Genomic DNA, 267415 nt, shown 5'->3' with positions numbered 1-267415 from the left:
CTCTGAGAGGAGCCTCCTCTAAGAGGAAGAGGAATTCTCTCCACCCGATGCGCTCCGCCTCCCAGGAAGTTCTGTCCGCGCATAAGGAGGAGTGGACGGAGGAGAAGAAGGCCCAGAGCTTGGAGAGTCTGGACGGACAATGTACGCTCACATCGCGGCACAGTTACAGCCGCCCTTCTTCGTAACTTCACCACAGCTTTCCCTTGGGCTTTTACTTCCTACACTCACTCTGCTCCTCTCTCTGCTCCGTCCGCTAGATTCAAGCGGCTCTAATCAGCCAGACCTGGTTCCCTCTCCTAGAGGATTGAGCCTGGCTGTGTCCTTCTGCACAATCCACTCCAGCGAGGAGGACCTGCTGGAGGATCCTGACAACAGGTACACGGCCCCCACACAGCCCTCCTATACCCCCACACAGCCATCCTATACCCCCACACAGCCCTCCTCTACCCCCACACAGCCCTCCTCTACCCCCACACAGCCCTCCTATACCCCCACACAGCCATCCTATACCCCCACACAGCCCTCCTATAACCCCACAAAGCCCTCCAAAACCCCGCACACACTCCCCACAGCCCTCCTGTACTCCCCATACAGCCCTCCGACAGCCTAGACGCTTGAATCCAAACTGACAAACAGGCAGGAGAAGTTTCAAACCCGCCACATCTTGATCAGCTGTCAAACGCTCTAACCACCGAGCCACACACATGGCATGTACGTCTCCAGATTAAGATGCGGCTCCTTATTTCCTGTTTTCACACAAGCTTCTTGTGTTCCCGGCAGTGACGACCGCAGGGCCTCAAGCGCCACCGTTGCTCTGGACGACACAGACCCCACCCCTCCCAGCCAGGGAAGCACCCCGGACTCCGTCCTGGACGTCTACCTGGTGGGTATCTCTCAACAGTAGGTGGCATAGAGTGTTGTATGTCTGACAACACACACACACAAACATGATGCATGGTACACACACATACATGCATAAACACACACACGTACATAAACACGTACACACACACTTGCACATACATACTGGTACCTACACACACTCCTGTATTTCCAGGTACTGTGAGGTACAGACAACCCCATGCTCTTCTATAGCTATGGGGCTCGCCCCTCTCTCTGGACCGCAGTGAACTACAGTGAAATCTCCTTAAAGCCAGCCATAGTAGGGCAGACGGTAGGTGGTCCATACTGGCCAGACCCTCGTTTGAGATTCATTGTGAAGTATTTTTAACTATGTGATTCGTGGAGTTGTTTGTGTTATACCTGTAGTGAATAAGGGCCCTGTGTCCACATAGCTTCCTCGCAGCTAAATATTTTTTTAATACTTCAGTTGATTGAATAATGTGTCTGAGTACCTGATTAGTTTTAACCTGCTTTTGAGTTAGGTTCTCCACCCAGGCCTACATGCCTAATATTTTAATATGTATACAAAGTAGGGAGAATATTCAGACACAGCTGTTGTGTTATCATTTGCATTCACTAACAGTTCTCCTCTGTGTGACATCACCGCCCATAGAATTTGAATTTTGTTTCTAAAGCTGTGTCTGTGTCTGGCCCCCTCGTTCTCTTATTCCTCGTTCCGCGTTCCCCTACTAGTACACCGATCCCCTACTTTTACACCACTGTCTAGGGCCAAAATAAGGTAAACGTGAATTAAACATAACTGTTATTTCAGACACCATTTTGTTACTTCTTTGTCATAATTTTGAAACTAATAAGTTGTCATGGCATCACATAAACAAGTTACGTTTGTGATTTCTGCTTCATTGTGACACCATCACCAACTGTGACATCACAGAGACCTCTCTGTGTCTTGTGTTACAGTGAGGAGTGACACATGCATCGTCTGCACCACCTCTACCAGTGCCCGTAAATGACCTTTAACCTATCACGCATGAACTGCACAAGAAACGCCATTATTGAAACGATGGCATTTTAAACACATCCTGCACTATGGGGAAGCATTCTTCTGCTGCCGTCCACTTTGCTGCTAATCTTCACATAGGGACAGTCCTCAGGTTTATTCTGCAATCACACTCTTTCAGAGAGGAAAGCTCTCTTCATAGTTAAGAAACTGCATGTTGTTGATTTTTTTGATCAAGTGACACCCATGTTTAAATCTCAGAGGGCTGGATCCCTGAAAGATTAAATCGATGCATTTCATTTCATCAAGTGTGAAACATAATATAAATTTTTTGTTTTGGTTTACATTCCGGTTGATACATATATTTATAGATACATATATTAACTTTTTTTAGATACTTTTCTTTTTTTCCTTCAGTAAATATCGTATAGATCATCATGCAGTTGTGTGTTTAATTCAAATGTCAAATTCTGTCCTTTTTCTTGCTTCTTTCTTGCTTTTTGTTGGAAAATTATGCAATGCATTGGTTTAAGATTGTAAAGGTTTGTTGCACAAAATATTACAATTGCTGTATTGCCATGTCATTGACTTCCTTCTGGAATCACCATTTGCCTTGTAATTTGATTTATTTAATGAAATTACTCCTAAAAATACGTCATTGATATAACTCCTTATGTAAATTGTATTTAAATGTTGTAGCCTATTTAAAATAAATTTATTGTATGTGTTGAATAAAAATTAATAAATCCAGTCAAATCGTTCTTATTTCAAACCAAGGTATTATGCAAGTTTAGCATTGTTGTGTTTTCAATTAACCACTAGGGGGGGCACGTGCACAGTGGTAAGATTTTTGTTCTTATTTCCCCGCAGGATGTGTGTGTGTGTGAGAGAGAGAGAGAGAGAGATAGAGAGAGAGAGAGAGAGAGAGAGAGAGAGAGAGAGAGAGAGAGAGAGAGAGAGAGAGAGAGAGAGAGAGAGAGAAAGAAAACGAGACGGAGAAATATCTTAAAAAGCAAGTCAGAAAACGAAAACAAATCCCGTTTATGTAACTGAGATTACATTTAATTCAATTGCTGTTTATTCACTTACATTTACATTTACATTTACTCATTTAGCAGACGCTCTTATCCAGAGCGACTTACAGTAAGTACAGGGACATTCTCCCCGAGGCAAGTAGGGTGAAGTGCCTTGCCCAAGGACACAACGTCATCTGGCACGGCCGGGAATCGAACTGGCAACCTTCTGATTACAAGCCCGCTTCCCTAACCGCTCAGCCACCTGACTCACTTTATTTTATGAAAGAAGCTTGTAGCCTAAATGATAAGTAACGTTCATGGGAATCATGAATCATGGGAATCATGGAATCACCATTGGCCTACCACCAACACTAGCTACATTTAGTCAGATGTACCATGTAGGCCTACTGTACTAGAACTGTTGTTTAAATCAGTCATGCCTGGGGGTCTTACCCGGTTGAACCAGTCAAACAGGTCGACTACTCAAATTAGAATTACGGTGGATGGAGTTGGTCATTGAAATATAGCCTACCCTACCGTTTTCGTCTCGTTAAAGATTATATAGCATGCTTTTTATTTATATCTAAATAACATGTGCTTCTAGATGAGAGTAGACAACCCAAGACAAATCTGATGGATTATGATTCAAGAAACATGTGCAAACGGACGACAAATCAAACAAAAAAAATTGTAATCTCACATTAATGCGAGTCTTATTTCAAAACGCGCATGTATCCACACATTTCTGTGGACAGACCAACCAATAGACCAACTATTATCAGATTATAAAATATATTATTGAGTATACCTGCATGTGCCTAAACCATCTAACAAGAATTGTATTTATTTTTCAAACAACAATAAATGACTCATGTTGGTCGAAACTGCACCTCCTCCCCCCCCCCTCTATGGTCACGTGGTGTGCAGGAGGTACGATTCACCTGCATTTTCCAAAACCACGCCTTTACCTGCTAGAACCAGGAAATCCAAGGCCTTGGCGACAGACTTCCCTTGTGTTTACAACTATCTCGGGTGTGGAATTATTGAAAAGTCGGATTAAAGAGTATTTTTTCAAGCAGCCTACTTTTTAGGCGCAAATAATTTACCAACTTCGACCTCCACTCGGTACGTATCACGCTTTCCTGAAAATTCTTTTTATGAGTAGTCACTGAGTAGTCACTCACTAGGCACACTTGAGTAGCCTTGTATGGTAATCGAATGTTAGCGTTCACTGTGTTTGGTTTCAGTCAGACTTTTATAAAATAGTCGTATTTCCTGTAATGAATGGTGAGATTTAAGTTTTCATACAAAGGCCCGTGTGTTTTTACGTTTTCTCTAAATCTACGCGTAGAAATGAGTGACATTAGTTCCGAGGACGTTGTTCACTGTTGCTTTTGTTGCTTTAATCCAGTTTGTTCACAGTATTACGGATTCAGTCTTGTTTGAACATGAGTGAGTTACCAGGCTATTTCTGTTGGCAACCATGCAGGGCACGATTGAAGTGTTTTGGGGTCAGGTTGAGCAACTCTGCTCAATTTGTTTAGCTATTGTTGAGTGTTTCTCCTTTTGTGTGACAGGTCAAACCGCGTAGGCCTCAGTGAAACTACACATGCGAGTTTAGGTGTATCCTGAGGGGCCACAATCGTGTGGCGGCGTCAATCGCTCTGCTCTAGGTTAGTTATCAATGGGCAAGCCTGGCTTTGTATCGGTAAATGTATGGTCGACGACAGGGCAAGCCTTTATCGGGGTCTGAACAGGTGTGTGGTACTGCAGGTTTAGGCGTGAGATAGTGAATGAATATTAGGGGCCGTTTAGGAAATAATTCCGACTGTCCTTACACAAACACATATTAAATACACGTTAACATATGAAATGTTCACACATGCATTCATACTACTGAAAACGTACATATGCATACATATGAAATGCTCGCACAGATGCATGTGAAACACGTTCACCCACTCTCTTATATGAATCGTTCAAATCATATAAGGATGAGTAAGAAGCTGTGCAACAAAAAAAAAAGCCTTTGAAAAAAACGTCATCATCATCATTGATGAGTACTTAATGAGGACTACTATACTTTAGCCTAGAGCTTTAAGGCTACCCTGCTCTAGGCTTCTCTGTTCTCCTCGCCCCCCCCTTTTTTTTTTAAAGGTTGAAACAATTTCTTCGAAAAAAAGTTTTGAAAGGTCAAGCATCGTATCTTAATAAAAAATTTGCGCGCGTGCACTCACGCACGCAGTGGCATGTGTCGCTCCGTCTGTCTTAACACGTTAATGACAAATTTATGGTATTGCGTAATGTAGTAGGCAGCATAGTAATGCTATGATAATGCAACACGTGCGGAGTGACAAGGGCTAGGGCATCATTCTTCTTATGTAAACGAATTAAAGACAACCAAACAAGGGATAACCACTCCCCCCCCCCCCCCCTATCCAGCTTTCCCATTAGGGCTCCTTAAGAGTTCGAGTTACACAGAAATGCACTCGGAGGTGATGTTCTATTCAAACAACGCTTTTGTTTGTGTGTCCTCCATCTCAGGCTCAGGGTACTTCCTACCGATTTGACATGAATATGGATTTTAGTTATTATTTTATGAGCAAAGAACAGAATTTGAAACACCATTTCCCCCCTAGAGCCACCATGGTGGCTCAGACATCACAGATTAAGGATTAGGTTTTTGATCCCTCCACAAAATATTGCAGTGCTGGGATGTGTCTAAAATGTTTCCTATATCCCAGGTTTAAGATGTGTCCAGGGGAAATGATTTGATTCGATGAATGGTATTTGGAGTAAACAAACAAAACATTTTCTTCACCCTCTTTTGGTGGTTCTGAATGTCCAGATGGGTTTACCTCTGGCTTACCGGTTTAATGTGATAGTCAGCGATTACAATATGTACAAGACATATTCTGATATTTGGGAGTTTAGTGTGATGACAGGGCGTGTGCATGTGAGTGTGTGTGTGGCTGTGTACCGTGACAGGGCTCCAGCTGGTGAGCTCTTCCAGAGAGTGACAGAGGTTACAGGATTAGGGTTGTCGTAGTCGTCGTGTGCCGACATCCCCTCTCCACGGATGCCCATGCATGTCCCTCCTCCTGAATTTGCTTATCTGATGCTCCTATACAATGTCTGATTTCTATAGGTCCAGGCCTCGCATGCTGATCTGCTGAACGGAATAACTATATAGGGTTTATGATTCTACTGTACAGCGGATAACCGGATCAGTGGAGAGCGAGCCCATGTGAGGCCGTTTCCCTGTGCCGCTCATGCCCGCCAGACTTGGTCCGTGTTCAAGGCAGTGCTGTTAAACATCTCCATGTTTTTTCGTTACCTAACCACAACCAAACAGAGGCGGTTATTTATAGACTCACTGTTTTTTTGGGTCTTTGGAGCTCTTAGGGATTTCGGTGCCCTGCTCTTTGGCAGGGAGGTCTGCCCTTCCCAAGGCTAGTCCAACTCAGTAATCCAGACGTTCAAGCCACTGGAATATAAATCCTAGCGAGAGCTGTGATTGGCTGGCAGCCGGCTGGGCGTTGTGTGTTTGTGTGTTTGTCACGGGACACGGTCGCGTGCTGTCAGCTGGTGACGCAGAACACAAGACACAACCCCCGAGCATGTGTGTGTTGATGTGTGTCCATGTGTGTGTTTATTTAATAGTATGAAAATGTTAGTTTGTGATATGGTAGGAGGGTTTGGGGAGGGTAGCAAAGGCTACATTAGAGGCGTGTGAGTGTAGTAGATGGGGAGGTCCTGGGTGTTAATGGACAGGAATACTAAACCTGCAAGGGGATTATGGGAGGATGGGCTGGGAGCGATGCATGATCTGTCGGGACTTAGTACCACAATTATCCTGCCAGCAGCAGCACCCGAAACAGGGTTTTCATTAGTGTAATGTTCAGAGATCTCCCAGGGTTACGTAACAGCGATCCCCCCACCTCTCCCTTGCGGCTCCGCCCACCGCAACGTGGATGTTGTTTGCCTTTTTTTTTTTTTTTGTCTCTTTGGGAAAACCAAATGGACATCCTTCGGAGGGGGGCGGAGTCAGGTGGGCTGTGAGGGGCGGTGCCCTTGCCGTAGTAGTCGTGGGCAGAGCAGAGAGGGGATCGTGCTGAAGATGAGTGTGTGACGGTGGCGAGCGAGCGCAGCAGTGACGGGGACAGCCGAGCGCGAGGAGATGTCTTGGGGTTTTATCATAGTGCTCAGGGCCTGGCAGTGAGATGTGTTAGAGCAGAGCCAGTGAGAAGGGTTGTGGGACCGAGCTGTATGAAGTGGAGGAATAGGATTAGTCTTAAAGATGAAGTTTAAGAAGTTCATCACAATCATGCAGGCGGCCATGGGGGTGGTCCCCCTCAACAAACGAGAGCTGCTGCCACCGGGCAGGAAACTGTGGAGACCGCCGGCGTGAGTGTGTGTGTGTGTGTGTGTGTGTGTGTGGGAGGGTGGGTGGGTGCGTGCGTGAGTAATGACGACCTACAAGTTCCTTCATGTGTTTGGAATCTGCAGAACTGCATTTGGTTTTGTTGAACTACATTTCATGGATATTCTCATTGCTGCTTGAAGCGATTCCACATTTTTTATTGGAATGTTAGTCTCGATACTGTTGATCAATGCCTTGCTTTTAGAATGTTCCTCACGGTTCAGCGTTCTTTAGACTGTTCTTCTCTGTTCTTAACATTCTGTATTGTTCATCATTGTTCCACATTCTTTAGAGTATTCTTCGCTGTTCATTGTTCTTTAGAACGTTTTTCGCGGTTCATTGTTCTTTAGAATGTTCTATGCTGTTGGCATTCTTTATGTTCACTGTAGAGTGAAGGATGTTCAGCTCAGTGTAACAGTGCCTGCAGGTCATAGTAAAGCTGTACTGTATTTGTGAGCAGTCCTACTGTATCTGTAAACATAGCAGATTATATCACAGGCCTTCTGTACCAGCTCTCCTTAGATGACCCAATGTATCATCACTCACTGTGCCATGTCGTATAACTGTACATGGAACAAAAGGGGATGGTTCCGTGGAACAGAGTTTTATTGCAAATCCAGAGGTTCTAGATTGAAACCCCTCCCCCACTCCTGGATGTCACTGGATATAAATCTGCTAAATTAATGTCATTTGGGCGCTGATGATGGCTGACTGTCCACTGCTTCCCAGCAGCTGCTCAGGTCTGGGACTAAGGGGGTTAGTTGGAGAGCCACACCACACGCTGGTCATATGGTCACAGGTCCCATCAAGGTCAACCGCTTTTTTTAATTCACTCTGGTTCTGAGTCCAAGCATATGTTGCACAATGCTGTTCCATCTTCACTCAGACACTGCTATCCTGCCCAGTGTTTCTTAGTGTGTGTGTGTATCTACACGTGTGTGTGCGTTGCATTGCATTGTTTTGTGTGTGGGTCAGTGTTGGTCTGGTCAAAGCAAAGGTGATATCTGTGTTACCTCTTTTTTCCAGTGAACCGGATTTGGGGTTGAACTGAAACAGAGAAAAACAATCTCTGTTTTTCACATTATCTTTGCTGTTTTCATCAAAGCTATATGAAAAGTCGTTTTTGACCACTGTTCCAAGTTTTTTACGTTTTTAAGTGTATCAATGCAGACCACATTTCCTATGTAACAGTCGTTTTCCTGTTTCCGTAGTGACCAGCCCAGTAGAGACCAGTCCAACACCGACCTGTTCCGGTCCAGCTGTTCCTGGGACAGATTCTACTGGACCAAAGAAGCCCAGCACCTCTACCTCGGTCGTCTCTCTGCACCAAGCTACTCTGCTATTCTGAGGGTACCTCTCGAGCTCCCTTCATCATCTTCACTGGGCTGTCTGTGTGGTCTGCCTTCCAGCAGTGCCACGGCTTGGTTAGCTTGGACTGGTTTCACAGCCCAGCTAAATTAAGCATGGTAGTTTATTGGAGTAATCTCCATGGGAAAGGCAGACTGAGTTATTTGGATGCATGCTTTTGTACCGTCATAGAAATAGGGTAAATCTGTGTGGAATGTCTGTCTCTTATCTTTCTCCACTTGCTCATGTTTGCTTCTGGCAATGTGCCCAAGGCCCTTGTCCTCTTGCCCTGGTTTGAACACTACTGCTCCTTGCACACACGTCCCACACACTGCCTTTCCCTTTTTTCCCCAGCGCAAATTCACATACACACACACACACACACACCATAACCAAGCATTTGAACCAGGAAAGCTAGTCTTCTTGCTGTACTGGGAAGCAGCTGTTTGGACAGACTATTCTAGAGCCGCCCAACCCTGTTCCTGGAAAGACACTATTGATGTTATGTTTATTGCGCTATTGGAATGGCAGAGATTGCTCTACGGTACTATCTCTCATTTAGTATCTCATTGTGCTTAAGAACTGATACTGTGTGTGTTATGGCGAACACAGAGGTATTTTAAAAGGCAAACAAACTATCTAACTTGGTTATAGGAACTGAAGTGCATTTATTCTCTAAACATTGAACACATTCAATCAGACTCATTTGGCAAGAGTTAACACAGTCTTGGGGTGACCGAATGTTCTTTGATGGACAACATTTCAAATGAATGGGCATATGAGTAATACGTGGGTTTATTATAAACGGGATGTTTTTTTATAATCTTGTTAAAATATAAAAAAATGTTTCAACCCCGTTGTTGTATTTGGTACATTATGTGGCTTAATGTGGTCGCCTGGGGCGCTCGTGCTCACTATGGAAAATATGCCGAAAAGTGTTATTCGACAACGAATCTTGTTTAAGACGAGTTTCAGCCGTGTTACCGGTCTCCATGTGTGTCCCTTCTGTACTGCGGAAACAGCAGTAGCGGTCATTTAGTTTTCGAGTCCTTTACGTCGGTGTGACAGTGCATGATGCCCGTTAATGGAGGGAGACTGTTCTCTTTGAGCAGATATGAGACTCAGTATTTTAAAGTAAGTAGTCGATCATTTTTTCATTTGAGTACTCACTTGGTCTAAAGTGTAAAATATAAGTGCGTTATAATCTTTCTCTAGTTTTGGTGTGTATTCACTAAAGAGACGTTTCAAAAAAGTCACGAGACCGAATGGAAAGCCTGTTGGATCCACCTGCTCCCAAAACTGGAGGGTCCCTCAGTTCTAAGCTCTTGTTTCACTTTATCTGATAATAGTTGGCTTATTATTGTGCTAGTAGGCAGCTTTTTTGAGGAAAATCCGTTTAGGGGTTTGTGGTGTTCGTAGCTTATGTTGCAAAATATGTGTCGAGCGTTTTGATTGTGGTTGAGGATGACCGCGGTTGCTTGCAAAAGGCAGAACTTATTCATTTTTTAAACTGGTTTAACGGCACTTGTTTTAAGTTAACCTTGTACTAATCTTATCGTTTTCCGCCTAAATTAAATATCGGCCTGCTAAAGGTAAAACAGCATTTTTTTAATAGCCTGTAGCTTTTTCTGTTTCAACTAGAGGGCGCACTGTTACAACTAATTCATGGTAGTTTTAAGGTCATGAGGTGAGCAGATTTTCAAGCAGTGCATGGTTTGGTAGATAAATCTAGACCCGGTTGTTCTGTATTATCTTATGTTTAATCAACAAGTGTGTTAGTATGTTGAAAAATGCTGTGTAACACGTGGCACACGTAATGACCATACAAAGTGTGGATTTCAATTGCGTCTACTTGCATGGTTTTATGTCTACAGTATTATGTCAACTTGGTTGTGGCCCGTTGCGTGTGTAAGCGAGTGTGAGAGAGAAGAGAGAACTGCATGGTCTTTTGTCCATGCCAGTGACTGATTTGAGATTAAAGGCTGTGTTCCGTCTAAGCCTGACCCATGAGTATAGGCCGCCTTCTGCTGTTTCATTCATTTGACAATTTAAACTCTCGTTTTCATCACTGAAACTGTGATGGTGAGTAAATTCTTGCGTAATTCCCAGAGAGGGCACGACTTCAGACGGTTCATCATTCAGGGTAATGAATGAGGAGAGCTGTAAGCCTGTTACTTGCCTCACCACCAGAGGGCAGCAGCATTCCCACTGTTCATCCCTGAGATGTGACCATGCCCTGACAGGAGAGCAACGCATTCATTTAGGAGACGCTTTTAACCAAAGCGGTGACAGAGGGGGATTTCAACCTGCAACCTTTAGTGCTTCAGTCAAATGCTCTACTACTGAGCTACACCCATACTTCAGTTGAACACGGCACAGGAGTACAACTCCACACAGCTACAATGTAATACTGCAGTTGAGATGTTATCATTGCACTCTGTCTGGTAAATGCAGACCGTTCATCTTCCCACAAAGTCAAAACACCTCTCAAGTTGCAAACTTGGTATCAGTATAGTCAAAGTCAACGTTTTAGGGGACATGAGCATTTTTGAGTGGAGGGAGTTTTCTGTGACACGGCACATGTAGTTGTTTAAAAACAAAACAAAAAAACAAAGCATGACCAGTACCGGTATACCGTGCAACACTAACGACCAGTACCGGTATACCGTGCAACACTAACGACCAGTACCGGTATACCGTGCCACACTAACGACCAGTACCGGTATACCGTGCAACACTAACGACCAGTACCGGTATACCGTGCAACACTAACGACCAGTACCGGTATACCGTGCCACACTAACGACCAGTACCGGTATACCGTGCAACACTAACGACCAGTACCGGTATACCGTGCAACACTAACGACCAGTACCGGTATACCGTGCCACACTAACGACCAGTACCGGTATACCGTGCAACACTAACGACCAGTACCGGTATACCGTGCCACACTAACGACCAGTACCGGTATACCGTGCAACACTAACGACCAGTACCGGTATACCGTGCAACACTAACGACCAGTGTTGAAGCTCCTGAGATGGAGCTGCTTCTGAAGGGAAGCCTCAGGAGGACACAAGCTGGACCGAGAGGAGCAGACACTGTTGGGAGGTTTCCTAATCCCATCCTCCTGAAGTGTGTGTGGTATCTGCGTGTGTGTTTTCCTGAATATTTCCCTGCCAGATTTCCTTTTATGGTGTGTTTCACAACGGCCATGTGGCAATACCCTCACTCTGAATCACAGGTAGCAGGGTTTCCCCTAGGTTTACAGCTTTGGGGGGGTAGCCATGTAGAGACATGGTCTCCTGACCATGTAGAGACAGAAATGACATTCCGTTGTGTACATAAGATAAATAACATAAGGCCATTTAGTTTGTTTAATAAAAGAGCAAGCTATAGACATGTTTTATAGGAAAGGTAACCTTAAATGACTTGTTTTCTGATCTGGCGCTATAAGGGGGGGGGGCAGGGGGTGCCATTGGGGGGGCGGGGCGCCCCCCTAATATAATGGTAGGGGAAACACTGGGTAGTGTCAATAGTATTGCTTTTCTGACAACCTGCCCACACACACACACACACACTGACAGACCACACTACAGACTAGATACACGCAGTTCCCTCATGTTGAGTCATGTCAGAAGGGTGTGGTCGTTTCTATCAGGAGTTTCCCTTGACTCCTTCTCATCTGTTCTGTAAGATGCCCAAGATGTGGGTTACACTTCAGATCTGGCAACCTGGATGCCCCCCATTTCAACAAGATGCACAAGAGAAGTCAGCAGAGCCAAGCTTTTACATTAGTTTATGCTCAGTAAAAATGTCAACTTATCCAAACAGTTTGACGCTGAGCATCGTAGTCTAGGATCCATGTCTGGGTTCACCTTATAGTTTGATACGACAGATTCCTGGTTAACAGATGATTTTCAGTTAGTGTACTAATCTGTGTGGGATGAATGCTTGCGATTTATATTGTGTATGTTCTATTTTCATTCAGTGGCGCATCATTGTGTGTGTGAGAGAGAGAGCGTTTGTGACAACAAGCATGATTATCGGTGTTATTGTTATGCACGGGGTATGTTCAGTGTATTTTAATCATTTGCGTGTACACGCCAGTGTGTGTGTTTGTGTGCATGCAATTGTGTGACAGTTTGTGTATGGCATTGCTTGAGAGGTAGAGTTTATGCGATTGTGTGTGTGTTTACCCTGTCTCTGGACGGTGGGATTTGCTCTGAATGTAGGCCATCAGAATCCCTCTTACGTCAACAGCAGGCAGGCAGGCAGATGCAGGCAGGAGGGAGGAGGTGGCTCTGAGGCTGGGCTGTGGAGGAGCTGGAGGGGCACAGCCTAGCAGAGCACCACTGGAGGTAGAGAGAGACGGACAGATAGAGAAAATCAGATAAAGACGGGCAGACAGACAGATAGACGGACAGACAGACGGACAGGAAGGAACATGAAGACGGTCCTCCACCTGCACAGGAAGTGGGCCCACACTGTGAAGGCCATTCGCATCCTGCAGGGGCTTGTAAGTGACTGGCTCGCCATTAGAGAGGCAGACAGACAGGCAGAGAGACAGACGGACAGGAAGGTGGTTTGGTGGAGAGACAGGTAGACCAATGCTGTGTGTTGCTGGGAAAAGTGAGGGAAGTTGAACTGTGGTTGAGTTTTTGAGGAGTGGGTGAGTGGACAGCTGACTTGTCTAGAGTCTAGTCAGTTAGGTAAAGCCAAAAGGTTGTGTGTGTGTGTGTGTGTGTGTGTTGTGTGGGTGAGATGTCAGATGGCTCGTCTCGTTCGTTAGGTAAGCTGAGTGTGTTCAGTGGTGTGAATCATTGCAAGCTGTACAGCGGCGTGTGTGTGTGTTACCTGTCTATTGTTTTAAGCATTTTCCAACTTATTTTAAAATAAGTTGGAAAAATGCTGAAGGCAGCACTAGGGCACTAAGCCTTTCCACACTGGTCTAGCTCAGAGTTTTCCACCCCTGGTCCTCGGGCTTCTCTGCCCTGCATGTTTTCGATGTTTCCCTGCCCCAACACACCTGGTTCAGATGAATAGTTCATTATCAACTCAGCAGAAGTGTGTTAACAACCTATTCATTTAAACCAGGTGTGTTGGAAGAAGGGAAACATCAAAACCATGCTGGGCAGGGGGTCCCACAAGGACCAGGATTGGGAACCATTGTTTTATCAGTTTCACCATGGCTTCCATGTGAAGGTACCAGTGAAATGTGTGTCTGGAACCCTCCCCCCTCCTGGCTGGTTGACGTGCCTGTGTCTCTCTCTCCCAGCAGAACCCAGTCATGGAGGAGACGGTGTGGGAGCAGTACACTGTGACGCTGCAGCGGGTGAGTCTGACTTCACGCCCCTACACCTCCTTCTCCTCCTCCTACACCTCCTTCTCCTCCTCCTACGCCTCCTCCTCTTCCTCCTCTTCCTCCTCCTCTTCTTCCTCCTCTTCCTCCTCATCCTCCTCATCCTTCTCCTACGCTTCATCTTCCTCCTCATCCTCCTCCTCTTCCTCCTCATCCTTCTCCTACGCTTGATCTTCCTCCTCATCCTCCTCTTCCTCCTCTTCCTCCTCATCCTTCTCCTACGCTTCATCTTCCTCCTCATCCTCCTCTTCCTTCTCTTCCTCCTCTTCCTCCTCATCCTTCCCCTACGCTTCATCTTCCTCCTCATCCTCCTCTTCCTCCTCAGTCTCACTGGCTCTGTGCCGCCTTCCAGTGCCATCCCTATCCACGAGTGGGTTATTTTTTCAAAATGGCCACGTGCATATTGTTTTTCTTGGCTCCAAAGTTGAGAGGGAGCCTCAGGTGTTTGAGTGTGTATGGACGTGTAAGCCCAATCTGAGCCCAGAAGTGTATAGGTGTGTGACATGCATTTGAAGCACGGCCACGCTGTGCGGCAGATGGGTAACAGTCCGCTGTAGTGAGAGCCTGGTATAGTACTATATCACTGTTACTGCTGTAATGCTGCCTTTTCTATGTTAATACTGATAGCAGTCATGTTTGTCGACTTTAGCATGACTTGCTGTCTAGTGAACTGGATCACCGTGCTTTCCAAGATCATGTGACCCTGTTTCCTTCGCACGCACACACTCAACACATGTGTCCTGCCTGCTTAATCATGCTGATCTCATGTCGGTTCATGTTCTGAGATTCTGCTCCTGGAAAGCCGCTCTCCTCCACTTCCCTGACCCCTGCCCTCTGCCAGCTGTCAGCGTGTCACTCTCCTCCTTCCATCCATCATCTGTCCTCTGTCCTCATTTGACCAAGTTCTTCTTTGACTACAGTCGTCTTGGTATTCTCGTCCTCTGCCTCACGCGTCACTTTCCGTTTATGTATAAGCGAGCTTTCCTACTTTCACTGCCAGTCGCTTTTTCTCTTCATCATTTATCATTCTCTTGTTCTCACTCCTGCTTTTCTTTGTAGTTCCATCGCTCTTTCGTTCTCTCTCCCTCCCATTCTCTCTCTCTCTTGTTCTCTCTCTCTGTCTCTCACTCTCTGTTTCTCCCTGACCATCTGGCCTAGGAACAGATGTGCCGGGTGGTTGTTTTATTACAGATGGGGAGAGAAGGGGAGGGTGATGGGGGGGGAGAGAGAGGGTGATGGGGGGGGAGAGAGAGGGTGATAGTTAGTACAGAGAGGGGGAGGGTGATGGGGGGGAGAGAGAGGGTGATAGTTAGTACAGAGAGGGGAGGGTGATGGGGGGGGGGGGGGGGGGGGGGGGGGGAGAGAAGGGGAGGGTGATAGGGGGGAGAGAGAGGGTGATAGTTAGTACAGAGAGGGGAGGGTGATGGGGGGGGGGGGGGGAGAGAAGGGGGAGGGTGATGGGGGGGAGAGAGAGGGTGATAGTTAGTACAGGTGGGGGAGAGAGGGGGAGGGTGATAGTACAGAGAGGGGGAGGGTGATGGGGGGGGGGGGGGGGAAGAGGGGGGGGGTGATGGGCTTCATCAAATCTCTTGCTTTAATCTCTAGCCAAAGCAGGAGCAGGTACACACTACCGGGCCAGGCTAGGGGTGGGCGAGGAGCATCAGGAACACACACACACACGCAAAAGTACACCTACACACAGGACACGTGCAGATATACACACATACACACACACACACACACACACACACACACACTGAAGACCAACAGATTATCATCTGACAATAGTAATGTACGCACATTCATTAGTTCACAGACAGTATCTCTCTACAAACACAGTTCAGCACAGTGTATGTATGTCTCTTAACAGGACCCTAAAATGGGCTTCGGCATTGCGGTGTCGGGGGGGCGGGACAACCCCAACGACGACAGCGGAGAGATGTCCATAGTGGTGTCTGACGTGCTGCAAGGAGGGCCTGCTGATGGTCTTCTATTGTACGTACCTCCTGTCAATCAACCTCAGGGACATAGCATGATTGGTTGTCTTACTTGTAGCTTAGTTTTGACCTTGTGCTCTGCTGTCACAGTGCTCTACCTCCTGAGCTGTCATAACAATAATCCTAAATAATGTATTAATTTAGCAGATACTTTTATCCAAAGCTATGTACGGTAAAAAAAAACATTATCTCTTGACTTGCAGTCAAGTGCTCTACCATTGAGCCCCACCCTCATCTACATGTTACTCTTGATTCAGTCTGGATCACGTCAAGCTGCGTCTATTGTTTGTGTGTTGTGCAGTGAGAGTGACCGTGTGATCCAGGTCAATGCCACATCCATGGAGGGCGTTTTCCACAGCTTCGCTGTACAGACCCTCAGGAAATGTGGAAAAGTAGCCAAGATAGTAAGTTCTGTCTGTCAATTATGGGAGTTCAGAATCTGTGTTTTGTAAACTGTCAGTGTGGTGGTTTCTTAATTCTGTCCATAGTCTGATAGTTAAGGTTAAAGACTGTGTCAGTCTCGTAGTTTAGAAACTGTTGAAAGTTAACCTTAGTGACGCATGGAAAAAGTGTGTTTCGTGTCATCGACCGGACGTGCTTTTTGAATCCCAATAGACGGTCAAGCGGCCGCGGAAGGTTCCGGTGAACTTGAAGCGTGACCCCTCCCCCGACGACCGCGTGTTCAGCAACGACTACAACGACGACTACGACCAGGACCGCCGCAGCCTGTACAGCAGCCGCAGCGGCCTGCCCGACCGCGACCGGGACCGCGACCACAGCCTGGAGCGGGTCGGAGGCTACACGGACTCGGGCTACCAGACCCGAGAGAGGGACTACGGCCGCGAGGACCGGGGCCGGAGCACGGAGCGCGACCTCGCCCCTGACCGCGCTTTCAGACGAGACGGCAGCCAAGGTCGGACTCTGGACCGCGACCACAGCCCCGACCGGCGCTATCGCAGCGACCGCGCGCTGGACCGCAACCACAGCCCCGACCGGCGCTATCGCAGCGAACGCATGCTGGACCGTGACCACAGCCCCGACAGGCGGTACAAAAGCGACCGCACGTTGGACCGCGGCGAGAGCCCCGACCCGCGCTACCGAGGGCCTCCCAGTCCCGACCGCGACCGCGGCCGTGACCACAGCTTCGAGCGCGGTCGCATCCCCAGCGACCGCGACCACAGGAAGTACGAGGCGCGACAGGAGGAGCCGATGAGGAGGGCCGGCAGCAGAGAGCGCCTGGAGCGCTCCCCGTCGCCCCCCACCATGCCCATCCCCATGGCCTGCCCCCCCTCACGCGACCACGACCCCCTGGAGAAACCCCTGAACGTGCTGCTGCTGAAGAACAGGCCCAACGAAGGTCAGTGCTCTGCCTCTGGAATGTGGGGAGGGGTAGACCTTAGTGGTACTCCGTCTGACTACAGATCTACATGTCCCAGGGTCTGTTCTCTAACGTCTAACCCAACGGGGATGATGCTTTGTATACTAGTGTGACCTGAAAAAAACATATTCTCTAACCGTTATGGTTAGTTGGTTTGTTTTCCCAGACCATGTTCAAACGTGTGTGTGTGTCTGTGTGATGTGTTTGTAGAGTATGGCCTTCGACTGGGCAGCCAGCTGTTCATTAAGGAGATGACCAGCACAGGCCTGGCCTGCAGGGACGGCAACCTCCAGGAGGGGGATATCATCCTGAAGGTAGGCCCCAGACACAGCTGCCCCGCCCGGGGCTGGAGGGACACGTCTGCCCCTCTGGACTGACCTGGAGATTTATCTGTTGTTCTACCTGGTCTTTCTTCTCCCTTTCCCTGCACTGCCTCTCTCCATCTCTTTCTTCTACTCTCTCCGTCTCTCTCTCTCCTCTCTATCTCTCTATCTCTTCTTACTCTGTCCGTCCCTCTCTCTATCTCTTCTTCTCTCTCTCTCACTCTCTATCTCTTCTACTCTCTCCGTCCCTCTCCCTCTGTCCCTCTATCTCTTCTACACTCTCCATCTCTCTCCCTCTCTCTCTATCTCTTCTACTCCCTCTCTCTCTCTCTCTCTCTCCCTCCATCTCTCTTCTACTCTCCATACCTCGTCCCCTCCCTCCCTCCCCCAGATAAACGGCACGGTGACAGAGAACCTGTCCCTGGGGGACGCGGGCAGGCTGATTGAGAAGTCTCGCGGCCGCCTCCAGCTGGTGGTCCAGCGTGACCGGCGGCAGGTCCTGATCCGCATCCCGCCGCTGGCCGACAGCGACTCTGAGATCGATGGTGAGAGACCCACCGCCACACTCCGAGCCAGCTGCTCCTACCCCATGTGACCGCCCCTCTCTGAACCCGTCCAGCCCGTCACTCTCCGTGTCCCGTCGTAACTGCCTAGAATAACATGTAAACGGAGGGGGGGGGGTTCTAACCGGAGTGTGTTTGAGGGAAGGCCATGCATGTGTTCCTCTCTGGTGTGTCCTTTTTGTGTTTCTGTTGTTTTGTGTCTGATAATAAAACCGAAAAAAGGTCACACGCTCTGTAACACTCACCCTTCATATTTTTCTTTTATGTTGTTTGGTTTCTGTTATTTCTGAATAGTTCTCTGTTCAGCATTGACATAGACTTTCATTTGTTTGGAGATTAAATGACACATCTGTGTATTTACATCTGAGCTGGGGCAGACCTGCTCTACCTCAGCACCGCACAATAAAGACAATAGCCTCTCTACTGATTGGTTTTGGCAGTTTTTAAAAGTATCACGTGTTATTAGCACACCCTGTGATTGGCCCAGGCGTGACTGGGGGAGAGGGGGGGGGGGTAGAGAGCAGAGCTGATCCTGGGCCCTGTGGGGGGCTTCGCTTCAGTTATTTGTGACCCACTTTATTTGATTTATGGATGTGTGTGTGGGAAACTGTGTATGACTGAGAGCTTGGGTGTGTGTGTGGGAAACTGTGTGTATGACTGAGAGCTTGTGTGGGTGTGTGAGATTGTGTGGGAAACTGTGTGTGTGCGTGTGGGCGCGTGTGGGCATAGTAATGTAATCCACATTTATAATCCGGCAATTGGATATGAGGGAATTTCATTATGTTCTGGTCCGGAAAGAAGCGCCTGTGTGCCTGGCCTGTTCTAAGGTTTGGACAGGAGCAGTGAGGTTCTATTGAGACACGGGGTTAGGGTTAGGCTCAGCTGTCAGATACGCTGGCCTGGCTGTGCTTTGGTTTGACCTCTTTCCCTCTGTCGCTTTCTCTCTCTCTCCTCGTGACCAGTATTGGGTGGATATTACCTCTATCCCCCTCCCCTCTCCCTCTGTTTGGGGTGAGATACTGCTCGCTCGCTCTCCCTCCCTCTCTTTCTCTGGAGTGTCTGTGGTCAGCTCCATATCCACCTGGCAGAGTGATGAGTCCTAACACGCCGGTGACGTTCTGTGTTCCAGATATTTCCGAGATCGAGTCGTACCGCTCCTACTCGCCGCAGGACGACCGGCGCGCCGTGCCCTCCGACCTGTCCTCCCACTCCTCCAATGAGAGGCTCCGAGAGAAGCCCAGGTGAGCAGTCACTTCCTGCTTCCTGACGTCAACACTGGAGGAACACTCAGACTACACTGCCCTCCCAAAGACACTCACTGCTCTGAGTAGAACTGAGACTGAAACTGAATCGCTTCAAAGCATTAAAAAATTTAAAAAATTATCGCAGGCACATGTGTTTTCATGTGGGATGGTAACACAGTTTATTCCAGTACACAGATATTAAACTGTTACAGCACTGTAGCTGTGTTGGTCTACTGTACTTCAAACATCGCATTTTGCATCACCAGAGTTAGGCTTGTTAGGGTCGTTTAAATGTAGTTTAGTTTGAGTTTTTAATAGTTTACAATAATCGGACCTAATAGTCTATAATATATACTGTCGATGTACGAACTTGTCACATGATCACTATACCACATCAGGGACGATCCTCCTAGCCGCCTTGCGAAGATGGGTGCCAAGGCAACGCCTTTCAGAGTTCCAGACCGACCTGTGGATGACATACCTCCCCTGCCTGCTGAGAGGGAGGAGCCTCGCCCGGACACGCCCCCAGGTGCCCAGACCGGCTCTCTCCTCAGAACACGTGTAACCCTGTACCACGTATGAACACATAAGGGATTAGAACCAACACACCATCACATAAGGGATTAGAACCTAGCTAGAACCACGTATCAGCTCTAACATACCAGGACAGTGTTTCCCACAGAATGTGTTGTATTTGTGGCGGTTGGCAGGGGCGGAGCTAGACGTTGTAAAAATGTGGAGCTCAGCCCAAACCTATGTCCTAGTATCAGTTAGATGTGAGTGTAGATAGGGACAACAAGCAGTGCGAGCGAGAAATGTATTTGCATTAATTTGAGCGCTAAATAGTTTTTGGAGCTTTACGTAATACAAACCTGGACTTATATTGTTATGTTTTCCTCCACAGCACCTGTTGTCACTGTTGCTCCCAAACTGCGTGCCGCCCCCAAGACCCTGCTCAAGCCCAGTCTGGAGGACCTGGAGATCTATGGGTGGGTGTGTGTTGTCAGAATGGCGAGTGTGTGTGTGTGTGAGAGACATACTGTGTAGTTGTGTGTGTGTGGTTATATGACGTGCTGTACTTGTGTGACCTACCTTCATGATCTGTGTGTGTGTGTGTGTGTCTCCAGGCCCAACACAGTGATGGTGCTCTTCCAGAAGGGGGAGAGTGTGGGTCTGAGGCTGGCCGGGGGGAACGACGTGGGCATCTTCATCGCTGGCGTCCAGGAGGACAGCCCTGCCGAGCTGGAGGGGCTACGCACCGGGGACCAGATCATGAAGGTACACACACACACACATCATGAACGTACACACACACACATCATGAAGGTACACACACACACACATCATGAAGGGAGACACACACACACACATCATGAAGGGAGACACACACACACACAGAGATCATCAGAACGATCATGACAGATAGACCAGGGTCACACACTAACCATGGCGCCCCTGTGTGTGTGTGTGTGTGTGTGTGTGTGTGTGTGTGTGTGTGCGCTCAGGTGAACAGCATGGACTTCAGAGGGATGGTACGAGAGGATGCTGTGCTTTACCTGCTGGAGGTCCCTAAAGGAGAGGAAGTCACTATCCTGGCCCAGAGCAAGCCCGAAGGTGTGTTAGGCCTCCCGGCTGGGCACACGTCACACACATTACCAATCACTTGATGACCCATATTAGACAGTCCAATCGGGAATCAGAAGTAGTGTTTGTGTGTTTGTGCTCCAGTCTACCAGGACATCCTGGCCTCAGGCAGAGGAGACTCCTTCTTCATCCGGACACACTTTGAGTACGAGAAGGAATCCCCCCAGAGCCTGCCCTTCTCCAGGGGAGAGATCTTCAAGGTGGTGGACACGCTGTACGACGGCAAGCTGGGAAACTGGCTGGCCATTCGCACGGACAAGGACAACCAGCTGCTGGAGAAGGGCATCATCCCCAACAAGAGCAGGTGTGTGGGGGGAGTGCATAGTGTGAGAGAGAGAGTGTTAGTCTGTGTGAAAATGGATGCTTGTGAGCGTGTGTGAGTAAATATGTATACAGTGTGTGTGTGTGTTTACATCTTCAACAAGTGTTTGACCTGTTTCTCCTCCCTCCCAGAGCCGAGCAGATGTCCAACGTCCAGAACGCCCAGAGGGTAGCAGCCAACGACAGGGGAGACTTCTGGAGGCTGCGAGGTCAAAGGGCGGCCAAGAAGAAGGACCTGCGGAAGAGCCGGGATGACCTGACGGCCACGCCCCTCACCACGCGCTTCCCCGCCTACGAGAGGGTGGTCCTACGAGAGGGTGGGCCAAGAGACGCCGTCCCAGCCCAGCTGGAGAGCATTCCCACAAGAATACTGTCACTCGTTTAGTAGATGTTTTTTTTTCCAAAGGGACTTGCAGTAACACTTTCACATGATCTTGTTTGTCCTCAGCTGGCTTCAGAAGACCTGTGGTGCTCTTCGGACCCATCGCTGACGCCGCCAACGAGAAACTGGCCAATGACCTTCCTGAGGAGTTTGTCATAGCCAGTGAGTGACTGCTTTGTGGGTGTTTTTCTGTTGTACTGGGTCTGGAGGTGTGAGGGCTGGGTTGTGTGTGTTTCTGGAGGGGTGAGGATGGGTTATGTGGGTTTCTGGAGGTGTGAGTTGTGTGTGTTTCTGGAGGGGTGAGGGTGGGTTATGTGTGTTTCTGGAGGGGTGAGGGTGGGTTATGTGTGTTTCTGGAGGGGTGAGGGTGCGTTATGTGCGTTTCTGGAGGTGTGAGTTGTGTGTGTTTCTGGAGGGGTGAGGGTGGGTTATGTGTGTTTCTGGAGGGGTGATGGTGGGTTATGTGTGTTTCTGGAGGGCTGACGGGTGGGTTTTTGCGAGGCTGTATGTGACTGCTGGGTTTGTGTGTTTCTAACAGAGACTGAGCCCAAGGATGCTGGCAGTGAGAAGTCCTCAGGGGTGGTGAGACTGAACACCATCCGACAGATCATCGAACAGGTAAGACGCCCCCACCACCATCATCATCATCACCATCATCAGCCTCTTGAACTTACAGCAACCACATTCTCACAGCAACCACATTGTCACTACCAACATGTCTAATTTCCCTTAGCCACCTCATCCTCTTGGCTTACCTTTCACAAGCCACATTATGTCCACGCCCTCCAGCCCCGCCCTCCAGCCTCGCCCTCCAGCCCCGCCCTCCAGCCCCGCCCTCCTCCCGTTCTTCACATCAGTATCATCATTAACAGGCAACTTATTATCCTTGTCTCCGCGCCCTCAGGACCTCCACGCCCTCCTGGACGTGACCCCCAAGGCAGTGGACACCTTGAACTACACCCAGTGGTACCCCATCGTGGTGCTCCTCAACCCGGACAGCAAGCAGGGCGTGAAGGCCATGAGGAACCGCCTGGTTCCCGGCTCCAACCGCAGCGCCCGCAAGCTGTACGAGCAGGCGGTCAAGCTGAGGAAGACCTGCGGACACCTCTTCACCTGTACGCCCCTCCCTCCCCCCCTCCTCCTCCCTCCTGGACACTATTCACGTTATTCATTTAGCAGAAACTCTGGCAACACTTTACGTTAAGGTTACATTAGCTACCATGTAACTACGTAGCTGTAGCTATAGTAGCTGCATTGTGGAGACTCAGGAATTGTTGTCATGTGTAGACTGATGCCTTGTCTTCTCTGTCCAGCTACTGTGGATCTGAACTCTGTGAATGATGCCTGGTACGGAAGCCTGAAGGACTCAGTCCGAGAACAGCAGGAGAGAGCTGTGTGGGTCTGTGAGGGCAAGGTACGTTTGTGCTTGTGTGTGTGTGTGTGTGTGTGTGTGTGTGTGTGTGTTGTAACTGATTCCGTCATTGAAAGCTGTGTTTTTGATCATTTTGTAATCACCTCTCTTACTCTCTTCCTCCTGTTCTACCTGTCCACCCCTCCCTCTCTCTTTTTTTTCCTCTCTCCCCCTCCCTCCCTCTCAGCTGGATGGCTCAGAGGAAGACCTGGATCTCCATGACGACCGAATGTCCTACCTGTCGGCCATGTCAGCTGACTACCTGAGCATGGACAGCCGGCTGACCAGCGACTTCGAGGACACGGCCGACGAGGGCGGGGCTTACACTGACAACGAGCTGGACGAGCCAATGGACGAGCCGCAGGTGTCGGCCATCAGCCGCTCCTCGGAGCCCGTGCTGCCAGAGGAGGTGGGCCTAAACACCTGTCAATCATGCCGTCAACCGCCTGTCAATCATCTGTCAGTCACGTGTCACTCAACGTCAAATGGTCACTGTGTCGTTCTATGTGACGTGTGAGATTCGTATGGATGGTTTAGACTCTCCTAGCTGTGCGTTACTTCTACCATCTTTCTAACTCCCATAAAGACCCATCATCTAGACCCGTCATCTAGTCAAACATGTCCTTGTCATGGTTTTAATGTTGTGTTCACACATAGAGAGTGATTGTGTTCATCCAGTGTTTCCGTCTTCCCCCTGCCCCCTGTAGAAGCCCCACCCTGTCCCCCCGGCACGCATGAGGAGGTCTGGGAGCAGGGAGGTCCTGAGAGACCCCAGCCCTCCCCCCTCCTTTGTCCCTGAGCCCCCCAAGGTGAGACGTCTCACCCTAAACCTCTCTCTCTCTCTCTTACCCTCTCTCTCTCAATGACCCCAGACCTCACCCTAACCCACATCTCATTTCAACCTTAACCCTAACCCACACCTCACCCCAACCTTCACCCACACACCACCTAACACTCAACCCAAACATCACCCCGAATGTTGCCCTGTGGGGCGTGTCTACTAACACCTCCCCTCCTATTGGTCCGGGTGGTTCTCCCAGGTGAGGGTCCGTGACTCCGCCCGCGGCTACGACTCCCACTCCAGCAGCACCATCAGCAGCGAAGCCCCTGGGGGCACCAAGCCGGCTCCTCCCCCCGTGGCCGTCAAGCCCAGCCTCCCCCACCTCCCCCAGGCTCCAGCCAGCCAGGGCGGGGAGGACCCGGCCAGCCGCTCCTTCATGGGGAAGGTGAAGGCCTTCGAGCAGATGGACCACCTGGCCCGGGCCCAGAGGATGCTGGAGCTGCAGGAGGCCGAGCAGGCGCGGGTCAGTACCACCTGCTTCTCCTCAGTACCGCCTGCTTCTCCTCAGTACCGCCTGCTTCTCCTCAGTACCACCTGCTTCTCCTCAGTACCACCTGCTTCTCCTCAGTACCGCCTGTTTCTCCTCAGTACCGCCTGCTTCTCCTCAGTACCACCTGCTTCTCCTCAGTACCGCCTGTTTCTCCTCAGTACCACCTGCTTCTCCTCAGTACCACCTGCTTCTCCTCAGTACCGCCTGCTTCTCCTCAGTACCGCCTGGGACTCCCCAGCCCTGCTGGCGGGGGAACACGGAGAACATACGGGGATCATAAACCGAGAGACTAAACTTACTTCTCTTTCTTTTCACTCTTTCTTTTCTTTCTCTCTTTCTTTCTTTTCTGTTGTCTGCTCTCTTACTGTCTTGCTCTGTTACTTTATTTCTCTCCCTCTTCCCTCTCTTTCTCTCCATCTGTCCATCTCTCTCTCTCTGTGTCCTCCCTCCTCCACGCTCTCTCTCCCTCTCTCTCTCTAGTTGGAAATCGCCCAGAAGCACCCAGACATCTATGCGGTCCCAATGAAGCTGCCCAAGCCCAACCTGAACCGCCCCCAGCCCATAGGGTAAGACCACGCCAGCCTCGCACTCACAGCTAGCCACAGCACCCAGTCCACAGGGTAAGACCACGCCAGCCTCGCACTCACAGCTAGCCACAGCAGCTCCAACATTGAGTCTTTTGACCTTTTGAGGAATTGCATTGAAACAGACATAGGAAGATAGTTTCATATTTCAGAGAGAATACGCGCTGTAAGTGCGTTGCATGTGATGAAAGGATCCAAGAGCTCTCATGTGTCCTGCTGTGTCTCTCAGGTCCAGCTCCAACCCCGAGCCCCAGAAACCGCCCTCCAGGCCCCCGTACTCCGAGTCCCGCGGCCAGTACCATGACGACGAGGAGGCGTACCGGCGCCAGCTCGCCGACCAGACTAGACGTGGTTACTATAGCAACCCGCAAAAATACAAAGACACAGAGCTGTAGAGTTTGAACAGACGCCTGCCTAAGATCCACCTTCTTCTGCTTCTCCTCCAATCAGGGACTTGCTGTGTCCGAAAAGTCTTTTAGATATGATTGGACGAGGACGTGTCCTGTGCTCTGTTAGCCCCGCCTGGTGGCGGGTCGAGATATGACCAGATTCTAATGTGTCTTAACCGACGGTACTGATCTCTACCAGGCCATTTCTCCTTCTCCCTGGCCTCTCCGAGTCATCACAAATGCTTACTGATGGAAGTCGCTTACCCTGTAGAGTCTGTATGTATGTGTGCCCCACTGTTGTTATTTTTATAAACCTGACATTTTCAGTGTATTTATCTTTTACTTTCCATTCACGTATCCGATGCAGTATAAAACAGCTTATGCAACTAAATTTAGCTACAGCTGCACTTTGTGATCTGCCAACGCTTGGCTAGAAGCTGGAGTGTTTGTCTTTATGTTTCTAATGTTACTTCATCCATCCAGATATATTGTGTTCCTCCGTGTTGAGGGGTGGTGCTTATGGATCTTCTGTATGGGAACCAGCACGTTTTAAAATGCCTTACAATCTGAAAGCTTGGGGATGTCCGTTCACTGAAAGGACAAGCAAGCATGAAGCTCTTGGTTTATGTTGTAACCATCGGGTATGGTTTGAGAAAAAAAAATTAAATAGCAGTTTTATTTCTTTTTTTTGTGTATTAGTTTCATATGATCTGAGACAGTCACTGTTCTGGCGTCTCCTGCGCGTATACTATATATATATATATATGCGCATATACTCAGAGACACTCATCTTTTTATACCAGAGAATCACGATATACGTCTTCATGTCTGTTTCTTTATACTGAATGTTTGATTCTTGATCGATCCGAGTACTCAAATTTCTGGAATAAATACAAATAAATAATTGTTACTCGTGTCTTTTATTGTTTGAAAGCCAGACAGTTGTTATTCATATTCTGCCTGACCCAGGGGGCCCTGAGGTTCACACCAGGTGTGGATGACTTTTTACAACCGTCTCTGGAGAAGGTGATCCCTCACTGAATGCATCGGTTCTTCCTTCCCCAACTCTACATATCACATGACGGGAACATGAACAGTTAGATTTATGTTGCCCAGAACTCCTGTGTGGCTCTCATTATACATTTACATTGTCATTTATCAGACGCTCTTATCCAGAGCGACTTACAGTAAGTACGGGGATGGTTGGAGTCACACAATCGCTAAAGGTCATAGCTTAATGCTTCCTTGTAGCTTGTAACTAGCCTAGTTATACATGTTAGGGTTAGTTGTTTTGAAGCTTTGTTCCAATAAGAAAAAAGGGTAATATTTCTGAAGTATTTTTTACTTTTACATGGGAAACATTTGACCAGGAGACAACAGGAGGGTTAATATTTAACAGAATATTGAATTGGGGAACATGGGACCCGGGGAACTTAGAAATGCTCCTGTGTTGGGTCAGTATGTGGCTTAGCACACGTGTTCTGCTTACATTGTTTTACAACCACCAACATCTGGAGTTTGCTCTATGCTAGGGCAGTGTGCAAGTACTGTAATACAATTTTGGATCCAAAATGTTCACCCCCAAAAATAAATATTGGTGAATAAAAAAGTCTCCAACACAGCGCACAAATTAAGTGGGAAACATCTGTATAAATACAAGTTCAGTAAACAAATAGAAAAAACTTTGGAAAGCCTGACCTTCACCTTAGCTAGTTCGTAAATTAGCTTAGCATAGTTGACACACGCCACTCATCTCTACTCCACGCTATTTTGGTCCAGTTAACAACTCGTCTTTCAGATGACCAAAAGTTAAAACCTAAATGTTTAATAGCAGTAATATAAGTACATTCATAGGACTCAAATACCAAAGATATTCCTTACTTTCTACACCGCCCTCTAAATATGCTCGTTCAATTTCACAGTTGTCTTTGGTACTGATAAAACACATCACGTTAACACTGCCTGGTGAATTAATCTGTGCCTTCTTACTCGGGAGAAGACGCTCCTGCCACGGTCATACGATGTCATGACAGTAACAGATTAAGGCAAGTCAGTTCTGAGACGAACATAAAGTACTGTGTGACATCAAACACGACTAGGTAATTAACAAGCAATAGGTCCAAGACTGCGTGAACAAACCAAAGTGAAGAAATAACTTGGTAAGAGGTGGGAGGAGTGAGATGGTAGGGTAGAGGGGTGAGTTGGGAAGGGTGGTAGGGGTTTTGAGGGTTGTGTGATGCACAGTCAAATGTAGACAGGCTGTTCCTGGGCTGTCAGCAGACGGTACATGGCTGCCGGCATTGTCTTCATGTGGATCTGAAACAGGATTTGTATTTATTAATGAGCGTTAATCCAAATAGTGCACACAGAAGGTACTACAGATAATCAAGAATCACAAGTGTAGTTCTTCAGTATTTCAGTGATTAGAGCCTTGGAGCAGACTTTATTTCCCACTGTTACTTCAATAATAATTCATTATATATTTTGCAGACGCTCATTCAAAGCAACATACAGAAGGGGGTTTGAATCTGTGACCTTGATGCGCAGACAAATGCTCTAACCACTGAGCTGCGCTCACCCCTAAATCGAGGCACCTGCTGCATGAAAAATGTTTACGTACTTCGCCCACGGCGTTGGACAGGATGTAGACGATCTTCTCGTGGGGCGTGGCCACCACGCTCTGGCTGTTGATCTCGATGATGCGGTGGCCCACCCTGACCCCGCCCCTCTCTGCTATCCCACCCCTCATCAAGCTGCAGATCTGTGGGGGGAGGGGGGGAGACAGAAGTGGGAGGAGGGAGGAGAGAAAGGGAGGGAGGAAATAAAGAGGAGGAGAGAGGAGGACAGGAACACGGGAGGAGAGAGGAGGACAGATGGAGGAGAGAGGAGGAACAGGAACAATATACAAAATCAACGTTATTCCTGAACTGTTTCTACTGACATAAGGCGATAAAACACTTTCTAATAAAAAACGGCAAACTATAGCAGTATAACCCTATCAAATATAATACAAATATTTACTTATTAAAAACTACAAATGTTAATGCTATACTCTGCCCAGCCTGACACAGACCACACAGAATGAGAACTAGGTAACACTGATTACACACACAGAACTAGGGGGACAGCTTCCTGATACCCACAATGCCGTTCTGTACGCTGAAGCCCAGCTGGTATCGTAGATCCGGTCTGCGTATGAGCACCATGGTAACAGGAGGACACTTGACCATGTTCATCTTGATCCTGGACTGGGGCTTCAGACCCTGGGAGGGTGGGGGTGGGGGGGTGGAAGAACAGGTTGGGGTTAGGAACAGGGAGAAAACAGAGGAAAGAGAAAGCAAGAGAGATAGAGACAGAGAGAAGGAGAGAGTGAAAGACAGAAAGAGAGAAGAAGCCAAAGTGAAAGACAGAGAGAGAGTGAGAGAGACAGAGAAAGAGAGATAAAAAGTGAGAGAGATGTAGGCAAAGAGAGAGTGAAAGCGAGAAAAAGAGCCAGAGAGAGAGTAGAGGAGAGAGAGACAGACAGACAGACTGGGAGAGAGAGTAGAGGAGAGAGAGACAGACAGACAGGGAGAGAGAGAGAGACAGAGTGACAGACAGGGAGCGAGAAACAGAGCGACAGACAGGGAGAGAGAGACAGAGCGACAGACAGGGAGAGAGAGAGACAGAGAGATGGGGACAGACCTTGATGATGCTCTGGCAGGTGTTGAGAGGCAGTCCCACCAGACTGGTCCCGTTAATAGTCATTATCTGGTCTCCGATGTTGAGCCGACCGGACTTCTCCGCCGGCCCAGAATGCATCATGCTGGCGATGATAACGGTGGGCAGGATGGAACCCCAGCCGCTCTCCACAATCACCACGCCCAGAATCTCCCCCTTCTGCTTCTCTATGTACACCTGAGATATGAGAGAAACCAAGGATTTAATTTCTTAGCTCATTAGCTATAGTGTCATATTACATGTTCTACTGTATTTCCACTCTAACCTGTATTGTGTACAGATGACACAGTAACACTGAGAGGGGTTTTGGCAGTCAGACAGTCAGACATTTGCATAACTTCCTGCTAACGATGACACACACACGTGTGTGTTTGTGGTTGTGACTGACCGTCAAGGGTAAGTCACATTCAATCTCTCCAACCACCTTTATCTCCACCTCTTCTCCAACTCAATCAACCAAATCTTCTCCTCCACAAAGCTGCCCGCTTGTCTCTCCCCCGCCCCCTGCTGGCACACTCACGTCTCTGCAGTTCTCCGACTTGGAGAAGTGGATGAGGTCATCGTTGTACATGTCCTGGGTGTTGAGCAGGTCGCTGTACTCCCGCTGGCTCAGGTCCTCAGGGTCGATGCCATTGGCTCTCAGGAACTCCTGGTAGGCCACACTGAACGCCTGGCCGATGGACTGAGCTATCAGCTGGGCCTGGGGGAGGAGGCGGGAGAGCAAGAAAGAGAGAGAGATTGAAAGAAAGATGGAAACAGAGATAGAGAGACAGAGACCAAGAGAGAGAGAGAGAGAGAGAGAGAGAGAGGCAAACCAGAGTTGGAGAGACACACGTTTAAAGTACTATGTAATCCCTGATCACACTTCTGTCATATACACACACGTTCAAACACTTACATCCTCCGACTCGAACACGTGGCAGACCATCCTGTACTGGCGCCGGTCATCGCGGGCGCTGCCCGGGTGCTCGTTGGTTTGGTCCAGATTGTCCTGAGCACTTCTGGACCGTACCATCTTCCCCCTGGCCATCAGAACCACCATGTTCCCGATGTCTGCTATGTAGGAGATGGTCCTCAGGGGAAGGTCCATCAGAGACTCCTGCAGAGCAACACAGCAGGTAGTATGAGACCAGGAGGCTCTCAGACCAGGAGGCTCAGAGACCAGGAGGCTCAGAGACCAAGAGGCTCTCAGACCAGGAGGCTCAGAGACCAGGAGACTCTCAGACCAGGAGGCTCAGAGACCAGGAGACTCCCAGACCAGGAGGCTCTCAGACCAGGAGACTCCCAGACCAGGAGGCTCCCAGACCAGGAGACTCCCAGACCAGGAGGCTCTCAGACCAGGAGACTCCCAGACCAGGAGGCTCAGAGACCAGGAGGCTCTCAGACCAGGAGGCTCTCAGACCAGGAGGCTCTCAGACCAGGAGGCTCTCAGACCAGGAGACTCCCAGACCAGGAGGCTCCCAGACCAGGAGGCTCAGAGACCAGGTATCATAAGACATCCTGGGTTGGTGCTTTTGAAAAGCCTTAGGACATTATTATTAAGTGCTACGAGAAGGATATCTGTTAATAATAGTTATGAATAAGTCCTATGAGAGGGATAGTGTTATTGATAAGTCCTCCGAGAAGGGTAGTGTTATTGTGTTATTGATGAGTTCGACGAGAGGGAGAGTGGTATTGATCACAGTAGGGACACCAAAGCCCAGCATGTCCTCTCAAATAGACAAAAGAAACAAACAAGGGCAGTATAGTTGCAAAGTTGTATGCTTGTCCAGTACGGGGGACATGAATGAAGGAGGATTCGAGGTATCCACGGGCTAGTGTTAGTGATAAACAATATTATTGATGAGACCTACAACATTATTATTGACAAGCCCTAAGGCAGAGCTCGTGTGAGGGATAAGTCCTACCTGATTGTCAGCGTGCAGAACTTTGATCCTCTGCGTGGACATGAAAAGATCTACTTCTGTCGAGGCTGGGAGTTCTGTCTCGGGGGGCTGCTGGGGGAGGAGGGGGGAGGGAGGGAGGGAATAGGGGAGGAAGGAGGATGGAAGAGTTTCACCACACACATCCTACTGTCTCATTTAGAACAGACACATCCAAAATAAAAAGAATTTAAATCGTTTTTCATTTCTATACAGAACAGCACAGTGACTGTTAGGCTAGTAAGATCTATGAAAACCAGCAGTTACCTTCTTCCTGTTTTTAGCTTGTTTCTGGGCAGCCTGCGTGGAAGAGGGGAGCAGCAGAAACAGAGACGGGGAGGAGACGGACAGAGCGACAGGTCAAGACAGACAAGGCTTGAGGTGGTGGCCACACCGGATTGGCTGAGACAGAGGCTGGTCGTTCGAAATGGAATATTATGGGATGTGAGGTTTTAAGGGTGTGTGTTTGTGTGGGCGAGTTGTGATGGTTAGCTGTCTGTCACTTCTGACACCACACATGTATTTTCCCCAGGGGGTTAGAGAGTCAATATCATGAGAGTCCCTGATCTGTCACCAGGACACACACAACACTATATCTGAACATCAGCTTCCCTCACACTGGCTGAGACTGTACACTTCTCAACTACATAAATACTGTCATACTTATTGTATGCTTGTTATTTCGCTATACAGTTATACTCTGCTGTAACTTGTAAACTATTTCTAAATTGTTTTGGATAAATGCTTCCGTTAAATTAGTCAAATGTTCAAATGTGGATGTACTGTTGGTCGGTTGGCTGGATCTCATCCAAAACACCTCTATATTACAGGCAGTGGAAATCAGAGTGACACAGCGAAGGGAAAAGAAAGTAGGCGAAGGGAGGAGAGAGGAGGCCGGGGGAGGAGAGAGGAGACCAGTATTGAGACTCACCCGGACTCTGCTCATTGCCTCCTGGGCTTGCTGCATGCGGGCCGACTTTGTGGGTGTCCTCTCCGACAGCAGGTGGGTGGAGCCAAGGTAGCTCGCTGCAAAGATGATGCCGTCGATGAGGTCATCTGGGTCACATGGTCCAGGGACTGTCAGGGTGATAAAAGGGGTTTATATTTTATTAATGGTATATGTATGGCAGGATATATATATATATATATTAATACATTATATATAACATGTATTTATGAATGTGAGGTAATGATGTTCAGTGTCACTCACCCTCCACAAATGTAGGAAAGGAGGGCATTGCTCGTCGTATCTGAAATGTTCAAACACGGAGTATAAATCACTCTGTAGTTATCCTCGTAATCACAGTGTAGCACTGTAAACTCCAAATATCAACCGTTCTTAAAGTAACATAAGCATCGGTGTCACGTACAGCGTCCTGTCTGATGGTACGTCACACCTGATTGGCTATATCGGTTGAGTTACCTCTTCTATGGTTGGCTGAGGCAGCCTGGGAGGTTCCCTCTGCTGGGATTGGTGAGTTCTAGAAGACTCCGCCCTCACATTGAAGGCAGGCTCTGGGATTGGAGCAGAAGCTGTAGTAGGAGCTGGGGGATAGAGGGATGGAGACTGAGAGAAAGATTGGGAGGGGGACTGGGGAACAGACTGATAGAGGGAAAGACAGGAAAGGGGGGGAGAGAAGGGAGGAGGGGGTAGTCAGTGTAGCCCGCATAGCCACTGTTAAAATAGCCATTTTAAAGGGATGAACTTACTTACATTAAACTTGCCCAAAGCTCATTACATTAAACTTTCTTAAAGTTAATCTAACATTTAGCTGAGATATTTCACAAGCTCTGAGCTCTGAGTTATGCAGTTATTTGGTGTTGTGTGTCAACTCACGCTGTTGTTGCCCCCTAGTGGCTGTGAGGGGAACTCCTCCTCTGAAGGACTGACCTCCTGCCTCATCACCCAGACTGGCTCTATGGAGCGGTCAGGGGTGTAGGGGGACCGCACGGTCTTAATCTTCACCTCCTCTATGGCCTCTTTGATATCCTTAATAGCCAGAGTGATCGCATCTCCCGATCCCCTCGCACTCTTCTCCGAGAGGCCCGTCTCATCCTGGGACTCGCCTGGACCGGCCCTGCCAGGGCGAGGGCACTCTACCTGGGCTTCCGCCATAGTGTACCTGGTGGGTGGCGGCAAATTGTGGGAACTGAGGCTTTCCCTGGAGCTGTCGCCCTCGCCGTCTGAATGCCCGTTGTAGTGGTGAAGCCTGGAGCCCACGGAGGTCCCCTGCCAGGCACTGGGCCGGTGGGATCCCACGTCCCTGCTCTGTCTGGGGGCTCGGAAATCGCGATCAGCAGGGTGGGGCTCTGGAGCTTCCCTGGGTCTGTGTCTGTGGCTGGGGTAGGACTGGTCCGCTCTCCTCCCTGACCTCCTACCAGGCTCCCTGGGCAGCTCTGGGTAGGACACCTTGAGGGGTTCAGGGAAGGAGCTGGGGTAGGATTTGGCATAGGGCTCGGAGTAGGAATCTGAAAAGGGCTCGTGGTTGGAATGCGGGTGAGCCTGGGTGTAAAAGTCAGCGTAGGTTTTGGGGTAGGAGGTGGAGTAGGAGTAGGAATCTGGGCTTCTCTCGTCGTCGGGTAAAGGGTCGTCGTCGGGGGTGGGGCTCTGGCTGGGATCCTCGTCGTATTGGTCAAAGTGGTCGAGTTGATGACGCAGGGGCGGGAACTTGGGCGTGTCCGGGGACGAGGGGGTGGATGGTGATAGGAGGGGAGGAGGGCTGTGGGGAGGAGCCTCCATGCTCAGAGAGGCAGCACTCTCTGTGTCAGAGCATGGGTCGTTTGCTCCCTCTTCCTCCTCATCCCTCCCTCCATCTTCACTTCTTTCAACCCCAACATCCTCTCCTCCCTCCTCTCCTATACCCCCTCCTTCATCCTCCTCTGCCTCCTCTCCTCCCTCCTCTCCTTCAACCCCTTCTTCGTCCTCTCCTCCATCTTTTTCTTCACGTCGCTCCTCCTCTACACATTCCTCTTCCCATACTTCATCCTCCTCTCCTGGGTTCTTCCCCTCCGCACTAGTATACTGAGCTGTGATTGGATGGAACCCTTCGGCTTCTTCCTGGTTGTCCTCCAAGAGGGGGGAGGGAAGGGGGGAGGGAGGGAGCTGGTCCTCGGGGGTCAAATCCGGGGTGAGGAAATCCACCTTGTGGTCTGTAGGTGTTACTATAGCAACAGGAGTGAGGTCAGGTGCTGCAGCGTCCTGTGATTGGTGGTTCAGAGGGGCGTGTGCCACACGCTGCTGTTCCATTGGTCCATCAGGCGTCCGTCTCTCCCGAGGAGGGTCAGGTGACTGCGGCGGTCTCTGCCTGTGACCTCTGACCCTCGGGGCATTGTCTCCCTGGCGACGGTACCGGGCCACGCCCGGGCGCGGGGGGTGCGTGAGGTGGGGCTCAGAGTCGTGACCCGGGGAGGGTCGCTTGCGGTGTCGGGGGGGTCCGCGCCCCTGGTGATGCTGGTGAGGAGGAGGAGGGGGATGATGATGATGAGGGTTCTGCTCGTCCTGGCCCATCATCTGGCAGGGTCTCCAGCTCCTCCGGACAGGCTCCCCTGCAGTGCCGTTGGGCTGGCGGCTACGAGCGGCCCTAGGCTCCTCCCCCACGGCTCCCGGAGATCTAAGCTCCTCCCCCTGCTCCCTCTGACTCATGCTGCTCTGGTCTGTTCACGTTCTGAGCATGCTCCTTAGGTTTCCAAGGAAATGCTAATTGAAGCACTGCCTGGGGAGAGAGGGGGGAGAATGCAAACACTAAGGTCAACCACAGTCAAGGGTGAAACAGAGGCTAACAAAGGTCAGTGTGAAAATGGGATTTGCATGACGTGAGACCACAATGTAAGGGACATTCAATTTTCACTTTCACAACCTTGTGGCTAATTTGGGATCTGCCCTCCCACACACGCGTACAAACATGCTCACACACAAACACACACACACACGCTCACACACACAGAGCCAGTCTTCATGGTAACAGATTGGCAGAGCTGTACGGGCAGGCCCTCACTACCCTCTGGAGAGTAAATGAAATCCCAGAGGATTCATCTGTGCGGGGTTTTAATCTGAGCTGTAACACCCCCCACCTCACACACACACACACATCACTACTACTACTGTTAGGAGTCACCAGAACTTCAGCAGCTGGCAGATGGCAGATGATGATGATGAGGATGAAGAGGAGCAGAGGGTGATCAAGAGGGGGAGGAGGAGGAGGGACCCAGCCCTGGTTTCAGAGAAGACCTCAATGAGGGACAGATAGAGAGGGGGAGGGAGAGAGGGAGGAATGAAGGAATGAAGGGAGGACGGAGGGGATATTGCATATATATTGCATGGTAGAGATAAACCCTGTGTTGCTCTCTTCATGCAAATCTTCCAGCGCTGCCAGAAAATTAGATAACGTCCATGAGCTCCATATTCACCGGCCTTAATAAGCTTAGTCATGTTTCAGGGATAACACACTCGTTATCACTGGCGCATAAGCCTCTATGCCTGCACCTCCAATGAGACAGGAAGTATGTGTGAGGTATCTGGGAGCAGACCGGGAGCAGATTGAAGGAGGCCAGGGCTAAATGGAGGCTAGGGCTAAATGGAGGCTAAATGGCCGGGGTTAAAGGTTAATTCACCAGCAGATGACAAGGATATCAGGGAGCAGATACTATAGACACTGCAGCTGGACAGACACTGTGGTCTGTGCCTGTACCATGGAGGTCTGTGGCTGTACCATGGAGGTCTGTGTCTGTACCATGGAGGTCTGTGCCTGTACCACGGAGGTCTGTGCCTGTACCATGGAAATCTGTGCCTGTACCAAGGAGGTCTGTGCCTGTACCATGGAGGTATGTGTCTGTACCATGGAGGTCTGTGCGTGTCGGAGCAGAGGTCTGTGGGGGTCGGGGTGGTGCCCGGGTCACAGATGGCATGGCTGTGCTACCAGTGGAGGGACCAGGGCTAGGTTAGTAACGCTGGGAGCTGGGTACTGTACCTCCATCTGTCAGGCCCCAGAGAAAGCCACAGGGATGGGGTTTATACCAGCCCATTAACTCACTGATCTGACCCCAGCACACATAACATACACTCGTGACACAGACACACACATGCACACACACATGCACACACACATGCATACACACACACATTTGGAAGTTGACATTTTTGGTTGCATTCTGTTTACACGTTACGGGGACTGAGCGGATTGGATTAAGTCATAAACAAGGGGCTGTTGACAAAAGCTTTTATTCTGAAAGTCCCACACCGTAAACCGTTTCCATGAGGACCGTTATTTCTGGCAGCCGTTGAACGTGGAGAAATTGAAACTGACAACCTACTATAACCTAGATGGGATACAAATTCGTTCGGCACAAGAACATAAAAATTTATTTTTTACAATTGTTTAAAATGCCCTATTTCACAAACCCCTACGTTAATATCACTAATACAATATCGAACATTTTTCAACGTAAGACTTGAGTCTGTCACATTGATATAGGCTAGTCTTAATATTTTTAGCACCATACTGTCAGTTGTGCCCGGTTACGTGGTCACAAACGCCCTCTCGTATGTTGTCACGGTTTCCAGACGTGGGACCATCGAAAAACTGTGCGTGGGACACAGCCTGCTGGCAAAGAAGTGCATCTGGACCATTTAATGCAAATAGCAATCCCCCAAAACAACCGGTGTATACCAGGCTATACGTGTCAGCATAACCCGAGACCAAGGGCTTGAGATACCACCTTGTGACATGTTTCTATTCGCTTGTACCTGCGTATCGTCAGGCACAGTAAAAGCTTCCAATGACACAATCGTTCAATCGATGTAAGAATTTGCAAGTAGCGTACACCGAAATTGTGGACACACGTCGTCCCAGGCTACTATCGTTGCCAATCTCCTTATAGCTGGTAGATATGATAAATATATTTTACCTGTGTATTAGGAGCGGGTAGATCGTATTACGGTCCGCCTCGCCATCTTCCAGTCTATCTCTGTCCCTTTAGACAACTTGCATAGATTAGGCCCAAGCGGTCAGCCCCTCCTTCTGCACGGTGACATCAGAACGGATTACTGATGCACAAAGCGCCTTTCAAAGACTGCTGTAACAACATATATTGACAGTGCTGCGCCGGTCGTGCCGTATTTATGACCACCCGTTCTGCTCTGCACCACTTTTACGCACACGGAAAAAGAGAGACCGCCAATTCACTCCCTGGCCGCAATGCACCCGGACCAGCCACAACTCCAATGTAAACGCAGCACAGCAAACAAACCACGACTCAAGGACATCCACCTCCACCTGCTGCGTAGTGTTTTAATATGCAGGCCCCTCCAACGTCGACTGTCATTACATGTGGTCGACAGGAGGGGGAGATATACCGTATACAATGCTCACTGGGCGTTATGGCCATACCAGACCTCGTCATCACAGGACTCAGGTACACACTCAAACTAAATATGTACAACACAGTTAGTTTTTCTGGATTAAAGTATTCCTACACAGTCCATTCAATGGTGAGATGATGGGTGATTGGTCGCGTGGCTCCCACAGTGTAAGGGTGGAACCCTAGGAGCTGGCCTGTGACAATTCAGAAAGGGGTCTTGAATTTGTGTTCCCCGGGAAGGGGAAGGTGCGGGAGGTGTGTGTGTCAGAGCAAGAGTCGGAAGCAGGTGCCAGAGAGAAATGTTTGTTGTTTTTGATGTCCTCCATTAGTTTGTGTTTGTTTACCACCATTGTTGTTCCACCAGTTGCCCTCTCATCATGGAATAATGGATTCCTTGTTCTGTATGTGTGCATATGATAACTGTATCATACTGTATCTCCACTGTATATAGATTATATACTCTTCTATAATCATGTGATACACCTACATCTACTTTTGTAATAAATAAATACACTTGTGAAATTGGTCTGTGTTGAATTTGCTTTCATAATACGGGAACAGAAACTGTCCCATCTGATGCGCTTCCCTCTTCTTGGCCCACTATACGCTCCTCTCATCTTCACCCTTCCTTTCTCTCCCTTGACTCTCCTGCACACCATCTCACTCAAGTAGCCATAGCAACATCCAGGCATACCCTACAGCAAGTCAGGAAACAGACAACCAGGCATCCAAGCAGAGAGAGAGAGAGAAAGAGAGAGAGAGAGAGAGAGAGAGAGAGGGGGAGAGAGAGAGAGTCATCCAGGTGGCCTTGAGACATGGACACGGAAGAGGATGTGTACGCCAACGTGGACGACGTGTGGGCGACCGAGGTCGAGAGAGTGGGAGAGAAGGTGACCAGACGTGGAGACAGGGAGGTGGAAGCAGCAGGCTACCAGGTGTTACACAAGAGGCCAGAACTGACCGGTGAGTGGTGGGAGTCTCTCCAAACATGTGTACGGATGTGTACTTGCTATAATTGTCCTATAAACTGAATCACACATATGCACACATAACACGCATCCAAAACACAATCCATGCAACATATTTCCAATTTATATTGTCAATCATTAAGTAATTCAGTAACTAATTCGGTTAATGAGGCACGCATTCAAACAAAATTAAAAATACAAATATGACAACGTTTCCCATGAAAGAAATAGTGGTCGAAAACAGTTTTCGATTGGTCAGAAGCCTCAGGTTTTGAAGTTCCTCTTTCGGTCACAGCTGTACCGGCTTCCCACGATCAGCCGTAATCGTCACACGTAAACGCTTGTGTCTCCGCACCTGCAGAGGGCAAAGCTGTGGAGAGCCTCAAGATGTCTCCAGATGCAGACAGGAAGTTTGGGCGGGGCTTCTCTGTGGACAGGAAGTGTGAGCTGGGCCAGCGGGCTGTGCTGTGTCTTGGGCTGCTCTGTGGCCTGCTACTGGCTACAGTCATAGGCCTCTCTGTGTTCTGTGAGTATCACCTCACATTTTTGTTTTCTCAGTAAATGTATCTCACTTCTGAAAATGTGTTTTTGTTCTTTATATGGGTGTGTGTGTGTGTGTGTACTTTCCTCTTTAACATCATTTAAATAACAGATTTAAAGACCATCCATCATTCGACTCAGCTGCAAACTAGTTATGACTCTCTTCAAATCCAATATGATCTCTTGAGGACAGAGAGAGATCAGCTGCAAACCAGTTATGACTCTCTTCAAACCCAACATGATCTCTTGAGCACAGAGAGAGATCAGCTGCAAACCAGTTACACATCTCTTGGTACAGAAAGACACAAACAGCAACTCAGTTTTCAAAATCTGAGTTTGGAGAGAGACCATCTGCAGAGGATGGTCTCAAGATTGGGTGAGTTCTGACAGATACAAAAAATATTATGTTTCTATAAGTGGACATGAGTTAATTATATCCTAAATTGTAATTATACAAAGAAAATTAAATCATTGGACATTAGATCAAACGGCAATTAGACGGTTATCTCTATCTACAGAAATGTCTGCGGAATGCTGTCCTGGTTGGAAGAAGTTCCAGTCAAGTTGTTACTATCTTTCTACTGAGGAGAAAACCTGGGAAGAGAGCAACCAGTACTGTAGAGACAGAGGAACCAACCTGGTTATCATAAAGAGCAGAGAGGAACAGGTGAGAGATGGAGAAAGAGAGAGTGTGTTAGAAATAAAGTCAAAGACTGAGTGAGTGAGTAAGAGTGAGTGAGTGAGTGAGTGAGTGAGTGAGTGAGTGAGTGAATGAGTGAGTGAGTGAGTGAGTGAGTGAGTGAGTGAGTGAGAGAGAGAGAGAGAGAGAGAGAGAGAGAGAGAGAGAGAGAGAGAGAGAGAGAGAGAGAGAGAGAGAGAGAGAGAGAGAGAGAGACAGAGAGAGAGAGAGAGTGAAAGTATGTTTCAAAGGGAGAGATAGAGAACATCATACCCATTATTTCCTTCCAGGTGTTTCTAAATGGACTTCACTTCAATCAAAAATTCTGGATGGGTCTGACTGACACAGAACAAGAAGGGGTTTGGAAATGGGTGGACGGAACCAGACTGAAACTGACCGAAACGTGAGTTTGATCAAAAGATGTCATATGTCTTTGAAATGAAAAACTCTGTCACAGGTGAGTGCAGGAGAGTGCAGCAAGGTAGGATCAACACTAAAAAGAGGATTTATTTTCCAAAACATTAGCAAACACAAAGGTGACACTCACATGCCAAAACCACAACAAGGAATTGACAAAGACTAACCAAGGAAGGAACCATGAATACACACATGTACCAAACTAGACAGAGGAACAAGCGAGCAAACGTAAAACTTGACACGACACTGTAGGTGCAGGGAATCACACAGAGAGAACACATGGTGACACTGGGGGGAAAACATGCAATCTCTAAACTGGGGTGCAGCCATGGCCGTAACAAAATCCTCTAACAAGATAAACCTACAACTTTTTGATTTGCTGTCATACACTTTACAACTGAACTATGCCCATCCCCATATTTGGGTGATTTACAAAAAAACCTGTCAATGTGCTCCAGCTTTCTAAGTATTGTATATCTATGAAAAATCTGAAAGAAGTCGAACCAAAGGTCATAAGTTCTCTTCACAGTCTCTCATTTGTCTCTGCATTTGTCTCTGCATTTGTCTCTGCATTTGTCTCTGCATTTGTCTCTGTATTTGTCTCTGTATTTGTCTCTGTATTTGTCTCTGCATTTGTCTCTGTATTTGTCTCTGTATTTGTCTCTGTATTTGTCTCTGTATTTGTCTCTCCATTTGTCTCTGTATTTGTCTCTGTATTTGTCTCTGTATTTGTCTCTCCATTTGTCTCTGTATTTGTCTCTGTCTAGATTCTGGAGACGGGGAGAACCGAACAACGCGCATATGAGAGAGCACTGCGGAGTGTTCAACAAATTTCCTAATCATGTTCATTTATCCTCATGGAATGACGAGCCTTGTGAGATACGTTACCGATGGGTGTGCAAGAGGAAAATGGCCGTGACCATGGAGAAGATCGAACATGAGTGACCTTGAGTGTCTTGAAAGAATTTCAGAAATAAACCTTGCCTTGTGTGACGTGTCTTCCAAACAAAAGTGTTTTTGTATATAATCACGTTGTGGTTAATGAAACTAGATCAAAACCAACTGAATGCCAGAGGAGTCATATAGTGAAGCTCTAGCTTCCTTCTGTCCATCCTTCTTCTACCCTCTCCTCCCCACCCCTTTGTTCAATCTCTCTCCCTCCTGCACCTCCTCCTACTCCTTCTACTCCTCCCGCTCCTCATATTCCCCATTCTCCTCCTCTCCCTCCTCACCCTTTTTTCCCAGCATCAGCAGATGCTCTAGCTCCAATCTCTGGTCCGGCTCCAGGATGAACCGCCACCTGGAGGGGACCCCCAGGTACCGTCTCACCTCCATGCCCAGCGAGGGCTCTCTCAGCTCAGCCAGACCGTGGAGGAGAGTCAGGGCGGTCTGGGGCTACGGCTCCTGTCCCAGGACCTCCATAATGTACCCTACTGTCCTCTCAACCCCCCCTTGACCTACTGAAGCTCTTGTCCTTTTCCTCAACCATGAACCTTGACCCCAGACCTAGGAGGCCCTGATGGGCCGTGACAGAGAGGCCGAGGAGGAAGCGGAGGAAGAGGTCATGGCGGCCATGTTTGTAGTTTAAGACCTTGTCTACTGCCATTTTGTACAGGTTAAATAGCGTTGCTCCCTTGAACGGTCTAATCAGTCTGTCTAGGAGTGTAGGCCTGAGCAGTGCATTCCTCTTGTAGCGGGTGAACGTGTGGAACACATACAGAGCTGCCAGGTACTCTTGAATGCTTGTGTAGATGAAGCTGGACACACAAACACCACGATCGTTCTGGCACCCAACTCCAAGGGGCTGTCGTCATGCCATTGGACACTGCCCTCTGTGATGATCAGGTCCACGTAGGCGTATATGATGGTGTGGCTCCGCCCCCTTAGCTCTGACTGGAGGAGCTCCTTGGCCACTGACAGGAAGAGAGAGAAGAGGGAGAAAGAGAGAGGAGGAGAGGGAGAAAGAGAGTGAGGAGGAGAGGGAAAAAGAGAGGAGAGGGAGAAAGACAGAAAGGGAGTGAAAAGAGATCAAGAGTGAAGAGAGAGAGAGACAGTAAGTAGTGGTGACAGAAAGAGAACTTGTTAAACACAACTTTACACAACATTATTCTATAGTCACATGGTAGCATTTATATTAAATTAAGACATGGTAGATTTAAACAATTTACTAATTGCTTGTAATCACCCTCTTCCTCCATTGGTGCTCCTTGTGATGACTGACAAAGTTAGTGAGCTGGACTTGTTATAAACAGGAATCACACAACTAATCTCCTGTTGTGAAATATTGCAGACCTCCCAGCATTTCTCACCCAGCACAGTGTAGTACAAGCTGCTTACCACTAGGTGGGGGTCAAGCACTCTGCATCACCAGACTGTTGTACAATCTACTTACAGTAAAACACACACATTTCAATAACCATCACGTTTATTAAAATCAAACACAGACACGACTGAGAGCAACGCTTCCTGAAAACACTGACGTCTGGAAGCTAAATAGGAATCTCTCCGCTGTGTGAGAGATGTACTGTCAGTGGAAAAAGAACAACTCAGAAATCAACCTTAGGAAACTCGAAACTCATTATTCAAGAAACACATGGATACAAGTAAACATTACAATTGAATGCACCTGTTCAGAGAAAAATGTTTGCACCAACCGTGCAATGATCCTTTTGTGTTATTGTTGACATGTTAACAAAATATTAGACTATAGATTGTACCAGAAACTCGTATTTAGAATTTTAAGCCAGTTTCATAAATGTCTTAAAAATGTTGTACACCAGTCTGACATATTGACAACGTTTTATGTATCACATTATAAAAAATTAAAAGCAATTGATAAAAGCCCTTCTGTACTGTAATACAAATACATGGATATATGGATCAAAAACAAAACGTTCTAGTCTGTCTGCAATGTTTCTGATTCCCTGTAGTCAGTGTTGTCAGTGCTGATGTCATCGGTGCTGCCATAGCAGGGTCCCTACCAGAGAGAAGAGACACAGGTCAGTAAGGAGACACATCATCAACTATGTTTCTATTCTTCACTCTTTCTCTCGTTTCCTCCTTCTCTCCCTCCTCTTCTCTGTCTCTATGTATCTTTCTAACACCTTCCACCTCTCGCCCCCACCACTTTTATTTTCTACCTTTCCTTCCTCCATGCTTTCCATTCCTATTCTTTCTCTCCCTTCTTCTCCTTCTCCTTCTCCCTCTCCCTCCTTCCCCTCCTCCTCCCCCTATCCTTCTCGCTCCTCCTCCCCCTCCTCCTCCTCCCCCTCTCCTTCTCCCTCCTTCTCCTTCTCTATCTCCCTCCCTCTTCCTCTCTTTGTCTCCTTCTCCCCTGTTCCATCTTCTTGCAGTGTAAACAGTGCTCTAATAGTGAGTGTGGTGTAGAAAACTGTTGCTGTTCTTCACCAATGAAGGGTTTGTTTCAGGATGACTCTGTTGACCCAGACAGTTCAGTTCAGCTCCTCCCAGGTTGTTTCTCTGTGTGACTGTGTTCACAAACATACTTTATATAAATATAAATCCATGGCTGAGTTTAGGCCATCAAGTTTCCGAAGACAATCATACACACGTTTACTTACCCTGACTTTGGCATAAAACACAGATCACACAGATCACAAATAGGGAACCTATCACAGAACCAACAACAATCATCGTATTCTTTTGGCTGGGAGGATCTGAGAAAAAATAGTCATAGTTATAGTCATATTTTGTACAGGTATAATACTGTAATACTCATTAGCCTGACTGCTGTACACAACCTTAACAGTCCAAATGATTTGTGAAGTTAATTTTTTGTAAAATAAAACTGTGTGCCTTTTCATTTGTGACAATAAAATAACAATACAAATGTGTTTGTAACCCAGAGACAGCCGAAGCCAAACAACAGAACAGCAGAAACAGCAGACTGACCTGGACACAGCTCTGTCTTGTTGAGGTTGGCCGTCTTGTTGCTGACAGGGTTTTCAGCCACACAGCTGTAGGTGTCTCCATCTTGGTTCTTTATCTCCAGAGGGAGAGACAGGACCCTGGAGAGATCAGGACTACTGGTCTGGTTGAGTCTCTCCTCTCCTCTGTACCAGAACAGGGTCACATCTCTCCCGTTCTCCACAGAACACTCCACAGTACAGGTGTCTGTGTCAGCAGACAGACTCAGGAAGGAGTGGATGGATGGCCGAGACACTTCATCTGAGAGACATCAAAGAACGAGGACAGTTGGTCACTAAAAACTGTTGAAAAAAGGATTTTCAGTCACCAGACTCATACTGAACAGACCAGTGATTCCACACTCACCATTAACAATGACTTCATAGAGACTGTGGTTTTCTGACTGCCTGGCCTTTAACTTCTCCAAATGGTAATATCCACTGTGATTAGTTGTGATGTTTCTTAAAGTCAGACAGCCATTGCGCAGGTCCATCTGCAGTGTATCTTTGAAGTGATCGTTGTAGTCCGTTTTGCTGATGTTGTTTTGCCAGCGTGCAATCCAAGTAAAGCTTTGTAGAATAATGGGACTGTACCACCACTGAAGATCATAATCCTGACACTGTGTCTCACTACACAGGTCAGTATCCAAGTAAGTGTCCAGAGTGGTGGACTCACCCACCTTTACCCTCCTCTTTTCAAAGTCGTCATGTGAGTTCTTACCTGAATAGAAGCATGAAAGAGAGAAGTTAGCAATATTATTTGTAGTACTATTTATACTGTAAAAAATATATATATATTAAGACACCGAACCAGGGACGCTTAAGGCTGGTTATACAAAGGCCATGTTAAACCTACTATCAGATAATGAGGATGGTAAGGTTGAGAGAGACAGAGACAGAGACAGAGAGAGAGAGAAAAGAGGCTGTATTAAACTCACCATGGACTTTTATGTTGTAATATCTGTTAGAGCCATGAGGTAAGATATGGAGAGAGAAGACCCCAGAGTCATTGGTCTTCATATTCACGATGGTGATGGACCCATCATGTTTGTGTGGTGTTATTCTCCCATGAAACCTGTTTTTTTTCAGCCAGATAAGGTGTGCCATTGCTGATTGTGACAATAAATGTTGCGTCATACAGCCATGAGATCGATTTTTTGTATGGATTAGTCACGCTTGTGTTCAGGGTGATGTTGGACCCTTCCATCACTATGATGCTGTAATCCTTTTTGGCCTTAACCTCACCTGGAAAAAAAGGCAAGGAAAAAGAGTTACTAAGTAGAGCTTTAACCTAGGTTCAAACTGAAAAGAGCCAGGAAGAAAAACAAACAACCAAAGATTCATAATAGGTATCGTTTACATTGCTACATTGAGAAACAATCTAGTGATTAACAATAAACGAAGATATTTGTCTTGTATTTTCACCTGATTATGTTTGTAGTTTATAGTGACTCGAACCAAGGCTAACTATGAACTGCACATCATGACTGTGCAAGGTGGGAGTCCAACAAACATCATGTCCAACTTGTTCCGTACAAACATCAAAGAATCCAGCAGGTTCAAACCACAGCACAGAACCACATCTGTAACTAAATCACTCACCTGCGATTAAGTGAAGAACTATCAAACTGGTTATCACAATCTTCATTTTTCGAGTATGTCACACTGAGGGTTTAGTCTTAACATCAACTTTTTAGTTTCATTCTGGGCATCTCATGATCTAGTTCACTTTTTTAAATGACCACATCTTTGTGAGTGTCTCAGTTGGGCATTTCCAGTTGTTCCAATCCTGGCAGACAGACAGACAGAGTCGTCCAAAGGTTACTCCCCCCTCTAGCCTTAACCAGGCTGGTGGAGGCAAAACTGGAACCTCTGCACAGTGTGGGAGATGGGTGCTACTGTCAGTGTCAAATGTACAGCTGAGAAATCAAGCTTAGGAAACTATAAACGTTTAATTCAAGAAACACAATGCAGTGTGTAAGATAGTAATGTTTATTTTAAAATAAGGTTTATTTTCCCTGTCAGAGGACCAGCTGGGGCAGTCCAGAAAGCGCACTGGCCTAGAACTGTCTCTTCTTGTCCTCCTTTCTCACTCTTTTCATCACTGCCTTCCACTTTTTCTTGGCTTCCTTCACCTCTCTCTCGTCGGTCTTCCATAGGCAATGGCAGGTATACAGAGCTGTTATGAAGCACTTGTTCAAGGCCTCCTCCTTCCTAGTCCTTTCGCTATCAGTCGCCTTTCTGGCCTCCCTCTTCTTTCTCATGGACAGCCTGCAAGCGGCCATCTAACCGCAAAAAGAAAACGAAAGTAAGTATGTTTGACTTTATCCAACATTTTATCATGACACTTAGTGTTCTTCGTAATAATTCTATTTTCGGATTTCTGAGTTTCTTCACATTTCACATTCACATTTAGTCATTTAGCAGACGCTCTTATCCAGAGCGACTTACAGTAAGTACAGGGACATTCCCCCGAGGCAAGTAGGGTGAAGTGCCTTGCCCAAGGACACAACGTCAGTTGGCATGACCGGGAATCGAACTGGCAACCTTCGGATTACTAGCCCGACTCCCTCACCGCTCAGCCAACTGACTCCCTATTCTTCAGCCAATAAAAGAGAAAAAAAAAGTATTGGTTAACTAGAATCAACTTTCAATGATACTTCTACTTGTCACATGTCTAATGATAATTTTTCTCTTACCTTTTGGAGTTCACCCCTCACTGTGACCCTGAGGTCGGCTGTCTGTGAGGTGAGATCTGTCTTTACGTTTTACATTTTTACATTTTAGTGATTTAGCAGACGCTCTTATCCAGAGTGACTTACAGTAAGTACAGGGACATTCCCCCCGAAGCAAGTAGGGTGAAGTGCCTTGCCCAAGGACACAACATCATTTGGCGTGGCTGGGAATCGAACTGGCAACCTTCAGATTACTAGCCCGACTCCCTCACCGCTCAGCCATCTGACTCTTTACAGTCGTGGCCAAAGCTCTGCAACACTGCTGGACCTCTTGACCAATTTTCAGCACAGGCGCAACGGCCAAATGGCTCTTCTGATGAGAAAAACAAGTAGAACAGATACATGGTGTTGGATACTGGAAACCTGACTTGAAAAGTGCATACCAGCCTTTTTGGCCAAGTAGATCAAAAGCAGAACGTGTGGTGAGACAAAGTTATGATTTAAACATCCTTAACCCTCGTGCTGCCTTCGGGTCACATGACCCAAAGGTTCATAACGAACCATCGTTGTGTTTACCCAATTTTACCCAATACAAAAACAAATTAAAATAATTTTCTTTTAACCTTTGCAATGTGGGGGGTCTGACACAGCCTAGCTGTTAAAAGAAAATGCTTCACTTTGTCTTTGTATGTGGTAAATCTGTCGCAATACGACGGTGGGTCACAATGACTGATGGGTCAGAATGACCCGAAGATAACACAAGGGTTAAGACCTTTACCTTAGACAGCACTCTCTTCAGAGTGTTGAGCTTCAGTTTTATGGTGGAGCTGATTCTGGTGACAAAGCTGTGTCCTCCTCTCTTGTCTATCAGCCTGATCTCTTCTTCTGTCTCCAGCCACTCATCCTCCATGTCCGGGTCATCTCTGGCCTGCTGCTGTAAGGCTCTCTCCATCTCCACCATTTGTCTCCTGGGCTCGTACCGGCTCACCTGAAGCTCATGGTCATCATCCCCTTATTTTGCCTACTCTCTGTGTAGCTGAATTTCTCCACGTTTAGTCTAGTGACATCATAGAATTCAGCCTATGTCATAATGGGACAGTAGATTGTCAATGTGGTTCAGTAAGCTGGATCAGAACCCTCTATCAGAATCATTTGATCAACAGGTTCTGAGCTGTATAATCATAGATCTATGTGTATAACTACCTCAAATGTTCAGAACATTTATTATTAGTATTTTTTTGTTTTCTTTCGTGAGAGTGAAAGCTTTCTTTAGCTTGAGTACAAAGCTTTATCTATAAACAGTGATAGAGAAATGAAATAAACAAAAGCATCAATAATGGAAATAAACAATAAAACAATGGGAGTGTCTGGGGGTCTCTGTTCTTTAGTGCACAGCTGTTTCTTACTGTCCACCCCAATCTGTGGACACTGAGACTAACTACTTTACCCCTGGCAGAGATGGCAAAAGTACAAACATCCTTCATTCAAGTTACTACTCGTAGGCTACTCATGTTTAAAAATCGTTGAAGTGCTGACTACACTTTTTAACTCAAAGTAAAGAAGTATGGGCTCTGACATAAGTAAAAAGGAGACGAGCGAGGAGGAGAGAAGGAGAGGGGAGGAGAACAGAGAAACCTAAAACAGAGAAAATCAGAGCACAATTGAGTACAGAGTAGTATAGTAGTCCTCATCAAGTAGGCTACTCATCAATAAGGCAAACGTTTGTTTTGCCAGCAAACAAAAACTTTTTTTTAAAGAGATATCATCTTTAATTGAACAATTAGGCAATATGTATATCTGTCTCCGGTATTTGTTTCGTTTATTTATTGTAATGCCATTCAGTAATCGCGGGCTCTTGGCTCGACCAATAGGGCTTCGGTGCGCCTTTACTCAAGGTGGCACGAGCGACTATATGGTCAGAAGAGAGAGAGAGAGAGAGAGAGAGAGAGAGAGAGAGAGAGAGAGAGAGAGAGATTTGCCGTCCGGTACACAACTGTCTTAATCCGCCCTGAGAGGATAGGCTTAGTAAAACTACAGGTTGGTGTCTGTGCAGCCATATTGAAAAGACATTCTGACCATTTTAAGTGTACATGTGATGAGAATAAGATACATGTGTGGGTTGCCTGTTTTCCAAAGACAGGACCCCTTCGTTATTGTTTAGAGTTTTCAGTTGGATTAATGAGGCCTAATAATTTTGCCTTGTAGTTTGGTAGCCATTTTATTAGTCCTCGTTGATTACAATATTGTTTCTGGTGTTCGAGAGAATTCTCACACGTTTTCAGGATGAAGGATCGACTGGAACAGTTGAAGGCCGTGAGTTTATCGTTTTAATTTATTTTTGAATGAGGAACATAAAGACTACATAAAATAGGACTACATATCACTAAACGGTCATCGCCATTATCGATAGTTCATTGAGTTTATGACGGCCCACAAAAATGCGAATGTGAGTGCTTGCGGCAATTAATGCATTTTTATTAACATTGGACTAGGACTTAAACCAATGTCCGTAACAATTTTGACCAATAGTGACCAAAAGTCTACATTGGTCTTTTAATTAGGTATTTATTTCGTATTTACCTCACCTTTTTGTCTCAACATGGGTGACAATTACTGACGTGTGTCATTGCACGACTCTCTTCTGTTAAAGAGAGTCGTGCAATGCACGCGTGAGGAAGTAGTGAGCTATATCACGCCACAGGTGGCTGTGGGCACGCACCGATAACGCGTCATCTTCACACCAGACTGTCCTGCATGTCTGAATGAGAACTATGTCCATTCATAAGGGCCAGTTAAATGAGTGGGTATTAGGGAGGAAGGGAGGGAGGGAGGAGGAAGAGGACAGAAGGGGATGATGAGGGAACGTGGAAGGATAGTTTTTCTTTCTTTCTGAAGTTTCAAGATCATGGTGGGGATGACTACATCCTTGGATCCTTTTTGTCTAAAGCTAGGCTATATTAAGTGTTGGTGTGTGTGTGTGTGTGTGTGTGTGTGTGTGTGTGTGTGTGTGTGTGTGTGTGTGTGTGTGTGTGTGTGTGTGTGTGTGTGTGTGTGTGTGTGTGTGTGTGTGTGAAAATGAGGGATGTATTTTTGTTGGAGCACCATAAAGCTAGGCTATATTAAGTGTTGGTGTGTGTGTATGTGTGTTTGTGTGTGTGTGTGTGTGTGTGTCTGAGAGCAGAAAAGTGACGTGGGTGGTGATGATGTGGAGGTCCCAGTGGAGAACCAGGCCTTCATGGATGACTTCTTTGCCCAGGTAAATTCTGTGTGTCCAAGGACACACCATGGGAAAGTGTATGTTGATGTGTGTGTGTGGTTTAGCAGCTGAGAGCTTGCATGCGTGTGTGTATGAATTTGTCTTTGTCTCATTGCCTGTGTCTGCCCCAGATTGAGGAGATCCGTGGCAGTATTGATAAGATAGAGGAGAGTGTGTCAGAGGCCAAGAAGCTCTACTCTGTCATCCTGTCTGCTCCCACATCAGACCAGAGTAATCAATCATCGCACCACCACTCATCATGTCTTTCTGTGTCTTCCTCTTCCTCTCTCTTTATCTGTTCATCTCAAACTCTCTCTCTCCCTTCCATGCATCATCATCCCATAGTAATTTCATGCATTTTCCTCCTTCATTGTTCACCGTTTGAAACCACCATCTCACTGTCTTCCTCTGTCTCTCTGTGTCACCAGAGACACAAGATGACTTGGAGTCGATCACTAATGACCTCAAGAAATCCGCCAACAACGCACGAAACAAACTCAAGAGTAAGTCTCGCCTCTCCTTCTTCTCAATTACATCTCAGCACATTCACAACAAACATGGTGGACCGTACCGGTCTTTGTTATCATCGAGGCCGGTAGCTATGTCTGTAGTCATGGTAACAGCTGTGTTTTGGTCCGGCCAGACATCGAGAAGCAGCTGGAGACCAACACGGAGGAGAGGGCGTCAGCTGACTTGCGGATACGCAAGTCCCAGGTAAACACCCACCCACAGGTGTGGAGGAGGTGGTTCGGGGACCACACCTGGGTTATGCATGGTAACCTCTCCTGACAACAGCTGGATTGGTTCAATTCATCCCTCGGTTGAAATATCCCCCACTCTTTGCACAATAGCTTGTTATGTGGGTCCAGCAGGCTAAGGTTTGATGCTTACGGTGGAGGGGTCTTGTGTGTTTCGAAGTGAGAGGACTGGGATGGAGACCAGTGAGGTGGGAAGGGATTGTGGTTCTATGAATCTGCACCACGACAACCTGTCTAACCAGCAACGTACTCCGTTTCCCAGCATGCCATTTTGTCCAGGAAGTTTGTGGAGGTGATGACCAAGTACAACGAGGCACAGGTAGACTTCAGGGAGAAGAGCAAAGGGCGCATTGCTCGCCAGTTGGAGATCAGTGAGTCAAAATCTTCAATAAGCATTTTAGTCAATTAATTTGTTCGGTCGGTCAATCAGTTGGTCAATTAGGTGTTATGGTTTGTTGCTTCAATAGTCAGTCAGGCAGTCAGTCAGCCAGCAAGTCAGTCAGGTGATATGTTTGTTAACCCTTTTTCTGCTCTTCCCTTACAGCGGGAAAAACAACGACCGATGAGGAGTTGGAGGAGATGTTGGAAGGAGGGAACGCGGCTGTCTTCACTGCTGGGGTAAGATAGTGTGTGTGTATCCATGGTAACAGGGTGTACATGGACAGCAGTGTAAGGATCCCTCTTTATCTATTTCTCTCTCTCTCTTTATCTGCCTCAATTTCTCTCTTTCTGTAGATCATGGACTCTGGGATGTCCAAGCAAGCCCTGAATGAGATTGAGGCGCGACACAAAGACATTGTTCGTCTGGAGAGCAGCATTAAGGAGCTCCACGACATGTTTGTAGACATCGCCATGCTGGTTGAGAACCAGGTAGTCCTCTCATTGGTCAGAAAACACAGACAGCTAGCCCTCTCATTGGTAAAATAAACAGTAAGGTAGAACTCTTTGACTGATTTAGTACCCTATATCTTTTTCTTTCCATCTTTCCTTCTATCCTACTTTTTCATCTCAACCTCCCCTTTCATGGTCCCACCCATGAAAGGGTGGAATGATTGAGAGGATTGAGAGCAACATGGACCAATCAGTGGGCTTCGTAGAGCGGGCGGTGGCAGACACCAAGAAGGCTGCCAAGTTCCAACAGGAAGCTCGCAGAGTGAGTCGAGCAGGTTGTACTGAAAATTGTTCTTGTATTTTGTTTGTGCACTCCTCCCTCACCCAATGCTCTCTTTCCTTCTCTCTTTCCATCCCCCTTTCTCTCTTTCCATCCCCCTTTCTCTCTTTCCATCCCCCTTTCTCTCGTTCACGCCTACAGAAGCAAATGATGATCATGTGTTGCTGTGTGATCCTGGCTGTCATCCTGGGATCCTTTGTCTACAGCTTCTTCAAATAGTGCGGCACGGGTCCAAACAAACAACAACAGACAAACAAATAAACAAGCTAGCTACCAAATAAACAAGCAAACAACCTGAGCTGGAAGGAAACACACTGCTTATCCCCACCATAGAATGTCTGTCCCTAGATCAGACAATAGATCCTCTCCCATGGATTTGAATGGGCATATCAGTTCTATGGATTGTATTTCTGTTGAGTTCTGTGTGGTCCGCAGTGTCGGGTGTTGTTGTATGCATTTATACGTGTGTGAGGGAGAAGATATAGAGATACTGCCATGCTGCTCATTCTGATCTTACCCTCCAGTCCTCGTGTAGAAGGAAGGGAGGTGGTGATAGGATGGAGAGAAAGGCTTCATTATGGGCAGCTTCAACATCAACTTACCCCAGTTTTGACTGTGTGCATATTATCTGTGTCTGTGTGGTTATGGGTGATTGTTCTTGACATAGGACTTTGTGCAGTGTGTGTGCATTATGTTAGACTGTTAGATATGTTCCACCCAGACTCTGTTGACAGTCTCTTAACTCTGAAAAACAAGTCAAAAATAGATAGCACTATGTTCTGTCATGTTCGAGGAACCTAATTATTATGGTGATACCTAAAGACGATAATGAAGAAGAGGTTTGCTTCTTTATTTTTTATTAAAGATTACCCCTAAAAAACTGCCCTGTTGTCCTTTAAAAGACTGTGGTGACGATGACATTGCCTTGGCAACCCAGTATGTCATTGTATTGTGTTATGATGTTTTTAAATTTGGATAAATTGATTTTATTTATTTATAGATGTATTTATTTAATATGTTTTGATTAATACAACTGCTAGTGTGTGTCTGTCTCACTGTAGTGCTAAATGCTTAGTAGCCTCTGGTAGGCCTCTTCATCTGTTAAGTAGGCAGTATTATAATCTGTGTGGTCATAAATCATCAATTGCAGTAGGTTTTCATAATACTGTAGGTATATGTAATGTATTTGTATGGGGAACCGTTCTCAGTTAACTAAAACTGCAATTCAGTTTACAGCTTTTGTAGCTATGGCCCTTCCTTGCCAATAAACGAAAGTTTAAACACTTTTGTTTCTCAAGTTTTATTTTGGTTTCACTTGAGTTGTTTTTACATAAATGTTTTTACGAGTAGGCCTAGAGAATATTCCATTCTGAAGGTAAGTTTGTAAGCTTCTTAAATAGTTATCTGTGTGTCGTATTCTACGTCATGTGTACGATTCTACATCATTACCGTGGCGTTGGTTTACAAGCCAATACTTTTACTAATAATATTAGCACTACAAGTATGAGCATAAAGTAAACACTGCAGGTTGAAAAGGAAAGAATGGATAAGAAGGAAAAGGAAACGTGCTTTGGCCTGCTACTTTCGCAGTCGGAGCTTTTCTAACTGGCAGGCCAATTCCACCAATCCTTGTAGTCCTGGCGACTTCGTCAACCAACAGGCTGCAGCTTCCGGATTGTTCGCCACCATTTGTGGGCGGGATATCTTCACCACACCGAGAACTGTCCGCTAAACGTGTGTCAGCAATGCCAGGCTTCGGGAGTCTAGACACAGCAAAGGAAAGAAGACACGCTGTACGGATTGGGATTAGTGAGAACAAGTGACCCATTTTGATCAACAATGGTGGTGCGTTCATTTGAATTTATGCTGTTTCTATCTAACATAAGTTTATAGTTTCGATGAGGAAATTGGGTCGATTAACACGATGCCACTGAATGATGTGGCAAGTCATTGGCTGAAATCGACATGCCAACCAATTATAATTCTATTTTCAAGATAGTCGTAACATCTTGACCAATGAGATTTTAGTTTGTTTGACGATTTGGTTCACCCGTTTTGTACGCCAATGTTTTGTCAAATTGCGTGAAAAGCGAGGGCGGAGTACTGTTTGACGTGTATGTGGAGTTTGGGTTGTTAAATGTGTACATCCAGCTTTGAGACACCAGGGTTATATGTTTAGAAACATAGTTAAAGAAAGGTATCCAACCGATTTAAGGAGCAAATGTGTACTTGTTTAAAAAAATGCCGAACTGGTGTTCAAACTCCGTCCTTTCCAGCCACCGCAGGCTGCTTTAAGTATTGAAAACTTGGATACCTATTGTTGTAGAGTGGCACGCAGTTAGGCCAATGGGTATCTAGCCGGCTTTATTGCCATTGGAGGAACAAATATTTATGGGCGGGGCTTAAGGAATTGTAGTTGTGTTTTGGGGTAGGAAAATGGCGCTGGTTTCTCCACCATATCAACTTTATCGGATTTAATGTCAACAGCAACGCTATTTTTGGCGATAATCGCCACCTTCTTGTTATTCTAAATACTTTGAAGTTGTGACATTTTTATGAATTCTAAACGCGGACTTTGTTGAAAATAGCTAGCATAGCTAGTTCACTAACGTAACGTACGGTATTTAAACTTGGACCTTTTTGTGCTCGTGCACAATCAGATTGAATACCAGCTAACTTGGCTTGCGGACTATTTGATTATCTAGCCAAAGCTTTTCTATTTAATTTTATTTTTTTACGTAGCGAAAGTGAGCATCTTTCGCTGATAAACACTGGCTAAAATATGTTGACGGTTTTATGCTTTGGCAGTTTTACAATGGTGCTAACCTTTAATGGGGGATAGCTAGTCTAGCTAATGTGTAGGATGGGACTACAAGCCATCTCCTTATATCGTTGACACTGACAGAATCCTGGCTTCTGAAATGCATCTTTGATATTTTTACTGTCTCAAATGTTTCTCAGTGACTTGAATTATTATACATATTTTTTAATATTCTGCAAGACAATAAAGTGTATTTTAGTTTAGCTAGGCGGTCTAAAATGTTTTTGAGTTGGCGCTGTGATAATAAGCGCAGCTGAGATCAACCTCAGCGCTCAGGATACCAGTATAACGTTATAAATTGAACTAACAGTAACTGAAATACGTTAGGCTCTTCCACGCATTGAGAATGGAGGATTCACGTCCACGATATAGCAAACGACTGGTAAGAGCTGCCCCAAGGTAGTGTGTATCACAATCTTGGTTTTAGGCACGCATTGTCACGACGAGTGGTTCACCGCTGAGATGACGGTTGTGAGTGTCGTGCAGTGAAGCATTTCACATACTGTGAAATTGCATGTATTGCCAAATTCTTTTTGCACGAGTAATGAGAACGGGAGGGAAATGTAAAGAGACTGAATGGAGTCAAGGTGTGTGTGTAAAGATGTTTTGTAGGATGTGCAAGAAGCGCAATGTGATGGGATTGGCTGATTGGGTGAGCATGTGAACCTAGATGCGGAAACACAAAAGGGAGGGAGGGAGGGAGGAGGGACTGCGGAGGCCAGGAAAGACAGAGAAGGACAGACGACCCGATCATTCATCCTTCCGAAAGAGAGGAGAGGGGAGGATGGAGAGCGGAGGAGAGTTGCAGCGAGGCGATGGAGGGATGTGGGAGGAGGAGGAGCAGAGTTGGGAGAAGATGGACAAAGAAGGGAAGCGGCGTTGGAAGGGGGATGTAATGGTGACTCTGAAGGTGCGAGGTGTGTAGCGTCTCTCTCTCCTCCTCCCCCGGGATGGAGCGCTTCAGCTGCAGGCAAGGAGAGAAGTGAGGAAAGGGAAGGGAAAACAGCAGACTGCTGGAGAGAGAGAGAGACATTTAATACCTGTTCTATTCTCTCTCTCTCTCTACCTTGGCTTGAAACAGGGCTTCCCGTGGTTTGATGGTGTGTTTGCCTGTTCCAGACACATCATATTGTGGTCGTGTAGTGAACTGTAGCAGATAGGGGTCCGTGTGTGGGTGCTGCGGAGGTGGGTGCTGCATGGCTTTGTCACTGCGTCCTCTGGCCTGGAGCCCAGTGGAGGACACCTCCAGACTGGCTTGTCGCACCATGGCTGCACTGCAACAGCACGCTCACACTGTGCGTCTTTTTCCGTCTTTCACTCTCTCCCCCCGCCCAGTTCTTTCTCCCTCTCTTTCACTCCCTCTTCCTCCCCTCAGTCCTTTTCTCTACCCCGCTTTCTCACTGTGCCCCTCTGTCCATCACCTCCATCCTCTTTCTCTCCGTCTCTCACTCTCTCCCTCTTTCTCCGTCTGTTTCTCATATCCCTCCACCCGTCGCATTCAAACAAAGCTCTGGAATCTGAGCTTTTTCTAGCATAACCAGGTTTAGGGTTACGGTGAGTGTTGTAGGTCCTATAGTACTATGCCTGTGTGTTTTTTACACAGCGTACTCAACCTCATCTTTGCAGTGGTTGGTCTGGTAAATTTGTAAACAACGCATCACTTCCTCTTATCCTGAGGTGAGGGCCAGATCATCCAACACTAAGTGGATATGCATGGATCTGATGCAGCTCTGGTCAATGGTCTCAAACTGTGGCATGTAGGTGGTTGTGTGTTATTGTGTGGGTGAGTGTATTGTTGTGTGAGTGAGTTAGAAGGAACTGTGTGTGTGATTGAGACTCCTGTTCTTTCACGTCATTTGGTCATTTTTAAATGTCGATGGTTGCCCGTCAGCGCCCCCTCCCTTGGGTCAGTGTCGCCATGGCAACTCGTTGAAACCAATATCGGTCTCCATATACAGTGCACAGTGATCTCAGAGTTGTAACCATGGATACCTACAACCATGGCTAATCAAAATGGCTTTTGGTCGTGAACCGCTTAAAGCTCATCATGAACTTGTTCTAGTCCCAATGGGTGACAGACAACAGGAAGCATGCTTGTTGCTGTCTTGTTTTCATCTCCGGCTACTTCTGTGAGGTTCCCTGTCGTGAGGGACTGGGGAAAATCAGAGGTCTTGGCTGGGCAGATGGAGAGAAGGAGAGTTGAGAGGGGGTAAGATTGGGGTGGGGGGGGGGGTTGGGTTATGTCAGGGTTACAGGGCTCAGAAGAGGGAGGGATTATCCCTTGTTCATCTGTTGTGCCCGGGGGCCAGAGGGGACAAAGAGTGGCCTTTTATTTAAATCCAATCCCCTCCTCCTCCTCCTTACATCCCTTTTCAAACTCCATGTATTGTAGGAAGGGACATGCAGGGCCATGGGTAGGTGCATGTGCACTGAAGATGTAGCCAGAGAGAGTTTGGGTGTGTCTCTATCGCGGTGGTTATACATTGTATTAGCAGCAGAGTAGGTTTATATCTAGGGAGAGGGAGGAGAGAGACCCTTGTGTTGTGTGTGTGTGTGAGATTATTACATACATCTAACAATAGCCTATTGAATTCATTTACTAATAAAGTAAACAGTGTAATTAACTTATATGTTGCAGTCTAGTACTGGCTTCCAAACACAGTAATTTAAAGAGCTGTTTATTGTCATTGACAGTCAAAATAAACCCCCACTTTCTGTTCTCCCTCGCCCGACCCTTCTTCCTCCTCTTCCCTCAGCGGTCAGGGACGCGGCGTCGTTACCACGACGACGGGATCTCAGACGAGGAGATCGATGGGAAGAGGACGTTCGACCTGGAGGAGAAGCTGAGCAGCAGCCGCTTCAGCTCAGACAGGGTTAAACGCATGGAGGGCAAAGGTCAGTCCCAGCCCACGGCATGGTCTCAGAGCGAGCCTCAGCCTCAACGACAGTGTTTCATCGGTGTGTGTGTGTGTGTGTGTGCAGACCTGACGTTTGAGTACATCCAGAGAGGTGGACTGAGGGATCCCATCATCTTTGAAAAGCCTGATGGTCTGGGAATCAAGTAGGTCTCCTCTCCATCATCTTCCCTTCCATCCTCTCCTCCCCCTCTTCTCTATCTTCTCCTCCATCCTCTCTCCCGGGGCTTTGCTATCCTGTGTGAAGCCAGGTACAGCACACCTGTGTGTGGAGCAGGTCTTCTCAGCAGGAGGGAGCTGTGACCTGCTTGTGTTCTTCCTTCTCTGTCCAGGATGCCTGATCCAGACTTCAGTGTGAACGACGTCAAGATATATGTTGGTAAGGTGGCTTGTGATCATTCCCCCTCGTCCTCCAGGGGCTTTAATGTATTGTGTGTTGAAGACAGTACCCTTGTATGTAAACACACACGCATACCTTTAGCACTTGTTACCCGAAGTCATCCTTTTCTCCTGTCCCTGTCCCTGCCCCCCCTCCCTGCCCCCCCCCCCCCCTGCCCTCCCTCCCTCCCAGGCAGCAGGCGTATGATAGACGTGATGGACGTCAGCACCCAGAAGGGCATCGAGATGTCCATGGCCCAGTGGAGGCGCTACTACGAGACGCCGCCCTCGCAGAGAGACAAGCTGTACAACGTCATCAGCCTGGAGTTCAGCCACACCAAGCTGGAGAACCTGGTCAAGAGGCCCGCCTCGGTGAGACACGCACACACACACTAGCACGCACACACACACTAGCACATACGCACACACTAGCACGCACACACACACTAGCACGCACACACACACACACTAGCACACACGCATACACTAGCACACACACACACACACTACGCACGCATGCATACACACATGCACATGCACACACACAGTGAGGAAACGGCGGGACGAGCAGCTAGTCTCTCGTGTCCCGGCAGGTGGACCTGATCGACTGGGTGGACAACATGTGGCCCCGTCACCTGAAGGAGAGGCAGAGGGACTCCACCAACTCCATCACAGACATGCAGTACCCCAAAGTCCAGAAGTGAGTCCCCGCAACCACACCCAGTATCTGACCACACACTCTGGTAGCACCCACTAGATTCACAAAGGGGTTTCATCTTTGTGTCTCCTTCTTCCTCCCCCCTCCTCCTCCTCCAGGTATTGTCTGATGAGTGTGCAGGGCTGCTTCACAGACTTCCACATCGACTTTGGAGGCACCTCGGTCTGGTACCACATCCTGAGGGGAGGCAAGGTGAGAACTACACCCCCCACAATACACCAGGGCGCCGACTGTGGTTGTGATGGGTAACGTGATGTCATTTTAGTAAGCAGAGGAAATCACCTATCATTTCGATTTGAGAATTCCGAGTGATTGACATTATAGTCCAGCCAATGACTGGTGGTGTGGGCTCTGTGGTCGCTCCCCCTGTGGGTCAGGTGTTCTGGCTGATCCCACCCACGCCTCAGAACCTGGAGCTGTATGAAAACTGGGTGTTGTCAGGGAAACAGGGAGACATGTTCCTCGGAGACAAGGCCACAGACTGCCAGAGGATTGAGTTGAAGCAGGGATACACCTTCATAATCCCCTCAGGTAGCTACCACACACACACACACACACACACACACACACACTCTACAAACACAGCTACGTACAGACTTATTTAGTTAGTACCATGGTGTGTGTATTAACATCCCGCTGTGTGTGTGTGTGTGTGTCAGGCTGGATCCATGCTGTCTACACCCCAGTAGACACGCTGGTGTTTGGGGGGAACTTCCTCCACAGCTTCAACATCCCTATGCAGCTCAACATCAGCAGCATCGAGGACAGGACACGGGTGGGTCCACTGTCTGGGTTTCTGCACATATACAAGTGTTGTGTTAATAAGAGAGCAATATCTAAGGGTTAACGACCTGTTGTGGTTATTAAAAGTCGTCAGTTCTAGACCTGGCTTGGCCGTGGTAGTTACGCAGGCTGCCTCTCTTTACACTGTGTGTTTACTGTGGTGCTGATGGACACTTTGTCTTCTTTGATCGCTATGGTGTTGTTGAACGTGTGATAAGCGATTAAGTGAACGTATGTGTTGGGGGTCCGCAACAATATTTGAGCTATGCAAGTGGGCCGCTAAGTGGAAAAGCCGGAAATAGCTGCTCTAGATATATCTATACCTCTGTCATCCAGTAGACACAAGTGGGTCAACTGTCTGTTTCGGTCAATTGGTCTAGATCTTTATATATCTGTGGTCTCCAGGTACCGTCTAAGTTCCGCTACCCGTTCTACTTTGAGATGTGCTGGTACGTGTTGGAGAGGTACCTGTTCAGCCTGACCAACACCTCCTACCTCACCCCAGAGTTCCAGAAACACTCCTTGGGCATCGGTCAGTAACACACACACACACTTTGTCTGTGTATTACATCGTCTCTTGTTTCTGTTACTTGTGAGGCTCATCATTTAGAGACAAACACACGATTAGCACATTCTGTTGGGACTTTTCTATTCTTATTAACCCCTCCCTCCCTCCCCTCCCTCCCTCCCCCCAGGGCTGAAGAGGGAGTCCTGCTCCAGCGAGTCCGTGAACGGCCACACCAAGGAGGAAGAGGAGGATCACGAGGAAGAGGCTGCAGCTCGCCCCAAGCCCGGGGTCAAAGTTCACCTGACGCCGTTTGAGCTGGAAGGGCTGTGGAACCTGCTGGGGAAGCTGGAGTCTCTGCCAGCGCACAAGCAGTGTGTCCCTGCAGGCATCCACAACGCCCCCGCCCTGCTGCACCACATCAGGGTAGGTGGGGGGTGGGGGGTGGTAGAAGGAAAAAGATGAGTGTGCATCTCATGGGCATCTTCTAAGATAAGAACGTGTGTGTAACTGTGTGCGTGGTCCCCAGGCCCTGCTGAAGGAACATGCCAGCGACGTCCCCAAGCTGTCCTACACAGGCACGCCCATCGTCCAGTGGCCCAAGAGGGTAAGAAGCCCTGCCATCACAACCACACTCTCATATATGGAGGCTTCAGGGACTTCCATCTCCACTACCTCAATTATTAACAAGATCATCAAGTATTCATTCCTTTCTTCTCCACCCCCTCTGACAAATTTTCAACCCCAAAATGATAATGATTTTTACCTTTCTCTCTCTTTCCTCTCTCTCTCTCTCTCTCTTCCTCCCCCCTCTTCAGCCATCCTGGTACCAGCCCCCACCCCCCCCTCCCCCGGTGGTCCGGCCCAAACTGGCCACCACGCCCGTGACCCCTCGACCCCAGAAGCCCGCCTCCTCCATGTCGGTGCTGCGCCGTCGGCGCGTCAGGTGTGTGTGAGATTACGCTGTACACCACATCCACGCCACCTGTGCTTTCGCAGCTCTGAGACAGGGTGTGAACCTGTGTGTGTGTGTGTGTGTTGCAGGTGTAAGCGGTGCGAGGCTTGTGTGAGGACCGAGTGTGGAGACTGCAACTTCTGCCGAGACATGAAGAAGTTTGGAGGACCAGGGAAGCTGAAGCAGACCTGCGTACTGAGACAGTGTCTGGCTGTGAGTCACACTGTGTGGGTGTCTGTGTGTGTGTGTGTGCAACTGTGTGTGTGAGTGTGTTGGGTGCATCCCCTCACATCTAAACTTAGAGGAAGTGACTGTGGGGTAGAAATTCTCCCCTCTAAATGACTGTGTGTTTGAGCTCCGGGCAGGTGTGTGTGGGTGTGTGTGGGTGTGTGTGTGTGTGTGTGTGTGTGTCTAACTGTCCCGTGTGCCCCCAGCCTGGCCTGCCCCTGTCTGCAGTGTGTGAGGTGTGTGGAGAAGGGAACCAGGAGGAGCGAGGCAGACCCGTCTTCTCTCTCACTCTCATGGAGTGTTCCAACTGTGCCCAGATAGCCCACCCCGGCTGCATCACGGTACATCACCCCCACACACACCCCCCCCCCCACACACACACACACACACATCATTCTCTCTGTTTCTGAGGAGAAGCCCAGAACATGCACATTTTCATGTTTTACCTCTACTATCACTCCAAATACTCTCTGTCTGTCTGTCTCTCTCTCTGTCTCTCTTTGTGACTCTGTCTCTCTCTCCAGATCTCAGGAGAAGGGGTGGTGAACAAGGACCTGCCGAGCTGCTGGGAGTGTCCCAAGTGTGTGCAGGGAATCACAGACGTGGAGGTAGAACGCACACACACACACACAGACACACATACTAACGTGCTTGCCAAAACACACAAACACTAACGTACGCATGCACACACACACACCCCCAAGCACACTCGCTATTGCTCATAGATAGACGCACTCAAACACTCACACCACACACACACACACACACCTATGCATGGTGGAGCTATGGGCTAACAGAGCTGGTTCTTTCCCTGTGGTGTGTGTGCGTGTATGTGTGTGTGTCAGTCGTCGGGCAGTGATGATGACAGTGGTGGGTCTCCGGGTGCGGACCCCCTCCCCCCCCAGACTCTGTCCCAGGGCCAGGGGCCCTCGCTGGGGCCGGGGCTGGGCTTGAGACTGGGGTTGGGGCTGGGGGCCGCCTCAGGCCTGGGGCTGGTGGTGGCGCCCCCCGGCTGCCAGGGGCTGCTACTGCGGGCCTCCATGACGCCTCACAGCAAGAGGGTGAGAGGCTCCGCCTACTGCTGCCGCCTCCCGCCGTTACATCATCATCCCGCGCCACCCGCCTGCCACGCCCATCGCTGCTCTGTCTGACGAGGGGAAGGGTGGGGAGGAGGGGGGGATCGGGAGGGGGGGGGGCAGGATCCACTACCTCTGGGTAGATCTGAGGGGATCAGATGGGTGTGAACAAGGTGGTGGACAGTCCAGCCAGGCTGGTAGAGGCCTTAGCAGGGTGGAGCTTCCATCCTGACCTCCTAGATTGATGCCTGCGGCTTCAGAGCAGAAGGCTTCTCTGGATGGGGTCTGTCCGTATCCACGTTTTGAGAATGCATCCTCTCCCCCCCCCCCCCCCTCCCTTCCTGGGACTAAACTCCCTCACTGTCTAGAGGGGAGAACCGAAGGGTGCATTTGTAGAGTATTGGAACAGGTCCCGGACCCGTCTAGTCCTTACCCCTCAGCCCCCTGCATGGGATGTGTGGGAGAGGAAGGAGAGAGCGGGGAAGAGATGAGAGAGAGAGAGAGGGGAGGCTTCTCCATGCTGTCACCGTGGTCTTGGTGTGTGTGTGTAGGAAGTGCAGACTGTTTCTGGTGGTGATGGTGTGTGTGTGTTTTCTTCCAGGTTAAAGGAGAGAAGAGCAAACTGCTGCCTGCGGTAAGTAGCTGTGTGTCTGGAACACACCCAGCACACCTCTCCCTGTCACACACCTGCCTTTCTTCCCTCCTTCTGTTGATTCCCCCCCCCCCCTGCCTCCTCTCATTTCTCCTCCCTCTTCTCCTGCCTCCTCTCATTTCTCCTGCCTCCTTCCCAGAAGCGGAAGTCGTCCACCCTCCTGGACGCTCGCATCGCCAAAATCTACCGGCGCCACCGCCACAGCCGGGAGGACGACGACTCGGCCAGCGACGATGACGACGATGAGGACGGGGGCGAGGGCCACCGCAGGAAGATGGCCGTCCACCCCCGAGGAGGGGGCGGGGCCTCCCGGCGGGGCTACGGTGCCAGTCGGCGGGGCTTGTGGCGTGGAGGCTCCTCCCACCGCGGGTCCAGAGGAGGCGGAGTCGCCCCTAACCCCGGCCTGAAGATGAGGAGGGGCCTGGGGGGGCGGGGCGAGGGGAGGCGGGGGCGGGGGGTGAGGCTACGGGGCGGGGCCAGGATGCAGAGGCGCAGGGACGAGTCGGAGGAGTCGGACGATGACGACGACGATGATGATGATGACGACGACGATGATGACGATGACGACGACAGCGAGGAGGACCACCGCCACGCCGCGGTGCGGCTGGACAAAGACCACCGGCATCGCCGACGGCGAAGGAGACGGACGGACGACGAGGACGACGACGATGACGAGGATGAGGACGACAGCGAGGGGCGGGACTTTGAAGGCGAGGACGAGGAGGAGTTGGAGGGCCTGGAGGACGAGGAGGAGGAGGAGGAGGACGAGGAGGGCCGCTGGGACTCTGAGCCGGAGCCGCCCGTGCTGCTGGTGTCCGACCTGAACGACGACCTCCTGAGCGGGTCCTACCTGACCGTCACCCTGCAGCGGCCCCCGAGGGCCAAGCGAAGCTCCGCCTCCATCCTGCCCAAGCTGGAGGCCGCCATGGCGACCAGGACGCCGCCGGGCTTTGTCCAGCGCAAAACGCTCCACAAGACCCGCCACAAGAACGGGGCGCTGGTCGCCCCCGGCAACGGCCTGGCCCCGCCCCGGGGGGTGGGCCGGCCCCCGCGTCACCGCGGGAACCCACACAGCGACGGGGAGCGGGACACGGCCTCGCCCTCCTCCTCGTCCTCCCACTCCTCCGCCTCGCCCACCCCTCCCCACGCCTCCTCCTCCCTCTCTCCTCCCTCCCTCCTGTCGCTGCCCTCCTTCAAGGACGTGGGGAACGAGGGAGGGGGGGAGAAGGAGGTGTGGGTCTCTGTGTTCCGCTACCTGGACCGCAGGGAGCTGTCGGCCTGTATGACCGTCTGCAAGGCCTGGTACAAGTGGTAAGTCACACACACCCTATTATAGATGCACAAGTGATGGGCATTAGTTTAAGATCTATCTACCTACCGACATTTTTGTGTCCTTTTTTTTTTTTCTTTTTGCTCCTACCTAGGGCGGGGCGATATCAAAAAAAGATTGATATCTCAATATTGTCAAAATGTTTACTATATCTCGATATGTTATATATGCATTTTCATTTAAATAATAAAAAAACTGGATTTTATTTTTCCTCCATTAGAAAACAACAAAACAATTTAGATAGAACAGCTATTGTTACAAAGTACAAAATGTGTAAGGTATTCTTTTGATGACAGTGGCATTTTCAATTCAAGCAGTTGCCATAACATGGTACTTGCAACTTATGTGACAGGACAAAAAGAGAGCAAAAGAGAGTGCCTGTGCGAGTGTAATTTTCAGTTTGTGCACATGCTGTTTGTGACCGTGTGTGTGTCAACACAGAGGAGCCAGACCGTGATCTTTTAAACACAAGAAATACCAGCAGTTTTTTTTAATATATATATTTTTTTATATATTCGATATTCACGATATTTTCAAATTTTACATCGTCGTCAAAATTATTGCGATATTATCGCTAATATTCGATATAACGCCCAGCCCTACTCCTACCTTTACTCAACTGCTTTTTTGTGTTTTCCTCTCCACTGTCTCACACTCTCTCCCCCCCTCCTGTAGGAGTTGTGACAAGCGTCTATGGAGTCACCTTGACGTGAGTCGCTGCCGACCGCTGACGGACCAGGCGGTGGCGGGCATCATCAAGCGCCAGCCCGTCTCCCTGGACCTGTCCTGGACGCCGCTGTCCAAGAAGCAGCTTGGCCGCATCGTGCACCGCCTGCCCGGTAACACGCACGCACACATACACACACGCTCTCTCACACACACACACACACGCTCTCACACACACACACACACATGGTCTCACACACATGCTCATAAACTGCCCAAAAATAGCTCCATTCTTCCACTACATTTACACACAACCGAATACACACCGTAGAATGTTCCGCAGACACGCCCTTCCACTCCATCACCCCCCAGCCTCACTCCGCCCTGCCCCCCCAGGTCTGAGGGAGCTGCTGCTGGCAGGCTGCTCCTGGTGGAGCCTGGCGGCCCTGGTGACCCCCAGCCTGCCCTGCCTGAGGCTGCTGGACCTGCGCTGGGCCGAGGGGGTCAAGGACGCCCAGATACGAGACCTGCTCACGCCACCTGGTAAGCGTGTGTGTGTGTGTGTGAGAGAGCGTGTGTGTTCAATTGTGTTTAGCTCCGTTCTGTTTCTAGGCAGCAAGACGTCAAGACTGTTTCTTGTTGCAGACTGAAACGTACAGTGTAGGTCTCATCCAGGGACTGACTGTGTGTGTGTGTGCCCCCCCCCCCCCCTCAGGTTCTGAGTCCCGTAGTCGTCTGCGGGGCATGGTGGAGCTGCGCGTGTCGGGGCTGGAGATCGGCGACGCCACGCTGCGCCTGCTGCTCCGCCACATGCCCCAGCTGGAGCGCCTGGACCTGGCGCACTGCCGAGACATCAGCGACCAGTCCATCTGCCTGCTCACCTCCGCAGGCTCGCACACACGCAACACGCTCACGCACATCACCCTCACTGGTACGCACACCCGCCAACAAGCTCACACGTCCGTCTGTCTACCTGCAAGCATGTGTTATCTCATGTGTAGTGTTTTGCAATTATAAACATTTGTGTTTTTGCCTTGTAAATGTGCATGTAAATATGTCGTTAAATCAAGGACATGCCCCCCCCCCCCCCCGTTGTCTTCCTTGTCCCAGGGTGCACCAGGCTGACGGACGTGTGCGTGTCGTACCTGAAGCGTGCGTGTGGCCTGACGCTGCTGGACCTGAGGGGTTGCCACGGCGTCAGCCGCAGGGCCTGCGACGCCTTCATCTCAGACCTGGCCCACAGCGCCCTCTACTGCATGACCGAGGACAAGCTCATCCAGAAGATCTCCTAGAGGAGAGAGAGAGGCGACTGCACCCCCATCCCTGCACCCCCCCCCCCCCCCCCCCCCCAGCCCTTGTCTTGTCTTCTGACCTTTGGAGACCGGCGAGAGGCCCAGAGAGAGGAGGGGGGGGGGGGGGGACAACACGAGTTTGAGCAACTCCTCTCTTCTCCATCTGAAACAGAAAGCAAATCAGCTTTCAACTGGGACATGACAAGAAAGGAGCAGCCACCCTGCTGAGAATAAACTGAGTGAGACCGGAAGGATGGATGGTAAAATAGAACGGGAAGGGGCGGGGGGGGTTCCTAGAGCAGGAAGGGGGGGGTCCTAGAGCCTAGACAGGGGCAGGCCTTGCTCTTAAGAGCAAGGATGGAGGGATTTCTGCAACGCACTCAGGAAGATGTCAACGACGAGTGCTAAATGGATTCAGAACATCCCCCCCACCCACCCCCGTTTCAGCTCGGAATGTCATTAATGCTTTATCTTTATGTACTCTTCTTTATTTTTTTATCCCCCCCCTCCCTTTATTCCTTTACTGCTGTTTTCCTTCTGCCCTCTAAAATTCAGACTAGCCTGTCTCACCTGACTGTCTAGTCAACTGAACTGTACTGTATCTCATTAGCCTCTCCTAGGTCATATTCTGCTGCAGTCCTGTCATGGTTTCTCCTGTGCGTGTGTTCAGGATTAGTGCTTCAGTGGTTCATCCTTGTGTTGATGTTGAGGAGGACTGGGTGTTTCTGGGTGATTCCTTGTCTTGATGTTGAGGAGGACTGGGTGATTCCTTGTGTTCAGTGCAGGGTTGGGGGCTGTGGCCTTGAAATCACTGACTCCAGTTTCTTACACCAATAGTAGTTTCCCCATTCTTATTTTTGTTCTTGTTTTGTTTTTTACAAGGAAAAAAATACAGAATAAAAAAAAATCTAGAAATTAGAAGTGTGTGAATTGATGACAGGATGTCAGTTAGCGTGGTAGGTATAAAACAAGCATTTATTGTTCATCTATTATTAAACTGCCCCAGTGCAACCTGGGACAGGTACTTCCCAAACTCTCCTAGGCTTCCCAGAAACTCCAAACCTCTTCCTGAGCAAACAAACCTAAATATTATGTACAAGATCTACTTTCTTCACAAAGGAGCTGAAAGAAAGTCATAAATGAAGTATAAAATAACAATGCTAGCAGATATTAAGCTAAATGTGTTACATCTTCATCTTAGAAACACAGGATGAATCTAGTTTTATTTTCCTTGTTTTCTTCAAAGCTCATTGGAGGAGAGGATTTAAGGCTCCTCCTCTCTGGTCTTCCCCTCCAATCGGTTGCCAAGCGAGGTCCAGAGTACAGACATGTAGTACTAGAAGATTCTGAATCAGGCTTAATGTTCCAGAGCCTTCCATAGTGGGCTGAATGTTCTACAGTGGGTTTAGGACAGAGCTGAAGGAGAAGGGATTGAGCTTGTAACCGGTTCCACTGTAGAACTTGTTCTGGAATTCCACCCTGAGAACATTGGTAAAAGAGGATGAGAAGAGAGGTCAGTTTAAACCTGCCCCCTCTACATCGCTCTGCATAAAAGCATCTACCGCATGAATACATCATCACGCCATCGTCATTGAGAGAGAGGCTGAGCTGGTGTGTAGGGCTGTACAGCTAAAACAACCGATTCCAATCCAAGCCTCCATGTTAGAGTGTGTGTGTGTGCGCACCCACCAGTGCAGTCTGAGCGCGTGCAGGAAGGCAGAAAGGCCCTCCATGACGAGGAGGATGGAGACGGTGAGCGTGGCGAAGCAGGAGAAGATGACGGCCAGCACCACGGAGCCCACGTAGCCATGCCACGACAGGGAGATCCTCATCACCATCACCCACAGCACCTCCGACAGCTCTGCACACCACAACACAGGTGTCAGGGTGTGTGTGTGTGTGTGTGTGTGTGTGTGGGGAGAACTTCAGGAACAGGCACTTATGTGTTTGGTGTGTGGATCTCTGTCTAGGTGTGTGTCCACTCACGTGTGTGTGTGTGTCCTGAAGGTCTAGAACTTGAGGAACAGGCACTTATGTGATGTTTGGCTCCAGGTGTGTGTGGTACTCACGTGCATGGGCCAGGCTGAGGGCCCAGAGCCTAAGGTAGGAGGCTGTGTTGGAGATGCAGCCCAGGCAATACTCTATGGTGTGGATGGCCTGGTGCATGAACACCTCCACACAGTCAAACACCTGAAGGACAGGGAGGGCTTAAACACACGCATATAGGTCTTACCCATAACTTCTCTCATTCTGTCTCCCTCCTCGTCTTCCCTCCCCTCCCCCCCCCCCCCCCATCCCCTTACCACCTCTTCCCCCCTCTCTCCTTCCTCCAGGTCTCCCTGCAAAGTGTTGATGGAGGTGGTGTCTGTCACCAGAGGGCGCTCTTCTCCCTGAGCGACACACACAGTCATAAATACACATGTCTAAACCCCAGCAAGCAGTCTGAGACATGTGGGAACAATTAAAATCAGAGGCCGTGTGCACGCACGCAGTCCTTTATCATTTACACATGCTAGATGTTCAGCCAGACTCCAAACACACTTCTGTACACACTCTCTTCTTTCTTCTTCTCCTTTTCCCTCTTGAGTGCACACACATGTCCTCTTACCCATAGATATATATAAAGGGTAGATGTCTCGTCCGCGTTGCCGGACAACGGAGTCGAACGTCCACACATGGCTGCATGCTTATGAATAATTATGTATTTTTTATTTTTATAACATAATTATTCATAAGTATGCAGTGGCATAACGACATCTCTGACGTTGATAACAAACCAAACCGTTTAAAAATCGGTTGAAAATTGAGCATTTAAAAAGTACATGTAGCATCAACACAATGTTATGGGTGAGCGAGTTGACTGTAGCAAGATGGCCGCCATGTGCGGACGTTCTAGACTATATATATAAAGACTAGAATCTAGTCTTTATATATATCTATGCTCTTACCGCTCTGCGGCTGGCTTTTCTTCTGTGGTGGTAGTAGAGGTAGAGTGGTTTCCCTAGCAACAGCACTGGTACCGACGCCAAGGCCAGAACCACCAGGACCCTCTGGGCTATCAGCTGGAAGGGGGAGGGGGGAGGTAGAACAACGTTACACAAACCCTTTATAAATCTATGTGTGTATCATCCATGTGTGTCTCTCGCCCATGTGATAGAAATCACTGAATGCGTTATAAAGTAGCTGAGCTGAAGAGTGTTTGAAGGCTCTGTGAATAACCTGTGTGTGTGTGTGTGTGAGAGTCACCTGTCCGGGGTAGAGGGCTGGGTTGTCGGGGTTGACAGAGAACAGGAACATGTCTATGAAGTGGATGAGGATGCTGGGGGCTCGGTCTGAGTCGTGCGGGCCGAACACCACCCACTTGTAGACCACCATGAAGACCAGGTAGCCAAACAGACTCAGCATGAACACCAGCTCTGGTAGCAGGACCAGGAACACACTGCTGAGCTGGCCCCTCTGACTGGAGGGAGGGCGGGGGAGTGGGAGAGATTAGAAAAAGACAGCAAGAAAAGCAGGAAAGAAAGAGAGAAAACAGAGTTTTGGAACGTGATTGAATGTTGAAGGTGGTGAGGGTGAGGAGGAGAGGGAGGTGACAGCAGAAGGAGGTGACAGCAGAGGGAGAGAAGGGGACTGACGTGTAGTTGAAGAGCGAGAGGCACACTCCGAAGGTCATGTGTATGACCCCGATGATAACCGACATCTTCATCTTGTAGGAGTTGAGGAAGGTCAGGTGGTTGTTGGCCAGTCGCCAGATCTACAAGGGTCAAAGGTCACACGTTAGAGAACAAGGAAAGTCTGACCTGCCATCTGATTGGTCAGTCTAACGTTCCGAAATACAGAACAGTACCGGGTCGATGCCGAAGGCGTAGGGACCCTGGAACACACCAGTGATGTTGGGGTCCAGACTCAGGTACTGGTTCTGCTTCAGAATCTCATCACTGCGGAGAGGAGTTTGGAGTCAGGGAGAGAAAGTGTGTGTGTGTGTATCTGTTAGTGGAGGGTGTGTGTGTATAGGTATCTGCAGATGTGTCTGCATCTATCAGTGGATGTCCATGTTGACTGTGTGTGTGTGTGTCCACCTCCAGTTCATGGGCTGCAGACGCCAGCCCGAGGGGAAGATCCAGAGCCCCTTGCTGAAGCACTCGTTGTAGATCGCCCCGGTGTAGACCGAGAACAGCCCCATGAGCAGCACCAGGTACCTGCCCCCGAAAACCAGCCTCCACATCTGGGGGGGAGGAGGAGGGGGGAGGGAGGAGGAGGAAGAGGGGGAGGGAGGAGGAGGGGGAGGGGGAGGGAGGGAGGAGGAGGAAGAGGGGGAGGGAGGAGGAGGAAGAGGGGGAGGGAGGAGGAGGGGGAGGGAGTTAGTTTAGGATGAGAAAGTATTCATTGGCTCATGGCGTGTGTGTGTGTTAGTGTATCTTGTTGGTGTGTGTGTGTACCTCGTTAGTGTGTGTGTGTATCCTGGGGTCCTTCTCCTGCAGCACCATCCAGAGGGCAGCCAGGGTCATCAGCAGGCCATGGCCCACGTCCCCGAACATCACCGCAAACAGGAAGGGGAAGGTGATGATGGTGTACACCGCTACACACACACACACACACACACAGTTACAGCATGTAGGTTGGGGTGTGACGTTGTGTGTGTGTGTGTGTGTGTGTGTGTTTTACCTGGGTTGACCTCGCGGTAGCAAGCTATGCCGTACGCGTCCACGATGCTCTGGAAGCCCGAGGTGAAGGAGTTGGTGGTGAAAAGTGTCGGGGGGGAGGAGGGGGGAGGCAGGCGGTTGTAGAAGGAGTCCACTCCACTGCCACTCCTCCTCTGGGAGGGAGAGGGGGGGAGGGGGAGGAAGAGAAGGAGGGAGAGAGGGGGAGGAAGAGAAGGAGGGGAGGATTTGAAATGACACAATCATGTTGTGTGTGTGTGTGTGTGTATGTATCCATCATTTATAATTTCCTTCCTTCCTCCTGAACTCATTTATACCTCCTCTATCCCTCTCTCACAATCCATTCCCTCTCCCTCCCTGCATCCTTCTCTCTCCTTATATCACTCGCCCCATCTCTCCATTCCTCCCTTTCTCTCCATCCATCCCCTACATCTATCTCTCCTCCCCCCCTCTCCCTCTCTCTCTGCCCCCCACTCCCTCCCTCTCTCTCTGCCCCCCCTCCCTCCCTCTCTGCCCCCCCACTCCCTCCCTCTCTTTCTGCCCTCCCTCCCTCCCTCTCTCTCTCTGCCCCCCCACTCCCTCCCTCTCTCTCTGCCCTCCCTCCCTCCCTGCCCCCCCACTCCCTCCCTCTCTGCCCCCCCACTCCCTCTCTCTCTGCCCCCCCCTTCCTCTCTCTCTGCCCCCCCTCCCTCTCTCTCTGCCCTCCCCCCCTCCCTGCCCTCCCCTCCCTCTCTCTCACCGTCCCCTCTATGAGGGCGCTCTGCAGCAGCAGCAGCTTCCTGACGGGACACCAGGCCTCGGCGATCAGACACTTGTCGGTGACGGAGGGGCTGCAGAGGTTCAGCACCGTCTGGACCGCCTTGCTCTTGGAGACCCGGACCTTCCACTGGGGCAGCGCCGCCACGCAGCGGGCCAGGAGCTGCTGCATGTACTGCTCTGTCTGGGTCAGGACCTGAGGAGGGGTGGAGGGGAGGGGAGAGGCCGTTGTGAGAGTGGGACATATGAGGGTGTGCCCGTGAAACAAAGGAAGTTATACCGTCTATCCCACACTTTCTCTCCCTCTCTCCCCCCATCTCTCCCTTCCTTTTTTGACTCCCCCTCCTCTCTCCACCTCCCTCCTTCTCTCTCTTACACTCTTCCCTTCTTTTCTGTCCCTCTCTCACCAGTCCGATGTCCACTATTCTGCTCTGCAGGCCATTCAGAATCTGACCCCTCTCTGCAGTGCCTTCTGGGTACACAAACGTGTGGGTGTGGAAGCTGCCCAGTAGAGGGAGGAGACGGAAGAGAAAAAGGGGAATATAAGAAGGTAAGATCAATAATTCAGTAATGACAACGCTAATCTTTCAGGGTTCCACCACAAAACCTAGTAGTTATACTTAGTTTTCACTCACCAATCACAGATCTTCTTGACTTTCTGACCAATCTGTTCGCCCCAATAGGAGATGAGGAAGACTGTCCACTGAACCATCTCGCCCTGTGATTGGTTGAAAAGCAGGAAGTCATCCCTATATGCGCTTCCTAAACATGGTGTATTGAATATTGGATCTATCCGTCCCTCCGTACCGTCTCAGGCTGTTCCAGTCTTTCTTCCATCTCCCGAAAATCAACAATGATGTATCCGCGACATGCTCGCCATAGCAACCGCTCGAACGCCGGCACCTTCCAGGGGTGCACCACTCCCGCCACGAAGCTGTGATCCAGAGAACACCTTTCATATACATGCAGGAACTAGTGATCTATTCCATGGCGTGCATGTGTGTGTGTGTGGTGTGTGTGTGCGTGTGTGTCGGACCTGAGCCTGATGTCCTGTCTGCTGTCCAACAGGGCGGAGCTCTCCAGACTAGAGGGAGGAGCCTGAGGAGAGGAAGAGCTTCATCACTAAGGTCAGAGGTCAATGGTTGCCGTGTCTTGGCGCTGGGAACATGCTGGGAATTGTGGTTCCTACCTGTGAGACGGTGAGCGGATGTGTCTGGATGAGAACCCCACGGTATTGGCTGAGCTGGTTCAGCTGACTCCTCAATCTGTCTCTGTTTCTGGAGACCTGGAGAGTCAGACACCGGACATAAACACACACGCAGTCGCTTAGCAGAAACCTCAATCATACAAACAAACACACACACTCAATACATAGCTCACACACACACACACACACACGATCAGCCAATTGGTCCATGATACCCAAGTCACACATATACAGACACACATCACTCACTCTGTACAAGCCTCAATCCTCCACATACACACACAGCCCTCCTCACCTCTCGTAGTTCTCTAGCCAGCCTCTCGCTCTCCTCCTCGATGGACAGCAGCTCTCTGGGCTGGGGGGCCGAGGGGAGGGGGCTGGGGGCGGGGAGGGGCACCGCCAGGGACCGGCCAATCTCCTGCTCCAGAAACGCTGAAGGTGGAGAGAAGGAGACGGAGGGATGGCGTGATAAGAGAGAAGGATGGAGGGAAAAGAAGGAGAAGATGATGAAAAGAGAGAGGGTAAAAGATGGAGGGACAGATAGAAATAAAAAAGCAGGAGAGAGATGGGTGAAAGGTGGTATGCGAACGCAAACTCACTAAAGGTTTTCTCCATCTCCTCACAGCGCCTGATCTCGTTCACAAACTTCCTCTGGAAGGAGTTCACATTGGGGTTGAGCTGAGGGGGAAAGAAGGAAGGACAGGGGGAGGGGAAAAGGAGAAGGTGGTTAACGGTACTCTGCTCTGCCACTTCCTTGCAGTTGAGTACACAACATGGTGTCTGCATATCTGTATGAAACGGATTCATTGACTAAGCATAACCGTTCTGCAGTCCAGCCCAGCCAACAGGCCTCCGACAGCCTCCATCCCTCCACGTCCACACAAATGGGGAGAAACTCACGTCTCTGAATTCCACCAATCCCAGCTCCCCGAGCTCGGTCACGCAGTTGTAGGCCGACCCGGATTGGAGGAAGAGCTGGACAAGACACACCTCCTCGCTTCGGAACAGCGCTCCCATGGCGACCTGATGAAGAGAGGATAACGTAAGGAATGAAAGAAAGGAATCTGTAAGAGGAAAAGTGACAAAACCAGCATATTACTATCCTATAACAGTTTCATCACCTGTTTATAGGCAGTTGCTTCCAGAAGCAAAAAGATAACCGAAGGTTGACAACCTAATAGTGAAAAGAAGAGTGCCAAAGAGAGAAGGACAGAGAGAATGACAGAATGGAGAGATGAAACCACACAAGAGGAAAAGGAGGAGGAGTGCAGCCTAATAAACCAACGGATGCAGCTTAGTTATGTTCATGTGATGAAGGGGTGACTGTAAAGACAGTAATTGAGTTACTGGGGATGAGGGGACGACAAGGGCAGAGAAAGAGAGGCCTCTTTCCGCCAGTCAGCATGTGATAAGGGGAATCAGGTGGCTGAGCGGTGAGGGAATCGGGCTAGTAATCCGAAGGTTGCCAGTTTGATTCCCGGTCATGCCAACTGACGTTGTGTCCTTGGGCAAGGCACTTCACCCTACTTGCCTCGGGGGAATGTCCCTGTACTTACTGTAAGTCGCTCTGGATAAGAGCGTCTGCTAAATGACTAAATGTAAATGTGATAATGCTGTCACCAATCACAACTAAATCAAAGTCATGAGCCTTCAGGGGGTTAGAACACAGGCATCTGTGTTTGTTTGGGGGTTGCCCTAAACTTTTATCATATTACAAAATCATTACATTTTGCCAAGGCTAAATTCGTTATTCATGTACATCCACCTTAGTTGCTAGTTTGCGTGCACTGTCACTATCAAGTGTAGGTGATGTACAGCACATTGAGCTTAACTGTCGCAGTCTAGACACGCACCTGCATTCCGGTTAGCAGATAACTAGCTAGCCCGCGCTAACCGCAAACTAGCAAAACAGCTAGCCATCTTCTCGCATGCCCAACGGGGCATACGTTTTGGGAGAAATACCTGGACTTGCAGGTTTGCGACGAGGCAAAAAATGAAACCTTACCTTTAAATCAACACGCGCTAGCTAACGGTTTAGCCGCCTCTTTTATCCTGCTGATAAGATAGATAAGCAGACCAAGCGGCTCGTCCCGCATTTCGTCCTCGCTGCCAGTCGATTACAGCTCGTGTACTATGCAGATGTAAACAAAGGATCCACAGTTATCCGAATGCTCACGTACTGCAAACTGCGAAACGAATACCGGGAGCTGTTCCGTAGTTTGTCGTGCAACTGTCCCGTTCAGACAGTATAGCTTCGTTGCACACCGGTTTGATACTCTATAGCCTAAGAAGTGTTCTATTTAGGACAGCTGACCTCACCCTGTCACACGCGCTTAGACGCGCACATATACATGTAACATTGTAACGTTTCTAAAGGGACTGACAAAAATAGACTGATTTCAGCAATTTATTTTAACCCAAAAAATAAAGCAGACATTCTTTTAATCTATACATGGATTGGGTAAACACTCTTGGACATTGATAAAGAATAATCCAACTAATTGGATGAGTGAGAGATTTTTTCGGTAATACAATGAAAAAAGTGGGCAAAAAAGGCAAGATTTAAACTAGCTATTACATTTCTCAAATGCATTACAACCAACAACAAATAAATCACACTCGTTTTGTGGGAACATAAGAGTGAAGAAAAAGCAAGATAATAGAAATGACAGAAATACTAAACAAGTCTGGTATATATGGCCAAGAGAAAAAATAGCAAGCTGCAAAGATATCTACAACAGTTATGAATGTACCCTGTGTGCAGGTTTCTATTGACAAGATTCTTTCGCTGCTTTACAGCCAGTTTATGTAGGTCTAGTAGATGTTCAGTCTTATATTGACTGTGCTAGTAATATATTACAGGATTGTGCTTGTAGTTATGATACAGGCTACGGTGTGTTAATGATAGTCAGCCTAAATTGAGGCCTGTTCCATGAAGCCCGCTCAAAGACTTTAATGAACAAAATATCAGTCAGGGCTAAAAGCAGTTCCAATAAAAGCCAATTGTAGTTTGTGTAATCAGACTCATTCAAGCCAGGTTCAAGCAGTCAAGATAATTGAAGGTGCACGCTCTTCTTAAGCAGCCCAAGGGGTAGAACGTGGATCAAATCAATCCACCGCTGCAAAGCGCAGGGTCAGTGTTACAGGAACGTCTGGTTGAGAAACCAGAGGCTAAGCCAGACAGTTCGCCTGCACCAGACCAGGTTAGTTTTGCAGCATAAGTTGCCAAGATGACTGAACTTGAAATAAATTGAACTGAACCGAATCAACTGGAAATTAGTCAGACTTACTGACATAAGCCTGGCTTATTCGGTAAAGTAGTTTTATGAAAACAGGCCTCTGATCACATTGCAGGTGTATTTACTTTGTGGCAGATGGATATGTGAGGTTTAGAGAAGATATCATATCTTTATCGATTTAAATGATCATCCCCATCCCCTGTTCTACACATTAGGATTCTATATCAGAATGGAACATTGAACCATGTCCCTTCTGATTCGCTGTAGCAACGTCGCTTCCTCCAGAGATCAGCACTAGTGACCCCTGACCTCTCTACAGGCTGTAGAACTTGAGACTCCTGTCCATGGCAGTTGAGGTGAGGAACTGAGCGTGCTCCCCGAATGCCACACCCGTCACCACCCCAGTGTGTTCTGGGTAAAAATCAGGAACAGGTGTGTGTTTTTATTCTTTCATCAACAAACCATTATTGGTTAGCTAAACAAATAAATCAAACATGTAGTCCACTCAGGTGTCAGAAGTGGCGTTACCTGTGAAGTTGAGGACCTCGGACCACTGCTTACAGATGTAAACTCTGATGTCAGAACCGCCGACGGCCAGGTAGGTTCCACTCTGGTCAAACACCAGGGACTTCACCTGAGGGACACACACACACACACACACACACACACACACACACACACACACACACAGGGTTAGGGGACAGAAACTCACCATTCTCACCAGTAACATAGGTGTCTTTACCAGTTTATAGTGACAAATGTATCATGGAGGGATTTATAATAATGTAATGTATTCGTTTAACAGATGCTTATATCCCCAAAAATGTACAGGGGGGATTTTAACCTGCAACCTCTTGATTGCAGTCATTCTCTACCACCGAGCTAAACCGCCCCATTTGGTCCTTTCTTTCCTCACTATGCTCTCTCTAACCTCATAGTTGTTGTCAAGGGCGATAGTCTTGAAGTTCTTCAGCTTTCTCAAATCCCACAGCTTTATGGAGCTGTCCTGGGCCCCTGAAGAAGAAAAATCACAAGTTAGACACACACCTGGGGGGTATCCCAGAAAGCAGGTCATGTGACATAGCCAGGTAAGTTAACTCCCCAGCTGACACCCAGCATTGTAGCAACATTGCCAGTAGGTTGCTGCAACATTGTGAATCATCTGGTGGGTTAACTTACCTGGTTATGTTGCATAACCTGCTTTCTGGAATACACTCACATACACACGCAGACAAGCTAGACTCACCTGTGGCCAGGTAGTATCCGTTCTCGGAGAAGGCGATGGAGGTGACGGGTCCGGAGTGCCCAGGGAAGTTAGCCACGTTGGTGCGCTCCTTCAGGTCCCAGATCTTGATCTGAGAGTCGGCCGTGCCCGTCCCGAAGATCAGGCCGTCGGGGTGGAACTGAGCACACGTCAGAGCTGGGGGGCAGGGGGGGGGGGGGTTGCTTTAGCAGAGAGCCATGGCTGTCACATGACTTTAAATCATTCTGAACTGAGAGGAAGAGGGGTGGGGGGAGAGGGGTACAGCTTACCACATCCCGCAGCCTCGTCGGTAACCTTAGTCAGAACACGACCGGTCTGGACGTCAGAGAAGGCCCAGTACTGAGGGAGAGAGGGAGCCACAAGTCAAATCATTCCAGAAATGTCTGCTGTTCCTTATAACATTACACATACTGTCACAGTGTTGACGTGTGTGTGCGTGTCTGTGTTACCTGGTCCTCAGAGGAGCTGAGCAGGTAGTCGCCGGTGGCGTGGAGGGACAGACCCGTCACACCCGCCTCATGAGCTCGCACCACCTGGACGCAGTTGCCCCCGGCAACGGACCACACCCGTATGGTGCTGTCTGGAGAGGCTGAGAACACCACCGACTGGAGGAGAGAGAGAGCGGGGAGGGCGTAGATGTTTACGTTGACGGCGTAAGTAAAAATGTATGAGTGGTGAGAAGGTGTGCGTTCCCTTGAGATCCTCACCTGAGAGGGATGGTAGATGACGGAGGTGACCTTCTTGGTGTGTCCCTTCAGCGTGGCCACGATCTGCTCCTCTCTCTTGTCAAACACCACCACGTTCTTATCAGCTCCCCCTGCGGAAGGCGAAAGAGAGAGAGAGGGAGAAGGAGAGATGACGAGGAGGAAATATAGCGAGGCAAACTGATGGCAAATTATGTGTTTGGTTGTGTCTTACCAGTGAGAACTTTATTGGTGTCAGAGGGACAGAGGTCTAGAGACAGGATACCAGGAACACTTGCACTGTGGAGGCCCTGGAAGGGAGAGAGAGGAAGAGAAGAGGCGAAAGAGGAGGAGTCAAAGAGGAGATTTATCATCATGTGCACAGTACATCTCAGGGTCATTCACAGTGAAATTATTGTGACATGGTAAGTAACAGCTATGTACAGTAGAGGCATACAAAAAAAGAAAATATAGAACACAAAACACTTGCAACAAATAAATAAGATAATAGCAAAAACTGTACACAGTTTCAATACAAAATTGGCAGCAGAGAGGGCTCCACCACACCCAAGTAAGGCATGGAAGCGCACACACACACACTCTCTTACCGCATGGGTGGCCACTTGTCTGTACTTGGACAGGTCCTCAGACCTGACCAGCTCCTCTGGAACAGTCTTCCCTCTCTGCAGAACAAGAGACGGGGGGGAGGACAGGAGATCAGAACAGGCACCCACTGGAGATGTAAACAACAAAAGGAGTGGGCGTGTTTTTGTATTTTTTGTGAGAACTCACCTTCTTCCTCTCTGTGGTCAGCACAGTGGCCTTGTCTTGCAGCTGGGGAGACGGGAAGGAGAGGAAGCCATTTGTTAACATTAAACTCAGGACAATCTTTAGAACTGGACCGTGTGCATTTGTAAACAGTGCGTCTAAAGGGAGTCAGGTGGCTGAGCGGTTAGAGAATCGTAATGTAATCTGATTACGTCTTGTAATCAGAAGGTTGCTGGTTCGATTCCTGGCCGTGCAAAAAATGACGTTGTGTCCCTGGGCAAGGCACTTCACCCTACTTGCCACGGGGGGAATGTTCCTGTATTTACTGTAAGTCGCTCTGGATAAGAGCGTCTGCTAAATGACCAAATGTAAATGTACTGAGTAAAAGGCTGTGTGGGCAGGTGTTCTTACCTTCTGGATGATCTCTGCTGTCATGCCCACCTGTTCGTTGACCTCCATAGGTTCCCCGGCACCAGACTAGAAAAAGAAAAGGAAATGTATATTAGCCCTACTTCCTGTAACCTACAATTTCGAAAACAACTTCAACTGAACTGGGCAGTTTCAGAAATACAATTAGATTGGAGGTCATTTGAGATCATATAAATACTGATTGACAGGTCTTTGAACCAATCACTGACCGTGCTAGAGGGCTGAGCAGAGATGGCCTGGGTGGTGATAAGTCCCGCCTGTGGCTTCAGGGTGGCCAGGGCTAGGGAGACACAGAAGGGTCAAACAGGGCAGACAGCCAATAAGAAGAGAAAGGCGTGTGTGTGTGTGCCAGTCTGCATGCGATGTGCATGCAGGAACCCATGTGTCTAATAACGTGTGTGTGTGTGCGTCCTTGGTTCTCACCCTCCCTGGCAGCGGTGACCTCCTTGGTGAGGCGAGCGATGACCCTGCAGGCGGCGTCGTGCTGGTAGAGGGCGTGGCTGAGCTCCTGCCGAGTGGTCTGCAGCTGCTGCCTCAGGGTGAAGCTGTGGAGCATCACTGCATCCTGGGAGACCGGGGGGATTAACACAGCAGGTGTAAGAGTGTGTGTGTGTGCGTGCGTGCGTACGAGAGACAGAATGAAAGTTAAAAAGAGAGAGGGAGTTTGTGTCTGTATGAGTGAGTGATTGAGAATGTTTTAGCAAGCATTTAGTAATGTCCATTCCAGAAGTGATTTGATGCAACTGCATTATCATTGTGCACAGTAAATACAGAGCCAATGAAATGCAGTTAGCTTCTAACTCATCTAATCGTTTATATATGCAATTACATGTATTAGATTCACTACAAAAGAAGAGTCTCACCCACTCATCCTGCAGCGATTTGAGGATAGCTGGGATACTGGTGGCAGAGGGAGCCTTGGGCCTGATGGGGTGAGAGACTGCGACAGGGACAACGGCGCAGGTTAGTGACAATTAATTCCCGTCCAGGGTTTAACTTTTCATTTTGATGACCTGCCATATTGTAACGCCTCTGATGTTTTGCGACAACACGGTACGGTGCTAGCTAAGAGTAGCAATTATGGAATCCCCTAGCTTCTAATATGGACCTTTGATGTCAATAAGCTGCTCCTCGGACAGAGGTTGTCCGTTCATGGGATCTGCTCCGTTCTCCGCGATGTACTTCTCAATCAATCGTCGCTCGAACACCTGGTTCGACACCGGGGACACGCACGGGTGCTCTGGCACCTCGTTCGAGACTAGGAAAACAGACAACAGACGTTAATGATTAAGACGCAACCATTCCCTTTTTTTTACTGGCAAAACTATACAAATTGTATTAATGTAGTCGCTAGCTACAATATCTAACTTTGGTACCAACAAACTCGTCGTAGAAGGAAAAGGCAACTCCATCGATGTAACTTACTTGCACAAACTAGTGACATTTTCTAATATTGTTCGAGTCAACTCGATCAACGTATCAAAACGAAGAAAGCTATGGGTATCCGGTATCCCTGTTATTTTTGATCGCAATTTATTGCACTGTTTCTTTGGATAAATGCTAACCCAATACCAATTCTAATTCATTAACTGTCTTTCCGCATTCAATCCACGCACGTTGTTCCGCGGCTGCGTGGCGGATGTTGGTCCAGTAGTTGCATCTTGGGATAGCAATGGTCCGCCAACTTTCCCAATCTTCCCCTCAAGACTTTTATGGCCAGTGATGGAAAAGTAAAAGATAATTAAATTAAATTAGAAATGCAAATAAAATAAAAGCTTATTTCTGGAATTTTATTTACAGACCAACACCTAGAAAGTATCAATCTTATAATTTGACTATGTATTAATAATTCTACTCGGGTCGGTTTAGTTGTAGTAGGCCTATATAGCCTATGATTGTACAAAAACCTTATTAATTAGATAATTATTCCGATGCAGAGGGGGGCTAGGTAGCTTTAGTGAGAGCTGTTGTCGACAGGGCAGGGCAGGGTTAACTCAGGAATCACAGCCACCGCCCTCTGTCGAAAATCTATCCACGTTCAGATCGTCTATCCCGTCTGACTATCCCGAAGCTCCTAACACCACAGGTATCATTCGACTTGTTTCAAGGTAGGCTGTGCAAGGTTATATTGCAATGACTTACTGCATGGACACAGGGCATCCATAGCCCACACATGCTAGAGAATCTCAGATATTTTTCCTTATGAGCACATTTTCCATTGATGTTTTGAGTAGCCAATTGTTAAATAGCTGTTTATTTTCTAGGGAAATGTAAAACACGTTGCCTTTTAGTGTAAACCCAGGTGTTTTCTCAGTGTTTTCTATGCGTGCAAGCAAACATTCCTGTCCTAACCAGGGGGGGTTGGGGGGGCGGGTGCGTGCGAGGCAAATTGTTGTGCAGCTTATACAGGATTTTTTGTCCCTGTCGCTGTCTAGCAACCAACCAGTGCCTCTTTGTACCACCCGCCTTTTTAGCGATGTGATTGACTCGAAACAACATTTTCTACATTTGTTCTTTTTCCCGTGGTTGCAAGTTGAAGGCTATTGGTCATCTACCTTATAGTGAGTAGTTTGATGTTTATTTGTCTTTAAATCGATATTCCGAGATGATGCCGTTCTCACGTACGGAGGCGCCGCCTGCTCGATGAACTGCACTGTAGCCTATAGGCTGTAGTAGGCCTTGGCTTCTGCAAGACAACAACAGTTCTCCAGACTCCAGTTATTCAGATGTTAACGTCACGTTCAGTCAAAACAGGGTTCGGATTGATTTAAAGAGCAAAACATTCCTTAAATCATCACTTAAATTGGCTGATTGATTCAATGGGCACTCTTATCTGTCTCGTCTTAATCAATTCTCTTAAGCAAACCCTGTGTAAATATTTGAACATGCCACATGCTAAAGCCCTTGATGCGAGGTCCACGTTTCAAGTGCAGTGGTTATCATCACTTGCTCATTGGGAATGATCAATTGTTCACTGGGGATTTTACGCATTCGGTTTAGGCCTTCCTGTCCGACGCACAGCGAATTCAAGAGAAGGACTGGTTCTTGTTATGGAAATTTAAACCACATCATGCATACTTTATTTTCAGCAGACTAAGAGAACACCTACACTTCGGAGTGTTTTCTTTTTTTTAAGATTACATGCGTTTTATGCACCCTACGTACTTGTGCTACATAGGCCCATTGATAAGCAACCCAAACTAACCCTAGCACTACTGGTATGATGAATTATTGTTACTCTTTATGTCTCTCAGATGATGTGGTGTGTGTGGATCCTGCTGGGCTCGGCACTCAGTGTGGGTGAGTATGTTCTACCTAAATGTCAAGGCTCACCACCAACTTGTGTCAGCATGTCAAATGAAGCCTTTATTGGGTTGAATCTGTACCGGGTATTCAACAACTGTTAGTAAAGTAATGTCTGTGCAGGTCCTTGGAATATGTTTGTCCAACAGAACAAGTCAGAACAAGATGCCAGGAAAAGCCTCTATTTATTCCCTCTCTATTTATTCTCCCCGCGCCCCGCCATATCTCAGACACCTACACGGTCCGCGACATCCACGAGCGCCTCTCCCATGGGCGCCAGCTGAAGATCTACCTCCCCAAGAGTGTGGACAAGCTGGAGTTCACGCCGGCGAACGAGCCGGGGAAGACGTTCGAGTACTGGACCAGCAGGTCCATGACGAGACTACTACACAAGGGCTACGTGTCGGGCACGGGGAGCGACCGGCGCTGGTACCTGGACCAGGTGACCTTCGATGACGAGGGCACGTACACACAGAAGGACTACTGGAACAAGGAGATCTCCACCTTGAAGGTGGCTGTCACTAGTGAGTGTGTGCCCTCTGTATCTGAGGGAGGGAGGGGGGGGTATTGGTGTCTACAGTGAAAAGAGTGACAGGAGAGAGAGAGAGAGAGAGAGAGAAAAAAGACACCCCCAAGCCATTATTTACACAGTTCCTTCATATTTTCCTCTGTCTCTCACTCTGCCCCCCCCCCCCCCCCCCCCCTCCAGCTAGGCATGACTACATCAAACGGGTGGCGGGCCAGTCTCTTTACATCTCCCTGGAGGGAATCCACCTGGAAGGCGCCACTCTGAGCTTCTCAGGGGAGGGCGCCAATGTAACGCTGGTCCAAGATGGCTCCCCAGTGTCCCGCGACCTGCCCAACTACTACGACCGTGTCAAAACCCACTCGGCCAAAATCGAGATCACCAACGTGAACACGTCAGACGTGGGCTACTACACGCTGAAGGACCGCAGGGACAGAGAAGTGTCAGTGAACCGGATGGAGCTCGTAGGTAGGTGCTGTAGGCTGCCATGGAGTCACCATGGAGTCACTATAGGGTTGCCATGGTGTCACAATAGGGCTATTATGGAGTCACTATAGGGTTGCCATTGTGTCACAATAGGGCTATTATGGAGTCACTATAGGGTTGCCATGGTGTCACAATAGGGCTATTATGGAGTCACTATAGGGTTGCCATTGTGTCACAATAGGTCTATTCAGGAGTCACTATAGGGTTGCCATGGTGTCACAATAGGGCTATTATGGAGTCACTATAGGGTTGCCATTGTGTCACAATAGGGCTATTATGGAGTCACTATAGGGTTGCCATGGTGTCACAATAGGGCTATTATGGAGTCACTATAGGGTTGCCATTGTGTCACAATAGGGCTATTATGGAGTCACTATAGGGTTGCCATGGTGTCACAATAGGGCTATTATGGAGTCACTATAGGGTTGCCATTGTGTCACAATTACCCCTTTTCCACCAAAGTGAAAAGGGAGCTAGTTGGGAGCTGCTGCTAGAGCTGGTTCAATTTGCGAGCCGTCTAAGAACCGGTTTGCTTTTCCAAAGGCTAGAGAGCCACCACAGAGCCAGGTCTTACGTCACTGTATACGTCTCATCTTTCGGAGACTGAAGAGAATGAATTGAGATGCAGGTTGACTTTTGCTGTATAGTACATTTAGTCATTTAGCAGACGCTCTTATCCAGAGCGACTTACAGTAAGTACAGGGACATTTCCCGAGGCAAGTAGAGTGAAGTGCCTTGCCCAAGGACACAACGTAATTTGGCACGGCCAGGACTCGAACCGGCAACCTTCTGATTAATAGCCCGATTGCCCTAACCGCTCAGCCATCTGACTCCCTGCTTGTGTATTATACATTTGTGTTAAATATACGCTCATACTTAATAAAGTTCAAAACAAACTCAAAATTTCATGTCATTTGGATTATGATCAAATGCAGCAACTAGTGTCTGCACTGCACTGAGATGCTAGCTAGGTAGGTTATCGAAAAGTCGGAGCAAATTAGCCGTTTCATCAATAAAATAAGCAAATTTTCAGCGACTACACTGCCCACTTCTCGTCAGATGCAGAATTACACGTACCGTTGAGCTGAAACATGAATAGTAAAAACGTATAGAAATGGTGGTCAAAGGATTCTGTTCGTCTTGTTGGTCACGGTAACCACGCCCCAAGCTGTTCTTACTTCTAGACCAGGTGGTGCTACTTAATAACCACTTTCCCTGGTTCAGAGCCGGTTCTTAGGCTGTCGAAAGAGAAAGAACTGGTTCGAGATTAAGCACTGGCTCCGAACCAGCACCCAAAATGCGTTGGTGGAAAAGGGGTAAATAGGGCCACTATGGAGTCACTATAGGGTTGCCATGGTGTCACAATAGGGCTACTATGGAGTCACTATAGGGTTGCTATAGGGCTGCTAGGGAGTCTTTATAGAGTTCCTATCAAGTCTGTATGGAGTCACTATGGGTTACTATGCAGTCACTAGGGCTACTATAGAGTCACTATAGAGTTAGTATCGAGTCAGTATAGTCACTATGGAGTCTCTCAAGAGCAACTATAGTCTTTCTGTCACGGAGGACACCCCGAGGAGTGGCAGGTGGAAAATAGACAGTGACTGGCTGAGGACATATGAACTCTACATGGACACAGGCTAAGCCTATTTTTAGCCTCCATCCCCTCCCCCCCCCCATTCCACTCTGACTTCAAAGTTCTGTTGAGATTTACTAAAACATTCTTGGAGAGTATAGACAAACAGCTATCTTGATTATTCACTGAGTTTATACATAATGGTAAAATGGATACAGCAAAACCAGATGCTACTCCAAATTTTCCCTCAAAACAGTTTCTTAGGTAGAGGGAAAGTATTGTTCTAGTGGACTATCCTTAAAACATTGATTGCACAGCAGGAAACAGAAACCAATGTATCCAAACTCTATTATTATGTTGTTTCCAGCCATCAACCTTGTTTCGCAAGTAGGCACAGCAAGTAATTAGTAATTACATGTTTGAATTTAATTGAGAATGTTTGTTCCAGACACTATTTCAGCATCTCTTACACCTCCCCCAGCCCTTCCCCTCTACCCCCTCTCTCTCCAACCCCCCCCCCCCCCCCATGCTCCCATTGTTGAAACTGATGTGTTTATTAGATTGAACACTTTTGCTGTTCTTCCCAACCTGTTACTCACACATATCTCCCTCCCTCCTAGATCACCTTGACGATACAGATGGGAACCCCCTCATGGCCCTCCTGCTGCTGCTGGGGATCCCAGCAGGAATCTGCTGCTGCTGCAGGAAGAAGATTTTCAAACGCAAGCCCGCCACCACCACCTTCCAGGCCCAAGGCTCCCCTGAGAATGCGCCTCTCCCGCCCGCCTATGGAACACCTACAGGGGGGGTTTCTGTTGGACCTGGCGGCCCAGTAAGAGAGTTGCTGTTTACCGGGGGGTGGAAAAGCAGACTGTGTGTGCGCGTGCAGCTATGTAATGTTTTTTCTAATTGCAATGTTCTGTTACAGGTGTACTACCACAACACTGGCCCCGCTCAGGACCCTAACATTGTAAGTTTACGACATTTTAATAACATCGTTGCACTTTTGTTGTTAGTACTGTAGTACTGTTATTACAGTATGATCACGAGACGTGTGTGTTTGTGTTCAGGGGTACCCGGGTATGGGTCCAACCGTCCACCCACCCCCGAATCCCGGCATGCCTGGACCCCAGTGGAATGGTCCTCCTCCAGTGAGTCTGAGTCTACGTCTTACTTTCTCTTGCTCTCTTCCTGAAACCCCTCATGTTTTTTTGTCTGTGTTTTTTTTCTCCTAGGCCATGAATCCAGTCTACCCCACCCAGGACCCAATGTACCCCCCCGCCCAGCCCCCCCAGTGGAACGGTCCACCCCCCGCCCAGCCCCCCCAGTGGAACGGTCCACCCCCCGCCCAGCCCCCTCAGTGGAATGGCCCACCCCCCGGCCCTGGGGCCCCTATGGTACGGCCCAACCTTGCTTCTCTTGATGTTCCGTCTAATACCCTACTCTGCTGCTACTACTGTATTCAACTCTACCCTACTCTAATGTGCTCTGTTCTACTTTACTTTATACCACTCTGCCCTACTCTACTCAACCAAATCTATATTCCGCTGTTTTAATAATACTCATTTTTTATTGGCTGTTCTACGATGTTCCATTGATTTGCTTTGAGGATGAGACATTCTAACGCCAGTCTATATTTTGTTCTAACTAAGCAGTACTACCCCGGAGCTCACATGGTATGTTCCTGTTGTCAGTTCTCCTCACATATCTGTAGTGGGTGTGTGTTTCGTGTTTATTTCAGTGTTTCTCAAACACGTCTGTCTGTGGGCCGGAACCAGTCAGTAGTGAGAGACCTGTTGGTGCATAGAATGTCTTTAGATCATTTTTTATACAATTAATTCTTTTTTTCTTGAGTGTATGTGTGAGTGCTAAATTCACCATCGACCCATCTTCTATGTCTCACCCATACAGCACAGTACCAGAGCTTCTGTAAGTGCTTCTGGTGTTAATTGTGACTAAGTGTGTGTGTGTGTGCGCAGGGCTATGCTCCAGTGATGTACAGCAGCCCACCCCCCATGGCTGAACCAGCGAAGGTGTCTCCTACTGATCCTCTCCTCGCTCATCCTCCACCTGTACAGGTACACACATACCAACACACACACACCCACCCACCCACCCAGACACACACACACACATTAGTTGACCAGAGTGTCCCACTCCACAGAATGTCCCGGTGTCGTCCCTCCAGCCACCCGTACCCCCTCCGACAGCCCCTGTCACCGCAGACAACGCTTACCAGTTCCAGATCGAGAAAGGAAATAGCTCCAGCAACTTCCTGTAGGCTTTGGGAGGTGGGGTAGCTCTTCCTGTTATGACTCTGTCCGAATACCCTTCTACGTCTCCTTTCCTCAACACCTTTCCTTGATTCCTACGTCCAGTGTATAGATGCAGAAGTCACTTCCAACAGCTGCTGCAGAAGGACACGAGGAAAGGAGCGTTTCAGAGTATTAGGACAGACTTTGGAAGAATGTAACTGTGGCAAGGGCCAGATGTTTCATATGAGCAGACCCCGAATTCTTTGGAATGAGAGGTCAGGTGAGGAATATCTTGATTTTAAATGTGTAGCCTTACATTTTGTAACGTATCCTTTTTTAAAACCTGGTTGTCCGACGGTGTCAGAACACGTGTCAAAACCTTCCAACTGCCTTTTAAGATGATGTGATCACCTGACCATTGAGGAAGAAAAAAAAACTAAAACAACCACCAATCATCCAATTGAGCATTTTATCAAAATCAATCACTCATCCAATCAGATCACAAACTGGTGACCATCTGTCCACTCAGGACTCACCAAGGCTTACTTTCAGCCAATACAATAGCTACTTTCTGTATATCAATAAGAAAACCGATGAATAAATGTAACTAGGATCATCATGTCTTCTATCACATTTTGTCGTGTTTACATTATGCATGTGCCACTCCTTACTGATAGTACTATTGCCATGTAAACAGGGTGTGCATTATCTGATAGGTCAATCACCTTCAGGAAGCTTTATGAAAGAGCCTGTGGGAAGTTACTGTCATAGCTGGTGCTCTAATGCGTGGGCACTGTTGTATGGTGACAACAATACTGGAAGTACCCATATCCTGTCCTGGCTACACAACCAGACCACAGAACAGACTCTTCCTCGAACACAGGTCCATCGGTCAAGCTGGCCGTCAATCCAAAACACCATTGAATTCAGTTAGTCGTTATTATAAAGGTCTAAAATTACAGACTATTTGTTTACAGACAAAGTAGTTGTCTCTACCGCCGATCCGTCTCGGATGAACCTCAAGCCATTAAATGTCTGCACGTGAGTGTCTCAAATGCAGATGAGTCTCGGTAGTAGGAGGAGTAGTAGCCCTGAAGTTGTGGAGACGGTGCCTTCTAGTCTCTAGCTGTTTGGCAACATGTACACATGTTCAAATTACCAACTGGTCAGGGCCAAGACAGGAATGTGTGTAGTCTGTTTCATCCTCAAACCAGCGTCTTCAATATGGTGCAGAACTGTCGTATGGCGGAGGAAAGGGAAGATTGAGGAGTCAGGAATATCTGAATGAAGAGAGATTATGTGGTGACTGTTTCATGAACAACATAGGCTATACAATAGGGCCCAGTGAAATTTTACGACGAATTCCTGACGACGCCAATTGGTGATGGCTGATTGAGGTGTGGAGCGTTCCGACATTCCTGTCACCACTGAGACTATCCAAGACCCAATGGCACTTGCTAGTCTTCAAGGAAGTCAGCATTCTACCTCTGTGTCCCTTCATTCTCCATATGTTCTTATGCTTTCTTGAGGTGCACTCCCCTCTCCTGTGTTAAGAGGACTGGATATGTGTATGTGTAAACTAGGCCTAGTGTCCGCTATTTTGCATCGACCTATCCCATACTTTCAGGTTCTTCAGTGATACAAAACATCTCAAGTTAAACCAAATAAACTACTTTATTTCCAGTTCTATTCTAACTCGTTGTATACACAGTGTGTATATATCACTATATTTCTCTACCAATCCATCTGTGTACTGTTTCGCACAATAATACATTTTCTCCATGACAACCCTGTGTTTATGTAATTTTCTGGTGTGTTCATCAGGATCCAGAATCCTTGACGCAGTCTTGAAAACTCATTGTATTACGTGTATGAAACTGCAAAACAACCACTTTTTATTTATTTTCATAAACTTTAAAGTTAATGTACTGTATAAATTGCCAATTTTGTAGAACATAGGAAGTATGTACTGTTTGTGTTTATGAATATATGTCTTGCCTTGTATGTCATTGTTACTGGGGTCTAAAACGGCAGTTTCACAGATGCAGCAGACCTGGGTGGGGTTTCAAATAGCTGACTGGGGTGTGTTTGATTTCTCTCCTCTTGCATGCAGTGAGCACTTTCACACCTTATCCACTGGTTCAACTGTGCCTTGTAGACTAAATCAAACATACACTGTAATCCAAACTTTGCCCGGGTCTAGTAGGTATAATGGAGTGATTTTAACACTGTGTATATTCCTAAAGAATGTTCCATTCGTTTTTATTCTGTGTATCAATAGCATCCATATACTTTAGAAGATACATATCCACCACAATAAAGAGTAGAAACCAAACCTATGGTGTCGACAGTATCTGTCAATAATGCTTTATTCACACTTTACAAATCCAAGAACTTTATTTTGTACTACAGAACATAAAAAACAGTTAAACAAGAGTACCCTTTCTCCTCTTCTGCAATATCACAATTCCTCTCCATCCCTCCATCTTCCTCTCCAGTTCGATCCCTCACTCCTCTATCCTCCTCCGCTCCATCTCTCTCACTCGTCTTTCCAAAGCTCTCACTTGTTCCTCCAGATGGGCGGTCTTCTCCACTGCAGAGCCCGCCCCCGGCTGTCCAATGCCCAATAAGATGCAGAGGCACCCCAGGCCAGCCAATCGCAGTGCAGTGGTCTGTGTCTCAGCGTTGCTGTCGCTCAGGATGAGGCCAAACAGACCCAAGACCGCGCTCAGTTTCAGCAGCCACAAGACCCGCCTCAGTGTGGACGCAACCAATCGTAGGGCCATGGACAGCAGCCAGTAGCCAATGAGGGCCAGCAGAACCCATTGGCCAATATTAACCACACTCTCCGGGGTGATGTGGTCTAAATACAAGTCAACTAGGGCACAGAGAAAGGGAGGGAGTGAAAAAGAGAAATTAATTGAACAAAAGAACAGTTAAATTTTCCCCCACACATTTAGTATGTCTCAAACCCTTGTTTCTTTACTAGTCACCATGTTCCCTTTCCATGGATCTGATTAGGGAACACACATACTGATAGACGGCCGCATTCAGCTGAAGAGTTGTCCAGGGACTCTATAGGTTTGGACGTTAATGACTGAACCATGAGGTGAAAATAGTTTATGTATCTGTGTGGGCACCTTCATGAACAGCCTTCTCATGCCAACAACCTCGTCTCATGTCAACCAGGATGTGTTGTGCAATACAGACGTAGATTATCTCCTCTCAGTCAGTCAGTGGGGCAGGGCATGACAGGGCAGACTGCATATTTCGAAGGTCAGTTAGGATACACCTTTATACCAGGGGCGTCGTTAGACCCTTTTTACTGGGGCACGTGCCCCAGTATAAATCTGCTGTGCCCCAGTAAAATCTAAAGTTTGAGTTTGAACAATTTACTTTATTAGTCAGTGCATTCATTTAGATTGATAATCCTGGAAAAAATAAACGCAGTATGCCAATCAACGCTTGTAAAAGTGTTTAACTGAAAAAATAAAAACGTATGCACGCAGAATTCCATGTCAGTGCGCTCTTCTGATCTGGCCTATCAGATCTGATCTGGCCTATCAGATCTGATCTGGCCTATCAGATCTGATCTGGCCTATCAGATCTGATCTGGCCTATCAGATCTGATCTGGCCTATCAGATCTGATCTGGCCTATCAGATCTGATCTGGCCTATCAGATCTGATCTGGCCTATCATTTAGATAGTTTCTAAATAATAGGCCTACCGATCATCTATTTTGACTAAAACATAAAAACAATATTACATGAAGCTCAAAAAAACAGTATTTGCACTCAAATGAATGCAAAAAAAAATTGTGCGCTCGCATTAACTATTGATGTCCCTGCCAAAGCTGATATTTGCCTCCCTGAACTGTTGTATAGTGGGTTAAGCAAGGGGAGTTTCTATAGCCTAGTAGTGCATTGTGCGCAGCAAGCTTAAAAGAAAAAAAGGGATATGAATAGGGGCCTGTGCCCCAGTAGAGTTTTATGTCTAACAACGCCTCTGCTTTATACCCTCTGGTCTCTAGCTCTTTGGATAATAGCAACGTCAACACCATTTTGAAGGACTTGTTGGACTGGTTTGTCTGAACTGTGTGTGAGTGGTGTTTGGGTAGTTCGGCACAGAGTTGTCAGTGACTAGGTTAACTTGCATGGCCTAATTTCCTGTAGGTTATCGGGTATCACAGGTGATAGTGATTGATGGGATGTTATTTATAACGTTTGTACCCTCCACTCCTGCTGCCCTGAGAAGTTGTGTCAGGTACTGTGAAGTCACAGTCAGCGCCGAGGCCAGCCCCCCAGCTACAGTCCACACCACCTGAGACAGACTCTAGAGAAGGAGGGAGGCAGGGATACAAATGAATGAGTTGTAATGGGTACTGGGGCAGAAGTACAAGGACGTCGACAATGGTATCCATCACAATCTCATGAACCAATAAATGCTGTCTTAAGGTGCCATTTCACCCGGAAATACTTACCTGTACCGCATTGGCCTACCTGATGCATGCATATACTGGCTATTTTCTTACTAATAAAACAGCTGCTGGTAATTCTTTTAAGTTGCAAACGACGCTTTCTTACCTTTTGTACAGCCTTTAGCGTCCGTGCACCGACAAGGTGCACTACATAGCTATGTGCTTCCTCGGACAGATCGGTGAGTGTTTCCCATAAACCGCCCGTCCGTTCGGAATACATGGACGATTTCTCAAACGTACTATGGCCAGAAGTAAACATGAATAGAAAACAGAAAAAAAAGCAAAATACACGTAGGAAGTTCACTTTTTTCGGTTTCACGTCACTGCAAGCCAAGCAACCCATTTTGAGAGCGTTCGAAGTATTGAGAGCGTAGTAAAATGTAAAAAAAAGACCATCTAACAGTGACAATTAAAAAAGACAAAGGGGTACTGGTATGTACAACCAACTATATAATTCCCAGGGGGCTGTATCCAAACCAGACAAAAGTTTTCCTTTCCCTTTAGTGGAAAAGCAACGTCAGCGAACGCACTCGGCGTAAGGTTGCCATCTACAGTACGGAAGAGGAAAGTGAAGAATTGCCTGTTTTTTAAGCTTAAAGCTGGTGTAGGCAAGTTTAGCTAAAATAGCTATTTTAGCTTCTATTCCAAAGATTCAACCCATAATTGCCCACCCCCTCCCTTCAAAGCCACTCCCAGAAACACATGAACGCACTACCTGACTACAGAGCTGTCGGGAGACTAGTCCAAGAGAGAGAGAGCTTGAGAGAGAAGCATGTTTTGAATTACCTCATGTTGCATTTACATGTAACACACACAACATTATTATAATGAATATAAACATAGCTAAGGTGAGTACTCACTGCTTTTAAGCAAGCATATTAGATTTGGGAAATTCTATTGAGTTTTAACTTTCTGGTGAGCTATCAACAGCTGGCTGTGGTAATGTTAGCAGTACAGTTATCAGTCAAGTGCAGGGGGAGAGTGCGTGCAGGTAGGTAGGTAGACAGACAGGTAGCCTGTCCAATCATTAATCTCTTAATGATTGTGTTTATTACAGTCCTGAGACGGCCACACATGTCGGATTGATTTCATATTACCGTCAAACCTTTAGATGTATTGGTTGCTATCAAGATGTAAAGTTTATTTCGGCCAATATGACAAAGTGCTTCTCAACAACATTGCCTACACCATCTTTAAGTATGCCAATACGTAGAATGTGTAACAAATACACCGAAAATACCAAGATTTTCAACAACATCCTTTAGCATTATTTCAGTAGTTTATGCAAGCCAGAATGTTTTCTTACTATTCTGATTCACAACTCTTACTGCATGTGCTGTCATATGACGAAACACCACTAAATGAAAACATGAGTACTTTGTAAGGGCAGCTGCAGTTCCTACTAAAAATACAAAGTTAAAGACAAGCAGCTAAAGTTGCCAGCAATGGTTAGTGTTCTGTGTGGGGTTCAGGCCTTCATCTCCCTTTTAATGAGAGAAAAAGAGAGCCTGTAACAGTAACAGGCTGTGTGTGTCAGATATGGAGTGTGTGCCAGGATCCAGGAACAATGTGCTTGTGATAACTGCATGAAAGAATCCTTGTCTCTTTGCATGAAGTCTGGACTCCATCAAATATCCAGAATAAAGTGGGGAAAGAGGAAGGGCCTGTGAAGGAATAAATGAATCTGGAATAGGTCAGTGGGTCAACAGCTGAATGCTGCTGCGGTTCCCAGATTGTTCCAGCCTGTTATGTTCATAGCCCCTCCCCATTCTGTTCTTGGAATAGTGGTGTCCTCCACTCCTCTGAGGATTCCAAAGCTCACGATTGGCCTTGGCGCATGACTTTACACAAATTCAACCACTTTGGAATTCACTGAGGGGTGTGGATTAGTGCGTACCAAATATAAACAGGAAAGGGGGAGAAATCAAGGTGAAAGACCACATGTCCAAGCTTCACCACGGTGAAGAATAGAAGACATTTCTGCAATCGTTTTGATGTATTCTCTGTTTATTTTAATGAAAATATAAACGTACAAAAAATATGATGTGTATTGATCAGTTACAAAAAAAAATAGAAAACAAGGCGTTAATGTTTAATCACATGGCGTAATAACAAGTATTGTGTGTTGGTAGATGATAATGGTGCTCATATTGAATCTTGGCACAGAAGCAGTTTATAGGTCAATAACAATCAAAGTTCGAGGCTGAGGTGGAAGTTAGTCGCCATCATCTCCTTTAAGATGCCAGCCTTGTAATGGGGAATGTTCCAAAGTATTTACGTGTCACTAGCTGTGATAGGTCGATTGAAGTCAGGGAGCACAGAGTCTGTTGGAGTCGCGGGAACAGTTTGAGTGAGAGACTGGAGAGGGGAGAGAGAGAGAGAGAGAGAGAGAGAGAGAGAGAGAGAGAGAGAGAGAAGGGATGGGGAAGAGGAGGGAATGAGAGCAACAGAAAGACAAGCACATTTAGATGCTTCTTCTCTTGGATGACAAGCCACACACATAAACAACACGATGATGCAAGTGATGTTACAGCGACAACTGTCTTTATCTCTTACGTCGTAATGCCGTCCGATGTTCCTTCTCTCCTTGAAGAGGTTGATGGAGAGGACGCATGAGATGGTGGTCTGGATGATGGTGAAGAGAGCAAGTGATGACTTTAGACTCCTGTTCAGTTCCTGGGAGAAATCAGGGAGTCAGATGGCTGAGCGGTTAGGGAATCGGGCTATTAATCAGAAGGTTGCCGGTTCGATTCATTTCGGTGCCAAATGTGTCCTTGGGCAAGGCACTTCACCCTACTTGCCTCAGGGGAATGTCCCTGTACTTACTGTAAGTCACTCTGGATAAGAGCGTTTTCTAAATGACTACATGTAAATGTAAGGAGAGAACACAAAACTAGAACAGGTGTGACCAGGAATATTTTTTATATTGCCTTTTTTTGGAGGGGGGGGGGGGGCCGTCACATTAACACATTGAACTACAGCCCCAACAGTACCTCATTGTGTGCCTGGTCAATACATTCACTTTCATCATCTTTCTCTTTTGGGCATGTTATTTGAAGGTTGATGCTGAGATCCACCACGTAGAAGATGAGGGCTAGGAGGGACAATAAGATGACTGCACTGGTCATCAGCAAACACACCCCTACCTGGACACAGAGAAGGGAGGGGAGGGGGGGGTCAAAGGTCAAGATTGAGAAAGACTATAAAGAAAGTAGGGAAGTTTGTGTGTTGTACTTCGACTCACTATCTTCATATTAGTGTGTTTATCCATCCTTATGGCGACTGCCCCAGCTGCTATGAACTAGTGACATAAAAACAAGTGATCAGAGTGCATCATATGCATTGGAATTAAGAAGACATGGGAAGGATAATGAGGTGAGAGAATGTGTGTGCGTGTGTGTGTGTGTGTGTGTTACCGACAGACCGCTCCACCAGGGCACACCAAAGTTCACACACACTGTGAACTCAGTGAAGAGGAGGGGAATAGAGTAGGACATCACAATCACTCCCAAAATGACCTGGGAGACCTGAAACATGCACAAACACGCACTTTATTATGTGCACTCGCATTGCCCACCAAGCCATTGTATTTCAATGATGGAACTAAAGAATGGCCATCTCCGTGCGCATCTCACTCCTAATGCCTTCGGCTCCCCTTTCTGGATGCTTGCTTTCAGCACTTGCGTTCTGTCAAACAACTTATCCGCGTTGATATCAGTTGTCACGCTCACGGTCAGGTCCCTCGAGACCGTCACAGCCATTCGTACCGGAGTTCTGTTCATTAGAGAGTTATTTAGTGCGATGCACAACCGAATCAAGCTGACCGATGGTTCTACTTTTTAGGGTTAGGGTGGGCCTTGTTTAGTGTTTGTATTTTCCGTAATTACAGTTAGGATGTCGATAGAAAACAAATCTGAATTCTCAGAATTATCCTGGACAGTTTAAACAATATTGTTCTATTTATTCATTTTAACAGACTGTCATATGTCAAACATTAAACTGTTATCACCAGGCTATTGCCTACGCAATACGCATTTGTTTTGGATAATGATCTTACCTTTCTTCTCAAGAGTAAAAAACACACAAAAATCGTTTAAATGGTCCAAGTGTCTGAAAGTTGCAATTTGAAAAGCGAACTGTGAAATATTTCGCAACCCAGTCAAGTCAGTATGTCCTTTTGTCAGTCTCCGCCTGCTTTTTGGCATCAATATAATGTTACTATAATAGGGATGTTTGGTTTTTCACACTGCTTTAGGGGAGAGTCCAAAGGACTCGATAAGTGGCCCAGCATTGCGCGGTGGTTGACACAAAACGAACGTCCTTGTATTGCAGCGTCCCCTCCCTTCAAGAGACCCCACAACGTTTGGGAGAAGAAATGGCTATTCCACTGTAAACCTTTAGTGGTCCTTAGGAAGAGTACAACGCTTATTTTGGTATTCGCAGTCACTTTCTACTGAGATACAGTCAACAGTTAAAGGTAGGATAAATCCAAATCCATCGCTGAACGATAATGAAAACTATAAGAAAGTTATTACTGCGTTATCTTCCGAATACAAATGAAGAGTTTATGCTAGATACGATCAATCTTTCTTTGAAAAAATAAACACGTCAGTAATGAGGATTAATGGATTTAAACAACATTATCAACAGGTTTTTGCTATTTAATTTATGGGGCATCATGCTTATCTTCAATTATTGGGACGCAGCGTCAGTTTAGTTTTAAATGTACTGGACTCCTATCCATGTAAATGTACTGGAGATCAGATTATCATCTTCACCCTATAGATCTGCTATTCAACCATTTAAAATATATATATATAAATAATTCTAGAAGGAACAGTAAGGAACAAATTTGGAGTAGGGGTCTTTCGTTGTCAATACCTCCCCCCCCCCCCATCACCTCCACCCCCGCTTCATTCTGTCCTGTCCTCCCTCTCCCTCTAGTCCTCCCTGTCTCCTGCATTGTCCTCCATCTTTGGCCCCTCCTCCTTTCTCCTCCCTCACATCCGTTTCTCATATAGCAGCATTCCAATATTTCCTAGGGAATGTAGACACATGGTTTTCATTAAGAAACACTCTTTTCTCTGTCCCTTCTCTCTCTCTTTTCAACCGTGTACACTCACTGCTTTTCTCCTTCAACAACAGCCACAACGTTTTTTCTTCTTCTGGAACCAGCTCTGGAAATTGATCTTGACCTTTGCACTCAGAGAGCAAAGCAGATGGACAGTGTCTGCTCATGCAGAATCTTCATCAGTGGTGTCTGACAGTTGTGTTTCCCTCTTGCTTCTCTTCTCCTCTGTGTACCACTGCTCTCCTCTAGTCTCCTCTCCGCCCCCTGCCACTCTTCTCTAGGATCATGGCGTCGGGGGAACCAGCTGGCCCCAGGCTGCAACGTCTTTTCCTGCATTTCGATCCTGAGGCTGCTGGCGTAAGACACACATTCGCACGCACACGAACGCGCACACACACACACACATTTTATAGTGTTATAGACCTGGATCGTGGCTGTATTAACTGTATGCCTATTTTATGTCTCACCTGAAAGTACCAATCTGTACCGAACTCCATTATGTAGCTCTGGTGACTGCCAATCAGAGAGCAGACTCTGAGGTGCAGTTCTGTATGTGTCCACCAGGTGGTGACAATCCTGCTGGGGCTCTTCCAGGTGCTGCTCTCTGTGCCACTCTACCACATGCCCATCAGCCTGCCAAAACACTCTTTCCTGGTCCCACTCATCATCGGTTTTGTGGTGAGCTCCTGATAGGTTAGAAGCCATGTTCGGCCTGCCTCCTGATAATTACATAATTTCCTGTGGTCCATTAAATCAGGGGCTGACTTTTCATTGGTTCACCTCAAATCAGAACTTACTTTTAGGGTAAAGTAGAACTATTATTCCTACTCTCTTTCACATTCTTTCCTTTCTCTCCTATCTGCCTGAGACTCTCCCTCTTTCTTTCTCTTCTCGTTCTCTGTTAGATTGTGGCAGCAGGAGCATTTGTTGTAGCCAATGAGAAAAGCCCCAACAGACAGCTGGTAAGATGTTCAACAGTGGTGGGAAATGTCATCACATTTTTAGAAGCCTGCTAAATCTCCCTTCTCGTCCCTCCTCTCCTGGTCCCTCCCCACATTTCCCCTCTGCTTCATCTCTTTGATATTGCTTGTAAAAAAGGGCTATGATACATTTTTATTTGATCAATTCCTCTCCCCTTCACAGTTAAAAGGATGTGCCTACAGTAACATAGCCGGCCTGTTGGGGGCGATGCTGGCATTCTGTGTGTATGTGGTCTCCATAGTGTCCCTGGAGCCTGAGCCTGAACGCTGTGAAAATGTTCACAACCAACCCTGGAATGGAACTAGAGAGTGTCCTTCGGACTACCTTGAAGTAAGTGTCTTTTACATGTGTGTGTTTAAATAGTGTGTGTGTTTGTTTGAGAGACAGTAAGAACTGTCAGACAGATGTGAATTTGTCCTTAAAGACCGCTTTAGCCAACTAAACCAACAACTAATCAGAAAGCATTATATTTCAAATGAAGAGTGAGTTCAACCGTTTTTTTTTTTATCACACCTGTGGGCGGGAGGTCTTTGTATTATTCTGTCATTGTGTCCTCCATCTCTCTTCCAGACGTTCTTTACTGGGGTGAACGTGCTGCTGCTGTTCTACAACATCGGCGCTCTGGTTCTTCACTCTCTCCTCTCCGTCTCCAGTTACAAAGCTCTTAAGGGTTACTGACATACAGGCGCATATAATCCCATACACACATCCAATGCACAAATGCAATCACACACACCAAAAAGTGACGTTCTGACAAAAACTGATACCCGTCCCCAGTAAAGATATTTAAACTGGTAAAAAGGACTGTATTGGTTATATCCAGGGCACAGAACAGGTGAAATAATGCACTCATTATTGTAAAAGAGGTGTATCTAGTTTCCAAATATAGGCATTTAACAACGAAAGACACACCAAACACATACAAAACATCAGGAACAATCTTTAAGTATTGCCTATAATCCTGTAAATGTAATGCCTGATCACGCTAAACTACACTTCTTTTGCCACATTCATTACAAGAAACGTTTAAGTTTCACAAAGAAACGTTTTTTTTCTTACCATGGACATAAAGTTACCTGTATTTGTATGTTCGCACTGTTTGACCCAGATACAAGCAGCTGGATACACTGGGCGATACAGCACCTGCGAACGCCAGTATCTTGGCAGAAAGTCTCTTTTCGCCACAACACTGGCTTTGCACACACGTACATTTACCTAATTACAACATTTTCATTATTTCAAAAAGTTTATTATATAAGTATAATAAACTTCACCCTGTAGATCTGCTATTCAACCATTTAAAAAAATATATATAAATAATTCTAGAAGGAACAGTAAGGAACTAATTTGGAGTAGGGGTCTTTCGTTGTCAATACCTACATTTTTATACCTTCGACTCTTTTCTCATAAAAAAACACCCACAGTATAGCCTATTTTTTTAATAGTTTATATACGGAATAACTACTTATATAATAAACTTTTGGAAATAATGAAAATGTGATTTTGGATTTCTATTAATTGTGTTAAAATGCTGTAAAACTTAGACCTATCTTTGCAAAATTATATAGGCGTATTTCTTTGAGCATAATGTTCTTTCCATGAATTTGTCCTCCACTTGGTTTATTATAAATCTTTTTAATTTATAGAGCCTTGTTAAGTTTCTTCGCAAGCAGTCGTGTTCGAAGGCTAGGAACTTAACAAATATTTGCCATTGACACAAATGTTCCGATGTTTAGTTTTCAGGTTCCTCCCTTCTGGCGTTAAGGTAGAGTTCTGTCATGTAGGGGTTTCCCTTGCAATCAGCTGAGCCATGGATCATACCATTATTCCAGGACATAGGTAAATTGCTAAGGTTGTCATTTTGTTAATATAAGGATTTCTCCATCGGGTCAAGAAATGAGCAGAATTCCTGTTATATTATCTTTCATAAATCAACATAGCAAATTGTTGATATTCTCCGAAGTCATCGTGTTGACCATAAACTTGACCACCCCCTCGAGGAGATAGAGTGAGTCATTCTCAAAATGGCAGAGATTCTGTCAGTATGAAGTGAAACTTTCCTATTTTTAGCGCTTGAAAGCTCTTTAATTTCACTCGGTTTTGATGAATATTGTCGAGGAGACATCAATATAAATTGCTGTTAATAATAACAGCATCTGTCTTAGGTCCACACGACCGACTAATATCGTTGGATAAGGATTTTAATCGCGAAAGGCTGGCTTCCCTCCGAAGTTGACGCTAGCCAGTGCCTGTCATCATAGCCAAACCGATTGTTGTTGTCATTTGCACACGGGACCGTCTGACTAAACCACTGGCTACTCGCTTAGTTAGTTTACTAAACTAGCTTGCTTGGATAGCGATAGCAATCTGATTTTTTTCTTTTAGGGATTGCCTTGTATCTTATCTGGTTCAGGTCAGGGCTTCCGTCCCTATTTCGTCGTCACCTGTCACCAGTCGCTGGTTGATGCCAGTCAATGTGTGCACTGTCACAACCTATTTGATTTGCTAGCACTACGTAAGTACCTTATTAGAGTTTATATATCGTAAACTATCCGCATTAATTTTCTAATCTAATTTGTTTTGGCGTACAATATGTTCCTGAAACATGTTTAGCATTGATGTCAAACCAGCTAGCTTTGTAATAGGATCCTCTTTAACAAGAAAGACAGCTTCGTGGGTGAACTTAAAAGCTAGTAATCATAATTTCTTGTTAAATTAGTGTCTTGTCTTGCATGATAAGTTACATAAAATCAAGGAATTTAGAATCATGGTGGAAAATAAAATTTGTGTACACATTAGTAATTCATTATGTATTTTTATTTTCTGTTTGGTGCCTCAATCTGTGTGGTTAGTGTCAAATCGCATCTTGACATCCAGTGATTTCCCCTTTTAATGTGACCTACAGCTGACCTGGCAAATCAATGGACAAGCTTCAGGACCTCAGCCAATCCGAGCTCGAGGAGCTGCTGGACAACGCAGATAGGGTGGAGTCTATGGCATTGGAATCAGATGAGGTAACAGACACACCTCCATCACTGTTCCCTCAGTCAGTATTGAGTAGGGTTACAATAGGAGCCTCTCTTGCTAAAATGACTCATCTGTGAGGATTCTCATTCTCTATCTCTTTCTCTCCCTCCTTTCTCTCCTGTTCCTTCTGCTCTCTCTCTCTCTCTCTCCTCTCTCCTCTCTCTCTCTCCTCTCTCTCCCTCCCCCAGATCCAGAACATACAGCTGGAGAGAGAGATGGCTCTAGCCTCAAACCGCAGCCTGGCTGAGCAGAACCTGGACGTGAAGCCTGCTCTGGAGAAGCAGAGGGAGAGGCTGGTGGAGAGGTACTCCCAACTGGAGAGCGTCAGAGCTGCCTACAGACAGCACTGCAGTCTCAGAGGTGAGGAGAGATGGGAGAGGGCAAGGGATGGAGAGATCGATCAAGGGATGTATGGAGAGATAGACCTAGATGTGGGGACGGGGGACGGGATGGAGCGGTGGATGGAGGAATGGATGGCAGGGTGGGAGGCGGAGGGAGCATGGGATGGAGAACAGATGGGTATGGGATGGATGGAGAGATGTATGGATGGGAGGTGAGAGGCAGATCGAAGCATGAAAGTGAATAGAGAGGGACATAACTGTGTGTGTGTGGAAAGAGATGTCCTACTTAGTTCATTTACAGTTGGTCTTTCAACAAACACACACACACACACACAGACGGTACCGTTCCGCTGCCAGGGTCTCCTTGGAGACGGCTGTGTCAGCTCCAGTTCCACCACCATAAGCGCTTTAACAGGAAACAACCCATGCTGCATGTGAGCGCGCCCGCGTGTGTGTGGAAGGCGTGTGTGTGCTGCATGTGTTTTTTCAGCACTAAATCTCGACAGAGACATCATTCCTGGCACTACACGGCTTTGTGTGGGAGGTGAAATCATTTGTTCTCTCTCTTTAGCTAGCTAACTCTCTCTCTTTTTTGTTCTTCTTCTTGCTCTCCCTCTCGTTCTCCCTCCTTCGTGTATTCCTTCTTTCCCATCTCGGTTTCTGTTCATCATCCTCTTCTCCCTTTTCTTCCTCTCGCACACGACTTTGTCCTCTTTAATCTGTCATGTCTCTTTACATTTACATTTAGTCATTTATCAGACACTCTTATCCAGAGTGACTTACAGTAAGTAGAGGGACATTCTCCCTGAGGCAAGTAGGGTGAAGTGCCTTGCCCAAGGACACAACGTCATTTGGCACTGCCGGCAATCTAACTGGCAACCTTCTGATTACTAGCCCGCTTCCCTAACCGCTCAGCCACCTGACTTTCTACTGCCTCTGCATCCGCGTCTCTACGGTTACCATCTCCTCACGTCTTCCCTCATCCCTCCTCTTACTTCTCCCCTTCCCATCCTATCACCCTCTTCTGCCGACTCTTCCCTCCAACCCTAACCTCCTCCGTCTCTCCATCTCTCCAGACGGGATTGTGGGCCAAGTGTCTCCGGAGGGGCTGTTCACCAGGCTGCAGACAGAGGGCGCCAACACAGAGGCCGAGTCTGAGGTGCCAAGCACACGCCACACATCTCTCTATCTCATATCTCTCTCGCTCGCTTTCTCTTTCTCTCCTTTGCCCTTTCTCTCTTTCTCCATCTGCCGGTATTTAGGTTGTTGTGTTGGTTTTGGGTCTTATAGTGTAATACTTACCTGTACTGTATAGCATGACCAATATGGAAGCATATTGATTTCATACATACATTGATTCTTGTAATGCGTTGATCCAAAGAGACGTTAAAAAATGTATAGAGCAAGGGCACTCCTCCGTGTCTCATTTAGTCTTTCTTTGCTTGTCTTCCTGTGTTCATCCCCCTGTACCAGGCGCTGGCAGACGAGTTCCTGGACGGCGCTCTTCCTCTCGACACGTTCCTTGAGCGTTTCCTCGCCCTCCGCTCCCTTGCTCACAAGAGACGAGTGCGGATCGAGAAGCTGCAGGACATGCTCCGACAGAAGAGTGAAGACGCCGCCTCCGACGCCGCCCAGGGCGCCATGACATCATCACAAGCATCAGCCAGTCAGGACCCCTCAACACCATCGCCATGGAATAACCAAACGCATCATCAGCCAGCACCGGCCCCGGGTTCCCAGCCGGCCAATCACAGCAGCTTCCAGAATGCCACGCCGAATGCCGGTGCAGGCGCCGCCCTCCCTTATACCCCTTACCCTGTCTCCCCTCCAAACCCAGCCCCGTCCGCCGCTTCCGGGGGTCCAGGCCAAGGCCCGGCCAATCCCCCTGCTCAATTTCCTCCTTACCCCAGCCCCGGCTCACCCTTCACCCCTGCGGCCGGCTACGCTGCGCGGCCTGGCTTCGGGCCCCCCGCCTGCCCCTACCCTACCCAGCCCACTTTTCCCGGCCCCCCCGGCCCAGCGTTCAGGCAGTACGGCCCCCCTAACGCCGGCCCCTACCCCTCAGCCTACCCCTACGGAGGGGGGTACAGCTACCCCACTGGTCCCGGCCTGCCCAGCACTCAGTCCCCCACAGGGAGGCCAATGTATCGGCCTGGATACGGAGTACCCCAGCCCTACTCCTGAATCTCCTCCTCATCTGGTCTCCTTTCTCCTTTCTTTTCCTGTCTCCTCCCTTCTCATCCTCCTTTCATCCTCCTCTCACTCTCTGTCATCACGAAGGCACAAGCTGTTTGTTCTGTATCTCCACGGCTCTTTTACTTATGGCTTTATCTTTTATTTGAACACTTGACTCACTTCTCACACACTCCATCTCCTTTCAATCTCTCTCGCCCTCCTCTCTCCCTCCTCTCCATTGCTCTGCCGCAGTCTCAGGTCCTGTTGTTGCTTCTGGGTGTTGTTGTGGGTGCTGCCTATTGCCCCCGTGTGTGTGTGTGTTTCTGTGTGTGTGTGTGTTTCTGTGTGTGTGTGTGTTTGTGTGTGTGTGTGTGTGTGTGTTTCTGTGTGTGTGTGTGTTTCTGTGTGTGTGTGTGTGTTTCTGTGTGTGTGTGTTTTTGTGTGTGTGTGTGTTTCTGTGTGTGTGTGTTCATGAAGCTTTAAAGCAATCTGTCGGACCTTATTTAACACATGGGTCACACGGCACAACCCCTATGTCGTGTGTGTGTGTCTTCCACAGACACAAGAAGTGATACGAGTGGATGTGCAACATATTTCCACATGCACATCCTTGTCTTCAACACACACACACACACTCCATGGCCGCTAGATGGCCCGGACACATGACAATGCACACGTTATTTGTGTCGTCGGTGCATCACAGCAGTCTCCCGCCCTTCTAAGGCAAAGCATCATTACAGTGCAGAGATGTTAGCTCCTTCATAATTCAGTCGTTCGCCCTGTGTTGTGTTTCCGCGTTCAGAAGCCCAGGCGCACTCTGCATTAAGATCTCTGCGCATGTCATCCGTCAGCTGACTGGAAGACTTGCCCTGCTCTCCTTTCTGTTGCTTTTATCGCCCCCCCCCCCTTTCTCCTTCTTCTACTTCTGCATGTTGTCATCCCTCGTTCACCCCTCTCCTCGGTCATGTGTGTGTGGTGTGAAGTTTCCTGGCGGTGGTGAGGGAAGTTGTCCCGTCAGGCGTGGGGTGTGACGGACTCCTGTGTGTGTGTGCGTGTTATGTGTGTGTTGTGTGTGTGCGTGTTATGTGTGTGCGTGTGTGTTGTGTGTTTGTTATGTGTGTGTTGTGTGTGTGTGTGTTGATGTCTGCTCACTGTACTCCTCCTCCATCACCCCTCACTCCTTTCTCTCACACACACTTTCTTCTCGCCTCATTCCTTTCAACTCTGTTTTTGACCTCACCCCCCCTCGTTCACTCCCTCCCCCCTCTCCCTCCCTCCCCCACAATCTGCTTGTTGAAATGAACTGATGCTTGACAATGATAACGAGAAAATAGTTTTATTTCTATAAGTTCATTATCATATATGAGAATATAAATGAATTGTATAGAATGATAACAGAACAGAACCTGATACTACTACATGTGCTTGTAACAAGGGAAAGGTTATCATGTTGACATATCTTCCTGCTCTAGTGAGCACAGGAGCCAAGTACTGTCTGGAATCACCTCAGTGATCTCTGATTTGTGATCTGTGTTTGATTGTTCCTGCCTGGCACAATAAAATCAAAAGGCTGTTACCAAAAATGCTCAGACCCTATCCACCTGACCCAGCCAGCCAGCCAGGCAGGCAGACCTGAGCAATTGCTGAAGAAAATCTTGAGAGGATTTCAAACATGACTTGTGCCCAGGTCTTGATGGGAATGGGAGGTAGGGGGTGGGGGGGGGGGGGGGGGTCGCAGAAAGGTTTGGAGGGGTTGGCATCGGGGCTGAAGGGTGAGAGAACCAAGCTACATAAGGCCTTGACCACATCTAACTCCCATTGTCTCTCCAGGGCTGGTGCACCTCATGACATCATAGGCCATGCTCCTCTCTCTCTTTCTATGCAGACCCCTCCCAGGAGGACTGAGCATGTGTTACAAATGTAATGTAAACACACTGTTACTACTATGAGGCCACTGCCCTATGGAGACCATGGAGGCCTTATGTAGCTGCTATGTAGGGCCTTTTTTATCAGCTTGACTAGTCTGTCTGACTGGGGTAGGCTGGAAACGAGTGCAATCCCACTACAACAATCCCCAGCACTGGTCCTGGTATCCACTGACCTGTAGGATCACAGCACTGCTGGTTCTCACCACGCTAAGCTAATCAATCACCCATTAATCCATGGCCCACGATCAGTCACTCAAATCTAGTCATCATGTGTTGGTGGCCCCCCCCTTTATATTAAACTTTGTCGATACTAAGTGCACTAAGTGGTACCGAACCTGCTACACCGCCAAGGAACACGCCACCAATCGGAGAGCTTGTTTTAACCACGAGACGGAACTCTCTGGCCAATCAGTGCCCTTAATTGATTGATCACTAGCTACTTGTTAGCTGTTGGTAAACTATCAGGTAATTTGACATTGAGCCAGCAGTGCTGATGGTCCAGGGGGGTGGGGTGGGGCATGGCAGGGGTGGACGGGTTGGGAGGGGGGGCTACAATATCCGTAGTAACCAGAGGGAAATCTTTACCTGTGTTGGAGAAGCACAAGGGAGTCGTTTTAGCATTAATATGGAAGAAAACGCAACAGTTGTGTTGTTCTGGAGGTGGAAACGCCCATGGGGATGAAGATATTGCTGACTGTAGCTTGTTCAACTGTTTACTTTGATTTTCTTTTATGGTTTTTGAGTGTGAATATTAAACACTGAAGTTGATTTAAAAATCGCTGTGTCCTGACTGGTGATATGGACGTTTGTCTCTTTCTCTCCCTCTCTCTCCCTCTCTTTCTCTCCCTCTCTTCCTTGACGAATGTTTCTCCCCTGTTCCGAGCACACCAATGGCTTCATCAGTGTAAGTGATCTTAATGACTGACGAGATTCTGCCTCTCCGTCACAACTCTTGAGGAGGAGGATTGTTGTCGTGTCTTCAATCGTTGCCTGGACGGACGGAGAGAACTATGTAATCGAGAGTGAGAGAGATGAAGGGAGGAGGAGGAGGACTTTTACGGGGCTTTCTCCACGTCGTCAGCTCCGTAAAACGAGAGGCGACAGATGAGAGAAAACGAGAGCGAGGGAGGCAAAGGAGTGTCGGGGCGTGAATGAAGGGACAGTATGAATGAGTAAGAGTTAAGCAAGGCAATGACTCGGTCGTAGAACGTAGACCTCAGGACACCTTGTTCCGGGTTTCACGCTAGATCAAGGGCCGGAGTGTCTGGAAGGCTAAACGCTTCTGGGCGTCGACCATTCGGTCTTGAGTGTAGGTCATGACCCTCTAAGAGGACATAGGAATAGTAGGTATGTGTACAAAAAAACACAACTTTTACACATTGCTTAGATGTACCTTTTTCTCTCCTCTCCACCCACTTCTTTTTTCTCTCTTTTTTCTCTTTCTCGCTTTGAAGTGAGGAAGTTTGCACGTTTGCAAAAATAGAGCAACAGGGCAAGGATGGAGTGATGCGCTGTAAGGAAAGAGAAGAAAAAGAAGGGGGGGGAGGGCAGGGTGGAGAGAGAAAGGAGAGACAGACAGACTTGAACACCTCTTCACAGTTTCCTCCTCCTTCAGTCTCCCTGTCTCGTCCGTGGTGTGTGTTCGTCCTCGTAGATCTCTCTCTGGTCCTCCACAGAAGTGTGTCTCTCTCTTCAGAATGGATGTGAGACTGCTGGTGACTTTCCTGGCTCTCTGTCTGACATGCACTGGTAAGACAGTAATCACTCTTCACCTTGTTTCTGAGCGACGCCATGGGCCTGGTTCATAACCTAGGCCCATCACCCAAAGGCCTTTCCTATTAGAGGATGTGCTTTGACTGGTTTCCTAGTGAGGGTTGATACATCTAGACTAAGGTTAATCTTTGACTGTTTAACTCGACACTTTAACACCTCATTCAAAGGTCACAATGAGTTAATTACTGTGGCCCATCCAGAGTTGTTGTTTATTTTATAGGTTATTTATTTGTAACTATTTGATTTGTAAAAATTAAAAAATATATATACATACATAGTTTTGTGGTAATTGAACCAATAATGATCAATAAATTAAGAACTTTCATCAATGTTATGGATGTGGACAAATGTTGTTTTCTGATTCACAAGGTTCAGACACAAATTTCCTGTCATCGGTGTCCTCAGTAAAATGTAGGAAGGTTGTCATGATCACCGTGCTGACTGAGATAATGTGTTTTACACAGACTGCAGGAACATAGTGTTTAGTATTTGAAGTGTACATACTGTTTAAAAAGTAAAAAACATGTTAACCATAATTCAAGTAGAATCAGAAAGCGCTAAATCTGAACTGTTGATAGCAAACTCCCGCGTCCTCTGTCAGTCTCCCTTGTCCTCCCCCCTCCTCCCCCCCCTCTCCCTTCCTCCTCTTCTGGTCTGGGACCGGTGTGGGTTACTGTAATTTGTTAGATTAATAGTCAGATTAGAGGAGGGGTTTTAATCTAATCCTGGTCCTATCCTGACCCTCGCCATTGATGTGTGAGCAGTCACATGACACTGGCCAATGCTTGGACATGCTCACTGGCTGGCTGGCTGCTTAACCCTTGTGCTGCCTTCGGGTCACATGACCCAAAGGTTCATAACGAACCATCGTTGTGTTTACCCAATTTTACCCAACAAAAAACAAATAAAAATAATTTTATTTTAACCTTCGCAATGTGGAGGGTTTGAGACAGCCCGACGGTTAAAAGAAAATGCTTCACTTTGTTTTTTTATGCAGTAAAGTTGTCGCAATACGACGGTGGGTAACAATGACTGTCGGCTCAGAATGACCCGAAGAGAACACAAGGGTTAACTGGCTGGCTGGCTGATTATCAAGACCCAGGTGTCCATGACTGACTGCATGCTATCTAGTTGTTGGGATTCTGACTGATTGTGCAATGACAAATGACTTAGTTATGATTACGTTTGGGGTGATAATGTATTTAGTGAATCGTGTTAATTCTCTCTCTCTCTCCCGGCAGAAGCTTGTCAATACAACTGCACGTCCACTGTCCCCACTTTATCTCCCAGCGCCAGCTCCATCTTATCCACCGGATGTCCCTGTGACAACACTCCTCCTCACACTCTCACACCCGCGCCCCCCACTCTGGCTATCCTGCAGGTCACATGGTCAAAATCATGTGAGGGCCGGGTATACCTGTCTGTGCTCCGGTCTGACTCCCTGCCTCTCTGCCAGAGCAGCCGGGGTCTGGTGTTGCAGAACTGGACAGGGGTGTGTCAGAGACCTGGCTGCCTGGGGGACCCTGTTTTTCTCACTCAGAGCTTCTCTCATGGGCATGAGGTGTTGGAGAATGGCATATTAGTCAAAACAATATGCCAAACACTGAAGGTCCGCTGCAAAGGTGTGTGTGTATGTGTGCTTGTGTGTGTGTGCTTGTGTGTGTCTGCGTGCAATGTTTGTACATACTGTGCTTTGTACAGTGTATGATTGGAAATCTGAAATGGTTTAATGTCTAAAGCTGCCTAAACCGCAAATATGCTTTCTAAATTAGGTATCTACGTTTACTTGACCAGATCTTTGTTTCCTCCTCTTTCTCCTCCTCCTCTTCCTTATCGTCCTCCTCCTCTTCCTCGTCTCTCCCCAGCCGCCCCTCCTCCTCCAGTGGGGCCGGACCTGCGTGGGCAGCTGGTGGCCTACAAGGTGTTGAGCGCCCTGCTGTGTGTGGTGTTTCTTCTGCTCCTGGTGGCCCGCTTCGGACAGCCCTCCCTCAGGGTCCTGCAGAAGAGACGTGAGTCCTCACCTCTTCTCCTCACCCCCTCCCTCACCTCTTCTCTTCCCCCCCTCCCCTCACCCTTCCTCACCTTTTCTCCTCCCCCCCTCCCCTCACCCTTCCTCACCTCCTCCCCTCACCCTTCCTCACCCTTCCTCACCTCTACCCACTCTCTCACCCCTCCCCTCACATTACACACAGCTCAATCAGATCACATACGGTACATTATGTTTACAGAAACCATTGTTTTGTGTGTGTGAGTGTGTCTGCTACATGGGCCGTGTGTGTTTGTGTTGCAGTGTCAGACAGGAGACAGAGTAGGTGGATCGGACCCACACAGAGTCAGAGTGGTAAGACTCACACACACTCACACACTCACACACATTACATTTACATTTAGTCATTTAGCAGACGCTCTTATCCAGAGCGACTTACAGTAAGTACAGGGACATTCCCCCGAGGCAAGTAGGGTTAAGTGCCTTGCCCAAGGACACAACATCATCTGTCACAGCCGGGAATCGAACCAACAACCTTCTGATTACTAGCCCGACTCCCTAACCGCTCCCTAACCGCTCAGCCTGACGACTCCCTACATACAGACTCATACACACACTCACAGACACACACACAGACACACTCACACAGACACACAAACACAGACACACTCACACAAACACACCATCTCTTTGTCTACTCTCCTCTCCCAGTATCCTATCACAGAGGGAAGAGTGCTGTCCAGGACACTGACGAGAGCAAGAGGTCATCTTTTCCTGGTAAGATGCATGCACACACGCACACACACACACACACACACACTCTGTGTATCTAAAACTCTTTCCTCACTCGCTCACACACAAACATTGTTATTTCTTCACCTGTTTTGTCTCTTGTCCAATCAGCTCTGGAGAGACTGACGGTGAACTACAGCCGAGAGCCTTCGTCCAATAGGAACAGCGACTACGATTAATACAACTAACGCCCTCTTCATCTTTTTCATTGTTCACATATTATGTTTAAAAATATCCACTGTGAAATAATGTTGTTGGCATGTTTTTGTTTTTGTTTACTAAATACATCTAAATAAATCTTAATTAATAAATAAAGTTTGTTGAAGAAAATGATTTTATGCCTCATCCTGACAGGTGAATTGAAAGTTAGGAAAGACAGAATGAGTCGGAGCCAGAAGAAAGAAAGAAAGAAAGAGGGAGGGAGGGAGAAAGAGAGGGTGAGCAGGAGAGAAGGTGGTTTTACACAGTGAGTGATTTTTGCAGCTCTGTGGCTTCCTGTGCCGTTGTCACCAATTTCCTGTTTGTGTTATTTCTGTCACTCCCCCCTTCCTCTCTCTGTCTTTTTCATCCCCTCTCTTCCCTGTGCTTTTTCTGTTCTGTATCTCCTTTCTCCTTCACTCAGGCTCCATCCCACCTGCGTGTTTTGCTCTCTCTCTCTCTCTCTCTCTCTCTCTCTCTCTCTGTCTTTCTCTCTCTCTCTCTCTCTCTCTCTCTCACTCTCTCTCTCTGTCTCTCTGTCTCTCCATCATACACCTCTCCTCCTCCCAGCCAATCTCACCTACCTTCTTAGTGTGTTACTCCTCTCTTTCATTGCCGTATTCATAATCCCTCCTTTTTCACCTTCCTCCTTTTCAGGCATTGTCATGTTGACATTTTTCTCATTTATTTTCTGTATTGTTACCAGGAGTCAGGTCTTGTATCTGTGGGACCTTGGGTGCAGGAGGAGGAGGTAGCTGGGGTAGGAATGGGGGGTTCTAGAAGGGAGGGGGCGTCAGGTATTATATTCTAATGATCAGAAACCATTGTTCAGTGATCTGAGGCTTAGCCAAACTGTCGGAAAGTGTGTGCGTGCGTGCATGTGTATCTTGCAGACTGAAACATGGAGAGATGGGCAGATAGACCGTGGTAGTCCACTACATAGGAAAACATCCTGTGTATATAAGTTGTCGGTGCATGCAGTCGTGTGTGTGTATGTGTGTGTGTTTACGCCTGAGCCTGTGTGTATGTGACATGTGTGTGTGTGTGTGTGTGTGAGAGAGAGAGAGAGAGAGAGAGAGAGAGAGAGAGAGAGAGAGAGAGAGAGAGAGAGAGAGAGTGGGTGTATTCTCCTCTGTGTCAGGTCACTGTGAAGGATTATAACTGGGTTGAGATTGTCCCATCAGCAGAACAATGACGGACCCGAGCAGATTACATTCTCAGATTACCCAGGGGGAGAGATGGAAACGGAGAGATATAGAAGGGGGGGGGGGATAGTGAGCGGGAGAGAGGAAAGAAGAGATCATATTTAAGAACTGCTCTTCATGCGTATTAACATTGATCACATAAACGCAACACGCAAAACATATCCCAGACACAAAAGTGGCTCTGCTCAAATAAACGAATTGGGCACACTTTAATTACGTGAACATGCACGTCAGGTTATTTATAACCTAGGAGAGGAAATGAAGGATGAGAGGAGGAGGGATGAAGTCAGTACTGTAGAGGTGTAAGAGAGAAGACGACAGGTGCAAGGTGCAGGTGGAAGGGGTCGGGGGGTGGAGAAACAAAGAGAGAAAGAGGCAGGGGGTGTTTGCCACAAAGAAGCGCGTAAGAGTTTGTGTGAGCGATTGTGTGTGCGCGTTGCTTTGTCATTTTTAATGCTATAGGTTTTACACTAAGCCCTGGTGTCGGGTACATTGTCTCTAAGCCCCTTCTGGTGGCCTATCATGCCTATCACTCCAGAGAAGTGTGTCACAGAGAGAGGGATAAAACAACACAGAATTAAACGAATCCCATGTCTGCGTGTCCCAACTCTCCCTCACCCTGCTTCCCTGTCTCTTCTCCTTGCCTCTTCCTCCTCTTCTACCTCTTCCTCTCCCCTTCCTCCTCTAATCTACTTTTAAGGTAGTTCTATTTTTCCTCTTTTCTCTTTGTCGAACGGCCTGAAGCGACGGTTGTGTCAACATTCTGACGTGGCGTTGCTGATGTGTTGTCAGGAGCTGAGCTTATTGAACGTGGAGGTGAGAACATCTGCCGGTATCACCCCCCCCGCTGTGAACCCAGCTTTCAGTAGAGACGGGGAGGGGAAGATGAAAGCAGAGGTGGAGGGATGGAGAGAGAAACGAGAGAAACAGAAGACGAGGGATTGTGTGTGGGTTAGACGAGGGGACGGAGGGGGAAACGCCTCACACAGATCTGTCGCTTAATCAGTATGAAAGGAGAGAGGGGAGGAGAGAGAGAGAGAGAGGTTGCGTCTGCATGGTCAGGTGAGGATCTGAAGTGAACCACATCTCATGTGAACGTGTGCATGTTTGCATACGTGCCTGTGCTCGTGTGCGTGAGCGACTGCATGTGAGGGTACTCCCACTAAACAATCTGACCTGTCCAGCAGAGTTTCAAACAGTAAAAGGGCAGCAAAGTGGTTTCTCTCACGCGTTGCCCTGCGTTTAGCACTAATCCTGGAAATTAAACATTAGCAGCTTAGTACCCGACCCTGCCATCTGAGCGTGGGGTGGGGCGGGGTTGAAGGGGGGGAGGGAGGGGTGGAGATGGACAGGGAGAGAGGGATGGAGAGACCGCTGCAGTTAAAACCCTGAGGTGAACACATCAAGGAAAAGAGGGCAGAAGATGAAGGATTGGAGCGAGCAAGGGGGAGGGACACTGGAGAGAGAAAGAGAGAGAGAGCGAGAAGGGATTATTTACCGTTTTAAATGAATAAATCCTTATTGTGTGAATCTGGCACACACGGACAGACAGAGAGGGAGAGGGAGGACAAGAAGCAGCAGCAAAAACACATAACCCACAGATCAAAGATAGAGAGAGAGAGAGGGAGAGAGAGAGAGAGAGAGAGAGAGAGAGAGAGAGAGAGAGAGAGAGAGAGAGAGAGAGAGAGAGAGAGAGAGAGAGAGAGAGAGAGAGAGAGAGAGAGAGAGAGAGAGAGAGAGAGAGGGTAGAAAGCTCAACAGCTGACTGGAAGACAAAGAGTCCGAGCTGTGGGTCGTGTCGGTGTCAGATTCAGAGTCCCCGGCCTGGACGAGCCCTGGACACCAGCCAGGGACAGAGAGGACGATCAAACTGTGGAGCGGACGAGTGGAGAGGAGGAGGAGGGGAAGATGGCACAGAAATAAATAGTGGCCACAGGTGCAAAGAAAAGAGAGAGAGAGAGAGAGTTGGAGGGAGAGAAGCATCAGGGTGGTATTATTTCGGGGTTGTCACACACCAATGAGAGGACGGCGTCCGCGAGGTGAGTCCAGCCGGTGCAGCTATATCTCAACTGACAGGACATGCTGTATGTGTGGTCTAGGAACTGCATCTGTGTGTGTGCATGGGGTGTGTATTAGAGGAGGGTCTAAGAGGTGTTTGTGTGAGTGTGTGTGTGTGTAGATTTCTCAACACTGAGCCCTGCAGGGACACTGAGCCAGCTGTGTGTATGTGGCTGTGTGTGACAGAGTTTATGCGTGTGTTTGTGTGTGTGCATGCATGCATGTGGTTGTGCACACTGGGTGTGCAGGTGTGGCAGAGGGCAAACTAAATTATGTAAAATCCTGAATCATTTCACTTGAGACTTACCTTACGTAAGATTTTGGTTTTTTTCGAACCTAGTTGGTGTTTTCTGCCGTTGAGAGGAAGTCACACCCTGACAGGAAGCTTGCAGGCCGCAGCACGGTCCGAGGATACTGACAGGAAGCTTGCAGGCCGCAACACGGTCCGAGGACACGGGAAGATGCTGATGTGAACGAGGAGCAGCAAGAGCATTCTAAACGCCATGGCCTAGTTCGCTTTTGGATCAAAAACAACAACAAAGATTGTCTGGGAGTCTGATCTTTCACAACACCCGCCTATGTTCCACAGCCCTGAGTAGGTTACAAGCATTTCAGGTGCTGACATATCGGGCCGCCAGCCAGGGGTGCAGTGATGGGTGTGGACAGCAGCCCCAGTGCATCATGGGAAAGGCAGGGGGTGGTGGGACTGCTGCTGTGTTGGCTGCTGGTCGTGGGTGAGTGGCTGAGCTTTCACTAACGCACTACTGAATGAAAAAGGTGATTTATTACTTTTAGTTCTGAACTCTTTCGGTTGTTCACCATATACCATTCATCTCTCTTCTCTTTTCCTCTCTGTTCCCCTCTTTGGTTCCAGTCCACACCTCGCAGGCCCAGCCCCCCCTCCCTCTCTCCCTGCCTGCCCAGATCTCTGTGCCTCCTCCCTGGAGCTACCTGCCCCTCTCCCAGGCCGACCTGGGCCCCCTCTTCTCCAACTCGAGCCCCTTCTCCTTCTCCCAGAGCCTCCTCCTGTTGCCTCAGGCTGGGGCAGCCTCCAAACCAGGGGCCAGGGCTTCGTTTGGGCCTTACTCAGTCACACAGGTATGGATGGTGCTGGGGAGACATACTGAAGAGGCTCTTGTAAAATGGTATTCATGGTTCTTTGAAATTCATTTAATTAACTTATTTCTCTCTTTCTCTCTCTCTATCAGCTGGTCTCGGAGTCCATCCTCCCCCTCTCCCCTCCTTTGTCCGCGTCGCTGCTGTCGGAGCACGTGGAGCGAGAGAGAGACGAGGGAGGGAAGGAGAGGCTGAGGGTGCGGGCTTTGTTCCAGGGCAGAGGAGACGCCGGCAGAGGGACCTGCGTCACCCTCCACGCCTTCAAGGAGACGGAGGAGCACAAGGCCTCCTGCATCACACAGGTGCTGTTAGGGTGTGTGTGTGGGACGGTGGTGATGTTGATGTTTCAAGCCAATGAATTTCCCTGAATTTCAAACAATGGTTCTCTATGTCTCCTCTCCTCCAGGCTCCCCTGGGTCTGTGTGTGGTGACACTGACTCTTCCTAAGGACTGGTTCCAGACCGACCAGATCAACCAGCCACACCTCGGTCCCCCCGGCCGCTCCCGACACACACACCGCCACCGGCAACGCAACCGGCGAGGTCGAAGCCATGGCAGACTCGCCGCCTTTCCCGCGGCGCTCAGATTCAACCATGGCCACGCCCCCGATCGTGTCCAGCTCTACTATTCATTGTTCGGAACGGTGGCCGACCTGAGCACAGCGCCCCCTAGGTGTGTGGAGGACAAGGAGCCACAGTACCAGAGGCAGCTCTTCTACATAGCAGCTGTGACCCTGAGGGAGGAGGGCGCGGAGGGCAGGGAGGGTGCTGCACAGGGCAACCAAAGCAAGGAGGAAGTAAGCTGTCTGGACGGACGGGAAGAAGAGGAGCTACATGTGGATTCCAATGTCCTGATTCGCTACCGCAGGGGGCCTGCTCGTATCGGTCAGCCTATCGGATTGTCGGTGAATCTGAGGTCGAATTTCAGCGCAGAGTTTGTGGTTATACGGTGAGTCAATCTTTATGGTATGTCAATAATTCATTGATATCGATTCTCCTGTACTATAAATATGTGTGTATGTATGTGTGTGTCAGGCTGAAGGTGAAGAAGGGTCTGGTATCCCTGGTGGCCCAGCGATCCTTGACCTCTGACCTCTGGGCTGTGACCCTGGAGAGAACCCAGGGTTCCAAACATGACGTTGTCTCCATCATCTGCCACAAAGTTGGACGCCACCTAGATGGCCTCAGGTGGACATCTGTCACATGACCCTCCTGTCACATGACACAGTAGTTCATGTCGAACAACACAAACATTCAAACTCTTCTCTTTCACCCTCCCTTCTCTTCTCCCTCTTCCCCTCACACCATCTGTTATCCCTCCACCTTCTTTTCTCTCCTCGCTGTCACCTGTTCTGCTTCATCCCTCCTCCTCCCCTCTTTTCCCCCTTTCTGCCACCAAAGTGTTCTCCTCCCAAGTCCCTCCTCCCTCCACCAGGTGGCGTGTCTCTCTGTGGACGGCCTGAGACGTAGCTTCGACGTTGCCATGACGGTGTCGGGCAGTTGGTGGGTGGAGTACTCGGGCCGTAATAACCCTCCTCCGCCACACGGGGGTGTGGTGAGCAGTTTCTCCTTCACGGACAGAGAGATGGCTGGCATCGTTCCTGTCACTGAGGTGAGGAACATTTGTTTTGTCAACACTGGGTCGCCCCACAGGGATAGGGTGCAGGAGTTTCTATTCGTAAAAAAAAAATTCTTTGGTGAAGCCGACTGAAGTGAATGTCCTGTTCTATCACCTTACAGAGCGACACCATCATAAACACAGCAATCTTGACCAGCGAACCTGTGTCACTTCCTGTTATTGTGCTGGCCGTAGGGCATGATGGGAAAGTGTCAGACGTTACGTCTGCAGTGAGGTGCCAGTCGTCCGATGAAGACATAGTCAAGGTAGAGAACACACAAACACACATGCGGACACACACATACACACATACACACACATACATACACACACATACACACACAAACACACATGCGGACACACACATACTCTTTCTCTCCAGAACTGACCCTCAATCCTCCATTTCTCTCCATTTGATTGACAGGTGTCAAGCGATTGCGCAACCGTCTTTGTTGACGGGAGCGAATCGGGTGTGGGCAGCACATGCGTGGGGGTGGAGTTTCTTCTGGGCACGCTCCGTGGGTCGCTGTGCCTGGCGGTCTGGGCGCCCGTCGTGCCTCTGCGCCTGTCTCTGTCCGACCCCAAGCTCAATGCCATCGATGGCTGGAGCCAGTACACGGACAATGGGTTAGTGGGCTTCAGTTTGGCCTGTTGCTGGTGGTTTGGAACATTCTGGCAGTTATATACATACATTTATACATTTACATTTAGCAGACGCTCTTATCCAGAGCGACTTACAGTAAGTACAGGGACATTCCCCCCGAGGCAAGTAGGGTGAAGTGCCTTGCCCAAGGACACAACGTCATTTAGCATGGCCGGGAATCAAACTGGCAACCTTCAGATTACTAGCCCGATTCCCTGACCGCTCAGCCACCTGACTCCCAGTTAAGATTAAAATTTTGAGAGTTGGGCAGGTGAGGGAAGCAGGTTGCTGTATGTTACGTCACTGTTGAAGGGACATTATTAAACACGTGAAGGGGCTGAGAGAGAGAGAGAGAGAGAGAGAGAGAGAGAGAGAGAGAGAGAGAGAGAGAGAGGGATGGAGCGAGTGAGAGAGAGAGAGAGAGAGAGAGAGAGAGAGAGAGAGAGAGAGAGAGAGAGAGAGAGAGAGGGAGACAGAGAGAGACAGAGAGAGACAGAGAGAGACAGAGAGAGACAGAGAGCTGGGTTGCTCACACCCCCGCAGGGATTGGGAAAAAAGATTTGGAGAAAGCAGCATTGGAGATTTGATCTTCCTCAATCCTGCGTTTGTAAATCCATTTAATAGATCAGTGCAAAATGTTAGCGTGAGCACATGCACGAACACTGAAGAAGGGACTAGATACTGTTGCAGATCAGGTGATAATATTTTACACACATCTGTCCTGCAAGAGGGAGAGATTAGACCATCTTTGAGATTCCTTAGGCTCTTGTAATCTGTCCTGATCCTAGATCTCTCTTTGTAGAAGACAGGAGCTTTAAGACAGATTCTGACCTCCTGGTCCAACCAGTGAGGGCTCGGCCTCCTCTCTTTCCCTGAAGACAGAGTCAGATCAAGAGTTTAGAACGTTTTTTTGGTTTACTTGATTACCTTTTGTTACATTTACATTTAGTCATTTAGCAGACGCTCTTATCTTGTTAAAACTGTTGCTAGAAGACATGCAGACAGACTTGCAGCATAAGTGTGTGTATGTGTGTGTGTGTGTGTGTCCAGCTGTTTCCCAGTGTTCCAGAGGTCCACTGTTCAGGTTCTGACCCAGTTCGTTGCCCAGGACAACCAGAGTCAAATGACCTACCTGCTGGGCTCCCCCGATTGGCTGGTGGATGTGACGGAGATTGTCCGTAATTGGCTGCGGGTGGAAAACCCACAGGTCGCTGCTCTTGACAAACACAACAATCTGATTGGCCTGCAGCCGGGGGAAACCATGCTTCATGTGAGTCATGCTCACTTTCCCGTCATGACCAGAAGTGCTGTTGTTATTTTGACACCTTTTTCTGGTTTAACGTTATTATTCACATCAGTGAAATGTTTCCCCATCTCAGGTTATCTCTAGCCAATGGGATGGTGTCCTGGGCAGCTGTGATGTCACGGTGACCTCTGAACCTGTGACCCCAGGTGACCTGTCAGTGCAAGTTGTGAGCGGCTTGGGGATGTCCATCCAGCCCAGCCCGGCCCACCCGTCAGTTGTCACAGCAACAGTGACGGCCTACAACATTCTGTACGACCCTGGGCAGGTTAGTGCTGGTCGTTTGGTGTGTTTCTAGTGACTTGAGTATGTTCATACTAACTTTTCTCTTTCATTGTTTCTCTCCTTCTTTCACTCCCACCCTCCGCCCTCTCTTCCTCTCTCGCCTTCACTCTCACTCTCTCCAGGAAGCATCCATAAGTGTCTGGCTCCAGTTCAGCGACGACAACGCCTCTCTGCTCTCCGCTTTTAGGGGCGTGCCCTTTTACCTGCGTCTCTCCTCATTGGCTGAGTCTGTAGTCGCCGTGACGCCAGGCCCTTCACAGCGCATTGTTGCCCAGGGAGATGGGGGCGGGCCCTTGCTGCAAGCGGAACTTCTGGTCTCTACCTGTGATCCAATTGTGTCCAACTCCATCGTTGAAAGTGACTCCCCGAAGTCTAGGGAAGGAGGTGGGACACGAAGGCTAGCTAGGGGCTCTGGTTGGATAAGAGTCAACCTAGACTCTGAACTACAGCCAATGGGGAGCGAGGAGTCGGAATTTGGGTTTGACGTGTCTGACATGCTGGTAGAGTCCAACGGAGATGTATACGCTAACTTTGGGAGCGACAACATCGTCCACGGCAATGTCACCGGCGGAGGGTCACCTGGTGACTCCTCCCCCTACCACCACCAGGCTGGCGGAGGCATGATGGGAAGGAACGGACTGGAACGGGCGGCGCTCACGCCCAATCACGAGGAGAACGCTGTCTACCTGTCCCCTGGGGTGGAGAGAGAGGGAACGAGGGACGAGGAGAAGAACAGACCAGGAGAGCGAGAGCTGGAGGTGGGGGTAGGGGCCTTACTCTCCCTCCTCTGCCTCTCCACACTCCTTTTCCTGGTGAACTGCCTGCCTTGCGCCCTGAGAGAGAGGAGGAGGAGGAGGAAAGGGATGGAGGCGGATGGAGGAATGATGGAGGGAGTGGTGGTGGAGGAGGCGGAGGAGGATGAGAAGATGGAGATAGAAAAGGAGGAAGAAAGTGAGAAACAGAAGAAGAAAGAGCTGGAGGAGAAAGAGGAGAATATGTTGTGAGGCTTGTTTATCTCATGCAAAAGGACTTTTATTACGTTTATTGTTAAGCTTGTCAATGACATCCTGTACATCCAATAATCTTTAGATCTTAAACCTTTCAGATGTGTCCAGTCATTGTTTCCGGCCATTATAACATAACTTCTCTAAGCATGGCAGTGTCTAGAATGGTATTATCTGGTAGGGCAGATTTACAAATGTTTGGACTTACATGATTCAGACATTAGGTTGGGGAATACTCAGCCCTACATGGAAGCTGGCATTTTATGTCCACTTTTGTAGAAAGTAACTTAGAAAAATAGCTATTGATGTAAAAGATATTTAATCGATCCTTGTCTTTTTTCATCACCATGTTTGCTATTTTACAAATTCAAAAAGTAAATTTCCTTTATTTAAATACTTTCTGTCTGGTTTTGTCTTCCCAATTTACAAGTACTATTTATTTCTTTGTTAAGTCATTTGAAGGGTGAAGACCAGAAATACTGTATATTGTGACAGTAGATGGGCAATTTAATGTTATGTTAAGCTACAAACGTTTGCAAAGAAAATGTTAAACATGTAAAATGTGTTTGTTGAATAAAATACAATAAAACAAAAGATAACATTTTACAATTTTTAAAACTGGATGAAATGACCAAAGGGGTTGGCATGTGTGTTTTGGGGTAAATGACCAAAGGGGTTGGCATGTGTGTTTTGGATAAAATGACCAAAGGGGTTAGTATGTGTTTTTTGTATAAAATGACCAAAGGGGTTAGCATGTGTGTTTTGGATGAAATGACCAAAGGGGTTAGCATGTGTGTTTTGTATAAAATGACCAAAGGGGTTAGTATGTGTGTTCTGTATAAAATGACCAAAGGGGTTAGCATGTGTGTTTTGGATGAAATGACCAAAGGGGTTTGCATGTGTGTTTTGGATGAAATGACCAAAGGGGTTAGTCATATTAATACATCAATACAAAAATACACTATATAGAGACACGCAGCGCATTCGCTAGGAATCCTTTTTGACACCGAAAATTTCGAACATCTCTCTCATATATGGCCATTGGTGATCTAGAATGTGTCTATTCCCAGTCATGTCGACATCGCTAACTCGCTCTGTCTCATCCAGTACGTTAGCCATTCTTCTTGTTGCCTTCTGCCTTGCAGCTTCGTTGCTATGAAGCTCTTGGTAGCTTCATGGAATAGCATAGCTTACGTTTGTTGTGCGTGATAGTCAGGAAATTAACATTTGTATTTCTACGTTTTTGACGATCTATCTCATATACATGAATACTTTACAGCATAACTATTATAACACCATAACTCTATTATAACCATCTAAATACAAAGCCGTGAAAATGCTCATATTAACTGACTATATTAATGATTATTTTAACTCCACCTGCCGACTAGCAGAGTGGCGCAGCGGAAGCGTGCTGGGCCCATAACCCAGAGGTCGATGGATCGAAACCATCCTCTGCTAAAATATTTTTCAACTCAATGACTTGAAAACAATCATGTCTCTAGTGCAATTTCAATTTTAACTGGAATTAGTTCACACATCGAATGGTAACATTTCCAAATGGTGCAGATCATTCAGTTACTGTGCAACCGTGCTCCTACATGGTGGTGAGCTACGTTAATGGCAATTTGAAAGCTGAACATGTGAAATATTTATATTATAAAGTAAATCTGTCACTTCAGTGCACATTGCACAATTCACCTGTTTGCACTATTTGATATTTTACATTGTATTGTTTAGAATTATTTAGAACTGTGCAAAAAAATATATACATTTTATATTTAAGATTCTTATATGTTTATTATATGTACCTTCCTGCCATAGTAAATTACTGTTTTGTTTAAACTTTCTGATTCTACTTAGCAATTTTAAGATATCTCGATAAAAAAAATCTTCGCCCAACGTGGGGCTCGAACCCACGACCCTGAGATTAAGAGTCTCATGCTCTACCGACTGAGCTAGCCGGGCATGTCTCTGCTGACAATTGTGGGAGTATAAAGGTTCGTCATAATAAAAAAAAAGCCTTTAAGCTTGTACAGCAGTTAAATGATCACGTTTAGTGATCATAGCCCCTTCACAAAGAGCCTTTTAAGCATGTTCATGGAGCATATTTCCACTGCAAATAATGTTTGCATTAGTTCCCAGGATCAAACCGATATCCTGTCAAGTCAACTCTTTTGACCTTAAACAAAAGAGCTTGCTAGAATACCTACCAGAGCATGCACATTTATTAAGCTACATGGGTCAACATGTTCAAAAACATGAATGAGTATAAACAAAATAACTTTTTATTATCTATAAGTTTTCCCAGTTATATTTGGAGTTGCATTGCATATCGGTGGTCCAGTTATGGAAAGTTCACAGCATTGGAACTCAACAGTGAGTGCCAAGGCTAAAGTTCTGAATCGAATGTGTCTTACACCATCCCTCCTGCTCCATCTCCTGCTCCTCCACAGGCTGATGACTGCTGGTGGGTGCGAAGGTTGCAGGTCCAGGCGAAGCGTTTCCCACACCCTGAGCAGCTGAAGGGCTTCTCCCCCGTGTGGACCCTCTGGTGCTTCTTCAGGTTCCCCGCCTCGGAGAACATCTTCCCGCAGGTGGCGCAGCGGAACGGCTTCTCCCCCGTGTGGACGCGCCGGTGAGCCTCGAGGTTCGACAGGCCGGTGAATGCCTTCCCGCACGCGCGGCACACAAAGCTCCGCCGCCTCCCATCCCCGGTCACCGCCGCGCCCGCGAGGTTACCAGCCAGGTGATGCTGGGAGGTGAACGTAGGTCGTTGGGCAGCAAGCGCGGCCTCCATGTTAGCCAAACCGTTAACAGACGTTGCCGTCGTCGCCCCCCTGACCTGTACCCCCACCTGGGGGAGTAATGGCTCTACACTGGCAGCCCCCCTGGTGGGCGGGGCACCGTGGGGCTGCGCCACCCGCACCCTGTTGTTATGACGACGCTGTTGCAGTTGAGTCTCCTCGGCTCTCATCATGGCCGCTCTGCTCCAGGGAGAGTGACCCAGGACGTTTGCGCCGACCGGGCTGGCCCCCGGCCACTGAGCTCCAAGACGACCTGAGGGAGATGCTTCCAGACCGGCTGCCTGTCCGCATCCTGACCTCACGGCCCCAGAGGAGAAGCGGGAGCGAGGCCGGGGCTGGTCCTGGGGACGGGTCTCAGAAACCACTATAACGCTGTCTGGGTCAGTGTCAGCTGAATCCTCGGTGTAGGAGCAGGAGGGCCCACCAGGGGGTGACGAGGAGGCTCCTGATTCCGGGGCCCAGCTTGTGAAGAAGGTGTCCAGCTCAAACAGGGAGAACTCTGGGTTTGGGGAGGTGCTGTACTTCTGGTTGGCTGGCGTGCTGTCTGGCGCCACCCTGTGGAGAGCTGCAGTACTGCTGCTTGGAACAGTAGAAGGCGGCAGAGTGATGGATATTCCTCCAGTTCCCCTCTCAGAAGTCACAGTCTTCTCATCTTCCACCTTCAGAGAGGTCCCTTCTGGAAGTAGAGGCTGTCAGAGGAGAGGAGAGCATGAATGATGTATCTCATGCAATCTGAGTTTCTTCACTCACATACTATTTATATTTCCATTTCCTGTAGCGTGTAGTGTGTGTGTGTGTGTGTGTACGTGTGTCTGAGGTGATAAAATTGTGTCACAGTTTAAGAAGTTGAAATGTCCTGAAATAGAATGATATAAATATAACAAACCACATTCAATCACTCACTTGTTGGTAAAGGAACGCTTTAATCCTCTTTTCGAGTATATACATTGCCAGGACATGTTTCAACATCTCACTGAAAACTGAGACACAATACTTTCCTCCTCAACTAACAAGACGTTCATCTACAGGAATTTTTTATATACTTTTACGCCTTTTGGTGGTGTTGCGTTTTCATACTTCTGGTAGACATGATGTTAAAATGATTGAGGCTTTAGATATACATTACACAAGTCAATCATGTCCTAAATAAAATTAGTATTTCATACAAACTAAAACATTTTTAAATAGATAAAAAGATAATAAATATGATCCCACAGTACCAGACCCTACCCTTTGCATTGAACACCCAAGCCTTTGCAATGAACCACTAAAACAACCAACCCAAGATTCATATAAAAAAAACTGCCTGAACTACCCACTGACTACACCCTTGAATAACTCTGTCACTCCTATTTCCTTGAACCCTCTGGGTAACTGGATCCATGTTCTGAGTAATAAAACCGTCTGGGGGACTGGACCCATGTTCTGAGTTCTAGAACCCTCTGGGGGACTGGCCCCATGTTCTGAGTTCTAGAACCCTCTGGGGGACTGGCCCCATGTTCTGAGTTCTAGAACCCTCTGGGGGACTGGCCCCATGTTCTGAGTTCTAGAACCCTCTGGGGGACTGGCCCCATGTTCTGAGTTCTAGAACCCATGTACTGAGTTCTGGAACCCTCTGGGGGACTGGCCTATGGTCACATGGCCGGCTGTTGTGTCTGCTGCTGGGCGGGGTGGTGGCGTTTCTGGTGCTTCTTTAGGTTGCTGGGGTCGGCAAAGCGCTCGGGGCAGAGCGGGCACTGGTAGGGCCTCTGGCCGGTATGGACATTCATGTGGATCTTCAGGTTCCACACCTGGGAGAAGTGCTTCCCGCAGACAACGCAGCCGTACGGCCGCTCCCCCGTATGGGTTCTCAAGTGCGGTTCTAGGTTTGCGGGGGCGGAGAACCCTTTGCCACAGAACTTACACAGATGCAGCCTCTTGCGCTCTGCCTTCTTCCTACCGTTCGTGTACCTGTCCTGACCCTGACCCTGGGACGACCCCTCCATGTGATCACCAAAGCCCCCCAGACCCTGTGACCCCCCCCTGACTGGCATGACATTGGAGAAGCCTCCAGAATGTTCTGTGGCAAAGTCCCGCATGCCTGATGGGAAGGGATGAGGCAGGGAGGACAGACCAGGCACTACAACACAATCGTCAAGACAACTGTCCCCATTTGTCCACATCTGATTGGCTGATGAGGTGTCATACGACGGCGCACTGCCATAGCTGACCTCTGACAAGCCCTGCCTGGTCCCTTGAGGTTCTCCAAGCTGGCTGGCCAGAGCCAGGCTGTCATCCAATGGTATTGCTCCTTGGTAGTCATCCTTGCTGGATTCCACCAATCCTAATGAGACAAGACAAGTTTCTATTAACAGGTTGCTCATAGCACCTTAACCTTACCATAAATATTAGTGTAAACTAAGAACCAATAATAAGATTTCCATAAATAACCTAGAACAACCTAGCCTAGAATAACAATTAAGTATACAAAGAAAGTAAGGCAACTATTTTTACATTTAATTTCAACCTAGCTAATCTTATTTATGATGCACTTTAATTTGACACAATTATATAAAGTGCATCTAGTGTTATTACATTTTATTAATTTAGCAAATCCTTTAATCCAAATGTTATGTTTTCAGTTAGAGATGTTTTAAAGCCTTTTATTTCTAGCCTTCATCCAGGAAAGTTTCCTAGCATGTAAATACTGTAGTAAAGGTTTTCTAAATGTGCGTAACTGTGTGCAACATCTGTGCTCATCCACTCACCCTGTTTGCTGCTGCAGACTCCCAGGCCTGGAGACCGTAGCCCCTCCTCCAGATCCTCCACCTTCACCAGTAGCACATCCGGCTCCTCCCCCACCTCCACACCTGCAGGCTGGAGCACACAAGGACACAATCATGGCTGAGCTCCACCCAATTCAAGAAGGGAGTTTCCTTCAAAAAATAACCCATACCAAAACTTTCTTCTTTTCTTTTTACATGTTTTTAAAATACATTATAGTTCATAATGGAAGGATGTAAAAAAAAATTAAAGACACAAAGGTAAATCATTTTTAGACATTTCTGCCATGTATATAGGCTCTTTGTTTTACTAATGTGAACCCCGTTGATCTGAAGATTGATACTGGACATATGATGGATATGGGTTAGGTTTCAGTCAATTATCAAGCCAATAAAAGGAACAGGAACATAAGATAAAGAAGCACTAGAAATATTTTTTCACCTTTTAACAGAAGGTCCACATCCAGAATTTAAGGTATGTATTTTATTTATTGCAATTGTATAGGGTAAAAATATTAATAACAAACCAACTGTGAAACATGTCAAGTACTGTACACACACACAATGAAGAAAATGTTTATATTCTATTGGGGATTAGTAATTTCGTATTTAGTACCATGCATTCTTTCCAACAATATAATCTGAACATCAGAATCTATATATTTACCCAGTCTGGAGGCAACCTGTTTATACTATGGACCGTTTGTAACCCATTACTTTTTGTTTAGATATTTTTTTCGGTATTTTCTGCTTCATTTGATAGTGACGGTTTGAGACAGACAGGATTGCCAAGGGAGAGAGAGAGGCGATGACATGCAGCAATGGGACTTGGCTGGAATCGAACCTGGGCTGCTGAGGTAAGGTGGTACACACCATCAGTGAGCCACTGGGACCCATGACTTTCCTCAAACATTACACTCGGACACACTCAGGGTCATCCTTAGGCCAACATTTACCCTACACACAAGCAGTGTCCTTAAACCTCAGCAAAAAGATCAGGGCAAAAAGTCAGTGTTTGTTGGCTATCAGGAGCTTTTAGTGTGCTACAAGTTCTCTCTGGTGGCCTAGGGTTTGGACTTTAGAGATATGGAGATGTTGCATTTTCTGGAAGACAAAAGACCCGCTAATACAACTTAAACCTAATAAGACTTTTATTGTGAAAACGTTTTTTCTTTTTTTTGTCTTCGTCCCCCCCATCCAGCCCACTCAGGAGAAGCAGGCCATGTCCTCTGTGTACACGTCTGGGTGGTTTCTCTGCTGGTGCGTTCTCAGGTTGCGTATCCAGGCGAAGCCCTTCCCACACAGCTGGCAGCTGAAGGGCTTCTCCCCCGTGTGGACTCTCTGGTGCTTCTTCAGGTTCCCCGCCTCGGAGAACATCTTCCCGCAGGTGGCGCAGCGGAACGGCTTCTCTCCCGTGTGGACGCGCTGGTGGATCTCCACCTTCTTGGGCCGGTTGAAGGCCTTGCCGCAGAAGTTGCAGATGAAGAGCTTCTCTCTGGTGCTTGTTCTGTGGAGAGTCTTCATCGCTCCCCCTGCGCCCTCTCCCTTGAAGGGGAAGCCGGAGAAGTTGCCGCCGCGCCCCCAACCGTTCATGTCGGACGTCGACGGCAACGCAGGGTCATTGGACCTCGCCAGAGAGTGAGGAGGCTGTGGGACGGCCGGCGCGTTCCCATGGTTACCGTGAGTTCTGATTTGTACCGGAATCTCCCGACCGTCCCAGTCCAGCAGCTCTTCCCCTTCCTCAGAGTCCACGTCGATAACTTCCTGTTTCCGCCGCCGGCTCACGACGCCCGAACCCGGAAGTGTTTGAAACAACCCCCCGTCCCCAGATGAAGCCCCGCCTCCAGCCTCGTAAGAACAAGATGGCCGCCCATCACCCTCCTCCTCCTCGTTAAAGAATGCCCCCACCAGCGAGCCCTCGCTCTCGTCAAACACATCGAACGTGGAGCTGGGATTGGTCAGTGGTCCCGAAGGAGCAGAGCCCTCTGCGATTTCAGAGTCATTGTCAGTTTTAAGGAGAGTTGAGGATCCACTGACCTCCAGTCCTCTGTCTCTGTGGCTGGCCTGGCTCCGGCTCCGGGGCGCTGGGTGAGACTGCTGGGGCTGAGGGAGGGGGTCTGAGGTCTGGATGGAGACTGACAAGGAGTCCTGGGGGCTGGGCCGCGTTCCACCACGAGGGCCACACTCCACCACTCCTGCATGGAGGAGACAGAGAGCACGGTTATTATGGTGATTGGTATAATGACTACAACAAAACAACATTTTTTTTTACAAATACACATTCTTCCTGACTCACCATCCTCTCCGATGAGCTGTACTTGGTCTGGGTCGTCCATCCTCTCTTCCTTCACCATTAGGTTATCTGATTCCATCAGCTGCACTACTACTGTCTAAAGATTTAAGGAACATCACAAACATTTATACTCATAACACACCCCTGACAGCAACAACGATAGTGATCATATTGATAAGGGCTAAACCTGAGGGAGCAGATTTTTGAGATTTGTGTACGGACCCGTTTGCGGAAATCGATGCTGGATGCTGACTTGTATGTAATTAATAATACATATTTGTAGAGATAGATCTTCCTACCTCATCTCGGATAGGTTCAGGATGCATCGGGTTGCTGATTGGACTGCTAGTTGACGACCCGTCAGGCCACAACCCCATGTTCATCTGTCTGTCAAAAACGCTGCCTAAAAACACAAAAACAATACCTCAATTACCGGGAAGACAGGTTGTATGTGTTATGTTAACCTATGTTACTCAAGCTTCAAAGTCCCGGTCTTATAAATACTTCGATCGAATGAAGTGAATACATTTCGATGCACAGTAAGGGGCAAGCTTACCAGTGGATGTCGACAATCCACGGTATTTATCGGTGATGTTGAAGTGTGATCTGCTGTTGGGACGGCTATTCAGGGCGCTTTCGCGCAGCCTCCTCTCGGCGCTTCCTCTGGCCATCTTCAACTCCAGTAAATGCAATTTTCTCTTGAGAGCTTTGTTTTCCCTTTGGCATTGGGACATCTGCAAACTTACGACCGCGTAATCGTCGTCCACCAGCTTGCAGATCTCTGCCACGGCGGCGTTCGCCAAGACCTCCATGATTGAGGCTAGCTGGGTTTGGAATGCGATACGGGTCGACATTGTGATCGACTGGTAAGCTCGATGCGTTACAAAACCTATTTCCTCTATCACCACAAATTATTGCCTATAAAGAGATACCAATATAACGAACGGTGAAAACATAAAATCTGGTAAAAAAAAAAAAGGTTCGGTTTGCTCAAATATTAAACTGCTTCTAAGAAACAGTCGCGAGCTTGCTAGCGAACTAGCCACGACCATTGCATCCTTTCCGGTGTTCAGGAGAATTCAGTTCCTCTGTTCCCCCTTCTTTGCGCGTGCGCGATCATAATTTTCTCTTGTTGCTTGGTTGAGTTGAATGTGCCCAAATGTGGCCCTTAATGAAGCAATACAGTGATGCTGGTGATGTATGTTACTGTGATCATTATGTATAACAAGTATCATAAGTTTCATCTATACACCCGTCTTTTACACTGAGAACACAGGGGGAACAAATTTCCCTGGAGGCCTGAGGAAAGTGGTTCCCCCCCTGTATATTAGAGCCCAGCTCTTTATAAAGCAATACAGTGATGCTGGTGATGTATGTTACTGTGATCATTATGTATAACAAGTTTTATCTATACACCCATCTTTTACACTGAGAACACAGGGGGAATAGATTTCCCTGGAGTCCTGGAAAAAAAAGGTTCAGGAAGGTTGATTTTTGTATTTTCTTTTACACTGAGAACACAGGGGGAACAGATTTCCCTGGGGGCCAGAGGAAAGTTGTCTCCCCCCTGTATATTACAGTCTGATTATTTTGGACGCAATACAGTGATTATTATGTGGGGAACCGATTTCCCTGGAGGCCTGAGGAAAGTGGTTTCCCCCCTCTTATGGTAAGTGTCATCTACACATCAGTCTTTTACACTGTGGTTCCCCCCCTGTAAATAATAGTCAGACTTTTTTGTTGTTGACATTTATAAAGCACTACAGATTTACCTGTACGTACCTCCTCTCTCCTCAGCTGACGCTTGACCGCTGCCACACACGTAAATAAGCTTTAAATGCCAGAACAAAATACTTTTACTCCACCAATATGTTTGTGTCCACTTCTACCTAATGACAAAATAATTGTCATAAGGTGAAGTACATTACATAATGAACAAATCAACCGTTTAATACATCTCTAACATGGACAAGTTGAATACAAAAACCTGTTAAATAACCCAGATACAGTAGTCAAGCCAGAGAGAAAAGGACAGTGTAGTGACTACGATATCCTTTTGTTATTCCTTTGTGTAAATCCCCCTTGGGCCGACTAGGGGTAACATATAGACGGTTTACTCGAATTACTCAAACTAACGGAATGTCCAATTGAGATTTTTTTTCTTGATTAAATAAAACATCTTATAGGCTATACATACAGTATTTATTGAAAATCGTGTTTCCATAACAAATGATTGATTCAACCAATTATTCAAAAAATAGAGAGTATTGTTCTAAACAAACATCGAGTCAGCAACGTTCCAAGACAAGGTCTAAAGACTGTGCTCTCCCATCCAACAACCACACCTAACGGCCCCAGGACCTTTCCTGTAAGGACAACCTGACCTGTAGCTGGATCTGTAGAGGGAACACACTCACTAAACAGCAATCACACACACTCCTGAAAATGACCAATAAATGTAAATAACAGAATTGGCTCCTACAGACAGAATAAATACAAGTGTGTTGTAAACCAATACTTTACTGACACAGGGTCAAATCGATGCATTAGCCCCCCCATGTACCCCCGTCAAGTCCCCGGCTTGATCCTGTGCACTATGCACCCCCCTGTGACGTATGAGGTTGCTTAGGAAGGAGAAGCTCTTCCAGCACTGTTTACACCTGAACGGCTTTTCCTTTGTATGGACTGTCTGATGTTTCTTTACGTAGCCTGCCTCTGCAAACCGCTTCCCACAAGTGGGGCAGCTGTAGGGGCGCTCTCTGTCCGTCTTTCCCCTGCCCTCCATTCTTTCAGCGTGCAGTGGCAAAGAGGAGGGTGCCATTGGACCGGTGTTGTGGTTTGTTCTTGAGACTACACTGGTTGTTGTTGTGTGCATGGTGTTGGGCTGGAAGAACGTGTTGAAGGCTGGGCTCCGTTGATGCTTCTGGTCTGGTCTGACACCGTGTGGGGGTGGGAGGTAGGGGTGTTGACCAGGATCTGGCCCAATCTGAAGCCCATATATGGCTCCAGAACCAGACTGAGACTCAGAGCCTAAACTTCCAGGCCCTACCCCAGAGCCAGGTCTTGCCCCAGCCCCTAAGCAGACTCCTGCTCCCTGTCTCCTCTGGCCCCATGTGTTAGACATCCCCAGTGCCGGACCTGGGTGGCTGAGTACTGGCCCCGCTGTCCAGTGGCTGTTTTCTGTAGGACGGAGACACTGTCCAGTTTGTTCCAGATCTGGCCCCTGTCCTGGGTCTGTCTCATGGTAGTAATGCACCAGATCCTGATGGTGAGAGGTCCAGGCTCTGGTGCTCGTCTCTAAGGTTCTGTCTCCATCGACAGCTGCACATGGAAACCAGAGAGAGAGGGGAAAAAAAGTTGCATCAGCTGTTAAGGCAACAGAAATGGGATATGGTGTAAAGGCTATACATTTTCCTCACTTTTTCTCAGATCCATATCGTCACCCTCGTGGCTGAAAGTGTCTTCTGCCTCTTGTTCCTCATCCTTCCTCTCCAGCTTGACAGGGCACTCCTCCGCTCCTGCGTCATCCGAATCGAACAGCTGTAGCAATAAAGAAGAAGAAGAAGAGGAAGTGACTTCACATCATTACATCATGTCTTCTTAATATTATATCACCTTAAATGAGATCTCTGTGTTTGAAAGTTCATATGATTAGAAGGTGTCTGTCAGTACATGTGTGAGTCTGTCTGAGCCCGGTGGGAGTGGAGGCGATGGAGTTGGACAACGGTCAGTCATCTCCTGCTTGATCTGGGACTGGTTGGAGCTGCTAGCTGAGGCCTCAGCATCTGCAGACTGATGTGAACATAAAGAGAGAGTACTTCCTTGTGATGCGATTTGGAAAGCCAGCTGTTTGGAGAAAGGACTGAGGATGGGAAATGCTAATACCAAATCAGGATAGTAACAATGAAAATTACAGATGAATTACAATATGTTTGAGGTATTTTTTAAACCCTGTGTTTGGCAAATTAGATAAGAGCACAGACCTCTTCAAGGATTCTGACTGTGATGACATCCTGGGTAGAAGAGTCTGGCCCCTCATTGGCAGCAGCTGACTGCTCTCTGATCCTCCAGGAGCCTTGTCTTTCCGGTTTCCCCACATTCCGAAGATGGCCAGAAAGGTTCCCTCCACCTGACACAGACAGATTGTACGTGTGAGGGGCGGGGTGATTTAAATGAACAAATTAAAAAAATACCACATCGTCTAACTTCTAGTTTAGCACACCTCTTGATACGGCTGCTGCTCTGAACTTGTCGAGTAGCCTGACGCTAACTCCGGGACGATTTGCGAGGACGCGCTCTCTCATCGTCCTTTCTGCGCGTTCCCGGGCCATCTTCAATTCCAGCGTCTGTAGTTTTCTTTTCAAAGCTCGGTTCTCTCTCTGACTGTGGCTCATTTCCAGACGAATGACAGCATAATCTTCGTCTACCAATTTACAAATCTCAGCAACAGCTGCGTTCGCTAGCACCTCCATGATGGAGGCTATCTGAGTATGAAAAGCCATCGAGTTGGTCATTGTCGGCGTTCAACCGTGCCTTGCCAACAGAAAACGAGCTAACCACATGACATCCGAAGCTTCTCCACAGAATGATTTGCTTGGAGTATCTGGCGTTGTTCTAAAATGCTATCAGAATCTGCCCAGATCGCTTTGGTCGATGGCAAAGAGCTAACAGTGTTTACTTCCGGCTATTTTTTGTGAAGAACGATGTCAATGGTTAGCATGCTGAGAGGCGTGGTTTTGGTTCGCTGCAGATGCAATAACTTTTTATATTCTATATTCAACACTTTCTTCTTTGTTTTGTAATCTTTTTTTTTTTTATAAACTAGCATCTAATATTGTACACAATAACAACGAGTTATTTTAATTAATTTTCTCGAGATATTCATGCCATTATCTCAAAATCCCCGTGTGCCTCAACAGGTGATTGTTTAGGTTGCAGCGCAGGTAAAAATGTCTGCAGCACTCAGCCCCGGAAAATCCAGTTCCTCCCGTTGTTATTGAACAAGCGCTTTAGGGCATGACTTTTGAAAACAATTTGAGAAAGCCAAAATGTCAAATGTCTTTGACCGCAAATGTGCATACCACTACATGAAAATTCAAATCATATAATTGCATTTACATTTTCATATACTGAAATAGCACTGGCAAAGTGGAAAATGAAAATGCAATGTGGGAATCCTTAACATTTACGTTTCCATACTACTGCGGTATAAGTAGTTTCTATATAAAAAATAAATTTAAAAAAATTCTATATCTGAAACTACTTTGTTTGGAATATCCTCTTGTAAAGTTGTAAAGACACGCCATTGCAAAATTATACAATACAATTAGATTAGAAAAAGAAAAAAACGCTGGTATGGTTTTATAGCTCTTAAAAAATTTAACGCGCTCTCCAGTAGGGGGTTGTCGATTATTGATGACGTCTTAATTTACCGTAATACATTTTCATTACTAATAAAAACGCTATTCTTTCGTAGGTGTCAACTAATTTAATCTTGACAAGAAACAGGCATTACGATGAGAAATGTAAATATTACACAAGGTTTAATGACCATACACTATTCACATCCTATAATGTCTTCCGATATTCTAAAAGGCAAAATGTACCAACTGTGTAGCCTAGAGCTACAAGTAGCCTAATCATTTCCATACATACATACACAGCTTACAAACACGTTTCTGACATGACGGTTCTACAGACCTAAATTAAGAGTTAGTGTTTAAGGGAGATATTCTCACCATATAGCAAACAACACCCACTCCTGTGAGTTGATAGCTTGTCAAACACTGCATCTGCTACAAAGGTTCTTTGAGTCCAGACCAACGGCACTTGACACACACAGCTTTCCAGACTTTTTCACTGACCTCAGTTTTGTTCATGAAAGCAAAAACACAGACGACAATAACCATCCCACTTTTGACATATCGTCCCTCCTTCTGCCTCTTACTTGCCAGTCCCACACGTATATGACACACCAGACCTGTGTCAGTTACATGGAAATTACTTGAAAGCATTTGCGTAATTGAGGAGGGTTTGATTTGAGTCATAATTGGCACTGCACTGCTGATTGGTTCCCAGCCAAGCATTCAACCGCATCTGAAAGTAGGAAGGACCCAGCTCAGCATAATACTCCATAACCGAAACTCACCGCCTCCAACCCCAATTATTTTTTCTTCTTAAAAAAATTAAAATAAATCCTTCCATTCCTTCTCTACAGCCCACACTGGGACTGCTGCCTGTGCCTCCGAACGCTACACAACTGGCTGAAGGACTGGCCACAGCGAGCGCAGCTGTAAGGTTTCTCCTGCGTGTGGACGGTGCGGTGCCTCTTCAGGTGACTGGAGGAGATGAAGCTCTTCCCGCACAGTGAGCAGTGGTAACGCCGCTCGCCAGAGTGGATGAGCAGGTGGACCCGCAGGTTGTTGGGCTGAGCGAAGCCCTTTCCACAGTGCTGGCAGCTGTAGGGCCTCTCACCTGTGTGGGACCGCTGGTGCACCTCTAGGCTGGCCATGCTGGGGAACACCCGACCACAGAAGTTGCACACCATTGGCTCCTTGTCCGAGCCGGTCTTGCAAGGCCGCCTTTGATTGGCTAAGGAATTGGTTGGGAGGTCAAAATTGGGAAAGGCGGCCATTTCGTGGGCGTTTCCTGGGAAGAGCATAGTTGGTGGGACTTCCATGTCCACTTGGGTAGGGTAGGAACAAGATGGGTGTCCAATGTCTGAGTTGTTCAGGCCCGCCTGAGCAAACGCTGCCCCCAGATGGCTCACTCTCTCCTGCATCCAGGCCAGATCTAAGCCCAGGCTGTTCAGTCGCTCAGGACTTGGTTCAGTTTCAATGGGCGGCTGAGGCAACTGGACAGCACAGTCGGGTTGCGTCTCTAGCTTGGGATCAGGGCCAGTGGAAGGATTGGAGGACTTAGGTTGGCCTTTGGGCTTGGGCCTGCAGGTCAGATCCACCGTGTCCTCAGTGGGGGAGCATTGGGACACATTCAGTCGGTCACTGCTGTCTGCTTCCTCACTAGGCTCTTGGGCTGCAGATGGAGAGGAGGGAGGGGGCAGTTAACACAAGTGTGAATAGTAGGTAAAACATACTTTTGATGATGCCACAAGCTAATAAGTGTTGCTTATCAACTACAGAGCCGATATTCACTCCAATGGTCAAAACTGACACTAACACAGGGATGTTCCTATGTTTACTCCCACTCACCAGTGGGACCAGTTTCCGACCTGATGTTCACTTCAACTTTCAGGTTCAAATCACAGTCTGCTCTCTCCTGTTTAACCTGGGGCAAAGAGGTTTCCTCCTGCACGGAGAAATAACCTGTTCAGTTCTGACCAAATCAACATTATATTTATAATCTTGATTTGATTAATTCGTTCTTAGTTTACCTGTGGCATGTTGTGTGTATTAGTCTCTTCTTCGGCTGTAGCGACAGGGCCGCTGGGATGGTCATCACTTGCAACCACGGCTGCAGAGACTGCAGAGGGGGCTAAAGAATATTGATTACAATTACGATCAGTAATCCAACTGAAGCAGTGTACTTAGGCTACATAACAGCCTGAACAGGAGTAACATTTCCATAGCTTGCTAACTAGCCAAAGGACCATTACCTTCGGGAGGTCTGTAATGGACGTTGTGCATTTCATCCCGTTGATAGCGTCTCCTCAGCTTTCGTTCGTAGCTCCGCACCCTCACATCCATGTCTCGTAATCTTCTCCGCAGATCATCATTCTCCTTCTCGCTTTGTTCTCTCTCTAGCTCCATTTGTGAACGAAGGGCGGCATAACCATCGTCCACAAGTTTACATATCTCTAGCACGGCCGAATTAGCTAGTAGCTCTATTATCGAAGCAATCTGCGCCTGAAAGCCAACACAGTCCGCCATCATTGCCATTTCTAGTTGCACACAGGGGAGCCGTTCATAAAACCGTTATACAGCTAGCCAAATAGTTCAACTTCTGCGTAAAATGTCGATTAAGAACTTTTACATGTAAACGAAGTAACGTTTATCTTGTTGTCAGGTTGCTTTTCGTGAGTTGTGGCTATGATGTTGAGGTGCTTCGGGGTTTGAGTCGCCTTCTGATGACGTAGGTTTGTTGTTCAGCATCAGGCAAATTAATCTGCATTCTAATCGACTTTACTATATACCCCTTCAATGTCTAAGTGAAGTACTTTACAAATACTATAATTAAAAATAATTGGTCCATAGACAAAAGGGTTTAATGATTTCACATTAATACATTTAAATAAATATATCTTGTAAACTATTAAAAAAAATGTCAACAGTGCTGTGCTACCACAATCCATTCATCGATCAAAACACATTCATGCACATCATAAACAAACCTCTTCCATTCATGATACAATTATAAATATTATTTCCTGATGTGAACGCTCTGATGCCTAACCAGATTACCCAATACAGAGAAGCTCTTCCCACACTGAGTACAGCTGTACGGCCTCTCTCCAGTGTGGACACTCTGGTGCACCTTCAGGCTGCAAGCCTGGGAGAACCTCTTCCCACACAGGGAGCAGCTGTACCTCTTCTCCCCCGTGTGGACACTCATGTGTCTCTTGATGTGGCTGGACTGGGAGAAGTGGCGGCCGCACTGGGCGCAGCTGAAGGGTTTCTCACCGGTGTGGACCCTCTGGTGGGTCTTCAGCTGGTGGAGGTGCAGGAAGGGTTTCTTGCACTGGGGGCAGTGGAAGAGTCTCTCTCCGGCATGGGACCTCTGGTGCACCACTAGGTCTCGCGCGTTGTGGAAAAGCCGTCCGCACTGCTCGCAATGGAGCACCCTTTCCGGGTCCAGTCTGATGCGGGGCGAAGTGTCCGTCAGGCCGCCGAAACCACCCCCACTGGCCAGGAACTGATATGAAGACTCCCCCTCGGTACCCACACCTCCATTCCGGTGGAGAACCTGCACCACGTTGGCGTCGGGCGAGGAGAACAGCTCGTCGAAGGACGAGTCGAACCCGGTGGCATCTAGCTCGCTGGACTTGCTCTCGTGGGTCTGAGAGGAGAGGTTAGAGGCCGACTCCCCGTCCTCTCTGTCCCTCCCAGTAATGGGATCTAGAGACAGGCCCGATCCAAAAACCTTCCCATCAGCCCAAGTGGACTCTGCCCCTCTTTCCATTTTGAGAGAGTCGACTCTTCCGAGCCCGAGCGAGGAGACGAACCCGTGCGAGCTCTCTCCGTCACCTAGCAACAGGGGAACCTCTGCACCGAACGACCTCATCGCTTCCACCGAGAACGAGCAGGACGGTTCCACGGCGTCTGCAGGAGACGCCATTTGAGATGACGAGCCTGCAGTTTCACAGCCTCCGACGTACATGTGGTGCGGCTGCAGCTGCTGGCTGGTGGTGCTGTGGTGACCTCCAGGGAGAGGGGACCTCAGGACGTCGCTGTCACCGGCCTGCTCCTGCGATCCCTGGGCAGGGTGCGCTGGTGGTGACCCGGGCCTTTGCAACCCTGGAAGGCTGGAGCCTGGACTCCTGTGCTGGTCCAGAGGCGTCTCTATGTTCAGAGTGTGGTGGTTGTTGTTAGCAGGAAGAGAGTGAGATACTCCAGCTGAAGGGAGTGAATGAAAGAAGAAAATGCTTAAGCACTGCAGGCCGAACAACTCATAACACGAGTCACAAACAACCTCTACTGTAAATGCATGGTACTTACCATTTCCCTGGGCCAGGTGAGAACTGCAGTCTTTCAGTTCCTCCTCCTGCCTCTCTTCCTTTATCAAGACCAGCTCAGGGTACTCCAGGGGGTCCTCAGGCTGTTGAGGAACATTTTAAAGGAAGTATAACTTATCTGACAGTACTCTGTGTTTTCTAACACAAATGCCACATATACAATTATAACTCAAATACAAAAACAATGTAAGGTGTGTGTGTATGGGGGGTGGGGTGAGTGAGAGTGTGTATGTCTGAGAAGGACTCTGAGACAGGGATCTCTACAGTCCTCTGTATAGGATGCATGGACCAAACAGGAGCTTGCAAGACGGCTCACCTGAGCACACACAGTAGAGAGGTGGGTGCCCTGGTCCCCAATCAGCCTGGATCCTGCTGCATTCTTCTTGGCGTTTAAGGAATGCTTAACAGCTACATGAGCTAAAGTTATTCAAAGAAAGACGATAACGCAGTTTAACAAACGCAAATACTGCACCGGGTAAAACTCTGTTACTGTGGGCGTCATCATAGCTGCCTACCTTTCCTAGCGCAAGACACAGCCAGGTGAGGTAGGGGGCTCCTTCTGGCGAACCGGTCCCGTGATCGAACTTCCATTAACCGTAGTTTGCTCTTCAATGCCAGGTTCTCTCGCTGAGCCCTGGATATTTCAAGCCGCAGCACGGCGTATCCGTCGTCAACAAGCTGACAAATGTCTGATACTGCCGCGTTGGCCAGCACTTCCATGATGGAGGCAAGCTGCGAATGAAAATTAACATTCGCCATTGTCCCAGATGTGTCCCAACGTTTGCTCCCAAATTATTGTATTCACGAAACCATTTATCTCATGAATCTACGGGCAGAAATGCTTATACCGTCGACATGTAGCCTATGTAACTACCAAGGCGGCTTTCATGTCTGTCCTTACAGTAGACCCAACTTCCCTTTATGAGTCCACTGTTTACTTCCGGGTTGTTTAGGTTGCGATATTAAATACCGTAAGTACTAGTGTTACTAGTGGGCACAGTGCTTTTTTAACTGTTATTTTTATTTCAATGCACTTTTTATTCTACTGTAACATCAGATTCAAGTGAAAATGTTAAACGTATCAATGATATAATTCAAAAAGTCAGAATCAGGGGCTGATCAGGGGCCTTGGAATCGTCCTAATCTTACCCCGTTAGGGTGCCCCTGGTCACCATCATCTAAGTCACCTTTTTACAAAGAAAATACAGATTTCTTGTAGCAGTTCTCGTCAGGGATTCCATTACAGAAATAAGGTGATTGTGAATAAGTTGTTGATGATGACATATAGTTCATTAACAAGTTATTGAGGTCTAAAAACTTTGAACAACGAACCACACAAAACAAGTGAACACAATTGTATATTTCACTTAATAGACTTGCTTTACTTCCTGTAATGGGAGCCAAATGACCATAAACACATGGGAAGTGGAGTAAATACAACAAATGCTTTGAGTAACACATACATTTGTTTATTGTCTGCAAATTAAATTTCAAGCAAGAAATAGCCTCAGACATGCATCCTTCAACAAATCAGAATTCAGAGATTGTTTGACACAGTTGCTACATAATCTCTGTGTGAGTGAGTGAGTGAAAGAGAGAGAGAAAGAGAGAAAGCTCCCCCCCCCACCACCTTACAGGTAATGAGGATGTCTCCTCTTCATATGGACCTTAAGGTTCTTCAAGCACATCACACGTTCGCAGACCTCACAAGTTGCCGTGGCAACCCCCGGCCTTCGGGGGCACTCCAAAACTGCATGTTGCCTTGGCAACCCGCCACCATCTGGGTGCCTCCTCAAGATGTGGTTGCGGAGGTTCTTGGTGAGCAGCGTGAGGCCGCACTTGTGACAAATTGTCTCTCTTGAAGCCACCGATGACCTGACCTGACCCACATCGCTCAGGCCAGAGATGAAAGAGAGAGGAGTCTGAGAGGCGGTGCTTACCAGCGCTCCACGCTTCTGATTGGTGGGGGATGAGAGAGTGGCGGTTGAGAACGAGGATGGGGCGGAGTTAGATTGGCTGGTGGTGGGGCTGGAGGCCCTGCATGACGTCACGTGGTTGATGAAGTCGGCCTTCTTCAATATGATGGTTCTGCAGAACGGGCAGTGGTTGTGACCTGATGAACTACACTCTAAAAAGCACCTAAAAAGGCTGTAGCCTGGAGATCAAACACACACAGAAACATATTAGGGAATATTATATGCAGGGCACAGAGAATGTATAAAGGCAGAGAAGAATTTACCTCCGTAGTTCACAGCCCTTGAAAGGTGAGACTGCAGATGTCTGCGGAGTTTATACTTGTTGGTTGGTTTGAACACAGAGGTTTTGCAGAAGGGACAGTGATACCTGTTGCAGCAATCCAAGCATTTATTCACTGAAGGCAGAGTGTTCTCTTTCTGCACTGAGATGTGGACCTGTCAAGATATTAAACGACTTAGAATAAATAAAAATACTGAATAAATAAATATTTGAAGTCTTGGCTTTATCACAGCTATAGGCCTACCTGGTCCACCGCTTCATGTTCTTTAATGGTTTCTGTTGATAGTATACCGCCTTCAGAAATTCCCCCAAAACCCTTTTCTTCTGCTGCTGGAGCAGGTGTTAGTTGACTACAGTCCTCTACTTCCATACACAGAGTAGACTCCTCATCACACAATCCCTGGATCGGAGTTAACTGTTCCTGATCTAGAAAAACAGAGGAAATCGTATGAGCCTGTGCCTTTATTTTTTGCACGTAGACCCTAGAAGACTAATAAACTATCAATCTCACCAGAATTTGGGACACCGTCGAGACAGTATTTCGGTTTAACCATGAACCTCTCCATCTCCCGTAGCTTCATCTCAAGGCGAAAAGCCTCCAGGCTCTCTTCCATCACTTGGCAAACCTCGTGCACAACTGATGTCGTCAACGATTCCATGATTGAAGCAACACGCAAGCGAAATGTTACATCCAACGACATTCTAGCGTACCTATCTTGATATTGTAAATAAATGCGGTGTTTGTTTGTGTTGTCAACCTAAAGCAAGGATCGCTATCCGCATATTAATAACTTCCGGTTCAATTGGGCAAAGGCTTTTCAAACCAGGGCATGCCGATTTGTTCTTCTGACAGTGAAGGATGGAGTCCATTGAAAAATGGTAAGCAAATGCACGTAGTTCAACCAAAATACATATATGTTACCCTGTCCATACATGGGACCGTTAAAACACGATTAATTGGCAATACAACACAAACAGGTTAGTCCAGATAGGCAGAACATACAGCACCAATGTGATTATAAAACATGTCAGCTTTAGTATTTCTGTCTTTTTAATAGTTCGATCATTCTGTTCATCAAGGCATGTCAGCACAGTAAGGAGTTACAAATGACACAAAACAGAAAGCTATACATTTTGATGAGTGCCATGTGGCCATATAAACACATTTGCACACAGTCCAAAGCATCATCTCTGGTGAAGTCAGACCAGGGAGTGTCCCGTATGCACACTAAGGTGCCTCTTCAGGTGGCTGGACTGAGAGAAGCTCTTCCCACATAGTTTGCAGGAGAACGGCCTCTCTCCTGTGTGAACCTAGGCACAGAGGCACAGACTCCACACTGTTAAAACCTCCTCCCATCCCCCCGTAGCAACTGTCTGTCAGGAATTTGTCTTTGGCTGTTTAGTACAAAACATTGCTGACATATAAAACATTGCTGACATATTACTAATAAACTACAAGTGCAAGGTATTGAGTTAGTAAATAAATAACTATTCAATAATGTATTACTTTATACTTAGGGTAGGGATCAAACCACGGTTTAAACCTACATCTATGATTAGATTAGAAGTACATTCTTCTGGTGAGTCTGTGGGGGCTGATAGTGTTTAAACAGCGGTGGTCACCTTACTCTCCATCCTAGAGCTCCACCCCAAAACCACTTCCACTACGCTAGACAGAGGTCTGTTACTCACCCTCTCGTGGTTCTTCAGCTGGTGCCCATAGGAGAACCTCTTAGCGCAGTGACGGCAGGAGAAGGGCTTCTCTCCGGTGTGGACGCGGTGATGTCTCTGTAGGGCCGCGGGTCGGGGGAATAATTTACCGCACACCTCGCACTTAAGATGGTACCAGTACCCAGTACCCTGCGGCTTCTCTGTGTGGGTATCTCCTCCTCCTCCTCTTCCTCCTTGGTTCTCTGCACTGCCAGTTGCTCTGGAGAGGAGCGAGGAGTAGTGGATGAGTGGAGGAGGAGGATGGGTGGATGAGGGGAGGTGCTTCCCTAAGGCTCTCTGCGCGGTGGGGGGTTCTCTCTGTGGGTTGGGGAGGTGGTGCTGCTGGTCTCCCTGCTTCTGTTGCTGGTGGAGAGGCCCTGGAACCAGGTGTGAGGAGGAGGAGGAGGTGGAGAAGAAGGAAGAAGAGATGGAGGATGAGAAGAAGGAGGAGGAGAAGGAAGAGGGGGCCGAGGTGGAAGGCAGCTGGTCGAAATCGTCCATCAAATAGTTCATATCTCCTCCTCTTCCTCCATCATCATCCTCAGTTCCCCGGTCCTCTCTGATCACTGCTTCTTGGTCCGATAAGCTCCACTCACAGTTGATCCCAGCTTCTTCTTTGATGGGGGCTGGATCCACCACCACCACAACCACATCAGGCTCCCAGTCCTCAGAGGCCCGGACAGCCGTGCAGGTCTCTGGGTTATTAGGCTCCCCTTCTCCCATCTCTGGAGGACCAGTGGCCGTTCTGCTGGGGGTCAAGCTCTCCACTTTGATAATAACGGGCAAACCTTTCTTCGTTTCCCTGCCCTGCATCCAACAAGAGGCTACTGTTATAAATCAAGCATTCATTCCTAATTTAATTTATAAGAACAATGCAAAACAATAAAATCTGACTAATTTAACGTGAAGAAGTCTGATGTCACCTGGCTGTGTTTGTCGTTCGTGTTTGGGACAGCGTTGGGGTTTGAAGAATTGCGCCCTGTAGCACTCTGCAGCGTAGAGGTTCCATGTACACCAGAACGATTGTCCACTAGATGAAATATAAATAAATGAATTGTAAAAGCTACATTACATAAAAAAAACATATCTACTGAGGCAGTTAAAATCTACTTGCAATATGCTGGGGAGTCCCTGGACTTCTCTTTGGCATGAGCAACATCACCGGCGTCGATGTGCTTCTGAACGGTGCGTCGCTGTCGCAGAGTCCCGAACTTCTCTGCGTTCCGTCGGTAATTCTGAAGTTTGGTCACAAGTAGCTTACGCCGTAGGTTGTCAATCTCTCTCTGGCTTTGAGAGATTTCCAATCGTAGGACGGCATAGCCATCATCAACGAGTTTACAGATCTCAGCAACAGCCGTGTTCGCTAAAACCTCCATTAAAGAGGCTAGCTGTTCGTGGAAGGCGACACTATTGGACATAACTGCTACAGTCTTAAGCCCCTCAACAATACCTTGTCCACTGTGTTCTATGAATTGGCCCTGTGGTGTTATTTCATTAGTCTCTGGCTGAAGAACAACCTTCTTTACATGGACAGTCAACTGTACGGTCAACACAAATGTATAAATCCAGAAAAACTGTTTTACTTCCGGGTACATACCGCAAGCTTTTCAAAATAAAAGTAAACATTGCCTTACATGATCATATTACGACAAACAGGTTTTTAGGTCAGTATTTAATTTTATTTCATTTATAAAATACAGATACAGAATAATCTGAAACAATGCACACGATTTTAGGTCATATAGACCTAGGTTTGTAACAATGTTACAATTAACATTCATTTTCCAATCTCTGGCTGTAGAAAAAGTACACACATTGGCTTCAACTGTTAATGAGTTGAAGAGTTCATGAGATCTGCAGTAAAAGAAACACAAGCCAATCAGGAAATTAGAAAATGTAAACATAACAAAACAAAACATAAAAGAAACTGTGTGACTCTTTAGCATTCTAAAACCCTGAAGAATCTTGAGCTACAACATTAAAACTATCGTAATCATCGAACTTTGGAATGTCTTCAAATATTGAAATCTTCTAACCATATCAGTTCCTCAAAGGCAATCCACTTACCTGACCTAATGAGTAGTTTCGTATGATGTCATTCCTCAGGATGGTGCGGAAGGTTTTGCAGACCAGTGAGAGGTTCCAGTAGCCCCTCCTTCCGTCATAACGGATAACCTCCCTGAAGATCCACACCATGGACTCTAGAGGAAGCTGGACAAACAAAACAAGTGTTGAGTCTTATTATACTATATTCTGTTCTAGGATAAATCAAACGTATATTATTTCAGGCTACTTGTTCTTTTCAAATACATTTTTGTGATGAAAATGAATAAAATGAAGAATAAGGCGCATTTATTCAAATGTATTACAATAACGTACCTCGAGGAAATGAGGATTCCTAAGTGGAGGGTACCATTGGCTGCTCTGTTAACAAAAAAACAAACAGTAAATGAAGTCAATGGAGTCAACACCCATCTCCATCTATCCTGAATTCCCATGCATTGGCCAAATGGCTCTGTCACCTCCAACGTGCATCTGCATGATAACCATCATTACCATCATTGTGAGAAGTCTGTCCTCTTGTCCTCGTCTGGTAGCCTGTCCTGCCTCAAAAGACAAGAAGTCATCGGGGTCTGCTTGCCTCTCCCCTTCCTGATCTCCACTCACGCCGATGTCCAGGACTAGGTCGTCGTGGTCGTGGTTGCCCCGCCCCTCCTCCTCGTCTCCGCCTTCCTCTCCGTGTGACGCGAACAGCGCCGTCTCCACGGCAACCAGCCCCATGTCCTCCAGAAAGTTGTTGAGCGCTTCTTGGAAAGTGGAAAGGCTCACTTCCTCCTGGTGCTTCCTTCTCATGTGCTCCCGGAAGCTGCACCTGCTCAGGGTCAGGCCGCAGCGCTCGCAACGAACTTTGACCTTCCTCCAAGGGATGACCCCTTGGGGCTGCCGCTCCATTGCTAGCGACTTCATCAGGATCTCCCCCCAGGACTCCGAGCTGACCTCCTCCCTGTGCCTCCTCTTCATGTGCACCTTGAAATTCTTTTTGTTCAACGTCACGCCGCAGTGCTGGCACTGGACCCTGGAAATCTTGGAGTCCGCCGGGCCCCGGTTATGCACTTCCTGGTTCAACAGCTCCAAAAACTCCTCCTTGTGCCGCCTCTTCACGTGGACCTTGAAATTCTTCCGATTCAGGATGATGCCACAGAACTGGCACTGCATCTTGGATATTCTTGGATCTAGCATCTTGCTGGGGTCAGGAGAGCCCGGTGCTGGCTCCATCCTCTCTGGTGTCTGGGCCCCAGACATGGTCGCCGCAGCAGAATTGCCGGTAGTGTCCTTTCTCAGAGCGCCGTGGGTGAGCGCGGAAGAGGAGGGGGCTGGGCTCCCCATGGGGGTGGAGTTCAGCCCATGCGTTGGAGAGTAGCTACCGAAGGACATGTGTTCTGGAGATTCAGGTTCCGGTTCAGATTCCGGTTGCGAGGTGGCCATGTCTGGAGATGCGTCAGGGCCGGGGCTGGGAGAGTGGCCTGGGTGCTGGGCCGGAGAGGCATGCTGGGTGGGAGTGACAGGAGGAGAGTTTGCAGAGGGCCCTTTGGGGCTGGGAGGAGAAGAAAAAGGAGGAGGAGGGTGTTGATATTGTTCAGCAGGCTGTGGCGTCCGTGGTCGACAGTTGAGGATGTGAGTCTGAAAGGAGCTTTTGTTGATAATGGTCTCAGTGCAGTAGCAACAATGGAAGTGGGCCGTCTTTCTACAGGTCAAATTGCACTTGTAGATTACAAACCCTAAAACACACAAGAAATATATAATCAATATATCTAATACCTGCACACAGGACATCTTGATAGCAAATGTTACAAGTATCAGCCTCTACGTTGTAAAGCCTCATAACAATGTAAAAGGTTTATTTTACTAATTTACCGTCATGGTGGATTGCTCGGTTCTGATGTGTCTGTATGTGGGGGACGATCCTGTGGAACTCATTGGGTTTGAACACAGAGGGCTGGCAGAAGGGGCAGTGGTAGAGGGAGCAGCAGGTGTTGCACCTATCTATCCGTGGACTCTCTCCTACCTGCAAGCACGTGATGTGGCGCTGTCCCTGTACCAAATTAAACATACCTATGCTTACGAACACAACAACAGTTCTTGTGAATTCAAAGAGTAAGGGTGACCTTGCAGTCATTTGGTTTCGAATTGTTCCTTAAATTTAAATTATGGTGTTCAATATTAGACACAGTAGCCTAGCACTAGCAGTCAAATGAATATTGTTCGATCTTAACTACCTTACTGGCGGTCAGACAGACTTCAGCGTTGATGCTGAGGTTCATTCCTGAGGGGCTCTGTTTGGAACCCTCGGGTGTGACGGGTGTGAAAACTGTTTCCGCCTTGGTTTGATAAACATAGCTAACGTTCCCATGTTTATCATGATCAGACGTGACATTAGCGGGACTGTTGGTTCTTCTCGATGAAGTAGTGACAAGCGTCTGAACAGCGCCGGTCGCCGTATCACTACTAAACTTGGCCAATTTAAGCCTTCTCTTTAAGTCTTTGATTTCATCTTTGCTTCTTAATACTTCGAGCCGTAACGCTGCATAGCTGTCCTGAACAACTTTACAGATATCTCTCACGGCTGCTTCGGCTAGAGTGTCCATAATTGAAGATATCTGCCGGTTTAAATAGCATGTTTCCGACATTTTTGATGTTCCAACACCTAAGAGCGAAATGTCTAAATATGATTAGTTGAATTCCAATTGTGGGAATCGTTGAACTTGTGGGTTTCAGCAGCTTAATTTTGGACGTTATGCTTCTTCTTCTTGTTATACGACAGTTGGCAACCAGTTTACTGGTGCATTACCGCCACCTTCTGCTCCGGAGAAAAAATAAATTTTCTTCTGATCTGCTTTTCTAATGCCCCGTAAATATAATAAGCAGTTGTGTTTGCGGGCTACTGTCACTACTACTGAACCTCTAACACGATATCGCCACATGGCGATTCAGACGCTCCAGATCCGCACCCAACCCAAACGTTCAAAGACAAGGAAAACTTGGGAGACGCAATTAAGTGAGGGAATAACTTCCTCCACGATCGGCGATGCAGAGACGATAATGTATGTAGAATAAAAAATAAAAGTAAACATTTACAAATGAGTGGATGGTGAAGTCACATACAAATTTTTGGCCTTTACCTCAAAGTCTGAGGGCTGTTGTACATGAAGAAATCTCACCAACGTACTCCACCAAAAGTCATTGGTTGAGCATGAAGGTAAAATAATTGATGATGTGGACAACAGTCCTACCATTACTGATGATATGTAATAAAATAAAAAACTATAAGGAAGAAATCCTTTACCAAGGACTTTTTGCCCTGGTAAAGGAACTATATTATTTTATTATCTTAAGTCATGTATAACTGGAACTGTCTCCAAGATAGATAAGCACTTTTGTGACTTTCCGTCACTCCCACAGCCTTCTGAGTTTCACCCATGATCAGAGACCTAGTATGAAGATAAGATGTATTTATAACATCATATTCAACCTACCCAGAGACAAGGAAGTCACATACTAATCCATAACCTCACGTTGTTGATGGTAAAACTTAATCCACTTCCTTCAAGTGAAGAAGATAAGCACACAAGGACATTCATTTAAAATGTGTGATCTTGCCGGTGAGGTTGCCAGTTCGATTCAGGCTGTGCCAAATGATGTTGTGTCCTTGGCACTTCACCCTACTTGCCTGGGGAGAATGTCCCTGTACTTACTGTAAGTCGCTCTGGATAAGAGCATCTGATAAATGACTAAAATGTAAATGTAATCTTGAAAACTGATGTTTCTTTAAGTAGTATACAAACTGATACTGATGTTGACGCTAATATATATATATATATATATATATATATATGTTTTGTACCTTTCACAAACTTTTGTATGAGAACATACTCAACCTAGGACATTAGGATATACATAGAAACAATGACAACAAACACTATATGATTGTAAGGTCCAGTTGGGAATGTCAATGTTGGTGTTGTTGACACCTCAGAATGCACAAACGTCTGAGAGAACACTTTTAATACAAATTATTCAAAAGCCTTAAAATATCAACAACATCCCTCAAACGTATTCCATTCTTTTTTATATATATGTATTTTTGGTTGCATTTCTGCCTTTAATACTTATTTCTGACAGAGATAATGTGCTTGGAGAGGACAGGAAATGTGGGGAGAGACAAGGGATGACATGCAGTAAAGGACCAACAAGGTGCAAGCATTAGTGAGCCCAAACTTATAATATTCTGAGTTGTATCCTGGATTTCTGTTTTTGGATCATTACAGTCTGATTAACAGGAGCACAAACAACTTCTTAAGTTAACCTCCAACTCCAATAATAATTGTAAAAATGACACAGTAAATGATATACACTGGAAGTGTCCAAATCTCCAAGTTACAAAGTTCTTGTTTTCATGTTTCGCATGGAGATTGCGGATACAGCACTTGCGTCATGACCATAAAAAGTCTTAGTCCTGACTGTATATAAACAGCCAGTCAGCCTTCTCCTGCATCATCACTTCAACTGAACACCAAACGAAGACAACCTGAGTAAAACAAAATCTGTGATTCTTCTGACAGGTGAGATAACTGCTACGTTTGGACTTATCTCTCTCTCTCTTTCTCTCTCTGTCTCTCTCTGTCAACTATATTCGTCCAAATGTTGGTATTTGTAAGAGCAGAAGGGACCACCTGCTGACACATTCCTTGTTCTCTTTTTCTGTCTCTAGAAGTCCTTTAAGATCCTCATCTTCACCATGAAGCTTCTAGTAGTTTTGTCTCTGCTACTCTGTGTGGCTCTCTCAGTCAGAGCTGCCGCAGGTGGGTGTGCATCTATCTGCCTAAACACACACACACACACACACACTGGGCTATATTCACCTGTAGTGGTAGAACTGTAGTGGAGCAGATTCATCAGAACGGTGAAGTGCTGAAATAGAATCGTGGAACATTAAAAATCCAGATATTTCGTTGAAACAATATTGCTAGTCTCGGTTCTCCTCAGGTCAGCACTGCTTTTGTGTCATAGTCAAAACTCACAAGTAGTGCTTTTGTGGTTTTATAGTTCCTGTCGAGGAAGAGAAAAAGGCTCCTGTTCCAGGTTTGTGATCCTCACTGTTGCTTCCAAACGGCTCAGTCTATTTATTTGCATCGATACCAAGGTCTGAGGATATAAAAAGACCCAATGCAACATTGTGATGAATAATCTGTGTTTCGTGTTTCTTTAGTGGAGGATATGGTGCTGAAAGAGAAGCTGGAGGAGCCTGTCGAGGTGGAGGAAGTGAAGAAGATGGAGGTGGAGAATCAGATGGAGCTGGAGACGTTCCCAGAGGAGAGAGACACAGTCCTCGGTAACTTTATCTTCTGAAACCTGTTTGGGAAAACGTATCTGTAAGAAACACTGTCAAAATTAATATTTTGGACTTTGGCTTTACTATCTGGATTTCACATACTGATTATAGGTTTGCCACCTTTTAGTTTTTTTTTTTAAATGAGGAAGAGAATGCAGTAGAGCCTGATGTCTTTTATAATTAAAACAAAACCAAACAAATATATATTTAAAGTCTTCATTGCTCATCTAATTCCTTACTTTCATGATGTTGTTCCATTCACTTGGGATGCCCAAAAACAGAGATCCAGCCAAGCTTTTCAGTGTGTTATGCAGACCTAGTTTGTTTCAATGCTGACTATCTTCTTCTTCTACTCTGTTAGAGATGGACTTGGCAGAGCATGATCCACAAGGTACAACATTTTAATGCTATATAAAGAATAATAACTTCCCTTACAATATTATATCTATGACAGAACTGTACAGTATTCCTAAATGTTAGGTTTGTCCTAGTCTTGGACTGAATTGTGCTAACTAACCTAATATAATACAACTATACAATTATTCTACTCGACCCACTCTACTCTACCATACTACACTATACTATACCAGTATGTAGCAAGATAAGGCAGGAGTTAATGTTGTGGGTTGTTCTGTCCTGGTAGAGGAACGCTTTGGCTACTGTCCTGACGGCTGGATCCGGTACCAGTCTCGTTGCTTTCTCTTTGTCAGCTCCGCCATGAGCTGGTACAGAGCAGAGGTACGTCTGAATATACAGTATACTGTGTCCATTTTTCAAGTGTTTACCTCTAAAAGAAAACAGAGAATAAGGTTAGAATAACTAGATGTGTTGGACTGATATATCCGCTCAACCATCTCTCTCTCTCATCTCCTCCTCCTCTTTGTCTCATCCCCCCCTCCTCTTCCTCCCACCCCCCCTCCTCTTCCTCTCATCCCCACCTCCTCTTCCTCTCACCCACCTCCTCTTCCTCTCACCCACCTCCTCTTCCTCTCACCCCCCCTCCTCTTCCTCTCACCCCCCTCCTCTTTCTCTCACCCCCCCTCCTCTTCCTCTCATCCCCTCCTCCTCTTCCTCTCATCCCCACCTCCTCTTCCTCTCATCCCCACTTCCTCTTCCTCTCATCCCCACTTCCTCTCACCCCCCCTCCTCTTCCTCTCATCCCCTCCTCCTCTTCCCTGTTCCAGGATTACTGTAACCAACGCCATGGAAGCCTGGTTTCTGTCCACAACCCCCGGGAACACAGCTTCCTCCAGCAGCAAATGTCTGTGGCTGGATGGCCCAACACATGGCTGGGAGGTTTCAACCTGCAGGTCAGTCTCTCTTTCTCTTCTCCTCTCTCTTCTTTGCTCTGCAATCTCTCCTTCTGTTCCTTCCATCGCCCAAGGCTCAGACGATCTAAAATATCTCTTCTCCCAGAAAGCATAGTATCTGAAGAGATGGAAGAGACAGAAATTTGCTATATTTGATCCCTTCCTCTCATCTCATCCTCTTCTTTTCCTCTTCAGAATCAGTGGAGGTGGATCGACCATGAAGGGCTCTACTACACCAACTGGTACAGCCTTGGCTCTGTCGCCAGCTACCCCTGCATGTACATGGGCAATACTCGTGAGTCTCAGCTGTCCGAAATATAAAAGTGTTGGATTGTGTCAGTGGTTTCATGGTGCTGGGTATATTGAATTATTATTTTGTATGTGTGTGGGGGGGGGGGGGCTTTAACTCTTAACTCTCTGTTGTCTCCAGTTCTGCCGTTGACTGACATGGGTTTGTTTCCTTCCTCAGTGGGCTGGCGCAACAGTGCCTGCTCCTCCTCCTTGAGGTTCATCTGTGGCAGAAACTTCAACAACTGTTAAGAGTGAAAATTGAGTAGAAGATGAAGCTTTGACCTGCTGTTGTTGACTGGATTCAGGCTTTATCTATTTTAGCTGCCTTGTAAACTGGCTGTAATGTACTGTGTCTATTTCTGGGTGAGAAAATTGCCCAGAAAGGTAAAAGTGATGTTTTTGTATAATCCTCTCAGATTGTTTTTGTTGAATAAATAAAACATTGGATTGTAACTTAGGCTTTGTATGAGATATCCGTGAAGGGGGCTATTGCACAGAGATGTAATGTATTGTTAAGTAAAATTGTTACGTAGTGGGAGTTTGTTGATATCATGAAGACTGACTCACATATTTGACACAGAAACCACAGAAATATATAACATAATCGTATTTACAAACGTTATCGGTGAGCTACGAGCTAGCATTAGAAAATCGGGCTACAACTCCAAGCACGCAAGCTAGCTATGAAGTTTTTCCAGACCAATGAAACTTGAACTTTTTTTCGGAAACTAACTTCAGTTGGCACAGAATCTTAGTCGGTCTCTTACCAGATAACCAGTGTCGCGGAGGAAAAATGGTCTTCTGCTGCCTACGTGAGTCAGAAAATATACAAAGACTGTGGAACATTTGCTATCTAAACGTTTTGTAGAACACATTATCACTATGAAGGAAATAGATTACAACCAGCTAGATGTCCTGTTGTGGCTGTTGTGTGGCAGGGAAATACACAATATTTTATTTGGGTGCAGTGCTAGTTATTCAAAAAGAATCCTCCTTCGAGCCGGATTTGAACCAGCGACCTAAGGATTTCCAACACATACAACTACAGTCCTCCGCTCTACCAACTGAGCTATCGAAGGGGAGTAGCATAAAACGTTAAGCTTTTTATAATAAACAAACTGCCGTTTCTGTGTTCAGTTTTACTGGTTCAGATTAGGCTCAATGATCGTTAATACCTCTTCTTACTCTTTCTTGTATGTATATGTATTCATATTTATATATAGAGAGACTTACTATTAGATCCACAGAATCTCCAATCAGTTCACGTCCCCTTCGATAGCTCAGTTGGTAGAGCGGAGGACTGTAGCGGTTATCAAGCTGATATCCTTAGGTCGCTGGTTCAAATCCGGCTCGAAGGAGGAACATTTTCGAGAAATCTTCAGTGTTTTATGATTCTTTTTTTTTCTTCAGTGTTCAATCATTTTTCTTCAAACAAAACCAATACTACTGGGTGTTGTGGCATCACTGTAAAAACGAAAACACACTTATTAAGACGAAACAGGATTTTCTCTTTTAGAAATGTAATATGTATTGTTACACAATTTAAGCATTTACATGGTTTGGACTTTGTTGAGCAGATGTGTTTGAAATGAAATATTGTTATAATTAAAAAGTCGTTCCCTGACCGGGAATCGAACCCGGGCCGCGGCGGTGAGAGCGCCGAATCCTAACCACTAGACCACCAGGGAGAACTGATTGCGAACACTTGTTAAACAGTATAGAAATGTTCGCTATCCGCTTGAGTTCAAACATTGTTGTATATCTTTAGCTGCGAAGCTCCCAGAATTTGACATTCGGACGCTAGTTACAGACGCGCATTTCTCTGAACTTTTCACATCACATTTCAAGCTCTAAACTAGAGAGGATACAATTTCTGGGGAAATTGTAGGGTGTGCTTGCTTGGGTCGGTTGCACAGGGGTCTGTATATTTTATATAAAAATGCATCGGGCCTACTTATTATTTATAAAGATTACATAGATTTAAAAGCATCTTTTTTTTGCTGCTCATTTACAACTCAAAATACGAGTGAAGTGTAGAATGAAATATGATGTCTTCTCATTTCCCCTGCAAGAGGCAGCTGACAGGCTGAATCAAAACGAATACATTTGGCAGACCGGTGTAAAAATTGACATAATCTCTATGACTTAAACGTCCTTTTAAGTTTTTCCCTTCTCGTGATATTTTAAGGCATTTAGCCTACTCATATTGCATCCATTCATTAATAAAGAACCCCCTTTGAAGATTATTCTACGACGTTACCGGCAGTAGAAGATGGAATCGCGATTCAAACAGTACCATCTGCTAACTGAAAATATGCCCCCAAAAACGTAAATAAGCTTGACATTTATTTAGTGGAAAATCGCTTTCATAAAAAGCTCACTGGTAGCGATCATTGTCAGTAACAACGCCAAGTGCGATATAGCCCTGTGTGGAGAAGCTGCCCCGGTAAATTGTACTACTACGGTACAGTACTAGTAGACTACTGCTGTGTTCGTCTTGGTAGCGATTGCGTTGGTTGAATTGGATTTAACGTTCCGTTGTACGGTTTAGGCTGAAATTAATTATTTTCATGAACAGATTGACAACGTTTAGGCTGTGGCAATGAAGTTCAGGTTAGTAGTTAGATAGACTTTTGATTTAAGTAAGGGGAGTTCCTAAACAGCTGTGTACTGTAGATGTTTTTGTAGTGTGTCTCGCGTAAGCTACAGCGTTGCAGTGAGCTACACTGGTTTGAAACCACAGGTAATGGTAATTTCACCAACAAATCGTTTACTAATGTCAGAATAAATCCTACAACGAAAATGTATATGTGAGGAATGTTTATTTTAACGATTGAAAACAGATACATCATAGACCACTGTAGTATGTGTTGCCCGGGCAACACAGGTTAATGTCATGATGCTAATACTTCAGTGAAATAGTAGACTACTGTTTCCGAAAGTAGATGTACTTCCTTAATAATATCAGCTTATACTGTACATTACACGTCACAATTGTGTGTCATATCACAAAGTAAAATTAGTAAATAGTTATCACCCTGGCCTCTTTGCTTGTGGCGTTCCTGCAGCTGCCTTGCAGTAAAGCTATAGTTAGCCTAGCTATCCCCCAAGTTAACAGATGCGAAACGAATGTTCTGCCAAAGGTAGTCACGCGTGTTTTCGTGACGTTAGTGACGTTAGTAACGTCAGTGACTGTGGCTAGCAAATTAGCCACCGTTAGCTTCACTTTTCGCCACAAAAACTTAACTTCAGCCTAAACCATGCAACGGAACGTAAATTCCAATAGAAGCAACTCAATCGCTACGAAGACGAAACTTTTGACACCTACTTTGTCTCTGTAGGCCAAATATTGACTGAGTCTTAGGGGGGCAAAAAGAATAATAATAATAATATATATGTGAGAGAACAAAGGTTGTGCTCTCGCCGAAGGCTTGAGCACACCCAATTAGAACTGCAGAGCGCGCCGTTTAGCAGCTCCTCATTCTACTCTTTACATTTCAATAAATTGTCAATTTGTAGTCATAACGATTGTGCTCAAATGCGCCTACATATTAGGCCTACAATCATATCATTACCAATGGTCAGACTTTTGTCAGGACTCGGTCAGTATTTAATGACATGAATAAAAGAGGCATGGTTCAGCATTATTCATTTATTTGTTCGGTAATCAATAGTTATTCACACTTAAGCACTGTGTTGTTTTTGTTTGCAAAAGTATGTTGTCATGGTCACCCCATAAATGAATAGCTGCAACCCTGCTTTTAGCAAAGTAGACTAAACAAAAACAATCAACTACTTATCCAGCATTCAGCATATTAGACAATCAATTTATAATGGCTATAATGGTGACATAATGGAGAGATCAAGAAGACCAGTCAAAGGACAGTATCAGTCATAAGTGACCAATAGGGGCTCGTTAATAGACCTATAATACAGTATCAAAGTACATTTACCATATTAACTTAGAATAAGTCTACAGTAAAATACCCTTTCCCATAGAAAAGAAACATAGGTGCATGGCTTCTGTAAACACAGTAGAAGGAAAAAACACAATCTGTCATTTAAACCATAGGAAAGATATTACAAATGACACTGTATACAATAAATTATGTACATTAATAAAAACGCAAAAACGCTTGTTATAAACTAACTACATTAAAAAGTCATAAGAAGAGGGTATTATAGTATTGAGTTAAAGGACCTTGGTGTCTAATTGTTGGCACGGTAACCGTACCACAGAACATGTCGTTGTACACACAGTCGACATTCACACCTAACGATGCAAATGCACACGCATTCACAGGAGTGACAATGTGCGCGCACACATACATACACACACACACACACACACAGGTTCTTGTAACAGCCAGAAAGGTGCTTTTCTACACAGCTTCAGTCTTCAAGGAAGTGACACACTACAACTCCCATCATAACACGCCCAACACTGCAGTCAATCCTTCCAAGTAAGCCCAAATGCTTGGCTCCTTTATAAAAGTAAGCAGCACTCATATGTATATATATGACATTAATGACCCATCCAGCTCTTTTCCCTTCCTCCAGTCACCAGGAAGGTAAGAAAGCTGACTTTCAGCGGCATCACTGTCCATCAGACTTGTAGAATCGGGGAGCAGGAAGTATCTAGATTAATGCAGGTTGTGTTTCGAACCAGATGAGCTCCTCAGTCAGACTACAAAACACAAGAGGAGGCTCCGTGTCTGGCCCTCACACAATCACACCAACACTGCCCCCCCCCCCCCCCCCCTCTACACACAGTTGGTACAAAGTGTATAAAAAAACTATTTACATACATGTAAACTCAACATACCATACATGGAATGAGGTTAAATGAAGGTTACATCCTCAAAAGGATCAAATAAGTTGTTATAAAACTGGTGGGTCTTTGTATGTTTGTGTACTATGGTGGCTATAGCTCAGTGCTAGAGCATTTAACTGAACACCAAGAGGTTGCAGGTTCAAATTTCCATCTGTACGCCGCTTTGGCCAAAAGCGTTTGCTAAATGAACATATTATTATTATTATGTTACACAGTAATGTTTGGTTGGGTCTCTGTGTGGTCAGTGGGCAGAGGTGTAGTTGAGAAGTGTGTCCACAAGGGGGCACACTAGAACGCGGCAGCAACCAGTGTCACACCCAAACCAAAGGTGGATCTGATCGAATGACGTACACGCTCGGTCTCCTTTTCTTTCTCTCTCGTGTGATTCGTAAGCTCTGTTGAAGTACCGTTTACAAGTTAAGTTACTACTCCTATTCTAAGCTACATACTCGTACCATTTTTTTCTTTCTCTCAGTCTCCTTCTTTGTCTTTCTCCTCCTTCCGAGTCCTCTCCCCCTCCCCTTCATATCTCTCATCCCATGTCCTTTTTTCCATTGGGTTTTCTTCAGTTCCACGATTTTGCTTCTCCATTCCTTCTCTTCTCTTTCCGAGTAGTGTAACTTGTAAGTTATTCAAGGTTAGTTAACTAGTACCGGCTCAATCTCACCTCAGTATTGACAAACTAGGTTTAGTAAATAATCACTTAAAAATGTGACCACCATAAACAAAATACAGCCATAATGAGCCTACTATTTCTTGTACGATTGGTTAGAAGCCCAAAGTGAACCCACCAATCAAGAGGAGCCTTCAAAACAGTCAACCAATAACGTATTACGTCCCCTTTTCCTGATAGTGAGTCTTTGTTAGTCATCAGATCGTTCTCTCTCGTCCTCTTCTTGTTCTTTCTTCTTCTCTCCGTTCCTCCTCTCTCTGATGGTCCTCCCCTCTTCTTCTTCTCTCCGTTCCTCCTCTCTCTGACGGTCCTCCCCTCTTCTTCTTCTCTCAGAGTAGCAGGGAGTCTTCCTCCGTGATGCCCTGCGCCCTCAGCTCGTCCAGGATGTTGTCCAGGTGACCGGGGTCAGGGTAGCCGTGGCCCGTCAGGTTGGAGCCAAACTCGGTCTTGTGGTGGATCTCATTCCAGACCACCGTGTCCTGTTCCCCCGTGGTGCTGGAGGTCCCCACGGAGAAGATGAGACGGCGATCCCATGCTTCCAGGAGCAGACTCAGGACCTGGGGGGGAGGAGGAGGGGGAGGAGGTTTCATGGTGGAGAGGAGGGAGTAGGGTAGAAATGAGGAAGGAGGAGGTGAAGAGGGAGTATGGTAGAAGTGAAGGAGGATGCGATATATTAGATGACTGACTGATGATGTGCCTTTTCCATATGGTACACTGTCTGTGAGTGTGTGTGAACATGGTGTACTGCGTGGCCGGTGTGACGACTTTTACCTTGCGTCCTTTCTCACTGTCTGGGAGGTAGCAGTGCCGGGGGAAGCCCCTGGCTGTGAAGGGCTTGCCAGGATTAGGGTGCTCTGGACCCTGGGAGAGAGAAAAGGAAGAAGGGAGGTGGTGATGATGGAGAGAGGGAGGTGGAAGAGAGGAAGAACAAAGTTAAGCCAGCACTTTTTAAGTTACTGGAAAACCACTATTCACACACACACACACACACACACCACCAGGAGCATTACCTGAATGCCGGGGGTGATGTTGTAGATGACGCGTATGGTTTTCCAGTCGGGGTGTCCAGGCAGGGAGTGGGGTATTACATGGTACTCCATTTTCCCTGCTGGCTGGCTTCCCGTTTTCACCCCGTAGATGGTCTTACAGGTGGGACACTGCAGGCTGGAGGAGAAGGAGACTATAAAATACTGTAGGTATCTCGAGTGTGGTCATCTTTGTATCACACGTCGGAATTTTGCTCAATTTCAAAAGTTCCTTAAACCGGTCCATTTATTAAGAATTACACACATCACTTCGTGTTAATGTATCAATACGATACATGACATACCATATATGAAACGATACATGATATGAGATATATCACGTACAAATATCACATACAATATCACGTACAAACACAAAGCGTGTGTATGAAGTGTGTGTACAAGCTGTACCTTCCATCCTTGTTGCCGTTGTTGTACATGGTGACCAGACACTGGAGGTGGTACTGGTGTCCACACTGAGCCAGACGGCCCACTGACTCCCCCCGCTGCACAGCCCCTAACCCCGGGCCCCCGCACCCCGACGGCCCCTCCAGGGGCTCCATGCAGATGGTACAGTCCTGGGGAGGGAGAGGGGGAGAGAGGAGGAGAAAAGGGGGAAGAGGACGAGGTAGAAAAGGGTGAGGTGTGAAGATGAGGAGAGGAAGGAGGGATGAGGAGACATGAGTTAATGCACTAGACCCGCTCACAGGTCGCCGGGCTGTGTGCTTTAAGCTCCTGCTTCAGGTGGGATTACGTGATGCCAGCTGTCTCACCAGGTCAGGCAGAGTCCTGGCCCTCTTAAAGTACTTCATCACCACCTCCTCTGGGCTCTTCCCTGGGGAACAGACCAACACGGACAGCGTAAGAAGAAGAACGTCACTGTGTGTGTTGTGTGTGTTGTGTGTGTGTGTGGCTCCCTGACACACCTTTGCGGGCCTGTTTCTTGGTGGTCTTGCGGCAGCAGTGACCCAGGCCAGGTACAGGCTTGATGTCGCTCTTGCTGACAGGAGGGGGGTGAAGCTGCATCCTAGGGGGCCGGGTTAGACACACTGGCAGCCCTGCCGCGCTCATCAGGATCCCTGTAATACCTGCAGCACACAGACAGGGGGCGACTGTTAGCACAGGAAAAGAAGCCATATGTTTTTTTGTGATGTAAAGAGGGTGATAAACGCGTGTGTGTGTTCGTACCTGCCAACGCGGGATACACTGGGCTGGATCCATTGAGGTTCTTCACAGGGACGGTGGGCACACTGGAAAACAACACATACACACATATTCTGGTTACACACTGGACCACAACACACACATACAAGACCCCCAACACACACTGTGCTTACACACCGGAACATCCACACGCTAAGTACACACTAGAACACAAAACACACACTCACACTCTGGGTTCCCACAGTTTCAGGTCAAACTGAAAGATGCTACGTGAAGATTCACTCCACCCACAAACACCTACAGTTCAGAATCAGAATCAGTTACCAACGAATCAATACTCACTGATAAGACCTGAGGATTGTCATCCTACAACAGAGGTCAGACCAAACCAATCAATTAGAAAACTGGACGAATGAGGAAAGAAAGTTTCTCTTAGACAGACCGGTCCTCCTTTTCTCTGCTCCCTCTCTCCCTGTGCTTCTAGACTCCCTCTCTGCGGTGAAGTGTGGTGTGTTACCGTGTGTGTGTGTGGGTTGAAGCCGTCTTATGAAGCTAATCTGTGAGTTTCCACCTGCCGGGGGAGCTCAGAGGAGACAGACGTCACCAGCAGCGTCACAAGCTCATTACTACTGCACCTGACACACACACACACACACCCACACAAACACCCAAACACACACACACACACCAGGCCTAACACACACACGTTAGTCCACAAACACATCAGTCAATAGTTTTACAGGCACTATTATTGACCCCTGTTGGACAGAGGGTGTCTTTTGTCCTGCCAGTCGTAAACCCCCCTCTGAAGAAAGACCCTGGGGAGGACTAACGACTTGTTCGGTCACCAGCAACGAATGACTGTTTCTCATCAAGGAGATGACAAGTTGCCACGGTTGCCTGTTTGTTTTAGGGAGGAAGTGGATATTATGGGATGTGGATGTGTCTTGAAATGTGTGGTCAGCTATTGTGTGTCCCTCTGCCGGTGACTTGGTAAACCTCAAGCTTTGAAACTGTGCTAAATTAGTTTTTTTAAATCCAGATTTGAACCAGCAACCTAAGGATTACAATATCTGTTTTTGATAGTCCTCCACTCCACCAATTGAGCTATAAAGAGGATCCAAAAGAGACCAAATATCATGTGAAAATTGGCTCATATCAGTGGTACAGTTGTGTAAATAAGGACAACATCCTATTAACTCCAGTAAATCTAACCAACCACCCAGCTGTTGAGATCCACCACCTCTCAGATCCTTTACCAACTACAAAAAAACCTCCTTCGAGCCGGATTTGAACCAGCGACCTAAGGATTTCCACATTTTGTCTCTACAGTCCTCCGCTCTACCAACTGAGCTATCGAAGGGGTATACTTACACAGTTGATAATTGGAAGGCAGAAAGCTAAACATGGAGGGATTGACAGATAAAGGAGGGATAGAGAGGAGGGCGATGGGGGGGGCAGCAGAGAACGTATCTGCCGTCGCTTCCGGTCCAGGTTTGGTCTTAACAAGCTTTGTGAGTCTGGACTAATCAGCTTTTAAATAGACACGGTGTGTGTGTGTGTACGTTTGATAATGTGTGTGACGATGTGTGTGACGATGTAGCTACGTATGCAAGTTTGTTTGTTTGTGCTTTTTCGTCCACCTGGAGTCAGTAACTACAGATGGCCATGTAACCGAAGAGTGTGTCGTGTCGGTTGATACACGGAGGTCTAAGTGTAGCGTATCTCCAAAACCTGACGTGGAAATTTCCACCCAGCTATGATCACGGGCGTCATAGTGCCATCGTCATGGGAATAACGTAAGGGGGATGAGACCTCTACACTGTTGTTTGCTCTAGTCCAGGGAGACACTAATCTCGACAGTCAATGAGGTTATTAATACCTCAGGCTATAAGAGGCTATAGCCTGGTTCTCTCTGACACACACACACACAGTGGAGAATGTTGAGTCACGTTGGCTGCAGCCTTGGCTTAATCTACAGGAGAATTAACACACTCACCGACGTCTGTCTAATTAACAAGAATACTGACAAGGATATTAACACACACAAACACACACATTTGCACATAGATGGCCTCAAGCCCTCCCACAAAGTTAGGCCACACAACAACGTCACTCAGACAGGAACACCTGGACCCTAGACTGTCATGGAGAGAAACAGTTAACAGTCTCTGTCACTATCTCTCCCAAAAACCTCTTCACCTAATTTCTCACCAAAATCTCTCTCTTGTTCTCCTTTATGTATTTCAGTGTTCTTATACATTTTCATCCCTTCCTCGCACTCCCAACTCTCAACTCCCCCCCCCTCCTCAAAGTTTGTCCCGCATTATTAAAATATGATGTCTGTGAACTAGATTAAATCAGTTCCTTTCCTGCCGTCTACAGTCAGAGCTGTGGTCAGGAGGAGGAACAAGAGAGAGATGACGGGGGAGGGGGTGGGGGCTGGCAGGCTCTTGACCTCCCATGACCGCAACCCCCACTCCCCTCCCACCCACCCCTTTGTCACCTCCCTTTTCTCACCCTCCCCCCCCCCCCCCCATCGCCCCCCCCTCCCCCGCCACCCTCCCCAGATGGTCGTCCGCTGGGCTAAGTTACCAGAGAAACAAACTCCCACACATTTTCACACTCTCCTGTCGATGGCAGCCTATGTGTGTCATACAGACACACACACACACGTACACACACACACATCTACAAGCGCAAACAGATAACGCACGACCGCCTTCAAATTCCCATTCGCCATTCCGTGCCAGTGACCTCTCATTCCAAACAGTGATAAAGTACTATCTTTGTGTAGCCAGCGAAGCCATGGAGCTGCCACAGAGACGTGCTGCCTGGAGACTCCAGCACAGCACAGCCAGACACACACGGAGGGGGGTTGAGCAAGTCTCCCTGGTCTGTCTACAACAAGAGTGTAGCAGAACTGCCCCTAGTGGTCATAGCTGGTCCCTGCAGGAAACCTGTTGAAAAATGCCAATACCTGACCTTCTCAGGATTCTAATCATCCGGTTATGGAACTGTTTTCTAGCCTCTCTATTTCTTTCTGTCCCTCGGTCTGTTCACCTCCTCTCTGCCAGGCCCCACTTCTCCCTGTCTCCCCCTCTCTCTCTGTTCTCCTTTGTCTCATTCTCACGTTCCCCATGAGAGGAGAACATTCTTTACTTCACCCAGTTAGGATTGTCAATATTTACTTTCTCTGCACGCCTATGTGTGTGTGAGGTGTGTGTGTGTGTGTGTGAGGTGTGTGTGTGTGCACTCCCTTGTCTGAACCAGTTCAGCTGTGTGTGTGAAGTGTCTGCTCTTTCTGAAGTTTTTCCACACACAGACCCCATGTGTCTGTCTTTTAAAGATGTTTGCATGTGAGTGTGTGTCTCTGAGTGTGTGTGTGTGTTAGAACTGTTATGTATACAGTGCCAGTGTTCCTTGCTAAATGTAGCCTATTAGCTTCAAGGTCCTAGTAGCTTGTTCTGAGGCTTCTCCAGTCCCGTCCCTCTCTCGCCTCCTCCCTTCAGCTGGGTCCTGATTTCTTGCACCAGAGCGTGATCAATATTCGCTTGTTGCTGACTGGATCCTTTGTTTCTTTTCCTCCATCCCTCCCTCTCCCTCTGTCTATCTCCATCATCCCCCCCCCATCTCTGCCACTGTATGTGTCTGGCTGACTCAGTCTACAACCCCCAAACTCTGAATGTAGTCAACCCCCCCACCCCCCTTCTCGTTCCCAAATCCTCCTTGACGAATGCCTTCAGACAGACAGAGGCCGCTACAATAATGACTGTGCTGTGTCTTTGTCTGCTAACCCACCCCCCACTCTCAGCACACACACCACAACCACCTCTCTCTCTCTCTCTCTCTCTCTCTCTCTCTCTCTCTCTCTCTCTCTCTCTCTCTCTCTCACGCACGCACGCACACACACACACACACACACACACACACACACACACACACATACACACACACACACACACACACACACTATAGTTCCTACACTCCACCAGCCCCCCAGACAGACTCACTTCCTCAGGATTACCCTATAGAAACCCCCACTTCTACTGTGTACCCCCCCCCCCCTCCACCCCCCCCATTACAACCCCCATCCCCTCCCATCTCCAAACACCCCCTATATCCCCCCCACCCCCCAGTCTCTGTCCAAGACTGTTTCCACCCAAATCTTTCATTCTGTGTTTACTTCCTCCTCCCCCTTTCCCCATTTCTCCTCCCTCCCCCACCTGTGGCAGACCCCCCCCAACCCCACCCTGCACTCGGGGCTAACTCTGGGACAGGGGACAGGGGGGCAGCATTGTGGTGCTAATGCCGGCCTCTCTGCCTGCCAACAAAGGTTACCGTGGAGATATGCTGTGAGGACACAATGAGAGGCCCTCAGGACGAGGAGGGGGGCCTGGGAATGAGGGAGGAGGAGGAGAGATAGAAGTTGGAGGACAGAAGAGGAAAGCGATATTAATACATAAAAAATAGATACTATTACTAGAAAGAGAGAGAGAGAGAGAGCGAGAGAGAGAGAGAAAAAGAAAGAGAGAGAAGTTTGGGGATAGTGAATGCAGGAACAAGTGCAGAACAGATAAAGAAAGACAGACAGAAAAAGAAAGAAAGAATTGGAGAGAGGGAGAGGACGAGCGACAGGGCTGACCCCTCCTGCCCTCCGCACTCCACTCTGCTGCGGGCTAGTAGAGACTCAATCTTCTCCTCTTCCCCTCCCTCCCTCCTCCCTCCATCACTCTGCAACTGCTCCCTTGCCTCTACAGCTGATGTGAAGTCACAAACTCCTACACACACACTCCAACCTGCTCAGACTCCCACATCCACAAACTCTTACACACACTTCAAACACACACTCCACGTTCTCTACACAAGGGAGGAATGAAGCCTCAGGGACAGGCAGGAGTGTGTGTATATTCATGCATTTGTGTGTGTGGGAGGGTATGAGTGTGTGTGTGTGTGGGAGGGTATGAGTGTGTATGTGGGAGGGTATGTGTGTGTGGGAGTGTGTATGTGGGAGTATGTGTGTGTGTGAGTGTGTGTGTGTGTGTGAGAGTGTGTGTGTGTGTGAGAGAGTGTGTGTGTGTGTGAGAGTGTGTGTGCGGGAGTGTGAAAGCAAATCAGCATGCCACTCACCCTGAGGCGATGAGGGCGCGTGACTGTGCCATGGCGATGCGCTGCAGGGCGGGCCTGCTCAGCCCCACCAGACTGGACCGGCGGGGGAGGGGGGCGCGGCACGCCAGCGAGCGCTGCGGCGACATCACCACCGGCGACGGAGACGGCACCGGCGAGGGAGGCGTAGTCACTTTTTTCGCCGGGGTGACGAGGGTGGCAGTTGGCACCGATGAACTCCTGGGTGAGGGGGAGGGCGTGGGCGGGGACGACCGAGGCTTTTTATTGGACGAGGGCCTGTTGGCTGAGATGGAGAGGGAGGCGGTGCCCGAGGCGAGGGCGGCGAGGGATTGGGCGAAGAGGGCCGCGTTCCGTTTGGAAGAAGCGGTGTTCCGTGATATGGCGTGTCCGTGCGGCAGCGTGCGGGAGTGGGTGGAGTTAGACATGGAGTTCCTCCTGGTCTGGCCCCGCCCCAGCGTGGACGCCCTCGTCTTGGGGCTGGGCGGCTTGGACTGCTGGGACTGCCGTCTGGTCAACGTGTTAGACCCCGCCCCCACCTTCCTGCTTCCTGACTTCACGCACTGGACCAGCATGCACTGCTGGCAGCCGCAAGGCGGGCCCAACCCTGGCGGCACTGGCTCTCCTTTAGAATACCCCGACCCTCCTTTGAAACCCCCGGACACCCCTACGCCCAGGAAGGCCCCCGTGGGCCCTCCCCCCCCAACTCCCTTGACTCCCCCGCCCTCCCGGGGCAGCGGCTCCGCCACCAGGGGGTAGGCCATGTCGGCCCTGCGACGCACCCTTCTGCTGCGCTGGCTCCGTGGGTTCCGCTGGGTCATGGTCTTCAGGTCCACCACGTAGGCCAGCCCCAGCGGGGTCAGGTCCACGCTGGACTGGAGGCGGTCCCGGGCCGCCTGGAGGGCGATGCACACCTCTGTGTCGTAGGCCGTCCAGGACCCCTCCTCCTCGCCCTCCCACTCCCACAGCCAGCCCTGGGCCGGGGCGGAGCTGGGCACAAAGAAGCTACGACGCACCGGCCGGATCCTGCCTGCAGGGGGAGATGGAGAGCACGGTCACAAACTGGTGGTGATCATGTTTTCATTTAGCATTTCAACCAAAACGAAAATTATGTCCTTGCAGCACAGGGAGTGGATTTGAATCTGCAATCTCTTGACTTGCAGTTAAATGCTCTAACCACTGAGCTCTATAAATAATAATTTCTAATAATACTTTTTTTAAATAATACTACTAAACACTGTAAAAGACTATAGTACTAATTTATGAGTTATATATCCTTAGTGTTGTAATACTGTATACAATTCAACTACTCGACATTGTCATGGGATTCTGTGGGTGCAGGACTTTTGGTGCAAGTTACAGGGCCTAACAGACACATAAAACACACACACAAACACACACACAAAAAGGTCCTGAGCCATTCTCTCTCCCAGTCCAGTAGGCCTGGCGCCACAGTGGGGAGAGGAGGGTCCAGGATGGACCAACCACAGAGCAGCGCTGTAACCAAGGACGACATGTGCCACCAAGGCCATTCAGTCAATGGAGACACACACACACACATTGAGGGGTGCTGGCTGGCAGAGCAGAGAGAGGATGTGTGTGTGTGTGTGTGTGTGTTTGTGTAAGACAGAGGCTGAGAGAAAGGCAGAGTGTGTGTGGGTATGTGTGTGTGCATAAGTCAGACACTGAGAACAAGGCAGAGAGTGTGTGGGTGTGTGTGAGAAATAGACAAAGACAAAGAGCATGTGTGTGTGTGAGTGAGTCAGAGTTTGTGCATGTGTGAGGACATTTGAGCAGGTCAATCAATCTAATAATTAAAGTCCAGTCATGTCCAATCTCTACCACTTCTCTCCTTTGCTAGTTTCAACGTGTCCTCCATTCTACCTCTCCTGGCCTCCATTCTACCTCCTCTCCTGGCCTCCATTCTACCTCTCCTGGCCTCCATTCTACCTCTCCCGGCCTCCATTCTACCTCTCCTGGCCTCCATTCTACCTCTCCTGGCCTCCATTCTACCTCTCCTGGCCTCCATTCTACCGCTCCTCTCCTGTGTTCTACCACCCCTACTCTTTGAACGAGAGATGAAACTCTGCTCTCCTTTCATCAGCTGGATAATAGCTGCCCTTCTCACCTCTCTGTCCTCCTCCCATCCCCAGCCACAGGGGAGGGTGTGTGTGTGTGTGTTTGTGTGTGTCATTGTGCTGTTTTAAATGAAAATACGGGTCTAATCGGAGGTCAAGTGTGCTTGACCATGCAGTCCTGCGTATGTGTGTTGCAGTGTATAACAGGTTGATGTGAATGTAAACGCGGCATCCTGCTCACATCCTGAAGATATGTGAGGAGATTGGCAATGGTGTGTGTGTTTGTGTGTGTGTGTGTGTGTGTGTTTGTCTAGAAAACAGGAAAAGACTATCTCGTTCATCTCAGTTCGGTTGGTCATGAGATATGTTCCCCAGAGGCCTCACATTGAAGCTACCGATCACATGATTTCACTGGTGTTGTTTCCTCTTTTGTCTGTTTCTCTCTACATTCTCCTTCAAGAAAGAAACACACCGATGATATTTTTGAACGGATGAGTGTGTGGGTCTATGAAGAGATGAGTGTGTGGGTCAGTTATGAAGGGATGAGTGTGTGGGTCAGTTATGAAGGGATGAGTGTGTGGGTCTATGAAGGGATGAGTGTGTGGGTCTATGAAGGGATGAGTGTGCGGGTCTATGAAGGGATGAGTGTGTGGGTCAATGAAGGGATGAGTGTGTGAGTCAGTTATGAAGGGATGACTGTGTGGATCTATGAAGGGATGAGTGTGTGAGTCCGTTATGAAGGGATGAGTGTGTGGGTCTATGAAGGGATGAGTGTGTGAGTCAGTTATAAAGGGATGAGTGTGTGGGTCTATGAAGGGATGAATGTGGGAGTCTGTTATGAAGGGATGAGTGTGTGGGTCTATGAAGGGATGAGTGTGTGAGTCCGTTATGAAGGGATGAGTGTGTGGGTCTATGAAGGGATGAGTGTGTGAGTCAGTTATAAAGGGATGAGTGTGTGGGTCTATGAAGGGATGAGTGTGTGAGTCCGTTATGAAGGGATGAGTGTGTGGGTCTATGAAGGGATGAGTGTGTGAGTCAGTTATAAAGGGATGAGTGTGTGGGTCTATGAAGGGATGAGTGTGTGAGTCAGTTATAAAGGGATGAGTGTGTGGGTCTATGAAGGGATGAGTGTGTGGGTCAGTAACTCCTGAGACCATAGACAGGAGGACAAAACATGAGGCAGGTGGAGAAGGAACGTCCATCTGGTCTATTGTTCCACTCTGCTTTCCTCTGACCCTTTCCACACACACACACACACACAACTTGTCAGGTCAGTATGAGAGGTCCACTACTTGTTACTCTAAATGATATCCAACCACGGTATCTAACCCGAGGAAACAATGAAAACGTAGCACCTGAAAAACTCAAAAACAGCTACGACCTCCATTTTCCTCATTCTTTTCTCTCTCTCCCTCGCTCTCTCTTTTTCTCTCCATCTCTCCACAGGTCTTTACCCCCAGAATGACCCTCTAAATCCAATCACATGAGAGTCAGGGGATAGAGAAACACACGCCCAACCAGTTTGTGTGTATTCATGTATATGTATATGTGTGTGTGCATGGGTGCATGCTAAGATCATGTTGAAGGATACATGTGCGAGTCTAAGAGTCCACATGTTTACATACTGTATGTATAGGTGCATGTGTGGCGTTTAAGGGTATTTTCATGAGTTGGTGTGTGTGTGTGGGTATGTGTGTATAAGCATGTCCTAATCCTGGCCCTGTGTTGTGAAACATGCTGTGACTGATGACTCCCAGGGGCTCGGGGTGGTGGGGCCCCGCAGTAACCCGACACGCAGAGTTGCACAACTACTTACTGGAGAAAACTCCTCTTCCTGCTCCCTCCCACTCTGTCTCACTCCTCCTCCAGATCGCTCTTCTCTTCCTTCCAGCCTCCCCCTCTCTATTCTGCCCTTTTCCTGTTACCCCTCCCTCCGCCTCTCTCCACCCCTCTCTCTTCCTCCCACTCTGTTTTACTCCTCCCCCACTCCATCCCCCCTCCTCCCCCACTCCTTCCACCCTCCTCCCCCACTCCTTCCCCCTCCTCATAGCTTCCTCTTCACAACTTTTCTCAACGTATCACTGCCCTAGACTGAACCCTATTTCTCCCTTTATGCATCTCATATCTAACACACTCTACAATTCCACCCTGTCTCTATCAACTCCCTCTCTGTCTCTCTTTTCTCAGATCTGTTTCTCCATTGATGTGGCCCCTCCCCTGGGTCTAGTTTATTAGGCACTCTCCATTCACTAACTCATACTGAGAGAGAGAGAGAGAGAGGGGGGGGGGGGGGGGGGGTGAGTGATAAAGAGTGACTTAGACCAAGATGGAGAGAAACAGGGAGAGACAGAAAAAGCAGGGAGAGACAGAGAGAAAAATAGAAAGAATGAGAGAGAGAGATAGGGAGAGAAACAGAAAGAGAGGGACAGAAACCGAGATACGAGGTTTGAGTTTTGGTGTTTGGGTTTAGGCCCCGCCCACTCCTCCCGGGGTGAGACCGTGACCTCTGACCCCTAACCCAGGGCATTGTGGGTGTCTGGGAACACGGCTCCCTCAGTGCGACCAGCTGGAGCAGCACAGGATTCAGACGGCAGCTGGCCTCCCCCATCCTCCTCTACGCTGCCAGTCTACATACAACCCAACCCTCCTCTACGCTGCTAATCTGAACACACACACACAAGCACCCCCTGCAACTCTGCCACACACACACAATCACTAACCTTCCTCTACCCTGCCAGTCCCACCCATGTGACCTGGGGACCTAAAACTGATGATACAATCCAGATCTTCTCCACCTGTCAGTACTTCAGCCTGAGACCAGCCTCTGAGCCGTGCCCCTCAGTTAGAGAACAATTAGGATTACAAGATTCACTTGTGCTCCACACTGGTCACCAGTGTTTTTCCTGTGCATATCCAGCGTTTACTAGTGTACACTGGTATGTCTGTTCCACAACCTAAAGAACCTGTGAATGTGGCCAGTGAATATAGGGACTCTGACCACCGAAATACTATAGAACCATTCACTTCTGACCCTTGATCTACTGCTCTTTCTATAAGCACTATGTCTACGTTGCAGTGTCTGCTAAATGAATAACATGTAATTTATGTCAAACTTCTTCCAGCAGGTAGGATATAACGACTACATAACTACACACTCCTCAAGCAACCTTTTCCTGCTATCGCCCCCTCTCTCGATATCTCTGTCTTTTTGTCTCATCTTCCACTTCGCTGAACTTCTAATTACCGGTACACCCTCTCTCCCATGTCTCCTGACTCACTGTGTGTGTGTGTGTGTGTTTTTGCACGCTCAGGCAGTCTACAGCCACAATAGCAGAGCTCACATCTGTTCCTCAATTTCAACAAAGAGCAAGAGACAGACACAGACTTCCCAATGATCATGCTAGATAACACCCACTCCCTCTCTCTCTATCGCTCCCTCCCTCTCTCTATCGCTCCCTCCCTCTCTCTCTATCGCTCCCTCCCTCTTACTTCTTCAATCCTACATCCATACCCATGGCAAGTCCCAGAGAAAAAAAAAGAAAGCGTAGAAGAGGGAGAAATAGAGAAACAGAGAAACAGAGACGGAGGGAGAGTGAGTAAGGGAGAAAGTGAGTGAGAAAGAAAGAAAGAAACAGATATCACAGAGGCTGCCAAAAGGGATTTTTTCCCCATGAAGTCTTGAAATATTCTTTGCCTCTCATCCTGCCCCAACTTTCCATCCCTACGGCAGCTGCATGTGCCACAAATTTGGGGGGTAAGGGTAAAAGAATGTGCCTCCTCGTTGCCGTAGCTACTCGCTGTGCAACAGCTGTTGTGGGTCATCCGACTTTCACCCTCTTCTCTGACAGGGTCAGGCATGGGGTCACAACCGCAGAACCAACAATGATACAAGCTGCATTCTGATTCTAGAACCCAAATCTTTCTTCCAAAATGTCTTCCCTGTCACTGAAGCATATAACGCTGAAGCTAACCACATCTAACTTTCTTGACTGGTTGTGATTCAGCTACTTAATGACATGGGAAATCCTAAAAACGTAAACATCTTAGCAACTGACAGAGTACTTCTTTTGGTGTTAGATTTTCCTGTACACAAAGCAAGTCCACAGAGACCAGTTATTCACAAAACAAAAGCACAATAACTGGCTTTAACTAGACTAAAGCAACCATCACATAACTACAGACGAGTACATGGGAAATAATCATTTTATACAAAACGAAGCACAGGGGTTCTTGAACCTGCAACCTGAAGATTTTAAGTAAAATTCTCGACCACTGAGCTATACCCAATCTGACGAAAACGTAAGCAGTCCTTCACAGAATCCTGTAAGACACATTTAGTCATTTAGCAGACGCTCTTATCCAGAGCGAAGACACCATTCTCTGAGCCATCCATCCTACCCTCCAGGCGCCTTCTCTTACCTGTGTCCTGTCTAAACTGATGCATGGACTGGAGGTCTATGATGTAGGGAGACAGGCTGTTGTCGACCTGACCCAGAACAACGCTGCCACTCCGGGGATCGTTCCGTATCACCGCCTCGATGTGGTGGCACACGGCCGGGCCGTACGGCCGCCACCGTCCGTGCTCGTTGAGCCATTCCCAGACGACCACAGCGGAGGCGAGCAGCATGCTGGCCCTGTAAAGAGAGTGAACACCGTCGCCTTTGTGAGATGTCTGGTGAGGAGGAACGCGGTATAGGCTACAGACTTTTATTTGCAGTAGCCTACGTCTACAACCCCGACAGACTTTTTAAATGTATTTTCTTATGCAGGTATCGATACTAATTTGAGCCTTCCTTTCACTTCCATACCCAATATAAGTTGCTCAGCACTCACGTTAACAGTAGCCTGTGTAAACGTGACGTGTGTGTAGCCTACTATACAAAACAAAGATAATTCTTACATTAACTTAAGCTGAGGTATATTGTGAAGAACCACAACATTTGGCCGCTAATATCCGGAACACGTTCATATCCAGGAGAAATGAATCTTCTCTGTTGTTAAAACGCGTTTATAAACTATGTAAGAACTATGGTACGTTACAAACCGACGGGTGTTGTCTACGTATTCTGAGGAATTCCAAGGAAAGGCTTGCAGTCTCTCATGGGGAAATGTATCGACAAACGCGTAGGCTACGTAGCGGGTAGGTATTCTTGCGAAGTTACATTTACAAACAAAAAAATAACTCTCAAATCTCAGCTAGGTTTATTTCCATTCGTTAGGGCGTAGCATGTTGTTGAATCGTTGAAAAAGTGACATTCAACACCACGCGCACACTCCGTAACAGCACGCGTGACACGCCAATCTTCGCCGAAACACAGTGGAACAGGTTGAACTGGTTTTAACGGACTTATGAAACAACAACTTAATTGTAAAATAAAAGCCGCAGCCTGTATTGAGGTTGATTTTAATAATTCTAAAATTAGTAGTTTAATTGAAGTATATAGCAAGGCTACTCCAGTTCAACACTCCCTATGACAGACTACATTTTCGAAACAAGACCATCAAAATGTAACTTTTACTCAATAGTTGTAGGCCTATGCATTGAGCCACATTCACAAGCCTATACCAGGTCAGTTCTACACGATAGTTTACAGTAAAATAACAAACGACAATACAATTATTCAGCAAAATCAATCAGGAGGACATAGGAGGACGTTAACCAACAATATAGGCTACAATTGCACCTGTGCTACAAACTAAAATTCAATGTAGGGTCTAGGAATCCATCATCCGTATGCTATTGAATTTATTCACCTGTTCTTATCAGTCCTCGCTGTCCACTGTCCAAAGGTTTCAACCAACTACAAATCGATACAGCAAAATAATTCCTCTCAGAGAAAATACATCAGTCTTTGTAAGGTCTCCTGCATAGTGCTCTTTCACCACACATAATCCTCAAGTGGTCGTCAGTCCGTACATTTTAAGGTCTCAAACCTAGTTGAAAATGTAGCAAAATCTCTCAGTGACAATCAAAGGATTTCGAATACAAGTTCCATAGTGGAACATTCTCGGTATTTTGAAGACAATGATCTAGTTAAGACATAGGCTAACTGACGTACACTCTCGCCTCCGTCCTGATACCCTGAAAATGACCAGTTGTGAGATGCTCCGCTTCGCCTTTCACACCACGCCCCGAGGACAACGGGAGATGTCCATTGGGAAACCAATGATGTGTTTCCAAATTCTAGCGTGCGCCTCAAGATCTGAGGTCCGACTCTGCATCCATTCCATGTTCAATTTCTGGAATAAAATATTACTAAGCCATACATATATAGATTTAATATAACAATGTTTAAAACGACTGTAAACGTTGTAGAAACAATGTTGCACTTTTATCCTATTGGAAAAAAAATGTGGGTGTAAAATGGGTTTACATTGCCACCTAGTGGTTCTAAGACGGTATAACGCTGAAACTATTTTTCTTGACCCGTTTGTAATCAGTGTCCTATACTCTTAAAATAGCACATTGCCTCCAGTTCTGATTGTCAAACACTGTTATAAATATTTTAAGATGTCATGGACGAAGGAGTTCAGAAATTATTTTGACTGCCAAATTGAAACGCTCGTCCTGGCTCTAAGTTAACGTGTTCATCTGGAAGAATTGCCGTATGTCACTGTCATAAAGTAATTGCTCATCAATCATCTTTTATGACAGCAAAAACTACAAGATCATATTGTGTAATATTGTGTAATATTTATTACTCACGGAGCACGAAGTGCAGCAGAATGCGGCTCCATAGCTCAGGGGTTAGAGCACTGGTCTTGTAAACCAGGGGTCGCGAGTTCAAATCTCGCTGGGGCCTGTTCGTCTTTTTCATTCATTATCAAAAATAACGTGGCCCAGTGTCCGATTCCATTGTTATAGCCGGTGATTACGATGTTGGTTAGTTGATTCGGTGACACACTAGTTCCTGCATTTACAAGTCTAATGTAATAGTCCCTCCAGTCCTCCCATAAAGCTGCAAGTCATTAAAGATATCCGTTAGTTTAACTTTTAGTCAGTTGATAGTTGAATTACAATTTTGAAAGCTTATTCAAATATAGCTAAACAATTTATTAAGAATAGCTTACATCAAAAACTGAACCCACTCGACAGAAGTGTCTTTGAACAACAGCCTTTACAATAATATAGCCTATGATGTAATGTGATTTATTTATTGAAACACACATATGCACACTTATGCAATTCGTGTCTGGACATTTACTTTGCCACTAGGCCTCTACTTAAATGTTTTTTTTTTTTGTATTTGTATTTCTTTTACATCTTTTTGAACAGTATGCTAACGACTGTCTGTCAGAGCCCGGATAGCTCAGTCGGTAGAGCATCAGACTTTTAATCTGAGGGTCCAGGGTTCAAGTCCCTGTTCGGGCGGTGGTTTTTTGTTTGAGCCCCTGCCACAACTCGCCAGCCTTCTAACTGTACCCTCAAGAAAGATTTTCTTCCAAACTGGTAGATAAAGGTATTTTTCCACTTTATTATAAACTCGTATCTTAACTAAATTAGTTGAATAATGATGGTACATAAATAATCTTGGGTTTCCTCAACCAAATTCAATTTAACATGTTTATCCAACCAAGTTGACTAACTTGGTTGGATAAATGTGTTTCTGGAAGTTATTATCCTACCTAGAAATGAATTGAACCTATGAATTTCATTCAGGGTGGACTCTTGGGTATCAGCAACTAGGTCCACGAAACGAAATCAACTAGGAGACTTCCTAAAAGGTCAGCGCCCAACGTGGGGCTCGAACCCACGACCCTGAGATTAAGAGTCTCATGCTCTACCGACTGAGCTAGCCGGGCCTATCCATAAGGGATATACATTGATATAAACAATTAGGTATAAGCATATTTGATTCTTCTCTAAAAATATAGTTCCCTGACCGGGAATCGAACCCGGGCCGCGGCGGTGAGAGCGCCGAATCCTAACCACTAGACCACCAGGGAAAGCTGTGATGGACGACATTCTAATGTATATTGTCATTGTTGTAAGAATTGTAAGCAATTCAGAAAACATAACTCCACCACTATTTTACTAAGAAAAATATACACAAATTAGATCATAGCGCTTTAACATGCTAGTTACTTCCTTCACTATTCCGTTTAAACAAGGTGATGAAGCAGATACAACACATTTATTAAAAACATAAATCACATTTAAATTTGATGTTTGCAAAAATACAAAACATAATCTAAAGGCCCAGCCTATTGACTATTACAATTACATCATTTAGATAAACAATTACATCACAATTAGATTTAAAACATAAACTTAACCTAAACAAAACGAAAACCATTAGGACCCATTGTGCGTGGTAAACAAACTTAAGTGATAATATAAGAAACAGTTGCAAATTGCACACACAAAGTAATACTGATTTTCAGCGTTGCGTATTCTAACCCTAAGCCAACAATCAAGATTCCCTCTGTATCCGACTACACAGCACCCAGATAAGATTTTGCTTATTTATTCGATTAATTAATTAATATACGTAAGTAATTAAACAAAGTACTGGCAAACATTCCATACAATGCATAAACTGTGTCTTGAAACAGCAAAACGCAAGAAGAATTAAATACATCCAGTGTATGTGATAGATGGTGCGAGGAGGTCGGCTCAGACAACTACATACTCTTTGTCCTCAGGTGTGTGATGACAACCGCCAGGACCATCCCCACCACCCCAACCCCCACTAAGGCTGCATATAGGTGGGAGAAGGCCAGCCCTTCTGTGCCTGGGACATCTGTGGAAGACACTGAAAGTTGGGTAAGAATGAGACTGAGGAAGATGGTGCTGTGTCTGGACCAGCATGCCCAGAATGGGATGTACAAGGTGTATCACAGTCTCAAACACCAAGAGCAACAGTTGAGTAAGCACAGATGTAAGATAGAAAGGAAATAGATAAGTGGAAATAGACAAAATATAAGTGAACATATCACGTTTGGTCAAACAACCGCATCTATTTTCCGTTTGGGGGGAGTGAAAGGGGGTGAGATGAGGGGGGGATTGAGATGAGGGGGGCAGGGAGGGGGGGTTAGGGTTGAGACATGAGGGGGGGGGGGGCGGGTGGGTGGGGTTAGGGTTGAGACATGAGGGGGGGGCAGGTGTGTGTGTAGGGGGGGGGGTTAGGGTTGAGACATGAGGGGGGGGCAGGTGTGTGTGTAGGGGGGGGGGGGTTGGGTTGAGACATGAGGGGGGGGCGGGTGGGGGGGGGCGGGTGGGGGGGGGTTAGGGTTGAGACATGAGGGGGGGGCAGGTGTGTGTGTAGGGGGGGGGGGTTGGGTTGAGACATGAGGGGGGGGCGGGTGGGGGGGGGTTAGGGTTGAGACATGAGGGGGGGGGCAGGTGTGTGTGTAGGGGGGGGGTAGGGTTGAGACATGAGGGGGGGCAGGTGTGTGTGTGGGGGGGGGGGTAGGGTTGAGACGTGAGGTGGGTCTCCTTACCTTCCATCTGTGTCTGGACCCCAGATGTAGCAAATGGCAGGCCAGAGAACACAGATTCATACACTGTCCAGACATCACAATGAATTAGTATTTCAATAATCATTATCATCATCAATGATCATAATAATAATTTTACACATTTCCTATTTGACAATTGACTCAAAAATCGCAATGAATAAATGATTTTAAATATAGTTGTGAAATCAAATATAATCTCCCAATACGTAATGTTGTAGTGCACGTGTAAAACAATAGGTCATGTCATAATGCATTTTAAGAATTTGAACATGACCCACCCCACACACCCTTAGACATCCACCCATCATTACCTACCCTTCAGCCTCTTTCCTCTCCCAACTTTCAATATCTTGTTCTCCATCCCCATGCAGTAGTACAGACCCAGGTCTGATTCCTCCAGGAAGCTGATATTTAACGCCAGAGACTGGTGCATGATCTGTGTTTGGAACCGGGCGTCCGGACGTTGGCGATGGGAGATCCTGCCATCGTCGAGGATGGACTGGATCAGAATCAGTGGGGGTCCGTCAAGACACTGCTTCAGCCAAGTGGTCTCAGAGTGGTAGGAGATCTCACACCCTGGAGGAGAGGAAGGCAGAGGGGTGAGAAATGTAGCAAAAGTAGGACTGAAAAGTTTACATTTTAAGAACTAGATGGGTAGAAATTAAGGTGAAAACCTAAGATGGCTGAACCACCGAGTTGAATTTCCAGGACGTCAGTCTGAGCTTCGGCCAATGGCAGAAGTGTGATGGGCATAAGGCAGACCCCTGTGTAAGAAGACATTTACATTTACATTTACATTTATTCATTTAGCAGACGCTTTTATCCAAAGCGACTTCCAAGAGAGAGCTTTACAAAGTGCATAGGTCACTGATCATAACAACAAGATAGCCAAAAAACATCGCGAGTAGCCAAAACATGAAGCACACATTGTGAACAACCAAAGTAAGTGCCAAAGGGAAGAACCATAAGAGCATGTAGTTAAACAAGTCACAACCAAACAACATGAACAGCTATAAGTGCAAGTGTACCTGTGGGAAAAAGCAAGCAACAGTAATAAAACAATATATCACAGCGAGAACCAAAAATTTTAATCAGTTACCACTAACCACAAGAGCAACAAGTCTCTAAGCAAGAGTCATTGTGATCCTTGAGGAAACTAACATCGGGTCAAGCGAACCGTTCCTAAGTACCGTTGTACTCCCGGAACAAGTGCGTCTTGAGCCTTACAAGGCTTACAAGACAACAATGTATTCAATTTCATGTAATTTAAATTACATGAAATTTAATTTTTTTTATTCAAATGATTCTACTTCTATTCGTTCAGATTTACTCACTAATGATCCAGAAAAACCAAAGAACGTGCATCTCCATATTGAGTGAAGTTGTCTAAACCGTTGTTGTTTTAGGCTTTTAGAATAATGTGAAGACCAACTTCCTGTTCTCCCTTGAACCCACTGTTTTTCTCAAATGCCCCTCCTTTTGTTTAATGCGAAACACACACACATACACACACAATAACTTGTACATGCACGCATAAACATAAACACACAGTCCCATTCTAAAAGTAACTGTCCTGGGACTCTGTTACATAATCTCCCCTACACACAGACAAACAACAAAAGTAAGAATAGTAACAATTGTATCTTACATTTAGACATTTATGTGTTGGTGTCTCTGGTCTTTACACGGACAGGAAATGTCACTGTGCACAGACACACACATTAGATATGTCTACTATATACTTTCACACCTCCACTTCCTTCAAACCTGAAACTACCTGATCTGACCTAGATCTCTTTTAACAAAGAAGTATGAGTCACAAAAGAAGAAAAACAAAGGACGAACTCTTTATTCTCCTTTCAAAGAAAATTTGTGCTGATGTTTGCGGTTTGGTCTCTACGGTGACCTCTTGTTTATGAAAAAAACTATATTTTTGGATTTACTCGAAAATAATACATTGATTTTTTTTTTTTTCGATTCCTCAAAGAGAAGTTGACAGACTCCGTTTGCGATTCGCTCTTCATTGCGCTGACTTGGCTGATGACGTAGGAGGCTAAAGGTTTCGGTCTTGCATGCTTAGCGAGATTAGAGATAAACAAGTCAACCTCAAGACGGCACCGATTCTTGTTTAGAGTGGACAACACCGCTGAAATTGTTGACAGCAAGGTGATTCTAAATCCGTTTTAACTTAAAATCGTACTCTGAAGGTTGGATCACACCGAGGGATTTCCATACGTCATTTCGGGTTACGAATAAAGGTATGTTCAGGTTAAATTAGCTAGTATATACCCAGCGTGGTATAGGCTAGCTGTCAAGTAGCACTAACGTTAGCTGTCAAACCAGCTGTCAGCGGTTGACAGTCGTGATCACGAACCATCTCGGAAGAAAATTGAAACAATTTTGTTAGTCTGTTAGTTTAAACTTGTCTTCGCTGAAACTTTAACCACAATATCTATTATACTATCAAGCTAGCCACATAGACAGGCGCGGCTCAAACGGCAGTAGCAAGTTTAACGGCGGTGGCCATTCTTGCACAGCAGTGAAGTGAGACAGGTCAGGCATGTAGCTAGCTAGCTAGCTAGCAAACAAGCTATATTTTGTAGCTAGCTACATACACAGACTAGTGCTATTACACATTTGCTGGGAAGTCCAATTTAAGATTCGAGATTACAGCCCAAGGTGCCAGGCGTGGTTTAGCAAGTTATGCCTGGCCCGGTATTTGACAGGTACTTGTTGTGCTAGCTAAGATAGCGACACCCGCATAACTAAGGCCATGCTATCTTGCAAGCAAAATAAAGTTTCAGGACATATTATCAAACAAATCTATATAGCTCTAGTTATCTGACTGAATTATTTTCGCAGGATGGCCGGGGTCTTCGATATTGATATTGAATCTGAGGACCTGAGCGATGCAGAGGTAGGGTTTTGGCAACGGCCAAATTGTTGATCATGATTTATTTACAGTAAACCTCGCACCTCAAACAGGAGGATATTATTTCCTCATAAGAGTTCCTACTTTTACGTCCACGTTGCTTCCGTAATATTTAACGTATACCCAACTACGCAATACCATAGTCATGGGATACACATATTTTCATGTCATATATTGTGTATTTCTGGCAAAAGATGTTTCTCATTTTCTAACTGTCCATAGGATGAGGTCTGTGACTTCACTGTGACTGAAACGGACGAGTAAGTTAAACCTACTGATTCTTTATCAATAGCCATGGTTTTAATCATCTTTGCTGTGGCAGGTGTCATAAACTGATGATACTATCCTCTCTCCCTTCCGATCCACCATCTATACCCCCCCATCCTCTTTTTTTTGTTCTCCTTCATTACTCTATCCCCTTCTCTTTTTTCGTCCACATTTTTTCCTCTCTGGGTCTCCTCTTCTCAGAAGTCGTACAGAGGAGGTGGAGCTGATCAGTGTAAACAGAGACAGCGAGAGAGTAGGGCCTGACTGCTTTGAGCTGCTCACTGTACTGGGAAAGGGAGGCTATGGCAAGGTGTGTGTGTGCACGCGTGCATTTATGGCTGTCTTAGCTACGGGCAGTGCTTTAGGCCACTTTCTGACGATCGGTTTCCATGGCAGTCAAATCATCTTCACTTTTGTTTTTCCACATCCAGGTCTTCCAGGTGAGGAAAGTTCAGGGTCCTCAAACTGGGAAAATATTTGCCATGAAGGTCCTGAAAAAGGTACAAAAGATTCCTCACCTCATCTTCTATCAATCTATCATCTTCCTCAGCTGAACGTGATATCTATATTCAAATACGCATCTGTGCCGTAAGTCTATTTTGTCAGTCTCTTTCTCTCAGGCCTGCTCTTTTGCCTCTTTCTGCCCCCCCCCCTCTCTCTCTCTCTCTCTTTCTCTCTCTCTCTCTCTCCCTTCTCCTCTCCCCCTCCTTCTTTCTCCCTCCCTCCCTCCCTCCCTCCTCTCTCTCTCTCTTTCTCTCTACCCCCTCTCCTCTCCCTCTCTACCCCCTCTCCTCTCTACCCCCTCTCCTCTCTCTCCTCTCTCCCCTCTCTCTCTCTCTCTCTCTCTCTCTCTCTCTCTCCCTCTCTCCCTCCCCCCTCTCCCTATCAGGCTAAGATAGTCTGTAATGCCAAAGACACGGCCCACACACGTGCTGAGCGAGAGATCCTGGAGACCGTGCGCCACCCCTTCATAGTGGACTTGCTGTATGCCTTCCAGACCGGGGGCAAGCTCTACCTCATACTGGAGTGTCTGATCGGTAAGGGGGGGTGGGGCATTGAGGGATGGAGAGGAGGTAGCTTTAGAGGGGTCGGAAGCAAGGATGAGGGCAGGGGAGGTTAGGTCAAAATGCTAAAATGAAGCAAACTGGAACACCCTGGGGGACCTGAGTAGAGACAGAGGGAAGGATGTTACAAACGTGGGTTACAGGATTTCTGTGTCTGGTTTTGAGTTTGGAAACACACTTTTTATGTGTTTCCTCTATACGCTTTTATCCCCCCCCCCCCCCATTCATTTAAACCCTTCTTGTCCTGCCTCTCGCAGGTGGGGAACTGTTCATGCAGCTGGAGAAGGAGGGCATCTTCATGGAGGACACAGCCTGGTAGGTCCCACACCTGGAGTCCCACACCTGGAGTCCCACACCTGGAGTCACACACCTGGAGTCACACACCTGGAGTCACACACCTGGAGTCACACACCTGGAGTCACACACCTGGAGTCACACACCTGGAGTCACACACCTGGTCCTTCAGGAATCCTGAAGCTCCTTTTGAGCTTGTCTTTCCAAACACTACAGTAGTCTTCAACTCCGGTCCAGGATTTCATATTGAGACAAGTTTTATGTAGAACTGTGTGGATGTCGAAAGCATACCTTACCATGTGTGTATGTGTTCAGTTTCTACCTGGGCGAGATTACCCTGGCTCTGGGACACCTGCACTCGAATGGCATCATCTACCGAGACCTGAAACCTGAGAACATCATGCTCAACCACGAAGGTCTGTATGAATGTGTCTGGGTGTGTCTATCTGGGTGTGTCTATCTGGGTGTGTCTATCTGGGTGTGTCTGTCTGAGTGAGTGTGTGCGTATCTATGTGGAATGTATTAAGGTGTGATATGTTGTAATTAGGATCATACTTAACTGTCCCTGTCTTCTCTCATCCAGGACATATTAAGCTGACAGACTTTGGTCTGTGTAAGGAGTCCATCCATGACGGAGCTGTCACTCACACCTTTTGTGGCACCATAGAGTACATGTGAGTCTGGCGCCACCCCGTGTCCATATCACCTGTTTCTCTATCAGATTGGATTTTACTTTCACTCTCTTCACCTCCTTCTGTCTTCCCCACAAACTCCCTTTTTCTGCATGTCGGAACTTGTCTTTTTCTTCTGTCTCGCTTTCACCGTTTCACTTCGTCCATATTTTCTCTCTCTTCTCCTCCAGTAAATCTTTCTGTCCGTTTCTCCCTCAGGGCTCCAGAGATCCTGACTCGTTCAGGACACAACAGAGCGGTGGACTGGTGGAGTCTAGGAGCTCTGATGTACGACATGATGACCGGCTCGGTGAGGGGGAGGGAGGGAGGGAGACACTTCGACACAATATGCAAAAAAGAAACTTCTTATCTTCCATACTTTTATTGTCTCTCATCCATTCCTCTATATCCCTTCTTCCGATTGATGTTTTCTCAGCCTCCATTCACAGCAGAGAACAGGAAGAGGACCATAGATAAAATTCTCAAGTGTAAAATCAACCTTCCTCCCTATCTCACCTTGGATGCGAGAGACATGATCAAGAAGGTGATAACGTAAACCCTTGCAACTCTTCCGTGTCTGGAGCAAGACTGTTAGGGATGAAGGCACCACACACACTGAAACATTTCTCTTTCTCTATCGCTCTATTTCTCTTTCCCTCGTTCCCTAGCTACTCAAGAAGGGCCCAGGCCAGAGACTAGGCTCAAGCAAAGCTGACTGTGCAGACATACAGGTGACACACACACACACAGTGCACACACACACCACACACTACAATCACACGTAGAAGTCCAGAGCCTAATGTTGTCCCTGTGTCTTTTATAGAAACATCCCTTCTTCAGACACATCAACTGGGACGACCTGCTCAACAAGAGAGTAGAGCCACCATACAAGCCATCACTGGTAACTTAAATTATTATTATTATTATGATTTTTTTTTCCATGATCCTGGCTATACAAAACTAAAGTTAGCCATATCTTTAATTTCTTATTCCCATCATTCCTCCTTCCCTATCCCCCCCCCCCCCCCCCCCCCCCCCCCACCCGCCCGCCCGCAGCAGTCAGATGAGGACGTCAGTCAGTTCGACACCCGTTTCACCCGCCAGACCCCGGTCGACAGCCCGGATGACACGTCCCTCAGCCACAGTCACGACCACGCCTTTGCTGTGAGACCATCCTTCATTTCCCCCCTTCTTCACCTGTCCTGAGGCGTGGCCTCACCCCTTCATTCTTCCAGTCCGTTCTCCTCGGATATTATGCTGTCTTTACTCCTAACTCGGTCACTACGGTAGGTTCTCCCTCCCTGCCCTCCGTCACTCATTCCACTACTTCACTTCAGGGTTTTACCTACGTGGCTCCCTCTGTGCTGGAGAGTCTGAAGGAGGGCTTCTCCTTCGAACCCCGGACCCGCCCTGTACGCAGACACAACAGCAGCCCACGCACGCCCATCAGGTAACACACACACACACACACACACGATCAGACTAGCCACACTGGCCTGTCTATCCCTATCCTTACTCACACTCTCCTCTTGCTTTCTGTTTGTATCTCTCTCTCTCTCTTTCTTAGTCCTCTTAAGTTCTCTCTGGCTGAACCCTTCAAGTCTGCAGGAGAAGGAGAGGCAGAGCTTCTCTCAGCCACCTCCAAACCGGCCCCTTCCCTTACCACTTCCCAGCCCACCGACAACGGTGTCACCCAACCAATCAGAACGCCCGGACGGAACAAGAAGCAGAAAGGAAATGGGAGATAAGCAGGAGGAGATGAGGTGAGAATGTTTCCCCTCTCAGAGGGTGCAAGGCGTACCCTGTGGGGAGCAGCTCTAGAACCCTGGGGCTACTCAGAATGGTGCGAACCTTCTAGAACGCTCCACAGGCTGGATCTCTGCTGTGCGGAACACGGACGTCATGGCAACATGTGTGTTCTAGTCCTCATGGTTCCATCCTCCTGCTCTGTGAATGTCAGCATTTCACCTTCTCCGAACACACTTCTGTTCACGGCTGTGTACCAATACTACGAACTTGCATCCTGTCTGTCCCTTCTTCTTCACTAGCCTCAGTCAGAAGGGCATATGGGCACTTTCCCATAAGGTTAGGATTGAGGGGAGGAGGTTGCAAGTCATTGGTTTTGGGTCCCAGCCAGTCTTATTTTTTTTTCAAATTTTTCTCAATGGGAAACTACTGCCAAAGTTTTAGACATGCTTTATCAGTGTCAGACTACCACCTATCATACGATAGCTGTGATAACTGCTGGAATTCTGAAATATCGATACATTTATTCATTCAAATGCTCAGAAAAAAAGAAAAGATAATCATGTACAAAAGAGAGAAAAATGTCTATTTTCGTTACCAAAACAAATGCATTTCTACATTAGCTTGTGGAGCTGCTGTAAGCTAATCAAATCAGATCTGTACCTCAGGCACCAGACACCAGGTTCTAGAACAGGTGTCCATGACAACATTTATGAACTAGAATGCTCCTATGACACCATTTTATTGTTCCTCACTTTAGGTAGTAAGGATTCTGTTCGCTGGGTTCTTAAACCAAAAACATCCACCATAAATTTAGTTGACATACTTTAGTTGAGTCCAGACCAGGATTTGAGCTATATGTCCTCATGCCCTCACTGTTCTCAAGGGAGACTGCATGTCTATGAACCTCTGTGTTTATCTCTATGGCTGCTTATGTACCATACACCAACCTGTCTTACTGCTGTGTAAACTGAACCTTGAACAGACCTCTTCCCCTCAGATTACACATGGTTCACAATGAGATCTTCCTAATGTATGATTATTCCCAGTGTAAACCGGAACCGGCTCCATATACCAAGGAAGTTATAATGGGATGGAGGGGGAGTGATATTATGTGTATTATTTAATTTAAATAATATTATTTACTGGACTGTTATGTTCTTGATCAAAGTAGGATGTTTGAAGCTATTTTCTTTTCTTTTTTGGATTGTTGGGAGGTTTGGAGGAGAGGATGGTGTTGTAGAATTCGAATGAATAAAACTCAAACATGAGGTTTACCAAATCCCTTTATTCTTTTGTTTATTTTTGTTTTGTTTTTCACATTTATTTGAAAAATCAATAATATCACAAATCATACAAAAGTCAGTTTATTGTAACATGTTCTGTTAATCCATTAGGACCATATCATTAAAGTAAGAAAGAAAAAAAAAGATGAACATATTTTGTCAAATTCACACTATTGAACTGAGCTGGTCTGGACTGGTCTAGTATCTATAATCTGAAAATAACCATTTTATCTACATGGTTAAACAGAAAACCTTCTTATAGAACCCTGTACGAAACCTATTCAAGTCTGTCATGACTGACGTTTAATCTGTGAATGAGTCAGCAGAGCAGGGTGGATTGCTCAGTATGGTAGTGTGAAAAGGGTCAGAAAGAGAGACTTTATCTTCACACTTATCTGTAGCTGCCCTTCCTCTCTCCTTCTCACCTATCCTTATCACTCTGTCAATTAGAGTATAGTGACATCACTCTCCTCTATCTCTCCCTCGCTTTTCTCCCATTCCGGACCTACTAATGCTTTCGCCTCCTCGCCTCCTCCCCTCTCTCCGTCTCTTCCTCCTTTCTCTTCTCCCTGACCTTCCTCACTTTTGCTCTTTGCTTCTCTTTTCTCTTCTTCCTCCTCCTCTTCCTTCTCTCCGCTCTGTGCTCTCTGTCTCAGGTCGTCTTCCCCCATGCTGGAGTAGTCATCAGAAGAGTCTTCCCTGTCCTCCTCTTCCTCATCTTTCTGCTCCCCTCCCTCTCCTTCAACACCAACCACCACTTCTAACATTTCCTCCTCCCCCTCTTCCTCGTCGCCCTCCCTCTCTCCCCTACCCCCAGGCCACAGACGGAACCCTAGCCTATCCTCCAAGGTTCTAACCTCACCCCTCACCCTCTCCCCAAAGCCCAATATCAGGCGGGAGGTGGGGCTGTTCTGGTTTGAGGGGCGGGAGGCCCACTTGAATGCTGCCACGAGGATCAGGATGAGCAGCACAATGACGACCAGCAGCACTATCGTGATGGAACCTCCGTCGAGCGCCCCTGCGCTCCCCGCCTGCGTAGTGGGCGAAACGGACGAAGATGTAGACGAAGGGATGGCGGGGGTCTTGGCTTGGGTGACTGGAAAAGCTGCGCTGCCTCGGGTTGTTGGTTGTACCGGCAAGAGAGACGAGCTGGCTGATGTCGACAGCGTCACGTCGTCGGCAGACGGAGTGGTAGATGAACTGTTTCCTTGCAGGGGCGGAGCCTCGTTTGTGGAATTCCTACTACTTTCCGCGTTGCTGGATTCAACAGCTTTTGTTGTTGTCTCTGTTGAGGTGGAGTTGGCTTGTGTCATGAGGGGTGTGTTCTGGGAAGGGTGGTCAGTTGCTGCCGTAGCAACTTGGATGAGGATCAGCAGCGTCGGAATGAGCGCGCTCAGAAAGGCAGTGTCCGGAGTCTTCATTGGTACTGAAACATAAAACAAACACGGTTATGTTATGATGAGATGAACACCGTTAGTTCTACAGTTCCCTTGTGGTCTTGCGTAACCTCTTGACCTTTCATAACACAAAAGTTCCAAACATTTATTTATTTGGCTGCCGTCTTGTAATATTTTCTGGTAAGTGGAAAACTGGGTATGAAGATTCTTAATGAAACACAGTGGAGATGAGTCAGTGATGTGAACATGGCCGACAATCAGATTCAAAAAGGAGAATGAGAGCACTTTTGGATTCGGATTCTTAATCAGAATGAGAATGAATCAAGAGTAATACAAGATTCAGATAGTAATGCTTTGTGGGGTGAAACAAAAGAGGGATAATGCGACTGAAAGGATTGACATGCACACATACAGGAAGTGGTGCACATCTGAAGAGCAGTAAATTACCAACAGGAAATGGTAGAAAGCTTGCTGCAGCACAGAGGCATGGTGGGGCACACGCGCCCACACATGATATAAAGTTTATGTATGTTAATCTCTCTCCAAACCCCACTTCACAAAGCTTGTTAGAAATGTATCTTTGCTAATCACATGGCGGTCAGAAATCATAAAGCTAAACATTTTGAGTGAGAGAAACAGTGGTTGCAATAGATAAAAATATAAGTAGCGGTTTTCAAGTGTGGGGGGTGCCCCATTGTGCACATGTAGGAGAGGAAGGAGAGATTGATGGATGGACAGTAGATGATGGGATGGAAAAAAGCATAATGGAGAGAATAGAGGAGAGGCTGAAGGAGCATAAGACACATGAAGAAGAAATAGGTCAGAATAAGCGGGAAACCACAGACATAAAATCCTTCAAGCTGGCAGATATACAATCACCCTCCATCATCACTAAATACAGATCAGGGAAAATCAGTACGGTTGAAACTCACCTGTTGAGTGTGGATCAGGCTGGAAATGTTTGGAAATATATAGAATAGAGTTGTCGAGGTTGGAGATGAAGGGATAGAAGTGACTACAGGTGGATGTGGAGAGAAAAGAAGAGAAGAGAGAAAAAACAGAGGAAACGGTGGGTGTGACTAAGAAGTGACAGAAGAAAGAGGGGGGAGGGAAACACAAAGAGAAGAGACATCTCTCTATGGAATGTTGAATCTCCTTGTTGTGTTTTAGAGAACTGTTGAACTGTTCTTAGAGAGGTGGTGTCATTTGCATACCTGTTATGTTAGAGAGACACAAAACAAACATCCGGGGGGGGGGGGGGGGGGGGGGGTACTGAAGAAGTATTTTTCATTCTCTAGCTTAGAATTTGTTTATTATTGTTGGCTGCAGGTTACTTGGTGTATTGTAATCTCATTCATCAGTTGTTTGTGAGTTACTACCCAGCTAGCAAAGCCTATTTTACAACTGTCTATACGAACATGGTATGTTCCTGTCTTAATCATCACTTTCACTGCTAAATGGCAAGATTTGATCTACAGGATCTGATGATCTCATTGGTGCAGGGGCGTGGCCTAGAATTAGTTGGGGAAGGCAGACACAATTGATTGACAGGCAGAGACCACCAATAGGTGCATTTTCATAGAATGACTCACCCCTTATAGGGATAATATAGACCACTGGGGGACAGACTGACAGAGGCAGATAGACAGGTAAAGTGCATTTAGAATATGATTCCCTCTCTGCCAGTCAGCCAAGTTCGGTAGTTTCCAGACTTTTAACCCAGCTGGTCTGCTCCACTGTGGGGAGTGGGGAGAGGATGTCACTCCTCAACGTGATCCTGATAATCCTCTGGCTGGTCACAGGTAAGTCTACCTGCACTTACGGTTCAGAATTCTTCTGAGGTATTTATTCATTGGTTAGGACATTAAAAACCGAAAACATCAAATTGATGTTTTGTGCTTCCTAGGCTGGAGCAGATAGGCTAGAGCAGTGGTTCACCAAATTTCCGTGGCCAGAGACAGGCAAGGTATTATGACCAACGAGAACTTGGCTGGGTAAAAAAAGAATATAATAAAGATGTTCTTTGATGTGATTGGGAGCTTTTATTTAGTTCTTAGTTGTGTATCATACGGCATGACTTTGCCTTTTGTTTCACATTTACATTTTAGTCATTTAGCAGACGCTCTTATCCAGAGCGACTTACAGTAAGTACAGGGACATTCCCCCCGAGGCAAGTAGGGTGAAGTGCCTTGCCTAAGGACACAACGTCATTTTGACTCGGCCGGGAATCGAACTGGCAACCTTCAGATTACTAGCCCGACTCCCTCACCGCTCAGCCACCTGACTTTATAGCTGACCATGGATACGTACTCAGTTCCTCTATTGTTTTGAGTGTATTGTGGCTATATTCTTGGTTCTCCATTTGTTACCAGTATATCAACAGCAAGGGAAAGGATTTAAAATCATGCAGACAAGCCCCTTAGTTATGTGTTCCTAAGTAGCCTTTTAAGCGTTTTCTCTGGTACCCTAAGAGTAAGGTAGAGGACATCCTGTTATGTAGACACCTCAGTAGAACTCTTCCTGTGTGGTCGAGGGCCCGACCCCTCACTTTCAGGCGTTTTTTCCATTGACCACCTCACCGCACTGACTACTGAAGGTGCGTCTGTATATACGCTGCTACCACACTAATTAGGTTGATAGACTATTGAGTTGCACAGGGATTCAAATGCGTAGCTCCTTAATTCAACGCTCAAGTCTACAATCCCTTGGACCCATCCGACCCAGCCTGTCTGTGTTAAACTAAGCACCCGTGTTGGTGTGTGTTCCAGACCTGCAGGCTGCAGTGAGGGCTGAGGTCACCACAGTCAGTGTGTGCGAGGGCCAGACCGTCACCCTACTGAACAAGATGAGCAAGGAACCGAGAGACGTTCAGCTTCTGTGGACGTTCCGGTCGGCCGGTCTGGATCAGTTTGAGACCCACGACGTGGTCCTGATCCATATCTTTGAGGGACAGATGGAGAGGAACGATATGCAGAGCTTTCGGGGAAGGCTGCAGGTGGACAAGGGGACCGGATCTCTAACCATCCGGAACCTATCTTGTGCCGACTCTGGGCTTTACCAGCTGCAGGTCATCAACGGAAAAGTCTCGTCCCACCACTTCAACTTGACTGTTATTGGTGAGTGTGTGGGAGGTCTGTGGTATGGGGCTTTCTAAAGATTAGGCCACATTCAGCCGTTTGTACTTGTATACATATGACTTTCCTTTCCGTGTTCAGAGATGTCTTCAGTGTGTGTGTGTTTCTCCCTAGTGGCGGATGGTGAGGACAACAGCTACATCTATGTGGCAGCCAACAGTGCCACTAACCACTCAGCCAATCTCAGCCTTGAGGAGCTGTGCTCTCACCATACAGGTACCACAATCTACCTTCCATCTCTAGATACAGGCTTTAACCAGGTGGACCATGACAATGACTAAACCTTGTCACTGAAACACCCGCTTTCTCTCACTCCTCTCTCACCCTATGTCCTAGAATCTCCCTCTCTCTCCTCCATCTCTCACTCACTGCCTCTTCCTTTATGTCTTTACTACTATCTCTCTTTCTGGTGTGGCCTCGTTCAATTCATGGCATACAAATATTATTAAACTCCTGTCTCCTGTTGCCTCCATCCTCTCTCACTCCATCCCCTCCACTCTTATTCGCCTTCCTCTTTCACTCCCTTCTATCTTCTATATTTCTCTTTTTCCTTTTTCTCGCCATCTTCTGCTCTCCTTTCTTTCGCTGTCTCCCTCATCTCTCTTTCTCTTACTGCTCTTTTTCTCCTATTCCTCTCTCTCCCCTTCTCCCTCATATTTTGTCCTCCTCTATCTCTTTCTTTCCCTCTGCCTTCCTTACAGTGTCATGTGCCTGTTCTATTACCTACACCGTGGCCTTCGTACGATTGGTTCTCACAGTTCTGGTGGGAGTGGGCCTGGCTGTGGTTCTGTTCCACCACTTCCGAGCCAGAAGAGAGGGAGGTGACCCCCAGACCACAGACAGGGCCCGGTCCCCCCAGAGTCCAGGGGCTTCGCCTGGTACTGAGACCCACCATGGGGCCCATGGATCCAGGCTGCTGACCTCCACAGCTGAGGCCTCTGGAGCCTCCTCCATGCTGTGAGGCGAGCAGCATGCAGCACAGCAGTGTCTTCTCTGCTGTACATCACATGGTGCTGTGGGGTTCCCCAAACAAAGACATTATATATCAATGTTGTGTTTTCAAAGGTTTATTAGATTAGTTAATTAGAATGATATGTAACTAATAAATATCTAAAACCCAATGTAAGAATATGAGTTCTCTTATCAGACCACTTTGGCATCAGACAATAATAGTTTATTTATAGTATAGGAAAAAGGAGATAAAAGTAAGAAAGTGCAGCAGCAAAAATAAACAATTCTGAAACCCACATTGCAAACATCAGTCATGATATTGCTTAAAATGTTGGCCTGTATCATGTCAGTGTAAGACAGTATACAAGAATGGCAGCAGGTTTAGTATATATAATGCTTTCTGAAACACAGACACCACACATCGGCAGAGATAGTCAGTCATGATATTGCTTTAAATTCATGGCAAGCTAACAGTTACATTTTGTTCAAGTATAACATATAAATAGATAAATACATTTTAAAATTGTCCAGTGAAGTTCAAGGAAAAGCAGACTACAGCACAGAGGTGGAGGTGATTTCTGGAGCTGGTGGAGGATGTTGTTCCTGAGATTCAGGGGGCTCTGGGACCACGGAGATTCCACAACGGTGATCTTTGCTGGTCATCAGATGGCTGTTGGCTGAAGGATCATCACCTTTACCAGCTCCCTGTATGACACAACCAACAATGTGGACTGTTGGTCACTAAAACTCAAGCAGCCTCCAGCAACATCAACACAAGGTCTCAGAACATCTTATCTCTATACTCTACTGCAGTGGTGGATGTCAGGGAACCTCCAGTATAATACTACCAGAACCAGAACCAGCAGGCCAAATAAGGTAACACAAGGTACCAGGATGTATAGATGGTGTCTTGGAGCAGGGTTACTGGATGTAGAAGAATCTATAGAAACACACTAACAAATGCAGGGAGTATTACTGGTTAACGGGCTCTAGTGGTTAAGTGGCAAAATAACTGTCAGAACAAATAAGCTACCTGGACAAAGCTCTGTCTTATTGAGGTTAGCCGTCTTGTTGGAGACGAGAGCTGAAAGACAATGAGAAAATAAGTATTTTAGAGGTAAATTGTACTGATAGCACTTCCATTGACAACAATCATAGCGCTAACGATTAATACCGACGAGGATGTTATGAAAAAAAAATCTTAAACATTACCTGGTCACCACTCTTTAGTCCAGTTTTGCCGGTGTGTAGAGTCACATCGTCTCCCTCTGACCCTCTCACTGTCTCTTTAGCCTGTAGCTGTGTTACAGCTACACATGCCAACACCAACATCATACCTGGAGACAGAGGTGGAGAGTTATTTGGGTTATGGAAATCAATGTAGATCAAAGACGTGGGTTTCATTATACATTGGACATGTCCCACCCACTTTTTGAAAACCGCAAATCCCCCCCACACACCTTTTATTAATACATTTATATTTAAAAAATCTGTCCCACTCCACATTTGAAAATAGGCCTAAACGTATTCCCCTGTAGATGCAATAATTAGGCAACATTTAACACTGGTAATATTTAACACTGTTAAATATAACACTGAGATGGTCTTGTTTGCTGTGGTTATTTAATTGTATTATACTTGAGTGCTTTAGTATTATGTTTTTGTGCAATGCAGTAGGCTATTTGGCGACAGCAAAGATGGAGGTGCAAACTGCACAGCTGACAATGACGCCTGGGACACACTGGCTGCAAAGTGCTGCAATAGCTGCGAAGCACCTGGAAGCTAACCCTTTTTGTCGAGGCTGATGCAAGAGCCATTTTAATTTGTTTTGGGTGTAGACACAAATTGTCCACTGGTGTACGTTTTAGGCATTTCAACAGGTAACAAGGGGTGCTGTTAAACAAAATATTTTAAACTTACTTCCATTGTTTCACTCACTGCGAGAAGATACATTAAAAATAAAATTATTTGTAATTTAAAAAAAGGGATCCCTACACTAGGGATGGGACATATGGCACTGACGCATCGATGCTTGTGTCGCAAAACCAATACGCACAGTTTCGAAAAAGTGGTTTGGAGCTTGTGTCAAATGACGATGCCACGTGATTGATGACGTTCAATGCTTCAGACGTCACGAACTGGTTCAAAGTTGTGGCGCACTTCTAAACCTTAAAAGAGGGAAAGAAACCAGTGCTTATCGTCTTAATAGGAGGCGAACACTACATTGGCAGAAGCGCAAACAGTCATTAGTAGAGTACATAGTTATTATTAGAAGACGATTAGAGAATTATCATTAGCAGAGGAGAAGTGGGTTACATTAGCAGAATAGTATAGTTCATCAGCAGAAGAGAAGTAGGTTATATTAGCAGAAGAGCAGAAAGTAGAAGACGATATGGATGCTACCGGAGGAAGAAAGCGATCAAGAGTATGGGAACATTTTGATATGTTATCCCCCAAATGTGGCCAGGACGGAGGACCCTCTGGACTACTGGGTCACACGCAAGGCCCTTTACCCTCCGTTATTTAAAGTGGCCATGCAGTTTCTGTGCACACCAGCATCCTCAGTGCCTTGTGAGAGGATCTTCTCCAAGGCTGGAGAAATTGTGAGCCAGAGGAGAAGCCGCCTGAAACCCAGTACAGTCGAACAAATCCTGTTCCTGAATAAGAACTTATAAATGTTCTCAAATCAGACTGTTGCACAAACACATTCCCCCGAACCCCGTTATGGTACACTGCCTTTTCATATTGCACAAGCACATCCCCACTGTCCCCACAAATATTCCCCTGATTCACAATACATATCACAAATGTAAGGAAAGAGACAGCTATATAAGCAGAGTGGTCGTGTAGGCTACTACTCTGTATCAGCGGTCATTTAATACTTCCATACACTTAAGCATTCTACCGCCCTTATACTGTTTGCTGAACATTACAAAGTGTGGTGTAGACTAGTTGAACATCACAGTAAAACATATTTATTGTATGAAAATTACACAGTTCTCAAATACACATGTATGGTTTTAATGAATGAACACGAATATTAGACCACCACGTAGCCTTACAAAAATGAAGACATTGAATAATTAACAGGCGAAGTACCATCGAAACTACTGGTACATCTCATTCAGTTGAGATGGCTGCTATGATTTTAGCTGACCACTAGATGTCACTGTGCTCTCCAATTTCAATGCGCCAATAGTTCGGCTCTTTGGTTCGGCACAATCCGGAAGAAACCACCAAAGCTTCACAAGGCATCGTTTTCCCATCCCTACCCTACACTATTAAAGGTTTTTATTTATTTACTTGTCTGTTCAGACAAGTTCAGTCTTCATAATACTTGTTCTAGCATTTTTTTTCCACTTGTCCCGGACAAATGGACAAGCCTTAATGTTGATCACTGTGCATACTCATTGCTGTTAGGCCCTGTTAAGTCTTACGCACCCCTCCCCCCCCACACACACACACACAACCTGTCTCCCTGTCCATAATTCTGTATGGCTGGCCTGCATACAATAAGGGCTTAGGAAGAAAGACACTGTAGACAGTTTGAAAACTTAGGACAGAACATTAATTTATTCTTCATCGTTCGAAGTCCACAAGTATTTAACCTTTGTACAATTCTCATGACGACAACAACCCCCACCACTCCACATGGAACCTGTAAGCGCTTATTGTAGAAATGCCACTGGGGCCCCGAGTCTGTGTCTGAAAGGAGCTGGAACGATCAACACCAATCTGTCTGTGGTGATCTAGTGACCTGGGACAGTGACACAGACAACAGGCTAGAGAAACAGCGAAACTCTCACCTGGATCATCAGTACAGTATTGGACGTGTGCGTCTTTGTCATAGAGGCTTTAAGGTATCTGTACAATATACATGAGTATGTGTGCATGTGTTTATGCGTAAGTCAGTCTGTGAGTGATCTTTCTTCTTTTTTTTTTTGCAGTCAAACATGTCGGCCTGTGTATGTGCATGTTTAAGTGTATATATTTATGTGTGTGTTTTGGTGTGTGTGTGTGTATACGTGCATGTGTTTACACGAGTGTGTGGTGTTATCTTCCTATCGATAGAGGTAATCAGCCTGTATGTTGGCAGCAATCTCTGCTTCCCACTTGTCCCCGTTGTTCAGCAGCTTCTCTTTGTTGTACAGCAGCTCCTCGTGGGTCTCTGTGGAGAACTCAAAGTTGGGGCCCTGGAAGAGAGAGGGGGGAAAAGGAGTAAGAGGAGTGTGGATAGAGAGAGCGAGGTAGCACATACATTAGAAAGCTGCGTGGTATCTGCAAGCTCGAGATATAGAACGGCACATGCTTTCTGCAGTCGCCCTCTCAAACGCCTTCCTCTCTCTCACCTCCACTATGGCGTCCACTGGGCAAGCCTCCTGGCAGAAGCCACAGTAAATGCATTTGGTCATGTCGATGTCGTAACGAGTCGTCCTCCTGCTGCCGTCTGAGCGTGGCTCCGCCTCAATGGTGATGGCCTGGAGGGGGGACATCGGGGGGAGTGTCACAGAGTTGGCTGGGGTTGGACATTTGTGTCAACAGGTTTGGGTGTTTAGGCAAATGTCCTCACAGAGCTTCCCAAGGAAGAGTGTCTGTGTGTGTGGATATGTGTGATGTGTATGTGGGTGCGAGTGGGTATGTTGTGTGAAAATACATTGTCAGGGCAGATGGCCTCACACAGGTTAGTGAAGGACAGTGTAAGAGTGTGTGTGTGTGTGTGTATACCTGGGTGGTGCAGATGCTGTCGCACAGCTTATTGAATTAAAGTGTGTGATTGTGTCTTTACCTGGGCGGGGCAGATAGCCTCACACAGCTTGCAGGCAATGCAGCGCTCCTCTCCTGAGGGGTACCTGCGGAGGGCATGCTCGCCACGGAAACGTGGAGAGAGAGGCCCCTTCTCAAATGGGTAGTTGATGGTGGCGGGCTCTCTGAACAAGTAGCTCATAGTCATACCCAGCCCTGGGAATAAACCGGAAGGGATGTCAACAAAGCAGATACACTTCACCCAAAAATAGAACAAAATGAGGAAGTGACTTCCGATAGTGAGCCATCTCTCTATTTGTATTATGCTACTTATCTTAGTATCTTATGTCTACTCTGTTATGGAGAAAACCTGTGTTTCGTCAGATAAACGGACAAATTAAAATCCCAGAGTCAAAGTTTACTCAAGCTTCACCTCTGAAGAGCTCTGTCCACAGTAGCGTCTGAGCTGCTCTGTCTGTGATAGACTTCATGTCTGTGGGAACGTCCTGAGCATTGACATACTCTGGCGAGGGTGGAGGGGAAAGAGACAGAGGAGGCGGGAGAGAGAGGAGGCGGGAGAGGGGGAGGCAGGATAAAAAAGGTGAGAAGGGTAACAGAGTAAAAAAATTATAAACAAGAGTAAATATCAACTGTCAGCAAGTTTCAACCTAATGACAAATATGGCAGAGGACCGGAAATGTTTTAATTGTTCATGTGGCGAGTTGAAACTAGTGTAAAGCAGTGCGCTATCTACTTACTGAAGCTCTCCCTCTGGGCGCTCACACTGAATGGACGCACCAGACTCTGACTGGCTGCAAAGGTGCCTGAGGAAAAATGTCACAATGTCAACGAGGGTCCATAGTATACCGCAGAGATAGGAGAACAGGATTTTAGCTAGTTATTCTTCTGTGTCACTTTTCACTTCTTACCTGGCCTGGACGCAGAGTAAAGCACACGTAATGCCGCAGACATCACGCCGGGTAAACGCTGAAACCACGGGGGAAATTGTGGCATTTCAGTTGTGTGATCAAGGTATGCATAATAAATACAGCATGTGAAAGTTGTCGGGGTGATTGTTGACAGTGGAAGAAAGGCAATGACATAACGAACAATGTCATTAAAGTATAGATAAACAGATTGCTGAGACAAGTCATTGCCGAAAGGTGACCGTACGGGCAGCCACTAATGCAGCCACTGCAGCTTGTTTGTACTATTGAATTTTTGGCAACATCGACTTCAAACTAATACCTCTTATTTTATACAGCCATATAACCAATCACTACAAGCACTACAATCATACGTCGTTATCACGTAATATTTAGTGCTTCAAGTTCCACAATTAAAACATTGACTGCTTGGCAAATGCTGTGTCCTATCTCTGAATTAGACAAAATGGCAAGCTTGTGAGATTAAACAGTCCACCTTAGCTGACATGGGGCAGTTGACTTGAGGACACGGGGGTACGTTAGTTCGTTACAAAACGCCAGAACCAAATTTCCCCGACAGCGCACTGCTTCCACTACAATGCCCGTGCTAACCGAGCAAAACAATGCTAACGTTCGCTAAATAGCTAGGTTAAGCTGCTGGTTGTCTTGGTTGACATTTTACCTCAACTTGCAGTCAATGTACAGTTCACAGCTGCTAGTATACCGGCAAAATGTGTCAAATGGGCTAAGCTAAGTGCTACTGCTAACACATTTTAAGCCTGTGTTCAGTCGACAGCGCATTCGTGTTGGCTAGCTGAAGTTAGCTGGTTGTAAAATCCTCAAGGACTTTTCCAATGACTGGATAAATGTCCTTTCCGTGGACAAACACAACGGCTCTATACTTTTGAAATAAGTGTACTTGTTTAATGGAATACTTCCTTTAAGGAATATATTGCATTTGAACCGTCCAAATAAACGATCTACCAGCAAATTATTTTAAAAACTCACCGGGTTGTCGCTATTTGGCCTTCTAAACCAGAACAGCGGACGATCTGGGGGAACGTAATTTGCGTGCACAGGAAATGTTAAAGCGTTATGACACGTCCATACGTCACGTAATCGACATCCCCCAAAATCTTGTTGTGGCACCTTAGCAGTGACGTTAAAATGTCATTTAGTTAGATATTTTGTACAGACATATTATAGATCACATAAACATAGCATACATTTCTTAATTCAAAGATATGCCCATTCCTATCAACCTGAGAAATATAATACTCTCTCTCTGTCTCTCTCTCACACACACACACACACACACACACACACACACACACATATACGCAGAATGCCTGATAAGTGTTTTTGCCTATTACATGAAATGAAGCAAGATATTTTTAATTGGTATGATAAATATGTTTTGACGTCAGTAGTTCAGTGCGTATTAGCCCTTCCTCTTTATCACTAGGCTACCTCTCCAAGCTTTTATATGGGACACTGGTCTTATACACGTCGTAACTGTGGACTCAAACCACCAGTCTTGAAAGTAAGTCTCTGTTTATAATATTCAACCATGTCATATATTTATAAGGTTTACTACTGTAACAGTTTTACACACTGTTTATTCTCACAAGCTGTCACTCATTTCTAATGCCGTAGTATAATCTTAAAGACTTGCACAGAATGATCAGTGTGACGTGCACTATGGTAAAAAGTGCTACTTGAGTGCACTCTTCCTCACTTAAGTCTAGATTTGTTTTACTTTTAACCACTAAGAATGTGTCTCCTTTCCTCTCTCCATCTCCCGACCCTCTACCTCTCCACATCTGCTCCAACCCCATCCCCCCGTCACCCCACCCACTTCTGCGTCTTAGTGAACATCTCGGACCCGGAGCGCCCGTGGACTCGAGTGGAACGGTCAGCACTGGTGGTGGTGCTGGGCCTGGAGCTGGTGATGGGGGTGGTGGGAAACTGCATTGTGTTGCTGATCAAGATCATGGTAAGCACCTTCAAGGGGCACTTGAATTATTCTGTGGTGGAGTAGAACTTGATAGATTTCAGCCAACTGAAAAACGGTAATGAGGTATAAGCTCGTTTGCATCAACATTTTAGTTTTATGGGAAAAAAAATCCAAGTTAAAAGTGTGCACTTGTTTCCCTCAACATGCTGTAATGTTGTAATTAGCCAGGAAGGGGCAGTCTTTAACAAAATATCACAGTTGTATACTGCTAAAATCTACTTCCTCTGCTTGGTGCTTGCAGTGGCCTGGATAAGGAAACAGTACTCAATCAAATGTTAATCAGGATAATTACTGTACATATGCTCGGTGAATTCAATTTGTTCTTTGAACTCTTCATTTTTGTCTTTCTCTTACTGTCTTTTAGTGCAGGGGCCAGTTCCCTTGTAGATACTGGGCCCCATTCATCAGCCTGACACTGTCTGACTTAGGCTCCTCACTCCTCATAATCTCTGGCTCGCTAGTGGCCATTCTGACCCTGGGTCAAAGGTCACCGTGGTGCGAGATGGTCAGCTTGCTGAAATTTGCCTTTATCACTTCCTCCATAGGCAGTATAGGTAGGGGCTCATATGACACGCACGTACACACACATACATACACACACCTTCTCTCTCACTCACACACACCTTTTCTCTTCCTCTCTCAGCGGTCCTCTGTGTCCAGCGTGTCATAGGCTTGGCCTCTACAGTAAGGGGAATCTCCATTGTCATGGCGCTGGCCTGTCTCACTTCCTGGTTAACTGGAGTAGTGTTTGGGAGCATCCCAGTTATCTACGACTGGATCAGGTAGAGCAGCCTTTCTCAACCCTGGTCTTCGGACCCCCCTGGGTTGTTATCAAGCCCGATAATGACCTATTTGAATCAGGTGTGTTGGAATAGGGAAACATCTAAAATATGCAGGGGTGGGGGCCCGAGAACCAGGATTTGGAACCACTGACATAGAGGTTGATCAACCAATCGATAAACAAATCAATAAATCAATCAGTAAGAACTGGAGGTCCCTCCCAGGTATGACCCAGCCGAGATGCTCTGTGCAGTGTTCTGGGAGAGCAGCTACTCGGACATGCTGGTCTACATCCTGTGTGCGTTCTCCATCTGCATCTTCCTCCCTCTCACACTGATGCTCCTCTGCTCTCTACTGACAGCTAGTGGCTGTGGGAGGAGCTGCGACAGGTGAGTCACCTAGAAGGGATTGATCTACAGCTCAGTGCCACAGTCTTTAAGAAGCCTTCCTATACCTATGAGGTGCCATTTAGGAAATCATTCAGACTGTCCTTACAAAAACACATATTGGGGAACAGGGAGATTAAGTTGTTTATTGTCGTTTGAATGGTACTCTTCTTCTCAAACTTCCTCATCTTTAGTGAAGACCTGTCCTCGGTCACTCCCCTGGTGGTGGCATTCTACCTTCTCTGCTACACTCCCTTCGCTGTGTCTGAGGTGAGACGCACACACACACACCCACACACACACAAACGTTTGCATGACCTTTGTGTGACCCCTCTCTTTTACTCCCTGCCAAGCTGATTCTCCTGGGTAGGTTTGACCTTTCCCCAGCCCCTGATTGGCTGAGGACTCTGTCATCAGTGATGTCATACATGGACTGTGGATTGAATCCTCTCATCTATTTTACAAATCAGAACTTCAGGGAAGCAGGTCTAGCCCTGCTGTGGACCCATAAAAAGTCATTCTCTGACCCGGTTCTGACCAGCATTGCAGGGTTAGACCTCTAGGCCCCGTCATACATCAGTTCCAGTACTGTGAGAGTTGTGACCCAATTGATTCAAATACTAGGATAAATAAAGTAGCATAAAACATAGCAAGTTCATAGAAAGCAATGGTTTAATGTTGTTTAGTTTTCAAGTTTTTAATTTCAGTATAGCACCATGTAGGCTATAAACCCACAATATTCCATAACCAATCATGAGTTTGAAACAAACAATTATAAACATCTGTTAATCAATAAAGATTGAAATGCAAACTTGTTTTATTTGGTTGAAATGAGCAGTCATTTATATTTTCATCATTTCGTGAGATTTTTCATTATTCACCTTAACCGTAACGCTATACTTGTCGAGCTGTTACAACAAACAAGACAGTTGTGCATTATAAGCAATCCTCGGTTGTAGAACGACCTAAAGGTAAACTTCAAATTTGCCATCGCAGATTGACAGGATCCTTCTTCCCTGGTAATTCAGTTACTTTTAGATGTCCCCTTCCGCGCTGCAGACCGTGTCAGGTGTGTGAGAAAGCAGAAGCTATAGTGGAACTGTAAAATGTCACACACTTTGGACCAGAAGTGCCCTGTCAGGTGTTGGAACGGTCGGTATTGCGCTAGGGTGTGATCCAACAGCTTGAGAATCACAAACCCACAACAAGACAGTGAGGCAAGACCCAGGTACCACCGGGATAGTGAGTCTCCGTATTTGAGATGGACCCCGGCGCCTTTGTAAAGGGCAAATGCGACATGGCACGCGAGCGCCACCTCAAATCCCAAATCGTGCGCCAACGCGATGGCATAGCTGAAGATGGAGCAAAGTTCGACAGTTGCCGCGATGCGTGGCCGCCAACCGTGCTCTATGAAATGGCACCAAACAGGTACCCACGCGAAAATCGGTAGAGTGAACCATTGATCCAACACGGCGGGTACACGGCCCAGCGTCGCTAGGCGGACCCACTGGACAGGTGCGTAAAAAATGGCCATGAAAGCGAAGACGTCTTTGACATAAAGCGAAGTATCGGTGTCACCTTTGTCCTTTGTCCGTTGAAATAGCCAGTACAATCCCATGTAAATATATCCCACGTTTATAAGAGAGTTGAAAGGCATTGCCAAGAAACTAGGCAAGAAGTCAACAGTTTTTTCTGCGTAGTGATCATAGGATATGTCCACTAGAACGCGGTCGAAGACACCGATGTTCACTACAGCTACACAAACCAAGAAAGGCACCAATACACAAAACAACGCAGACTTCATTACGTACATGAAAAAACTTTTAGACATTGAGGTGGCGCATTGGTCTAACCATAGATTGTAACATGAAAAACTCAGTTTCTCGGTCATCGAACTTTCCCGTTTGTTGATGTTCCGGGAGTGAGAGCCACATGGTGCTGTGTTGAACCGCTGATTGGACAAGAATGTGTTTAGAGGGCTGTATGCGCGCGTATGTCAATGTGTGTGTGTGTGGGTGTGTGTGTGTGTGTCTGTCTGTGTGTGAGGTTACAGTATAAGCGCCTGTGCTTCTCTCTCTCTCTTTCTCCCTCCCCCCATCTTTCTCTGTGTCCGAAAACTTTCCAGTTTGTCTAGTTTTTCCCCAGACATCTGACAGCATAGCTGAGCTATGCCGATAATACACATTCTATCCTCATAACTTCTCTTCTACTTACAGGAAGTCAAATCTATTCTACCAACAGCAAACAAAATACAATCTCAGGATCAGACGTTTGTTTCGTGAAGTTTACTTCGTTGCTGATGATGTTATAAATGCATTCAATTTGAAGACTTTCATGTTTGTCTGTGTCTAATTTTGGCTGGAAATGAGGAAGAGCAAGTTCTGGTTGGAGCATGGTGAAAATATCTGAGAGGGAGGGAGAGAGGAGGAAGAAAAGTGCAAGCTATGTTCGAGGTGAAAGACAAAGAGGAGAAGAGCTTGTTGTTGGACGGAGTCTGAGAGGATGAAAGGAAGTGGTCTTAGGTTTACATTTACATTACATTTAGTCATTTAGCAGAGGCTCTTATCCAGAGCGACTTACAGTAAGTACAGGGACATTCTCCCCAAGGCAAGTAGGGTGAAGTGCCTTGCCCAAGGACACAACGTCATTTTTCACAGCCAGGAATCGAACCAGCAACCTTTGGATTACTAGCCCAATTCCCTAACTGCTCAGCCACCTGACTCCCTTGGTTGAAGGTTGAAGAATAAATGAAAGAAAGGAGAGAAGGAGGAGGGAATTGACGTATCGTAAGAATAAGTTCTAAGTTTACTAATCAGATTTGTAACTATAGTTGATGATAGGGTGTCTGACACCATATGATTTGTATGTACAATTGATGTGAGCTTTCATATGCAACAATGTCTCTATATCTCTCTTTGTCTCTCTTATCACTGCGCCCCTTACTCTCTCTCTTTCTATATCTCTATCTCTCTTTCTATCTATCTCTCTCCAGATGTCTCTTTTAGAGGGCAGGTCCTTGCCGCAAGACCTCAGCACTGAGGACACAGACCAAGACACACACACAGACGTACACACCAACACAGACACGCACACGGACACGCACTCCAACACACCCTCCGACACAGACACGCACACTGACACGCACTCCAACACACCCTCCGACACAGACACGCACACCGACTCAAACATAAACATAGACGCACTCTCCTGCATTCAAACAGACACACACCTGAACCCGCATCCAAACACTTGCACAAACAACACACAACCAGAGACACAACCACGCACTTGTCAGAGCTCACACACCCAACGATGTCTCACAGACACTGCTGCCGCTGGCGGACATGCGAGTGTGTCGCTTCACAGCCAAGAAACGGAGGCTGTTATATTCAAAGAAGTTTGCATTCAAACAAACGATGATGATGATGATGAGGAAGGTCATCGACTCAAGGATGCAGCAGGAGATTCAGGAAGTCCCGATCCATCACAGAAGCCTGTTGTCTCTGAGGACTCTAGTTCTTCTCCTGCTGTGATTCCCAGATGGGACAGGAAACCAATTCCTCCTGCTCCTCCTGGCCTGGAACGTCCATGCATCCCTCCCCCCGTCCCTCCCAAAAGAAAGCCCAAACCTCCGACCCTTCTCCCCAAGCAACATGCTCCTGTGCTGGGAGGAGACTCAAAAGAAAGCCCAGGCTTAGTCCTGGGGCCTCCAGGGCCTGGAGTTCAGGCTTCGTTAGCAGTGGATACATCTGCCATGTATGCAACCGTCATCCATAAGTCTCAACAGACGCCCCCCTGCCCCCAGCCCTGCCCCCCGCTAGGATGTGCCCCTCAGGAGAAGCAAGGGGGTTATTTTCGGGGAACTGGGGGCATCCCAATACAGGAACCTCCCCAACTGATGGAGCAGGAGATGGAGGGAGTCTACAGAGCTCAAGAGATGGCTGGGGTGGATGTCTCAGTGGAGGCTACAATGACACCGGCCCCCATCCCCAAACCTCCTCGTAGGAACAGACCCAACCCCATGCTCCAGGAACCAGTGGTGGGGACCAAGGAAGGTCCAGACATGGAGGCCTTTGCTGGGTCTGTCGTAGAAGCCAGGTGCTCCCTCCAAGCCCTCCATCTGGCTCCTCCAGGGGCGGAGTCAGTAAAACAACCCAGAGATATGTTGTCCGCTTCAGGGGACCAGGGTTCTGGAACCCACACAGCTCTCAGGCAGATGGAAGAGGAGGAGGACGAAGAGAGGAAGAGTGCAGAGGAAACGGACCAGTCACCAGTGGGTGAGCTTGAGGATGAAAGGGGCCAAGGACAAGCTGTGTGCCACCGGGGGTGAGAGACATTTTACATTGTGTTCCGTTCTAAAGACTGTGTTCTGATATGCTAAAAATACCTTGAATTAAAGAGAGCAAAGGTTGAGAGAAGGAGTAAAAGGGAGCGAGAGAGGGACAGGTAGAAATGTTCCTTCTTCCTCCTCTTCCTTGAGTCCTTAACACACCCCCATGCCACCATCCAAGCAGGATGTCATTATGTTATTGTTATCGTTATTGAGTACTTTTACAAATAATATAATTTCATGGAAGTAATGTTGCATTCTGTTTAGTGTTTAGGTGTCAGATGCGTGTCTGACCATCCAATGTCAGATTTCTGTATTGAAGAAGAAAAAAAAGAACAATCCCAATGGCCAAAATTGAAATCTAGGTCACCAAATAGGCCAAATTCCTGTCCACACGAGGGCGCAGATTTACATCTTTGTCTCTTACTTAGCTAAGAGTAGGAGGCTTGTTGTCTGGTCACCATTCAACAGTCAAATGTCTGTAATGATAATAGCAACAACTATTAACTAACTAACATGTGAAGGAGGCTCCTGTTCAGTACTAAAACTCTGCCCTAGGAGGATTGACCCCTGTGTTAAAACCCACCCTCTGTCTCTTAGTTCTCTCAGCTCCTTAAACTCATTCAGGCTGTTCTACAACCCCACCAGCCTGGTTGAAGAGATCTTCACTGGAGATGAGTGGTCATCCTACCTGTTGGTCAACAGCAACCCCTCCTCTTCCCAATTTACCGGCCAATCAGAGGTGGAGACACAACCTCTATGTGGCGGTGACCAACCAGAGTCTGGACCAGTGCCACCCCTGATCATATCTGACCACTCAGATGAGGGTAACCATAGCAGCACTATGGACCTGCCAGATTACGAGATCATGTGCCATTATGAAGAGGGCGCGCTGGTGGACAAGCAACGGGATGCTGCACAAGAGGAATTAAACAATGAGTGGAGAGGCAGGGACATTGGAATCATACCAAAGGCTGTGCTGGCCAATGGCGCTAAACAGCAAAAGGGGCCTTTAACCAAGCTCAAGACCGAGGACATCTATGACAACATAGACCTGTCCTGTGTGAAGGTTTGTTAACTTTAGATGCGTGAGTTTTAAATATTTCCGACGGTCCCCACAGCGTAAGTTGTTTTTCCGAAACGGTAGCTAGCTAGATTTAGCTTCCGGGATAAGTTACCTAGCATAATACTCGTAGCAATGCTACTACCATGCTAGTGTTACTTGTTAGCCTTGTCATTAGTACATTTTGAAGCCATACTAAAGCGTTTGTCGCATAGTTTTTGTCCATCGGAAAATATTCAATTGGAATGTTTGAATCACATATATGCGACGTTACGCTGTGGGACCCGAATTCGAACGATCACATATGTGTGTACTGGAGAAATGTCAAATGGTGTCCGGGTATTTACACTTAACATAAGCTTTTTTGTTTCTCTCCGTTCTCTCTCTTTCTCCCTCTCCCCCCTTCTCAGTCTCTTGGGGTTCTGGACAGCTCCCCCCAGAAACACAGAATCTACCTGAGCAGGAAGAGGAAGAGCCGACGCCCACGAAAGAAGCCCAGAGGAGGTGAAACCATGGAAACACAGACACTGTTGTTTCCATTTGACGCCAGAATAAACGAATCTCTCGATCTGTTTTCTCTCTAATCATCTCTTTGTCTATCTCTCACTCTTTCGCTCTTCCAGACATCTTCAAGATACCACGATTTGGCATATTCAAATCCGCTGCTCATTCCTCCGTCATCCCATCATCACCTCCAGTTTCCTCCTCCCCCGCTCCTTCTTCCTCCTCCCTCTCTCCATCCCTCTCTGCCTACTCCCCTTCCTCTCGCTCTAATGGTTTCTTCTCCTCCTCAATTTTCTACCCTGCTCCTTCATCTCCTCTTTCCAACGACGAGGTGGGGTCACAGTTGAAGGTGAGTCTCACAGCTAAAGACCCCATTTGAATGTGGAATTTTACCAGTATGTTCATTTACTTCAATACATTTCTCTCTTTTTTTATGTCTTCCTCTGTCTCTATTTATTTCTCTCTTTCATTCCCACTCCCAGACAGGAGAGGACGGTACTAAATATGGGGTTTCCAGTCCCAGATCTTTGGCTAAGTTCATGAGCACTTTGAAAGAGAAAGCAAGGAGGAAGAACAAGCAGTGAGGAGAGACCTATGGAGCACACACACATGCATACACACACACACAAAGCTATACAGGCACATCTACACACTAGCATACACTTACACAAACCCACAAACACGTATTATAACAGTGATAAATATGATAAACAAAAGAGGGAAGTTCATGTCTGTGTCCGAGAAGTCGTGAGCTGTCCTCCCTCGACAGTGATGAAATTGTACAAGAATACCTTCTGCTCATCTTGTACCATACATTTAAACACATTAAAGGACATGTTTCACATTAATGCTGAAATATGATAAGTTTTATTTTGACTGCAGGTTAAGAAGTTGGCGGTTCAAATCCCCCTTTGTATATCACATTGGATAAAAGTGTCGGATAAATGAATAGATCGTTATCATTATTAAAGAACCAGAATTTACTTTAACATGGTTTCTATGTACAGTAGATGTCAAGCCTAGACCACTGTTTAAAATACCGGTTTTCCTTTTACAGCCTGTATTCCAAAGTAAATTAAAACCTTTTTTCTCACCCGTCTAAACACAATATTTCATTAATGAGAAGCCAAAACGTTGAAGACTTTAGTGCTGAAAATGTGTTGTGATTAGATTAACTGTCTCTCCGAAATATGTGACACTTTCCTAGTCAGAGTTAGCAGGGGGTGCATTTCATGGCAAGAAGGAATACAACAAGCCTGTTGTGAAATGCACCCCCCTCTATTGTCTGTTCTGTATATCCCAGCATCAAATGATTCTTACTGTACACTGATGGCACTAGTATGAGTAAGCACAGTAAGTTTCAGGCATGTAACACTTTCCTAGTCAGAGTTAGCAGGGGGTACATTAAGCCTGTTGTGATATGCACCCCCCTCTATTGTCTGTTCTGTATATCCCAGCATCAAATGATTCTTACTGTACACTGAGGGCACTAGTATGAGTAACCACAGTAAGTTTCAGGCATGTGACACTTTCCTAGTCAAAGTTAGCAGGGGGTGCATTTCATGGCAAGAAGGAATACAACAAGCCTGTCGTGAAATGCACCCCCCTCTATTGCCTGTTCTGTATATCCCAGCATCAAATGATTCTTACTGTACACTGAGGGCACTGGTATGAGTAACCACAGTAAGTTTCAGGCAAGTGACACTTTCCTAGTCAGAGTTAGCAGGGGGTGCATTAAGCCTGTCGTGAAATGCACCCCCCTGTATTGTCTGTTCTGTATATCCCAGCATCAAATGATTCTCACTGTACACTGAGGGCACTAGTATGAGTAACCACACTAAGTTTCAAGCAAGTGACACTTTCCTAGTCAGAGTTAGCAGGGGGTGCATTTCATGGCAAGAAGGAATACAACAGGCCTGTCGTGAAATGCACCCCCCTGTATTGTCTGTTCTGTATATCCCAGCATCAAATGATTCTTACTGTTCACTGAGGACACTAGTATGAGTAAGCACAGTAAGTTTCAGGCATGTAACACTTTCCTAGTCAGAGTTAGCAGGGGGTGCATGTCATGGCAAGAAGGAATACAACAAGCCTGTCGTGAAATGCACCCCCCTCTATTGTCTAATGTCAGTACTTTAAGCAGTATCTAGCTGAAGGTTACTGGTACCTATAGACAAAAACCTTATTGTCAAACCTGTAATTACCATGTAGAATATTGTCAAACCTGTGAAGTAGTTACTCTTGTTGTCCCCTAGATAGCGCTATGACACCTCCGGTGCTAACAGGGGAGCCAGAGTGTGGCTTGTTCAAACCCTGTCTCCGTAAGGGCTACAAAGACTGGTAACAGTTCGGTTCAGTGTGCATGAAGTACTTCAGCAACCAACAGAACTTCACTAATGCTGAGGTGTGTGTGCGCATTTACCCCCATGTGTGTATATGCCTGTGCGTGCATGTACAACTTAAATAATTAAAAAATTTATCATAAACACACAACTCTTTCCCCTCCCTCCAGAATATTTGCAGGTATGCTGCCCCTGGTGGTCATTTGGTGTCTATCCATGACAAAAAGGCAAATTACGACTTGCTCTGTCTAATCATGGTACACATTTACATTTTACATTTAGCAGACGCTCTTATCCAGAGCGACTTACAGTAATTACAGGGACATTCCCCTGAGGCAAGTAGGGTGAAGTGCCTTGCCCAAGGACACACCGTCCTTTGGCACGGCCAGGAATCGAACCAGCGACCTTCTGATTACTAGCCCGATTCTTTAACCGCTCAGCCACCTGACTCCCTAACACACAATGCTGCTCACCCAAGGATCTGGATGGGGAGCTTTGAGATGTTCCAGGTAAGGGTGGAGGAGGAATGGGGGGAGGCATCGAGGAGAGTTGTGTAAGGATGAAGGGATAGGTGGAGGAGGAATGGGGGAGGCATCGAGGAGGGATAGAAGGGAGGGTGTAAGGAAATGTGGATGGATGGGAGAGGGAGGGTGCAGAGGGGGTGGTGTTCGGGTATTGGGATGGAAGAAGAGATGGAGGGACAAGGGAGGTTATGACTAGAAACAAAATCTGACATGTGTACTTCTTTCCTTTTCCTTTCCTTCCCCCCCATTTCTCTCCTTGTCTGGCTTCAGTTAACTAACCAGTGAACTACGGCCTGGCTGCAAGGAAACTCCCAAAAATCTACCGTTCTACCGTTCAATCTACGTACCAAAGAGAGACTTCTCTGTGAGATCTAGGGGACGAAATATGGACTTTCCAGGAAGACACACACAGTTACACACATACCTGAAACACACACATAAACGTCTTCCTGGCATAGGCACAAACGGTCATAGGCCTGGCTCCACCATCACCACTTCCTCAGGAGACTGGGAAATGCCTCTCTGCTTTTAGCAAACATGCAAATGAATAGAAAATCAATAAAGTGTTTTGCAAATGAAATATGGATGTCAAATGTTTCTTTATTTATTTGTTATTCATTTGTTTGTTTTTTATTATATTGACAGACAGATAATCTGATTGTACTGTAGATGTTGAAAGACTGATGTGGTTGCATGCAAAAAATAAAATATAATTAAAATTATTTTAATTCATAATTACATTTTGGCAGGCAAAAATGCAACATTATAAATATTATATATAAATGTGTTAGTCGTTTTCTCCATTACTGAATGCCCGCCTCTCCCACTGAGGCTCTCCGTCCCATTGGCTATGTGGTCCCACCCATCACACTGAAGGTCTCCATCCCATTGGCTGTGTGGTCCCACCCATCACACTGAAACTCTCCGTCCCATTGGCGTGTGACTCCATCAGCTGTATTGTGCAATAGAGAAGGCTCCTGAGTCGCTGGACTGCCTCTCCTCATGCCTGATTGACAGCTGGCTGCGGTACAACCCATTGCTATGGGAAACAGAGGACTCCATTGGCGTGTCTGAAACCTAGATGGAGAGAGAGAGAGAGAGAGAGAGAGAGAGAGAGAAAGGGGGGGAGAGAGAGAGAGAGAGAGAGAGAGAGAGAGAGAGAGAGAGAGAGAGAGAGAGAGAGAGAGAGAGAGAGAGAGTGTCTCCAGGTGAACTGTACTTACCACAGCCTGTGTCGGCCATATTAAGAATGAAAGAGACGTTACCTCCTCAAACTTCTTGGCCTTGTACTGCTCCGCCCCTTTCAAGAAGTTGAGGAGTATGATGTCACAGAGCACCGTGCCCTGGAACCAATCAGAGACAACAGAGAAAACATGACATATACGGTCGAGTTAAGATGAGAAGAGAGAAAGGGACAGAAAATGAAAGATGAGATAAGAGAGAGAGATTGGAATGAAGGAGAGATCTCACCACTCCTACAGAGGTGAATGCTGCAACCATGTTAATCAGAGTAGGGATCATGTTAAACTTTCCTGCCTGGAGACAAGCACAGTGTTATTAAAAATCACACACATAAACATGGACACACACGCAGACAAATGCACTCACATGCACACACGCATATGCACACATACTGTATATGCAAACAAAGGCACAAACACACACGCAGGAACACAAATAAACTCACATTTCCGTTGACCAGTACATCAAACCTGATGGCGTAGGCCTTCACCAGGGTTCTGTAGTCAGTCCCATTGTCCATCTTAAAGTACTTGGCAAACCTTCAGGGACACAATACGAATAAGCTAGTAGTACTAATTGTACTGTAGTTTGTGTGTGTGTGTTGGTGGAGGGCCTATGTGTGTGTTTGTCTTTGTGTGTGTGATTACTGGCAGTGGTTAAGGAATGGGAGGTCAGAGGTCATTGGCTACCTGAAGTTGTAACCGGGGGACACGCTGTTCTTCTCTGACATGGCGTCCAATCGGGTGAAGGAGTAGGAGGGGCTACATTCATCCTCGGACCTGTCGAGATCGCATATCCAGCCGATCTTTATGCCAATCACTCCTCCCTGAGAGACGACAAGAATAACCAAGATAGATATATATATATAGAGAGAACGAGAATGAGAATGAAAACAATGAAAATCTATAAAACTCTAGCAAGTTTGGGGGTGAGGGAGGAAACTTTGTGTAGTTTATGGGCTAGCTTCTGGGTCGGACTTGAGCTGAAAAACGTCTTTGAAGGTCTTTGAAACACAGACCACCCACGAGCCGTGCATTTTTTTTTTTTGCGTGACCCCTGCAGTTTTTTTTAATAGCGCGGACGTTACTTTGACCGGCCAGTCGGGACATCTTCCGATTCTCCCGATGGCTAGTCTGACCATGGCTAGCATTGTAACAAAAGTAATGGGTGGAGGGATACTTTGAGGTTTGAGAAGGGGTGGTGATGGATGAAAGCAAAGAGAGTAGAGGGATAAGGTAATGGAGGGGTGGCTGGAGTGAGGGAAGGAGGTGTGTTACCTTGTGGGCCAGAGTGGTGAAGTTCTGGTGTGCATACCGCACCACGTCCCCTACCCTGAAGATAGGGCAGTAGGTGTTGTTGACCATGTCAAAGTTACACGTCTTTATATACGCGTTTGTGATGCTGGGGAGGAAGTTCCCTCTGAGATAGAGATGGAGGGAGGGAGGGAGTAGAGGAGACAAAGGGAGAGAGAGAGAGGGGGGAGGGAGGGAAAGGGAGGGCGGGATGGAGAGAGGGAGAGAAAGATAGTTGGGTGGTAGGAGAGAGGAGGAGAAACAGAAACAGTTTAAACAAGTGAATTCTTTTTATATCCTCCTCATCATCAGTGATACTGACTTAGTGAAGTTGAAAAGGGGGAAACGGATGCTGTTCTTGATGAAGATGGTGAAGTTCTCCACCTCCATCATAGGGTGCCTGCACACACACACACAGAACAGAGTGATGGAACGTGGTGAGAAAGGAAGATCTGAAATGTATCCTGGCCAGACTGAAAAGATAACACGGAGAAGGTAAAAAAAAAAACAAGGGTACAAGAAGAAGGGAAGGAGGAGAAAGGAACAAGCAGCAGGTGACCTACGTCTTGATGTAGTCTATCTCAGCGGGGCACCAGCCTCTGATCTCACAGGTGTTCAGGGTGTCGTTGAAACGAACACACCTGCCCGTGGGTAGACCTGTGGTCGGGGGGAACGAGGGAGATTTACGACAATAAACACCACCAACCACAATCATTTGAAGTGACTAGGTTGTCTTTCCGATCCCTGTGTGTGGGTGTGTGTTTGGGGGACGGTCTTACCGTTCCCTGCAGGTCTGTTCAGGAACTTGGTACAGTTGTTGTCGTGAGTACACTTATACTTCATCTCACTCTAGTTAACACATACAAACACACACAAAATACGGAAGTAATACAAATCAGAAAGCAGCAGACTACTACCAGAATGGAATTGCTATAGTTGTCTAGGTGTGTGAATGATGTGATGAGTGTGTATATGTGTGTGTGTGTGATGAGTGTGTAATGAGTGTGCGTGTGCGTTTGATGAGTGTGTGATAACCTTCACCTCAGGACAGTAACCCTGAACTTGATTCTCGGTTGTGATCAGCTTAGTGATGACGCAGAACACTGAGGCACCCTGATACACACACGCACATACACACGCACACAAAAACATATGAGAATATACTGCCAGCACACAATAGCTATATGTAAGACACACAAATATACACACGCACGCACGCACACAGCCGGGTACCTGGGTAGGGGTGACGTAGTCAGCAACATCCATAACCTTGTTGTTGTAAACACCAAAGCCTTTGACCTTTGTCATTACTGATGACTCTATAGCAGTATCCCTGACCTGGTATGCCTTCTCATGGACAAACACCCATCTGTACACAAACACACACACACACACACACAGAAACACATACACACACGGATGAACAGAAATACGTCAAAAAAACATGGACACACGGACACACACACACAGCCACAAACACAAATGGATAGAAATACAAGTCAGAAAGACGCACACACCCAACACATACATATCAATTCACGCCCGCCACACACACCCAAAGACAACACAACACATGTGAACACACATACATAACCCCACCTCAAACATACACACACATAACAAGCACACAGGTACTGACCCGATGAAGTAGGTGATAATAAGAAGTTGGACCACCCTGTTGATGATGCCGATGGTCCAGCTCTTCACCACCACTGACTTGGTGGTCTCATAGGTGAAGAAATCTGTTATACACGTCCACATTCTGTGTGTGTGTGTGTGTGTGAGTATGTGTGTTGTTTTTGCCCCAGTAACCAACCAGGTAATACTACCAGCGATCCCAACGATCTAGAGATTCGAAATTAGATTCTTCTATCAAATCTCGTATTTGGCTTCAAAGGGGTTTACGATTCTCCTTCCAAAAATATGGACCTGTTGGTCCAAAATCTTCTCTAGTATTGGTTATAATCGTTTTGATTTATTTATCGATCTACAGCACAGCTTGACAATACCTTCTTGACATCCAACTCTTCTTCGCACTCTCCTTCACACTCTCTCCTCCACTTTCTATCTCCTATTCAATTGTTCAGATGATATTCTAGAAAACTCCTCCTCTCTTACCCGTCCTCTCTATCCCTAATGTACCTCCCCCCCACACACACACTAAACCACATGCTCGCAGACTTGTGCACACACACACACCACAAAACCACATATAGGTTAATGTTGCTGTGTTCTGGTTTAAACTGAACTTGAAATTGCTATACATGCAGATCTTGTGGCACTGTAGGCCTATAGAATAAATCTATCTCTCTTCCTCTCTCTCTCTCTCTCTCTCTCTCTCTCTCTCTCTCTCTCTCTCTCTCTCTCTCCGTCTCTCTCTCACACACACACACACATACACTTTCTTACCCACACACACAAACACACATCAATCATCCCACCCTATCACATGCCAGATTAAATTTCCAGTAACGTCAGTTCTCACCCCCTTTAGTAACCTAGTCATGTGTCCATCCTAATGGCCCTGATTGGACAACAATGAGGAAGTGGAGTGGACGATGTCACACAACTCTCCAGTGTCGGCAACAAGGACACTTAGACTCAATCATCCTGTTTATGAATGTTCTAACTCAATCTGGGATACAACCTTAGTGGGGTATGGAGGGAGGGAAAGAGATAGGGAGGGAGGGAGGGACGGTGGGAGGGAGGGAGGGACAGGGGAAGCAAATGACGGAGAGGATGAGTGGGAAGAGGACAGACACAAAAGTGGTAAACACACACAATGTCTCCCCCAGATCTCTCCCACACACAGATAACACTGTCTCACAAACACACACACACTTTTTCTCTCTCTTTCTTTCTTTCTTTCTCTCTCTCTCTCTCTCTCTCTCTCTCTCTCTCTCTCTCTCTCTCTCTCTCTCTCTCTCTCTCTCTCTTTCTCTCTCTCTCTCTCTCTCTCTCTCACTCTCACTCTAACACACTTTCTAACCCTAACCCACTAAAAGATGAGACAGACGGACAAGTAAAAAATTGATGGTTTCCTGAGTGTTGCTGGTCAGCATCCTGAGGAAACCGTTCAACACCCCCACAAAGACACATCCACACACAAACTGGTCTGTATGCAGCACTACCCTTAAGGGACCTCACATGTCATTAGTGTTGAAATTTCTCAAGGCTGAGCATCCAGGAGCCTGGGACAGGGGTGTGTTCCTGTCGTTCAGGCCATATGAGAGGCAGGAGGAAGAGAGAGGGGGTGGGGGTATAGAGGTAGTAAATGGACAGTTCAATAGATAGTTAATAAACCTCCAACACCATCAATCCAATTGTCTTTTAAGTGGTCTGGGAGCACAAGAGGATCCAGAGGATGGAGGAATGGGGGGGAACGAGAGATGGAGGGTAAAAGGATAGATAGTAGAGGGATATTGGAGGGGGCCGAGGAAAGAAATGACCATTAGGACACCAAGGCAACAGGGTTTTGATCCACAGGAGTGAGAGTAAACTATCTTTTATACCTTCAGTGCTTTTTATGAACTTATCATCCTCATTTTATTTATTTACATATATTTATATATCTATCCAGAACTGTGCATTTGTACACAAATATTATCTAAATGTCACTAATATTATCTAAATTTATATATTTTTGACTTCTGAATATTTGCTGCAGAATAAAAGTGCAATGTTGAGAATTTGTTTAGTCTTTTCATTTCATAATGTCGTAAAGCACTTGTGCTTGACTTTTCTTTTCTTTTTTTTCGGCTAATACTTTTACAGTAATATTTATATTTATATATATTTGTTATATATATATATTTATATATATATATTAATTAATACTTAATGCATAAATATGATATTATATATATACAGTATATATACATCATACATTTGTGCATACGTGTTTAATGTTCAACTCACTGTTTGCTAAACACACTTCCTCCTCTGCTTATTACTATTATTAATATAGTAATATCCTTACAATTTCTGTGTTGCTTTGGCAACATTTACAAATGAACTGAACTAGAGAGAGAGAGAGAGAGAGAGAGAGAGAGAGAGAGAGAGAGAGAGAGAGAGAGAGAGAGAGAGAGAGAGAGAGAGAGAGAGAGAGAGAGAGAGAGAGAGAGAGAGGAGTGGGGGGGGAGAGAGAGAGAACAAGCTAATGTGTTTTAACTTCTGTCTCATCAGTATCAGGTTACCCACTCACAGCCTTTCACTATCCCTCTCCTTCATCTCTCTCTCCTCCTCTCACTCTTGTGGCATGGTCAGACCATAAGATAATTGTAGAAACCTCAAACCCAGAACTCCATCATCCTGGGGAAATATGAGGAACTACTTATAAGAGGTACTTTGTTTATTTCCTTTCAATTCACCCTTACTGAGGGATAAAGGGAGGGAGGTACATGGAAGAAACCACACATACACAGACACACAAGACAAGCACACACGTCAGAAGACAAAAGCACACACACCTACCACCCCCCCCCCCCCCCTCCTACGGGCAACAACACACAGATCTTTTTGACAGAAAAAAACACTTCAGATCAGAACCTTCCTCACCGTGACGCTTTGTGTCAGTTATTGATGAGAATCGCGCCCTCTGTGGGCTGTTATGGGACAATACATGATGATGGAAGCGTCGGCGTAGATGCAAGCGTCGGCGATGATGCCATCACGTTCACGTTACGTACGGCATTTGTGTTTAGCTTCGATTGTTTTGGACGCTTCTGATCCGAACAGCAGTACAAAACCGGCCTTTAAAACGTTATTGGACTTATTCGTGATCAGGTATGACAGCCAATTATCAGCTTATTTGGTCGAACGTTGCTAGTTTTGAGTCCACGCTATGGTAGTGTGTTTTTACAGAAGCCTACTGTTATTCTGCAAATGTTGTCATTTGGAAAGCAGAATGTACAGAATCAGTGGTGTGGACCATGCCATTATCAAGCACGTTTTATCAATACCAAACGTAATAATTTTCATTAATGTTCTAAGACAGTATCAATATACAAATAAGAGTACAGGATATGGGTGTGGTTGGTTGCTGTTGCATGTCCTCCCTCGATTAAAGTGCGATAAAATCGAATGCAAACTCGGAATGCCTGTATACAGCTGTTACTTTTATTAAACCTAATTGCTTTCACGAAGTGATTATGAAATGTGCTACAGTCTGTTGACCGACTCACATATGTACAACGGTAACAGTCAGTTTCTCTGGTCAGCCATGACGACCAAACGGCGGTTGATCACAGACTCCTTCAAGGTGGTGAAGAAGGCACGAAGAGGAGAGAAAAAGGAGAAGAAACCACCCCCCTCACCTCCACAGAAGGGTGAGAGGGATGCGTTGAGTGTGTGTGTGTGTGTTTTCTAATTAATGTAACTAAGATTGGATTGCTATACTTATGTGTCTACCTGAAACCTTTTCCTGTTCATGGACCAATCAGAGACTGAGCCAGGTCCGCTCTCTGTCAGAGAGATGGAACTGCAGGAGCTGAGACAGTTTGACCTGGATTTACGTTTCGGTCCCTGCATAGGTAACACACACACACACACAAGCGCACACACACACGTGGGACTAGATGAATTCTGCACACCTAACCTTCCCCATAACTCTCTACTTAACTCTTTCTCTTTGTTCCTTTCTCTCTCTCTCTCTCTCTCTATCTCTCTCTCTCTCTCTCTCTCTCTCTCTCATTCTGTCGTTCATTCTGTTCTATATTGATCTTTCTCTGCCCCCTGCTTCTTCTCTCTCACATGTCTCTCTTTCTTTCACCATTTCTCTCTCTCTTCCCCATCCCTCTCTTCAGGTATCAGTCGCATGCAGAGGTGGGAGAGAGCGTCTCTTCATGGGTTAAACCCTCCAGAGGAGATCAAAGAGCTTATGCTCACCAGAGACACAGACCCTGACTACACACACTGGTATGGAAACACACACACACAAAACCTCATAGAGACTCACACACATTCTAACCTCAAACAGTGTTATGGAAACACACTTACACTCACAGACATTCTGACCTCAAACAGTGGTATTTACATTTACATTTAGTCATTTAGCAGACGCTCTTATCCAGAGCGACTTACAGTAAGTACAGGGACATTCCCCCGAGGCAAGTAGGGTGAAGTGCCTTGCCCAAGGACACAACGTCAGTTGGCATGACCGGGAATCGAACTGGCAACCTTCGGATTACTAGCCCGACTCCCTCACCGCTCAGCCAACTGACTGGTATGGAAGGAAACACACATCCTGACCCCACAGAGTGGTATGTGACTAATGTTTCGTTTTGTGACTTCCAGTCTGTGGAGTGGTTACCCCCTGTGACAAGCACCAGAGAGAGAAGAGGATGGCTGATAAAGCTCAACTTTTCCTCACTCACTTTTGACTCTTTGACACTACGTTCTTTTTAATTAAAATACCTCTTTTGTACCAAAAAAAGGGTGTTGTTTGCTTTGTCATAAAAAAATCACACACTTGCACAAAGTAAGTGTTTGGTCTGGCCTTTGACTAGCTGGCATATTTCCTCTGATCTTTTAATATCTAACCTAATTGAGACCACACAGCTGATCTGCTCAAATGTATATAATTGCTGAGTGGTGAGAGAGAGGAGTGAGAGATATATGATGATGGTGATGACCACTGTGCTTTGCTATTGTTTGATGAGAATTTACTAAACAGAGACTGTCGTCGTCGAACGCCCACTTTCCTTCACTGACATCTATTTGTCTAATCAGGTGAGTTCATACGCAAATATGTGTGTGGGGTCTTTAAAAGTGGTCTCTGTGTTCAGCGGGAGAGATAATGAAAGAAAGTTACCTCGTATGGCCTCAACCTGGCACACATATTAAGCGTATGTATAAACGAGCGAGCCAAACAGCGAATTGAGATATTACGCGTCACTTCGTTGTTCGCCTCCTCTCCTGTAACAGATGGGCGTTGGGGGAGGGCATGCTCCGCATTCCCTTTAAATCTATGTGCCACCTCTTTTTCCGATCGAGGTCGATTGTTTGCCCCTAGACCTGTCAATTGGTCAAATGTGTTACTCATTGGCTCTAAATTGAGTCAATCTATCGAATGCAAACTGTCGCACCACGTTCTCATTGGTCTAGCTCTGGGCCAAAAAGCCGTTTATGGTACCGCCCCCTGCAGCAATGCGCCGGCAGGCGGGATCATTAAAAACCATGCAATGGGATTGGCTATTTTGCCGCATCATCCTAATTCTGAAGCGTTGTATTGGTCGAACTTCAATCCCTTCGAATTTTCTGCGACTGAGGCACTACGCTAATCATGTCATTCTGTGGCCTAGCATTAAATAAAGCGACGGTTATTTAGTTTGGGCATAGCATTGGATTAAAACGCACGACATCTCCGTGCTAGTCAGAAATAGAATAAGTGGAATACGCCTTCTTCATCAAGCCTTATAATCGCAGAGGAATTCTTTAAGAGAAGAAATGACGTTTATTCCGTGACAATGCCTATATAATTTTCACGGATCATGTAGTCTAGGATACGTTGTCAGACATAGCCATTTATACAGATCGATTTTTTCTTGCTTTTCCGTAACTGAAATTCTCGTACATATATATATTTTTATATATATTATTCCACATCACATGGTGTTTCGATATCGCATCTACTAACGTTGGTACAGTCGTGGTAGCTTGTTAACTGGACCCCGAGACACTAACTGCACTGGTGAGTAGCTATAGCTGGTCTAGCTATCCTTACCTAATTAGCCAGCTAACAGTGCCGTGTATCTACGGGGATTAAAATCCGTTCTCCAGGACTGCAGCCTGCTCTTTATTAGCCGTTAGCATACGGAGAAGTAGGCGTCAGCATAATTATTGCGGTCGGTCTGCAGTCTACTGAACTGGAATAATTTTCACCTAATGTTGATAAAACTTACGTTCGAAAGCGTAAGCAGGTATATGTTCTCTATAAATCTTATTTTGTATTATTGATAGCTGATGTAGGCTAAGTTTTTCAGATAATTGCTAAGACGTAGGCTAGTCCAAATCTGCGTAGAGGTGACAGCTCGCGCAGCCGTATGATGAACGGTAAAGATTGGGCCATTCTGAGATTCTAAAATGGCAATACTCCCTTTGGGCTGTAACTTTGCTACATTTTTAGACGTAATGTGGCCCTGCGTCAATCCAAAACTCTAAATGTGTAAATGTTATTGTAGACACCATTTGCAGGCCTCTGTGACGGTTAGATTAGGTAGTTCCCTAGATATATGGATCTCCTGAGACCAGGTAATCGAGTGCAATTTACACGTAACAGGTGCAACGACGCTTGTCAGTCGTTGCACCTGTTCTTTCAGTTTCTTCATATTTCAGTATTTTTTTTTATAGCAAATGTACAGTTTCTATGTAGTTAAATTTGTCTGGAAGATGGACATTGTTTTTAATCTTTCTGAGATTTGTCGAGTGTTTCGGGAAAATGTCTTAGTCAGTAATGTCAAACTTAAATGTGCGTGTTCTTAAGACTTTGATACCTGTGTTAACTTTATTTTTCCTCTTACTCACTCCCCCGCCCCCACCTTAATTCAACCCTCCTCTCTCCAATACCCCCTCTTACCTATTTGTTTGTCTTCCGGTCCCCTCTCTCTCAGGGATGGATAATGCCCATACGAAGACGGTAGAGGAGGTGTTGGGGTACTTCAGCGTAAACGAATCCACGGGCCTGAGTTGTGAGCAGCTGAGGAAGAGCAGGGAGAGATGGGGACCAAACGGTGAGACCTTGGATACCTTATTGCCTCTAACCTCTGACCTTTCATTTAATTCCTTATAACCCTTGATCTATTATACAACCCCCTCCCCCTTAAAACACACTGACCTTGGTGACATTTGTATTCACTATTATCTTGTCATGACGCCAACTAATGTGTGTCTTTATTTCATTCTCTGTTGACTCTTGGATTTTTTAGAATTACCAGCTGAAGAAGGTAAGTGGCTTCATGTTCTCTCCCTCTCCTACTTACCTCCTCTCTGTCTTTGTCAGTCCCCCTCTCTTTGTTCTCTGTGGTGATTTTTCTCCTCTGTGTTTCCAGGAAAGTCACTATGGGAACTGGTTCTGGAGCAGTTTGAGGATCTGCTTGTCAGGATCCTTCTGCTTGCTGCATGCATCTCCTTTGTAAGGACACACACACACACACACAAATATTAGAAGCATTCCCATTTAAGATGTGCATTCTCAATCCGTATCTCCTATGTCTCCTTTGTAAGGACACACACACACACACACACACTCACTCACCCACGCATTTATAAACACTCACACATACGCACACTCAGGGAAGCATAAACAATCAAGATTTACATTCTTCCCCTGCCTCCTCATCTTAGACTCTAGCTTGGTTCGAGGAGGGGGAGGGGACCATCACAGCATTCGTAGAGCCCTTCGTCATTCTTCTCATCCTCATCGCTAATGCTATTGTTGGGGTCTGGCAGGTAAACAACAACACTTTGTTTATGATGAATTTGTCGATATAATATCGTTAATATTGTATTAGGCCTGTATTGGGTATTTAATAACACCATGTTTATGTATTTGTGTGTGTGTGCGTGCTCCAGGAGCGTAATGCTGAGAATGCCATCGAAGCTCTGAAGGAGTACGAGCCGGAGATGGGGAAGGTTTACCGCCAGGACAGGAAGAGCGTCCAGAGAGTCCGAGCCAGAGACATTGTACCAGGAGACATTGTGGAGGTGGCAGGTAAAAACTACAAATCCCAACTCTCCTTTTCCGAGACGGCACTTCTGAGACGGCATACCCAGTGACTTGGAGGAGGTGGAATTTAAAAGCGATTTTTTTTTTTGACATTTTCACTCTTGATTCTACCAAGTGGCTACAGGGTAGGAGGTTAGGGAATAGGAGGTTAGGGAATAGGAGGTTAGGGAATAGGAGCTAGGGGGAAAGGAGGCTCATTTGTAATGAAACCCTCTCCTGGAGGAATCAACTAGGGACTAGGTTGCAAGGTAGTAGGACACAAGAGAATAGAACACAAGGGACATTTTGGCACTCCAACACCAGTGTTCAATTCCAGCGAGGACTGGTTGAGTATACAATTTAGAAATAACAGTGCAACAAGATTGTTTAGTCAGCCCTTGAAACATTTTAATCTTTCTCGAAAGGATCTTTGCCCTTCTTTTGCATGCTTGATGGAAATAAACTCTCCGGTGTTTTTTGGGAAATGGAGTTTGTCAGTGGTCATGCATACACTGGCAAGACACAATACAAGAACTACAACTCCCAGGCTGGGAATCAGCCAAGGCCAAAGATCCAAACTCGTCTTCCCACCATGTTTTCTTCAGAGTATTTCTGCCCCAGATATTATCAGGGTGGTTGTAAATTCTGTGTCACTTTGAGCAGCAGCTTGGCCTGAAGGGTTTGGACTGTTGAATCCTCTAGACAATCATCTATTTTAAACCCCTCTCAGAGTTACAGTGGAAACAGGCCTGAGTGTTATTCATGTGTGTTTATGTGTGCTTTGGCACGTGTGTGTGTGTGTGTGTGTGTGTGGGACTCGGTTTCTCAGTAGGGATGTTAGCAGACGTAAAGAGCATGGGAACCTCGTGACACTAGCCTTCGTTGACAGGAAACACAAGAGGACGTGAACACATTGTTGATGTTTTATACAACTTTCATGCTTATCTCAGTCAGTCATCTCTCATTTAAAAAATGTGACAGTTAGTGACAGTTGACAGTTGGCCTCTTTGGCCGCAGGAACTTTGACCCAACTTTCACTATTCATCGATTTTCTTGTTCAATCTGTCACCTAAAAGAACATCGGAGAGATGCTATCATAAAAACGCACCTCTTTTTAAGTTACCAACAATATCTTCCTATATTCTGTTCATTTCATAATTTTGTACTGTCAATATAATTTTTGACTTTCGATAACTGATGGCCTCCACCTTCTTCTCTGTCTCCCCCTCAGTTGGTGACAAGGTTCCAGCCGACATCCGTCTGACTTCCATCCGCTCCACCACGCTGAGAGTGGACCAGTCCATTCTGACGGGGGAGTCTGTATCTGTGCTCAAACACACTGACCCTGTGCCCGACCCCCGTGCTGTCAACCAGGACAAGAAGAACATGTTGTTTTCTGTGAGTGTGTGTGTGTGTACCTCAAGTCTATGGGTATATGTGTGTTTGTATGTGCGCCTTTTTTGTTTTTCCTGGATTCTTTCATGTTTGTTTGTGTGCGTGCGTGTGCGTATGTGCTTGCGTGTGTGTGCGTGTGTCAGAGGGATGATTCTGCCAGTGGTCTGGCTGTTTGTTGAATAAAACATCAGTGGAATTGTAGGATAGGAGGCTCCACTCAGCTGTTCTCAGTGAGTCACCAGTGAAATGCTTTGAAGTTGGAAGGAGATAATGGAAACACACAACCACACACACACACACACACACACTGCTCAACCTCAGCTGAACTTAGACAAGAGAAGATGAATTATCATTTCATACATACAAATAAACAAGAACAGGTTTAGAGCGGAAGACCAGTTTGTAATTGTAACTGTAATTGTGTAAATATTCATTTTAATAAAACATTATTTTAATCGTTCATGTCGTCATGCCAGGGCACCAACATCGCGGCGGGGAGAGCCATGGGTGTTGTTGTGGCGACTGGGGTGCAAACCGAGATTGGCAAGATCAGAGATGAGATGGCCGCCACCGACCCTGAGAGAACGCCACTCCAACAGAAACTGGACCAGTTTGGAGAGCAGCTGTCCAAGGTAGGGCTTATCTGGACTGGACACACTTTCTGTCTTTGTTTCTTTTTGATTTATTTCTATCCCCCTTTTTTTTATTTTATTTAAGCCACTTGTAGAAACCAGCCTGCTGTGTTTATGCTGAGTCTCATTAATCATCTTTCTTTCCGTCCTGTTCTCCCTCTCTCCTTATACAAACATTATAAAACACACACACACACATAGGTCATCAGTGTGATATGTGTGGCGGTGTGGGGGATCAATGTGGGCCACTTCAACGACCCCGTCCATGGAGGGAGCTGGCTGAGAGGAGCGGTCTACTACTTCAAGATCGCCGTGGCTCTGGCTGTGGCTGCCATCCCTGAGGGTACCTGTTCTATTCACCATTTTTCTGTCTTTCTTTTATTCTCATGTTTCTTTATTTACATTCATTCATTCAGTCATTTAGCAGACGCTCTTATCCAGAGCGACTTACAGTAAGTATAGGGACATTCCCCCGAGGCAAGTAGGGTGAAGTGCCTTGCCCAAGGACACAACGTTGGCACAGCCGGGAATCGAACTGGCAACCTTATGATTACTAGCCCGATTCCCTAACCGCTCAGCCACCTGACTCCCGGTTTATTTCACACTTTCTCTATTCATCTTTTTTTCAATGTCTCCTATTTACTATATTCTATTCTTTTTCTTGACAGCACAATTTCTGCAGATTACGTCATCATAAAACATATCTAGCCTGTCTTTCTTGGTCTCTGCACCACATCCACCCCTTGTTCCTTTGACCCTCCAGGCCTGCCTGCTGTCATCACCACCTGCCTTGCACTGGGCACCCGGCGGATGGCCCGGAAGAACGCCATCGTCAGGTCCCTGCCTTCAGTGGAGACCCTGGGCTGCACCTCCGTCATCTGCTCCGACAAGACGGGCACCCTCACCACCAACCAGATGTCCGTCTGCCGGGTGAGACAAGGGGAGGAGGAAGGCGTGAGGGAGACTGGGGAAGGGGAGTCAGGTGGCTGAGCGGTTAGGGAATCGGGCTATTAATCAGAAGGTTGCTGCAAAATGACGTTGTGTCCTTAGGCCAGGCACTTCACACTACTTGCCTCGGGGGGAATGTCCCTGTTTTTACTGTAAGTCGCTCTGGATAAGAGCGTCTGCTAAAAAAAATTAAAAAGGTGGGAGGGAGACTGGGAGGTTGTCAGGGAACCTGAGAGGGAGGGGAGAGGAATGGTAGCTGCATGGAGAGGTAGCATGTAGACAAAATAACTGGTCCTAAAAAGGTTCCTTGAGGTACACCACAGGTCATTTTAGCCTTTTCTAATAAACCCTCTATCTAGTTTTGTGAGATCTAACCTTCTGATCTGATCCTGGCACCACAGGTCATTTTAGTCTTTGCTGATAAACCCTCTATATAGTTTTGTGAGATCTAACCTTCTGATCTGATCCATGACAATGAACTTCTAACCCTGTCTTAACCGTGTGTCTATGCATGTGTGTGGTGTGTGTAGTTGTTTGTGGTGGACAGCGTGTCAGGGGACCGATGTGCCCTGAGTGAGTTCTCGGTGACCGGATCTACTTACGCCCCGGAAGGGGAAGTGTGAGTGTGTTTAACCTTTGAACTTTAACCTCTCGCTGATCATGTCATGACTACATGATGCTGACCAGTCCATTAGCTCCTCCAAATTAAAATATCACATACACAAGATAACCTTAACACTGACTGAGCTTGATCATCGGCATGACTAACCTCTTTTTTTTAGAAGTTATTGACTGACTAAACTAAAAGCCGAGAACCTTTCATGATATCTTTTTATATCTCTTTTTTCCCCTCTCATCTTTCTCTCCTTCTGGCCTCTTCTTTTCCTCTCTCTGTTTCTGGTCTCCTGTCTCCTCCTGCCATCTTTGTTGCATTCTCTCGCTTCCCCTCCCAGGTACAAGGATGGTGCAGCAGTGAAGTGTAGTCAGTATGAGGGGCTGGTAGAGATGGCTTCTATCTGCGCTCTCTGCAATGATTCCTCTCTTGACTACAGTGAGGTGAGCTACACCAAGTACACTACCAAGTAGAGTAACACGTACACTACAAACTACGCTACTGCTGAGTACACCACATCTGTAGTGGACGCCTGCTGAACTGACCTTTGGTTTGTGTCCAGTCGAAAGGCGTGTTTGAGAAGGTTGGCGAGGCAACGGAGACGGCTCTGTGCTGCCTGGTGGAGAAGATGAACGTGTTCGACACGGACATGAGAGGACTGGCACCAGCAGAGAGGGCTACCGCCTGCTGCTCTGTAAGGACTGGGGGGGTGTGGGATGTGTGTGTGTGTGTGTGGGAGGGATGTATAAGTGTGTGTGTGTGTGCGTGGGATGTATAAGTTTGTGTGTGTGTGTGTGTGTGTGTGTGTGTGTGGGGGATGTATAAGTGTGTGTGTCTTTGTTGTGGTGATTGGTGTGCATGCATATCTGTGTGTGTGTGTTCCGTGTTACCTACAGTGCCCTTCCACTCTCCAGGTGATCAAGCAGCTGATGAAGAAGGAGCTGACGTTGGAGTTCTCCAGAGACAGGAAGTCCATGTCTGTCTTCTGCTCCCCAAACAAGCTGACCCGCTCCTCCACAGGGGCCAAGATGTTCATCAAGGTTAGGTCTCTCTCGCTCTCTCTCGCTCTCTCTCTCTCGCGCTCGCTCTCTCTCGCTCTTTCTCGCTCTCTCTCTCTGACCTTCGACCTCCCCCTGGCTTCTAGGGCGCCCCCGAGAGCGTGCTGGAGCGTTGCCGTTGGATACGTGTGGGCGGTGGCGCCCGCGTGGCGATGTCGACGGCCACGAGGGAGCAGCTCCAGACCACGGTCCGAGAGTGGGCGGCCGGGCGAGACACCCTCCGCTGCCTCGCCATGGCGACCAGGGACTCCCCCCCCGAACCCCGCTCCCTCAACCTGGAGAACTCAGCCGGCTTCATTGACTACGAGGTGAGAGGGTCATGTCAACCTGAAATAGGGTTACCGTACCTGTGTACTGGACTTAGTTTAAACCCTCCTTCCCACCCCCCATCCAGTCGGACCTGACCTTCGTGGGCTGTGTGGGCATGCTGGATCCCCCCAGGAAGGAGGTACTTGGTGCAGTCCGGCAGTGTCGACAGGCGGGCATACGGGTCATCATGATCACCGGTGGGTCTGAACACGAACAAACACACAAAAACACACCCACACACTCAAAAACACACACAAACACTCTCACACTCTCCTCACACCTCTTATCCACCCCTTTCCAGGAGACAACAAGGGCACGGCCCTGTCTATCTGTCGCCGTGTTGGCATCATCACGGAGGAGGAGGAGGAGGAGGGCCAGGGGGGCCAGTTTGGGGGGGGCCTGACTGGGCGGGAGTTTGACGAGCTGCCCCCCCACCTCCAGAGACAGGCGTGTCGCACGTGTCGCTGCTTCGCCCGGGTGGAGCCCACGCACAAGAGCCGCATCGTGGAGTACCTGCAGAGCCTCAACGACATCACTGCCATGGTGAGCTGGACGAGTGTGTGTGTTTAGAGAGAGACTGCATGTGTGTGTGTGTGTTTACAGAGAGCCTGCTTGTGTGTGTGTGTGTGTGTGTGTGAGTTTACAGAGAGACTGTCTGTGTGTTTAGAGAGAGACTGCATGTGAGCGTGTGAGTTTTGTGTCTTACTTTGTTTCCCTTTTCTCCTCTTTCCTTCCTCCCCCCTGCTGTTCTTCCCTCTCTCCAGACGGGGGATGGAGTGAACGATGCCCCGGCTCTTAAAAAGGCTGAGATCGGCATCGCCATGGGCAGCGGCACCGCCGTCGCCAAGTCGGCCTCGGAGATGATCCTGGCGGACGACAACTTCTCCACCATCGTGGCGGCCGTGGAGGAGGGCAGGGCCATCTACAACAACATGAAGCAGTTCATCAGATACCTCATCTCCTCCAACATCGGAGAGGTGGTCTGGTAAGGAGGGATGGAGCGATAGAGGAGGGATGAGGACGGATGGATAGATGAATAGATGGAGGAAGGAGGGAGCAAGGGATGGGTGAATAGATGGACGAGTGGAGGGAGGTTATTGAAATATACACACCAGACCTCTGCCCCCACTATACCTCATCTCCCCTCTCCTCGGTTCCTCTCTCCCCTCCTCTCTCCTCCGTCCCCTCCCTCTCTCTCCTCTCCTCCTTCAGTATCTTCCTGACGGCAGCCCTCGGCATGCCCGAAGCCCTCATCCCTGTCCAGCTACTCTGGGTCAACCTGGTCACAGACGGTTTCCCAGCAACCGCCCTGGGCTTCAACCCCCCCGACCTGGACATCATGTCCCGCCCCCCCCGCTCCCCCAAGGAGGCCCTCATCTCTGGTTGGCTGTTCTGCCGCTACCTCATCATTGGCTGTGAGTATACAGGACCTCCTCGTCTCTGATGAGCTCTTCTGGACATCAATCAAGCCTTTAGAGTGCCTGATTAGTTTACAGATGGATGATTGGCTGTTTGATTGGTTGGCTGCTTTTTCTTGCCCAGGTTATGTGGGCGCGGCCACAGTAGGAGCAGCAGCCTGGTGGTTCATGGCCGCTCACGATGGGCCCAAACTCTCCTTCTACCAGCTGGTAACACCCCTTGATCTACCTCTCTTCACCCCTCTCTCCACCTCTTGTATATCCTTCCATCCCTCTCTTGTGTCTTTCTCATTCCCTTTCTCTCTCTCTCTCCTCTAATTCACCTACCAACAGGTGCACTGTATGTATACATAGGCGATAAAACCTTATTTTGACCTGCCCCCCTCCCCGTCTTAGTCCCACTACCTCCAGTGCAGCGAGGGACACGGTGAGTTCGCCGGTGTCCAGTGCTCCGTCTTCGAGTCGCCCTACCCCATGACCATGGCCCTGTCTGTGCTCGTTACCATAGAGATGTGCAACGCCCTGAACAGGTAGGCTCAAAAACTACATCTCCCATAAGGCTGTGTTCTCCACAATCGGATCTGACAGGGTTGTTCTACTGTTCTTCGTTATGCAATGTACATTAATTATACAGTATGATTATCTGGTAATCAACCATGTTTCCCTTTGTGTGTGTGTGTGTGTGTGTGCCTGACCCAGCCTGTCTGAGAACCAGTCCCTGCTGAAGATGCCTCCCTGGTCAAACCCCTGGCTGGTGGGAGCCATCTGTCTGTCCATGGCTCTGCACTTCCTCATCCTCTACGTCGACCCCCTGCCTGTAAGTTTGGCTCTGTGTGTGTGTGTGTGTGTGTGTGTATGTGTTTGAGACAAAGAGAAAAACTGTTTGTGTGTGCTTCTGATTGATAGAGAGTGTGTATGTGACCTCACAGACAGTATGTGATTACCTTTGACTACTCTCTCCCTCCTTCCATTCATCCGTCCCTCAGGTGGTCTTCCAGATCAGGCCCCTGTCATGGCCCCAGTGGGTGGTGGTGCTGAAGATGTCACTTCCTGTCATCCTGATGGACGAGGCCCTCAAGTTCCTGGCGCGTAACTACATCGAGCCGGGCAACGACCTGGACCGCCAGGACGAGGAGAGGGAACGACGCCGGAGGGCGGCGGCCGGACAGCCCAACGCCAACGGGGGGTTGGTGGGCGCGTTGACGGCCCCCCTGGGCCGAGCCCTTAGTGGCGTGTCGTGGTCATTCGTGCTGGTATCTGCGCCGCTATTGGTCTGGATCTACAGCCTGGACTCTGACATCACTAACATCTTCTGGGAGTGAAGAAAGGGAAGGAGGAGAAAGGGATGGAGGTGCAGGGAGGGGATAGAGAGGGGAGAGGGATGAAAGGGGTGGGAAACGTGGGAGGAGGATGATGGAGGGCAGAAAGGGAGAAGAGAGGAAGATGGGGGTGGGGGAGAAAGGGAGGGATGAAAAGAAAGAAAGATAGAAACTGAAAGTGTAGAGAGATGTGTCGTAAGATCAACAGCAGTCTGAGACAATCAGAGAAAAGGACAGAAATGAGAGAGGAGGGAGGAGAGAGGAGAGAGACAGATAGGAGAAGGAGGAAGAGGGTGGAGATCGGACTCTGTCTAACAGTAACCCTGTGTGGGTTCTCATCTTAATACTCACATTTTCTTTCAGAACCTTATTGGGTTCTGTCTGGGTTCTGAAACTTCAGCTAAGGGATCTTACAAAACTCAAGGCTTTGTTCGACCAAACCTGTCCAAAGAAACCATTTTCTGGGATTGTTTCAATTCCTATTATACCACTAGAGTGAATATTCAGAAATATAAGTCAGTTAGACACACACAGGCATACACACAGGCACACACACATTCAACAGAATCGAATTACAAAAGGAGAAATTCACTTTTTCTTGTACCCTTTCCTGTGGTTCGTTCCCTGGAAAACTTGTGCAGGTTTGATTGAACATCGCTCTCACTTGTGTCTTGAATGCTCTCCTGTATATTTTTTTTGCTGTTGTTGTTGTTGTTGTTTTTGGGAAAGGGAGGAGTACTGTAGAATTTATTTGACATTACCATTCCACCTTCTGTTCCTTAAAGGTGCCAGACATATTCTCAGAAACGTTCTTGAAGATAAAGGAGTGACTAGTGGATGGGGAGAAGGGGAAGAACAGGGAAACAGACGTGGAGAGAGAGGGAAAGAGAGAGGGAAAGAGAGAGGGAGAGGGGGAAAGAGACAGAGAAAGAGAGGAGGGGAAGACAGAGGGGAAGACAGAGGGGAAGACAGAGGGGAAGAGAGAGCGTCCCAGTGTCGGTCACTGTCCAACAGGTCCTCCAAGTCAGCCTGAACATCAATGATCAATAATTGTCAATCAGTTTAACAGTCTCAGTTTAGCAAAGGCTTAGCAGATGCATCTTAGATGGAGGCTTTTATGCTCAAAGATAGATTAAAACTTACATTAATAATTCCTATTTCACTGCACTATACAGTTTAAAATAGCACACAAACGTCTTTCTGTTTTGAAAATAATAAATCTATGTTTTATTTTTAAGAATGCTTTATTCTACACCTTACACAATGATGCAGTGGAGATCCCTAAGTTAATCCCAGCCAGACTTTAGCTCTGCAGGATAACACCATTTTTATGTGCGACGATTACCGTGGTTAAATAGTGGACATAACTTCCTGTCTGAAGAGAACAGATTTTCTGTAGCCTCGGGGTTAGCTGGTTTGTGCTCAATGTTCTTATCGAGTTATTTAATTTAAACGTTTTCCGTTACTGGAGTGATTGTTCATCCATAAGGTTATTTAATAAGGGCAGAGCGTCATCAAACTTGTTTCACCTCATTCTTCTCAAATGAATTTGTTTACTCTCCTTTTTTTTTTACTTGCACACATTTGTTTTCTTCCTTTGTATTATTATTATTATTAATATTATTATTGGTATGATTGTTATTACGGTAAATTGATGAATTGATATTTTGTTTGTGGCAATTGTAGTACCCCAGGTGTGCCTGCATGGAAGAGGGGGGCGCTGTTGTACAATTGAGAGAAAGTAGTGAGGGTTGTGTGTTGGGGGGGTGGGGTGTGTGGGGTAGTATAGTAGAAGTATTCAGGGGTAAGAAAGAATGGAGTAGATCTGTGACGGAGAGAGGGAGGGATGGACCTAGAGGGAGGAGAGAAGCCAGTGATTAGCAGTTTCTACTCTCGTCTTCCCTCCTTTCTCAACTGAGTAGACTGTCTTCATTTGCTACCAATACGCAAAAAATAAATAAACACAAAAAAAATGAACCCTGACTGAATTTATCATGGCTGAATTATGGGAACTATTACTGTTATTTGATTACCATCTCCTGTCGTCTTTCAGACTAAATAAGGGAGTACTTTTTTGTAGAGTTTTTACCGTGGGACAACGGACTGTGTCACACTCAGTTTGTTTTAATTTGTGGGTGAAACGCTTTAACGAAAGGCAAACAACAATAAAACAGTTCATTTAAGAGGTCTTGTTTTCAGTCTCTTATTCAGCGAGCAAGGGGGTCAATAAAGTCATACTGTTCTGTACTTATGTGGGGAACAGGTAACCTTAGCAACCATTCGTATGGGAAGAGTCAAACTCAATTTACTGTTGACTGACAACTTTTTATCGTAGGAAGTAATGCATTTAGAAAATATTCAATACATACTCATGTGTACTGTGCATGCTAAGATAGGGTTATGTAAGGCTTTATGAGACATGCACGAACACAGAGGGTTGGAAGTCTTGACAATGCAGAAGTTCTCAACCAAGTTATTATGAATATCTGCAAGATTATTTTATTTGACGCTACCCATCCTCATATGTCTCCAATAAGGAGCTCAATGTAAGTTGGGTAACATTGTGACATCAGGACTGAGCCTCTTGTAACCCCCTCAGACAGCATGACTGCATTAGGTTTACAGCCTCTGGTGCTCAATTCTGCATCATGCAATCCCTTTACCTAATCAAGGAGAATTTTGTGACAGAATGTTGATGGCATTCCATTTTAGAATCTAGTTCTATGGAAGCATAGCCTTCATTAGTCTTTATGACATCAGGTGGCAGGAGGATGTAGGGGGTTAGTCATGGTGTCGGAGGATGGGGTAAACCAAGATAGTGTAGGATAGGTATGTGTAGGGGTCACCTCCTCTTGGTCATGTTGAGAAGAAAGGGTGAGAGTTTGTGCAAAAAAAGTATTGAAAGGTTGAAAAAATGTATATGAAAAAAGTTTTGAAAGGTTGAAACAATATTTTCGAAAAAGGTTTCAAAAAAAAGTTTTGCCTCATTGATGATTACTTGATGAGATCTCTACTATACTCTACTGTACTATTGTACCCTGCTATGCTTAACTCTGTTATAGGCTTCTGTGTTCTCATCTCCCCACTCCTCTCTTTTCACTGTGTATGTGAAAAGATGTGTTTCGAAAATTTGGACAGTACAGTAGAGTATAGCAGCTGAGAGTCCTCATCAAGTACTCATCAAGGAGGATAATATTCCTCTTATCAATTTCTGACGAGAATAGCAATGGAACACTTCCTGTAGTTAGAAAGCCATCCACAAGGCGGCGCTGGTAAGCAAACATTCAGTGTTTGAGGGACTGTCAATTTGGTATGCCTAATGGGGTAAAGGAATCTTTTTAAAAGTTGTGCCACGTGTAGTGTGTGTGTGGGGGAGAGGGGGGCAAGTGGGTAATGGAACTAGGATTTGGTTTCCATTTATAGACAGATGGGAAGAGGGGGAAGGGAGGGAGGCGTTCAAACCTTGCCATACAGATATCATGAAGTTCAACTTCTGCGTAGAACACCGTCACATTGAAGTTCCGACAGACTTTGTTGTAGGTATTGAAAGACGACAAGTAAAAAATAATAAAAGCATTAGACCATTAACCTACCTCAGAAGACATATTTAAAGAAGAGAAGAAAAAACCATAATCAGAGGTAGAACTTTCAGAGACAAAAGTAAGTTTAAATTCTTTTTTATCAAATCATATATTTCTTTGAGGAAGTAGGCCTTGTCTAACACTGCATACACATGACACGAATTTTGTTGCTCATTTATTATTTTAATGAAGGCTACGTCATTGATTAGCCAATATATATTTGTCGAGTAATCAACACATACTACTGCTTCCGTCAAATAGTTAATACGGGAAGTAGCCATTGTAAAGATAAGTGGCCTATTTTTATTTTCCGTTGTCTGAAAAGACGTAGCTACGTTTAGTCGGGACATGTTGTGTTATGTGCCTTGTCCTGCTTGAGAGACAGTATTGTGTTAATAAGGATGGTGCTTGTTTTGGCAAGCACAGGTATTCTCACAGCTCCCCATGCGTAATACGCGCGCGGCCAATGGTCAAAGTGGCACCAGGACACAGCTGTCAGTTCCCATGGAGGACTAGGAAAGTTCGCGCGCGACCTAAAGCGGGAGGAAACAGCTGGGAGAGAGAGAGAGAGAGAGAGAGAGAGAGAGAGAGAGAGAGAGAGAGAGAGAGAGAGAGAGAGAGAGAGAGAGAAGGACAAAGTAAAAGAAAAATCGAGAGAGGTTGGAATGGTGTTACATTTTTCTCTAAAACAGCAACATTGATAGACGGAAGCACCTTTGACCCTCAATGTAAGCAGGCGCTACCAATTAGACATGATAAATATATAGTCATGCCAACAACTTCCCCTGCCATGTCTGAACTGATGCAATCCTTCCCAGTAACTGTCATCAACCCCGCTTTCTGACTGTTTTCATCTTTATAACTCACTCCTTTTCTACCCCCTAGTTTTTATGTTCACCTCCCTCTCAAACTCCTACCGCTGTTTTTACTGCACTTGTCTGTTACTGGGTTCTGCGCAGTGGTGTTGGAGTGTTATATTATGGTTGAGCAGGTGTGTTTGTGTGGAGGGATTAGGCTCACATATACACAGCCAAACACAGTACAGACACAATAAATCACAGCACAGGTTCTGAAGACAAAAACTCTGAACAATCTTGGTATTTATTATATTATTATAAACAATTGATTACTATTTTGTTAGCTTGGCGAGTTGCTTAATGAAATCAATTTGCTAAGTTGGGGGTCTCTTTTCTTTAGCTTTATTAATCCCCATTAGTCTCTATGTGTGTGCGGTGGCTATTTCAGTCATTAGCAGACACACTAAAATACACACAAACGCATGGCCACAAGGATTTCTTGTCCATGTGCCGTCATGCAAACATCTGAGTGTTTGCATAAGCACATTCAAGTGAAGTGAATTTCCTGTAGGCTTCTGCTGTAGGCCTCTCCTTTCCTCATCTCATCACTCTTCTCCTGCTCGGCTTTCCTCCTCTCCTTTCCTGCCCTGGGTATAAAGGACATGTCCTGGGAGCATGTCCAAATAGTTTAGGGTTTTGATCCTTGTGTTTCAGAACAGTTTACTGTCATTGCTATACACGTCCCTATTTCTCTCTCTCTCGCTCCCTAATCTTACTCTCCTTCATTCTGTCTGTTTCTGAGAAGATTCGAAATCAGTTTGTTGTTACTTAGTCCTTAATGTGTCTCTCTGTCCCTATCCCCACACCACACCCTCCCTCTCCTCCCTCTCCTCCTCTCCCTTGCTCCCTTCCCCTCCTCCCTGTTGTCTCCCGACCACTCCTTCGCCCCCCCAGCCATGGCGCCCTCCCTGTCTCAGGCCTTCCGGAGGCGGTGGTGGATGGCCGTGACGGCGGTGGTGGAGAACCTGCTGTTCTCCGCTGTGCTGCTGGGCTGGGGCTCCCTTCTCATCATGCTGAAGAAAGAGGGTTTCTACTCTCACTTATGCACAGGTGGGTGGGCAAGCTTGTTACCTCAGCGAGGGCTAATCTGCCTGGTCGATGCTAAAGGATAAACATACGTGCATTGATGGTTTAGTGGCAGGGAACTATGTTGCCTAAGTGCGATTAACTTTTTTCTCTGATTCTCATTCTTTTCCCTCACTCAACTCCCTTTTCTCTCACCCCTCCTCTCCACCCCTCACCGCCTCCCAGACAACGAGACGATCGTCAGCAACGTGAGCTCCTGGGAGAGTGGTGATTGGCCGAGCTGCGTGGATCAGGAAGAGATGCTGAATCTGGGCTTTACAATCGGCTCCTTCCTGTTGAGCGCGGCCACTCTTCCTCTGGGGATCCTGATGGACAAGTTTGGGCCCCGCCCACTTCGCCTTCTCGGCAGGTATAGGACCGCATTCTTTCATCTTCCTCATTGTCATCATCACCGTAAAAGTTTTCAAATGTTAACAAAGATAATAAAAATGATTATTAGGAATGATGTTACCGAGATCGAGCTAACGTCTAAACAATCCCCCTCATCATCATCCCCATCTTGTTCTATCTGTTTCGCAGTGCGTGTTTTGCGTTCTCATGTGCCCTGATTGCCGCAGCAGCCTACAACCCTGAAGGTAGGCTGCTGTCTCACCAACATTCTTTATGAGTACGATACTGAGGGTTGGCATTATTCTCTGATGCCTGAGAGGGTATCTGGTAATAACCTGTTGATCGAGTCTTTGCTTGTCAATCATATCGCGAGAGCTCGTTTGAGTGAAATGATTGATCCATCATCCCCTTCAACCCCCTTCTTCTTCCTCCTCCTCTCCCAGACTTGTCGGTCCTCATCTTCATCGCTGTGTCATTTAACGGCTTTGGTGGTATCTGCCTCACCTTCACCTCTCTGACGGTAAAACACGCACACACACACACGGTTAGACTAACACGTAACACACTGAACAAGTAAGTTCACAGAAGCAGTAAACATGACATACATATATGTAGCTGTCACTCACACACACACACACACGCATATATTTAAATTTGTGTTAAATGATGCAATAGTTTCCTAATAACGTGCCTAGGAGTGTGTGTGTGTGTGCTTGGAGGCATGTTTGTGTGGGCGCATTTATTTTGGCCGCAACTAGACACATGCTGTTCTGCCTTGGGGCTAAAATGCTGGCATGTGTTCCTCAACCAATCACATCTCTGATCTGTCTTCACGCCCTCCCCTTGCCCCCACCCCCTCTCCAAACCTGCCCAAAACACATAAGGACACACACTACACTCTTTCTCTCTCTTTCTAACTCTTCCTTTCCATATTGTTCCCTCTTTCCGACAGTTTCTTTCCCTCCCCTGTCCTGTTCCTCTCAACTCCTCTTCAGGACTTCTAGAATGTAGTCAACGTTCTGACTGTAACTTTAGAATTCTCTGGTCTTTCTTTAGCCTCCTTCCTCCTTCCTCCTTTCCTCTCTCCCAGTCTATCTGTCTCTGTTTTCCTCCCTTGCTCTATCTGTTTTGAGCTATCCTTATTTGAATCTATTGGGAAATTGCTAAGTAGGTTAGTGTGTGTGCACATTTTTAGGTGTGTTTTGATTTGTGGATGTGTGTGTGTGTATGAGAGTATTTATATGTGTGTCTATCATTAGATGTTACCTGAACCGAGGGATCTTTCCTGTCTATGGGCTCTTAAATTACATGTCACCCATACTGTCTGTCTGTCTGCCCACTTGTCTGCCTGTCTGTCCACCTACCTACCTGCATGCTTTCCTGTGTTTGTGTGTGTTTGTGTGTGTGTGTGTTATATCTCCCTGTCCTGGTACAACTGTCTATACTTGCTGTCAAAACCTGGAGCAAGCACACCCTTGGAAGGAGAGAGAGACATAAAGAGTTGTCAGAGGGAAAAGTGGAAAACCAGAGAGGGAGAGTGCTAAGGATGGAAAGAGAGAGCGTAGTAAGAGAAGGAAGCATGGAAAAACATTTGATAGAAATAGGTGAGGAGAGGAAGAGAAAGGGGTGATGACGAGAAGGACAAGAGAACGAGAGAATGATGACTGTAGTTGAACTTAGAAACCACAGCCAAATAGTACACACATACACTTTGATCCTGCTGTTCATATCAACACCACTGACGATATGTCTGTGTTCATGGGGTTTATGTATATGTTTTAAATAGCAAGACCTGCAGTGTTTTTTAAGCGGGAAAGGCACCCAGACAAACAGAGATGTCCTGTCATGCATATTGCTTCTGGGACAGAGAGGGGATATGTATTATTAACTGAATGGTCTGTGTGAGTGTGTGTCTAAACTGGCACTTTATCATTGACTCAATGGGAAAGGGTATGACACAGCTGTTAGCATGGACTATTTGAACTATTTGCTACTTATTTTTCTGCACAGAAAACACATTAGTTGTCGTTTTTTCTCATCTCGCTCTGTGCTGTTGGACACACCCCATTCCTACAACATGTCAGATTGTGGCTGTGCATTCCTAGTCACAGAGCTTACACAGACACTAAAGTAGTGTGCGTGTGTGTTTGTGTTAAACTGTGTGTTTCTCTGCATCTCCCACATCAGAGCAGATCACATGGCCACCTGCTGGTCAACTTGTAGAACGGCAGCCTGCACAAACATTTTCCACTTACTGTGATGGATGAATGCTTACAGTCCCTGTTTTACTTTCCACATTCTTATCCCCTCTTTTTCTCCATCTCTCTCTCTCTCCAACCCCCTCTCTTTACCCACACTCTTCTCTCTCTCCCCCTCTCTCCTTCCCACTCTCTCTCCTCTAGCTACCTAACATGTTTGGGAACGTGCGGTCCACCATCTTGTCCATCATGATTGGTTCCTATGCCTCCTCAGCCGTCACCTTCCCAGGGGTCAAAGTAAGAGAGTCAACTGAGTGAGCTTGATTTGACTCACACTCAGCACTTACAGGGTTGAAATGTTGATCTTATTACAGTGGGTAAGACTAAATAAGTGCAGTAAAGTTTTTAGCTGTGTTTGAAAATAGAAGTTGACCCTGCAAAAGTGTCCCACATGGAGTTGAGTCTGATTTTCATGTTTTTGCTCTTGTCCCCTTCTCTCTCTTTCCCTCCCTCTCTCTCCCCTTCTCTCTCCTCTTTCCCTCCCTCTCTCTCCCCTTCTCTCTCCTCTTTCCCTTCCTCTCTCTCCCCTTTTCTCTCCTCTTTCCCTCCCTCTCTCTCCCCTTCTCTCTCCTCTCTCCAGTTGATCTATGACATGGGTGTGTCCTTCAGGGTAATCATGTGGGTGTGGGCGGGGATGGCCTGCCTTGTCTTCCTCAACTGCTTTGTCAATTGGCCATCAGAATCTTTCCCCGCCCCTGAGGACATCAGATACACGTCAGTATCCATGACACCCCAATCATCATCATCATCCTCATCCTATTTAAATAATGTCACAGTATACACCAACTAGTTTGTATCTGAACAAATTCAGTAACCTTTCTACCACTCTTCTTGATCCCTCTTTTGAAATTATCACTCTTTTTTGCTTCTATTTCTGTCTTATTCTCAGTAAAAAGGTGAAGCTGACGAGTATTGTTATGGACGACAAGCTGACAGGTGACCGCTTCTGCAGTCACAAAACCAGTCTTGAGGAAGGCATGGGCCTCAAGAACGGAGAACCGGGCCCTGGCTCAGAACAGAATGGTATGTCTTCTATGCAGGGTGAGGAACCAACCTTAGAATCACACAAAACAAGATAGAAGGAGCAAGACAGACTGGATGTTCTATCACCCAATCCCAAGACCCAAACAGATTTGAGTCTTTTAAAATCTAATCAAGTGTGATAGAATGGAGTAAAACCATAGAACTGCTAAATAAACAATAGATGTAGAACCTGAGAACCCAATAGAACCCAGTATAACTTACATTGAACAACCTAACAGAACGTGACAGAACAGTCACTTATCAGGTCAACTATTTCGGCAGCCAGACTCATAGCCCCGCCCTTTCTTGTGTGACATCAGAGGGGTCTCCACCATTCAGACGCTCTGTCTGCTCGCCCATCTTTCTCTGGAGTATCATCACTATGGCGATGACGCAGCTGCGCATCATCTTCTTCATGGGCGCCATGAACAAGATGCTGGAGTTCCTGGTCATCCACGGCGACCCGCACCGTAAGACCCATGTACACCCACAATACATAGGTCTATAGGTGGACCACTTATATTTCAGTGTTCTGAAAGAGTTTACAACCTTTATTAACTTGTCTGCCTGTCTGTCTGTCTGTCTGCTTGTCTGTCTCACCTGCAGCTTCTGACGAGTTGGTGGAGGAGGCGGAGAAGCAAGGTGAGTGACAGTCTGGAAGAGAGAGGGGGAAGTTCCAGCAATAGAAATCCATCTAAATTAGTTAGAGGATGGTCTCTGATTATGTTTGTGAATCCTAGATTGACATTTGTATCAGTGCTTAGGTTTATTGTTTACAAATAATTCACAAACTAAATGTATGTATGCTTGCATGCTTGTGGGTGTGGATGTATGTGTGTGTGTGTATGTGTGCATGCATTTGTGTGTGTGTGCGTGAGTGTGTGTATGTATCTGCATGTGTGTGTGCATGCTTTTGTGTGTGTGTGTGTGCTTGTCCTTAGTGGGTTTGTATGCGTCAATCTTTGGAACCCTGCAGCTGCTGTGTTTGCTCACCTGTCCTCTGATTGGCTACATCATGGACTGGAGGATGAAGGAGTGTGAGGTTGAGGGCGCCACACAGTCTGAGACTGTGAAGAGGTAGGTGTGTGTGTGTGTGTGTGTGTGACTATGTCAGGAGGATTGTCCTAGAGTAAAGATAAGATAAACATTTTTCACTTGTTTGACTCTCCAGCCAACCAGAGCCTCCAAAGAGAGACAGGAAGATCCAGAAATTGACCAATGCCATCCGAGCTTTCATTTTCACCAACCTCCTGTTGGTCACCTTTGGAATTCTCTCCCTCGTAGATAATCTACCGCTTCAGGTGTGAACACACACACATATATATATATACATACATATATATAAAAATATGGAAACGTCACCTACATGGATGATTGCCCTTTTTGACTTTCTTCCTCCTACTCTCTCCCTGCCTCCCTCTCCCTCTCCCTCTCTCTCTCTCTTTCTCTCTCTCTCCCTCCATTCCTCTCTCTCCCTCCCCCTGTCCCTACCTCTCTCACTCAGGTGGTCTCTTTCATCCTCCACACGGTGGTCAGAGGTTTCGCCCACTCCTGCTGTGGAGGTCTCTACGCTGCTGTGTAAGTACTGACTCAGGACCAGCTCTAATCACAGTTTACATACAGCTGATGAAGGCCAGGACCAGCAATAATAGCTTAAATACAACTGGCCCAGGACCAGCTCTAATCAGTTTACATACATCAAAACTTGTAGAACCTGCTTAAAAAAATGTAATACCCACCGTACTTTCTATATGCACGATGTACTTAAGTTTCTACATGCACTATTTAAGGTCGTTTTGGATAAAAGTGTGACGTAAAATGTAATATCTTATCTGATCAACGTCATCCCCTCCCACACCACCACAATTGAGAACCACAGTTCTAATTGGCCACTGTGTCCCCGCCCCTCTCCAGATACCCGGCCAATCACTTTGGGACGTTGACAGGGCTGCAGTCTATGATCAGCGCTTTGTTTGCTCTGCTGCAACAACCTCTCTTCATGGTCATGGTGGGACAGCTCAATGGAGACCCATACTGGGTGAGACACACATACACACACCGCATACACACGCATACACACACACACACACAGACACACACATATTGCATACACACACAGATACACACACAACGCATACACACGTGTACACACACACATATTCTGAAAAATACATTTAGTCACACACTTGCAGGCATATTCCCTTACATTCAAATATGAATACTAGCATGAGTGAATGCAGGGGCCAACTGGTATATACACACAAACATCCATATACAAATACATCTACTTACATTATGGAAAACAGACCTCACTGAACCATCTTCCTTCACAACGGTGTCTCTCTCTTCTCCAATCAACAGATCAACTTATCCCTGCTCCTCTTCTCATTGGCCGGCTTCCTGTTGCCAGGATACCTGTTCTATCACCGTAGGAACCTCATGCGGGAGAAGGCGGAGCGTGAGAAGGAGGCCGCAAACCAATCGGCGAGCGTGGCTCAAAGCCAATCAGAAAATGGACATCTAAAAAATCCAACCAATGGGAACATTGGTTCTGAGATATAGAAAGTCCAACTTTGGAAGTATGCTATCCCACAACAGCCATTTGGATAGCCATTCTTTGTTGTTGGACGCATTTCAAGTGGGGATCAACACAAGAAACTCTCTACACACCTAGCAACCAAACATTAAATGCCTTTAGAAAATTGACTTTTAGCTATTAACTATTTTAGCTAATGTTACATTTACACCTATGATGAACACGGTGATATTCATCTTAATCTCAGTTTACTGCAACACACACAGTAAGAATGATGACCTCAAGGTCACCCTTCCAACAATCAAACACATGTATTTCAGTTTATCCTGTTTAAACAGGAAGTAAGTCTCTGTAGCCACCAAGCTTGCAGGTGTTACATTAACTACCTCCCCCACTTAATCTTCACCACAAACAGTTCATTTATTTTGGCCCAGCCTCCAACCTGCTGGAACTCCTGTTTATTTATTTTTCTGTCTTTTGTTCGTCGTTGTCTCTTTCCTTCTCTACCATTGCTGATTCATCTGTCCAAATGCATTTATTTCTCTGTGTGTCCATGTTGACAGGCTTGGTTTAGGTCCTACTCAGAAACAACCCTTAGGCTCTGGTCCTTAGACACAGCTGGAAGGATCTGCATATCAGAAAGCAAGATGATGGACAGCGTATTTGCTGTTTATTACAATCCATTCCACTCATATCCATAAGTAGACACAGGAAGATCAAGAGGACTACAGGAGTAAAACCTAGAGGTTGTTTTTGGATAAAAAATTATTGTAAGGATGATTTATGGTATTGGAGAAGCCTAATGTTTCTTTAGGAAAAAATCATTCAGTGGTATTACTAAATGATTGTGAAATAAATAAATGCCTGTGGAATGTTGGGGTTTGTTTTGAGGTTGAAACCGGCCCCATTGCTGCTACTTGATCCCAGTCTGTGAATGGTGATCCATAAGCAAGCTGTGCACTAGCCAAATACAGTATATTTACCTTAGAGTGTTACCAATGCAAATGCTTAGTATGAACGCACACAGAATAGATATAAAAAGCACTAGTATTTTACTAAATAAATAAAAAATGTAAGCCTATGATAGAATGTTGCTAAGGCTAAGCCAGCCACTGTAGCACTCTCTGTTTCACAATCAGGCCTTTAAGTTAGTACTGTGTATTGTATTTAAGTATTGTTTACTTAATAGTGTAGATTGTTTTGATTCATGCTAACGCTATTAAATTTGAGATGTAATATGTGTCTGCTCTAGATTATGTTGTACTGTACTTGTCCTGTGTTTTAGACTTGTTTAACAAAAGTGCAATTTGTTTTCATTAAACTCAGCGTCGAATCGTAGAAAATGGAGAGGTCCCATCTTCCTGTATCCGCCCTCTTCTAGATCTCAGAGCCAATCGCAAAGCAATAGGTATCTTAACTAGCCAATCATTTATATTTGTCCGCGATGACCTCCGCACTTGCTTCCGCCCCTTTAATTCAGGTTGTATGTATTGGCCGACTGAAAATACAGTTAGCGGTCGCACTGTTAGTTAAACATTGCACCACATTGCGAGGACGGCCTCGCATCCCCTTTCTTCTTCTGCGCTATTTGTGTATCTTAGGAAATGGCTTTATTGACCCCTCTCCTCGCGTTCCTCTACCACTTGCCGCTAGTGTACAAGTGGCTGCTAAAACCGTATTATGTCTCGTCGCTTTTCATGTCGATAGCTTTCCTAGCAGTCCGCAAGACTCCAGGAATCTGCGACCATCTTTCGACACAACGAGAGGATGGCAATCCTTGTGACTTTGACTGGGTCAGTACCGAAGGGTGTGGAAATGGTTATTAAAACAAACGTAGCAAATGCGGGGTGGTTAGAGAGATATGGCAAATGGGCCCTGGAATTAGCATTACAAGCTAAAAGCTGACGCAGCCTAGTTAACCAGTATAGTACTAGCTGTAACTCCGTACAATTGGTGACTGATAGCTACGCTCGCTAGCCAGCTAATGTGTGGTTGCATATGCCATCAACATCCTACTCGTGAGTTTAACTCAAGTCTGATGGATGGGAGGACAGTTTCGCCTTGCTCCTCTCAAGATTAGCCATCGGTTTCGGATGTAATTGTGAACGGGTGTTTAGATGGACAGGACAGAACATGACGGGTGATAGGAGCAGGTGCACACCCATCTGAACGGATGCTAGCCGGGCCAGTGCTATGTCACTGCGGAGCTTTTATGGATGCTAAAGCGGCCTTGTAGTGGTGAATATATAGCAAGGTAGCCAAATGACGCTGGGTAGGTAAGTAGCAACAGAGAAGGGAGGTTTTATTTTACAGGACTGCGTGTTTAATATAACAGTACTCCATAGTAAGGTTTTACTAGTCTGTGCCTTCAGTTTCATGAAATGTGTGTGTTTGTCAGTGATTGATTACTGTTTATCTCGTCCTCAGAGAGAGGTGGAGGTCCTCATGTTTCTCAGCGCCATTGTCATGATGAAGAACAGGAGAGCCAGTAAGTAGGGGTTTCGTTCTTGGATGCGACACACTCCTCTAACAGCTCGTCATACCACCTTAGCTAGTGTTCATGGAGATTTGATAGGTTAAACACTAGTGTGGTTGTTGGGACACGTCGGAGTTGTTTTGTAAACAAGGAGTTTAGAGATGGTCCGGGAAAGGGTCTGAGACTGTTTTGTGTTTGTCGTTGACACTTTCTTATCTGTGCTTTTATGGTTGGCCATTGTTCCTTTGTTATTGTTCACATCTTCTCCTGATACCTATTCTTACTTTCACTCAGTTTTTTTTTCTTCCCTGTAATACTTTATCTTCACCCTCCTCCCCCCACAGTCACGGTGGAACAGCATGTAGGGAACATCATCCTCTTCAGCAAGGTGGCCAACGTCATCCTCTTCTTCCGACTAGACATCCGTATGGGCCTACTATACCTCACCCTCTGCATCGGTCAGTGCACACACACACACACCAAACACTCACTGCATCAGTACACACACACAATAATACATCACCTGCATTGGCGTGTAACCCCCTCACACACACACACACACACACACACACACACACACACACACACACACACACACACACGCATACCGACTCAGTGCTCTGGTGTGATTGTGTGTTTCAGTGCTCCTGATGACTTGCAAGCCTCCTCTCTACATGGGCCCTGAGTACATCAAATACTTCAGCGACAAAACCATAGAGGTGAGCTCCATACATTCGTCCTCTCCGTAGAGCCTGCCCTAGTGGAACATGCAGCGTAACAATGTGGTGTGTGTGTTTGCAGGATGAGTTGGAAAGAGATAACCGTGTGACCTGGATTGTAGAGTTCTTTGCCAACTGGTCTCCTGAGTGCCAGTCCTTCGCTTCTGTCTACGCAGATCTGTCGCTCAAGTAAGACCATGCACACACACACACACACACACATCATCACAGCTTCCTATTACGAAATGAAAGCTAGTTACACATACCATGAAAAACACACAGTCCTATCTCCCACCTCTAAATGAAGCAGTGTGTCTGAGTTTGACCAGGAATTGCAGAGTAAACTCTGTAACTTTTCACAGGTACAACTGTACCGGGCTGAAGTTTGGCAAGGTGGACATCGGCCGATATGGAGACGTTTCTAAGACGTAGGTGTCTGTCGCTCTGTCTGTCTGTCTGTCGCTCTGTGTCTGTCAACCAACTCACCAGTTACCTAAGACCATATTTTCTCCTTCTTTACTTCCTCACTTTTATCTCTCTGTCTCTCCCACTCCATTTCCCTCCCCTTTATGCCCATACTCCTCCCCCCTCTCCCAGGTACAAGGTCAGCACCTCCCCCCTGTCCAAGCAGCTGCCCTCTCTGGTGCTCTTCCAGGGGGGGAAGGAAGTAATGAGGCGCCCCCAGGTGGACAAGAAGGGAAGGGCTGTGTCCTGGACTTTCACTGAGGTTAGAGACAAGCACACACTCACGCCCATGTTTATTTATAGTGTGTGGCCAGGTAGATGGAGTCATAGATATCTATCTAGCCCACTCCATCTATGGATGGAGTGGGCTAGTATCACATGCGCACACACACACACAGACGCCTGTAACCCAGCCTGTGTCATCAGGAGAACATCATCCGTGAGTTCAACCTGAACGAGCTGTACCAGAAGTCCAAGAAGCTCTCAAAGAGCAAGGGTGACCATGGCGACAAGCTGAGCGAATCACAGTTCCCGCCTGTCCCCGAGGAGGAGGAGCCAGAGGCAGAGGTCGACGCCCAGGAGGAGACGGAGACCAAGAAAGACAAATAGAATCTCTTGGGGCCCTGGGAGAATGCGGTGACATCACAATGGGACTGGGTGGTGTTATGCAAATGCAGAGCGAGGCAGTAGAAGGCGTGTCGTTGCAAGGGAACATCGTTGATTGTGATTTTGTTGTTTTCCTTAATTCTTTTCAATTTTGCAATGGATTTTGAGTTGCAAAACCAGTTTTGATGATTGTTTATGCATTAATATGTTTGATATCTTAATATAAACTAACTTAAATTTTGCTTACTTCCATTAGTTTAAATTACATTGTTTCACTACCAAGTCCCTGGAGCCTCAAAGCTCAGGTTTGCACTTTTACACCGAAACCATTCCTTTATTTAAAACAAAAATATTCAGCTTACTTGCCCTGTCAGGTAAACAATTTCAAGTGCACCCATCGACATATTAGATGTGTAGATGTAATGGACCAATGGCAGACTTTGGCACAGAGTCATGTCATGCCAGTCAATCTGAGTCACTTTCAAGTGCAACATGCTTATCTATTGGTATACAAATGTGTCATGTTACCTACCTCCATTGATGATGATGATGATGATGAAGACGATTAAGATGGTTTTCTGCTGTGTGTTTTTTGTGTTAACGAGTCCTAAAGACACATTTTACCCAAGAACGGTTTCTTCTAAATGTTCTACTGTAGTCTACTCTGGGCGCTACTGTGTTCTACTGTATGTCTGTTCCACTGGCTGCATGTCTGTTCCAACATGCATCCTATCATCTTTATCATCTAGTCACATGATCGTGGCTTGTTTAGGTCCTTACAACACTGGAAGGAAGATGAGGGATGGAAGGAGAGTGGTGGAGGGAGGGAGAGAGGCTAGGTGATACATTCCCATCAACTAAACGTCCATTTTGTTGCTCCTATGCTTCAATCAAGTGCTTCTCTCTGAATATGGTCTCTTCCTTCCTCTGCTCCATCTCTCTGTCTCTCCTCCTGGTTCAGTGACTTTCCTCTGCTTTGTGAGCTCAACAATGTGACTTATCCAGAGTTTCTTATTTTATAAAACCTGTTATGTTTTTTGTAAACCAGTAACTTTTAACACATTATTTCTTTCCATGCTGTTTTACAGTGTGTCATTTGGTGTTGTGGAACATATTTCTTTTTCATTCACGTTTGAATTTTCAATAAAACCAACTGTCCTTTTTCTCTTCCTCTTGAAGAATCTGACTAGACTGAATGTCCTATCAGATATTCAAGGGGCAGACAAGGGAAATATTTTTCATAGAATTCCATGAGAATGTTGGAATCCTGCAGCTCATCTGGAAGTTCTATCCTGAATGTGAGTCTCTGTCTGTGTATGATATGATTCTGCTGGGAGTGAACCTAGTTGAGTATTTGGTTACTTGGGGATCCAAGTTTTTTCATGCAATAAATAAATGTGCACGTACATTGAGAACAGTTTGTGTGTGTAACGAGCTACAATAGTCCATATCATTTACCCTCAGTATTACACATGCCATGTTCCTCAGTATCACATCTACTGTAGCAAAGCAAAAATCGATCAACAAATGAGTGAAAGGAATATGTGATAAAAAAAATATTAGGGGCATAGTGCTATATTTACCTATGTGAGTATACAGTCAGGATGCACATACTATTGGGGGCTAGGGTTCGAATCCCATTTCAGCAACTGAACAAAAAGGCATAAAAAGCAAAATAGTACATGCACACAAAGGAGTAATTGTTTTGAGTGTAACTGTTTTACAATAATAGTTTTTACAGCACTGTTGATCTCACACTGGGTACGTTAGTCTCGAGTAAATTATACTTAAAATATGATCTTTCAATGATACAGGGGACCAGGTAAAGAGTACATTCAGTTATCTTTATTCAGTTTTGAGGAGCACATTTTCAGTTCATATTTAACACAAAATCAGTACAACGGGTTTCATTAAAGCTAGTAGTCTCCCCCGCGATGAAGACAAACATTACAGCAAATGATAAGTGCAGTTGCGTGTGAGGAGAGGTTTGAAGTAAAAACATAGTTGTTTATTTAGATGGTTTCAAACTAGTGTTGAGAGACGGTTGGAATAGTGGGTGGCACAGCATCAGCCCACAGCAGCAATGTGGGGAGACTACTATTGAAAAGCCAAAATGAAGTATGAAGTATCGTTCGTTTATTGCCAATAGGACAGCTCTCAATTGAAAATGTACCAGTGCCGTCTGATTCAAATCAGTATTACAGCAGTGTTTTAAAAAATAATTTACATAACAAACATCTCTTTACAGCTTTCCTTGAGAGCAAGTACAATTTACTGCCAATACGGCAGTTTCTTTATATGAGTGAACAGTGCTTTCATGTTTAATTTAATATCTATTTGTCCGAAAGTAAGCACCAGTGTCCAAACAAGCAACGTCGACAAACAGTACATGAGCAAAGTCCTAAACTCCGGTAACTAAACTAGGATGTTTTATGGACAAGTCCTCCATAGCTTTTTTTTAAACATGGATGTCTATGTTTTACCACACACTGCTCTTTTGAGATACATTACATTATAGGACACCCCGGCCACTTTACTGTCATCATGACATCATCAAAACAGGACAGTACATAGTTCTTTGGATGGATGCATTTGATGGAAGGATCGTTATAGAACATGCCGCACTAACTTTATCAATAATAAATAGTGACTTTGCCAGCACAGTGGTGTGCGTTTGGCTGAGTCTCAATCCTGCAGTATGTGCATACTACTAAAAACATGGGATGTTAAAGGAGGCAAGCCAGGTTATAAAATAGGATTTAGACACAGCCTGTAAGCCACAGTGTGGTGGTCTGCCTGTCCTGGTAACTTTTCTCTTCTAGAGGAGACAAACACACCAAGCGTTTGGGGTGAACATCGGATCTTCTGCACCAGAAGCAGCAGCCCACAAATGGACTTCAGGTTTTACAACGCATCTTTCATGCAACGTGACTTTGTGTTTATATGATTAACTTTTCAGAAAGTTACAGAGAATGTTCAAGCAGTTACAAAACCCCCCAAAAGGCTCCATCTTAAAACTTGAAAGGTCCTTGGCTGCTGCATCTGATCCTTGGGTCCACAAGCAACAAGCAGCCTTTCAAAAGCATAGGTGCAGCGGATCTTAGCAGTATAAAATACAAAGGAAAAATATTAGATTTTGTACACCTCACAATCAACTTAATCAACTTATTGCACAATCTGTCTTCAGTCACACATAAGTACAGGTAAATGACCAGCAAACCATTATTAACATATCAAAACAGGGCATGAGACAAAATGTCCTTTATTAAACGCACACATACATACACACACACACACACACACAGGGTGGAATGATCTGTACAGTAAATAAATAAGCTGGGATAATGCAACGCTTCACATGTTGTTCTTAAGTCACAGACTAAATCAAACACACCCTATAGCATGGTGCCTGAGAGGTGGATCTGAGGCAAGATGAACAGGAGAAGCACCTGTTAACTGTCAGTACAAAGTTAGAGCACCCGAGATACTGTAGAAAACTAAAAACGTGACCAAAGTAAAGAAAGTGACTTAGCTACTTGAGCACTGCAAACATGAAGAGCCAGGACCTCTGGATTGTAGAAACGTGACAAGAAGCTGCTTCTCATTTCCCATCCTGCCCCCTTCCCAGCACTCCCAGCACTTAACCAGTGTCTATACAGTCTCATACACCTCTGACACACACACACTCACTCGATAGCCTGTAGCACAGCACACAGGATGGTTGCAAGTTATACCACTCTTTGACACACACACACACACACACAGACACACACATGGCTAATCGCTGACTTCAGGTAGTAGTATTCATCCCCTTCTCCCTGCAGCCAATCAGAAGCCTCAGCCCGGTGTCTGTTGTCCATGGGTGCCATAGGTCAGCCAGCCCTCCTGGGGGCGCCCTGTCTAAGTCTGAGCCTCGGGCAGAGGCAGGCCAGGCTCGCAGGGCGCAGTGGAAGGCGCCAGGCCCTTGACCCCGCGACACAACAGCCCCTTGGTTGCCGAGGCAGCAGAGACCTCACCGCCGTTAAGGTTCCGGAACAATCTACGGGATGGAACGCGACGAGGGGTAGGCCCCGCCCCTCCTGGGCACAAGGAGGGGAAACTCATACCAATCAGACAGCATCCAGGGCAGGAAATCACATCATCCTGCTCGGGGGCGGAACCAACAGGGGGGTCGGGTAGGGGGGAACAGTAGCCGTTAGCCCCTCTCCCCCAGCCACCCGGCCGTCCAATCACCACTGGCGAGCCGTTGTTGTTGTCCAACAGGGTTGTTGTTGTCCGTGGCAAAGGGGGTAGGCAAGTAGGTCCGTTGGAAACGGCACGGCCCCAGCCGTTGGGTTGTAAGAAAGGAGAGGAGGACGGCGCAAGGAGAGGCCCGCTTGGACCAGGAAGAGCGCCCTCCTGTATGTCAGGGGACCTACTACAGTCCATAGGCTCTTCTAGACACACGCCCTCCTCCTCCTCCTCTTCGAGGCATTCCAGAGACACCATCTCCAGTTCCAGAGGCAGCCCAGAGTCGTCTCCAACATTCGTTCCTCCCCTCCTCTCCTCCTCCGCGTCCTCCTTGCCTCCTTCCTCCACTGCCATGTCCTTCTGCAGCTGGGGGTCTCGCAGCAGGGTGAGGGTGCGACCCAGCTCGGGGGTGCAGGGCAGGGACTGGCACCTACGGGGGGGTCCCCTCAGTCCCCGGGAGCCTCGGAGGGTGGGGGAGGAGCAGGGGTCCGGGACGGGAGGGGGCAAGGTGAAAGTCAGCGAGATGACGGACTTGCTGGGGGTGTCATACAGCTTGATGCGCCCCCCGTTGAGATCTTGCCGCAAGGAGAAGGGGTTCACGCGAGCCGGCGTCCCCAGCGGAGGCGTTGCCGGGGGCAACATGTCCGACTGGCTCCGCGACAACCGCTGGTCGCCCGTGCGAAAGGGGGAGCTCCGGCGGCGGTAGGGGCTGACGGCGACGGCGACTGGTTCTGAGGGGAGAACATGAGAATTAGAACAACTTTTTGGGGGAACAGGGAGAACATTTTGTTTAGTAACGTTAGAGAACGTGTCCCATCATGATAATCGTCCCTCTTGTGGCTCTTTATCACTCCCCCCCCACTCTCCCCACCCCTCTCTCTGTATCACTCCCCCCCCCACTCCCCCCACCCATCTCTCTGCATCACTCCCCCCCTCCACACCCCCCCCGACCTCTCTCTGTATCACTCCCCCCCCACTCCCCCCACCCCTCTCTCTGTATCACTCCCCCCCCACTCCCCCCACCCCTCTCTCTGCATCACTCCCCCCCCCACTCCTCCCCACCCCTCTCTCTGCATCACTCCCCACCCTCCACTCCCCCCCACCTCTCTCTGTATCACTCCCCCCCCACCCCTCTCTCTGCATCACTCCCCCCCCCACTCCTCCCCACCCCTCTCTCTGCATCACTCCCCACCCTCCACTCCCCCCCACCTCTCTCTGTATCACTCCCCCCCCACCCCTCTCTCTGCATCACTCCCCCCCTCCACTCCCCCCCCACTCCTCCCCACCCCTCTCTCTGTATCACTCCCCCCCCCACCCCTCTCTCTGCATCACTTCCTGTTTGGTCTCTGGCCACTTACCCGATGCCGTGGGTTTGTCTCTCTCCTCCTCCTCCCCTCTATCCATCCCCTCCAGAGTGACAACGATGTCCGAGAACGAGGGACGCCTCTCTGCACTCATCTGACGGGAGGGGAAGAGAGAGAGGGATGAAATGGGATGTGTAAAGGGAAGAAGGTATTATCCAAACGTGTGTGTTTGTGTGTGTGTGTGCCCATCTGTGTGTCGTGTCTCCTACATTGCAGCAGGTGACGGCCAGGCTGAGGAAGGGCAGAGGACAGTCACCGATCATGTTCTCGAAGGCGTCCACGTCCAGACCGAAGTCCTGAGGACAAACAACAGCACTGCTTTAGGCATCTCCGCCATCATCATCATCATCACCACCATCACCATCGCCATTATTATCCTCATCCCCATCTGCTTGACATTGCTGTTGAGCTGGACCGTGCGGCTTTGAAGGAGATCTGTAGCTCTCTCTTAGCGTTTCCGGCGTTTTATGTATTCCTTTCCACTAAGCAATATATATGGTATTTGCTGCATCCACTATGATTCCACTAGGAGCACTCGTCTCACGACTCTCTCCTGTGCTCGCAGGAAGCGAGCTTGGAGCTGCACTGCAGTGATTAAATATTCAGCTGTTTTCCTTGCAGTCTCTGTGTGATTTTTATGTAATGACGGGAGAAAAGAACTCCAGAAATCTGGGTCAGTGAGCAGAATGAGCTAACTGGAAAATGATTCGTAGAAACTGTGTTAGTCAAAGTTCCATTTGTGGTTAGGTTTTGGTTTGAGGTTGGTAAAATGGGGTTACGGGATTAAGGGTCAGAAGACTAGGGACTATCTGGAGCTAGGGTATTTACTGGAATATAAAGACGGGGTTGGGTTAGGGGTCAAGGGTCGGAGTTTCTGTTATTTACCTCTGTGCGAGGCAGGATGTCCGGGTCGGCTTCTATCCGAGCGATGATCTCACACAGGATGATTCCATACGCAAACACGTCCACCTGGGGTAGGAGGTCACAATCAGCCAATCAAACAACAGCAATAGCCGCCTGCCTTTTCCATAGTCAGCGTCCAGACGAAAGTTTACCCAGAATTTCGTGGATTACTGTAAAAGTGCACTCTTCCTCCATCCCTCCCTACATTCTTCCCTTCTTTCCTGCCTCCCTCTCTTCTTTCTTTCCTCCCTCTTTTGCTCCGTCCTTTTTATCCCTCCCTCCTTCCTTCCCTCAATCTGTCCATCCATACTGGTGTCCTTTCTTGTCCATCTTATCCCTTCATCCTTTCCGTTGTCACCTACCTTCTGGTTGTAGATCTCTCCTCTCAACACCTCGGGAGCCATCCAGTACGGAGAGCCCACCACTGCCAGCGGCTGCTTCTCCACACCGTCGCTGTGACAACAACACACAGGTCAGTTGCTATGGCAACAAGACTCAGGTCAGTCACAGTGACAACCACAAACGGGTCAGTCTCTGAGGCAACAAGACACAGGTCAGCCTTTAGTAACTAGTCTTAACTACCATGGAGTATGAAGGTCGGGCCACTATGACTGACCACTGTGTGACCACCAGACAGTAGTATACATGCTGACAGTCGTTGATCCCATTGACCTGTACTGACCTGTAGTCTGGGATCTTCTCGGCCAGACCAAAGTCCCCCACCACGGCTGTGAACACCCCGTTGTCACAGCGCACCAAGCAGTTCTGGAAGAGGGGTGGAGGGAGGAATGGAGGGAGGGGTGGAGTGGAGAGAGGAGTGGAGGGAGGGGTGGAGGGAGGAGTGGAGAGAGGGGTGGAGGGATGAGTGGAGAGAGGGGTGGAGGGATGAGTGGAGAGAGGGGTGGAGGGAGGGGTTGAAAAGGCAGAGAAGGTCGAAAATAATGGAGGAGAGAGAACAAATAGGATAGAGAAAAAGGAGAAGATAAATGGTTCAATAAAATGGCGACAGGGAAATATGCGGGCTGTGTGCATGAGTGTGTGTGCAACCCTACCTTGGAGGTGAGGTCCCTGTGGAAGATGCCCTTGCTGTGGAGGTACTGCAGACCCCTGGCAATGTTCAGAGACAGCGCCATCCTCACACCCCACGACAGATACATGTCACTGTCAAGGAGCTGCTCCAGGTTACCCCCGTTAATGTACTGAAAACACAAACACACGATTAGACATGCACAAAAACTAGATTTTCAATACAGATTGAAAATCTAGTCTTTCATCCTGTTTTTAATACCTTTTTAAAAAATTCAATTTTTTAAGATTTCGCTGTCTGATTCTACTTGTTTACGGTGGACAGCAAATTAACTGTACCTCTGTTAGAGCATGCAGCTGGCCTTCGTGTACACACACTCCCAGAAACCTTGGAGAACGGAGAGAGAGACAAGGAAGAGAGAAAGAAGATAAGAGGTAGAGGAAGAAAAAAAAGAGACACAGATTGGTGAGCATCTCGTGACTGTGTGCGTGTGTGTAAGCATGAGAGCATGCAGGTGTGTGAGAGTACCTGAGGATGTTGGGGTGGCAGAGTCGGTTCATGAGCTGCACCTCCCTCAGCATGTTGGCCTTATTGCTGGCCAGCGTGTTCATCTTCAGGGCCATCACCTGCCCTGTCATCCTGTGCTGCACCTGCGGGGGGAGACAGAGAGCACACAGACACAGCATTAGGCCATTTGCACACTTGTTCAGTGTGTGTGTGTGTGTGTGTGTGTGTGTGTGTGTGTGTGGGGGGGGGGGGGGGTATTATTTGTGGGACAGTGGATGGGGGTCACAGATAAACACTTCCTGTACATAGACAGTAGAGCATATTTAATACTTCCTGTACATGCAATGAAAATACACTAGAAAATATTTAATACTTCCTGTACATGCAGTGTACAGTAGAGCATTTTTAATCCATAGCAGGGATTAAAGACTTCATGACAGATGAGCCCAGATGGACTTCCTCTCTAAAACCACGGTTTTATCCAGGGTCTACAGCACCTTTTACATAATCGTCATTAACATATCCTGGATACAAATATGGGAACAAGAATATTGGGGAACAAGAATATGAATCCCCATTAATATTCAATATTATATATTCATTAGATCACATTCCCATGAGATTGTTAGAGGGCCGCTTGCAGGAGGGTCACCCCCAGCTGTGCTCACCTACCTAGCGGTCTATTGAGGGAGCAGATTTAACCCAACATGAATGCGGCTTCACATTAACTCCAGGGATTGAGATGACTTAGGGAGCACAGATGTAGCAGGGCAAGTGGCAGGACTGTAAATGACTGCGTGTCCATGCACATAAGAGAGGTGAGAAAATCAACACTGCGTCTCAAATCACATATTTCTTCATTTCACTTTTAGAACGTACAGTTGCAGCTGTCCTTACAAAGTATGTACTGCAACTGCCCTTACAAAGTATGTACTTTTGCATGCAGTACGTACTGTTGCATGCAGTACGTACTGTTGCATGCAGTACGTACTGTTGCATGCAGGATCCACACTGTTGTGGATGTCAGGCGTGTATCCTGCTGGCATGAAATGCTGGGCCCATTGACGGGTGGTTGTGTGTTGTTGAAGGAGTCTGGACCTGTGAGAGTGTGTGTGTGTATTAATAGCCTTTCAGCACTAATAGGCTTTCCCATCACTCCTCTTGATCTGCACAAATCCAGTATATCGGCAGTGACATCACAGACCCGAAACACAGTCCCGCTCACACGCACACACTGGGCTACTACAGTATTGACCACCAACCCCCCCCCTTCCCCCTCAAACACACACACACACACACATTTTCTCACACAGACACTGACACACACTCTCACAAAGACACACACGCACAAGAACAGACCATTCCAAACACATCAGTCAACCTCTAACGTTGTAAACTGCCGTCAGACAGGAACAACTCCCACGACTCCTATCACTACGCCAAACAAGCTTCCTGACTGATGAGCTGTCCTCTAAATCAATAAGACCTGGAGGGTCAATGAGGACATGCAACAACATACAGTGGAGACCGGTCTGTGAGATCGCCCACCGTAACCCCTGGCAGCATCAGCTTCCAGTAGAGGTATGGATCAAGGAAGCAGTTGAATTGAGAACATCGACAACAGTGATTCAGTGGTGACGTTTCTAAACCCATAAAAAACGACATAAGAAGACCAGGAGGGGCACAACTCCATATCTTGTTCTTCTTCTTTGACCTCTGAATGAACAATGACTTGACTGAACCAAACAAACGTATCGGAAATGCCCAGTGATAAGCTTCTTTTCAGCGCTCTGGTTTCAGACTTGTAGCCTGGACAGCGGTCTCCATCAGGACATCACTCAGCGCTGACTCAGGAGGTGATAATAGCACAATGTTTGGTAGGTTGGGGTACCAATATCGGCCTATCAGAGCCAGGATTTGGTTGCAGATGTGTGTGTGTTCTAAGCTGTGCGTGGGTAGTGTGTGTCCTATGAAGACATATCTCCAGACATATCTCCTAGGTTGTGGGTGTCTAGGTTGTGGGTGTGTCTACTAGGTTGTTTGATGTGTCTCCTAGGTTACGGATGTGTCTCCTATGTTGTGCATATACTGAGTAAAGTGTTGGCTAAGTTACGTGTCCAAATTGTATGTGTTGGGTGTGTTTCCTACAGCATGTTGTGTGTGTGTGTAGGGTGGGTCTGTGTCCTAGGCGTACTAGTTATTGTGTGTAGTAGGTCATGTGCGTGTGTTGTAGGCTGTGCATGTGTAATTGGTAGTGCGTGTGTTCTAGGTAGTGTGTTATCTGGCTTGTGCTAGCCCTGCCTCCTATCTCCTGTGAACATCTGGAGAGCAAACACAGGGTTAGGCTGGACAGTGTTTGACCAGAGCAGAAACAGGCAGGGTCTGTTTAACTAAGTTAGGTGGAGAAGGGAGTTGTAAGCTCAAGGTGTGAGTGTTTCAAGATGATAACAAGGCTGGAATGCTGCTTATTAGACTGCAGACAAAGAATGTAGTCTCTCTCTCTCTCTCTCCTCTCTCTCTCTCTCTCTCTCTCTCTCTCTCTCTCTCTCTCTCTCTCTCTCTCTCTCTCTCTCTCTCTCTCTCTCTCTCTCTCTCTCTCTCTCTCTCTCTCTCCCTCTCCCTCTCTCTCCCTCTCCCTTTCTCTTTCCCTCTTGAGTGGGCAGCTCTGCCTGTTTTATGGTCATGCGTAGGATGGGTAAGATGAGTGGCTTAATGAGAGAGAGAGAGAGAGAGAGAGAGAGAGAGAGAGGGAGAGAAAAATGGAGAGATGGGAAAAGGGGCTTGGAGATAGACAAGAAGAGAGGGAGAAAGACAGAGGGAGTGTGTGTGTGTGTGTGCATGTTTGGGTCAGTAACAAGCAATCATGTGGTGACAGGAAAATATAACACCATGGGTAGTTTGCATTTATACTGCAGTCATTGACCTTGTGGCTTGTGGTTTTAAAACACACACACCCACGCACACACACACACACAGGTGACTTAACTCTACTTAGCCTAGTCAGTGAATGCAACCTGTCCTCCGGTATAATCACACGGTCACCTATGACACACCCGCACATACACACAGTCACAGGACACACACACACACAATTTGAAAAATGCCAACATTGTTGTCAACTGCTCTAAACTTCCTGGGTTGAAACACACACACAAACACACAAGCTTTGCCCCTCATACGCAGACAGTCCAATGCCTAATCTATCTTTGTGTGTTTATAATAGTACAGACCACTAACTCCTGTGGTGTTCGGACTCAAGCACATTTACTTAATGGGATAGAGCCTCACACCCAGGATCCTAGGTCTGGGACTGGTAAAGGGGTGTGTGGAGGGGTGTGTGTGTGTGTGTGTGTGTGTGTGTGTGTGTGTGTGTGTGTGTGGAGGGGGGGGTTGTTTATATGGCGGTGTGTATGTGGGGGCATGTGTATGTGTATGTATGTGTATTTGTGTGTGTGTGAAGTTGAGGGGGGGGGGGGTTGGTATGGCTGTGTGGATGTGAGTGTATTTGTGCGTGTAAGCCTTGCGATGGGTCAACTAAAGATTGGGTTAATGAAGGATGTTCAAGGGTTTATGTGTGGCTGTGAGGGCAGGTTATGAACCTCAGGTCTGCAGGACCTGATGGGTCTAAGGTGTTCTGTGAGAGTGTTGTCATGTTGAATTCCAGATCAATGCTACCATGTGGCATCATGCGCTGTTTAAAAACTATGCCTTTAAACTTTTCATAAACACCCGGGTGATTGATCCTATACCCTTAATGTGCAGCATTGAAGGCACATTTAATCACTGCCCTAAAGACCAAGTTGTTGATAACTAGTCAACTGCAGGTTATTGAGAATCACAAAAATGTATACTGTTACCTTGAACACCTCTGAGAAGAAGCCTGAGCCTATCTTCTCGCAGAAGAAGTCGTCGATGCGCGCGAGGCTGGACACAGCACTTCGCAGGGCCCGGTATGATGATGGCCGGATCCGGTTCGGTGCGTGAACGCCATGCAGAGGGATGTCCGCCGCCTCCGGGTCGCCGTTTTCGTGGTCCATGATTACGACACTTTCGGTCGGTGACACGGGCACGTTTAGATGGCAGTCCGGGAGCGCACGGCTCCCATTGCTGAGGTTTTACTAAGGCCCTTCTCTCCCTTTCGCGAGGATATTAATTGGTGAGCGTACACCTGGAGTAGGCTGTCAAGACGCAGTTCCTCTACAAATCAAATAGTAGAATGTATTAAATCCTCCGTCTCTGCCGTCATGCGGAATCCTGCGTCTGGGACGTGAAGAGGCTTGGCTCACTCCGTCATCCCGCTGCTCAACGAGTGATGCTGCGCCGAACGGTACCGCCGTCGTTACGGTGACGGAATAGGGAGGCGGAGGGGGGCGTGCAGCCAGCCGGTGCCTGTTAGTCCTATGGAGGCCTCCGCACTAGAGGAAGGCAAGGCAGAGCTGTCAGACTGGGAAGAAGGAAGTCCAGTTAGAAGCACAGCGCGATACAGTGGCCCATCCTTCACGTGCTCTTTCTAAAGCGTTTGTGTGGGATGTGGGAAAAGATTCCAGATTAAGACACAAAAAAAACATTCAAATAAAACAGCCGTATTGCAATCCGATAAGGCCTAGGCTACATTAAACGTTCCATGTAGGCTATAGTTAAATATTCGCTACACTGTAGAACTGCTACTTAACCACAACCTACATCAGATTCGGTCACTAAAGAGGCACCTTGCTGTGCTAAGCCGTGCCCTCGCCTCGTATCAGCCACACTGTCGAAGAGGCTCCGTAAACGCCGTAAACGTAAATTCTGGCACAGTCATGGATCTAAATTACAGCTAGACTGATGGGTGGGTTATTGCACTGATAGGTTCAATAGCCTAGAGCATTACATTTGACATGCTTCTCTTGCACGTCGGTCGGCTGGTTTCACCGTGCCGTTATTTACCGAGGGGGTAGAATATAGGCATAAATCGCGGGGGGTGACAGCTATCATGGCTGTGTAGACGAAGGCTATTCGACGCTTACCTTTTTTTAAGAGGCAGAGTGAATGTCCTACATAGACATGAGCGATATCCTTCTCCTCCTTTCAAAAACAACAACAGAATTATAAACCGTTACAATCTTGTCGATCTGAGGTAAATCCGCCGTGGAGATCTCGTTCGTTTAAATCTCTACCGGTCGGATCCCCGGTTCTCTAGCCTGGAGTAACTGCTGGCGATATATAGGCTACATCTGATTGGTCGAGGTATTGGCCGAGCCTACGAGACGAACGTGGGTTGCAGTTTCCCAAGGCTGTCTAGGATCAGATGTTCCCCCTGCTAATCTGAGCTCAAAGCATTGCTGGGTGAAACACAAGACCGCTCCCAGATCAGTGTTTACAGACGACGTACCCCTACTTCAACGTCAGGCGGAAATGGGTGTGCAATTTTTTCATGATGATTCAATTTTATGACACGCTTTTACTGACGCTAGCAAGAATGATTAGCAAACAGTTAGGCCCCTATGATAAATATGTCATGTTTTGGCCCTAAGCACATATGTGTATTCATTTGACAAACTAAAAGTAATTTGCCAACTGCTTTGAATTGGCTGAACAGAATTGCTGTCACTGTTACACTGTCAGGCTACTGATAATATTTTTTTAGCTGATTATATACAGCAAGGCCCTATATGATTTTTATTGGCCAATTACCTGTGTAACTATTTATCTAATCATCTGTCCTAACTATTGTTTAGCTGCCAGTTCCGCTTCGCCCACTGATCGTCCCACAGACAAGGGACATCATTATTTCACTTCAAGCCGCAACATCAAACATTAAACTAGAATGACTCACAGCAGGGCCAAACTCGTGTAGACTGCCGTGAAAATGTCATCTTTGAACTGCCGCAATGTTTGCTGTCTTTGTGAAAATACAATGACCTCACTGTTCCTAATTGAGAATGATGAAGTTTATTCCAGATGTGTGTAATATTCGTGATGTAGGCTACTTTTAAATTCTGTCGCCCTCTTGTGGTATCTCTTAGTTTTATAGAGTCAAGGTGATGGATGACTCAATTGACAACCAAAACTGGATTTGTTTTAGTTTTTAACAGTGTCTTTAACTGGAGGAAATTTCAAAACACTATTAAAGAACATTGTATATATTGTTCAATTTATTTAACATTATATTGTACTGTATATTATAATACTTATATATTGTTACATTATATTGTTCATTAGTTAAACTATGTAACATTCTAAAATATATCACAATAACAGCGGCGTCTAAAATGCGTCATTCGCGTATGTTACAGTAGATAAATGAAAGTGCAGTCACACAACAGCAGCATATCACCCATTGTCAAAAAAGCCTGACCTTAAAAATGCACTTCGAAAAAAGTAAGACATTCGTTAAACTTCTCCTTCCAGGATGTTTCTAGCTCCTCTTCAGTTTAGAGCAGACAGAACTACTAAAAACCACAATAGAAATCACACTACAGGCTGGACATCAGTTATCCTTTAGACAGGAGGAGCAGAGAAAAGACAGCAGAGCCTCTGTGGACACGTATAGGACACTTAGTGGTGGACTTGTAGACAAGGGGAGTAGACGAGGAAAATGAGGGAGGGCGGGAGGAGAAGATTGTGTGCAAATAGGCTTGTGTATGTTTCAAACTTTTTATCACGTTTAAGTCTGTCTGTTTGTATTCATAGTTTCCTCCTGATATCAGTGTCTGCTATGTGTATATTCGACATATGCCCCAGGATAGGGGTGTGTGTGTGTGTGACACAGCTCTATGTGCTCAGGATGTGTGCGTGGGTGTAGATGTTTGTGTGTCTCAGGCGGACGGTGAGGCCTGCGCCGGGTCCCTCCAGCCTCCGAAGGCCTGCTCCAGGTAGACAGCCATGGCCAGGCCTAGATGATCCTGCATCTTCCCCATCACCAGCTGCACCCCCAGTGGGAGGCCCTCTGTGCTCAGCCCCAGAGGGCACTGGGTCACCGGCAGACCCAGGATGTTAAAGATACCTGGGGAGAGGAAGATAGACACAGAGTTGGAGGGACAAAGAGGGGAAGATAGACAGAGAGGGAGAGAAGATAGAGGAAGAGACAGAGAGAGAAAGAGATTGAGAGGGATGGATGTATAGAGAGACAGCGATGGAGGTAGGGAGAAAGAGGAACGAGGAAGAGAAGGAGAAATGTCACACACACACATCTATGTTAAAGTCACTGTAATCATGCCTTCCCTGACCTGACCTGATTTGCAGTTGAATATAGCCTAGCAGGGCTATCGTAGCTAAGCAAGATGAATGAGAAGTTACAGCTGAACATAGCCCTAGCACAGCTACTGATTTGTCCAGTGTGACCATTCCCAGACCTGTGTAGGAGAAGTTGAAGGGAGTGAAGAGAGGGTGGTGGTGCCGGGGGGCCAGGTGGGGGTGAGAGGGGTAGAGCAGCACCCCATCAGTCCCCAGCAGCTCCTCCAAGTCCTTCTGGAGAGACTCTCTCTGCTGCAGGATAAACTGGCTGGGCTGGGTGGGCTGGAACATCTCCACGGTGGCCAGACCTGAGGGGGGGGGGGGGGGGTGGAGGTGAGGAGAGGTGGAGATGAGGGGAGGGGACACAGGTGGAGGTAAGGGGGTGGTGATGAATGAGGGAGTGGTGGAGGTGAAGGGTGGTGAAGGGGTGGGATGATGGAGGTGAGGGGGGGTGGGAGGTAGAGGTGAGGAGGGCGGGCGGATAAGGTGAGAGGAGATTGAGGGTAGGAGGGAGATATAATGCATGGGGTGGGGCGGTGGATAAGAATAGAGGAGTTAAGATTATAGGATTAGAGTGAGACAGGGGCAAGGGTTAGTGTCTCTAGCAGGGTTAGGGTACGTGTGTGAGACAGAAACCCTTTTTAAACAGAGATCCTGCAATATTCCAATATTCAACCAAACGAAGGTGGCATAATGCCACCCAGTGTGTGATTGTAGAAACCCCTTCCAGTTCAACAATGACCCCCCCCCCCATTCTCTGTGCTGACCTTTTATACAAAACAGGCTGTCTAAAATGGGCTATAGACTAGGGCAGCCATTCCCAACCCTTTCCACTTCGCGGCCCACTTGCATAGCTCAAATATTTCTTCGGCCCCCCAACAGCACAATACCGTGAATTTAAGTTTTCTTAATTTTTTTGAAAGATCAGTATACATACAAACAGTATACAAAAATTAACGATAACATATGCTAGGGGGGCCTGAATTGAAGTGGGCGTTATGCAAGTTAACTCTGAAATGTCAGTTGAGCTACCGTCAACATGCCAAGCGTAACTATTGCCGTTTCGGTCATGATGAATTAAAGGCAAAATGTTTAATAATTATTTACCAACAGTATATATAAATTTAGAATATTTATTCATTTTTCATATTTTAGTTTTAATTGGTTTGGCAGCCCACCTGCATTACCCTCGCGGACCTCTAGTGGGCCGTAGCCCACAGGCTGGACTAGTGTTTAGTGTGTTCTCTATCTCTCATTCACACACACACATACCGATGGCTGCCATGGTGTGTTTGGAGAACCCCAGGATCCACTTAGCCATCTCCCAGACAGGCCACACCCTCTTCCCCTGATTGGCCATCAACTCTGCAAACATGATGGGCAGCTGGGAAGAGGAGCAGGGCTGAGGTCAGTACGCACACACACACACACACATACACACACTCACACCAACACACGTGTCGATCAACATGCACACACAAACAACAAACACACACATATAACCACGGACAGGCATTACATTTACATTTAGTCATTTAGCAGACGCTCTTATCCAGAGCGACTTACAGTAAGTACAGGGACATTCCCCTGAGGCAAGTAGGGTGAAGTGCCTTGCCCAAGGACACAACGTCAGTTGGCATGACCGGGAATCGAACTGGCAACCTTCGGATTACTAGCCCGACTCCCTCACCGCTCAGCCAACTGACTCCCATTAGCTCAACGAGATAACACACACTTAAAACACCCCCACCCACCTTCCCGTCCTTCCCAGGAGCAGCCATCATGGCTCCCCAGATCTGGAAGGAGTATTTGAGCTGAGGAATCTTCAGATGCTCAACTTTGACCCCCAGGTCCGCCTCCAGATGTTCCACCACCTGGGGAACACACCACAGAACGCTATCAACACACACACTGTGCCTCTCACCACAGAACGCTATCAACACACACTGTGCCTCTCAATACAGCATGCTATCAACACACACACACTCTTTCTTTAAGTGCCCCTAGGACTCTTTAGATGTCTTTATGTCTCTGTTTTGGTTCTCTTTCCTCCTCACCCGGTTCTGAGCCTGGATCAGCTGAGGGTCGACAGGAGACACCAGCGGAGATCCTCCATCGTGAGGAACCGAGAAGAACCGCAGCTTCTTCAGATCCACCTCTGAGGAGAGGTTCAACCTGGAGGTGGAGAGGGAGAGAGAGATGGCGTGGGTGGGGAGGAACGAAGGGTAAGAGCAATAGGAAAAGATGGACAGTGGACAGAGAGAGACAAAGTTGTCTGATAGTGGATCCTGTTGTATCGGTGCTGCTTTGTGGTTCGCCAGCTATTCTCAAGATATCGTTTTGTTGTTGTTTACCTGTCGGCATTGAGGCCCGCCATGACCCGGAGCATGGGCAGCAGGTCCTGGGCGTAACGACACATGGGGCCCGTACACAGGAACCCAGGCTGCAGGCCTGAAGCTGGCGGGAACTGGCCCTCATTGCTCACTACGCCTGCACACACACACAGGCACATACACGCAGGAATACACACACATGCAGGCAAACACATGTACATACACATACACACACACAGACCACATTACTTACTACACCTCCACACACGCGTGCCCCACCACGTCACAGCTCGTCGTGTGTCCACAGACTCACCTGGTGTGGGTTTGTGTCCGAAGATGCCGTTGAAGAAGGCGGGCATGCGGATGCTGCCCCCTACGTCCGACCCCACCCCGATCACTGACCCCCCTCCCCCCAGGATACTGCCCTCCCCTCCTGAGAAGGAGAGGTGGGAGAGGAATATGGTTACTATTCACTGAACTCTATGCAGACTGTACTGCATCAAATGTTATGGACTGGACTCGACTCTGGAGTTACTTACCAGAGCTTCCTCCAGGTATCCTCTCCAGGGCATAGGGGTTGTTGGTGACCCCGTACAGGCGGTTGTGGGACTCTAGCCACATGCACAGCTCGCTGCAGTTGGTCACGCCCAGAGGTATGGCCCCCGCACGCTTCAGCAACGCCACAGGAGGGGCGTCTGTCCCCGAGACCATGCCCCTCCTCGACACCAGCCCCGTGGAGTTGGGCATGCCTGAGGTGTGTGTGTGTGTGTGGTGGGGGGACCGACAGTTAGAGAGAGATGAGACAGAGACAAGAGAGCCCAAAAAGGAGAGGAGAGAAAAATGAAGAACAGGTGTACAGAGGCAAGGAGAAGGATACGGGGGGGGGGGGGGAGAGAGGAGTATTGAGAAAGGGATAGAGGAGGAGAATGGAGACAAGAGGAGAGATAGACATGCAGAGTAGTACCCTGCAGAGTGAAGGCTTCTTTGACTGTAAAGGGGACACCCAAGAGGGGCAGTTTATCCTCCAGCACCTCCTCCCCGGCACCTCCTCCTGTCTCCTCATCCACCAGCCTGTCCACCTGTGCAGCCTCCTGCAGGGCCTGGGAGAACCTGAGGAGGGGGGGGGGGGAGGGGACACACACACATATGTTCTATTTTCTCTCTCAAATGGTGAAACACAAAGTATCCTTTTCACTACTTCTCCAGCTCACCCCCTTCTCTCACTCACCCCGTCCCTCGCTCACCTGTCCTTGACCATGGCGTTGATGAGAGGGTTGATCTCCTGGATGCGGTCAATGTACGCCTGGACCACCTCCACACTGGTCACCTAGGACCAGGACACACGCAGGCTATACATCACTACAGATCTTCAACTACACAAGGTAGACATTACTATCCAACACTATTCAACGACAGAAGGTACCATTTTTATTTGGTATTTTTGTGTTAGATGTGTAAGCGATACATAGTACATTCATTCACTCAGTGCACTGTGATTATTACACTGACGCAAATGGAATAAGCATGTGGATGAAGAAACACTTGTTCTTGTTGTATGTGACCTTTATACAGCTTTGCTAAATGTGATCCAGATATGGCCCCAAGCCCACCATTGTTCCTGGTTTCTATCCTCTCACACACAGTATGGGTTGAGCTAAGCAGTCCATTCAAAAGCTCTTACACTGACCCTTTATAATAATATCCCTAATACCAGACCTACTGGTCTGTTTCAGAAAATGGACACTCACAGTATAACCATTAAGTGACATAGAGATGAGGAGGAGTATATAATGAGGTTATTAGAGTGGCCTGAACTAATTCATGCACTACAATTCCCATAATTCACTGGGCTACGATCGAATCACCTTCCAGACGGATCTCTTCCCTAAACAAAGCGATAATGTGATACCTTTCTGTGAACATAGATCATAAATGTAATTATCAATGTGTTTGTACTTTTAGAGTGATGGTTTGTGAGATCAAACGCTTTGGCCATATTATACAGATAGGCGTTTAGACTTTATCGAAGTTCACTCGCCTCTCTCTGTCGTATCATCTGAGCGAGCCGCATCGCAGGGACCCTCAAAAGTGGGTTCGTGATTGGTGGGAGTCTCTTAGAGCCGTCCGGTCCCCCCCGCGGAGCGAAGAGCTGGAAAAAGGCGAACAGCATCCTTACAACCCCGCGCAGCACCCAGGACAGGAACCGTTCAAACCGGGTCAGCGCCATTGTACAGGACGGTCTATTTCAACATCAGCCTTTTCACTGTACAGCCGCGATTCGTGCACCTACCGGAGCAGTTTGTGCTCCCGGCATGCAACGGGGTGCATTGATGATCAGGTTCACCTCTGTCCCCGTTGTATTATGCAGCTATAGGGAGAGGCTATGTGGACTTTAGACTACAATGATGTCACAGATGTGAATAGCTGTTTTCAAAGCACAAATTATTTAAATATCGACATAATTGTGTCTGTATATGTCTTCATGCACTTATTTATTGTATGTAGTGTCAAAAGTTAGGCTAATCAAAATCCCTCAAACCTCTATAGTTCGCTATCTCAAATTACAAAACTAACGGTGACGCGTACGAAACACTATATCTGCAATACTATCTTTTCATCACAAGAGGACACCAACGGTCCGAAAATCTGTAACTACTTTTAATGTTGATATAAAGACAATGACACGACAGACTCCCAATAGCCTACCTGCCACAGTTTTAAACCATTAAATAAGCATTAATTTCTCGCATAATAAACAACCGAGTACTTCTGTAGCTTTACAGGTGAAATTCAGAATGAGAGGAAGATGTCGCAGGGCAAGCAGGCAAATGTAGTATGAATTTGTCACAGAACCTGTTCATCAACTTCTCCTTCAGCCAGATGTACATTTGCTTGTAGCTCGGTAATGTTTCAATAGGTGTAGTACACACTCACCAGTCATGACCATGCTATCATGGCACTGTTGATGCTCTCCTCCCGCTGACACCCCCATCCCTGACCATGCCACAACACAGGGGGTATGGTTGCCAGCTGAAATGAAGGATTGGGCTCTTCTTAACCCTGGGATAAGCTAGCCTTGATCCTGTCCTGAAAAACGGTCTCTGTCTGGGAGTGTTATCTTGATTGCTGTTGTGGTCTTTCCTGCCCCACAGAGGGCCCTGAATAAGAATAACACTGTTTGCATTCAGCTGAAACTTTTGTCAGCAACAAAAGCTACATCAAAGGGGTGTAAACCTGCAACCTCTTTGATCTTGCTTACAAATGCTCTACCACTGACTTCACCGCAGACATTCAAAATCTTCAACGCTACTGCGAGTACCGAGTGTCTTTGTGACTGTGTTCTCCGATGACACATTAGAACTTGCGTTGATAGAAGCGGACCCCCCAGAATTGCACTGGACGCAGTTCAATGCCCTGTTTTCCACTCCCACAGAGTACAACAACCACATGCAAACAACTCTCACCACACTCAACACTCTTTCTGCTGTCTCTCTCTCCCTTCCTTCCTCAATCGCTCCCTCTCTCTGTCTCCCTCTCTCCCTCTCATTGTCTCTTTCTCTCTCCCTGCCTTCGCTCTCTACGCCTAACCCTGTCAACCTCATCACTTGTTGCCTCACACACACATAAACATTTACATTTTGTCATTTAGCAGACGCTCTCATCCAGAGCGACATTCCCAGTAGGGTGAAGTGCCTTGCCCAAGGACACGCCATTTGGCACGGCCGGGAATCGAACTGGCAACCTTCAGATTACTAGCCCGATTCCCTAACCGCTCAGCCACCTGACTCCCACATAAACATGGTGTATCCTAGCTGACCCCTCCCTTTGTGTGTGTGATTTTATGATTGGGTTTCAGAAAGTCCCCGGCGTGTGGGTTGGCGAGGCAGATGTCTCGGTCAGCTTTGTGGGGACGTGAGTGTGTTTGTGTGGAGAGGGGAGGGGCAGAGACTGGGTAGACTTATCCCCACAACCCCTGCTGTCGCTTTAATCCCAACTAGTGTGTGTGTGTGTGTGTGTGTGTGTGTGTGTGTGTATGAAAAAGAGAGATAAAGTGTGTGTGTATGTGGATGCATGCCAGCACAGTCTGAGCAAACACAAAGACATAGTGGACATTCAAGGAAACCCAGCCTGTACGCGCACACACACACACACACACACACACACACATACACACACATGCAGTAGTGTTATTAAAAACGTGTCAGCTGTAACCTACATGTGATGCTATATAGCTTCATCTAAGATCAGTGTTGACTTCTTACACGATCCTGGTTATCATATTGAAAGAACATGTAACAACCACTGGCAGGTCTAATGACAGAAAGTATGTTCCCCATTGGCTCTGACTGCGTGATTGACACAAGAAGCCATCTAATCGCGCGACACAAGGGTTCTGCTAGCAAAGAGGCTCGTGGACATCTGAGTTCGGGCGGCTAGCGTTTGGTGCTGAAACTGAAGATATTATTGGCTTCGTACGATTCTAGCCAACAACCTGGCGACATTAGATAATTTATTTTTAATCTATTGGATTATACTTCTTTACGCACTCTTACCGAATGTACCGAAGCTGTCGTACGATTCTAACGGACATACCTTTTTTACAGGAGCTAACGTTACAGTACTTGTTATCTATTTGCTAGGCGTATGCCGAGTAGCGAAGGAAAATGCTGCTAACGCTAACATGCTAGTAGCATGCTATCCTTTTGCCGTGAAAAGACCCCACACACCAAATGAGCTTCGTATGGAGATTAAAACGGGGTTCTAGACACTACAGCAGTTTTAAAGGGACGTCATTTGGACTTTCAGCGTCTAATTAAACGTTTAACTCACACACGGATCCATTGTTAAACGTTTTCCAGGTAACGTTACAGTATATTAGCTAGTAAATTCAAGACTGACAAAAAAAGAAATGGTTCGTTGTACTGTATATGCCGATATCTAGGTGGGATGGTAATCTAGCTGTCAAGCCAGTTGACTAGCTAGCAAGCTAGCTGTCATACAACAGCACCACCACATTCAACGTTTAATAGCTGGCAAGCTTGCTTTTCGGTGTTTTAGACAAGCACCCTGATGTAGCTGGTGACCACTTCGTCAGAATGGAATATTTCAGTACGTTTAACATTTAGTTTACCAGCTGCTTATACAGAAAGCCTCTCTCTCTGTGTGTCTCTCTCTCCTTCTCTCTCCATCTCTCTGTCTATCTCTCTTTATATATACATAAATATAGAGAGTGATTTTTATTGACAAACTGCACAAACTAATATTCCCAGGGCCGTTTGACACACCGGCTCTTGCTCCAGGTGCGAAGGTATGCTTGAGCAGCGTTTGGGTGGGAGTGAGTTCGGGGATTCGCATTGAGGCCTAGTAACTGGTGTGTGAAGCGGCAACGATACACACCCAGAGATGTAACACAGGCGGTCGGGACTTGGCAGCAGAATGGCGGAAATATTTTTTAAAGCCCATCTTTTTATAAGACGCGAGGTACAGAAAATCGATATTAACAAAACCTCATTTTCTGTTACATGGAATGTTTGCACATACAGTTGGTTGGTACACCGCCTTAAATTTCATTGATGCTTTCATAAATGGCAGGTAGTCCCAATAATTTTGGTTCTGCACTACCTGATCGGTAAATAAGCTTGTTCAGAGAGCGCTGTGGAAAAGGGGCGTGATAGACTTTCTCAGACCCATGCTCACAACCTGGACGCCGGCCAGTCTTACCTTGATTAGCTGCGCGGAGGTCAAGTACGTGATTATAGAACCCTTGAGCAGCGGTCCCCTGCTTCCCGGTTTTGTCAGGAAAACGCGTTGATCTACGGTACTGTTATAACATATTCCCGTATGTTACCGAAACTGTTCTTCACATCCTTAAGAGACCAGTAGCAGTAATTCCTTGCTAGGTGTGTGTGTGTCTGTATGTGCAAGGGAGAGGAGACAGAATCGCTTTAACAGTATTGATCACTGTGATACTTTCCTAAAACTTCCTGTTTGTGTTAGAGGCTGTTAGTGGTGGTGACTCCATGTTTTAATTGTGGCTACTGAGTGTACTCTGGTGGCCAGGGTCTCTGTGGACAGCCACATGAGTTATACATCAGTCACAATGAGGAAGCGAATGTGTTTCGAGGGAATGTGGATAACTCGGTTCCATTCTCGATCACTGTCAGTCCATCCAGGTGTTGGGAGATCTATTGATGCTGGGTAGAACAGACGGTGGCCACAAGGACCAAACCTTGCGCCCTCCAATGTGCACTCTCCCTCCCCATCTCACAGATCCAATGTGACACACCTGTTCACACCTGTTCCTGTCTTCTCAGGTCTGTGAAAGCAAAGAAACCAAGGGGCACATGAGTTGGGTGTGGGGGGGGGCAGTAAAAGAATGGAATTGTAACCTGAAATTAAAGACCCAGTGGACATAGGACGGTTCAATTCGTTATGTGTGGTCGTGCCAGCAGGGTGGTGCAGTGGCAGACATACCAATTGTAGAGTGGACTGTGCTGGGTCATCTCGGTTGCCCATTGATCCCCGGCGGGAGATCTCAGTCACATCGCTCTCTCTCTCCTTTGTACCTTCTTTTGTCACGGCAGGGAGAGTGGGGTGGCCTGTTTTACATGTACATACAAACACACAGTCTACCTACATAAAACACACATAAGTGTCTCTCTCTCTCTCTCTCTCTCTCTCTCTCTCTCTCTCTCTCTCTCTCTCTCTCTCTCTCTCTCTCTCTCTCTCTCTCTTTCTAACACACACACACACCTTTTCAGTTTTCTTCTGAAGTCAGTAGGATGTCCTCAACAGCTGTCTCTCTCACACACACACACAAACACGTGTACCACAGAGAGTTGGTGATGAATCCTTTTCTAACTTTTAATTACTGTGTTACAAGACTTTGGTGAGGTGCTCTCCTCCCTCTTCTGTCAGACTGGACACGTGGCTGTTATCAGCTGTGTGTGTGTGTGTGTTATCAGCTATGTGTGTGTGTTGTGTAATCAGGTGTTTGTGGAATCTGGATAGTTAGGTTGTACCTTAATAATGGGCTTAAGTACATGTTTGATTGTCTATCTCTCCTTAAGTCTATAATTGAAGTGGAGACATGGTGTAGCTTCTCGTGATTCACTGTGCGTGTGTGTGTGTGCGTGAGTGTGACCATATACTGAGCAGCCAACAGTCATCCATCCAAGTACACATTTTAGAGATGGATAGGTGCAGGAACTAGGGGGGAGGGGCTGTCAATTACAGGAAGTAGTTGTGATTGAGCACTGTCTCTTCTGGTTATTCTGTTTTCGTTTGACTCTAACATTCACCTTTCTGTTTCTCTCAGTCACTGTCTCTCTCTTTCTCTCTCTCTCTCTCTCTCTCTCTCTCTCTCTCTCTCTCTCTCTCTCTCTCTCTCTCTCTCTCTCTCTCTCTCGTCCCTCTTAGCCTGGAGGGCTAACTGTATGTCTGCTAGGCAGCCTCACACACTCAACTAGTTTCTCTGGATGTGTTCAAACAGCCTTACGGGGACTGAAAATAAATCCCCTATGCACGCACACGCTCACACAGTTACACGCACAGCACAGACTACAGGGTGCCTTGTCTGTCACACCTGGAGTTTTGTGGGTGTTGTTGAGATAATGGCAGCTACTGTACCTCATCAACTTGGGAGCTATAGGCTGTGTTGGTTATATCAGCTTGAATGTCTTTGAAAAAGCTCTGTCTCTGATTCGTCAAACCAAACTCTTGTTCCTTTCTCTTCCCTTTCTCCTCTCTTCCTCCTCAGTTTACAGAGACTAGTGGAGCCAGTGCTGGTGCGTCTGGAAGACACAGAGAGAGAGAGAGAGAGAGAGAGAGGGGATCTCCATCTGGGCCACTCAGAGCAAGAGGTTGAATTTTCCCTGGCCTGTCTTCACCCTGCTCCTGGAGGAAAAATACAGCCATATACACACATACACATAGCAGAGTACCATCTCTCTCTCTCTCTCTCTTTTTCACTTCTCTCCTCCCGGAGCCAGTTGAGCAGAGATCCAGACCAGCGTTCCCCAGTGGGTTGTCTGCGTGGGTGTGCCCAGGCCTCGGTGCTCTCCGCTGGGGGAAGGAAGCAGAGGAATGGCCCTGGGAGGACCAGGGGTCTGGAACTGCTGCTTCTTGCTGACCAGACGCTTATGTAACTAAAGGACCTTAACGTCTTCCCCCTCTTCGTCAGCTCACACAGCAGGGCCTACGATCTCTCTCACTCATTCACTCTCAGGGGTTGACACCTTTCAATTTTTATTGTATTATTTTCTTTTACGTGGAACTATTTTCAATCACTTTTTACTTGGTTCTGTTCCTTTTGGAACCTG

At 46.9% G+C, this 267415-nt stretch overlaps 35 protein-coding genes and 8 non-coding genes across 56 annotated transcripts in view; 21 read left to right on the top strand and 22 right to left on the bottom strand.

The window, feature by feature from the left end:
• pip5k1ba (phosphatidylinositol-4-phosphate 5-kinase, type I, beta a) overlaps positions 1-2608 on the top strand; it is a 10746-nt gene extending 8138 nt beyond the window's left edge. For all 4 annotated transcript variants that reach the window (XM_067250572.1, XM_067250571.1, XM_067250570.1 and 1 more), the window contains 4 exons: positions 1-141; positions 258-375; positions 781-883; positions 1825-2608. In XM_067250572.1, coding sequence (XP_067106673.1) covers positions 1-141; positions 258-375; positions 781-883; positions 1825-1827 — 365 coding nt within the window. In that variant the 3' untranslated portion in view covers positions 1828-2608. The remainder of the gene's footprint in view (positions 142-257; positions 376-780; positions 884-1824) is intronic.
• A 1251-nt stretch (positions 2609-3859) lies between these two features.
• Positions 3860-26492, top strand: tjp2a (tight junction protein 2a (zona occludens 2)). Of its 2 annotated transcripts, none has more exons than XM_067250566.1 (24): positions 3860-4005; positions 8515-8653; positions 13935-13988; positions 15886-16010; positions 16314-16416; positions 16628-17369; positions 17601-17704; positions 18105-18258; positions 19406-19517; positions 19919-20049; positions 20425-20509; positions 20648-20798; positions 21026-21134; positions 21249-21468; positions 21618-21802; positions 21934-22029; positions 22406-22485; positions 22772-22982; positions 23181-23281; positions 23466-23687; positions 23986-24087; positions 24319-24582; positions 25090-25175; positions 25423-26492. In XM_067250566.1, the coding sequence occupies exons 3-24, from the start codon at positions 13944-13946 to the stop codon at positions 25586-25588; spliced, it is 3594 nt and encodes a 1197-aa protein (XP_067106667.1). In that variant the 5' UTR covers positions 3860-4005; positions 8515-8653; positions 13935-13943; the 3' UTR covers positions 25589-26492. The 2 variants fall into 2 exon arrangements, with proteins under 2 accessions (XP_067106667.1, XP_067106666.1); XM_067250565.1 differs by having other exon boundaries at positions 13932-13988.
• Positions 26493-27493: 1001 nt separating this feature from the next.
• apba1b (amyloid beta (A4) precursor protein-binding, family A, member 1b) lies at positions 27494-34867 on the bottom strand. Its single transcript, XM_067250351.1, has 12 exons — positions 33062-34867; positions 32648-32827; positions 32435-32474; positions 32156-32301; positions 31492-31524; positions 31210-31296; positions 30201-30401; positions 29823-30002; positions 29267-29479; positions 28726-28845; positions 28203-28343; positions 27494-27898 (listed from the first exon to the last, which is right to left on the bottom strand). The coding sequence occupies exons 1-12, from the start codon at positions 34865-34867 to the stop codon at positions 27827-27829; spliced, it is 3219 nt and encodes a 1072-aa protein (XP_067106452.1). The 3' UTR covers positions 27494-27826.
• A 3529-nt stretch (positions 34868-38396) lies between these two features.
• Positions 38397-41773, top strand: LOC136956457 (C-type lectin domain family 10 member A-like). The gene is made up of 8 exons (XM_067250349.1): positions 38397-38544; positions 38911-39075; positions 39202-39465; positions 39608-39756; positions 40059-40171; positions 40953-41126; positions 41431-41563; positions 41696-41773. Exons 1-8 carry the CDS (start codon positions 38397-38399, stop codon positions 41771-41773), a joined length of 1224 nt encoding a protein of 407 aa, XP_067106450.1.
• Positions 41774-43758: 1985 nt separating this feature from the next.
• On the bottom strand, positions 43759-45814 carry LOC136956456 (natural killer cell receptor 2B4-like). Its single transcript, XM_067250348.1, has 5 exons — positions 45714-45814; positions 45050-45356; positions 44479-44832; positions 44098-44373; positions 43759-43862 (listed from the first exon to the last, which is right to left on the bottom strand). Exons 2-5 carry the CDS (start codon positions 45246-45248, stop codon positions 43759-43761), a joined length of 933 nt encoding a protein of 310 aa, XP_067106449.1. The 5' UTR covers positions 45249-45356; positions 45714-45814.
• A 3255-nt stretch (positions 45815-49069) lies between these two features.
• stx3a (syntaxin 3a) lies at positions 49070-52190 on the top strand. Its single transcript, XM_067250588.1, has 10 exons — positions 49070-49099; positions 49968-50042; positions 50174-50273; positions 50471-50545; positions 50686-50756; positions 51063-51171; positions 51345-51418; positions 51536-51670; positions 51843-51953; positions 52113-52190. Exons 1-10 carry the CDS (start codon positions 49070-49072, stop codon positions 52188-52190), a joined length of 858 nt encoding a protein of 285 aa, XP_067106689.1.
• Positions 52191-53692: 1502 nt separating this feature from the next.
• kdm2aa (lysine (K)-specific demethylase 2Aa) lies at positions 53693-67202 on the top strand. Of its 2 annotated transcripts, none has more exons than XM_067250564.1 (22): positions 53693-53816; positions 57549-57687; positions 57775-57853; positions 58040-58086; positions 58279-58457; positions 58679-58785; positions 58902-58995; positions 59181-59334; positions 59463-59578; positions 59992-60118; positions 60282-60517; positions 60621-60698; positions 60910-61037; positions 61136-61259; positions 61481-61615; positions 61799-61882; positions 62952-62984; positions 63142-64313; positions 65008-65171; positions 65395-65541; positions 65714-65929; positions 66109-67202. In XM_067250564.1, the coding sequence occupies exons 1-22, from the start codon at positions 53811-53813 to the stop codon at positions 66288-66290; spliced, it is 3747 nt and encodes a 1248-aa protein (XP_067106665.1). In that variant the 5' UTR covers positions 53693-53810; the 3' UTR covers positions 66291-67202. The 2 variants fall into 2 exon arrangements, with proteins under 2 accessions (XP_067106665.1, XP_067106664.1); XM_067250563.1 differs by lacking the exon at positions 53693-53816 and adding an exon at positions 54480-55174.
• A 125-nt stretch (positions 67203-67327) lies between these two features.
• On the bottom strand, positions 67328-74975 carry tcirg1a (T cell immune regulator 1, ATPase H+ transporting V0 subunit a3a). The gene is made up of 22 exons (XM_067250592.1): positions 74920-74975; positions 74036-74088; positions 73815-73937; positions 73514-73592; positions 73210-73346; positions 72897-72992; positions 72744-72805; positions 72515-72641; positions 72343-72425; positions 72115-72208; positions 71691-71903; positions 70956-71106; positions 70730-70869; positions 70370-70515; positions 70138-70228; positions 69926-70044; positions 69537-69750; positions 69239-69352; positions 68594-68680; positions 68360-68480; positions 67980-68151; positions 67328-67769 (listed from the first exon to the last, which is right to left on the bottom strand). The coding sequence occupies exons 3-22, from the start codon at positions 73929-73931 to the stop codon at positions 67685-67687; spliced, it is 2448 nt and encodes an 815-aa protein (XP_067106693.1). The 5' UTR covers positions 73932-73937; positions 74036-74088; positions 74920-74975; the 3' UTR covers positions 67328-67684.
• Positions 74976-75320: 345 nt separating this feature from the next.
• LOC136956643 (pre-mRNA-processing factor 19-like) lies at positions 75321-80896 on the bottom strand. Its single transcript, XM_067250575.1, has 16 exons — positions 80723-80896; positions 80406-80555; positions 80161-80237; positions 79721-79862; positions 79507-79577; positions 79280-79345; positions 78893-78934; positions 78709-78783; positions 78336-78411; positions 78125-78234; positions 77867-78022; positions 77687-77756; positions 77400-77573; positions 77085-77167; positions 76682-76787; positions 75321-76564 (listed from the first exon to the last, which is right to left on the bottom strand). Exons 1-16 carry the CDS (start codon positions 80739-80741, stop codon positions 76467-76469), a joined length of 1515 nt encoding a protein of 504 aa, XP_067106676.1. The 5' UTR covers positions 80742-80896; the 3' UTR covers positions 75321-76466.
• Positions 80897-81851: 955 nt separating this feature from the next.
• On the top strand, positions 81852-88062 carry wu:fc21g02. The gene is made up of 10 exons (XM_067250579.1): positions 81852-81858; positions 82552-82597; positions 82831-83124; positions 83310-83594; positions 85809-86020; positions 86117-86158; positions 86259-86339; positions 86424-86585; positions 87168-87266; positions 87353-88062. Exons 2-10 carry the CDS (start codon positions 82552-82554, stop codon positions 87467-87469), a joined length of 1338 nt encoding a protein of 445 aa, XP_067106680.1. The 5' UTR covers positions 81852-81858; the 3' UTR covers positions 87470-88062.
• A 5848-nt stretch (positions 88063-93910) lies between these two features.
• Positions 93911-96104, bottom strand: tmem176 (transmembrane protein 176). Its single transcript, XM_067250589.1, has 7 exons — positions 95979-96104; positions 95557-95695; positions 95338-95448; positions 95166-95222; positions 94915-95067; positions 94478-94597; positions 93911-94279 (listed from the first exon to the last, which is right to left on the bottom strand). Exons 2-7 carry the CDS (start codon positions 95680-95682, stop codon positions 94196-94198), a joined length of 651 nt encoding a protein of 216 aa, XP_067106690.1. The 5' UTR covers positions 95683-95695; positions 95979-96104; the 3' UTR covers positions 93911-94195.
• Positions 96105-96236: 132 nt separating this feature from the next.
• si:dkey-9i23.16 (uncharacterized protein LOC571915 homolog) lies at positions 96237-99556 on the top strand. Of its 2 annotated transcripts, none has more exons than XM_067250591.1 (6): positions 96237-96398; positions 97242-97349; positions 97557-97670; positions 97898-97954; positions 98215-98303; positions 98544-99556. In XM_067250591.1, exons 2-6 carry the CDS (start codon positions 97278-97280, stop codon positions 98560-98562), a joined length of 351 nt encoding a protein of 116 aa, XP_067106692.1. In that variant the 5' UTR covers positions 96237-96398; positions 97242-97277; the 3' UTR covers positions 98563-99556. The 2 variants fall into 2 exon arrangements, with proteins under 2 accessions (XP_067106692.1, XP_067106691.1); XM_067250590.1 differs by having other exon boundaries at positions 98136-98303; positions 98544-99555.
• Positions 99557-99979: 423 nt separating this feature from the next.
• On the top strand, positions 99980-105948 carry vps37c (VPS37C subunit of ESCRT-I). 2 transcript variants are annotated; one of them, XM_067250582.1, is made up of 6 exons: positions 99980-100488; positions 100879-100987; positions 101189-101360; positions 102418-102500; positions 102815-103881; positions 103994-105948. In XM_067250582.1, exons 2-5 carry the CDS (start codon positions 100895-100897, stop codon positions 103523-103525), a joined length of 1059 nt encoding a protein of 352 aa, XP_067106683.1. In that variant the 5' UTR covers positions 99980-100488; positions 100879-100894; the 3' UTR covers positions 103526-103881; positions 103994-105948. The 2 variants fall into 2 exon arrangements, with proteins under 2 accessions (XP_067106683.1, XP_067106682.1); XM_067250581.1 differs by having other exon boundaries at positions 102815-103885.
• A 1125-nt stretch (positions 105949-107073) lies between these two features.
• Positions 107074-110298, top strand: LOC136956651 (T-cell surface glycoprotein CD5). Of its 2 annotated transcripts, none has more exons than XM_067250584.1 (6): positions 107074-107193; positions 108459-108839; positions 109083-109226; positions 109508-109558; positions 109916-109981; positions 110108-110298. In XM_067250584.1, exons 1-6 carry the CDS (start codon positions 107142-107144, stop codon positions 110173-110175), a joined length of 762 nt encoding a protein of 253 aa, XP_067106685.1. In that variant the 5' UTR covers positions 107074-107141; the 3' UTR covers positions 110176-110298. The 2 variants fall into 2 exon arrangements, with proteins under 2 accessions (XP_067106685.1, XP_067106686.1); XM_067250585.1 differs by having other exon boundaries at positions 107077-107193; positions 108462-108839.
• A 3765-nt stretch (positions 110299-114063) lies between these two features.
• Positions 114064-119953, top strand: tmem132a (transmembrane protein 132A). The gene is made up of 11 exons (XM_067250567.1): positions 114064-114191; positions 114332-114555; positions 114666-114875; positions 114980-115521; positions 115608-115760; positions 115989-116184; positions 116313-116456; positions 116615-116817; positions 117884-118103; positions 118213-118404; positions 118544-119953. The coding sequence occupies exons 1-11, from the start codon at positions 114110-114112 to the stop codon at positions 119423-119425; spliced, it is 3048 nt and encodes a 1015-aa protein (XP_067106668.1). The 5' UTR covers positions 114064-114109; the 3' UTR covers positions 119426-119953.
• Positions 119954-121320: 1367 nt separating this feature from the next.
• On the bottom strand, positions 121321-121393 carry trnak-cuu (transfer RNA lysine (anticodon CUU)). The gene has a single exon. It is a non-coding gene; the product is annotated as a tRNA-Lys (tRNA).
• Positions 121394-123166: 1773 nt separating this feature from the next.
• LOC136956455 (uncharacterized) lies at positions 123167-142461 on the bottom strand. Its single transcript, XM_067250347.1, has 19 exons — positions 142056-142461; positions 141865-141971; positions 140924-141748; positions 140438-140542; positions 138125-138153; positions 137491-137759; positions 137292-137392; positions 135669-137058; positions 134900-135220; positions 134678-134778; positions 134496-134592; positions 133503-134319; positions 129667-129683; positions 127844-128185; positions 127587-127690; positions 127291-127384; positions 126204-127189; positions 124980-125088; positions 123167-124555 (listed from the first exon to the last, which is right to left on the bottom strand). The coding sequence occupies exons 1-19, from the start codon at positions 142357-142359 to the stop codon at positions 123867-123869; spliced, it is 6807 nt and encodes a 2268-aa protein (XP_067106448.1). The 5' UTR covers positions 142360-142461; the 3' UTR covers positions 123167-123866.
• LOC136956644 (zinc finger protein 768-like) lies at positions 129242-131986 on the bottom strand. The gene is made up of 5 exons (XM_067250576.1): positions 131510-131986; positions 131271-131416; positions 130960-131079; positions 130707-130827; positions 129242-130608 (listed from the first exon to the last, which is right to left on the bottom strand). The coding sequence occupies exons 1-5, from the start codon at positions 131799-131801 to the stop codon at positions 129821-129823; spliced, it is 1467 nt and encodes a 488-aa protein (XP_067106677.1). The 5' UTR covers positions 131802-131986; the 3' UTR covers positions 129242-129820.
• On the bottom strand, positions 138394-139984 carry LOC136956648 (uncharacterized). The gene is made up of 4 exons (XM_067250580.1): positions 139743-139984; positions 139476-139657; positions 139215-139386; positions 138394-139130 (listed from the first exon to the last, which is right to left on the bottom strand). Exons 1-4 carry the CDS (start codon positions 139930-139932, stop codon positions 138607-138609), a joined length of 1068 nt encoding a protein of 355 aa, XP_067106681.1. The 5' UTR covers positions 139933-139984; the 3' UTR covers positions 138394-138606.
• A 156-nt stretch (positions 142462-142617) lies between the features above and the next one.
• LOC136956640 (uncharacterized) lies at positions 142618-145653 on the bottom strand. 2 transcript variants are annotated; one of them, XM_067250569.1, is made up of 6 exons: positions 145219-145653; positions 144857-145034; positions 143498-144720; positions 143321-143365; positions 143009-143152; positions 142618-142795 (listed from the first exon to the last, which is right to left on the bottom strand). In XM_067250569.1, the coding sequence occupies exons 1-6, from the start codon at positions 145627-145629 to the stop codon at positions 142787-142789; spliced, it is 2010 nt and encodes a 669-aa protein (XP_067106670.1). In that variant the 5' UTR covers positions 145630-145653; the 3' UTR covers positions 142618-142786. The 2 variants fall into 2 exon arrangements, with proteins under 2 accessions (XP_067106670.1, XP_067106669.1); XM_067250568.1 differs by having other exon boundaries at positions 143014-143152.
• A 1852-nt stretch (positions 145654-147505) lies between these two features.
• LOC136956906 (dromaiocalcin-2-like) lies at positions 147506-150378 on the top strand. Its single transcript, XM_067250949.1, has 9 exons — positions 147506-147561; positions 147711-147801; positions 148046-148081; positions 148209-148331; positions 148693-148722; positions 148975-149069; positions 149516-149641; positions 149837-149936; positions 150111-150378. The coding sequence occupies exons 2-9, from the start codon at positions 147738-147740 to the stop codon at positions 150179-150181; spliced, it is 645 nt and encodes a 214-aa protein (XP_067107050.1). The 5' UTR covers positions 147506-147561; positions 147711-147737; the 3' UTR covers positions 150182-150378.
• A 545-nt stretch (positions 150379-150923) lies between these two features.
• Positions 150924-151011, bottom strand: trnay-gua (transfer RNA tyrosine (anticodon GUA)). The gene is given in 2 exon segments: positions 150924-150959; positions 150975-151011. It is a non-coding gene; the product is annotated as a tRNA-Tyr (tRNA).
• Positions 151012-151548: 537 nt separating this feature from the next.
• On the bottom strand, positions 151549-151620 carry trnae-cuc (transfer RNA glutamic acid (anticodon CUC)). The gene has a single exon. It is a non-coding gene; the product is annotated as a tRNA-Glu (tRNA).
• Positions 151621-153569: 1949 nt separating this feature from the next.
• On the bottom strand, positions 153570-170869 carry LOC136956725 (E3 ubiquitin-protein ligase DTX4-like). 2 transcript variants are annotated; one of them, XM_067250698.1, is made up of 10 exons: positions 170585-170869; positions 169250-169464; positions 162759-163782; positions 157653-157714; positions 157391-157552; positions 157238-157299; positions 156876-157042; positions 156450-156603; positions 156211-156300; positions 153570-155996 (listed from the first exon to the last, which is right to left on the bottom strand). In XM_067250698.1, the coding sequence occupies exons 2-10, from the start codon at positions 169455-169457 to the stop codon at positions 155769-155771; spliced, it is 2157 nt and encodes a 718-aa protein (XP_067106799.1). In that variant the 5' UTR covers positions 169458-169464; positions 170585-170869; the 3' UTR covers positions 153570-155768. The 2 variants fall into 2 exon arrangements, with proteins under 2 accessions (XP_067106799.1, XP_067106798.1); XM_067250697.1 differs by lacking the exon at positions 170585-170869 and adding an exon at positions 169731-170009.
• trnay-gua (transfer RNA tyrosine (anticodon GUA)) lies at positions 158904-158991 on the bottom strand. The gene is given in 2 exon segments: positions 158904-158939; positions 158955-158991. It is a non-coding gene; the product is annotated as a tRNA-Tyr (tRNA).
• Positions 170870-171560: 691 nt separating the features above from the next.
• On the top strand, positions 171561-171633 carry trnat-ugu (transfer RNA threonine (anticodon UGU)). Its single transcript has one exon. It is a non-coding gene; the product is annotated as a tRNA-Thr (tRNA).
• Positions 171634-172129: 496 nt separating this feature from the next.
• On the top strand, positions 172130-172202 carry trnak-uuu (transfer RNA lysine (anticodon UUU)). Its single transcript has one exon. It is a non-coding gene; the product is annotated as a tRNA-Lys (tRNA).
• A 358-nt stretch (positions 172203-172560) lies between these two features.
• Positions 172561-172633, bottom strand: trnak-cuu (transfer RNA lysine (anticodon CUU)). Its single transcript has one exon. It is a non-coding gene; the product is annotated as a tRNA-Lys (tRNA).
• A 72-nt stretch (positions 172634-172705) lies between these two features.
• trnae-cuc (transfer RNA glutamic acid (anticodon CUC)) lies at positions 172706-172777 on the bottom strand. The gene has a single exon. It is a non-coding gene; the product is annotated as a tRNA-Glu (tRNA).
• Positions 172778-176214: 3437 nt separating this feature from the next.
• LOC136956645 (ribosomal protein S6 kinase beta-2-like) lies at positions 176215-182539 on the top strand. Of its 2 annotated transcripts, none has more exons than XM_067250578.1 (16): positions 176215-176550; positions 177155-177209; positions 177447-177484; positions 177696-177801; positions 177923-177991; positions 178381-178528; positions 178813-178870; positions 179165-179265; positions 179433-179523; positions 179740-179830; positions 179957-180064; positions 180189-180251; positions 180344-180421; positions 180577-180684; positions 180858-180970; positions 181088-182539. In XM_067250578.1, the coding sequence occupies exons 2-16, from the start codon at positions 177156-177158 to the stop codon at positions 181266-181268; spliced, it is 1407 nt and encodes a 468-aa protein (XP_067106679.1). In that variant the 5' UTR covers positions 176215-176550; position 177155; the 3' UTR covers positions 181269-182539. The 2 variants fall into 2 exon arrangements, with proteins under 2 accessions (XP_067106679.1, XP_067106678.1); XM_067250577.1 differs by having other exon boundaries at positions 176216-176550; positions 177693-177801.
• LOC136956650 (histone H3.v1-like) lies at positions 182540-184983 on the bottom strand. The gene is made up of 2 exons (XM_067250583.1): positions 184882-184983; positions 182540-183978 (listed from the first exon to the last, which is right to left on the bottom strand). Exon 2 carries the CDS (start codon positions 183971-183973, stop codon positions 182999-183001), a length of 975 nt encoding a protein of 324 aa, XP_067106684.1. The 5' UTR covers positions 183974-183978; positions 184882-184983; the 3' UTR covers positions 182540-182998.
• A 611-nt stretch (positions 184984-185594) lies between these two features.
• On the top strand, positions 185595-188196 carry LOC136956653 (uncharacterized). 2 transcript variants are annotated; one of them, XM_067250586.1, is made up of 4 exons: positions 185595-185751; positions 186718-187065; positions 187198-187299; positions 187785-188196. In XM_067250586.1, the coding sequence occupies exons 1-4, from the start codon at positions 185706-185708 to the stop codon at positions 188042-188044; spliced, it is 756 nt and encodes a 251-aa protein (XP_067106687.1). In that variant the 5' UTR covers positions 185595-185705; the 3' UTR covers positions 188045-188196. The 2 variants fall into 2 exon arrangements, with proteins under 2 accessions (XP_067106687.1, XP_067106688.1); XM_067250587.1 differs by having other exon boundaries at positions 187420-187927.
• Positions 188197-191579: 3383 nt separating this feature from the next.
• Positions 191580-194749, bottom strand: ndufs8a (NADH:ubiquinone oxidoreductase core subunit S8a). Its single transcript, XM_067250402.1, has 7 exons — positions 194712-194749; positions 193707-193764; positions 193536-193601; positions 193211-193300; positions 192821-192993; positions 192384-192512; positions 191580-192227 (listed from the first exon to the last, which is right to left on the bottom strand). The coding sequence occupies exons 2-7, from the start codon at positions 193747-193749 to the stop codon at positions 192096-192098; spliced, it is 633 nt and encodes a 210-aa protein (XP_067106503.1). The 5' UTR covers positions 193750-193764; positions 194712-194749; the 3' UTR covers positions 191580-192095.
• Positions 194750-195477: 728 nt separating this feature from the next.
• si:dkey-9i23.8 (pinopsin) lies at positions 195478-197449 on the top strand. The gene is made up of 6 exons (XM_067250346.1): positions 195478-195699; positions 196085-196274; positions 196364-196502; positions 196725-196889; positions 197081-197156; positions 197240-197449. The coding sequence occupies exons 1-6, from the start codon at positions 195478-195480 to the stop codon at positions 197447-197449; spliced, it is 1002 nt and encodes a 333-aa protein (XP_067106447.1).
• A 128-nt stretch (positions 197450-197577) lies between these two features.
• On the bottom strand, positions 197578-198793 carry tmem187 (transmembrane protein 187). The gene has a single exon (XM_067250845.1). It carries the CDS (start codon positions 198775-198777, stop codon positions 197911-197913), a length of 867 nt encoding a protein of 288 aa, XP_067106946.1. The 5' UTR covers positions 198778-198793; the 3' UTR covers positions 197578-197910.
• Positions 198794-199355: 562 nt separating this feature from the next.
• si:dkey-9i23.6 (WW domain-binding protein 11) lies at positions 199356-203405 on the top strand. Its single transcript, XM_067250799.1, has 7 exons — positions 199356-199672; positions 199879-201120; positions 201151-201212; positions 201817-202285; positions 202690-202783; positions 202903-203132; positions 203266-203405. The coding sequence occupies exons 2-7, from the start codon at positions 199879-199881 to the stop codon at positions 203365-203367; spliced, it is 2199 nt and encodes a 732-aa protein (XP_067106900.1). The 5' UTR covers positions 199356-199672; the 3' UTR covers positions 203368-203405.
• A 2858-nt stretch (positions 203406-206263) lies between these two features.
• On the bottom strand, positions 206264-210219 carry p2rx3b (purinergic receptor P2X, ligand-gated ion channel, 3b). Its single transcript, XM_067251080.1, has 12 exons — positions 209823-210219; positions 209417-209552; positions 209225-209296; positions 208963-209032; positions 208747-208840; positions 208506-208583; positions 208169-208310; positions 207581-207717; positions 207337-207430; positions 207120-207185; positions 206915-206992; positions 206264-206726 (listed from the first exon to the last, which is right to left on the bottom strand). The coding sequence occupies exons 1-12, from the start codon at positions 209942-209944 to the stop codon at positions 206598-206600; spliced, it is 1218 nt and encodes a 405-aa protein (XP_067107181.1). The 5' UTR covers positions 209945-210219; the 3' UTR covers positions 206264-206597.
• A 2632-nt stretch (positions 210220-212851) lies between these two features.
• Positions 212852-214616, top strand: pold4 (DNA polymerase delta 4, accessory subunit). Of its 2 annotated transcripts, none has more exons than XM_067250824.1 (5): positions 212852-212968; positions 213403-213510; positions 213625-213714; positions 213988-214099; positions 214478-214616. In XM_067250824.1, the coding sequence occupies exons 2-5, from the start codon at positions 213405-213407 to the stop codon at positions 214500-214502; spliced, it is 333 nt and encodes a 110-aa protein (XP_067106925.1). In that variant the 5' UTR covers positions 212852-212968; positions 213403-213404; the 3' UTR covers positions 214503-214616. The 2 variants fall into 2 exon arrangements, with proteins under 2 accessions (XP_067106925.1, XP_067106924.1); XM_067250823.1 differs by having other exon boundaries at positions 212888-212968; positions 213350-213510.
• A 2176-nt stretch (positions 214617-216792) lies between these two features.
• si:dkey-28b4.8 (sarcoplasmic/endoplasmic reticulum calcium ATPase 2) lies at positions 216793-225602 on the top strand. The gene is made up of 22 exons (XM_067251078.1): positions 216793-216912; positions 217108-217125; positions 217231-217313; positions 217526-217630; positions 217754-217892; positions 219118-219284; positions 219758-219913; positions 220115-220256; positions 220677-220843; positions 221392-221480; positions 221815-221917; positions 222037-222168; positions 222389-222514; positions 222619-222840; positions 222927-223038; positions 223143-223384; positions 223606-223826; positions 224054-224256; positions 224384-224469; positions 224656-224789; positions 224959-225076; positions 225246-225602. The coding sequence occupies exons 1-22, from the start codon at positions 216795-216797 to the stop codon at positions 225579-225581; spliced, it is 3219 nt and encodes a 1072-aa protein (XP_067107179.1). The 5' UTR covers positions 216793-216794; the 3' UTR covers positions 225582-225602.
• Positions 225603-229039: 3437 nt separating this feature from the next.
• slc43a1b (solute carrier family 43 member 1b) lies at positions 229040-238491 on the top strand. Its single transcript, XM_067249730.1, has 15 exons — positions 229040-229238; positions 230911-231066; positions 231268-231451; positions 231622-231677; positions 231876-231952; positions 233835-233927; positions 234271-234404; positions 234580-234713; positions 235034-235183; positions 235320-235355; positions 235655-235790; positions 235885-236014; positions 236218-236291; positions 236628-236751; positions 237075-238491. Exons 2-15 carry the CDS (start codon positions 230913-230915, stop codon positions 237273-237275), a joined length of 1683 nt encoding a protein of 560 aa, XP_067105831.1. The 5' UTR covers positions 229040-229238; positions 230911-230912; the 3' UTR covers positions 237276-238491.
• Positions 238492-238764: 273 nt separating this feature from the next.
• On the top strand, positions 238765-242922 carry tmx2b (thioredoxin-related transmembrane protein 2b). The gene is made up of 8 exons (XM_067249731.1): positions 238765-239042; positions 239677-239737; positions 240070-240183; positions 240368-240444; positions 240527-240633; positions 240807-240872; positions 241042-241171; positions 241336-242922. Exons 1-8 carry the CDS (start codon positions 238854-238856, stop codon positions 241516-241518), a joined length of 927 nt encoding a protein of 308 aa, XP_067105832.1. The 5' UTR covers positions 238765-238853; the 3' UTR covers positions 241519-242922.
• Positions 242923-243357: 435 nt separating this feature from the next.
• On the bottom strand, positions 243358-253681 carry LOC136955953 (dual specificity testis-specific protein kinase 2-like). The gene is made up of 10 exons (XM_067249729.1): positions 253404-253681; positions 249568-249689; positions 249378-249426; positions 249065-249211; positions 248695-248777; positions 248375-248465; positions 247995-248078; positions 247319-247405; positions 247104-247203; positions 243358-246476 (listed from the first exon to the last, which is right to left on the bottom strand). Exons 1-10 carry the CDS (start codon positions 253581-253583, stop codon positions 245416-245418), a joined length of 2004 nt encoding a protein of 667 aa, XP_067105830.1. The 5' UTR covers positions 253584-253681; the 3' UTR covers positions 243358-245415.
• A 1993-nt stretch (positions 253682-255674) lies between these two features.
• Positions 255675-261341, bottom strand: LOC136956994 (fatty-acid amide hydrolase 2-A-like). The gene is made up of 11 exons (XM_067251079.1): positions 261133-261341; positions 260339-260421; positions 260059-260204; positions 259634-259843; positions 259408-259527; positions 259116-259251; positions 258819-258936; positions 258516-258635; positions 258034-258145; positions 256881-257069; positions 255675-256531 (listed from the first exon to the last, which is right to left on the bottom strand). The coding sequence occupies exons 1-11, from the start codon at positions 261319-261321 to the stop codon at positions 256344-256346; spliced, it is 1611 nt and encodes a 536-aa protein (XP_067107180.1). The 5' UTR covers positions 261322-261341; the 3' UTR covers positions 255675-256343.
• Between the last annotated feature and the right edge of the window lie 6074 nt (positions 261342-267415).

The sequence above is a fragment of the Osmerus mordax genome, chromosome 14, assembly GCF_038355195.1.
Source record: "Osmerus mordax isolate fOsmMor3 chromosome 14, fOsmMor3.pri, whole genome shotgun sequence".
In the NCBI taxonomy this organism is placed as follows: Eukaryota; Metazoa; Chordata; class Actinopteri; order Osmeriformes; family Osmeridae; genus Osmerus; species Osmerus mordax.
This window is presented reverse-complemented; position numbering and strand designations above follow the sequence as displayed.

What these genes read in the sequence shown, in the direction of transcription:
- tjp2a (XM_067250566.1), top strand. Translation starts at nt 13,944, where the DNA reads ATGGAGGAGACGGTGTGGGAGCAGTACACTGTGACGCTGCAGCGG. An exon ending in AGGGGGATATCATCCTGAAG is followed by an intron (nt 17,705 to 18,104) that starts GTAGGCCCCAGA and finishes TCCCTCCCCCAG; the next exon opens with ATAAACGGCACGGTGACAGA. An exon ending in TTGTCCCTGAGCCCCCCAAG is followed by an intron (nt 24,088 to 24,318) that starts GTGAGACGTCTC and finishes TGGTTCTCCCAG; the next exon opens with GTGAGGGTCCGTGACTCCGC.
- kdm2aa (XM_067250563.1), top strand. Translation starts at nt 55,139, where the DNA reads ATGGAGGATTCACGTCCACGATATAGCAAACGACTG. An exon ending in CAGTACCCCAAAGTCCAGAA is followed by an intron (nt 58,786 to 58,901) that starts GTGAGTCCCCGC and finishes CTCCTCCTCCAG; the next exon opens with GTATTGTCTGATGAGTGTGC. An exon ending in CACGCACATCACCCTCACTG is followed by an intron (nt 65,930 to 66,108) that starts GTACGCACACCC and finishes TCCTTGTCCCAG; the next exon opens with GGTGCACCAGGCTGACGGAC.
- LOC136956644 (XM_067250576.1), bottom strand. Translation starts at nt 131,801, where the DNA reads ATGACCAACTCGATGGCTTTTCATACTCAGATAGCCTCCATCATGGAG. An exon ending in AGCAGCAGCCGTATCAAGAG is followed by an intron (nt 131,417 to 131,509) that starts GTGTGCTAAACT and finishes TGTCTGTGTCAG; the next exon opens with GTGGAGGGAACCTTTCTGGC. An exon ending in GCTCAGACAGACTCACACAT is followed by an intron (nt 130,828 to 130,959) that starts GTACTGACAGAC and finishes TTATTGCTACAG; the next exon opens with CTGTTCGATTCGGATGACGC.
- wu:fc21g02 (XM_067250579.1), top strand. Translation starts at nt 82,552, where the DNA reads ATGATGTGGTGTGTGTGGATCCTGCTGGGCTCGGCACTCAGTGTGG. An exon ending in AGTGGAATGGTCCTCCTCCA is followed by an intron (nt 86,340 to 86,423) that starts GTGAGTCTGAGT and finishes TTTTTCTCCTAG; the next exon opens with GCCATGAATCCAGTCTACCC. An exon ending in CCGGCCCTGGGGCCCCTATG is followed by an intron (nt 86,586 to 87,167) that starts GTACGGCCCAAC and finishes GTGTGTGCGCAG; the next exon opens with GGCTATGCTCCAGTGATGTA.
- LOC136956455 (XM_067250347.1), bottom strand. Translation starts at nt 142,359, where the DNA reads ATGTCCAATAGTGTCGCCTTCCACGAACAGCTAGCCTCTTTAATGGAG. An exon ending in CGAACGACAAACACAGCCAG is followed by an intron (nt 141,749 to 141,864) that starts GTGACATCAGAC and finishes TGTTGGATGCAG; the next exon opens with GGCAGGGAAACGAAGAAAGG. An exon ending in ACCAGGGGCACCCTAACGGG is followed by an intron (nt 137,760 to 138,124) that starts GTAAGATTAGGA and finishes ATAATTTGGGAG; the next exon opens with CAAACGTTGGGACACATCTG.
- apba1b (XM_067250351.1), bottom strand. Translation starts at nt 34,867, where the DNA reads ATGAGTCAGAGGGAGCAGGGGGAGGAGCTTAGATCTCCGGGAGCCGTG. An exon ending in TCAGCGTACAGAACGGCATT is followed by an intron (nt 28,344 to 28,725) that starts GTGGGTATCAGG and finishes CTCCCCCCACAG; the next exon opens with ATCTGCAGCTTGATGAGGGG. An exon ending in TGTCCAACGCCGTGGGCGAA is followed by an intron (nt 27,899 to 28,202) that starts GTACGTAAACAT and finishes ATCCTGTTTCAG; the next exon opens with ATCCACATGAAGACAATGCC.
- LOC136956643 (XM_067250575.1), bottom strand. An exon ending in TCAGCTCCTCTGAGGACCAG is followed by an intron (nt 77,757 to 77,866) that starts GTAACACAGACA and finishes TCTCTCCCTCAG; the next exon opens with TACTGGGCCTTCTCTGACGT. An exon ending in CGAGGTCCTCAACTTCACAG is followed by an intron (nt 76,565 to 76,681) that starts GTAACGCCACTT and finishes ATTTTTACCCAG; the next exon opens with AACACACTGGGGTGGTGACG.
- LOC136956640 (XM_067250568.1), bottom strand. Translation starts at nt 145,629, where the DNA reads ATGTCGGAAACATGCTATTTAAACCGGCAGATATCTTCAATTATGGAC. An exon ending in CCGAGCAATCCACCATGACG is followed by an intron (nt 144,721 to 144,856) that starts GTAAATTAGTAA and finishes TGTGTGTTTTAG; the next exon opens with GGTTTGTAATCTACAAGTGC. An exon ending in GGAATCCTCATTTCCTCGAG is followed by an intron (nt 143,153 to 143,320) that starts GTACGTTATTGT and finishes TTGTTTGTCCAG; the next exon opens with CTTCCTCTAGAGTCCATGGT.
- tmem187 (XM_067250845.1), bottom strand. Translation starts at nt 198,777, where the DNA reads ATGACCGAGAAACTGAGTTTTTCATGTTACAATCTATGGTTAGACCAA.
- tmx2b (XM_067249731.1), top strand. Translation starts at nt 238,854, where the DNA reads ATGGCTTTATTGACCCCTCTCCTCGCGTTCCTCTACCACTTGCCGCTA. An exon ending in GATGAAGAACAGGAGAGCCA is followed by an intron (nt 239,738 to 240,069) that starts GTAAGTAGGGGT and finishes CTCCCCCCACAG; the next exon opens with TCACGGTGGAACAGCATGTA. An exon ending in TATGGAGACGTTTCTAAGAC is followed by an intron (nt 240,873 to 241,041) that starts GTAGGTGTCTGT and finishes CCCCTCTCCCAG; the next exon opens with GTACAAGGTCAGCACCTCCC.
- LOC136955953 (XM_067249729.1), bottom strand. Translation starts at nt 253,583, where the DNA reads ATGGACCACGAAAACGGCGACCCGGAGGCGGCGGACATCCCTCTGCAT. An exon ending in ACATCCTGCCTCGCACAGAG is followed by an intron (nt 247,406 to 247,994) that starts GTAAATAACAGA and finishes GTTTGTCCTCAG; the next exon opens with GACTTCGGTCTGGACGTGGA. An exon ending in TGGCCGTCACCTGCTGCAAT is followed by an intron (nt 247,204 to 247,318) that starts GTAGGAGACACG and finishes CCCTCCCGTCAG; the next exon opens with ATGAGTGCAGAGAGGCGTCC.
- si:dkey-9i23.16 (XM_067250590.1), top strand. Translation starts at nt 97,278, where the DNA reads ATGGCGTCGGGGGAACCAGCTGGCCCCAGGCTGCAACGTCTTTTCCTG. An exon ending in CACTCATCATCGGTTTTGTG is followed by an intron (nt 97,671 to 97,897) that starts GTGAGCTCCTGA and finishes GTTCTCTGTTAG; the next exon opens with ATTGTGGCAGCAGGAGCATT. An exon ending in AAAGCCCCAACAGACAGCTG is followed by an intron (nt 97,955 to 98,135) that starts GTAAGATGTTCA and finishes TCCCCTTCACAG; the next exon opens with TTAAAAGGATGTGCCTACAG.
- LOC136956994 (XM_067251079.1), bottom strand. Translation starts at nt 261,321, where the DNA reads ATGGCGCTGACCCGGTTTGAACGGTTCCTGTCCTGGGTGCTGCGCGGG. An exon ending in AACGCCATGGTCAAGGACAG is followed by an intron (nt 260,205 to 260,338) that starts GTGAGCGAGGGA and finishes CCCCCTCCTCAG; the next exon opens with GTTCTCCCAGGCCCTGCAGG. An exon ending in CTCCTGGGAAGGACGGGAAG is followed by an intron (nt 258,146 to 258,515) that starts GTGGGTGGGGGT and finishes TCCTCTTCCCAG; the next exon opens with CTGCCCATCATGTTTGCAGA.
- si:dkey-9i23.6 (XM_067250799.1), top strand. Translation starts at nt 199,879, where the DNA reads ATGTCTCTTTTAGAGGGCAGGTCCTTGCCGCAAGACCTCAGCACTGAG. An exon ending in ACGAAAGAAGCCCAGAGGAG is followed by an intron (nt 202,784 to 202,902) that starts GTGAAACCATGG and finishes TCGCTCTTCCAG; the next exon opens with ACATCTTCAAGATACCACGA. An exon ending in AGGTGGGGTCACAGTTGAAG is followed by an intron (nt 203,133 to 203,265) that starts GTGAGTCTCACA and finishes TCCCACTCCCAG; the next exon opens with ACAGGAGAGGACGGTACTAA.
- LOC136956648 (XM_067250580.1), bottom strand. Translation starts at nt 139,932, where the DNA reads ATGTCGTTGGATGTAACATTTCGCTTGCGTGTTGCTTCAATCATGGAA. An exon ending in CGACGGTGTCCCAAATTCTG is followed by an intron (nt 139,658 to 139,742) that starts GTGAGATTGATA and finishes CTGTTTTTCTAG; the next exon opens with ATCAGGAACAGTTAACTCCG. An exon ending in AACATGAAGCGGTGGACCAG is followed by an intron (nt 139,387 to 139,475) that starts GTAGGCCTATAG and finishes ATATCTTGACAG; the next exon opens with GTCCACATCTCAGTGCAGAA.
- LOC136956906 (XM_067250949.1), top strand. Translation starts at nt 147,738, where the DNA reads ATGAAGCTTCTAGTAGTTTTGTCTCTGCTACTCTGTGTGGCTCTCTCA. An exon ending in CTCAGTCAGAGCTGCCGCAG is followed by an intron (nt 147,802 to 148,045) that starts GTGGGTGTGCAT and finishes GTGGTTTTATAG; the next exon opens with TTCCTGTCGAGGAAGAGAAA. An exon ending in GGCAGAGCATGATCCACAAG is followed by an intron (nt 148,723 to 148,974) that starts GTACAACATTTT and finishes CTGTCCTGGTAG; the next exon opens with AGGAACGCTTTGGCTACTGT.
- stx3a (XM_067250588.1), top strand. Translation starts at nt 49,070, where the DNA reads ATGAAGGATCGACTGGAACAGTTGAAGGCC. An exon ending in GACTGGAACAGTTGAAGGCC is followed by an intron (nt 49,100 to 49,967) that starts GTGAGTTTATCG and finishes GTCTGAGAGCAG; the next exon opens with AAAAGTGACGTGGGTGGTGA. An exon ending in TCCAACAGGAAGCTCGCAGA is followed by an intron (nt 51,954 to 52,112) that starts GTGAGTCGAGCA and finishes TCACGCCTACAG; the next exon opens with AAGCAAATGATGATCATGTG.
- tmem176 (XM_067250589.1), bottom strand. Translation starts at nt 95,682, where the DNA reads ATGGCTGTGACGGTCTCGAGGGACCTGACCGTGAGCGTGACAACTGAT. An exon ending in GGGAGCCGAAGGCATTAGGA is followed by an intron (nt 95,449 to 95,556) that starts GTGAGATGCGCA and finishes TGCATGTTTCAG; the next exon opens with GTCTCCCAGGTCATTTTGGG. An exon ending in TTGACCAGGCACACAATGAG is followed by an intron (nt 94,598 to 94,914) that starts GTACTGTTGGGG and finishes GATTTCTCCCAG; the next exon opens with GAACTGAACAGGAGTCTAAA.
- si:dkey-9i23.8 (XM_067250346.1), top strand. Translation starts at nt 195,478, where the DNA reads ATGTGTCTCCTTTCCTCTCTCCATCTCCCGACCCTCTACCTCTCCACA. An exon ending in TGTTGCTGATCAAGATCATG is followed by an intron (nt 195,700 to 196,084) that starts GTAAGCACCTTC and finishes ACTGTCTTTTAG; the next exon opens with TGCAGGGGCCAGTTCCCTTG. An exon ending in CTCCCTTCGCTGTGTCTGAG is followed by an intron (nt 197,157 to 197,239) that starts GTGAGACGCACA and finishes CTCCCTGCCAAG; the next exon opens with CTGATTCTCCTGGGTAGGTT.
- LOC136956651 (XM_067250584.1), top strand. Translation starts at nt 107,142, where the DNA reads ATGGATGTGAGACTGCTGGTGACTTTCCTGGCTCTCTGTCTGACATGC. An exon ending in ACTGAAGGTCCGCTGCAAAG is followed by an intron (nt 108,840 to 109,082) that starts GTGTGTGTGTAT and finishes GTCTCTCCCCAG; the next exon opens with CCGCCCCTCCTCCTCCAGTG. An exon ending in ACCCACACAGAGTCAGAGTG is followed by an intron (nt 109,559 to 109,915) that starts GTAAGACTCACA and finishes CTCCTCTCCCAG; the next exon opens with TATCCTATCACAGAGGGAAG.
- tcirg1a (XM_067250592.1), bottom strand. Translation starts at nt 73,931, where the DNA reads ATGGGAGCGCTGTTCCGAAGCGAGGAGGTGTGTCTTGTCCAGCTCTTC. An exon ending in GCGCCCTCATAGAGGGGACG is followed by an intron (nt 71,107 to 71,690) that starts GTGAGAGAGAGG and finishes TCTCCCTCCCAG; the next exon opens with AGGAGGAGTGGCAGTGGAGT. An exon ending in CTGCAGCCCATGAACTGGAG is followed by an intron (nt 70,229 to 70,369) that starts GTGGACACACAC and finishes TCCTCTCCGCAG; the next exon opens with TGATGAGATTCTGAAGCAGA.
- LOC136956457 (XM_067250349.1), top strand. Translation starts at nt 38,397, where the DNA reads ATGGACACGGAAGAGGATGTGTACGCCAACGTGGACGACGTGTGGGCG. An exon ending in CATAGGCCTCTCTGTGTTCT is followed by an intron (nt 39,076 to 39,201) that starts GTGAGTATCACC and finishes TTTAAATAACAG; the next exon opens with ATTTAAAGACCATCCATCAT. An exon ending in TAAAGAGCAGAGAGGAACAG is followed by an intron (nt 39,757 to 40,058) that starts GTGAGAGATGGA and finishes ATTTCCTTCCAG; the next exon opens with GTGTTTCTAAATGGACTTCA.
- LOC136956725 (XM_067250697.1), bottom strand. An exon ending in AGTGTATCCCGCGTTGGCAG is followed by an intron (nt 157,553 to 157,652) that starts GTACGAACACAC and finishes TGTGTGCTGCAG; the next exon opens with GTATTACAGGGATCCTGATG. An exon ending in ACATCACCCCCGGCATTCAG is followed by an intron (nt 156,301 to 156,449) that starts GTAATGCTCCTG and finishes TCTCTCTCCCAG; the next exon opens with GGTCCAGAGCACCCTAATCC.
- LOC136956653 (XM_067250586.1), top strand. Translation starts at nt 185,706, where the DNA reads ATGTCACTCCTCAACGTGATCCTGATAATCCTCTGGCTGGTCACAG. An exon ending in CTTCAACTTGACTGTTATTG is followed by an intron (nt 187,066 to 187,197) that starts GTGAGTGTGTGG and finishes GTTTCTCCCTAG; the next exon opens with TGGCGGATGGTGAGGACAAC. An exon ending in GCTGTGCTCTCACCATACAG is followed by an intron (nt 187,300 to 187,784) that starts GTACCACAATCT and finishes CCTTCCTTACAG; the next exon opens with TGTCATGTGCCTGTTCTATT.
- pold4 (XM_067250823.1), top strand. Translation starts at nt 213,369, where the DNA reads ATGTACAACGGTAACAGTCAGTTTCTCTGGTCAGCCATGACGACCAAA. An exon ending in ACGTTTCGGTCCCTGCATAG is followed by an intron (nt 213,715 to 213,987) that starts GTAACACACACA and finishes CCCTCTCTTCAG; the next exon opens with GTATCAGTCGCATGCAGAGG. An exon ending in GACCCTGACTACACACACTG is followed by an intron (nt 214,100 to 214,477) that starts GTATGGAAACAC and finishes TGTGACTTCCAG; the next exon opens with TCTGTGGAGTGGTTACCCCC.
- si:dkey-28b4.8 (XM_067251078.1), top strand. Translation starts at nt 216,795, where the DNA reads ATGGATAATGCCCATACGAAGACGGTAGAGGAGGTGTTGGGGTACTTC. An exon ending in GGGCTACCGCCTGCTGCTCT is followed by an intron (nt 222,169 to 222,388) that starts GTAAGGACTGGG and finishes TCCACTCTCCAG; the next exon opens with GTGATCAAGCAGCTGATGAA. An exon ending in CCGGCTTCATTGACTACGAG is followed by an intron (nt 222,841 to 222,926) that starts GTGAGAGGGTCA and finishes CCCCCCATCCAG; the next exon opens with TCGGACCTGACCTTCGTGGG.
- LOC136956645 (XM_067250577.1), top strand. Translation starts at nt 177,156, where the DNA reads ATGGCCGGGGTCTTCGATATTGATATTGAATCTGAGGACCTGAGCGAT. An exon ending in TTCATGGAGGACACAGCCTG is followed by an intron (nt 178,871 to 179,164) that starts GTAGGTCCCACA and finishes GTATGTGTTCAG; the next exon opens with TTTCTACCTGGGCGAGATTA. An exon ending in CACCATACAAGCCATCACTG is followed by an intron (nt 180,422 to 180,576) that starts GTAACTTAAATT and finishes GCCCGCCCGCAG; the next exon opens with CAGTCAGATGAGGACGTCAG.
- vps37c (XM_067250582.1), top strand. Translation starts at nt 100,895, where the DNA reads ATGGACAAGCTTCAGGACCTCAGCCAATCCGAGCTCGAGGAGCTGCTG. An exon ending in TGGCATTGGAATCAGATGAG is followed by an intron (nt 100,988 to 101,188) that starts GTAACAGACACA and finishes TCCCTCCCCCAG; the next exon opens with ATCCAGAACATACAGCTGGA. An exon ending in ACAGCACTGCAGTCTCAGAG is followed by an intron (nt 101,361 to 102,417) that starts GTGAGGAGAGAT and finishes CCATCTCTCCAG; the next exon opens with ACGGGATTGTGGGCCAAGTG.
- LOC136956456 (XM_067250348.1), bottom strand. Translation starts at nt 45,248, where the DNA reads ATGACGCAACATTTATTGTCACAATCAGCAATGGCACACCTTATCTGG. An exon ending in TTACAACATAAAAGTCCATG is followed by an intron (nt 44,833 to 45,049) that starts GTGAGTTTAATA and finishes GCTTCTATTCAG; the next exon opens with GTAAGAACTCACATGACGAC. An exon ending in CTATGAAGTCATTGTTAATG is followed by an intron (nt 44,374 to 44,478) that starts GTGAGTGTGGAA and finishes GATGTCTCTCAG; the next exon opens with ATGAAGTGTCTCGGCCATCC.
- LOC136956650 (XM_067250583.1), bottom strand. Translation starts at nt 183,973, where the DNA reads ATGAAGACTCCGGACACTGCCTTTCTGAGCGCGCTCATTCCGACGCTG.
- ndufs8a (XM_067250402.1), bottom strand. Translation starts at nt 193,749, where the DNA reads ATGTCTGCGGCATTACGTGTGCTTTACTCTGCGTCCAGGCCAG. An exon ending in GTGGACAGAGCTCTTCAGAG is followed by an intron (nt 192,994 to 193,210) that starts GTGAAGCTTGAG and finishes GTTTATTCCCAG; the next exon opens with GGCTGGGTATGACTATGAGC. An exon ending in CAGTGGACGCCATAGTGGAG is followed by an intron (nt 192,228 to 192,383) that starts GTGAGAGAGAGG and finishes TCTCTCTTCCAG; the next exon opens with GGCCCCAACTTTGAGTTCTC.
- p2rx3b (XM_067251080.1), bottom strand. Translation starts at nt 209,944, where the DNA reads ATGTGGACGTGTATAACAGATTTCTTCACCTATGAGACCACCAAGTCA. An exon ending in TTCAGGGTTACTGTCCTGAG is followed by an intron (nt 209,033 to 209,224) that starts GTGAAGGTTATC and finishes TGTGTTAACTAG; the next exon opens with AGTGAGATGAAGTATAAGTG. An exon ending in TCCCCCGGTTACAACTTCAG is followed by an intron (nt 207,431 to 207,580) that starts GTAGCCAATGAC and finishes GTGTCCCTGAAG; the next exon opens with GTTTGCCAAGTACTTTAAGA.
- tmem132a (XM_067250567.1), top strand. Translation starts at nt 114,110, where the DNA reads ATGGGTGTGGACAGCAGCCCCAGTGCATCATGGGAAAGGCAGGGGGTG. An exon ending in AGGCCTCCTGCATCACACAG is followed by an intron (nt 114,876 to 114,979) that starts GTGCTGTTAGGG and finishes CCTCTCCTCCAG; the next exon opens with GCTCCCCTGGGTCTGTGTGT. An exon ending in CGGGGGAAACCATGCTTCAT is followed by an intron (nt 118,104 to 118,212) that starts GTGAGTCATGCT and finishes TCCCCATCTCAG; the next exon opens with GTTATCTCTAGCCAATGGGA.
- slc43a1b (XM_067249730.1), top strand. Translation starts at nt 230,913, where the DNA reads ATGGCGCCCTCCCTGTCTCAGGCCTTCCGGAGGCGGTGGTGGATGGCC. An exon ending in CTACTCTCACTTATGCACAG is followed by an intron (nt 231,067 to 231,267) that starts GTGGGTGGGCAA and finishes ACCGCCTCCCAG; the next exon opens with ACAACGAGACGATCGTCAGC. An exon ending in TCAATGGAGACCCATACTGG is followed by an intron (nt 236,752 to 237,074) that starts GTGAGACACACA and finishes TCCAATCAACAG; the next exon opens with ATCAACTTATCCCTGCTCCT.